Source organism: Rhea pennata, chromosome 1 (assembly GCF_028389875.1).
Source record: "Rhea pennata isolate bPtePen1 chromosome 1, bPtePen1.pri, whole genome shotgun sequence".
Lineage (NCBI taxonomy): Eukaryota > Metazoa > Chordata > Aves > Rheiformes > Rheidae > Rhea > Rhea pennata.
In genome coordinates this window covers 75,797,549-76,074,119 of record NC_084663.1, presented here as the reverse complement: position 1 = coordinate 76,074,119, position 276,571 = coordinate 75,797,549, and the positions used below count along the sequence as shown (strand labels likewise).

Here is a 276,571-nt window from a genome sequence, read left to right as displayed (position 1 = left end):
AGAAACTGAAAACTGGACTTGAGAACTTGTCCTTATAGTTTCTGTTATTGGGAAAACATATATTTATGTTGAAAGTTTGCATTTTGACATGTCAGCATTTTTACAACAATATAAATATGCTTGAAAATGTTTTGATCAGCCTAATGGTTAGGACGTACTAGAAGCTGCAGAGCATATTCACAATCAATTCACTTATTCGGATGCCTGAATACAAGCTTAGAAATGTAATTACAGGCACCCTTTTTTGGAAATCTTGAGGCTGTATACTTTCCCTATGGGAAATCTGAGTAATAAATTCCTACCAAAAAAAAGGGGGGGGGGAAATCAGCTAAGTACCATTCTTATTTATTATTGTCTTCAATATTAAAAATAGATAATGAAACATTCCAGATGTAGTAAGAAAGGTTTCATGTAAATCCTTCATTGTAATTATGATTTAAAAGAACAAGCAGAAATATATTTATCTTACTAATTTATTTATTTTTTTAGGTTTTTTAAATTGTCTTTTCAAAGAGAAACTTTTCATTTTTTGTTTAACATGTAAATCTGAATTTGTGACTGATTAGTATTACTAAATCTGGCTCTTTAGATACACTGTTCCAACAAAGCGATGAGATTATACCTAGACATATTTAATTATTTAGCTTTAAAAGTTTTTATTCAAAATATTAATTTCATACTCGTTATTATATTACAAATTAATGAATACGTCAGATTTTTATTTTTTCACTTATGTTGTGTGTCAAGCTCTATTTGTGTGAAAATTGTCACTCAATTAAAATTTACATAGCATCATTTTAAATTGTTCATTAATTAAGACTTTAGACTACCTTAAATGTCCTTGATGCATTTCAAAAGCATGCTTGCATTTTAAAATGTTTTATGAAATAACTCAAATAATGACCTGTAGAAAGGGAATTAAATTGGCAGCTTTTAGTAACCATGTCCTTCACAATCTTAGATAAAGTACATCTTATCCTCTCAGATTTATTTGTAGACTGAAGGGGGAGAATAGGCAATCTTGTTTTTTCAACTTTTAAGTTGATTTTTCAGCTTTGAGTTAAATAGCATTAACTGAACTACTCAAGTGAATTGAAACAAAGAATATATTCACCCTGTCTGCAGGAGAAGCTGCAGCTTTCAAAAACTGCTTTCCTGCACCAGTTGCATCCTGTTCTGTCTGCTTAGCCAGTGACTTCAGTCAATCCAGTGGCATCACCATCCTAAAAACTTAAGCAGCAAGCATCTATGATCTTAAGTTACTTCAGTTTGCATGACAGCAAAGATAAAACCCAAGTTAGCTGTAATTTCAAATATAGTTTGAATAGATGTAGATAAAATATCAGCAAAAATAGTATTTGATTTTTAGTAATGATTTTTTGAAATATGATGGAATAATACATTTTCCAGTTAATCAGAAGTTGTATTGGGATCTTGATGCAGTTCATGGGATAATGAAGCAAAAAAGCCCTAACTAGTTGTTGCTGGATGGTGGAAGAGCTTTTATGTCCTATTTTTAAATGATCACATTTGACCACAGAAATTGTTGTATGTGAACCTTCACTTACGTAGCAAATGACAAAAATGAATGTCAAGTGATAGGGGAGGAAATGATCCACTTACCTAAAGTGAAAGATAGTTGGGAAAATGACATTCAGGAGATCACTGAGGAAGGCAGAAAGGGAGAGTAGAGAAAGGAGAATCCCATATAACAGCACATCACTTTATTTCTGCTCTTTCTAAATTTCATTTGGCTGGTTCATTGGTGGTTGACAATTATTTATATAAAAATTATTTTAAATCAGTGCTTTAAAACTATGCATTAAGTGAACAGATCTAATCTACTCTAGGATTTTTTATGCATCTCAGGCACTTTGATTTTTACTGATAAGGGTTTATGTAGACTTCTGTCAGCACAGTGTCACTGCAGAAGAGGAACAGTAGACCACCACTGACTGACAGTCTATAGCTCTGAAATCTGCAATCCGTCCTCTCTTATGTTATCCAATTCCCATCCTCTGTGCTTCTTTGACATGTCAGACTTTCTGTGCATTCACTGTAGAGTTAGTCCATTCATACGCACTAAGTCAATACTTCCTAGACTTGTCTGACTTACTGCTCATGCAGAGAATGATACTTCGCTAAAGAGTCAGATTTAATACACATGTGTAAGTAAAGCTGAGCTATACTTTCAGGATGGTCTTAGTCAAGACTCCTGAATATATAGCATGCAAATCAGCCATTGTGTACCTGAGCTAGTGCATTACTGTATGTCCATAAAAACTGGACAAATGCAAAAAAACATGATGTTGTCCCTGGGCATACTTACTACATGGAGAAAAGAACATATACTGGAAGCCTTGTCTACAAAGTAGCTTTACCTTTTCATTGTCCAGCGATGAAGAGACCTATTATTTGGGCAGTGGAACTTTGTTGCTAACACAAAAAATGCATTACCTGAGTTTTACCCTGACTTTTTCATCTTTTCCTCAGAAATTTAAAACTGGATCTGATACAGAAATAAAGTATTTCTTTGTCTTTTTTTTCAGTGGGGGGAGTTTAACATGCATTATATTTTTAATGTAATAAACATATAGCTATTTCTTAGCACTAAATATATCAGTCAAATCATTCTTGTTCATATTTATTTTTCCATTAAATCTCAGTGATCTTCTTTCAACTGTGGTGAGATGTTCCCTCCAACTCATCTTAAAATGTGGAACTGTTGTAGATTGCCTGTGGGAAAAAAGCCTGAAGCCACAGTGATGTGTCTGTTCAACAATGTGAAAGAGAAATCCCCTGTTTATAGTCCTGCACAGTCAACATTACCTACTGATAAGCTTTAAATTGCCTCAGTTGCTTAACATCATGATTAAAAGGCATTTGTTTTTCTCTTGCATTATGCTGTGTTCAACAGAAGAAACAAAAAAATATTTCACATTTGCTCACATACCGAACAAACAATTGTACATTGTCCAATTACAGGCTTTTCTTTTTTTAAAAACTATGGTATAGTAACACTGTAGATACCATAGACACTTTTAACTTGCCCATCACAAGCAAAATGAAAGGTATAAGTCTGAAATACTGAAGAGTAATTATGTGAAGTGTGAAATTCAGTAGGTATATCCAGCAGCTACAGAAAAATGACAGAACAAAACCTCAGAGAAGTCAGTATTGTTTCATACCAGAGATGCCAAAAATGGGTTTGGAATTATATTCAGGTTTTAATTAAGACAAATGAGAAATGTCACAAATCATCAATTGTACAAGTTGTAGAAAAACCAAATAACTACTATAGAATTTGTTCTCATTCTAAATATTGATACAGTTCCTGGTTTTATTTTATTGGAGTTCTTTTTGAAGATTACTACTGTGTTGAAGGCTGGAGTATTACAAATACATCTAAGCCTGAATAGCAGTTCCCTATGTTACTAAAAATAAGATGAAATAACTGTGCATTCTCCTATATTAAAAAGAGAAAATTAAGTAGCGTGAATACAAGGAAGAAAACGAAAGGCATTTATATTTTGAAAGATCAGGAGTGATATATTTGGAATGGCTCTAATGATTAGTTTCTTTTCAATGTTAATAAATTAAAAATGTAACTGAGATGTCATCTATGGTGATGAAAGGTGTTTTTCCTATCAGTGATACATATTCTTCAGCTATGGCGAAAAAGTCCATTTCCAAATCGCTTTTAGCAACAATCAAGTAGACATATTTGTGCTCCTATTTTAGGAACATAGATCCCTTTTATAGACATTAAACACAGTTTACTAGTGGAATTTTTCTTTTATTATTACTGTTTCATGTAGTGTCTTTCATGTAAACATTATAAAAAGGATTTAGTGTTGGATTTAGAAGTTGGGGGCTGGATTTTTTGCCCTTTGTTCTTGTTTTGTATTTTATTTCTTTGGAGAACTCCTTTTTTTTCCCCCCCTTTCAGGAAATTTCACATAATCTTTTCCATTCGTCATCAGCCAGGTTGCTGATTACCAGAGTAACTGCCAAGCTTTCAACTCCTTGTCATCAATGGGCTGTGAATGACAGACAGCATTAATGTTGGCAAGCTCCCACTCTCCTTTTCGCCTTTCCCAAATGTAATTAAACCACACTAATACAGCAAAAGAAAAGCTGCAGCTTTATTTTACTCACCCTAATAACATAACAATTAAATCACAGAAGCACACAATGCAGCCAGATAAACCCATCGTGACAAGGAAATTCAGTGGTACGGGGAAGTATGTATCTATCATTTAGAGAAAAACACATGAGCTAAGATTCTTCCTTTCCTTTCCTAACACGACTACTACAGCTCTGTTTGACCTTCAGTAAGACGATAAGGCCAATATTTGAATAGCTGCCTTGTTGCAGCCTGGTAGAGGGCCTTCAGTGCTTCCTCTTCTGCTACACCTTCAGTTTAAGCACAGAGGAAATAATAAGCTTCTCCTTCAAATGATCTGTTATCTCTCTGGCACAATTTTCTGAGTTTCTAGCAGACTGCAGGCTCTGCGTAACAGCCCAAAGGGATGCCTGCTCCAGGCAGCGTGATGCCATCTCCTCCTCAGCCCCTGTAGCTTGCTCTTTGAGGAGCCTTCCACAACAGCGCAGGAGTCCCTGGCAGCTGGGTCCTCTCTCCAGAGCCCTTCCCACTACTTGCCACCACTCCAGTTAAGTGTTGGCCCCTCATCTCCAGCTTCATATAGCATAAGTGAGGAGGTGGCTGTGTTCTCCTGTAACTCCTTAGTGACACATATACTCTGCAACAACATGAAGCAATTACATCATTTTCCTAACTTTCTTGTTAGCCAAAAAGGCTCCGAAGATTTCTGTAGTGTCCCAGGTCATCAAATGCAAAGATGTTCTTTCTGAAGGGGAAGATTCAGTGGGAATCCTATTCAGCTCACCTCCTCCTCATCACCCAAATGCACAGTTGAAAAAGGAACAGAAGGGATGTGGGACATCACATCCAGTTCCGATGGCATTACACAATTCACCCACCAGAAAGAGATGGAATTATCTTCATCTTCAGGAAGCCTTGGGCCATTAGTTTAAGGACTGTGGGGGCTAGAGGATAAATGAGAGTCAGGAAGTGAGAGAAATGAGACATCTCAGCTAACTTGCAGAGGACTATGGAGGCTTGTAGAATGCACAGATACCAATGAACATTTCTAGAGTAAATAAATTATGAGTAGATCAATTTCTATATGTTTTTCTGGACCAAGGCAAGTGGAAGGAAGCTAGAAGCCCCTAGAAAGGCACTGGCATTTACCCATGGAGTTCCAAGCTCATAAACACATCACTTCTTGCAGCTGTGATCTGGGATGTGAAGCAAGCACATATAAGGAGACTGAGAAATTACTGTCACGAGCTCTGTAAACACAGCTCTGTGGCTAGTATACATACTGGAAAAGGGATTATGGTCTGTTTCATTTTCAAACTATCAGTAAAAATAATACATTTGGTTTATGAGACAAAGTAAATTTATGATAATGCAAAGAAATAGTTCAACTAAATGCAGACAGCAGAAAAAAAATAAAAAATATATAGCTAGCCAGACTACAGCATGAAAATGTCTAGTACAACATGTCTCATTAAAAAAAAAAAAAAAAAAAAAAAAAAAAAAAGAACATCAATAATTATTGGGCAAAGAATGGAAAAACAAGGACTCATCCCAGCATCACTTAAAACTGGGCAGTTCAGCAACAAGAATGGGAGCTTGATTATCAAACAATATGAACATAGCTTCAAACATGACAATTATATCAGCCTGGCTATGCAGACTCAAAGTGAGTCTGTCCGCTTGTGCCTTTTTTGGTGACTAATAGTGACTGTCAGTTGACAGGTGGTACCTTATAAATCCAGTCTGTGGCAAATCCTCTAAAGATCTGTTTGCGTGAAGCAAGTAATTTACCAGTGTGAACAAATTGTCCTGCAAGAATAAATGCAGCTAAACATCCAGTTCAGGAAATTTCTGAACAGCCAATTTTAGTACAAAGTTTACAACAGGATCTTCTGTGTTAGGTTTTTAGTAGATCTGAAGGAGGGGTGAATTCTTGTACATTTGGTAGTATGACTAACACTAAAAAGAAAAAAGCGATACTTCTAAAACTTGAGACACCGGAGTAAAAGAAGAGTATATAGGAAGAATACTAAAAGGATGAAACTGAAGGTGAGATGGAGTTAGGGATTACTGTTAGATTTGTTCTGATATGGTACTACTCCTTTAAACAGGCAGCCTCAGAATGGTCCAAAAGACCTTCTGGTTAAGGGTCAAGGCTTTTTCCCTGATTCAGCAAAGACTGAGGTTGCAGTATTCCCAGCCAGCTCCAGACTGTCAGCAGGAGAACCAGCACATCAAACAGCCACCTCTTCTTTTGCCAGGAAGCAGAGAAAGAAAAGGCCACAAAGGACATGGGAAAAAAACATATCAGAAGAGCATCGCTGAACCATCAACTGTTCCTGTGCTTCAACCGTAATTCTTGTTAGGAAAAAAAAAAAAAAAAGGTCAGAATTGGTTCCTGTGTAGAAACTACCTTGAACCCTTTAAAAGGCTTTCTTTGAATGACCATGAATAGATGATTCCCTAGACCCTGTAACAATTTAATCTGATTTTTCACAGTGAATATTAAGTCAGAATTGTTAATGGAAATTGGCCCTAAGGATGAAAAAAAAGTTTTATTACAGACAAGGTTTGTGTCAATTCAATATGATCTTTGATTTGGTAGCAGGTAGCTATATTTGAAAGACCACCAGAGAAGCCTTTGGTCCAGGAACTCCTCCTGGCCTGTTCACTATAGCTGATAATACCCTGGGCACATGTTAGTATCTTTGAACAACATTAAATAATATTTACAAACAGTCTGGGATCAGCTCAAGACTTGTGGTCTACTGTACCCAAAGAAATATGAATTGTTTTGAAAAGAATGAATTTATCTCTGGCACAGAGAGCAGTGAGGAGGGAAATTCTACTCTTAAGATATTTGAACACCAGCCAGCTCCCCAGAGACTCACAGATGTGTAGTTTTGTGGGACTTCAATCCTACTAGAGGAGGCTTATTTGTGTGTTTCACAATATTACATAACATTTGCATAAAAAGGGTAGGAAAGGAATGTTATTTCAATGGTCAGCGTGTGATTTAGTATTTTCAGAGATAGGAAGGTTCTTCTGTTTTTTTCTGTTTTAACCTACCAGGGCTTCTCTATTAGACACAGATGCTAGTGTTTATGGATTAAGTATTGATACAGGAATATAAATGACTTGAGAGGGTGACAGTTTATTAGAGTCAATAGTTAAGCTCTCCTGAGAGAGCTTACTGCATCTCTGCCAGCGATTAAAACTATAGAATATTTTCACAACTATTCTTACAGAACGAAGCTTGTGATCAGAACAGACCAGGCATCCCAACAGTAGTTCTTCAGATTCAAAACCAGAGGGGCAGCTTATCCACAGATTAGAATAACTGCAGTGCTATGGTTTTGTAATAACTCAAAAGCATGGATTCAGGCATAACACTGGTTGCTATTGATGTTTTGTCCAGATAGTTTTGCTGTTGGATTGATGGCAAATGCCAGTCTGCACAAACAACACAGAAATGAGTGCTCAGGGGAATGAGTATGTTTAGAAAGAGATGATGGTCTCCAGTCTTCCTTCAGCTTGCAAATCCAGTGGAACAGTGGTTATGGGGACTCCAGAGAAACCAAACGATTCCTGCAGAGAGAATCTGATATCAGAATAGTGTGGATTTGGTGACAGCTATCCTGAAATATGATCGCTGCTTAAAATACCCTAATGAGAACTGTGTTCACAGTGGGAAGGTTCAGGGTTTGTGGTAAAATATTGATGGCAAAAAGAAGCAAGTGATAAACTTTATTAGCTAGTTCTAGATCCACTGGAGTCGGGGGAGAGGGGAGGCTGACAGGTAATGTCATAATTTAAAAGCTGCTGGATATTTAACGGGTTGCAAACAGTGGTATGATTTCTGCTGGGTGAAGTACAAAATAGATGTAGAAAAACTGGCCAAGAAAGCCTGAGGGACAGGATCTAGTGTCTACTGCTCTGTGCAGTAGTATTTTAGGACTATACTTCCTGAGCAGATCTTTCTGATAGGTTTGAATAAGGACTGGTAATTGTTATTTGCTGGGTGTCTTTGAACTAGTTCACAGAAGGGCCTAAGTTTTGGCTGGGAAGGCATGAAGTGGAACAGACTGAGCAGAGAGAATTAATTACATTTAGGATTTGGGAGTGAGCCATATATAAGTCAAGGAAGAAATTTTGACTCAAAAGTGTTTATCACAGAATCAGTAAGGTTGGAAGGGACCTCCGGAGATCATCTAGTCCAACCTCCCTGCTCAAGCAGGGTCACCTAGAGCATGTTAGACAGGGTTGCATCCAGGTAGGCCTTGACTATCTCCAGAGAAGGAGACTCCACAACTTCTCTGGGCAACCTGGTCCAGGGCTCCATCACTCTCACAGTGAAGAAATTCCCCCTCACGTTCAGGTGGAACTTCCTGTGGTTCAGTTTCTGCCCATTGCCTCTTGTCCGGTCACATGGGACAACTGAAAAGAGTTTGTCCCCATCCCCTTCACACCCCCCCCCCCTTCAGGTACTTATACACATTGATAAGATCCCCCCTCAGTCTTCTCTTCCACAGGCTGAAGAGGCCCAGCTCTCACAGCTGTTCCTCATAGGGCAGATGCTCCAGCCCTCTGATCATCTTCGTAGCCCTACGCTGGACTCTCTCCAGTAGCTCCATGTCTCTCTTGTACTGAGGAGCCCAGAACTGGACACAGGACTCGAGATGAGGCCTCCCCAGGGCTGAGTAGAGGGGCAGAATCACCTTCCTCAACCTGCTGGCAACTGTCCTCTGAATGCACCCCAGAACACTACTGGCCTTCTTGGCCACAAGGGCACATTGCTGGCTCATGGTCGATTTGTCATCCACCAGCACTCCCAGGTCCTTCTTGGCGGAGCTGCTCTCCAGAAGCACCCCCAGCCTATACTGGTGCATGCAGTTATTCCTCTCTAGGTGCAGGACCCTTGTTGAACCTCATGAGGTTCCTCTCCACCCAGCTCTCCAGCCTGTCCAGGTCTCTCTGAATGGCAGCACAGCCCTCAGGTGTATCAGCCGCTCCTCCCAGTTTGGTATCATCAGCAAACTTGGTAAGGAGGCACTCTGTCCCTTCATCCAGGTCATTGATGAAGAACTTGAACAAGACTGGACAGTCTTGTGTGAGTGGCAAGACCAGGACTGCCAGGTGTGCCACCGTTCTTTTCAGTAAACAGTGCCACTGAAACAAGGATGATTTTTTTTTAGAAGTGTTTCAGGTCCTGTTCACATTCACTGCATCTAAGGCAGTTCCTGAGTTGGCAAAGTTTGGAGACTACAGTGTCTGCTCCACAGAGCAAGTCACAGATGGAACTATCTGGAAGTAGGAATTTGAGAGTCCCTATCACTGCTTTGTGAAATCAGTTCTCATTTTAGCTGTGATAATCACTGAGCAGCTGAATGGTTTGGGGAACTTCCAGTTCATAAAAATTCCTGAAAATATCTCACTTAAATTTGATTTGGACTGGAATGAAATTCTAAAAGCCCCAACAAATTTCCCATGGACCACAAATCCTACTTCTGAGTCAGATCTAGCTGGAAACCTTAAACTGAATGAACCTTGGACAGGTCCCTGCATACAGCTGATGCAAACAAAAGCAGAAATATTAAAGATGCAGTTTGGTTCCAAGACAGAACCCCAATTTATCTGTAATGTCCATCTAAGAGCATTTCCAGTGACAAGTTTTTTCTTTTATCCCCTTTCATCCCAAATTGGAGAGTATTTGTCAACCTTAAAATTGCAAAAGCTGCTTCAGTAACAAGACCCCTCCATTAAAAAACAACATACTGGGTGCCTCAGCCAGTAATTCCCACTCACACAATAGCCATCCTTAAGGAGCCTATTGTCAGCGATCCCTCCAAGTAGCCTGAAAGATATCTAAGTAAGGAATGGAAAATTTGAAAGAGATGTGCAATGAGGTAAAATTGGTTTGGAACAGCAGATGAAAATATTGTCAGACATGATGCAGCTTCTTAAAATTAAAAATTTGTAATTAATCGTCCACGATGACTGTTTTATTTTTATTTCCTTTTGGAGGTAGGTTTAAGGTGTCAACCTTTGAGATTGAATGGCAATGATGGGCAAATTGAATTACTGAGACCTGGCTGTGAACTGGCTTGAATCCAATCATAATTGCTGCCTTTCACTTCTGGAAAGCCATAAGAAGCTGTAAAGCTGCCTCATGGAACTGTGCAGCAGAAGTGATGAAGACTCCAATCCAAAACTTGCCATCCAGAACCAAAGATGCAAGAGCTGTTCAGGAATTCACACTATGTGGCCACAGAGCCTTCAGTGGATATCTTTCTGAAAGGAGGGCAATGTATGAAAGAGAAAGCTAAGTACACAAAATGAACAAGTACTGGGAGCAAGGTCCTAACAAAAAGCCAAGGAAGAGATTTGGGGCTAAGTGCTGTGTCAGAGATGGCTGCAACTGTGAGCAAGGATACAGTCCCCTGTTATTTGAGTCCTCTTCTGTTCAGGGAAAGAGGCTGGCATCAGGGAAATAGCTGACTCTATCACGATCATCTTCTCCTAATCAGAACAATCAGCAAAGCCCAAATTCATGGCTCAATGGGCAAGAGGGGTTAAAACACTTACGTATTACTTGCCAGAATAATTATGATAGCTTAGCAAATAATTTTTCTCCTTTATTCAGCCCAAGGATCTAGTTTGTCTTCTTGTCACTTGCAAATGAACAATAGAAAAAAAAAATATATATATATATACTGGCACAGACAGAAGTGGATACTGCACAATAAGGTCAATGAACTGGGACAAACACAGAAGAAAGTCCAAAGTGGGACTGGTTTTGTTTACATTGCTATGAAAAAGCTTGAAAGATGATACTCTTAAGCTTGGAAAATAGGAATCTCATGCCAGTGATGTTAGAATCTCAAAAATAATGTGTCAAAGATGTTGGAACATTTAGAATGCAGTCTTTTACTGTTTCAGTGTATCAACATGTTGTTCTCACTATTTTCTATGACAAGAGAATTTATTGAATCAATTTGTCTTCAACACATGTTAAATGTACTGTATGTAGGCGGGTAAGCTAACCTTATTTATATAGTATTACAAGGGAGAATGCTAACTGCACATACTTTTGCACTTGTGGTCTTGAAAACTATTTCTTTTAACAGAAAATACCACATATACATTTTTGGGATTACGCTCTTCTCATGCCTGATTTTGTGTTGTTTCTTAAAAGAATGGCTTCAATAGAGAGGAGATGGGGGTAATCTCATCTGGGGCATTGAAGTTAAGCTGAAAAGTGTTGGTTTGGCTTTTGTTACTTTGCTTAAATTGCTCTCAAGCCAGATATTGGTCTCTTCCCTACAAAAATTACCTCTGAGAATCAAGAGACGCCAAGGTATCTTTCCTTAATGACCTCAAAACATCTGTCCCCTTTCCATTTCATGCTTACTTTAATATTCTCACCTCCACTTTTTTATTTCTTTTTCTGTCCCTTTCCTTGATTTATGGGGAGAATCTCTCTTCTTTCTCTGGCCTTTCTATTCACTATTTTTCTTTCCATCCTCCCTGCTCTTCCTCTGCAAGATGTAGATAAATGCTCAACCCTTTGCATTTTCCTTACTCTTAATCCTGGCCATTTAAAATCTGCCCTGTGCTCCCAAGAGTCTTAGGTCTACAGCCTGCTCCTTCTGATCCTGTTGCTTTTTTGTCTCTTTCTAGCATAACCTGTGCAATAGGAGATTGCACCTCTCCAGCACTGCACACAGACCACTCACTATTGGCACTGAAGTCCAAAGGGAAGTTGAGTGTCTTTGTCTTAATTCCGTATCTTGTTGCAATCTTGAAGAGATTCCAGGTCTCCTAGAGTTGTTTCTGACTGAGGTGATCTTCGGAAGCTTTCATACTACTCTTTTCTTGTCCTGCTCAGTGGCTCCTCTCCACCCTTGGTGTTTTCCCTGTCCCCTTTACTTTTCCTGCATGTGTTTCCTGTGCATATATATATGATATAATCAAGCTCATGACTATGTATTCCTGTACCTACCTTCTCTGACCTTCTCTGCAGTCACTTTGAGATCAGACATTGTCTATTTGAAATCTCACCCTGAATATCTGACAATTAAATTTAAATATCTACTCTTTACCATTCTTTTTTAGTTTTACATCTTCATTTTTCCCACACAAAATTCCTTTCTTAAAGCTGATAATTCTTTCATTCTTATCTGTCATTTTCACTCACTCACTGTTTGTATGCTTTTTAAACAGCATTGACTTTCCTGCTCTTGAAATGGTCACACAACTAAAATCTCTTAACAGCCCTTCCCCTCTGGTGAAGGTGGATTTAGTAGTATTTCTGGATGATTAGTGAATCTTTACGGTAAGCAAATTCCTGTGTCAGAGAGGCATGAACTATGTCTGACTTTCTCTCTGCAGCTGCTTTGGCTAATCATATGAAAGATGTTATTACTTGCAGAGATAGGATAACAAAAAAACAGAAGCCAGGCTACTTTGAGGGACTCACAACTTCAGAACCATAGCTGATTCCTCACTCCTAACTTGACTTAGTATTTCTTCAAGAGATGACATTGTTTTTTTCTGTCTTGCCAAAGTAGTGGTCTTTACCATATAATAAGGTGTTGCAGATACTATAATGTATTCTTCTTTGACTTTACAACTTGTACCTCACTTATCCTAACCAGGCCAGAAGACAGCACAATCCTTGCATGCTGGTCTTGTAGTCCAGTGTCTTTTCCTTGCCCCACTGTAAATCACTGCATTGGCTTCTCACCTCATTCCACACCAAACAGGGGCTCCTTACTGCTACCTTTCACTCTGTAGCTCTCTGTCTACTGACATGATTTGTCAGCTTCACCCAAGCAAACATGCTACTTTTACAAACAAGTATGGACCATCTTCTGTCCCTGCTGTCCTTCCCTTAACCAAACCCATGCGCCTAGAAGACTGCACTGGATGTTGTGCCCTGCACAACACTTATCATCAGATCCTTCCTCTCCAGTATCTTCCCTGTTCTTCTGAACTTCACTGTTAACAACGTTAAATATTCAGAAGCAATAATCCATTTCTTAAGTATCAAAACTAAAGTGCTATGGTGCTCTAGGGAGATGTTCAACTCATCTTTGATTGACTTTGGTGTCTAAGGAAGAGTGATCTCTGACTGAAACGTTTTCATGGTTAAGATGCTTCCATGGTCACTCTCCCACATGGATACTCTGCTGTTTGAAAAAATCTTAATCTAAATGACAGTCTTCCTCATCAGAGGTAACTGTAGGGTTTTGGGTCACTTGTATTCATCAGTGTAGGAATTCAGTTATCTTTGGGACTCTTGCTGTTTGACAAATTTTATTAGAAATTGTTAATGACTTGCCAAGGTACTCTGGGAGGGACCCACTTGCATGCCCACACAGAGAATATGATTGCATGAGGAAAAAAAGCTAGAAAGAAAATTCTGATATTTTTATGTACAATATTTAAGCTCTTCTATAGTTGTAGACTTGTTCTTTATCTTTTCTCATCATTTCATCCTGTCATTCCTGGTCATGTTGCCTAACCTCTCCTATTACACCTCTCCTAGGCATAACACATCCTTACATTAGCACTCCCTTGATTAAGTTTTCATGGATATAAGCTTGTATGTGGCATCAGATGTTTGCCTGTATTGCTACTGTTGTTCAGATCATCACCTGCAAAAATAGAAATGCAAAGAAAGCAGTGTATGTATCCTTTAAGTATATAAAACTGTGCATGCAGACTGCTTGCAAGAAGTTCTACTAGTTTACAGATCTGAGGGCTTTGTAGCTTTGCACAAAGCAATGGAAAAAATAGTTCTGTACCAGAGTATATACAGGCAGAAGTTTGATATTCTTTTCTTAGTTTTATTGTTTTTGTTGAAAGAACAAAGGACTCTGGTGGCAGAGGTCACATCTGTGTCTGCATTTTGTACAGTGGCAAGCACTCAACAGAGTCATTGATACACAGACAGGACAATTTGAAAATAGAGGGCATGTCTAAACACAGAATTTGGGCACTCTATTAAGGTTCTCCAGGCCTCACACAATTTGAATCAATTTGGCAATAATGTTGGGCACTTTATAAAAGCAAGACTAAACAAAAAGAGAATAGAAAAAAAGCAAATGAGACTCACTTGAGACATGGAAATTTGGACATTATTCAAACCACAAAGCAAAGAAGGTATTGGGCAGTATAACTGGTAGCTGTTGAAATAGATCTGGAAGTTAAAAAGAATCTCCACTGAGTTTCACTGGTGGAAATCCTTTCAAAGGGAAGAACTCAGGGTCCTGCAACTTTCCAAAATTGTATCAGGTAAAAAGATTTAAGTGATTTCTCTGAAGTGGATGAAATGACAGCCACATAAAAAACATCTTTCCGATATCTAATTGTTTTGGGCTTTAGCTGAAGTGTAACTACATGAGAATGCATGACTAGTAATAGGATACAGTGTAAAATGTAACAGACGTCTGTGCGCATACCGTAACCTTCATGTTGTTTGGATTTTGCTGGGAATGTAATGAATCACAGAACTAGCTCTGTCTAAATATGGAAAACAAAGAAGTGAGTATTTAAACATAGGGTTAAAGAAGAAAATGAGAAGATGCTACAGTGTCCATGTAAGCTCCATAGGGCAGGGTCTGTTTCTTCATCAGTATTTGTACCATGCCCAGATTAGTAGAAAGACCCTGATTATGGATCTGCAGGAACTTAAATCAGAAGAAAAATGAATCTTAAAATGACATAAATAACAGAGCAATAGCATCTGATAGAAAATTTCATTAAACATGCTGCATATATACTATGTTAAGTCTGCTAAAGCGATGCTTAGTCAGAAGATTTTACAAAGTTGGAGGGTTTTGTACACAAAATTCATATTAAACTCTGCATGTATATTAGGCAATATTTTACAGTTTGCTTAATTTGTTTAATTATGTTTTTCCTAATTACTATCCTTAATTTTGTTTCATTACTTCCCACAATGTTAAACCACAGAAAAGAACATCTACAAAGCAAATAGTACTTAGCACTACTCAAATGAAAGTATACAAGAAGCTAAACCTGTGAATTCTGAAACTATGCTGAGGCATCTGTGCTACAGCAAGGTCACAACAGAAGGCCATGAAGACTTCTGGGTTCTAGTCCCAGCTCTATCAGTAAGCAATTCTGCTTTCAGAAGCATCCAGCTTTCATTGAAGGTAATGTTAAAACATGTTTTGAGTTTAGTGACTTGTTTCAAGTCATGTACTCTTTTTATGCCTTGATTTACTTCAGTAAAAAAGTAACTGAATTGAGAATAAAACCGAGTGAATTTTTTTCCAATAAAAACATTTTCAAGGGAGAGGGAAGAAGAAAGGGAATAAACAAAGGGCTGAAACAGACAAAAATGTATCTAAATAGGTGAGAAATTTAGTGAGTAATTTGAGTTGGAACAGAAAGGACTTAGGAATGTTCAGATGTTTCTTAAACTTTCTGTCTAGTAGTTAAGCTAATGGGGCAGACCTGAGTTCACACCTCTGATGCTTGCTTGGCTCTTAGGAAGTCACTGGGCCTGCACTTCACAGGAAGCCCTGATTACTACAAAGAAGAGCATTGTCTGAAACAGAGAGAAAGGGGATTTGAAAGTGGGTCTTATTTTTTATTTTTCTCCATAACTCTCCTAGCCACCGAACTACACAAAGGCATGCAATAACCTCTAGTTTAATTGAACAAGTTTCCTTATGAATCTGGCCATTTCTTTCCTAATTCTCATTTTTTCACAAAAGTTCAGAACTAAAACGTTTCAGCTCAAACATTTCCATTTCATTTGAAAAGTAGTATTTTCCTTTCCCTAAAATCTGAACTGTTAGTGTGGGTCACACCAAAACCAAAAAGTACATTAGATTCAGCTACCAAAATCATTTATTCACACAGCTCCATGGCAGAGTGTTTTTAATGGCAAATTAGCAACTTTAGTATGCTTTGGGACCTTTGGATGAAAGAGACTATAGAACTAGAAGGGATTATTAAGTATATTAAATTTGCCTTTAGTAACATGATGGAGGAAATAATCAGTATATTAAACATACATGAAATATTTTTGGAATGTATAGTCTGTTGGAAAGGAATGAATGGTTTATGTTATTAGCTGGGAAGTGAAGTATATATAATCCACTGTGTGTGGTTGTCATCAAAGCTCTAACAGGAATGCAAAACTAAATATGCTATTTTTACTTTTCATTTTTTTTTCTTTGTTTATAGTTTTGGCAGAACAAAGAGAGACCTGGATAAAATGCAAAAGATTGCTTTGCATTTATCATGACTGTGTTTGAGTCATTGTCTTTAGTGTCCGGGCAGAACAAGCTTATTATTTATTACTTGCATTACCAGGGAGCATAGAAGCCCATGCTGGTACTAAAATTCCACCATCCTTGGCACTGTATATTCCTGGGGAGGATCAGTCTCTGCTCCCAAAGAGTTTACAATAAAATAGTTATGGCAAATGATGAGAGATGAACAGAGTCACAGAAGTGTTTTGCTGTTGATCTAACTTACCTGAAACACAATAAAGCTAGTACTTGGGTTCAGATCTCCTGTCTTCCCTGTTCCTCATTCTCTTGAAACATATTGCCTTCTTCTGGAATTACTGTCCCCAAAACTCATGATCTCAGTGAAAGTATAATCTTTTATGTCCATATATTTCAGCAGAGACAGTAGATGAGTATGATACATGATTCACTAGAAGGTACGCACAAAGACACCTTTGTTATTTTAACTTTGACAGAATTTAAAAAATATACATATTCCTTTTATCTCCCTTATATGACCTGGCAAGAACATTCATTTAAAGAAGCTGGTGATAATGCCAAACAAGAGATTAATCAGTCTTAAATCCATACCATTGTAAAAGAAAATGGGATAGTACAAGCCTAGTCTTACTTCAGTATTTTAACAACAGATGCAATACTGCCTTTGTTATTATCCTTTATTCTTCAGACAGTGTTCCCCCTCCTAATTATTACTTGTCTTTTTTAACAAGATTGAGAAATGGCATTCTTTGAGCTCAGGTAAATATCAGAGCAATCTTACTTGTAATGGCATGGCTGCTTTCAATGGGGAGTGTAGTGAACTAAAAAAGGAATTTAGTATTCTTTCCAAATTAAATAACATGATTTTCTTCTGAACACAGGTCCCTAGCCCTGCTTGAAAACAATGGTGCTTATAAACACCTGCAAAGTTTGAGGACAATTTTGGAAATAGCAGCTGAGAAGCAAAGTCATTAGTGCCATATCCTTCAGGACAGTGCAGAGTGAGTGAGTTTGGTGAGTACCAAAGCTGCCCATGATACCGCCACAAGGGCTTTCTCCAGCTGCCAGCCCAGGGCACCCCCGGTGGGGACTCAGTACACAAGCAGCAGAAACACACACCAGCTCCTGGCAGAGATCACAAGTGACGTGGGAGAACAAAGTCCCGTGGCTGTCTTGTCCACTGCTGTGAGGGATATTAGGGCCGCAGCTTTTGCAGCAGCCCCCCACCATCTGTGCATCCCTTCGCAGGAGCTGCTAGCTCTTGTAATTCATCACGACATGTAGCATTTTTCTTGGAGCCTCAGTTCCTGGAATCATGATTATACCCCTCAGAAACGGCTGTTTTTCAGCTTTTGTGATTGCAGAGAAGAGTTTGAATATGTAAATTCTAAAGGCTCAAAAATCAAAGACCAGTTTTTTAAAAAAGGCTTGTTTCTTCAGTATCTCCTTTTAAGCAGGTTTCATTCTTTTATTTTTAGATATGTATTTATTTAACAGGAATAAGGGAAGGTAAGAATGTCATTCAACTCATTGGTTTAAAGCTCTTGGAGAATTCTTTCAGATTTTGCTGGAAAATGAGTGTTTCGAATGATTTTCCTGCCAACATTTTTCACTTTAAAATACAGTTTTTAAGGAAAGGTTCTGAACAAAAAAATCTAACCAGTTCCATGTAGAATTTAGTAATTATTCTTCACAGAGTGGCTTAAAGTCATAAAAGCAGCAGTGCTTAAAGCAAGTTTGGGTATAGGCACGCTTTGCCTTCCATCAGATGGAAGCACAGGCTTATTCTAACAGAGGGGTGAAGTGGGAGCAGTGACCTTTTTATCCTCCAGTCTAAACTAAACTCAGTGCACTCTGAACTACTCTGAACACATCTATGCATGCAGATGTATACACCTATAGATAGAAACATGTACAATTAAAACAGGCATAGCATGGAAGCCTATATTCCACCACTCTATTCAGAATAACTATCTTCATAATTAATGCCTTATTTAGGTAGAAAAAAACTGACTTTCAAACATGTCAGGAAATACAGGAACACACTGAAACTGAGAATTTTGCAGACTATCACAGATATAGCAGAATTGACAGAGCTGGCCAGGAATTTGCCATTTCAAAAATCTAATTTTATTAAATTCAAATCAATTTTGTTTAAATCAATACTTAACAAGTGAAATTAACTTTCTTGCACTGGGAAAAATTCAAAGATCTGCTCCATGGGTTTATTTTATAAGACTTTCCATTTTTCTATGTATTATTATTCTGGTATTTCAAAGCAAGTCAGGAGTACTCATGGAAATCCTCTTTTCTAGACTGAAGTGTCAAAATGTCAATTTTTTTTTCATTAAAATATAAACAAAAAGCTGTTTCAGTCAGAATTCAGAGAGAGCTGCTCTTAATTATTTTTAAAGTAAAACAGAATTTCATCTCCTGTGCCACGGTGACATCTCAGAAAGTGTTCATATTATATGCTCTTGCTTGTACTAGGGATTAAGGTGAAAATAGGGAAAATGTAAATAAAATGAGTAATGTTCAATTAATGCTCCCCCCACACACACACAACTGGTATTTTTGAATATAGACTTGTCAAGGTATTTAATTGAAGGTTGGAGAACTGAAATGGTATTTCCTGGGAGACCTTGAAAATACGTGTTTTCTGTTCTGATGCATAATAGGAAAAAAATCAATGTAAAAAAATTCTGTAAAAGCGAAGCAAGAACTTGAATCTGCTTCAGTGACTAATGATACTGCCTATAAAAACACAAGAGCGCACGCAGCGTCGTGCCCCTTTCCCTCTCCCCACGGGAATCACGACAAGCCTCAACAGGAAAACCGAAGCCCCATCGCCGCTCTGTCACGCTCTCCGGCTCCGAGACGGCGCGGGCGACCGCCCAACCGCCGCTTCACGCGCCCCAGCACTGCCCAGCGCCAACGGCCACAAGCAGCCAACGGACGAACCTGGCGGTTTATTCCAGCCCCTCACCCCGTCGCCCTCAGCGCCGCGCGCGGCACTCGGCGGCCTCCCCCTCAGCCCCGGCGCCGGCGCAGCCGCGGGCGGCGGCGCCCCCTCGTGGCGCGCCGCGGCAGCCGCCGCGCCCCGGCCGCCCCCTCAGCGTCGCGGCCGGCGCGGGGCGGCTGGGCTCTGCGGGGCGGCCCGCGCGGCCTGCCGCGGGGAGGGCGATTCAGGGAAAAGACGGCTTGTTGCTGCACCTCTGTTGACGGCAAAGGTGGCCAGCGCTTGCTGATGAAAGCCTTCTCGCCGTGTTAGCCGTAGGCGCGGAAAGAGGCTAGGCAGACCTTCAGAGTCTATGATATCAAAACAAATCGGAGGTCTAAACACTGCAGCAACACAGGCCGTGTTGGTTGTCCACACATGTGCAAGCAGTGCGTGGGGGGAGCTGTGCATCAGCTTCCCCCAGTTTGGGTTGTCCTGCCCCGGGGCCCACAGCAGGGACAGGCTCACCTCTTGGGAGCCATGGTGTGGGCAGAAAACATGGTTTTATTTAGGCAGAACTCAGCAGGTTCCACTCATATGTGCAACATTTTCTTTGGTTTCAGGGTACTTTGGTTCTTCACTCCTGCTTTTCCCCTCTCTAAACCGACTGCTAGTCTCAGGTTCACCCGGACCCCGACATCTCAAGGCTAAGTTGGTCAGAACAGCCAAGTTTCACACTGTTGTGCTGTAAAGCCTTAAATCTCCTCCTGGCTTCACCGGAGGGGTGCACAGCCCTTCCAGAGAAACATGTTTCTGAGCCTGGTGCCCCATGAATTTCTCCAGGTGAGGTGTTTTGTTGGATTTTTTTTCTCTGTAGGGCTTAAGTTTTTAATCCTCTCCAGCTCCAAAGTACCTGAATATCTGAGTACTGGTTAGCCAAATATCTGGAGGGGCAGAAGTGTTCCCTTAGATCACACAAAGAGAAGTAGATCATACACGTAGGTGAAGAAAGCAACCAAGCCATTTGCTTGCCTTCTTCCAAAAGAAAGGAGAGGAGGAAACAGGAAAGGAGAGAAACAAGCATTATCATACATAGAAACGGTGCAGTACAAGTACATTGCTTCCTTTTCAGCTGACTGGAATAACTGGCTGTCTCACACAGCTTCTCAACCATCAATATCTATCCAGCCATTTGACTAAACTAAGAGTCCTCTGCTCAGTTTTTGGAACTAAGATCCAGCAGACTATCCTAGCTGGGAATGGGACCTTATGAAAACAGGCCCATAGTTTTAACTCCCTCCTTCCAAAGAGACGGCTTATCTACACAAGAACTTACCTTGAGAGAAGGTCCTCATCAATAACTCTGATGCTTTTCTGGACAGTAAGAGAAGCAGAGAATACTTAAAGAAGCTGTCAGTGTCCCCGTTAGTGCAGCCCACTTTAAAATGTCACTGGGTTGCTAGCTAGACTTGTAGTGAAGCAATTGAATTTAAGAAAGCCCACAGTTCCCACAGTTCACTGTCAGCCCTGTGTCAATAAGTAAACTAACCAAGGCAATTGGCAGCTGCTTGTATCCTGGATCCCTCTCATCTGGATATAATATGGCAATAATACTTGTTCCACTGGTTGACCACAGACAAAAGAAATAGATGTATCTGCAGGATACACAGGAAGAAAAACAACGGGAATATTTGGCCCAATCAAAAATAATCATATTCTTTTATTTGGTGGACAGGCAGAATTCCTGCTATTTAAAGCTTTCATGTTCTTTTTCCTTACACACAGGTGAAAAAGTGCATAGACAAGAAAAATAATCCCAAACCATTTTTCCTCAGACATTATCTTTTTCCTTTGGAAAAGGGATTTACCTTCTTTGTTTTATTTGAAATATGAGAGAAAGGTTATGTTCCAATTCTGACTACTATTTTTTTCATGGGGAAAGAGGGAGAAGGAAGTGAAGGAGAGAGCTTTTTACCCTTTTGCTTTATTTGGTTACTTTTGCCTTTTTCTTCCATGGAAGAACAAGAAGGAAAATGGTGTCAGAATATTTCTTCCCACACTATTTCAGGTTCTATGCCCTTTTCTTTGAGGAGGGGTTTAGAGAGCGTAGAAATGGAATAAATCCCCTCCAAAAATCTACAATATATTTTTTTCAAAGTGTTTCATCCTGTAAGAAAGGCAGATGTAAGATATCAAATAACATTAAAAGTGTTTGCTCTCCTTTCAAAAATAGTACTCAGAATGACAGTAGTGTTTTTCTAAGGTTTTCGGATAACTTTCCCCTCCTCGAAGTGTCTGTTTTTTTATGGAAGTTGTTTCATTTTTTTTTAGTTAAATTCTGCAAACTGAAATTTTCGTTCAAGGTTTCAACAAAAATAGAAAAAAAAATTGAGAAATTTCGCAGAAAAAAAATCATGCCAACCAGCTTCCATAGTTACATGGAGTGAAAGTGGAACCATTCCTGTGGCTTCTGTCTCCTGCTTTACAGACATGTGGTTTGAATGAGTAAATTCCCATAATCTGTGTGTAGAGTGTAAATCAGGTGAGATGCCATATCCTGTTTCTGTAATTAAGAACTAAACAGGACTTTGAAGAAAGTGTTTGGTCACTAGCTAAAGTCTTGGTTATAGGACTGCCCAGGCCAGCCCTGGACATGTGACCTTCTTACACAGAGCTTGTTGCTCCCTATGAGAATGTACCACCTTCATAGGGATAAGAAGAGATCAGGGAACAGAGGAATAAAGCAGGAATTAATGTTCACTCATCAGCATGGTCAGAAATGTGACAAAGAGCCAAGTATAGATTGACTAAGGTAAAATTACTTCTTTGTGCCTCTGCTGCAGAAAGCAATCTTGTATTATTAAGAGCTGATCTTTTTTTTTTTTTTTTTCAGCCTGCTGCAGCACTTAATGCTAATAAAACAGCAAATTGTGAAATAGTTGAAGATGAATCTAGTTCTGCAAGTGGATTGGTCTGGTGCATTCTGCATCTCTACCATGCCACACTCCTTTTCAGCTCAGAGCTGTCTTGGAAATCCTCATTTGCAGAGTTAGAGCTTTATGGTGTTTCTGAGCTCCTTCCCCCAACTCTATCCTTTTCCTTTGCAACAGAGAATTGAAATATCCAGAATTTTCCTTTCCCACTGCAACCCTTTCTTTCCTCTAATTCATGTTAATCATCCAGGATAAAACACTTACTCATCCGTGTACTCAGTCCATGGAAGTACAAACTTTCCTGGGTAATCATTGGAGAAGGGTTAATTTACTTGATTGACTTTTAAGTTGTAAATAACTTTCCCTTTGCTGCTCTTCCTTCTCCACAACAGAGAAGTACTCAACTCTGCACATGTTTATGCTCAGGGTTTCCTCATTCTGGTTCATGATTGCTCCTTTGACAGCAATGTCAAGCTGGGTGATGTCATGGTCTGGACCAGAGAATGCCCTTGTATGTTTAAAGCCATGTGAGGAACACATGGAAAAGATTTCCATTATCACTAGTGGAAATCACAATTCCTATTACTATTGATATTTTATTAACTATTGGCAGAAAAAGCATTAGGGCCTTCTCCAGTTTTGATGGCTTCACAGGAATCTGTTGGAAGACTTTAGTACAAGGTAATGATCTCATAACCTGCACTGCCCTTAGCCTGGGGCTGGACACCAGACAGCATAACTGTCCGTTGGATCAGCACTCATGTGGATTTGCCATATCTACACTTGGTGTTGCTCTAGAAAAATCTAATACCTGTATGCTATCCTGCATGTTTTGTGAGTCAGCAGGCTATGTCCCTGCTACTTGCTTACTCTGCTGCTATTCATCTCGTCTAATTCCAAGCACATAAGCCAAGCAGCCCCCCAAGCTTCCTTTTAAATTAAGAGGAAGATCCCTCCAGACAATTATTCAATTCTAAAGAAAGGGGGAGTGCATTTCCAAGGGATGATTTGGCCCACCTAAGTGTCTCAGGTGAGGTGGAATCTGATCATCGTCTTTACTGTCCTCCCCAACAGAAATGCCAGGGAAGGCTCTGAAGGATCTAGGCAGGGAATGGGGCCACATGGCAGCAAGACTGCTGGTTGCTGAAGAAGTTTAGAGAGCTGGACATACGAGTCATGAATTGACAACAAGCTGATCAGTCCTTCAGTGCTAAAGAAAGGCAGTCAGGAAAATAGGGAGGGCAGTGCTGACACACTGACATGACCTTATTGTGGCAGGAACTGCTTGCTGAGTCAGCAAGGGCTCATATCTCCTCCAGTGCCAACCAAGAAGTGCAGCTGGTGTCTTGTCCTCCTCTTCGCTGGTTGCGTTACACTCGGTCACTCCGGAGCAGCACCATGCTTCACTGTCTACAAAAGACTCTTCAAGAACCCCTCAGCTGGGCTACTGAGAGACTTAAGCCCCCTCGTCTCTGTAAAATGAGTACTGCCTTTCTCTTTCAATGAAAGATTTGAATTATTTGTCTACACAGCTTTTTCTGTGGCAGTGACACAGCAGAGAAACGCACATATTTCTGCCCTGCAGGGATGAGGGAGCCGCAGAGAGTAATTTATGGTTTCCTAAGAGTTTGACCCCCTGTAGGACAGAACTGTCTCCAGCCTACTGCATCCTTTGCATCTGTACCAACCCTCTAGTGAATGAGTACAAGAGAAAACTATACCTTTTTTTTTGCTCTTAATCTTAGTTTAAAGGCAATGGGAATCTGCAGATGAGGGGGAGGGCAGGACACTGCAGCTCTGCCTTTGTCACCCAAACCTCAGTCCCAGTTTCTAGTCCAGCAGCAGATGTAGAGCTCTTGTGTTGTGCAGCCACCTGCATGAGACTAAGCCTTCGTGGCATCTCCTCCTGTGGGCTGGCCAAGGAGTTCTTTGACATCCATGATCATTCATCTGTATTGCTGCAGTGCACTTTTGTATTCATTAACCTATGACCAAGAGGTCATTAGGAATATTCTTTCAAATTGGCTTAAATTGAAAGTGCTCTTGCACTTAATTGTGGCTTCAGGAAAAATTCTAGACGAAGGCATCCCAGTCTCCACAGGGAGGCAGCAGTATACCTGTCAATTTGTTTGCGAACTTAAACTGCTTACAGCTCACCTCCACCCCCCTCCCCGTCCTTTTTTTTTTTTTTTTTTTTTTTTTTTCCCCTTAGCTCTTTTACTTACTATGTATATTGTTTGGATAAGAGGTTTTAAGAATTTTAAGTTCAGACGAAATTTCTTTTTTCTTGCCAAAACAAAGATTGCCAAGGTCAACATTACCCTTATTTCCCTCTGAGCTGCCACCCAAATGATTTACAAGTTATAAAAGAGCCGATTTTGAAAGAAATATGCATTTAATTAGAAACTAAAAATCATGGTGTCTCATTTGAGACAGTATAGTTAAAGTTCTGTCAGTATTTCCATTATTTTCAGGGATTTATCACCTCAGGAGAAGAAAGCATTCTACTCTGCTGAAACTTGGAACTTTAGGCCTCAATACTATAAATATAAAACAGCTATGAAATAATAATACTATAAAGTCCAGCATTTCCAAACCAGGCATTCAATGTCAATATCATGAAGCAGTCCCCCCCGCCTGACAAATTATATGATTGACCTAAAAATCATGAAATTTTAAAAATAATAAACATAAGGTTCTTTTTGTTTGTCTTCTACCTTGTAAGATTTTATGATTCATATTTTCAAAATGTTTCTCCTCGACCACAAGGGCTAAAAACTTACTTCTTTTTTTCTCTTTCTCTTTTTTAATGGAAGCTGAGATTTTCACATCACTAGACCCCAAAAGCTGAGTCTTGGAAAAAAAACACAAATATGTGAAAACCCGTATCTTCACTCAATTTAACTAAATTTAACTTTTATGGACCCCCAGTATTCAAGCAGCTTGCTAGAAGTCAAACTGAGAAATGCCTTAAATAAAGCAGGAGGACAAGCCGGGAGGATTTAAGCTGTGCGCTTACTACAGTCAGAAGCAGCTGAATTGAGATGTATTCTTCAGAGAAATGACAAATTTTTAGTTTCATTGTTTTTCAAAGTGCAAGAAAACTCATCATTTGTAAATACTAGGTTTATCTACAGAACAGGTATCTCACTGCTAGGAGCAGCATGAACTTCTTTCATACTGTTCTGAAATAGGTCTTAGTCTGCCCCTGAAGTTCGTTTCACAGGAGAAGTTCCAGGTTAGCTTTCTTATCTCCTTTGCAGCACCATGTATTTGCAAAAATATTCCTCTCAACTGAGGAATCAATTAATTGATAGTGTGTGGCAAGTCCTACATCCGTGGTAAGACTGGGTGTTTTAGACTATTCTCACATGCTCACCTATTTAACATCTATTCTTCTAGAGACAGGAAGGAAAGAGTTCATTTCTTTCATGGCCTTCCTGCTGAGATTCTCTGCTCTGGTCAGTTCTATCCAACACAATGCTACCTTTGGTCTGTGCAACCCCCCTCTTCTTGGGAAAGATGAAAAGGAATATTTTACATTTTTCTATCTCTCATAAAATTTTACTGAGAGTAAAAGTCTTAAAAATTGTAGTATATTTTTATAACGTGCTGAAATTTTCTTCATATGCTTTTTAGCACCCACAACTCCAAACTGATTTGTGCATAAAGTTTTCAGATTTTGATAAGAACAAATATTTTTGGTAAGCATTCAATCAAAATGCTTCTCAGAGCCACAAGCATGCTAATAGGCCTTAATTGCTCTTTTCAGCCTCACGTGACACCGCTATGCACATTCTCTGCCCATAGGCTCAGGAGCACCATTTAAGCTCAAGCCTGGACATACACTCCCTGCCTAAGTTGGGTTGTAGGTGTGTTTCTTTGTAGTTCTCTTTCTTGGCTGGTCTTTGAATATCCTTGGGCCTGACTTCTTGCTTTCCCTGATGCTCACTGGCCTGTTAATAGGATCTGTTGTCATTACTGCCCTCTTCTGCTTGCATGTGTCTGATGCTGAGGGACTGTGCCCTGTTGATAAGTTTGTTGTCCAGCTTGTATTGTGGCTAGACTTGGTTCCTGGCTTGTCTGCCCCAATGAAGCAGTCCTGTTCTTGCTGCTTTCTGAAAATGCAATCTTGCGATGTTCAAAAAAAAAAAATCTTCAGAACTGTTCTGTGATTGATAGATGTGTGTTGGTGAAAGCACTGAAGGGCAGCTTTCAGTCTTAGGAAAGAAGAAAGAGTTCTAGTAATTTAAGAATGAAAGACCCTGGACCTTACTACTAGAGTCATGAGCCATCTAGTCCTTTTGAAATATCACTGCTGTGGGAAGATGAATGAAAACAATGTCAAAACAGTTGGTACTGTAAGGCTGTGAGTCACTAGCTTTTCTCCAGTGTGAACATGGTGTTCTCAGTGCTTTGGAGGTGATTCATTCCCAATGTGAACAGTTACATGAAGTTGCAGGGAAGGCTTAGATACTCCCAGTGGTGACAGATGTGTCTCATGGGGAAGTGCCAAAGGGAAGTTCCAGCACTTAGTGATAAAGATGGGAGCCCAAGCTTGGGTACAACCTAGCAGCAGTTAGGAGGATGTCCTTGGGCATGTGTCACTCCTGCAGCAGCAGCCAAAAGTGCAACAACCAAGCTGCATCTTACAGTAGCCTGAAAGTGTATTGGAGTGTAACAGCTGGGGCCCCAAGCCTTAGATGGGCCTATCCAGGTTAAGCAGTGTAGACTACTGGGAAAGAGAGGGCCTGTTTCTCAGCCTCTGCCTGGGGGATGTGGCAAAGTGCTATAGCTTAATTTGAAGAATAGCTGCTGAATATAAAGGATGTGAGTCTTCCTGAACCTTGGTCCTTCCTCTCTGTAATGGATTAATCCTTACTTTACAGGGCAATCATGAGGATGAATACATTAAGGACTGTGAAGCACACAGGAACTACAGGGTTTTATATTCTATTAGTGCTGTGGCCAGGTAATTTATTGTCTGTGTTGTTCTGCCAGCTCCTGTGTTTGGAGTTGGTTTCACCAAGCCAAGGCCTCCTTCTGGTATTCACAGTTATGTGATACTATGATTAAAGGGCAAATGCACATCTGAGCTGTTGTGCAGGTCCACTGTCTCAGCAGTAATGAGGAGCAAAGATCCTGATAATGTGGGATTATTGAAGATTTTATGTTATCTTCTGTAAAATAAGTGGGCTTCAAAGGCTCTGATTCTGGCTCAAGAAATGACAGTTCATCTGATCTTAAAATAAGATGATGTATTTTTTTCCATCACTGCTGCAGCATTTCTGTTCTCTGCCCTTCCTTTCACTTTAGATGTAGCTGCAATTCAGTGGCAGATGAAGTGATTTCTATATATAGCCTGTGAAGCACTTAGGGATCCTTTCAGCTAATAAGTCCCAGATATGTGTTGGATACGTACTTTGTGCAGCACCTTATAATAGACATGGTCAAGAGTATGGCTTCAGATTTTTTTTTTTTTTTTTTTTTTTTTTTTTTTTTTTTTTGCTTTAAGCTCAGAACCTACAGGGTATGGCATGACCAGCAGGATGTTTGAATATTAGACCTGCTGAGAAGAAAGAGTTACTTTGTCTGTTTCTTTGTTATGGCAATGAGCTCCTGACTCTGGATTAATTTCAGTTTCCAAGAATGTTTCAAGTTCTTCCCATTTCCATAGGAAAGGAGATACCAAAGACTCTTCCAAGAAGGCTAAAAGGAGATCTTTCCAGGAATTTAGGATTTGTCAAACCTATCAGCTCACTGGTTCACTAGGTCAGATATCCTGTCCCTAGCAGCTGGCAGGACATGATGCTTCAGAGGAAGTTGGGTAAGCTTACCTAGCCAAAGCATGCCTGACTAATGCTGAGAAGAACTGAGGTAAGCATCACTTTTAGGTAGTGCAGATTCAGCTTTATGTCTGGAGCGTGAGATCTGATTACGCCTGGCTTAGTAAGTTAAACTAATGTAGTATAATCAGCAATCACTCAGGCTTTTATGGTCCTGCTACCTTTTTTACTGCCCTTTCAGGTACCTGCTCAGTCTCTGCTATGCTTTTCTGGAGATATAGCAACCAAAATAGGATACAGTTTAATGGGGAGGCACTAAGTAATATTGTGATCAATTGTATGCTATACTGCAGTGTATTCTTATGGTGTGTCCTGGTTTTGAAACAGATGTGAAGTGGGCAGAATGCTAAAAGCCTTAGGACTACTTGGCTTCAGCAGCCTTCATACATGTTAAATGGCAAGATCACACCTTCCTTAGCTCTTCTTTGAAAAAGTGCCATGTGCTAAAGACTAGTGCTTTTGCCATTTAATCAAGTACCTGTTGACTTCAGAGCTCCATGAGGCCAGACATGTTAAAATTTACTGTGTGGCTCTGGGGCTGTATAACAATGTTTTTATTCCATCTGTTCTTTGCATGTGTCTCTCCTTTTGAAAACTTAACATTAACTAAATTTGTTGACCAGAGCAAAGGGGCTTAGGGTTTCTTAAATTTTCTGAAAATCAAGAATTCCTTTCCCTTTCATCTGCCTTTCCCTTCTCTTTGGAAATCAGTAATGATGTGTTGTGTGCTAGTGCTGCTTCTTTGCATCCAGGAATGGACTGACATGAAATTGATAATTATAGATAAGTGTGGTTAAGTTATCCCTACAGGCAAAAGGACTCTTGGAAACATTTAGTAGGCAGGTAAATCAGAGAAACAGTAAAACATTTCATATATTTAAATGTGTATTTTTTTCTGAAGGATTGGACACAGGAAAGATATTTTAAATTTTCTTGGGGGAAAGGTAAAACATTAAAACAGTCTTAATATTCAGAGTCATTTTGTCTTGAAATGCAACCTTCTCTATACCTCTGGAGATATCCTATCTTCTAGCATAGGAAAATCAATGGTCACAAAAGGTTCCAGTTCAGTTTTCCCTTGATGTTATCAAGTATGTTCCAATTTTAGGTGATAAATGAGACAATTTACACATCTGCAGAACTGGCATTAGCCTTTTACTAACTCCCAACAGTGCCATGAGGTTTAATTAATTGTTGTAAAGCACTCCCATTTCTCTGGGTGAAAGGTGTAACTTTTTACATAGAAGATCGTGTAGATCAGCTTCTGCTCTATTTGAAACAGCAATCTAGAAGACAAATAGCATTGAGAATTTAGTGCTGTGTTTAGCTGCTTTCTGTTAGCCTGATTTTTTTTTTTTTTTTTTTGATACCGGTAACTTTCAGGCATTAAAACAATATAAAATTTATATTTGTCTGAAAGGCACCCCTTACCTGCTTAGGACAATCTCCTTGCACTTTAGTACCTGTAACTTAAAGTTTATAAAATAAATTAATACAAAGTGCATAACATCATTCAGAAGACTGGTGAATTTTCAGTTGTTAAAGGGAAAAAACACCATCTCAGTTCCACTTAGTCTCACTGAAACAACACAGGGAAGAAGTGTAATCTCTTCTGGCTGAGCATCACTAGCACTTTCAACCAATTCTAGCTGCAGGACCAAGTTTGCATGCACTGGCAACTCTACAAATAGTCCAAGAGCAAGATGGCTGAAGTGATGAGAAGTAATTGTGCTACTCTTATTTAAAGAATTTTTCTCTGCTTCTAACGAGCTGAATATGTTTTCATATGTTACCCTCCTGGAAAACTTAAGACTGCCCAGAATGTTTCATTGAGATCACCAATCTTAATTAAAGATCATGCTAGAAACATCTTACTGGGGCCCAAAGAATCCTTTTTAGTCCTTACCGTGCGCTGCACTCTACCTGTCTATGTCAATCTCTCCTCTGCTAATTTAGTGTAACAGCATACTTTTTGGGGGCAGGTGAGAGGGGAAGGAATGGAAATGAATGTACAGCCTCACATTCATCAGCAGGAATTTGAAGCCTGATCAAGTATATGTGGAGTTTGGCCAGTACTGCTTGGAATACTCCAGATCATGTACTATAGTTCCCTTGTTCCAAAAACAACATTAAAAGACTCTTTTCTATTGTTGGTCTAAAAATTAGAGACAAATCTAAAAAGCAGGTGTCTTGGTCATCCTGAAAGGGTCAAATCCTCCACTCTGCTGGAGCTATTGTATCCTTCCAAAAACCAGGAAGTCACTACAGCTCTGCAGCTGAGCCCTAAATCATCCATTGCAATGTATTGTGCCATACTCCAAGTGGGCTCTGTAGTCTCCTGAGTCTGACACAGAAAGAACTAGTCAGTGTTGGCAGAATCTGAAAAACCACCAGGTAGACCTTTGAGTCATCTCATTCTGTGATTCTATTGAATTTATCAATATTATGTATAGACCAAGCGAGAGTATCCTGGGTCTGTGCAACTAATGAGAATTGCTTTACTTCCAACAGAACATAAGTCCTGGCAACACTAAGTACAACAGTTAAGCCAAAGTTGCATTATATATTCTTTATCGGTCTATTGATCTCAAATATCTGGGTCTGCCAATTACAGCCATCTCAGCTTTAATCATTTTGTATTTACATTGGCAGGGTAGGATTCAGGAGCATAGGAGCATATCTGTCTAAAAATGTTTGCTTTTTCCTTGCCTTACTTTACAATAGCCGATTTATGTTCAACTCTATTTGTAACCCAGCAATTCTCTGGCAAGTGAAGCAAACCAAAAATAACCCTGACTTGATCCAGATGGTGATGCACAATTTGATGATTCCTTTCGTCATTTTCTGAGACAAGAATGCTTGAGATGTACATTTTTTTAAGCAGCATATCTTGCCTGTATAGCTGGAAATCAGTTCTTGCAAACATTATGACCTCTGTGTCAGTGTTGGAGCAGGGAAGCAATGCTGTGCCAGTGCTTGTGAAGCACAGGAAAGTATAGAATGGTCTATGGAGCTCTAATTATTGAACAATAACTCACCCTACAGCAGGTCAGCAGCAAACTGCAATCACCATCACTCTATTATTTTACTTGTGAATTCTTTTGTTTTCCTTCTAGAATTATGACAAAAAGCTCTACACAAACCTTGTGTGAGCTACATGTGACAGCCAAAATGACAGCCAAAACACAGAAAAATCTCATTTTTTTGGTGTATGTGTGTTTTAACCACTATATCCTGAAAGACAGTGAATGATGCTTCTGTGGGCTGCTTTGGGCTATGAAATAAGATTACAGTAAAAACAGTACCTGGGAGTATGCAAGAAGGAAAAAGACAGTACAAATAAAGTTTCTGCCTTTCTATTAAGGTGAAGATGGCTGAGGGATTAAAATTTCTATAGGGCACATTGTTTAGATCACACTACAACTAGAGAAACTACTAGTTGCTCAGCCCCTCTTGTCACTGGCTCTAAAGTGTGTATGTATGTGGGGTGTTTGCTCCTATTGGATGGTCTTTCACTCAAAAAGTTTCCTCTTAGCCCAGAGCTAATGTCAGAGCTCTATGTCAGCCTCCTATCATTCTGGGCATTGATGGAAACAATGTTGGGGATAGGAACTGTGAGACCTGGGTAAGGCTCTCTGTAAACCATGCAATGGTTTACATTGCAACCCTTGCAAGGTAGCAGTTTGAGGCAGTGAAGGCAGATTCTACCTGTAAGTAGCCTTCATTTGCTGAGGGTGTTTCCCAGGAGCCCTGGAGCTCCTCAGTGTGGAGAGGGCAGAAGTACTGCAGTTATTCGCTGTTCTGCCTCACCTCCACAAGGAAGGACTGGGATCTGGGCTCAGTGCTGCTGTGGTGGCCTGGGTTAGACTTGTTCCACTTGTGCAGCTGAAATGGAGGGAACTGGAAGAGGAGAAAATAACTGTAGATGTTTTAAAGCAAAGAATGAAAGACTGATTTAATAAACAGTTGTACCATAATGTTGTAATATATCCAGAGGGTCTCTATGCCTCCTTTGTGTTGCCACCCACAAAGTATTAGGGACTGCTTTGTCTGTAGCTATGTGGTGCAATCTGTAGACCAAATGAAGGATGTGCCATTTCATTGAAATGTGTCTGTTGTTTCCTGACTTGAAATTACATCTTCTATTTGACATAAGACCACATTTGTAACTTCCTGAAGTTTTTTTCCTCTGTTGGCATTTCAGAAATTGGATGATGTTTCTAAGTAAAAGCAAACACATTCATCCAGACTGCTCTGCCAGGAGTACTCTGCTTTTAAGCAAATAAAATGGTCTGTATCACTCCTTGTCATCCTTGCTCTTCAATCAGTCATTTTTTAATCTTTACTCAGTGTATTAATTTTACCCAAAACACTACATAGGCCTGATGTTATGCTCAGCAGGTTTCCTACTTTCCTCGTATTGATTTGTCTTTCAATTTCACTGGGAAGTATGAGGTCAATTTGCAAACAAATGGCTTGGGAAACTAATGTGAAAGCACTGCACTGGGTGAGAACAGGCAAATGATTCTGTGCAGTCACTGTTTGTAGAATACCAATGAGTCTTATCAGGATAGCAGTTTCTGGACAAGCTGTAGCACACTGACAGCCTGTGTTGGCAAGATATTTGTCTCCATTGCCTGGAACAGGTGAGAGGAGTGTCCCATTTGTCTGTGTGTTTGTGTTAGATGTTAAGCTCTTGGCCTGTATTGGCTGTGGACGGTAACTCCTTTCTTCCTGTCGGACTTGCACAGGCAGTAGCTGTTGAAGACCTGTGGCATTGCCTTTCTATGTCTTGTTGGAGTGGACGTTCCATCGGTAGGAGTCTTGGGATGGTTTATACCTATTCATCTAGGAAGACGAGGTCATAAATACTAGTCTGAGGGTTTAGTATTGTGTTATAGCACAATATAGTGGCTGCAGCCAGCCACTACCTAGTGAGCTGCAATGTGTGTGGTGACATGCACCTATAGGTTATCTGCTTTCCTGGTGATTTGTGATGTAGCTAACAAGCTTCCATTCTGGGCAATGATGTCAAAGGGGGTTGGCAAACAGCCATCTGCAAGAAATACTGGGTGAATTGAAGCTTTACAGTGAGATTTTTTTTGCAGAATAACACAGCAACAAGTCTTCTGGCCCTGCATCTATAAGGGATGGAGAACCCAGCCTGGGATGCTCGTAAGAGGTGGGGGGTCCTGACCAGTTTCTTCATTCACACTTTGCTGCTCAACTCTCCTATTTATATTAAAATTCTTTGTCTGTGACTTTGAAGCAAAAAGTTGTCAGACACTGAATGTCTCATTCAGTACTGTTACTGAGTGCTTTATTAATGCAGAGAGGGTAATTTTATTGTACCAGCCTCAAAACTTTCAGCAAATCTCAAGCAAGCTATAAACTGGGCAATCATATAATTCCAGACTAGAGTTTTATTGAATTAAATGGATTATTTCCTTGGTGCCTTCAAAGTCTTCAGATATGTCTGGAATCTCTTACCACTTTTCTGAATCTACCTAACGGAAATTATTAAAATTGCCCATTTTCCATAATGTCTGTCTAGATTTTTCTCATCAGTTCACTGATTATTATAAATTGCACGGTGTGATATTTCAGAAGACTAATATTCCATGTGCCCTGCATGCTGCCAGGAGATCAAAACTATTGGCTGCTTCAGCTCAGACTTAATCTATATGACAGGCTAACTACTGTAAACACCCTACTTGTTCGTGGTGGGCTTGTCTACATGGGTGGTTTGGGCTGGTGGAAGGCTGACTGCATCAGTATAGAAAGATCAGTGCTATATATCATTCACAAAATTCTCTGGAGCTGTTAATTCTGTTGAGATTAGAAGGACTGTCACAGTGGAGTAAATACTGTTGAATATTGAGTTAAATATAATCTCATCTGTGCCTACCATATTTTGATAGCTGTCCAGCAACCTTTCTGTATTTCTTTGTACCTAGTCCCAGCTGGCTGTCCTCAAGATTACTACTGACTTTTGGCCAGCTGCTGCTGGGTGTTGCAAAATGAGGAAAAAGGATCTATTCCACATTGCAGTGGAACTAGGATTAGTGCAAAGGCATGTGGGACACCTACTCACCAGTCTGAATACATTAAAAAAAAAAAAAATCCTGTTTCCTCCCCAGTGTGAAAATAATAGCTGGTAGTGAACTAGCTGTATAGCTAGAAGTTTGCTTGAATATGACTTCTCCATGTTATCTAATGTTTTATCATTACAGCAAAGAATCTTAGTGACGTGAGTTCACTTGTGTAGTAACATTCACATTTATGTGTTATAAATGAAATGATATTCTCTTTCTAGAGTCTTAGGGGTCTCAACGTGAAAGCCAGTGGAATAGCAATGACAGAAATGAGGCCCACACTTGTAATCCAGAGAAAAGCAAAACTCAGCTTTGTTCTGCAACAGTGCTGGCTAACTTGTGACTGGTAAGCAGTGTGCTTCCATGCCTAGGTTATGCTGTGTGACTAATAGCATGGTTCTGTCTGCAGAGGAGCTGCTGAATAACTGTGGGAGCAAAAGCTGCTGAAGCTAGTGTTTATGGGAGCCTCATGGCTACCCTATGGTGAAAGGCAGGGGGCTCCAGGAAAGCCACTGTTACCTTCTGTATCAGAATTTGCATAAGGGCTTGTTCTTTCTGGCCCTTTTAAGCATGAGATGTATGTCTGGCAGCTGCTAGCCATACAGTCAAGAGCATGGCTCAGGAAAGTTATTCAACCCCTCAGTGTAACTGTTCTCCTATATTTTTTTCATGTCCTATTACAATACTGGAGCCTGTTTCACCTTGTTAACAAACTGTTCAACACCAAAGACTATGGGGAAATGAAGATGGCTCAGTAGTGATCCATCAATGAAAAGCTATTATGTGACAACTTACACTCTTAAGTCATCTATGACAGAGATGTGCCTCATCTCACAGAAAGGTGATTCTGGTCTCCCTTTTTGCACTCTGGTCTGATTTGGATTGTAGATGTTCGCACTGCATCAGGACAAAACCCTCCTTGTTCATTCAGAGGAATAGCTTTTGATTCTTCATCCTCGGTATTTTTATACTTGCAGATTTTTCTGACCAGCTTTGCTACAATATATCCTTAATCACTAATATCCAAAAGAAAAGGAAAATATCCTTAGAGTTTAAATTGTAGGTGCTTTCATGATGCTTACTTGTACTATGTCTATGCATTTCTCAATAAACAGAGCCAGTATGCTAAACTCACCTCTTGGTAAAATTGAAGTACCATAAATCAGGAATGAATTTGGGATATAGTATCTAAGTGGTTGCTAAGATCATGGTATGCAGAGAATTTAATCCTTTATTGACATTGTCCTGAATCTAAACTTTCCCCAGCCCAATAAGTTTTGATTGCTAATAGGCACTCTTTAGAAGCCCTTTCCTCAAATTTCAGTCCCTGCTAATAACAACCATGTTTAAACTCCTAAAAGACACTGAAACTGTGTGAACAAAAATGTATCTGTTATTTTTGTATAGTTGAAGCTAGCAAGGCCAACCAAACCCAGTCATGCTGAGCTTCATACAGAAGTGTGAAATATCATTGTCCCGAAGACTTTGCTGTAAGGCAAGATAAACTTGTCAGAATGCAGAACCATGCCAACTCAGCTTCTAAACCAGAGATACCCATCTCCAGCCAGGTCAGAACCGGGGTAGAGAAGCTTGCATCTGTTTATTCCCACCAGGAGGATATAACTTCAATATGCAAAGCAAGCATTAGAGAGAAGTAAAGATTATGCAGTAGGCAAATGCTGTGACAAAGTACAGGATATTGGGGATTTGGGTGCAAATGCCTACATAGCAGGCCTCTGTTGTTTGAACCCATGCTTTTTGATTATTCAATTTCTGTATTCTTCTAATGACAGATCTCATTTTCCTAATAGGAAGAGAGTGTATTTTTCTCCATATTTTTTCCAAACAAAAGACTTTACAAATGCACTCTTAGCTAGAGCTAAAACTGTGACTCTGCCCTTGACAGCAATAGGACAGAAAGCAAAAGAGATGGAGGGGCAAGGAGTGCATATGTGCTCCCAGCCTGAATTTAGTATCTGATTTTTTTTTCTTCCTTCTATGGTGAGTGTCAGTATCTAGGAAGTGACTGAACAACACTGAAAAAACACTTTTTTAGGTTTTGCCTTAAAGGATTTCAGGTTTGAGGAGGTTTTTTCATTAAAAATGGGAAGTGTTCACAGTAAACAAATTGTTTCCACAAGAATCTTCATTCTGCTGAAAACCAGATCTTCTATTGTATGAAAAAGCTTACATTTTTTTTTTTATTTAGTTCCAGCTGCCCAGAAGTATTCTGTAGTATGTTCCAAGCAGGACCAAGATGCATCAAAAACTATCTCCTTTACAGAGACAGTCTTTGAATATGATCATTTTATATCTACACAGCCAAAGACATACGGCCCTTTAACACTGCTTGTGCTTATTTAACTATCAAAATTGTTACTGATGGCTTTGACCCTGCCCCTTTACCCTCATAGTTGTGTGGAGTAAGGCAGAGCTGCTCTAAGTGTTGAAGCACTAACAAATGCAGTTTAGAAAGCTAACTATTTCTTGCCCTTGCTAAAGAATTTCCAGTTCAAATAAAAATATAAACAGCTTTTCTTTCTCCTTTGTTCTTTGTAGACAAAGGATCAATCTTAGCTGGTGAAGACTGACTTCAGTAGAGCTGTATCAGGCTGTCACTGCTACTGGCTATACTTTCTACCATCTGGTCCACTACTCTGTAGGGTTCATTCAGCCCACCCAGACAGGGCAGAGACTGCTTACTACTCTTAACTTTGGAAGTGCGGGGCACATTCCCAGACTCAGGTTTCAATCTAACACTTCTTTGACCAAAATTCAGAGCCTGAGACCTCCCAAGTCCTCCAGTTGATTACATAAATTTTTCTTGAGCTCTACCAAGGCTTTGAGAACTCCAAACTGGAGCTGAGCTTATTCAACTGGGCTGGAAAAACATGGAGGGAAGGAGCACATGTTCTTAGTGGCAGAGATTTCTGAGGCCCCTGGCTGTAGCTTATCCTGGAAAACAGCTGAAGATCTGCTGTATAGCTCCCCTGATCCAAACTCGCTGCTTCTCAAAGTCTCAGATTTACCATGATTATTGAAGAATTCCTCCCTACATACACACACTTTCTCTCTTGCAAGTCACTGTATGTGCTGATGGCTGAACCCACTGCAGCAGTGATTGCTTTGGTACATGCTCCATCCCTCTGCCTTGTTCTCCAGTAAGACACTCCCTCTGCCCAGGATCATTATGTCCCTGCTGTGGTGTCTTACAGAGAAGACATGCTGGTGAATAGTGATGGGCCAGTTGTGGAGGCATACAGAGCTGATGTCCCCAGAACACAACTTTGTTTTCATTGTGATGATCCTTCAGTCAGCCAACTAATTCTTACTTGGTTGGCAATCCTGAGATTGTCGTGTAGTAAAAAGTAGATGCTCTCTCCTCCCTGTCCCACTTCTCCCTTGGTTTTGGGCACTTTGAATTGGAAAACTACAACAAAATAATCTCAGGGCTGCAGAGGTACCATCTGAGATCAGTGGGATACACTGTGTTCAGGCCATTCTGCATAACTAGCCTGAGGGCCAAGGATAATTTTTTGAAGCAGATGTATTTAGCAGGGTAGATAAAACCAGTTGTTGGAATTTAATTGTAAATATCACTCTGAAAAATGCCCTGGGCATTCCAGCTAACTGATGCTGGATAATTTTTTAAGGCATAATGCTCTTAATTATTCTTCATGCTAATGCTAAGCATTATTATCATGATCTTGAAAGATGAAACTCTACTTTTTGTGTCCAGTTGCAGTAAGAGTCCAGAATGCAAAATGCCCCACTAATTTCAGAAAGGTAGCAGTTGTTCTCCAGAACCAAATTGTCTACCAGGTTTTTTGGACAAACAAGTAAGAGACAGTTTTTGCAGTCCTGAGATAGTCCCACTGAAAGGTGCTTTATCCAACTGAAACCAAGGCAAAATCCGGCCATAATGAAAAACAGTCTTTTTATTAGAGAAAAATATTACAGGCCAAGTGAAAATATTCACACCAAATTTTACACCATTTCTTTCTAAAATATTCAGAACAATGGACCATGAGAATCAGTATTTCATGTAACCAGATTTATTGCATAGTTACTAGCTGTTAACGTGGCACAAATGCAGAGAAAGAACACATTCCGAAAAGTAATCAGTTTTCAAATTTGAATACATGGCAGTAGCTTTCTTTACAGAATGGCATCTTTTATCTGAATAGTTCAAAGCATTCTTCAAATAATTTATTACATCTCACCACCCCCTCTCTGAGGCATTTAAATATTATTTTCCTCATTGTAGAGATGGAAAAATGGAGAAATCAGAAAGTGAAGTGACTTTCCTAAGACCACACAGTGAGTCAGAATGTGAGTGAAGAATAAAAGTATGAAGTGATATCTTCTGCTTTCTTATTCCAACCACTGGATTATGTAGTGTTCTTGTGATGTTCTCTCCAGTGAGATGTGATAGTTTCCTAAAGGTCTGCTATAATTCAACCTGGAAGTTACTGGGTGGAATTCTGTGACCTAGCTATTCAAAAGGTCAGACTGGATGGTCAGAAAGGGCTTGTCTAGTCTTAAAATATAAAAATAATTATCACTCTACAAACTTACTTGCCCTTTCTCTCCTTCCAGCAAAAAACAGCAATTAGTCTTCTTTAAAAGCTAGCAGTGAAACAGCATTCTTCAAATCTAAGGCATAGTATGCCAGAGGTTAGCAAAAATAGCTTCAGAAACCCTGAAAAATTGACAGACTGAATCAATCAAATCCATTTTTAATTTTATTTTGACAAAAATTCACACTGGGGCTGACAGCTCCTTGTAAAAACAACTTTGCTCACTGCAGTTTGAAACACACATGCTATAAAACCTTGAGAACAGGATTTATAATAGAAACCTGGCAGCCTCCTAACTCTACCAGTATTATCACCATGTGTGACAATAATATATTAGGACCATACTTCAGAGCTCCTTCATTAGATTCTGACATGGAGGAGAAAGGAGAGCCTGAAAACTAGCAAGGACATAGAGTGCAGCCTCAGCTGTGCATATTTATCATCTAAATCAAGTGAAGGCTATTTATTGACTTATTGATTCTAATTCAAAATGAGAAGTTAATTAAAAGTTTAGTTCATTACCACACAATTACATGGCCCTCAAGACATTTCCAGGCTAGTAAAGTGCATGCTTAATCATGTGGTATATTGGGAAGGCTGGATCTTCAATTGTTATAAATCAGATGTTAGTAGGGCCATGCTAATTTACACCATCTGGGGACAGAGCCTATTAGTTTTCTATGCAGGAGGCAGTTGTTATTGTTTTAAATAAGGGAACTACAATATAATGTTGCCCTTTGCTGAGCAGTAGCATATGTTAGCTTTCCAGCAGAAGGCAAAGTAGTGATGTGAAATTTAGCTCAATGCCATATATATTCTACATACATATACTAGCCTCAGAACAGAAATGCTCACAGACAGCATAAAGGATGCTCTGCCAAAATGTCAATGGCAAACCCTGGAGAAGCTGTTTTGCCTTGGAAACATGTTCTAATGACTGTCTGCTAAGAGAGATTCTGGCAGAGAGCACTCTCCTGTTAGTTGCCCCAGAGAACTGCACCACATATCTGGCAGGAAGACAGCCTGTGTCTATACAGACATGCTGTGTAGACCTTCATGGTTTTCAAGCTCACTGAATTGCATCTATGCCTTGCAGCTTGTCATGCTTGCTCCTTTCTGTGTGGCTAATGGAATAGTTTGTTTATTTAAATTTGGCTTCTGAGATTGGCATTCTTTGAAGGCAGAAAATTTAGGATTTGTCCTTGCACAAGACTGGAGTCCTGACTGTATTTGCACCCGCATAATGCAATATGCCACAGCTCTAATCTTAAGCATTGACCGAGCATTTACAAAGGGACAGAGCTTACGGTCTCGGAATCAAATTGTGAAAGGCTTTCACATGCAGGCATAAGGCATGTTAAGGCACTTCAGAGCATTTGAGTCAGGTTAAGCTATCCATGTAGACATATCTTGCATGCCTTCAATGACTGAAGTTCATCCACAAAGATAGCGAGTTGGCAAGACCAGAGTGATCTCCTGTGTGATCCTCAGTAAGAGTATTTAAATTTACCTTGCCTAGTATCTTTATTCAGCTAATGCTTCTCATCACTGAACCTCCTAAAAACAATTAGAGGAGCTAATTTATACATATTCTTGTATTTTTGGACTTTTAGCAATGGAGTTTCAGCAGTGGTGTTGGATGGGTTGATGTCAAGGAATACAAATTCTGCTGCACTTCTGATCCCAGGAACTACAAGATTTTTCAGTTTCTTTGGGCTATACTTAGCCAGGTTTCAACACATAATTCAAATGCCAGCAATGAAGCAGGCATAGAAACTTGTTTTAGTCAATTCTGTTAGCTAAGGGGCCTTTATTTACAGTTCAAAGGAAGTGCACCTAACAGGGCACCAAGAAGGAGGATAGCTGTAAGAAAAGCAAAACTGTACTTGTTTGATCTGAAGTGAATAAAGCACTAAAGTGAATGAATACAGAAAGGAGTTGGGCACAGCCAGGCCTCCACTTAAGTGACTTTTACCCAGCAAAAATGAGGCATGTTGTGTGATAAGCACAGTCTTTCACCTTATACAGGTGTTACACATGTTAGTGTGACTGCTGTGGTAGTGGCAACAGAACCAGACATGAGAAACCTTAAGTGACAGGGGTTTTGAAAACTGGTGCGTCTGTAGGCCATGGAGCATTCCTGCAAGGGAATCAATTGGGGGAACAAGCATTTTAATAGCTATATACTTGGTGCACCTGCTACTACTCAATGTTCCACCAAATAGTATTTTCCAGCTATTGATCAAGCACATCTCCAGAGCTGCTGAGGAGCTGTTCTTTCATAATGCCAGATGGCTGATAGCTGCTCTTCACTGTTTTCTTGATCATTTCTGGAACAAGAAGACATAGACTAAGATGGCCTACACTATGCTTGGTTGGAAATTCTCCAGCTGGCAGGAATAAGTCTTTTATCCCTTACAATAAGGTTAATGGATTGTACCTTTTTAGCGAGCTCTGAGCCATCATACTGAATTTTTAGCAATAACTACATTTAACAGCTGAAACATCCTGCTGACTCAGATTTGCTGTTGCACTGTCATTTTTTTCTCTCCCTGCTTGTGCTTCCTTATAGAATCCAGTCTGATAGGTTCAGATCAAGCAGCCCTTTCATGTGTGGCCATATATTGCTGGAGTGGTCAGACATAAATGAGGATAAAAGAGTTTCCCTTGCAACCATACTGTATGCTATAGCTTGTAAACTGTATCATTTTCATTTTGCTTATTTTTTTCTGATGTGTGCCTGCCATTTCTTTTCCATTCAAAACAAAAAAGACATGTTTTTGCCTGGTTCCATTGTTGCAGAACTTTTGGCATCTGAGAGAGAATTTCTCTGACACCTTATGAATCCCACTGAAGGCTAGAACGGAGCAGTGCAGGGCTACCAGAGCTCTTCATAAAGCTGCCATCAGTCGGAATGCTAACAGAGCAAAACAACTAAGCAGTTTATCACTTCTTTTCAGGCTTGCAGAAACTGATCTGAAGGGGAAGAGTTCATGCTAGATAAATTTTACATTGATTTCAGATAGTCTCCTAGTAGTGAGGGTAACTGAATTTTACAACAATAGGCCAAGGGAGCAGCATGATTGACATCACTTAGAGTCTATTAGAGGCAGTTTAGGTATCTTTATGAAAGATATTCTTTCAAACTGGCTTTGGCATGAATGGTCCCTTCTGGCCAAGGAATCCGTCCGGAATGTATCATTCATTCAGCTCTTTCCTTCGTATGTAACACGCAGAGTAAGTCCTCAGCGTGGTCATCATCTGCAAAAAGATAATGGTTGTAATAAAAGTCTGTGCTTCAGGGGTTTAGCTGGGTAACATTTAGGGTCAAGAAAGACTTTTTTTTTTCTCCCATTATACAATTAGCCAAATGTACTCTGGATTAGTGTTAGCTTATTTCCTCTGAAGCACTGGAAATTGGCCATTCCTAGAGACTGACACCTCCCTGGTGAATCCCAGTGTCCTAGGATTGTACTGAGATTCATCTCTTCCATACTCAGAATAAGTATTTTGCTCATATTCTGATAATCAAAGAGGGTGAGAACTGTCCAGAGAGATGGGGACATCAGAGCATCTTCTGCAATGGCATGGTGGATAAATGTCAACCAACAATCCCTACACTAGCTTTGCCTTGATGATAACGCAGCTTTTTCTATTTTCTGATTGTGGCACACAGCAGGCTGGTTTCCCAGTGGCTGAGAGGCTTCAGAAATGTAATGACCCATGATGGAAATCAGAGCAACTCCTTTATTTCCAAACTTTTCAGTTTGGAAACACCACTTCTGGAGTTGTAAGTCCACTTCTGAGCTCATGACATCAGCTGGGGTGACAACACCAAGAAGTTCCAAGTTGGGAGCATCTGGATTATATGATCAATGGTCCCTTTTGGCCTCCAGCTCTGCAGCTGCATTTGTACAGCCTGTTGAGGGGTATCCCCCAAGGTCACCTCCAGGAATTCAGGTGAAAAGGCTGCAGGTGTGCGTGAGCCTGCCAAAGCACGCAGAATTGAGTGGCTCCAACAACTCCCCGTGTTTAAACACAAAGCTGGAAATGCCCAGACAGGCTGTCTCCAAGAGGCTGTGAAGCAGCCTTGTGTCAGAGAAGACACCCCACCATGGCTTAGTTGCCCTTGGGAATTCTTTTTCACAGTGGCTAAAGGCAGACTGTGAAACTGCAAGGGGAGATCAGAGGCAAAAGTAACCTGACAGTCTTGTCCTCTCTTTCAGAACTGATATGCCTTTCAGGCATTTAAGATGTGTATTAATCCGGACCTTCAACACTCTTGTCTCAGGCTAATTCCCATCTTGTGGGAGCTGAAGACAATCTATATCGTGCAGATTCTGAGAAAAATAATCTCTTGGCTGAATATTTCCTATATAAGTATATAGGTCAGTATAGGGAGTAAAAGCAGCAGCTTTCTTTTTTTTTTTTTTTTTTCCTCTGTACTTCAGGCAGTACAATATGGGTTTGAGCCTGCATCTTTCCCAGCTTCCACTGATTTTAATGGAGCAGGAAGAAGGCTAACAGGAGATTTGCCAGGAGGTATTACTGAGAACCAGTGTCTGTGGCAGCTGAGTGCTGCATAAAATGTGCAACTGTTCATATACTGCAGAGCGCTTGGGTTGAGCCAATGCCCTTTTACTACAGTTCTTTGGCAGTAGAACTTCCATTTCTGTGACAAAGTAGTCATAGGGGTTTAATACGAATACATTTTCTAATACAGTGCTTTTGCAGCTCAGGAGTGGCTCTTGATCCTGCAGCTATGAATGTGGCTACTTTCATTATTGTAAGCAATTATTTTGATTGTAGTGGAGATGCTCACAGGAGTGCATCTGATGAATTGGAGCTGCTAATCCTGCTCAGTGCTGAAAGGGTTTTACTTTTAAACATTTTTTACTCAAAGCTGACTTATTGTAGCTGTTCTAGTGCATGGGCTTTTTAAATTATTAGTAGACTTTGGACCATATGTTACTTCTTTTCATTTTATCCCCATGATTTACTAGGAATTTCCATAAAAGTGGATTTTGATGCTATTTTCAGTTGTTGAAAACAAGGCTAGGGGAATACACCTAGTGTAGCTAAACAAGCAACTCATCAGCACAGAACAAGATCTGACTTCTCATCTTTATTTCTAATTGCTACACAATGCTAATAGAAATATGGTATGAACAGGAATAACTTCAGATATAATCAAAAATCTACCTTGTGTAGGGTGGGAAAGCATCCAGTTTCCTAGAACTGAGTACCAAGAAGTGAATGTTTCCTCTAAGGAAGTTCTTTTCAAGCCACTTCCTGAGCACTTTGTTACTTTCTTATGCTATACATTTAGACAGAGTACTGTACCAGTGCTCCTAGCAGTGCTGAATTTGTCATATTAGATGCTTGCAAATTCTTTTTTTTCTGGGAATATCTGTTTTATTTTTGGCATTAATAGTAGAGCTGGCAAGGAAATTTCAAAATTTGAGTAAACAGGTTTTCTGGAAAAACTCTGCCAAATACTGCTTTTTTTCCCTACCCTCCTGTGGAGTGCTAGAAGTCAGTACAACCTTTTCAGTTTTGACTAACAATGTTCATGAATTTTAATTGTACTTAAAATTTGTGTATGTGTTTTTTTCCCAGCTCTTTCTAGCCCTCGCTGGACCTTGATTTTGTGCTTTTTTAATAATCTTTTTCCCTTTCAAGCAAATACATATCCGATTTACTCTTAAACTAGCTTTCTTTATAAAAGTCTGTCATCTCAGTCATTCAGGAGCACAGATTTTTTTCCTCCCTTTTCGGAAGGAGTAGATATTCCTGTTTCATGCCTATTTTATTTAATCCTAGTAATTTGAATAGCCATTGATCCTTGATTCTGCTTTGCCTAGGAAAATAGTATGTCATCAGTGATGTTCCAGTGCATCACACTGGGACAAATGTTTGCTCATCAGCAGCCAACATGCTAGTTTGGGAAGCATAAGCTACCTTTTACAAGTTTTACAAATATTAGTTTAGGATATGTTGTCTGCGAAATAGGAAGAGTTACCATTAAAACAAAATCACAGCTGTTTAGCATTATACCAGCTGTAATTCCTTTTTCTCAAAATCTTTAAGGTAGGGTACAGTCTGGTGCTAAAAGAAAAGAATTTACATTTTCCAAGCATTGCCATTGTTTTCTTTAGTGAACTTTGTTCACTTTGAAAATTCTAATAAGAGTTGCTGCTACCACTTTCTGCAAGGTCTAAACTTGATTGTTTGCCCTGCTATCTGAATAGTGTAGCAATGATCTGTAAACATGGGGGATATTTAGTGTTAATAAAAGGAAAATGTTTAAGCTTTGATCAGGGGAAAAGCAGGAGGGGCTGGTTTTCTTTTTGATTTTTTTCTTCACGATTTAACAGTTTATTAGCACTAGGTTAAACAAGCTAATGGGTTCAAATTATAACAATATAATTGCAGTAGTTTATAGAACCACTATGAAATAAACTCCCCCTCTCCTTTTTAACCTTTCATCTTGGTCTTTTTCTTATCTGTGAGCTACTCCTTTGCCCTTCTCTTCCCCATCGCCTGAAAAATAAGCAGCAATGTATGGCTTACATCATGCCTGTACAAATTTCTACATTTTTTACATCCCCAGAGGAAGGTGGATAAATAAATATACATTTTTCAATAGTTGTAGAGCATTTGTTTAACACTGGCTAACTCCCCAATAAATAGCAGAAGACTATACACACAAATCTAATTTTCTAGCTAACTTAGGTCTCTCTTGGGAACCTTAGTGGCTGCCTGCAAACATTTTCCTTGAATCAGCAGTATCAGCAAAGATTCATTATGTTGCTAAAAATATATAATGTAAAAAAATGAACTTAAAAAATGGAAGAAGACTTGAAAAGTAGAAGGAGATGGAAAAGGGAAGTACTATAAAGAGAAGGGCATCTATAAAGACAGAGAGGTCTAAGCCTTTTACAATAGAGGCAGTCTGAAATAACCATGGTTTCTTCTTTGAATCGTGAGAATAGCTATTTTCTTGTTTAAAAGCTTAAAGAGCTATTAAGTTGGGCAAATCACTGGTAAAACAGCTGGAAATGTAAATAGCAATTTAAACAGTCCATTGCCCCTCAATCCAAATGTGGAATGTGCAGATCTACTTCAAAAAAGTTCCTCTGGTTTTATTATATTGTCAACGGTAAGAGGATTGAGTAGGCACCCTTTCTCAGTGGGCTGAATGGAAATGGTGTGCTTTATTTAGAAAATCCACGATTTTTTCCCCCTTTTTTTTTCCTTTTTCCCCTTTTTCCTTTCTTTGTTTTTTCTCTTGTTTTTCTTTCTTTTTTATTTTTTTCTCTCTTTTTTCTTTTTTTTTTTTCTTTCCGAGTGAGCAGACGGGTCTCTTAATTTTCACACCATTCTCCCTTAGAGACCTCCTTCAATTGCACCATTCTTTCATTATGTGGAACTAATGAAGTGCTCTGCAACCTTTAGGTCTCCAAAGAATCCATTGCTCTAGGAATATAGTCCTTAAATAAAACATGTTTCATTGGCTGACTTCAAAACACTATTCTTATGGGGGGAGGAAAGGGGGATAAATAATTGGCCTGGAATCACTGTGTGAAAAAAAAAAGAGAAATTACATCAGAGAATGCTTTTAAATATAGTTACAGTCAAAGGATACATTTGGCAATGTTGGTTTTGATTCTTATTCCTAATAAGTTGCTAAAATCAGGATATAAATTTTTAAAATACCAAATTACAATTTTTTTTAGTGACTATTGTTTTTTCAGAGCCTGTGTTCTATTGAGTGACTACTGTGTTTTGTGGTGTAAAAATAATGCAATGCCAGATCAATAAGACTAATAATTCAGCAGCTGAGTTTCAAGGCTGGCTGCCTTGGGTATCTTAAGAATAACATCTCACATTTTATACATTGCTTTTGATCTTCAAAGTGCTCTACAAACACTAACTCAGCCGTGTAGCTTGTTTATTCAGCCTGTGAAAGCATGGATCTGTATTATCCATGATGGATCAGGTGCCTTATTCTCCCATGGATATTTGCTTGTATGAATGCAACTTATTTTTGTTTTCCACCATGGGCCTGGTAGAACACAGCTATTCCAAATTTGTCAAAGTCTCTTCTCTTCCTAAGCAATCTCTGCCCTCTGGCATTTTCAATTGATTTGCCTTTCTTCCCTAAAGCTTTTAATTGGTCTGAGCACCATTTTCCTTCCCCCATCCTAAAACCAGCATCCTTACAACCAAAACGTTCTTTCTCACAATAGCTTTGTCTGTAGAATCTCATTTTTTAAATAAAAAGGAGGAGGAGAAGGAAATTAAACTACAGTTAAAAATGAAATTGCTTATATATGTCCAGCTTGTATCTGAACCCAGCAAAGAAATGTAAACATTCATTTTTATTAGTATTCATTTCCTTGAGCATTGCTTATCTTTTGCTTAATTTTATTTGGTGCTTGATCTAATTTGTAGTAGATTGGATTTTCGCTTTGGTAAACTGAAATAACACTATCAGCATGATTATTGTTACAGTACTGGCATGAGAGATTTGCTGGCTTAATTTCAGTTAAAACTAGAACAAACTGTAATGTCTGTCTTTGTCTGTAAAACAATTTATATTTATAGAAACTGTTGTAATCATCTGTTCTGAGTAAAAGGATTTCTTGGAGCATAACTGTTCTACAAAACCCAGGACTTATCCCAAATTTCTTGTCTAAAAATAACATATTTAAGCTTATTTGAACAGATTAGAAAACAAAACAGTGCTTAATGAACAAGAAGCTTTAGGCTTTGGATAGGTTATCCTTTAGGCTAAGGATAAGTTGCTGTCTTTAATTAGCTCCCACTGTGTCTTGGTAGGGGCAGCACCCCCAAATGCTGTGGAGCAGGAGTCAAGAATATGGACTAAGATTTGCCAAGGTCATTAGCAGCAATGGTTGCCTAATTGTGGACCCTCTCAAGTGGCTTGATTTCAAATGTGCATGGAGCTCACAGTCACTGCGTTAAGGCACTCTAAGTTGTATAATGGAGACACCTGAAATTCCTTTGAAAGTCCTGATTCTTGCTCTCTTTCTAGGTTTCCAAACTTCCCATGTGAAGATGAAAAACATCACTATATGTTCCTTTCCTTATCTTTACTTGGGGAGATAAGACTCCCCTCTTTGAGTTATGAGACCTAATTCATGAATATTTATCAAAGTTTTTGTGCAGAAGAAAGTTTTACAATACTGGCCGCATAATGCATCATTTTAAAAATTGCAAATTAGGAGCCTGTTGGAGTTTCTGTAGCTTGGTATAGGAGTCAAATTTTAGTTGTATGCTGCCAGTTCCTTGTGTGCAGTAATGTTTACATAGCTTTAGCACATGGAGGAAGAGATCTTACTGTGCTTTCTTCCCAAAACAGCATATGCAGTCCTGAGCTGTCAAGCCATGAGAGGCAGGCATGGCAGGTGAGCAATGGGAGCATAAGATGATGAAGAAAATGACTGTGGTGGGCATGGGTTGCAATGCCCACAGTTGCTCAATCACTTTTTGTATCCTTCCACTGCAGATATAGTTGTGGGCTCTCCTAGACTTCCGCTGTGTTAAATTTGATCTAGAACATGGAGCATGAGCTTTCCACAGGGCTGACACTTTACTGTCGTGCAGAGTTGTCAATTTAGCCGTTTGGATCTGGCAGTGTTTGCATCCCCTTTGTCCAACCTTGAGGGCATAATTCAAGGCCAAATAAAGCTAATAGAACGGTACAGTATTCCAAGTTGGTGGGTAGAAGCAGAGGTAGAAAGCAGAAAAGAACTGAGATCCTATGTGAACATTTAATCATATGCTGCTGAAGACAAAACATACAGGGAAATCCGTAGAAGTTAGATACCACTGTGTTCCTGTCAGTTCAGTTAACACTTGCATGTAGATTTTAAGGGCAACAGTGAATTATTTCTTGGTATGCAAATAGAGACAAACCTGAGATGCCATGTGTAGAGCAAGTTCAGTGCATCCACAAAGTCTTTTTTGCATTATTCATGGTTTTGATCGTGACTCATGTAAGTCACTGCATACACCTGATGCAGCCTTTTCGGAGTCTAAGGGTTCTTTACGTTCATTTGGGGGACGTATATTGATTCTACTTGCGTGTGATTGTACTATAAGTGGTTGATTAAAACTTGTTTCAAATGATTTTAGATGTGTAATTAAAACATGATCAGTTTAAGTACGATGAGAATTTATCTGGAGGGAGGGGACAGGAACAACTCTCAAGCAGTCAAGGTAGCTTCTGCTTTTTCCATATTTTATCTTAGTGATAGAATGTATTTTATCTTATTTCGTGATCTTTTAAGCATATCTTTGTGAACCAGTTCTGCCAACCTATTCTGTTATGTCAGATACCTTCACTGTAATTTAGCACAAAAATATTATTCCAATCCATTTGTAATGACATAGTAATACTAACTAACAAACTACATTACGAGCCGGTCAACACTCTGGATTTTGTCTAATTTGAAAGGAGAAATACCAAGAATATGAGACCCGATCATGCTGTCATTATTTATAAAGCTATACCAGTCAAGTTGAATATGATACTATGCAGGATTAAAGTGAGTGGAGTTTTACCCTTTCTATATCAAGGCCTTCTGAGGATGCTGCATTTAATTCTATTTGATAATCTCCTCTTTTATTTGTCATTTCACACCACCTGAAACTGCAGCTGCCTGTAAGGAATTGAGTTAGTCTGAGCTTCAGCTATCTCATATGTAGCTTAGTGCAGTAAAGCATTGGCTTCTCCAGAGAGTCCTCAGGGAGAAGAACTCATTTAGCAGAAAATGATAATTGGGTTTTCCAAACAGTTCTGGATTGTCACTGTATTTTTGGATATGGTGGTGTATTTTAAAAGCCTCTGCAAGAATATAACGAAGGAAACTGCTTTTCGGGGTGAAGTAGGCTACTAGACAATCCTAGTTCCTTTAAAGATGATTATTGGGAAAACATGCAATTGTGAGACAAGCGTTCTAGCATACAGAAGCAGCAAGCTTTCAGTAGGAGGGATTTGTGGAGAGGGATGTTTGCTTCCTATGCTGGGGAGTGGTTACTGTTGACTGCGTCGTAACAGTAACAGGGCAAGGGGCTGGGGTCTATATGAGGGTGGGGAGGTCCTCTGCAACTACAGTGCTCCCTGACAGCAATTTGAACTGCACCTGAGGTCAGAATAGGCCTCTGAACATGACCCCAGCACTATAGGAAAAGGTGATGGGAAGGATGAAGATTTCCTAACCTTTTGTTTTGATAAAGTCTTTACAAACTGAGGTTGGAAGAAGCGCAGGTATCAACACTAAGTGGTAGATAGATTTTCTGTTTGTTTTTGCTCTCTTTCAGTGAGGAGGCATTGGTTGACACAATGGAAAAGCCTGAGGCGAAGATTTGGGCTTGGATATTTTCTGCCATACATTCTCTCTTGGAAGTTTGTCTTAAACTAGAATGATCACATTAGTTTTGTTCCATCAGATTCCTCTGGTGTGTTCAGAAGAGCTGTATGAGTGTACTTACAACATGTTGCTTTCCTATTACTGCATACTCCTGGGAGAACTTAATTTTTCATGTGTTGTGCCCTATTAAAACTCTAAGCACAACACTGCATTAAGTATAACTTCTATTTTTCAATTATTTTGGCTATTCTTTCAGACTAAAAAAAGCTCATCTTCCCTAGGTAGTGCTTACAAGAGTGCTGAGCATCATCATTTTAAATGTTTGAATATGCAGAAATATGGGAAACTCAAATATCTTTCCCTAAAAGAAGCTGGCTCATCAGCCCTGGAAGTTAAAACAGTATTCTGCTAGTGAAAGTGGTTTCACTGAACTATTTTAAAAAGCCTATTGCAAGACTAGATCATCTCTTTTTTTCTTCTGTTTTAAAAGACTGAGAAAAATCACCCTTCCTGACTTTAAACAGGTCTCTGTTCAGAAGGACTATTCTGTTTGTTAGGAAGTATTTTACACCTGTTAGCTGTCACAATTCTTAGCTAATCCCAGCATTGCTATAAATAGCAACATTTACTTTCTAAAGAAGTAAGAGCAGAGGACAGGACCTTGCTTGTTCTAAATTTGAAGCTCCCTCTACATTATTTGCTCCATCAACCATAAATCTAGTGATGAGTGCCTGAGTGATGAGCCCTGTTGTGCAACTCAGCTGGTTATGTCCTCATCAGGTTAATACACAGTCCTCATAGTACAAGACTAAAGGCCTAACTTTTCACTGCTCTATACCTGGGACACTCACTTGTCTTTCCAGGTAACAACTGGAGTATTTTATATTCACTGACACAGCTGAAGAGGTCTAGGCTAGAGTCATACCAGGAGAGAGTCAAGTTTCCTAGTCAAAGCTGATCTCAGTTGAGCTGTTAGATGAACAGAGTAACTGAAATAAAATGCACTTAATTACAGCGCAAAGAATTACAATTGTGTATATATTTTATATAGGCACCTACTTTGGAATAAAACTCCATTTGGTTTATTATTATTTTTTTTAGAATAAAAACTATTTTCAGTAGTAGACCAGACTTTATCCAGTGACGAAAGGCTTGATCTAGACAATGTCTTTAGCACAGTTTGTGCAAGTTCATAATTCTTCCTCTAAATCATGTTTATCTGGCAACAGGCTCCTACCCTGTGTGGATCAGGGGCACCAAAGTCTAAACAAGGGGGAAAATACATACCATTCATGCACTAAAATAAGTATATTGGTTTGGGAAAAGTTGTAGGCAATTCTGCACTCATTGAATGACTACACAGTTAGGTAAGGCTCAGGTTGGTGGAGGAGTTGATGCACTGACCTGGTCCCTGGTCCTCCAAAGGTATTTAATGGAAGTTTTTTCTTCCTTCAGTGTATATTGAGCAGGTGTGCTGCTATACAACACAATCTCATGTTCAACTGCAGTAGGCCCTTTTCAAAGTTTGGCAAGTTAGAAGACTTGAAAGTAGCTCTGGTACTATGGGAATACCTGAATAGTACTGAACTTTGAATCAGTATGCAAATCCCACTCTAGGTTTTAGTAGCAGAATGGGTATGGAGGAAAGAAGAAAGGTTGCAGGAGCAGATTGCATTATAGATATTTTTCTTTTCCCATTGGTATGAAGCAGCCTTGAAAATTTAATTGAGGAGTTAGGAAAACTTTGATTAAAGAACTCATGTTGGAATTTTCTTAGAGTTTTTCTGCTGTTCATGTTTTAACAGGAACATTTTGGATTCAGAATAGGTCCGAAAGAACTGAAGAAGGGGCTGACAAGATCCCACCACAACTCAGCAAGGTCTCCTGCCAGTTCCTCTGTAGCTGCTCCGCCAGGCTGCAATTGAAGTCTGGAAATCTTGGCTCTTCTGGGAGTGTTTTTGGGGGGTAGGCAGGACTCTGAATTGGAACAAAATCCAATTTCACAATGTTAAAGTCCTCAGTGAAGTAGAATCAGCTTTTTCTCTGAATTGCTATCATGGTATGCTCTACAGAGAAGAGGAGACTGCCCATGTGGCTTAGAGCCATGTTTCTCCCTACATCTGGTTGTGAGCTAAGCTCAAGGATAAAGAGACTGAGCGTAGAGGCCACGGCCTCTTCCCTTTATCTTGTAATGTATGATTCTGATCCTGCTGACACAGTCTTTGCAGAAGTCTATATGCAGGATTAGTCCTGCTGATTAATATACACATGCTTCAGTGTTCACAAAATCAGGGCCTTGATTAGACCCAGGAAAGCACACAGAAAACTGTCTGCAGATCTTGGATAGCAGTAAGAACAGGAACAACATAAAATATTTCTGTGTTTGAGTGCCCTAACCAGGGCTTTGAAGAGGAAACCAGAGCCAGCTGTAACCATTTCTGAAGAAGTTCACTTTAACCTGATAAATCATAAAATAGCTTGAGGTCTTATGTCTTCTCAAGAGTCCTACCAATCTTTCTGCAGTTTTCTAAAGCAACCCAAAAGCTTTCTCTGCTGTTGAGTGTTGTAATTTTTGTTGCCATCAGGGCAGTTAATGACTATCCAGAATGTAAGCTGAAAGAAGATAATTGTAATTGATATCAGCTTTCTTAAACGTCAATTAAAATTGACAGCAATAGGCCTAAAATACCCTAAGTATGTACTTTTATCTGAGTAGTTTGACCTTTGTAGGCTAGTGCAAACATGGGTGTTTAAGTGGATAGCATGTTAAAACAGCAGTAATACAACATATTTCTATACAATCACAATAATCAGCAACTTACTCGTTTTGAGAATAACTGAGTTGCACATGATAAGAATACAGTGGTAAATCATTTGTACCAGATAAGGAGTCAGAATTTGCACTAGCATGGAATTGCCTTTTTTAGAGCTTCTGTGGAGAAGTCATTGAGTTAAAATCCTGATCCTAGTCTGATCTAAAGTCAGTGGTTGAACAAGAGTAATGGAATTCTGCTCACTTTATAAACTCACCTCACTTTATAACCTTTTTAACCTTTGTAGTTAAGGATAGGATTTGATTCTGTCTTTTTTAGCACCTCCTACTTTTCTCATTAACTCCAGACAAACATGCTGTGGCTCAGCTTCGTTCAGCTGAACTGTCTCAAAAACAAGTATGTTTTTCTTGAATCAAGAGGATGTTCTCACCATCCATTCCCTTTCTGTGTACTGGCACAGCAATTTGGACACTGTTACTGCTTCCTCTTTGTCTGTATTTTTTATTGCCTTGAGGCTTCTCTTCTGGCTCCTGTATGCCTTCACTTTCTAAAACCAAACCATTTCAGGATGCTGTTGCCCCTCTCCTTGCAAACACCATCACCATCTTCAGTGGTATTTTGTCAAAACAGCAAACAAAAAAAAAAGTAAGAAAAGTGTCTTTTTCAAGTGCCAGTTTCATCAAGGTTCTCCTGTTGTCCTCTTCCACCTAATCTGCTGGAACGTCACAGCAGACTGCGTACAATGTTCTTCTGTGCTGTTCTTCTCACAGCTTTTATAGGTGTCTCTTCTTTCTTTTAAGGGAGACTGCTGTGATCAGTCTCCTGCTTAATATAGGTCATGAAGTCCTACTTAGCTGTCTATGCATCCAGTTTTCATTCACCTTTTTGATCTCTAACCTTCATCTTGGCAAAACATGCCTTTCACTAGCCTGGAGTACTAGTAATAGAGGATATACTCTAGTCCTTGTGGTGACAGTGGTATATTATCATCTTTCCATCTTGGTGGTTACAATCTAAGCAAAAAAAATCTCCTTTGCTCTGATAACTCTTTTTTTTTCTCTCTAGTTGCTAAAGTATTTTTATGAATGAAAAAATTGTTCACACAATAATCAGGAGGGAAAGAAGCTTGTTAATTTCTAAATATGCAATGTTCAATAAGGCATGTTGTTATCCATTCTTGTTAAAAGATTTAAATATTTAAGAAAAATGTTCCTGTATGAGGTTTAGTCTTTCTTGGCACCCTGGCAGTGAAGGGGGAGGGCCAGTTAGCTGAAACAGGTGGTGTGTGCTGGAGGAAGTTAATATTGCACTTGAAATAGGGGAATATGTGTCCTCCAGTATGTGTTGATGATATCTGTTCAAGGTTTGGCATGGATTTACATAAATTTTTGGTCTGAATAGCCATATTTCCCAGGGACAAAAATCTGCACAGGGACAAATCATTGAAATATTTCAGATATATGCTTCTATGTAACTTCTGGGAAATTCAGACACTTTTTCCTGGAAAGGAAAAACATGGCATTGTGCATGTGGTGCTATGTGTATTCTCTACCTCTAGTTTCAAAAGTTTGCTCTGAGTCCTATTACATGTAGAAATGGAAAATAGTCCATATCATTATGAAGACTTAGTTTCACATTGTTTGTTTTTTCCTAACAAAAAGTTTGGTGTGTTATTTTTTCTAGAACAGTACCTAAGGAAGTTCAGTTGAGGCCTGGACCCTATTTCACTATAAATACAGTGAAAGACAGAGCCTGCTGCAAAGGGCTTGCCCTGTAAATAGGCAAGATGGACAAGAGGAAAAAAAGAGAAATATAACCACAGAGAGGTAAAGTGATTTGCCCAAGTTCACACAGCTTGTCAGTGACTGTTCCAGTTCCTAGCCCTGCTGTCTAGTTTGTGTTGCCTCTGAGAAAGCATTGAACGTGACACGTGGGTGTACATAAATAGCAAACTGGGAAAACAAGTAATTTTGCAAATGCTGTCCTACCCTCTCTTTTTTTTTTTTTTTTTTTGGGGGGGGGGGGATGGTGAATGTCTGTGGTTCAAGGTGTTTTGGAGGTGAGGCCACCGTTTAACAGCCACACTTCTATTTGTGCCTTTGGCCTTCCCAGTACCACAGAAAGTGTTCATGGAGTTCGTACTCTGTAAAGAGATGGGCCCTAGTAAAACTTCTTCTCTTTTTTGAATGGAATAGTCCTGAAAAGCTTTAAAGAAGTTGGTATGGAAAAACATCAGTATCCTGTGTAATCCATTAATGCACAAACTGTTGCTGCTGACTGCTGAAGGTTGTTTAGTCAGAGCTCATGAGCACTGGTGGAGAGCTTTAAGAAATGGTCCCCAGGCTAAGGGTCTCCTTTTGATACAGGTAGTTCTTGCTGATACAGGTAATATAGAGCAGATCTATGGTCATATGAGACTGGCTCATCTTAGCTTCCTTGGTAGAAGTAGCTACATAGTAATTATTTCTAACATTAAATTTGCCATAGAAGAATCTATACAACCCACAGAGTGATGTTATGTGATTATAAACAAGCACAGAACCATAATTGCAAGTGGAAAGGGTGGCAGTCCACAAGGATCCCCTTTCTAAGATGTGGCCTTTAGCAGGGAACACTGCTAGAAATACCCTCCTGAAAAGGGTTGTGCAATCTCTTTCCTTGAAAATATTCAAAGCCCACTTGGATGCGATCCTGTACAATGTGCTCTAGTTGACCCTGCTTGAGCAGAGCAGTTGTACTAGATGATATACAGAAGTCCCTTCCAACCTCAGTTGTTCTGTGATTCTATAAAATGCTCAGCCTAACACTGTAGATCACAGTCCTTATTTTATGTGGTGAATCCCCATTTAAGATTCAGATCCTCTTCTGATAAACACTGTACCATTGTATTTCCTCCATTGATTTTGATTTAAAAACAAGTTTGCTAGAAGATGGGCACGCAATATAAAGGATCCTTAGTTCTTGATTGCATGCTACTCTCAGAATATACAGGGAATATAGGACTGGTCTGAAATTTGGATCATTGTGGCTCCATTTTCTAAGAGCCGTACAGGCAGTGTTAGTACTGCACAGATTGTAAATGTACAGAATCAGGGAAAAAACTAGTAAGTTGATAAGAGTAACTTAACCTGTGCACTTAACTTACTTTGGATGCATGCAAGTCTTTTTGAGCAAGTCATCACAGCGATTGGATTATTTTGTTGTTTTAGCAAACCTTTATCACCCCGTGACTTCAAAAAAAAAAAAAAGTTGAAGTAGTTCAGGTTTAGATTTATTTCTAATAAAATCTTTCATGGAAAGTCTTTTTTTTCACAATTTATCCCAATTAAGTAGTGTGATTTTGTGAAATGGAAAGATAAGGCCAATGATAAGGTTCTGATTACAGAACATAAAAAAGCAAGGATATTAATAAAGGAGGCTTTGCATTTTAAATAGCTTTTTTTTTTATCTTGGCAAAACTCATACTTACAATGTCTTTGAAAATAAGAGGTCTTTTCAGGAGGCTCAGAATCTGCTCAGAATCTGATGTTAAAGAGTTAAAGCCCATATAATTACTAATAGGATGAATGTAATTCTGTTACAGCATGCTGTAGAGCTCACTAGGTGGAGCTCTAAGGTACCAGGTAATCCCTATGGGGACCTACATGGAAGAAACTCTCTGAGTATCCATGGAAAGACTTGAGCATGGAATTTACAACTGCACCTCGGTGTATTAACACAAAAATAAGAGAGCAGAATTAAAATAATAATACCATTGCCCTAGCCCTACAGGATTAAGGACAGGAATGCCCAAAGCAGAGGTGTAAACATTCAGAAAGCAAACAGCTTTTATGCCATGCACTAATTATTTCACAATTTCAGAATTTTGAGGAGGAGGAAGTGGTACATAATTTGACTAATGAAGAACCCAGGCTGAGCAATGTTTCTTTCATTTCTCTCCAATATCTTACAGCTTTAAGATGCTTAATGCTGCTGCATTCTGGGCAAGTATGTTGTACTGAAACTTGTAAGGAGCTTGGAAAAAAAAAGAGGCATCTAAAGTTATCACAAAAACTTTATTATCCAGATGACAAGTGGTGGTTACAAGCAACAGGGACTTGTTGGGGATGCTTGGGGATGACAAGGAGTTAAAAATAGAGAACCTCAGAGTAGCAAAGCAGTTCAGTAAGGAGGGCTCAGCGAAAGAAACAAAAGTATAAAATGAACAGTGGTGCAGAGTCAGCAAGGGGATGTCTGCAGATCATTGCAGCTCTGAAGAGCATCAGTCTGGAAGATTTCAGATTCACATTGCCCTTTAAGAGGTGAATTTCCTGTGCTGAGGTTTAAAAGGAAGGCTATCTCATTTGCTGCGCTGGTGATCCTGAAGCTTGTGATCCAAACCAGCTATCGGCCCTGTCAGTTAGGGTTTCTCTCAGTATTTGGGGGAAACCTCTCGTCTGTGCTTGGAGCCCCGTGGGGGATATGAGCGCCAGGGCCGGGCCAGGCCCCACGATGCCCGGGGGTCACCTGGGCATGTGGAAAAGCAGTGGCATCTCCCCATGTGGTGAGAGGCTCAAGAGGGCCGGGGGGAGAGGGGGCAAGACAGGCCAGGACGGTAAGGGGAAAGCGCCTGAGCCCTTCTCACTTTCTGTAGCAAAGCCCTAGAAATCCCTTAAAACATTATGGAAAGCTGGTGGCTAGTATTAATGGTAATGACCCGAGGCAAGTGGAAAAGTCAGCACCAGGAGGTAGACGACGCTGAGAGGGAGGCAAAGGGGACGGAAAAAAAAAAAAAAAAAAAAAAAAAAAAAAAGAAAAGAAAGAAAGAAAGAAAGAAAGTTTTCTTTTAGTCTGAGCCCGGGTTGGGGGGGTGGGGGCAATCCCTCTTAGCGGTTGTCAAGGAGATCGGCGGCTGGGTTTGCCGGACTCTGTCTTCAAAGCCCGCGGCACCCCGCGAGGGGCACGGGCAGCGCCCCGCAGGAGCTGGCGGGGGCCCTGGCGCCCGCGGGGTGCGCGTGCCGCGTGGGGGAGGGGTAACGGTCGCCCCGCGCGCCCGGCCCCTGAGGGGCGCAACGCAGCCCGCTCGCGCAGCTTCAGGAAGCAAAGCGCGCGGCTAACGGCCCCAGCGGCTCTTCCCGGGCTTCCTACCTGCCGGGAGAGGCGAGAGGTAGAGAAGGGGGCGTGCGTGTTTGGGGGGGCGAGGGGCGAAGACTTCGCACCGCTAGGCACAGCGCAACCGCCCCGCCGCGCCCCCCCCCTTCCCCTCCCCCGGCGACGGGGGCGCAGGGGCCGGCCGGCGGGGCGAGGGCGGGGGCTGGCTGAGGGGCAGCCGGGGCGGCCCGCCCTGGCCCGGCCCGCCCCGGCGGCCGGCGCCGCCCCCGCCGCGGGAGTCGCGGCGAATCAGCGGGGCGCTGTCAGGGCGTCAGCGCCGGCGGCTCCGCGCGGCCGGCCCCGAGCGCGTCCCTTATCGCAGACGGGCACCCGGGGCCGGGACCGCATCATTATCATGGGCACTGTTTGCTTTTCGCGGCGCTGCTGTTTGCTTTTCGCTCTCGCCTGGGCCGGCAGGTTTGCGGGAGGCAGCGGGGGCGCAGGTAAGAGGGAGCTTCGCCGCGGTTCCGCCCCAGGCTTGGGTTGCGCGGAGTCTCCACGGCACCGTACTTGTCCTCCCGCTTCTGCCTCATTTAAGGTGTTGGGGGGCGGGAGGTGTCACGTCGTGCTGCTAGTGTGGCAGGAGGTGTTGGAAGTTGTGCTTGGGAGGCGTTTTCTCGTATGTTTGACTGCTAGAGCCAGGGAACGTCTGTGGGGAGGGGTACGGGGGATTGGGAAGGAAAAGTTACTTTCCTTAAGTGCTTACGAGATGAATCTGTGTTGGATGCTGGAGACTCCCGGGAAGAAATGCTGGCTGTTACATCTTCTCAGGCTTTCCCTGTCCGCTCGTTAATCCAAAAACCTGATATTTCTTCATAGCCTCGCTTATGTCTGTTTAGTAGCAGTTATGATATTAAGGCTTTGCTCTGATATTAAAAAAAAAAGCACACTTCTACTTAGGAATGTTGTAAGCCAAAAGTAATTTTTTAAAGATATGTGTGCAGTTTCTGAAGTTGTACTAAAAGAAATCCTTTAAGGTGAAGTGGGTGTGTGTGGGGGGGGGGGGAATCCCTTCTTCACAGAGCTTAAATGCAACAAAATGAACAAAGTCGGTGTAAAAGTTCTTAAAGTCCAAGAAATGCAACATGGGATGTGGAGCAGAACGAGGGCTCATATTTGGTTTTGCCCTTTTCATTTGACTCATTGGCATTCACGCCTGACTCCCAGGCATCTTCTGGTTGCTGTGAAATGTCCCCCTTGGCTCAATGCAGTTTGAATTTTTGACGGCGTTATAAAGAGTCCAGCTGTCACTTTTGCTGATCTTGATGGGAGATGGGTGCCGGTTTAATGAGTCAAAAGTATGAACCAAAGCGCTTTAAAAAAATCGTCTTCTTTTCTTTTTGTGCTTGACTGAATCTGTGTCTGATCTGAGCAACACCCTCGGACCCCCTGAGGTTCACGTAAATCACAGCTAGATCTGAACCGTCTTGGCGGCTAAAATAAACGAATGGACAAAAAAGAAGGAGACAGATCACAGCAGCAGTGCGTTTCTCCAGAAGACACAATGCTCAGCGTTTGGGAGGGGAAAACTTTTCCTCTCTTTCTTAAAAAAAAAAAATAATAATACTAACGAGTCCATGCAGTTCTCTTGCTAGGAGACTGAAGGTGCACCCGCGGGGCTGTCTTGGTCTGCACCTCTCAGCAAAGTTGTCTGTTGTGTGTGCCTTCCCACAATATCTGATTATCCTCCTCTCTCTAAATAGCCCCCTCCTGTCCTCGGTGACTTTGAAGGATCCTTGTTTTATCACTGGAGATGGCTGAGTGAGCACTTCTGAAACAATTAGCGTAAGGATCTCAAGCTAACAATAAAACTGTTTTCACTTTACTGCACCTTTTTTGAGGATCTGTTAATCTAATTGGCATGAAACCAACCGCATATGTCTTTCGCTGAATGGCCCCTCCCTCTGCAGCACCCCTCTCTCCGTAATACTTTATAAAAATAAACGTGAAGCTGTGCTCTGTGCAGCTCTGTTAGCTGTTCCCCGGCTGGTAACCCACCTCTCCCGGGCAGAGAGCTCCCCTGCGTACTCCCTCCGCCTGGGAGCCCTAGATGTGCCTGTCGCATGAAGGACGAGGAAAACCATTCAAAGGGTATTAGGAACACGACGACGGCGGCCGATGGCCGCGGCGGCCCGGCCCGGCCCGACGGCCAGTGTCCCCGCGCACCGCCGCGCTCCGGCGGCGGCAGCATCGCCGTTCCCCGCGCCGCGGCCCCGCCGCAGCCGTAGGGAACGACGGCAGATGCGGGAGGGGCGAAGGGAAGGTTAGGCAGGACTTTTAATGTTCCCATGTTAACAGCACACCCCATCCGTGAATAGGTCGGAGCTTTTCTTTCCATGTTCACTCCATTAACATTCCCACGACTACCAAATCTCGACTCGCTCTCATCTTCTCCTCCCTCCCCCATTCTCTTTAAATCCGGGGGAGAAAACGAATGCCCATCACTGAAATGTCTGTAAGGGTTTCCTACACGGAAAACAAGAGCGGTCGGGGCTCCTCCTTTCAGCGTCCGGCACATCAGTAAAGCACCCTGACGAGCAGTGGCCGGGAAGGCTGCTAGGACCTTTTCGTTCTGAATGGGTTTTAGTCTATGTAGATGATGTTATTGCAGGTTGCTTTTCTCCCCACTAACTTATCGAGTTTCATATGGTCTTCTATTTATTTTTTTTGTGCCTCTTAATAAAAAAGGATTAATGCGGTTTTCCTGTTCAAATATTTCTTTTTCTCATTCCCCTGCCAGCCGAGTTTGTTTAAACTAGTGTCTGTCTTTATAAATTAAGAAGATCTCTTTGCTAGAAGCATGCAAATAGGCTTTTATTCTCCTGTTCTGGTTCCTTTAAACACTCTCATGTTTTGACTAACAAATGGGTGTGGGTCTCCAGCGCTAGACCTGTACAGCAGACGCTAATTTCTAGTGTGTACTGATTTTCTAATACAGAAACGTGGGGCTGAGCTCGTCTAGCTTTGTGGAGGGAAAGCAGGATTTATAAATGGTTTAAGGAGAGCATAACGCATTGGTTTGTTCAATTGTTTAACCTTGGATGTCCCCACGTCCAGGATGACACTCAAAAGGTAGACAAGCCAGCAGCTTCTTCAAAGGGAGCTTGAAGCTCAGGTCTCCCTTCTTATCTCTCTCCCCTGGGGTTCATTCTGTGATTCCAGATGTCGACGAGTGCGCAGAAGCTACAGATGACTGTCACATTGATGCAATTTGCCAGAACACACCGAAATCCTACAAATGCATCTGCAAACCGGGTTATAAAGGCGAAGGGAAACAATGTGAAGGTAAGGGCAGCCGGGCTCCTTTCCTATCTCTCCCCCCCCTTCTCTTATTTGTTTGCTCTTTAAAAGCTTTTGTAAATAGCTGAATTCCTGAAACGATTAATGCAGGTTAATTAATTAAGATTAATGCTGCTTAACCTTAAATCTCGGTGTTTATTGGCAAGCATCCCCTGCTGCTTTTGCTAATTGTCCGGCATCACAAACATCGCGTCCTCCAGCTTACTTTTCAATATAAAAAAGGAGGAAGGGGTTGTCCCCAACAAAGCTAGCTGGGTTTAACACCGGCTTCTCCCGGCCGGTGCCGGTGCTCGGAGCGCCGCGAGAAGCACGCGGGACCCGCCCCGCCGGGGGCGGTGCCGCGCCGCGCCGGGGCGACCTGCCGCGCCTCGGGTGGCCTCCCCTGCCTTGCCCTCCTCTGCGCAGCCGGGCGGCGGCCGCCGCGGGGACGCGGCGCTGGGGCGCGGAGTGGAGCGGCAGGCGTCTCCCCACCTCTGCCATAGCCGCGGGGTCGCGCCTGCTCGCGACCCCCTCGGCGCGGCGCCGCGGACTGCCCCACTCGCTCTGCCGGGTGCCTCCCAGGCACAGGGAAACTAGGATCTCCCGGCGGGGTAGTGGATTGCTGCCCTCACCCTCCCGAGCACACACACTCACATAGGGGCCAATTCAGTAGGAATTTTTCCACGTCAACTTGACCGGGACATCAGAGTGCCGTTCCCCTTCACATTAGGCAAGTGCCAAATCACGACGTATTTCTGAGTCTGTGGAACACTTATTGTTAAAGAACAAAGAAACAAACAAACCCACTTTTTCAGTTTGTACTTGCCAGGCTTTTAAAAGCTGGTTTACTTTTGTATGTCTTTAAGTCAATGCATTCAACTGAAAAGGATCTAGCATGTTTTACTGTGCACATTGTACAGTCATATTTAAGGTTTTGTAAAGTATGTCTTGTCTCTTGAACTTCAACAGAGAGGTTATTCTCTAGTGACAAGAACTAATCACAGCAGAATACCTTTAAATAAAGGATGCAAGATTATTGTTTTTTCTACTTGTAGATGCTTAGCAGCTATTTAAATTTTTGTTCCAAGTCTCCTTTTCTACTGCAGACTGCAACTTTTTCAAAATGTATATGGCCAGTCCATTAAAAAGATTAAAGACCTAGAAATGACTTTGCTGAAGTCTACAAAAATTTGAAACCACGTATTATTCTCCATGGACTTCCAAAGTGTTTGTTCAAGTGCCCTCATAAAGCATTTTTGTGGTTGTCGTATTTTTCTGTCTTGGGCTTAAACTGACAGAGATAAAGTCCTACTGTCCATCTCTTGGTACTCCAGTGTCTCGGAACTGCTGTTCATTTGGAAGGCAAATTCTCTTTCTCTCAAACTGACAGGACAATCATTCAGTGTCACTTTCCTCCCCTATTTATCCCTTCCAGGCAAGGAGCTCTGTGCACAGAAAAAATGTACTCAAGGCCACAGCTAAAGAAGTTGCAGCATTCTCAGAATTGGTACTTGTTTCTATAATGGTTTTCCACATCAAAAGTTTTCTTAATCTTTAACTAGTCATATTTTAGATGTTGAGCTCTGTTTAATGGTAGACCTGGCTGATACTCATGCTCATTTGATACATGCATTTCTCTTTGCCTGACTTACCTTGGCTCAGTAAAAAAGAGCGCTCTATGAGTAGCAGAATTCAGATTTCCCTGCAGAATGATGTATGGAATCATGGAATTTCTGTGGCTCATGTTGAACTCCAGTATCTGAAGGTATTTAGCATCTGACAAACTTGATAAGTAAAGTAAGGTACGGCAGACTGCAACATGTTCTGCCTGGGTCTTAAGCTCTTGGTATTAGTCAGGTAAACAAATGTGAGGTGTCTAAACCAGAGATTACTTTACTATACATGAAATATAACATTTCCTATGATGTTATACTGGTAATTTAAAAGATTTTGCATCACTTTATATGCATCTTCAGTTCATGATTAATATCCAATTTTGAGATGAGCAGAAAACTTGAAATACTGTGGATGTTTCTCTTCTGGAGCCTACTTTAGAATACCTACATAATACTTCTTATTTTGGTCCCAAAGTACTTTAAAACTTTGTTATTGAAGTAATGTAACTTCAGTGGCAGGCAAATATCATCGTATCATTTTTATAAGTGAGTAAACTTAAATCTTTAGAGGTGAAGGCAGGGTCGCGCAAGTCAGTGGCAGACCTAAGATCTTCCTCAGGTTTGTTATTTACATAAAGTAGGTTTATTTTGCATCATGAGGCTAAGTATTCAAAACCTATAGAGATGAACAGAATGCAGTATTGATTGATATTTAATATTCTGTCACAAGACAATACCAGTAATCAGCCTTTTAAAAATTATGTTTTAAGATAGAAGTGACATGCTTGTAATAGCAAAAATGAATACACCATACAGTTTTTCCAAGCTGGGTTGTTAAGTGATTGTGGTTCTTCATAACTAAACTTTTAAGTAGCTTTTTCATCACTGAAACTAGCTATGTGTGAGAAAAGATTGTCTTCTGTAAAGATAATGTGCCTCCTTAACTGAATTCTTACTGGCATTTGTAGCAAACTATCTGTTTTGCTTTGTGTCTGAAGAACATTCATTATAGCGTAGCTACTTGTTATAGTGCAAGCTCTTGTATAGAACCAGGTTCAGTAAACAAACAAGGATTACCAGGATTGCAATTTATATGCAGCAGTGAGCTTAAAGAAAATACACTGTGTCATCAGATTTACCATAAACTGGGACTTCACTAAATTTTTTAGAATATACTGAGATATTAAAATTAATTTAGAGAGATTCCACTGCACATGTGAATTTACCTTAAGATCAGTCTTAAATATTGCTTTCATTCACATAAAATGCATTTTTGGGGAAAGGAATGGCGTATGGGAATTAACATAATTTGGGTATTTTTAAGTTTTATAATAGTAACGGAGCAGAGATTATATGAATAGGTCCAGAATGTATGTACTTCATATATGCTTAAGTATTTATTAATACTTTTTAATTCAAAGATAATGAATAGTTTAAAAAGTGGGACATTTGAGGCTCATACATGCCTCTCTTTTCACAAGAAATAGGGAGCCCAGCCACTTGTGCAGGATTTTGTGTAGATGTTGCTATTCTCTGACCCAAAGAGTGGGGAGAAATGCACCAGAAACAGTCCTTTAAGGACATGCAGAGCACTTTTAACAGCAATTACAATGAAATGTCTTTTTTTTTCTTGACAATCTTTTAAATTCCCTTAGCAGGGAATTTGTTCTTGAACTTTCCTTTTCTCCTCAAAATGTCTTTTGGGCTAGGTTTTTCCAGGATTTCTGAGGACTGGGAATGATTTCTCAGTATTGAAATTCTTTTCTTTCTTTTGGTTGCCTGAACCTGCTGACCTATGTCTTTCCATAGAGCTTAGTTGTTTCTCCAGGCAGAAGAGATGTTCATGTGTCCTGGCCATTGCTTGCCCCTGGAGATTTCAGTTTACCTTTTCTTTTCAACAAGATTTTTGCTGTGGCAGAGTAAAGCCATAGGTAGGTTCAGCACTACTAGTACCCAAAGATGGTTTCAAATCTATCTTGGGCTTAACTCATCCTCTTCTGGAAATATAAGATAGCAGTAAACACATATGCTTTATGTTGTGATTTTTGTTTTCCAGTGAACAGAATGATCATAAAATTCCTGATGTATGGCAGGTCACCCCCAGTATTTGTTATGAATGCCATGATGATACTTCCTCATAGCATGCAAAATGGCAATGTCCTTTGACCACAAGTTTTCTAACTAGTGTTTCCATATGATGGAATAGTGTGTCTAGCTCAAGTAATCTTAAAAATAGATTTGCTTCCAATTGTTTTTTTTTTCTCCATATACAACCTCTGACTCTTAACTGATAGTTACTTCAGTTTCCCTGGCCCTGACAGACCTTGTATTACCTAGGTCTTCCATGTTGTGATTTTAGTCAGTATCTCAAACACTGGCCTCCATTCAGCTGCAAGCAAGCTCCTTCTCATTGAGCAGGTTTTGGGGTCTTCTCTTCTTTAACTTTTGGTCTCAGGCTTTCCCGTTAAGTTGAAATAGTCAGCTGGAAAATTATGTCAAAGCAATGGGAAATCCAGCAGGTGCAAAAAGATTCTGACTCCTATTGCCCTCCAGTAGGCCTCCGATGAGAGGGCCTCCTCTGTCCACACTTGTGTTGTTGCAGGATTCCCTGTCGTTGATCAGTTTATGAAAGGGTTTATCTCTTAAACCCAGTTAATCTTTTTGCCCATACTCCTGGGTTAAGGCTATTCCAGACCCTCATGCCAATAATGATTACAAAACTCTGTGTAGTTGCTGATTGATGGTAATCTGTGTCCATTTTATATCCAGTTAGTCTGTCAACTTTATCTTCTATTTTAAACATTTTTTCTCCCAGCCTACTGTTTATTCCCAGTGTGAGTGTGATTTCAGTGAGTTGCTGTAGTTGTTTCTTTTTCTTTTGGATGGCGTCTTATCTGTAGGACCCTCTCTGTACAGTATGTAGAAGACATGATTGGGTGGGTATGATTTTTTTCCTGAAAAAAATGTTCACTGGAACCTAGTACTTCTAGGTTGCAAATCTCTGCTTTGAGATTTTTAGTATTCAGTAAGATTTCCTGTTTGATCTGGTTTTTATATCATTTTCCATAGTATTTGCATAAATGTTTTTCAGTTCCTCTTATAACTGATCTGACAGTTGCTGTCATGCTTCTTAACTCTTTGCACAGAAGAGAAAAGCTATGGATAATAGTTTTAATGGCACAGGCATTCACTCTATATAACCTCTCAGCTATAAATTTGGTTCTCTTGTGAAGCTTGATAATATTGCTGATATATTTCTTGCTGAGGGCAACATTCATATACCATGGTAAAATACCGTGGCAGAGTCTGTCTTGAGAAGATGATTTTCAGGTTTCTGCTCATATTCAAAATTTGTACTAGCAGAGTAGGTGTCTGAAAACACAGACTCTCAGCAGCAGTTCTGCCTGTGAGCTGGGTTAGCCCATGCCATTTTAGTGATGTAACTTTGTTAACAAAGTTAAGTGCATATGTTAATGCACTTATAGTTCCTTTTCTCATGTAAGTAATTATTCCAGGTAAGCAGGCAGATGGTCATGATAATCTTAGTAATGGCAAAGAAGGCTGTTATTCTTGATTCCCCCAATGATAGGGCCTCACTGGATTTAAATATGACATAGTCTTCCCTCAATTACAGATTATTTTCAGATCCAGGTACATTATATTCTTCTGTCAAAGGCACACATCCACCTTGTAACACATGTGGATTGTACCTTCTGAACCCCTGGGTTCACCTAATGATGGCTTGGCTGAAGGAGGCTTCTGGAAGAAGTGTACCGAAGCAATCTAACAAGGCTTCTCCTCATGCAAGCCTGATACACTGCTCCCCACAACCACTGCCATAGTTCCTAACACTTGTTTATGTACAGTGAATGGAAGTACTCAGTACAGTGCTTGGAAACGTATTTGTATTGATATACCTAAATTTTATTATTTCCATTGGTCTTTTATCACATCCAGCTTTGTTTCAGACACAATCTACGGCTGCAGACAAAAAAAAAGTGGCGTGCAATACAGATCGTCTCTAAAATGTTAACTGAAAGCCTTTCCTGAGCTAAAAATTCTAATTTTGTGGAAAGCAAAAATGGTAGTATATTTCTTTCTTTAAAATAATATTTGGGACCTTTGGGAGTATCCCATGCAATTTTGTCTTCATGCTGCAGATGGACTAATGTCCTTAAGCTGAAATTTAAACTACGTGTGGTGTTTGTGATAATACTCTAAAGTTTAAAATGAGTAGCTCATTGAATTTACAATGATTCAGAAATGGCATAGATAAATCACTCATTATAATCTTTGATAACTTTGTGGGTGTGAAGCCAAGTTTCTTCCTGTACTTGTTTGTTAGGTCTGTTTTTAAAGGATTCTAAACAAATCTTAGCAACTGAAAAAAATACATAAATTTTATCATCTCATCACTCTTGTTTGAACAATAGTAATGATTGTTTCTGCAAGGTTAATTTAATATATTTCCTACAATATTAATCATGTTTACGAGATTTAGTTTCATTTGCTTAAGGAGCTGGTCTCACTCATTGGGTTTTAATTTTACTTTAGTCTTTCCAATACCTGCTATGTATTTCTCATGCTCTCCAAAAATGAATCCAAATATTGTCGCAGAGCTGCTCTAAATCAGTCCACCTGGAAGCAGCACAGGACACTTCAGAGTTCTCATTTCCCAGTTCCTTGTTCATTATGTTGCACTTAAGCTGCATCCTCTCTGGAAGGATAAATAAGTACCTGGGCTTTGGGATGTGTCTTAAATGGAATGATGATCCCATTTCTTCTAAGACCCACATGTTGTCCCATCAATCCACTCAGCAAGTCTTTCATGAGGAGACCATCTTTATTAATGAAGTCATGTGAGACTGAATGAACACTACTGGTTGTCCTCTGGTTTCCGAAACTTACGCGTCTTGATGCTTGCGTATCTCAAGTGAGCTCAGGCTTGTGCTGTCTGTCCGTCTGTCCCACTCTGCTGAACAACAGGGATGCCACTGAACAAGGCAGTCTAAGTGACTTCTTCCTGGTTGATGATTCTTCTGATTACAATAGGTGAATTCATTCCTTTGAGGAAGGGTTGTCTTCTGGGATTTTGCAAATATTGACTCATTTTAAGCTGAATGTTATCACTGCATCCATAGCCTTATTGTTCTTGCATGTAAAAATGCAATGTGGGTACTAGGTTTGCTTGGTCAGACCCACTAATAATACCCTGCTACATGCCTGTCAGAGGAATTAAAAAAAAAAAAAAAAAAAAAAAAAAAGCAAAGAAAGGATTTTTTGAACAGCTCTGTTTAATTAAAAGTAAAAAAGATGTATCTACACTCTGTTTACTTACTGTGTTCTCAAAAGCTGCAGGAAGGTAAATCTCTTTTTTCCTTACTATTGTTTCATCCTTTTCTGGTTTTTGTTATTTTCTTCATAACCTTTTTTATGACCTGATCTCAGTTTAGTGCTTGAGGCTTTGACACCTGATTCAATTTCTTTCGAACTTTAGTACATACTGAAGCTGCTGTGCTTTCTAATTTCATAGTTAAAATTCTCCCACTACCTTAACAGATGCCAATTTTCCAGCAGTTATGAAGGCAAACATTAATGTCAGGTTGAACTTAATGTCTCCCTTCCCTAATGGCTGTGTTACCTGGATGAGATCACTTGCTGCAAGAGTTTGTGATGCCTATTTTGTCATGTAGACCTGCAGCAGGCCATGTGAGCGCAGAAGAGGAGACAGTTGGCCTCCCTGCAGTTCTGTGGCGATTTTCATTTCAGAGTCAGATCTTCCTAGCTTTATTCACAGGGGGTACAGCCTTACTCTGAGTGAGCCATTGTGGTGATTTTACTGAAAGCAACTCCAGGATGAAGCACTATATGTTGTCAAAAAGGGAGCAAAAATGTCAATTGACTTATTTGATTGGAACTCAGTAACTATGTTTTCTTCTCTCTGAAAATCCTACTCATTTGGTTAGATAATTTCATGTATCATTTTTGATTTAGGCTGATAAAGGTGTCTCCCAGAATCCCATATTGAGGTCTTCTGTTTCTGTGCCCTTTTTAAATTGTCTTTTACCATTGAAAGCCAGATTCCCAGCTTGCCAGTTTGGTGACTACTTTAGGGACCTACAGTCTGTTAGGGGGTGGAGAGGAAGTAGCAAGCATGAAAATGCTCCTGAGAGTGTTCTGTAGTAAAAAAGAATTTTATTACTGCCTAAGTGAATTAGAAGTTTACAATACCCCCCACACACACCTTTTTCTTTTCCTTGATGCTGCTTCTGTTCCTTGAATGGGGCTTTTGGTTTTGGCCAGGATTCAGGCCTGATATTTTTTTCTTGCAGATTGCTTTATTTTTCTGACTGTGTTCATCAGTTATCCAATAAAACCAGCATATCCTTCAATCATGACAGCAGGACCTGTCTAATAGCTTACAGTGCCATCAGTACTCATGTATCACATACCCCCTTGTTTTCTCCTCTACCTTTTCCTGCCTAGCCTGTCCTGCCTCTCAGAGTTACTTTCGCTCAGTCCATAATTGCTTCAGTGAACAGCTCCCCCGGTGGTCCAGTTTGGAAATCTTCCATTTTTACTTAGAAAAGGAACATTTGCTCCCCACCCCAGAAATGCTTCTTGGAAACAAATATCACTATGTTTTGCATAAACAAATACCATGCCGCTAGAAATATGGCCTCATTCTTCAGCAGCCTTACATGTAATTCTCAATTTGGAAAAAATAAGTTTTTTCCAAGGACACTTCTCTAAATAGTTGATAAGCTCCCCGTCTGCTGGATGGTCTATGGGTACTCTGGGAACTTATAAATATATATAAAATTTCATCAGTCTCAACAGTTGCTGAGCTGCAGAACCCAGGGTGGCCTCCTGTGGTGATGTAAACTTGGTATTTAGAAAGAACTTCTTCTTTCCCCAAAATATACAGAGTAAATTATCTGCCAGAAAAATTGTAATAAAATGAAAGAGCATAAATAAAATGTACTGTTTAATGTGGTAACAGTCTTTCCTTTCTTTTGTCTGTATTCTTTATACATCTGGCACACATTGCCCAATTGATTTCTGTATTTCTCTGTAGTCTTTCCTATTCTCCTGCCTACCAGACAGGAGATGATCATTCTGATGATGTAGTCTCCTTTCCTTACATTCTTCATCTTTATGTTGCCCTCAATACTCTGTTGTTCAGCTGCCTCTTAACCCTGTCACTTCCATGTTGCAAATCTTATTTCTCTTTCTTTTGCCTTCTTTTAGTGTGTCCTTCCTGCCTCTTTTTTATCTTGATCTGTTTACCTTCCTTTGGCATCTGTCTCAGTGGCTTATTTAAGTTACAGCATTTTTATTCTGGGACCCAGTGTCCCATAGCAAGACTTCTCTGGGACTGGAGAACTGGGAGCTGCAAGCTTTGAGGACCCCTTACTGGCCCTCTCCCTTGAGTTCTGTCTTCAAGGCCAAGCACTCCCTGCCAGCACTCAGTTTTCCTGTTTTCCTTTTCCCTCCTTTTCTCTTCTTCTTCTCTGTCTCCCTTTCTAGCTCAGAGTTTGCTTGCCCCTCAGCCTGTTCCAGGCTGTTTCCACCCTCTTTGGACCTATGGCTCATTCCTCAGATGGTTAGCTGGAAAGACATCATTGTGTGGCTGTTTGCTGTCACTTGTCAGGTCTCACCTGATTATGGAGTTGGTCAGTACATGTGTCCATCATATGACCAAAATACACATGTCCTTTGCTATGTGGCTAAACATACACTGATGTATAATGTGGTCAGAGAGCCTTCGGTTGAATGACGGGAGAGGAGGTGGGGAATGTGGCCTTAGGTTGCTTCTGTAATCCTTGCCAAAATAAACTCCACTAATGTGACTTTTGTTTCCTTTGCATTTGAGCCATGAGCCATGTAGCATTCTCTCTGATGCCCTTAGGACATTGCAGAGGTAATGGGTATCATCAAGCAGATGGTGCATACAGCCTCTGTACTGATGGTGCTAGCCCAATCCCATTCTAGACCAGAATAACTGGGAGCTAGAATTAGAGGGGAAGTTTGACCTGGCCTCAGGTAGCTCTGGAATGGAGGACGTACGGCAGGAAGCTGTAGGAAAAATGCATATGCAATCTGGTCAGAAAAACAATAGTACTGTACTTCCACAATGCACTGATTTAGGAAGTTCCTGTTTGCTTGATTATGTTTTTTGGTACAGGGCAACTGATGTGGGGCTGCACTGTGAAGAATATCACCAAAATAATAAAAAGAGAAAGGAAAGCAAAGGATTACAGCATGGCCCCATATGCAGTTGTAAACTGAAGAGGCAATGAACTGTGTAGTATAGAGGCTGAAACAAATATCAGGGAGAAGATTATGGTGGAATAGGGTGAGTAGGTTTCTTAATTTGCCTTAGTTTCTGGAGCCCTTGTATTGTGAAACTGCAGCCTAAGGCTGAAAAAACATCCACCAAGGATGACATTTTGAAAACTTTATCTGTCTAAATTTCAGCATGTACCTGCTGAGCTTGTGAATTTATTTGACTGTGATAGATTATTTTTTGCTTGGTTGAATTTTCAGCCATAGCTGGCCAAGAAATCCACTGAAAGATAGCTTCCCACCTCCTTACAAGAAGTTGCTCAAAAATCTGAGAGCACTGTCTATGCAAGTAAGTGGGGGGCTGATGCTTTTTTAAACATAGTAAAGCTGTGCATTTGCCATCAAATCACCTTAGGAAAAGACCTGTTTTATTGTTGTTTAGTTTAGCCTATGTTTTTGTTTCAAATTTCAGCCTCCTAAAAAGAGCCTTACATTAAAGAAGATGTCTTGCATGAAGCATTCTAGTCCAAGCATAAATATTTGGCAGGGTTATAAGAAACTGAACATACAATTTGACAGGGCACCTTAAAATTGCAAGGCTTTCCTGCACATTTAAGATGCTCTGCAAAAGGAATATATTCATGCTGCGGTTTGAAGAGTTGTTTTATTCAAATGCCTTGATTCACCAAAGCACTTGAGCATGTACTTAATCTTATGTAGATGTTACTTTTCAAAGTAATTTCCACTAACTGCTTTATTAAATTTAAATTATTGGTTTAGTACTACAGTGCCCATTCTCTGGAGAAAAGCTGTAGAAGATAACAGTTTTTCCTTCAGTGACCAAGAAAAGGAAAAAAAAAAAAAAAGAAAGAGTCTGTGTCATTTAATAAGCTGATGTAAGGCCTTCGTCTTGCAGACGTGAACTAGTGTTTAACATGTGAGCAGTCTGTTTGGTGCCATTTGTCCTATAGATAACATATCAAATTCAAGGCTATGCTTTTACAGTTATTGATAATATTTTACAGTACAGACATCACTGACAGAATCAGAAATACTAAGTAGATGAAGTGGACTTCAAGTTGCTTTGGTTTCCATAGTAAATTTATTAAGCAGATGAGCTTTTCTGTCAGAGAATATAAAAGCCAATTTGCATTTACACTCAGCTTGAAACTACTGAGCTCAGTATATAACTGTTCCCAAGACCTAGCCTGCATGAACCACAGTCAGTCCTCATGTTTTACAAGGCATCATGCTCACGGAGCATCAAAATTTTAACTGAAAAAACCCATATGAAAGTGACGTCTAATATTGATTTGGTGTCTGTTATTGTTTTGGGGGCCTGCTGCAGAATTCTTACTGTGCCTTGGAGACAAGGGAATGGAAATCACTGCTGTAGTTGTTATTTGTTGGACATATCATTGCTGGAAATACTGCAGGACGTAACTGTGATGCATTCCAGTTCTCTTTGTTGTCTGAAGGAAACTGTGCTGAAGTGCTTTTGCCCTGATTTCATTATCTGGAAGCTGAGGCTACATTCAAAGCTTTCAAGCAAGTAGGTCACCCCATTACAGTGGAAAAGTACTTAAAGTTAGTGGGTATCTACTTTATTGAATGGGAGTGTGGGTAATGCATATCTATATTTTTGGCAGCAGGTATGTAGGAGGAATTAGATATATGACTTTAATACCTGCCTTCATACCTCTAGAGATAAAGTGTCTTTTACTGAGGTAGAGCTGTGTCTTTATTTTATTTTCACTTTTCTTCTGTTTGTTAAATGTTATTGGAAAAGCATTCCATAAAAACCTTGATTTGCAGAAATGACTATTTCTATCTAGCTACAAAGCACCAAATTCCAACTTTATTCAGAAAATTCCATTTTTCTGATGTATTCCAACCTAACTAAAGGTTGGTATGATCAAAAGATCTCTTTTCACCTCTTTGCCGCCTCTGTTCTTCCACTTTTTTCTTATACCAACCCAACTGCATGGGGTTGTTGTGTCTGCAGCGGTAGAGCTGATCCTTAGTAATGGTCTCAGTGTACTACACACCTGAAAGACAGGCGGTCCATACTGATTGCTTTTGTTTCTGGTTGATTGATAAAGGATTTCCTCAAGGGTTCTCACAGTGGCTTTGTCTATGTGGACCTATTCTGGGCAAAGGCAGTCATGCTCTGCCTGTGTTTCAGAGTGACCCAAAGCCATGTGAGAGCTTCACTAGGGAGGCTTAGCTTGAACTACTTGACTTTTAGAGGGCAGGGCCTGATATCCCAGGCTTTGCTGTGCACAAGTGGAGCCCTGTGGCTTTTGCTTGGCTCGAATTCCTAGCAAAGCGAATTCGCCTCTGTTCGAAGTGGAGTATGGAGAGGTGTGCAGAATGTGAGGAATAATGAGGGAATGAGGGCTGCCAGAATTGCTCTGACTTGTGACTGTTCTGACTTTTAAGAGTGAGCCAGGGAACAAGCCTGAGGCAGGAGTGGACAACCTCATCTTGTTTTCTTGAAGTAAAGACCTGAAGACTAAAATGGTTTGGTTGGGTATTGTCCGTTTCATTAGGTATCGACTATTTCATTATATGAAAATGAAAGTGGCTGATGCCTCCCCTTCCATATGCAAATGATTTTATATCTAGGGAGATTATGGAACTTTTATGTTACAGTTCTTTGAAAAGCTTTAAAAATGGAAACAAGCCCTCAAATTCTTGTTTACAATATGATTAACCACTCTGGTGGATGAGGAAAACAAGTTTTTGTGATATGGATAAAATCCAAAGTGTTGTCACTTATGTTTTATGTTTTTAGTTTTTTCTAACACAACTATGATCTTTATGGAAGGTCACAGATGATTGCTGTAGCTGTTACAAAGTCCCATACTTTGTACAGGAAAACAATATGAATCCTTAGCCTGAGAAAGATTACATGATGTGTTGCCTGAGTTAGCAAGAGTGAACTTGAGGCATGCTGGCCTGAAAGAGATGCCTTTCAGAAAGGACTGGCAGGTTTCTGTTAATGTTGCCATTCAGCAAGGAAAATCCCAATGCATATAACTGTGAAGCCACCTAAATTACTGTGTTTGCACACAGCATATACTGTAGGTCTTGTGTTTAAGGAAAAGGATAGTCTGGTGTTTTGGTCATGCAGTCTGTTTTATAGTCCAGATATGTGTGCTTGCAGGAGTCCTGAAGGCTGCAAATGCATGTGGGAGGTTTGAGGTGTGGGTGTTACGGGAGGGCGCCACTAGGTGATGGGTCCGGTTCAGTCGGAGGGGATGTGTGTGGAGCACATGTCATGTGTGCAGAAATATGGGCCTCAGGCTGACTTAACCGATATTATTTAAACTTGCTAAAAGAAATTGATCTTAAAGATGAGACCAAGCATGAAGAATTTCAGTCTTAGAAGAACTGTTGAAGCTGTGAAAATAGGAGTGGGGTGGAAATACTATAAGAGCTTATTTACATAAGTAAATTAAAATCCTAATGTACCTCTACCTTACCCTATCAGAAGTACATAGGTACAGAGTGCTCAAAATCATTACGTCAAGTACAAACAAAGCCATCCAAAGGGAGAAATATGCTACTAGGAAGTTTAGTACTTTTTTTTTATTATTGAGCTATATAAAATTAAGGGAGAAAAGCCATAATAGAAGCAAGCTTTATACTATATTTGTAGAATTACAGAATTTACGTTTTATATTTAGTCCTGGAAATTATGCATGGTAAGCTGTAACACCTCAAACACAGAACAATATTATGTTCCACTGAAAACATAGTTTACCAATGGATTCTTCTTTAGTAAACTTTATGATCAACAAAGAAGCATAAAACTTAATGGAAGTACATGTCTTCTGGTCTGAATTAGTCACTGACATGTTCTTTTCTATTATATTAGTTGAAGCAGGGGGGAGTTGAAGCTTTAAATGCTTCAACCCATTTAACCTTAATTGCTCAGTTTTAATAGACATTTACTAACTAAAGGAACCAAATTATAGCTTGAATTAGGCTTTACTAATCTTAATTAAAAGCTCTCTTTTATAATCAGAAGCAGCCTACATTTAAAACAGTAAGCCTTTCTTAAATGGTTTATTTTAAAAAGCTGAAGCCCTTTTGATAATAGCTGTTCAGACTGAATATGGGTAACCGTTATTCACTTTATATTGCAGTTAATTAAAAATATCTCCTCCATGTGGTTTTGTTCCTTCTCTTGGCTGTAAAATTGTTTTGTTGGTGGGGAGTGGACTTACTTTTTCTGTGGTAATTTGAAAGTGTGTTGCTGCCCTTTGTTTTGAAAGTTTTCTGGGGTCACAAACCACAAAATTAACATGTGAGTTAATATAAATATTAACTTCCTGCTTTTTTTAATCCTCAAGCGAATGCTTGTCAGTCACTTAAATTAAATAGACTACTAGGAATATAATTGTAACCTCTAATCATACATCCTATTGTTCATCTAGTTTAACATTTAAATTGTGTTCAGACAGTTGATTATGGACTTTACATTGAACTCCTTTTATGAGACCTAATTTCCAGTAAAAGATAAAGTCTGTAAAATTAGAAAGGAGACCGTTGCTCTTTCTATTGAGCATGTAGTATATCAGTACAATTTCTGTTCATTTTAGGATATCTTTGAGAGGTCCAAGAGTGGATTTCATCTGTCCAAATGTAAGTGTCTGTATTATAACTAGGAACCTTTAAGCTATTCATCTCACCTTTCCCATTATAGTTAGCAGAAAGAAATAAAAATTTCCTTGATGCAGTTCGTCTTGTGTTAATGGAGACAAAAATAGGCCAGATAAAAGATAAATCATGTCCTGAAAACGTCAGTCTCTTTTTAACATAGATGTGGACATCTGCAATGTAAGCATGTAAAGTCTTACAACAAATGAGTTGTATCTGGGCCAAAGATTTTGACAGTTGTGAAATTTAAAGTGCATTTATATTAATGGAAAATACTTTGTACTTAAGTTGTGCTTTGATTCTAACCAAGACAGGGGAATTTCAAGTTGCAGCATTGTCATTTGATCATTATTAAATTTATCCTCCTAATCTCAGATTTATTTCTTTTATTCTTAAACCTAAAATAGGCTGTCACCTGTGCAGCACAAGTTTATAGTTTTTTTAAAAAATCTTCATTGTAACAGAGCGTTGAAATTCTTACTGTTTTATTAGAACTCAGCCTTAAGAATTTTCTTGATGCATCCTACTCAAGAAGCACTACTAGGCAATGTGATCGCACCTTAGTTTAAACTTCAATGCTTTTAATTCCAGCAGCTATGAGTTGTCTCGTTGCATAAGCTAAATGCAAATCCACAGCCTTTTACAGTAAACCTGATAGACTCATATATATACTTAAGTAATTTCTAAGAAAAGTCATTTATGCTAGTTATGCAGATGGACAGAACTTCTTGAAAATGAATCTCATTTATTTAGTTAGTAGATCTTTGGAATACTTTTAAATCTTTATTTATAATTTTTCTTTATTGTCCTGTTTGTTTTATGTTTCATGCTGAAGGGGTGCACAAAGATTGTTGAACTGTATCCTTTAGGGGCCGGCAAAATCAGGACTCTTAACAGTGGCTTCAAACGAAGAATTGTGGTCCCTACCCACTTCACGTACGATGTGTATTTATCACTTAATATCATAAGTATGTAAGCTGGCCATGCAGAATTAGACCAAAGGTCTTTCTAGCTTGATGTGCAGTCTCTGGCAGTGGCCCATAATGGATGCTTAGGATAGACCATAAGGAATGAGCCATATAAGAATGATCCAGCTGTTTTCTGATCAGATTTATAGATGTCTTGAGATAGGAGTGTCATCCAAATCAATGTGTTCAATGGCATCTTCAAAACAAAGAGGAAAATGAATACTTTGGCTTCTCACATGTTCTACAAAACTCAGAGCTTACAGATAGGTAATTAGTCATACCCAGCGTAATAATAAAGAATTGTATAGAAACAGGTAACCGTATACATCTGTCAGCCTCATCCCTACTATTGTTTTCCATGTGTATCTTACTCTACACCATGTTGGCCAAAAGCTATAAGATCAGATATTAATTTGGAGTTCATCAACTAACAACTTCAAAATGACTGGCCTTCCCACCTTTTCGGAAAATAAGACTTCTTGAAGGAGAGTCTTAAGTCAGATACAAAAACTAAGCAAGTACTTTGAAAAGCTTGATCTGGATGTTCAATCTAACGTTAGATTGTTAAATTGTCAAGCCAGGAACCATGGATAAAAACTAAAACCACATTTTTTCATTTCAATTGCTTTACTGAGGGCAAAAAAGTCCTGTGTTAATAATGGATGTGTTAGCTGGTCAGGTCTTGGTGCCCCGTTTTCTATGGTCACTCAGAATGTTGCAGTGTGCTCTCTCCTGAATTTTTATTTATGTGACTTAAAAATAGCATCAACATTCACCAAATAGAGCCTTAAAAAATGGATTGTCTAGAAAGATAGGAAGAAGAAACATGGGGAAATCACCAACAACTTTGCAAAATTGACTTTCCTCATCTCTAGTTTTATAGTGGATGTACCTATCCAATTTTAAACAGTAGTGTTTATTGGGTTTTTAATTAAAACTTTAGACAGCAGATTACTATATTTTGCTTATCTGTGCATAACAAAATTCCAAGATTCTGAAACACCATTCTGTGGCAAGTTGAATTTGTCATTTCAGAAAGAAAACGACTTGAGCTTATTTAACTTGCATAATAATAAGAGGTATAGTTTAATAGCATTTTTACCTTCTATAAAGTTCACAGAGTAGAAGGGTGCGAGACAAAAATGATTTTAAGCATGTTTCATTTTGTAAACTTACCTCAGATTTAAACAAAAATTCTTGTGAATCTTTGATCGAATTTCTATTCAGTTTAGTCTTCTCAGATCCCAGTGAAACAAATATATCAAGCCTATAATGAAGACCGTTCTCTTAAATGCATGATCATCTCAAATAATTTTACTTAATTTGTTTCCTGAAGATGCTGAGTACCCACAAACCTGGAAGGGACACATAGGAAAAGTTTTAGGAGACTTTCCTCATAGGAAGTGAGTAAGAAAAATGAATATTTAACCCATTTCTGAAAAGATGAATAATATAGAGATAATGCATCAGTGTCTAGGATGAAGTAATTTTAAAGTAAAATTACTGAAGTAATTTTTAAAAGGCCTTCTATCAGTGAACGGCACCAGAGAAAAGAAAGGGAAAATATGAAATCCCCTAATCTAAGGAATTTGAATAGCAGTCCTTGCAGACTCGTCTTTGCACTTCTTTGCAAACCAACATGTTGGGAGGCCTTCCCGCCGTAAAGAATGCCATTGGGAAACTGTTTGAATTTGTTCAGACACAGGGAGCAAGTCAGAAAATAATATGCAGAGTTACTTTCTTGGGTTTCATAACTATTAGGTCCAGCATTGTTAGGGAACGCAAATACATGAGTTGTCTGTGTACCACATTCAGAAATTGCTATGATGTGACTATAGTAAATGTGGAAATGAAGAGCAGCCCTGGACAGATCAGGTGAGTATCCACAGTGATTCTTCCACAGCAGATTCATAGTGCATGTGCTGCAGAGTTGCTCTGCAGATATTTAGATTAATTGTATGGTGCATGTGTGGGAGTTTTTGCAGGCCTGGGGAAAACTGATGTCCCATATGTGTCCTATGCAAAATGGGGAATTTGACCATGTAATACAGGATGACAGGAAGCTCTGCATTTTACAAGTCCTATGTGATATAAGTTACATTGTATTTCTTGTGCAGTTAACCAGCACTGCAGAACACTTTTCATTTGGGAGTCTGCAGTAATCCAAGGACTACTGCTGAAGCATCTGTGGAAAAGGTAGTTTGAAAAGGTAAGCCTAATGTCAGAAGGCTTAAATTTTCCATACAAGGTTGGCACCTGTGCTGAAAACGTAAAAGTTCCTCAAATCCAAGAAGACTGAAAACCACTGCTATATAAGCCCTCGTCCTGCTTGTGGTCTTAGCTGTCTCCACCTGAAATTGAAGTAGTGTTAAGCTGGTGGGGGCTAATGAAGCATGAGCTATACAATATCAAGAAAATTTCCATTTTACAGTGCATGATCTACCTGGACTCATTCTGAAATGAGCAAGGAGAAGTAGCCACATTTTGTTAAGTTCTCCCACATGAAATCCACAGAAGATAAACTAGTGTTCATCCATGACTGGTAATAAGGGGAATTCATTTCAGAACAAAGGCTTGGGATTATTTCCTTTTGTTAATGGACAGAAATTTAAAAATAAAATGCAAAGGAAGGTTAGCAATATGCAAACCAAAAACATGGGAGACTCCCACAAGGATTGGGAAAAGCTTAGTGAATCACATCTGTATCAATCAGCTAGTTTGACAGTCTTAAAAATCTCTCCCAAGATTTGTAGATGTATTTTTCAATCTGAAGTTCTAGGAATAACCTCCTGCCTTGACTTACTGGACTCCTAATTGTCATGATACATGCACATCATTGTGGCAGTAGGACGCACCAAAATATGCTCCCATTATATTTCTAAGAACTTGCAGGATTAGATGTGGAATCAGACATTTCCCATTATATTAAAAGAGGGAATTGTGGTGGAAATGGCTGTGATTTAGAAGTGGTGGGAAAAATGCTGTCAGATGTCATGTTTCACATTCATTACAGCTTGTGAACAGGAAGTCTCTCTGCTTGAGCTTGTCAGACACGGCAGCTACTAAATAAAGACAGACTCTAAAACTGTTACGTGCTCTGCAGGTATCCATCTTTATTTGAGTATCTCACTTGCAGTTCAAAGAACTTGTAGCCAATCTGTTTAAATATCAATTAGGAAAAATGTCAAACCACAACAAACTAATCAGGGGTTCAAGATGTCTAATGCGAGTTAACAATACTTTTGGTTTTATCTAGAGAAATATATTAACCATGAATGGAGCTCAGATGTTCCCAGATCAGTTCTCATTGTGCTGGCTAGGTTGGCAAATGTCACATAGAGATAATACTTTAATACATAAATAGACATTGTATTCACTCCTCAAAGAAAGAGCTCTGCCTCGTTATTATTGTCCAAAAGGCATTCTAGGCAAAAAGTGCTATATGGACCTGTATGTTATTGCTGTAGGAAGACTTCTCAATTAAGTAGTCAAAACCTCTGCAAGTTCCTAAATGAAGAGTAGTTCCTGTCATTTATTTGATCTCCTCTCCATTCTGCTCCAGGAGTGTTAGATATGCTGCCATAAAAAGAATTTATGTGGCTGTCAGGTTGCACTAAATGAATACAGAATCAACTTTCAGATTTTGTGTTCTTTTTTCTTTATCTTCTCTTTTTTTAAAGTAATTTTTAACCTTCCCCTTCTCCCCCTATACTTCATCGATAACCTTCCACTGGCAGAATACAGGTACACTAAACCACTGATACGTGCCTCAAACTGGAGGCATCCTGAAAGAAAGGTAGATTCTTTAGTCTATTGTCAAACTGGTGGGTATGTCAAGCCTGATGCCTGGTGGTGAAGTTTCAGTGTTAAAATGTCCAGTCATTAAAAGCTTTCTACCAACTCTTTGATCTGGGAGTTTGAGTAAGGAGCGAAATGCAGAGGAAAGAGAAGAGAGACAGGAAACTGAGAGAGGGAAGGTGGATCTGAGAGAAACATAAGGAAAGGAGGCTCCAGGGACCGTATTTATTATCAATAAATTAAAATATGATGGTTATTCACCAAAAATGTAACCGTTCAGCTATTGCAGAGTTTGGATTTTCACAGTCCCCTGCCTTGTTCCATTTAACAGTGTGTGAGCTGGGTCTGCTGGACTCCATTTACAGCACTGAAGGATTGTCCATGTCTAGCTGGTGCATGCTTTGGATGTGACTCTTTAATTTTCCCTTTATATGATAAATGGTGTTTGAAGAACATTAATTAAGACTTGCAAAATAATATGTGCTAAACATAACCACTTTCCCTACAGCTGATAAATTTAAAAGTCTGTGTACTCCACAGCCTTCTTGGAGAAGGGCTTGCATGTCTGGGAGCTTGTTGGCTCTTTTTCCAGAGCAGTTGGTCTATTTCCTTCCCCAGAAGGGAAGGTGACTCTCGTAAAGCCATCCTTATTCTGTGTGACTTTTAGCAACTTGATTCATGCTTGTTATGATCAGTTTAATAGGATAAAAATTCAGACCTGGGACAAAATATAGTCTCAATGCTTTCTCTTAAATTTAGGAGGTGATAATTATGGTTGGAGAAAAGCATATTAAACAAATAGAAAGTTTTTTAAAAAACATCCTATAGCCAGTGATAAATGGATTGATATCTCATCTGCCCCCAAATGCATCCTAAATGTTTTCAGGAAGGATAGTTCTAAATATGACGCTTCTTGCACTTGAAAAATGTATGTATTGTTTAACCAACTGAACATACCCTTCCTTATTTTGGTTTGTATTTAGAGATTTTTTTCCGTCTTTTTGGACAAGTAGTTTAAACAGATACTAAGCATGATGAATATTGTGTTCGACCATCACAGAAGAGGAAGCAAATAAAACTACTACAAAGAACTTGATGTGTTCATATAAAATGGTTTTCAGAAAATCACCCCCAAAATACCACAAATTGCATCCAAGCCATCTCCATTAGGCTGGCATGGCATTTTTGTTTTATTGCTGTTTTAATATTGGAAAATAGGGCTTTGTGACATTTTGAAGACAATTGTAAAATTGAGGTTTTTTCTTCTCTTTGTGGCTACATTAATAGGAAAAACATTGCAGGGACTGTATACTTAGTACTCTTGAGTGATTTACCCCGAAAAAAAATCATACTAAATAAACTATTGTACCTGTGGTACTCTTCCCTTTCTCCACTGAGAAACATCATGCTTCTTTCTCTGGTTTTCCCCTATTCCCATCCTGCTCACCTTTGACCTTGGTTCTCTGAGTAGTCCTAGTGGCTATCAAATTTTACAGTTTTCTTGGGCACAAGCATCTTGAAAACATCATGGCAACTTGTAAGCTATAAAAAGTGTATTGTGTGTTCCTCTTTGATTTGTTAGATTAGACATATCCAAGGTCACAGCATCTAAAGAGTAAACATTTATGAGTCTAAGAATAAAATATCTCAGAAGGAACCAGATGTAATAAATGATAAATTTTAATTGTTTTCTGTTGTAGAAAAAGTACCTTGTGAAGCCTTCCCTGGGGGAAGGGATTTTCAGAAATGGACTTCACTGTGAGATGGGTGAAGATCTATTTTGGAAAAGAAAAAATCTGAATACATCACAGTATCTGCTCACTGGCATATAAAGCAGATGCTCACTAGGGGAAGCAGAATTTCAGCAGATTAGATTGAGTGGAACTGATAACATTTTGCCTCTTGATTCTTCATATATCTGGCTGGGTCAACTCTTGAAATAATTCTGAACATGTGGAAATTTGCTAATGCTAAACTTTTTCATTTTAGTATTCTCACTCCGGTTGAGTGCTTTCCAAAGAGATCTGAAGCTTTTGCAAATATGGCCAGCACTTAACCTAAACAGTCTTTCACCTTTTTTTCTTTCAGCTTTTCTTCTGGCCTTTAGATTTATAGCTGTCTCCCTACTTATAAGAAAGTATACTTGATATGGGGAACACAGATCTATTAAATGGCTTGGGTTATCCAGTGTGTACATAACTGCTGAAAGTATATTAAATGTAAAATGTGCCAAAGAAAAACAATATATATATATAAATATGTCCATCTTGTTTTTTGTTTATTTTAATGGCTTTTACAGCCCCCAAATCCAGTCATTAAAGTTCAGTGTTAATGAGTAAGAGAGTGATCTGACAGGTTTAGCTCAGTTGGTTAGAGCGTGGTGCTGCTAATGCCAAGATTGTGGGTTCAATCCCTGTATGGGCTACGCTGAGGGTTGGACTAGATGATCTCCAGAGGTCCCTTCCACCCTTACCATTCTATGATTCTGTGATCTGATTATGATCCAAGATTTGATCTTGATTCTGTTCTTGCCATTGTTGCACATTACTTCATTTCTGCCTGTTTCCGTAAAAGTAAAGTAAGGGTGTTGATGCTACACTGCTTCTTGTTCTGAATCTGGAAGTGGGAACAAGCAATCTGAGTGCTGATTAAAGCTCTCACATGTCTTTACCGGGTGTCCCAGGAAGCTGGTCTTCTGGGCTCCATGAAGCCTGTGGCAAAACTGTCTCTTGACTTTTGTAGGGTTGGAACATCACCTCAGAGCATTTCATCTTTGGACATTATAACGCTATTTCTTTCCCAAGCATCTGAGAACAAGGTTGCATAAAACTTTATGGTGGGGTATACAGCTCTGTTCATGCTACAGCTCTGTTCTTAATTGTGCAGGATTTGGGACCTAGGACGGGGCTTTTCTTCTTCTGTATTATTTGTGGAAATGAGGATACTTCATTGGTCTAGGGATGAATAGTGACCAAAGCTCAGTTATGAATCAGAGAAAATTCTTGAAGGCCTTTTAAGAGAGCCCATAAAAGTGCAGAGTATTCCCACATGGAAATACGTGTTCCAGCATTTTGCAATGTCCATTGCTGCATACGACTTCTGGATAAACAGGCAACATGCCACAACTGGAAATATGTGGGGTTTTTTCCATCAAGATGACACTTGCAAAGAATTTACTCTGCATTTTTCAAACTATTTTATGGGTCAAACTCCTTTAGGAAATGTCCTGTGTCTGTGTAATATACCTATGTGCTAAATTTTGTTCATGGTTCTCTGATTTAGAAGAAATTGATGTGAGCAGACAGCTTCCTTTGGCTATTTATTTTAAAATGTCCAAGTACATAAATTATTCATTTCAAAGTCAATTGTAATTTGTGCTTACTAAATTAATTCCAGATCCTTTTCTTATGTCAGTAGTCTAGAAATATTTTGAAACAAACACAAATTTTACCTAGTCCTGCCCCTGTTTTGAAGATCTACCATTGTATTGTGCATAATGGGGATCTACAGCCTTGTCAGTGGCCGAGACAGAGGTTGTGCCTATGCACACCTTCCCGTTTTATGTAGAAATCTTTGTAATTTAGCACTAAGAGTTGCATGCAGCCCTGTAGCTTTAATGGCTCAGTTATTCTTCCTCTTATGTGTTAATAGCCGTAAGACTTGTGTGACGATTTAGCTGTGACTGACAATGAAGAAAATCAACTCCATGCAGACATTTCATTTGATTTCAGTAGTTTTGCACAAAATGTTCTGTAGCTGTGCTGACGAATAACTTTTGCTATAAGTGTTCTAATCATTTTTGGACATTCAAGACCTTAATGAATGGCAGCCCGTATAATGAAGAATGGGAGTGGATTTTGCTGGAAGTAGATTCTGTACTTCCCTAGAATAAAGTCTGAGCCTTCTTCCAGCTAAGATTGTTAGTGCTTGAAAAAGATACTTGGCACTCAGTAAATTTCATAGCGCTAGGCTGAAATTGTTTATACGAAATGGGAACTAGCATTTTCCTTGCTTTGTTTTACATTTTTTTGGGGAGGATTTTGCACATTAGTTATTGCATAGTGTTTTGTCTTCTCTGGTGAAATAGGAAGCAGAATTACTGTGATACTGGAAGCAGAAGAGATTAGTTCTTGTTTAATTTTGAACTTTTCTTAGTCAAGCTGTATATGTTCCTTGAATAACTGCTTCTCAGGAGGGTACTGAATCACAGTATCTTTGTGAGATCCCCGAGAGGGCCATCCCTTTCATGCAAAATTCACAGATGAAACATATTTCTGGGCTTGTGCAAGTCTCGACTATATTAATGAAAGAAGAGTCAACCCCAGTCTGTATAAGGAAGATACAGGTCTTAATAGATTATGAAGAAGTAGGTCACTTAAAGAAGAGAGCTTCAAATTTTCTTCCCTTAACTCAAATAGAGTGATTGAAAATTATAGTTTCCTCATGGGAACAGATACTAGGATTTTCTAAAACAACTGTCTATTTTTTTAAAAAAGTTCTTTGATCCTAATATAATGACTTCAATCTCATGCAGGATGAACTCTTCAAGTAACACCACTGCTCGCTGAAGGCTAAAAGAGCAATGCATGGCAGCGCTAGGTTCACTATGGTTGTTGAGAGAGACTTATTTCTAGACTGTAACAAAAAGATTCACCTCTGCTTTCCAGAAGTTATTATAATGTCAATATCTAAGCTTCTTTCACCTTGAGAAGTAGCTGAATCTGTGCACTTACTAGCACACCCAAGGAATCAGCTTCTTTTTCTTCATTTTTTTCTGATATTTTTTCTTTTAAAATTTTGGAAGCAAGAAATGGCTTTTGGAGATTTCTCAAACCAATTCTAGAAGGAGAGATGATCAAAAATAGCTCACCAACAGCTGAGTATGTGCTTGTACACCTCCAGCTCTGGTCTTGGGAATTTTGAAGACAGCAAGCCCAGATAGGTGCTTAGCAGTCTGTATCATTTATTATAAATGGCCTTCTTAATCCTTTTGGTGCATTTAGTTATTTTCCTAGGGCTCCTGTAATTGCTGCCGTTATAATACTACGTGAAATTAGTTCCTCTTAGAGAGGAAATTGCAATACCCTTTTAAGGGAACTTACTCAGGCATTATCTTCATTAGACATCCCTACAGTTGTCTGTCCACAGAGCAGGAATTAGCTGGAGTAAATACTTTGTAAATATTTTCCCAGCATAGAGCTAGAATACAGTAATTCCTGCTAATACAAGGTTGCATGTACTGGATCCAGTGCAGCAATTTATTGGATCAATGGAAACATTTCTTTGTTTCTCTGATTTCATTTCAGTGTTGCAGCAATTTTCTCAGGGTAAATGGCAATATTAAGTGATCAAAATCTAAAAACATTAAAGATAGTTGAAGCTACAAAATTTGTGGAAAATAAATCTGAGTTAGAACTGTTTGGAGCCAAGAGTTTGATTAAGACACAGTTCTATCCATTACAGAAAAAAAATAGTAATAAGATATGACATTACCAAAAGCAAGTAAATATATTTGGCTACTCTGAATTCTGAGTTTTATGACAGATAAAATTAAGGGGAAGCCTACAGGTGTATATTTGAACATGCTCCTTTTGCTTTTATCAATCCATTAAGCCTTCTAAGAAAGCCCTGTCCTACCAGATCGCCTATAATATTATGCCTGTAAATTACACTTACTTGACACTTTCCATGATACATTCTTTAAGCAATGTTCTCAACCAAGTATTTGAGGACAGAAGATGGAGTGGTGTTCTCATGCATTGCGTGCATTTCTCTTGGTGCAACTGGGGTTTGAAACAAGTCCAACCTTTGGACTTTGCACGCTTTGTGCATTTTTCTTCACAAAATGTTTTAAATTCACCAGTTTTCACCTCCTAGTGCTTTACCAGCAGTACTTGAGATAAAAATTTCAGTCTGCCTATTGAGTGAGGTCTCTTGAATAGCAAGGTGTTTTCGGAGGGGGCAGAAACAGCAAAAACCCACAACGTGGCTCTTAAGAGTAGGTAGAATGTTTGGCTCTTCTCCTAGTTTTGTACAGCTCTTAGGCACAAAGGGAAGAAATAATTCTCTAATCTGCTAGCAAAAGTTTTTAAGATAACTTGAACTCCTTGAGAGAAAGAGATGAAAAAAATATATGCCTTTTGTTAATTTTTCTGGTTTATGTTTCTGTTAGATTACCCTTGCTGGAAGTTATCTATGTGCATTACATTAGCATCTAGTGCTTCTAATCTCAGTACAACTTTTCAGAAATAAGAACTGAATAAAGGACAGCCACTCAAAAGACTTTGTGTTTCTTTAATTTGTCCCTTATGAAGGCTCTCCTATCCCTTAATTTAATGAGTAGTCCTACTTGATTCATTTGTTGTCTGAAAAAGAGGAATGAATTGGCCAGCCCTTTGCAGTGTGACATTGAGCAACATCAAAACTGATTAAACTTGCTTCTAATGTGGCTAAAAAAGGCATACCTTTATTTTATGTCTTAAGCCATATTAATACTGACACATTTTAAATAGCTGTTTGTCAAAAGCTAGTCAGGTCAAAATAGTTTAACTAATTTTCTGCTTGATTATTTTAAAGACAACAATTAAAACTACATTTCAATTATAAAAAATATACCAAAATCATTTTTTAAAATTTTTGACAACTTATCATTGCTTACTACGATGATACTATTATTATTCTGTGAAAAGCTGTTCAGTAAACAAGATTGCTGCAGTTCAGTTGTATCTGACCCTGATATATTCATTCAATCAATAGTCAATAGCATGAACCTTCTGTTGGATGAAATAGGTAATATGAGTATACAGAGTGATAAGGAACATGCATATGTTCAAAGATTGGGCTTAGTTGGAAAAGTCCCTGTATACCTTGGATTTTCTTTTTTATAAAATTCTCTTTTTCCTTCTCTTTTGTTTTAGATATTGATGAGTGTGAAAATGATTTCTACAATGGGGGTTGTGTCCATGAGTGCATCAACATTCCAGGCAACTACAGATGTACGTGCTATGATGGGTTCATGTTAGCCCACGATGGCCATAACTGTCTTGGTAAGTAGTGAATGCCAGCAAGAAGGGTTCCTTTCATGGATGTTGTAAGAAAGCCTGATACTTTTGCAGCATTTTGTCGTCTGATATATGTTTTCAGTAAAGACCTGATCCAGACTTCACTGGATAAGTTGAAGTGCGCCCATTAACTTCAGTGTGGTCTGTATCAAACTCTTAAAATTGGTGCTCTTCATCCTAAACATACTCCAATCAGTTTCTTATCTCTAACACAGCTGAAAAAAACCCCACCTCAAAACCCTGTGCTGGATGTTTAGGCTTTTTTATTTTTATTTTTATTTTTTTTAAGAAAAGTAAGTGGTCCCACCCACTTAAATGTGCTTTGGCTGTTTCTTCCAACTTGTGTAATTCCAATCATAACTTTAAATCTCGTCTTCCCTCTTTTTTAACTTCTAGGGTAACACAGTACTAGGATGTTCTGTATGAGCATATATTACTGTATATTATAAGTACAGGTATGATGAAGAAATATTTAGGCAATAGAATATGGCAAGGAAACAGTTATCAGTAATAGCTGTTTATAAAGGAGACAGACACAGTCTACTAACTGTACAAAAACAGTTTCTGAGCAGGATCTTAAATTGCTTCAGCAGTCTGAGGTCACTGGATCTAGGATTCTGATTCCTATCCATTCCTTTGCTTTAAATGGGTTTGGTTTATCCTACAAACTAAAAAAGTGTTTGTTTTGTGTTAAATGTCTTCACACAAATTACTTGGAAATGAGCTTTATGGCCCCTACATCCTGTTTCCCATACCTGCTTATTTGGTAGTCATTTTGGCTAAATTCTAGTACCCTGTATTGTCTGCTTTCCAGTCTGTTTATCCAGGCATATAATACACTTTACAAGGGACTATTTTTCTTCAAATTTCTAATATAAATACAATGACTACTGTTTGATACAATCACAAATTCATTTCAGGGTGATATGTATAAAAGAGTAATGAAAAGGGTATGTCATCTGTGTCATTCGGCACCTTTGCTATGGTAAAAGCTGAGACCCTTTGCAGTGAAAATCAAGAAATCAGGTAGTGAAGCAGAAATAATAATATCCAGTAACATCACTCTACACTCACTGAAGCTATAGAACAACTAGAATTTCTGAATAAGGTTTTGGTTAGCCTTTCAGCAGACGTATTTCCTACTTGGTTCTTTTTCAGACTGAGTATTATTTGTTCAGATGTCTTATACATCCTGGCCATTGACAGGATTTTGACTCAAATTTCCAAATTTCATTTATCATAGAGCAGAGTAAATGGATTTATTTGCCTCAACTTGAGCTGGTCAAAGGACTAACTGTGCAAGAAGCATTTCTTGTACAAAGAGCAGCCAACCATTCATATAAAAAGTTAAGGAAAACTACAGTTACACAAACATTCATAAATATCTCTTAAAAAAGGGGATACAAGCATAATCAAATAGTACAACTATTTGTGATTCAAATAAATGTGCAGGTATATTGTTTCAAATAGCTTGTTATTTTCAACTTCATTTCCAAATGATCCCCTTAATAGTAAAGTGGGTCAGCAAATAGGAATAACAGGAGTGACCCAATAAAGGATCAAAACTTTAGGAAGCCTGCAGATTTTTATTAGACCTCTCCTGCTGTCTGTATTGTTATTCTCTGATCACAGTTTTCCATGCAGGTTGGACATACACAGCCAAATTTCTCATGTTTTTGTTCACTGGTTTCTATTCAATCACTTCGTTTTGGAAAATGAAGGACCTACAATAATATAAATTGTTGTGCTGAACTGATGGTTATGATTCAAAGTCTTGATCCAAGGCTTGCCAAGAGATCTTGCAGATTTGTCAGAGTCAGTGTCTGTCTGTATTAACATTCCACTCTGAGCTGATGTTCTGCATTCCTCCCAGAACATTAGGAACTATGTTCCTTCTACAAGAGGGTCAGTGAACTGAAGATGAGTGGTAATGATAGCAAAGGGCTGCCTTTCTCACAGGATGTAACTTTAGGACACTAAAAGAGATCACTATTGCCTTCCTAATTTTGAGACCATGGACTAGGAAGGATCTGTTCCTCAAATGCAGATGGAATATTTGCAACTGTTTTTTTATATGAGTTTATATGAGCATAGAGGAACTGAAAAGGCACTGAATCAAGGCACATTCCTCTTTCTCCCTTTAAAAAAATTTAGTGAATTTACTGGTGATAAGAGTGCCCGGCTGTAAGGTCTGAAACTAGAATTTTTAATCCCAGCAGTGGCCATGCAAGTCTTGCTATGTCTGGCCATTGTGCATTAACTCAGATTTGATAAGCATACTGAGATTAAAACTGTATACACATTAAGTAAGGTTGTAATGGATACTATGTAAACTTATTTCATTTCCATAGAATTTGTAGATGAGCCTATAAAACCCATAGTAGGTTGATTTTGAAAACCCTGCCTGAACTGCCTTTTCATTCAACACCATGAAAATGCATATGCTTGGATGGAAGTGGATTTGCTAGGTGAGACCCAAGCTCAGATTACATTTTTCCTATGCTCTCCCCCATCCTTTGGCACTGCAGGTATTGCCGTTGGGATCCATTTTGACACTGCATGGGGAGCCAGGCAGCAAGGACTCTTCGGGAGCAATTCAACTGCCTAAGCTTAGGTGTCTCCTGCCAGTTAGGACACTGTAAGGCCTCTGAGATATCTCCATAGAGCTGGCAGATGTGGCGTGATATCTACAGGAGTAGATCTGGATTGACACTCCAGAACTGCAGGCCAGATGGAATAATTTAAGGAATCTGAAATGGCATCAGAGTCTGGTGTTTGGACAGCTGATTCGCTGTCTCAGTGACCTCTGCGGCATTTTATCACATGCATGTCACCAGAAATCTTTATGTCTAGCAATTTGAGATAGAAGGCCTAGGGATGATGACTCCATAATAGTTCTTTATAGTCCTGTAGACCATCTAGGAACCTCTAGAAAACACATTGTAATGGAGAAGACAGCTACATCAGGATTTCTGCATGTCTTGCTTGACAGAAGTCTGTGAAAAATCTTAAGCCATCTCTTCTTATCATGGGTTACATTCCTTTTTAAACCTTCACTGGATGTCTTCCTGGTAACGACAGTGTAGCATGATGATTACAATGTTCTTTTTAAATAACAAACTTTGAGTATTCACAACTGATTAAACCAGATGAGGTTGATGGCTTAAGTGTTTTTTCCTGTGTTCCTGTTTCAACATTTCTCACTTTCTAATCAAGTGAAATTTCCTTATTTATTTATTTGTTGGGAGGAGATGTTTGGTTAAGATTTCATGGCTAAAATTTGTACTGGAAATTGTCCAAAACTGTCCTCAGGGGAACTCAGCTCACTCTCTATTTGACATTTTTATTGAGGAATGTCTCAAATATAACATGAAATGACACCATGGGGAATTTAAGCTATGATGAGATCCTTGTCTTGCTAAAAATAATTTATTTTAGTACTGCAGTTATTTGAAATAGCAGTAGTGCTGTCTTAAAATTACTCTAAATTCTGTTCAGTGGATGCAAGACTAACATTTGGTCTCATGTAATAACTTTTTTTTATCCTTCATTTGAAACCAATCATGAAATATGTTTTCCTCTCTCCTGTATGAAGTACCAGTCTGGGCTTTTTTCAAAGCAGTTAGCTCACTGATCCAGATGGCCTTTCCTGTTTGATCTTTTTTTTTTTTTTTTTCATGAACTTAATGATAAATTGATTTTCTTCTTCATGTCTTTTCATGTTGAGGCATGCTGTCAATTTCCATTCTCTCCTTTAGAAGAGCTCGTGGGATAACTGATCATCCTTCCCATCATTCCTGAACATTTTATCCATCTTGTTCCTAGTAAATCAGAATCTTTCTCAGATATCCAATAAAAGCTGTGGGTCTGTTCTACAGAGTATCCATGGGTAGGACTTAATAACCTTTAAAATTGCTTATTCAACATATATCCCCTGCTGTGATTCAGCATGACACTTAGAGTTGTTAGCAATTTGTATGGCTTTCTTGATGTAAGACTGAGAAGACTGAATTTTCACATATGTCCAAGTGCATTATTGAACTGAGGCCTTTTTGACAGTTGGGTATTCTTGGAGGAATCCCATGGGTTAGGGCCCTAGAAGGAAGGGCAATCCAAGAGAGCTGGTTAATGAATATTAACCATCACTTCCTCCAAGCTCAAAAGCGGTGCATCCCTATGAGTAAGAAGTCCAGCAAAGGGGGCAGGAGACCTGCATGGACAAGTAAGGAGCTCCTGGCAAAACTTCAACTGAAAAAAAAGTACACAGAATGTGGAAGAAGGGAGAGGCCACTTGGGAGGATTCTAGGAATTTTGTCGGAGTACACAGGGATGCGACAAAGAAGGCTAAGCCCTTTGGAATTAAATCTGGCAAGGGATATCAAGGACGACAAGAAGGGCTTCTTCAAATACATCAGTAGCAAAAGGAAAACAGGGGAAAATGTGGGCCCACTGCTGAATGGGGTGGGGACCCTGGTGACATGACATACAGAGAAGGCAAAGTTACTGAATGCCTTCCTTGCTTCAGTCTTCACTGTTAAGGGCAGCCTTCAGGAATCCCAGAGCCTGGAGACAAGGGAGAAAGTCTGGAGAAAGGAAGACTTTCCCTTGGTCGAGCAGGATCTGATTAGAAATCATTTATGCAAACTTGACATCCACAAATCCATGGGACCTGATGGGATGCACCCATGAGTGCTGAGGAAGCTGGGATGTTGCTGCCAGGCCACTCTCCATCATCTTTGAAAGATCATGGAGAACTGGAGAGGTGCCTGAGGCCTGGAAGAAAGCCAATATTACTCCAGTCTTCAAAAAGGGGAAACACTAATAGATTTGTCCTCACCACAGTTCTGTAAGGAAAAGATATAAAATCTTCCTTATTTTTAAGGTGAGGAACCAAAGCAAACAGCTTCAGTGACTTTGTGAGATTCACACACCATGTCTGGATGTCTGCAGCATAGCCTTACACTTCTGAATCCCTGCTTACATACCCACATTTCAAATATTCTTTATCACTTTGATTTCTCTTATTTACAGAAAGATAACAGAATTAGGAAGCTTTGACATAGTATGATATCTCAGGTAATTTTTTTGTATGTTAGACCTTCTGAAAATAACTATAGGAGTTGGTTTTGGTGATGCAATATAGTTTAGGGCTCTTCAACAATTAATCCTGTGTCTGTGATTCAGAAGGGTCCTAGGAAGCAGAGTGAACTCCTGAGTATAAATAAAATCAGGAATGCTATTACTAGTATGCATTATAGATTCTACAGATCTCTCTGCATGAGTTGAGTGTTCAGTGTGGTGAAAAAAATACACAAGTGCAGTGCCAGCTTAAAAATTCATTAACTAAATCCTGGTTATGTCCTGAAACTTGAAGGCGTGCTTTGGGCAAAAGGCTTGATTTTTTTCTAGCCTGAAATGTAGACATTACTTGCTCCAGGGGAGATTGCATTTCCCCTGGCCTGCTCCAGAATCAGTCCCAGGCTGCTAGCCCTGGCAGATGGAGGAGAGCGACAGTCACAGCATATTTGGGAGCCTGCAGCTAAAAGAGAAAATCCTGAGACAAACCAGGAGCAGATAGTTAAGCCTCCAACTAACATCTGCCCATTATAAAATGCGCCTTGAGATTCCAAATTAGTACAGAAATTAGGTTCATGTTTGAAATCAAATTTTCTTTTCTTCTAAGGGTTGAGGTCAAGATCTAAATCCAAACTCCTGTCCTACTGTGTTCTTTTAAGATTCACTGGTTCATTTTGAAAGAGTAGAGGTCTTAACCCTGACACACTAGCTTGATTCCTGACTGGATGGTTGTAATCCGCAATTCCATTAGATTACAAAAAGAACACTATGTATGCATATATATGTATGCATATCACATCACTCAGTTCATCATTTTCCAGTGAATGTTCCACTATTCTATGTTTTTCTTTTTTTTTTTTTTTTTTTTTTTTTTTAAAGAGTAATTAGCAAAATCTTATTACTGCTTCTCCTTTTTTTTCAATATATGTACTTGGAGGGAGGTTATGGGCTAATCTGCATATCAACATGAAGTGGAAGGAGAGTTGCAAATATTTGAGAAATCATTCCTAAAGCTCCCAGATGCACAATGTCAAGATGTGGTACATAACTGATTTAAGATTACAAAATCACTGGTATGATTACAGAGAGCAGTGTCTTCCTTTTCATTTAGCTTTATTTTTCTTCCTCTCTAGACAGCTGTGTGCAATGTGTTGCTTTCTTGAACTCCAAATGAATGCTTCTATTACTGATGTTTATTTTTATGTTTCCCAACAGTTCAAATAGATTTTTTTTAATGTGAATATTTTTAATATAAAACTAAACAGCTTTGGAAAGCTTTCTTTTTTTAAGTTTCATAAAAACAAATATTTTAAAGAGAAGCTGAGGAATGGGCTATTTATTTGGCTGTCTTCCAGTTTCCCTTGCCTTTCTATCCTTATTCCAGGAGATTGTTAGGTGAGCCAACCATTTAGTATTGTCCTCCTCTAACATATCAGCAGTGCCTCTAATGATATTATCCGTCATAAATTCTCTTACAGATTTTCATGGCTGCTAATCTTAAACTCCTTGGCAGACAGAGGAGGGTTGAATATACCCACTACCCTTTTTTCCTAACTCTTCATTTTTATTAAAACACATTTAGAATTATGGTATTTTTTAGAGAAAGCTATTACTCTAAATCTTGAAGCTCTTACTCATTTCCAGTGATTTTGGTGAGAATTTTCCATGAGCAAAAAACTTCAGGACTTTGCAGCTGTTTGACATCTTAGGAGAAGGAGGCCAAACTCCCAAATCAGGGCTCAGTGGCTGGCCAGGGTCAAGGGGAGATGTGTTCCAAATTTGAGGGGCCCAGCAACAGGCTGGGAATGGGGTTCTATCCAATCCTATGTAGTTACAGGTAGGATGAAAAGGGATGAAATGCAAGTTTAACAATAAATGGATTAGATTTGTGTGTTTTGTACATTTGTGTGTTCTATATGCCTGCAAAAGGTGAATGAGCTGGGATTATTTAAGTGTAGTAAGAACCTTAGGATTGGGGGACCCAAGGAGATGGGTCCCACTGAACTTCCCGTACACAGTTATGCATTAACAAAAATACACACTGCAAACTGCACAACTAACTGAATTTTAGTGACAAATATATTCTTTCATGGTGAAAAACTTAAACATGTTTCAAGTTCTTTGTTTTTTGAACCCAGTCCTAAATGACAAAGAAAGTTGCTTTCTGATACGTTTCTTCAGGGAACTATCTTTTATTGATTTACTGTTTCAGATAGTTTATTAGTCTTGCTTGATCTGTACATCAGATGAATGATAATAGCAGTGATTTATCAGCCATTTAAAGTATCTAGTATTTGTTGTATAGAGACATGCATTGGATTTTATATTTGTATTTACTATTCTTGCAATGCTTTCCACTAACTGATAGCTGAGTGCTGAGCAAATATTAATAGGTAGGATGTGGAATAAATGTTATATAGGCATTTCTGTGTTAGATATTTACATATATCTTCTGTACATTCATATTCTTCTTCTGTACATACATGCTTATTGCATGGTTGCATACATATTGTGAGTGTCTTGATGCTACAAGTGGTAGTAGACAGTCCTATTAATCAGTTAAATCTCCCTTCTGAGACGAGATTATAATTATAACATTAGTTTTGATGATGTTTCCCTTCTAGCATTCGGTTTAGTTTTATGGTGTCTGGTAACTGGAAATTTCCAGGCTTTAAGCCATAGCAGTCCCCTCACTTGCTGGCACGTTCCATTGTGGATGATTAAGGATCATTATCAGCATGTCTGCATACAAAGTTGAAAAGTGTTGAACTACCAAGATGTCAAGGCCTATATTTCTAGGAGTGTTTCATAATTTGAGGTCTTCTTAATCTCTGGATGTCCTAGGGTGTCATTCAGCTAACAGAGTGTAAGTATCTGCATCTAAGCCATCTGCCTGTACTCCCCCTGAAGACATTATGGAGAAATAGTATTTTGGGGGTGTGACTGCTCTCATCCTAAAGTATATGTCTACTGTAGCTCAGATTAACGAGTCCCTGATTTTTCACAGATGCAGACTTATGTTAATCAGCACCTTTGAAAATTGTGTTGTTGCTTTAGAAAGTTTGGAGTTCAAAATTGAAGATTAAACTTGAAATGCATCCAATTTCACTCTGAAAATCCAATAGGGAATAAGGAGTTCTCATGGTGATTGATGGAAAGAGTTCCAATATTCAACCTTCTCTGAAACTAGGATCCAAACACACTGCATTTATAAAATCCTCCTTTTGTTTTTTCGGTATCTAAAAGTTTGTCCCTTCAGAAGTGCTGTAATGTTTGGTCACTTGACATTAATCTTTTGTGTTCAAATGAGATATAACTTTCTTTACATATTAATTTGCCATATGTTTATTTTTTTAAAGCCAGTGTGCTCTGAGAAGTACCAAAGCAAGAGAGAGTATAAATCAGCTTAGTTCCAAGGCTTTTTGTTAGGTATGGGGAAATAATCAAAAGTGTGGAATAAATCTTGGTCGCTGTCAGCTGTGAAGTTAGATTCTCAGACTGTCATAATAAATTAAGAAACCAGGAGCTAAATGACAGGAGCATCAATCTCAGTCTCTTGTTTCTGAAGTCTTCCTGTTGTTCGATTTTTTTCTTTTTTTTTTTTTTAAAAAGAAACTTCAGAGGAAGGAGGTAATCAATCACACTAAGGGCTTCTCTACATGCAAAATAAAGGAAAGTAAAGAAAAATCAGCTTAGAGTGTGAAGTTAATATGTGCAAGTTAAACCACATTAAAGCCTATATGGATGCTCTGATTTGGGCTAACATGGCTCTAAATGGCTGTGGCTCAGTTTATCAAAGTTACAATTTTGTTCTGCATTATGCATCCTTACTGCTTTAGCTTGTTTATGTTAGTTTCCCATCATTAGTTAATTCATCTGCTTTTGTTATTCATCTCAACTGATGTGGCCAGTATTGATATCTACCTTAATAGAAATGCTATAAAATACATTAAAGTTAATCAGAACTTTGGGAACCACATTGTGTTCAACTCTTACTTAATGCAGTATGAAGCATGCATGCACCTGAAAGGAAGAATTTCAGCTTATTTTATATGTGTTGGCTAGTCAGATCTGTGAGACATGTGAGCCTCGCCTCACAGAAAGGTGTTTCTGTCAGTCCTAGAAATTGTGTAGATCCAATTAAGAGGCTGAATTTGTATGAATTAGAAGATACCAGACAAAAGTGGAGACCTTTGGTATGTGATTTTAAATACAGTCACTGTCATTATATTGTACTTAGGATGCAATCAGGTCTTGGCAGTGCTTTAATAATTGGATATCACTCATTTTTATAGCCAGAAATTTCGTTAGGTGCATATTTGTAACTCTTATTAAGAAGTACGCTTGCAATATTTAAGTAAAATAACCTTGTTGATTGATCCTTTCATTAGACTTCCTGGTAACAGTATGATTTGTGTAGTTGAGAAATAGCCATCAAAAAGAATAGCTGCTATATAACTGCAGTGCAAAGATAGCCTAATTGCCTACTGTATTAGAAAATGAAGCAGTATGGGTTAGCACTACAAGAAAGGTTGGTCGTGAATTTGTTGTCTACTTGTAGAAAAGTAATAGATAAGAAGTTTGTCTATTTGTTAAGTAGATTCCAGAATCTCGGTATTCTGTAGTATCCTGCTTTTGCTGTCTAATGCTTTCTATGGATTTGTGTATCTTGACATTATCCTGTTTACTTCAGTGTACAATGTGCAAACTTAAAAGTTTGCATCAAACTGCAAGACCAGGATCCAGGATTGTTTTTACTTTTTCCAATAGCTTCTGCTGACTTTAGTCTAGATCCGTTTCAAGTATCTGAAATTATTCCCTGTGTACACATTTCTTACTCGTATTGTATCAGATGACAATATGTAGTTTTGCATGAAAAATGAGCAGGAAGAAACAGAAAGTTGATGGTAGAATCTTTTAATAAAGCTTTGCAAAGACTGTCGTTAACATCTATATAATAATAACACATAATAAAAATTTAATTAAAAAGTCACTGGACATTCTGTGCAAGAAAGGTTATTTAGAGAATTTGGAAGATTTAAGAGTAAAGCAGAATTGATTAAGGGACTGTATGGGATATGGAAGAAAATGTCTGAAAACAATTAAAATATACTTCATTAAATAAGCAAAACTGGAGTGAACATATGATACTTTATCACAGAATAGGAATAGAAGTGAGAAACAAGGCAAAGTTGTTCCACTGCATCTTAACAAAAGAAAATATTAACTGAAGAGAAAGTTCCAACAGCAGTGATATTAGGCTGTAGAACAATCCCTTCAGCAGCATGGTTATATCTAACTTAAAGCATAATTAAAGTAGAATTGAAGAGTTTAAAAGAATGGAAAGATGTATTTACTCAGTTTATTTGGGTGGCAGTGTTACAGGCACATCAGCAAGAGCTCAGCATCCAGAGTTCTAGGAGACTCTAGCTTGGCATACTCTAGGTCATATGTTAGTGAGCAGGCTTTCATGTCTTTTTTTCCTCTCATGAGAAGAGCTGTGCAGAGAGGATAAGATTTCTGTTCTGCAACACTTAGAAATTTGGCTTTATTCTGAAAACTCTGGAAAGTTTAGGATTGTGTAGGTCTCCATAAAAAATAATCTAGATTTTTTTTTATTATAGGATAGACTCTACAGTTTTTTCAGGGTGATCTTTTTCTTGTACTAGCTATAGTATCAGACAACATACTAAAAGAAGAAGAGGCATAGCTGTTTTTTAAATTTTTCTAGATGAAATAAGCTTGAATGGGATTTTTTCTAGAAGACTGTTTCCACTCTGAAGCTTCTGTAGTGTACTTTTAAGTATACAGGCAAACCTGAAAGTAAAGTAATTAATTTTAGTGTATCTGAGCCAGCAAAAAATGCTGAAAGTGACTCTTTGTAGGTATTCCTAATGTAGTTGTATAATTAACATGAGTTGGAATGACATCAGTACAGGCTGAAAAGTTTTCCATTACTGTTTACTAATATTCTTTTTACTCTAAAATACCGGAGTCATATTTTTCAGATACATATTAGCACATCAAAAGTAGCAATGTTTCAGTTTTACCTTCTGAAAAATAGTTATTGTAATTCATTATGATGAATATATGCATTGGTATATTTAGACTTAACTGGGGAGCTTGACTGATTTTCTTTGGACTAGTTGAGCAGCTTCATTTATTCAATTCTTTCAGTTTATTTTGAAGATATAACTAAGCAACTACTTCTGAAACTAGTCAAAGAAACAATAAAAAGTGTTGATATGACAGCAAAGAATGGATTTTGTATCTCACTATAGAGTTATAGTAGCAGACATGAAGCTGCATTTACAGGACAGGCAACCAGCCTTTTGCCATGCTACTTGCAAATCATCTAAGGCTTCATTGTATAAGTTGCCCTGGTCTCAAATCCTCAAAACTTTTAAGCACCCACTAGATATGAGAAACAATATCAACCCCCTATACAACTGCAGCATTTTCTTTAATGGGCCTGAGATTTTCCATATGCCACTGAGTGTTACTCCAGTGCTTACAAAAACATCTGAAATTCTCTGTATGAACATGTCAGAGAAGTTTAAGACACTTGATTTTGCTCACTTTAACAATAGCTGGAAGAACTTCTTTTGACTATAACTCAGCATCTTCCAGGCTCCAAAGGGACCATAGGCCAAGCCTATTCATGACTGCACACTGAAAGAATGTGGAAAGTCATTCTTGTGCTGCAAAATGATCTGACCACTCTGGATGTGGACTGAGTTTTGCTTTAAGTGTTTACATTTGAAATCACAAAGAAGGAACTCTGGGAGAAATAGGGGAGTCCATAGAACTTGAAATTAAAAAGGCTCTAACAAATAGCCACTTTGTAAATTCAAACGGGCTACATACCTGAATGGGATATCCAGAAGTAAAGCTGCAGAATTTGTCAGTGGATGGTCAGTCTTTTTGCCTTAACATTTTAACAGTTTTCTCTGTGACTTAAGCTCCTGTACAACCAATACCAGATATCCTACAGTAAAAGGTAAGACAGCTTCTAGTGGAATAAATTACCCTTAGACAGTTTCTGCCTAACTTCTGTTAATTAATGGTTAGCTTGTGCATGAATCACAAAGTTTTCTTTCTTTTGTATGGGATGTAACAAAACGTTTTACTTAACCATGTGACTATATGCTTCATTTTCATATGTTGGACACTGATAACCCTAGGCCATAAGCCTGAAGTACTTTGATTAAAAGAAAAAAAATTTTTTCATGTCAAGTGATATACTTTATTAGCCCCTCAGCAAAATGTTCTTCATTTTTGTGAGAAGATAATCAACACCAAAATAAGCAATTTTGAGTTAATCAGAACTAGATTTTTGTAATCTTCTCAGAGTCTATAAGCAGATAAAAAAGGAATCAGGTATAAGCAGTAGTAAGCCTGGAAGAAGAATATAGACTACTGCTTCATATGAGCCTGCAGAAGTTAATGTTGCTTCAGAGGAAAGTACAGAGGCAAGGCCACTGTAAGGAGATATATGACAATAGATTAGGTAATTACTCAAGTTGTCCTCAGTTTTTCCTTGAATTGGTTAGGACTGTTGCTTTTTTGCATCTGTAATTAACTTCTTTGTTTCTAGGTTACAGAGGGTTGTTAATCCAGCACTGCAAATCTGAGTGTCTTGAGTACACCCCGAAATCAGTGAGAATTGCAAGTTCACTACTAATGGGGCTGTGGCTGTCCAAGCCTTGCAGTAAGAGCCTCCAGGGTGGAGACTGTTGGTATTCCCTAGACAGTGGCACTGCAGGTGGAAAGATGCAGGATCAAATTCATGCAAAGTTGTCTTAAAGCCCAGTGTCAAAAGCATGGGTAACTTATTTAAGAATAACTGATTGGGAACTTCGTTGTGTTTAGGCCATGTTGTCAGGAGGCTACCATCTGTACGTGTCTATCTAAAACCAGACATGACTACCAAACGAGAAGATAGAAGCTACAAGTAAGATGTCATATTAAGGAGTTTGGGTGTTTATTTTGAAAATGCTAAAAGCTGTGAAAAGGACTTTGGTGTCTTAAAAGGACAAATAGTGGTTCCCCGTTGTTTGAGAAAGGAATAAGCAAGTGACGTCAAGAGACTTGAACTCTGTGCAACTTTGATGAGGTGTCCCTAGGGCTGTTTACTTCTGCTCAGCAAATGGACAGGCATCACGCAGAGCAGCGTTGAGCTCTTGCATTAAATCAAACGAATATTTTCTCTACTATAGACAGCAAAGAAATATGTTTACTCAGGGATGCAAATAGAAGAGCATGGATTTTTATCATCTTATTTTTTATGAGCAAATTTAAGAGCAAAATACCACAATATAATAGCCCAAATATTATCCTAGCAAGCTGAGAGTATTGCAGAAAAAATGAATCATTATTTCTACCTTAGATACAGGCTTGGCTGTATTCACGGTTACTGAAAGTAATGGTTTCAATGGATTGAGTGGATTATTAGCAAAACTGTGGGGACACTATGAAAAATTTCCTTGGAATTATTGCTTATAAGAAGCACCTGTTACAGCCACATTTACACTGTATTTATGTAGTGTGAAATTTAATTAATCCCTTTGTGTGGCACAAATTAGCTACATAAAAGCATCCATTTTCAAGTTGCACATCTAGAACAGTGCAGGCAAACAAGAAGCCTGCTCAGTGGCTATTGAGATGATAGATGACTGTAGTCCAGTAAGAGATGGGAGTCTATGAGACACATCATGGGCATTTTGTTAGTTATTGTACCCCTCATACATAAAAACCAGAATGGTTCTAAATAACTGTTACATTTTGCAGAATCCATTGATCATTTTAGAATGATTTTAGTATTCATCATCAAGGGTGTCCCAGTAATCAATGCTTCATGTTTCTCTTTTCCATAAAATGTGCTGCTTTTTTCAGGAAAAGGCAGTATTTCACACTTTCTGTTTTTAAATGTCTGCTCTAGTGAACACTGTTGTAGGACCTATTTCTTTGCAGATGGATCTTTTCACAGTGAGAACTCTCTTTTCTGCCACTGTGGTAGTGAAGTACTGAATTCAAGTGCTTGTTTTTCTTTTTCCTTTGCTTCCTCATATTTTTTCAGTTTCTTTCTTAAAAAAGAGGACCAAAAATCAGGATTCTAGCCTATGGGAAAATAGTAGAAAGCTTAGGCCCTACTTTTAAATTCTACATGAGGTCTGCTCTCAGATCTCCTAGAGATATGAATGCTATGTATGTATATAGTGGTATCTCTTTATTCTAACATTTCCCCTTTGTGTATGCATATAAAGTCTGTCTAAGAAAATGGTTTAGCAGTTATTGCAATTAGCAATTATTCCATTTTTTGTGGCTCTGTCAACTAGTGTGGTGTGTCCTCCTCCCTACCTTGACAACATGTCACTACGTATATAACCATTTCAACAGGAATGCCTGCCTGTACCGTCTAATCTGATACCGCAGGCTTCACTCCTACATGCTAGAATTACTCTCTGGGCTTCCACAGCTATCTTAAAATCCTATCTTCCAAGATATGCACTCCAATGCAGCACCATGGTACTTGTAAGGAATGGAATAAGGAAGTGGGAAGAATATTTGCCAAATATTGCTGTCATTAGGCTAATTTCTAGAAGTGGGTGTTTCTTTGGTCTAAAAGTGATATACTTTTTGGTTTAGCCATGATACAGTCTCTCAAATTATCTCTATAATGTATTATGTAATTGTCTCCTTTGTGTACTGCTGTATTTGCTAACTCAGAATAGATGAGGTAGACAGTAGAAGGCTGAGGGGGATCTTTTCTCTTACAAATACGATAGATCCTCTGTGGTGCTTTGTTGCTTAAATTTGAGGAAAGTCTGGAGTATTGCTACCAGCAATCCATCTCTCTACCATAGTGTTCTGCACCAGTAAAATAGGCAGTTGAGCTTCCAAAAAGTTTCAAAGAATGGCTTACAGTAAAACTTTGAGGATCAGCTCCTTGAATCATGAATCTAAGACCTATTTTCAGAAGTCAGTAAGAAACCCTACTGTTAGAGTAAGTGAATAGGGCTCTGGCTCCCAAATGCTTTGGTGATTCTGAAAATGAGACTCAGATTTCTGAGGGGTTTGAGTGCTTATGAAAATGTTGGCACAAAAGAAAAATGTCAGAAGGAAGGAAGGGAAAAACATGGGAGGAAGTAGGCAGTGGACATAATATTCTTGACATTGACTCTAAGTAATCTGTTTCCACTTTGGTCCCTTCCTGCTTGTGGTTTTTGTTTCAGGTACCCTTAAAAGACCTCATTAGTGGCCTTCTCCCTAGATGGTATCTGAACAGGACAGTCTGTCAGAATTACTTCTTTAGGCAAAATGCTGAAGGAAGCTCCAAACTAGATCAGGGTGAAATACCAGTGGAACTAGTTTGAAAAGTTCATTGGATAAATTAAATGAGAATCCAGAGGCATTTCTTTATTTAATAAATTAAACATTCATCTTTATCAGCTGTAATGTTTCCTACCCTTTGATACTGTTCCACATTACCGCTTTCTAGAATATCTCATTTTACCAAGATACAGAGCACAAGTTTGTTTATGCAGAAGTGGTGGGTCCAGTAAGTGAGAGGTCTAATGCAAATTCTGGTATGCATTAATTTGCGTAGTGTTTCTGATGCACAGGTATATAACTACATATTTACATATGTATGTATACATATACATGTATCTGTTATCTCTTCCTCTCTTTTGAAAGTTTTCTTCCTTCCTAGCCTTTCCCTGATCTTCCTCTTCCCCTATTCTTTTTGGTCCTCAATGATGACTGGCCAATAAAAAAGCTCAGGCTCTAGTCTCCTTGGGAACAGAAGTGTGCCACTCTGGCTTTAAACTCTGTCTAAACAATTATAGCTGTTGCAGTGACTGTTGCTTTAACTATTTATTTGTGATGGTAGGGAGTAGCTGAGGGCTATGCTGAGTTATTTCTGTACACTTCCATCAAGGATTGCTTTTAGTAGAGACAATCACAAAACAATTTTTTGTGTAAGTGTTGAAGAGAATGGTTTAAGGACATATTCTTGCCTTTTCATAGTTTTTCTTCACATTTGAGGATGAGGGTTGGAGCAGCTGTTTCAGACGACCATAACCTTTTCCCATCTTTCTGTGAGTGGATTATGTAGGTTTGTGGAAACCTTGCTCAGGCTCCTTTCTTGGTATCATCAGTACAATTTTAAGGCTCACCTATTCCATAAGCAGTGGATAAAGAACTCTAAGAATCAGTACACTGTCAAGTGGAGAGGCCAACCTGGGTGACACAACTTCAGACAGACAAGGAGGCTAGGAAGTGGAATTGAGATTTCATATAATTTTAAAGGAAGTTAGGGAGCATCATCCACTGCCTTGGGGCTGCAGTCCCCAGGAGACAATCCTGGTCTGGCCTAAGATGACCAGTGGTACATGATTTTGTGCAAAAGATTGCCAAAGAAAATGTGTCTGCTCTAAAAAAAGAAGAAAAGAAAATGTTTATTAAAAGTAACAAAGCGAGTTTTGTATTCATGCTTAATACCTTTAAAAATCATTAAAATGGATTTAGTTGGGGTTTAGGGCAGATATTCAAAAGAGGTTTTATATTATCAGAAGTGACTATTTTTCTGTATCTAGAGTTAGGCCCTGGGGTAGTTCTCCAGCAGGTGTAAACTGTCATAGAGTGCTGAAAATTAAAGCTATTGAGGATCCACTCTTGCTTTCTTAAAACAGTCAAGGGCCCAGTTTGACATGCAGAGCCTCCAAAACTGGAGCCAGAAGAGCTTTATAGAAAAACTGGCTACTTATTTTTGTTGTTTATGTGAGAGTTAATCTCTAGTAAATGTGGTCCAAAATGCAATCACATATGCTGCATTACCGGTGTTTACATGTTCAGCTGGGTAACTTGAGCTACATTGAACTAGAACTGCACAAACAATGAAAGAAAGAAAAAAAAACCTTTGGCAGCTAGTTCGTTTGTGAACTCTGAAGAAATTCAGATAGCTGAAGCAATTATTCTGCCAGATCTATCAAAGCTTGTGTTCACTGAGGTTCAGTGGAGTTCTCTAACTCCAGAAGACTTTTTTACCTCATTCTCTAAAATAGATTAATAATAGGCTGACCATAAGGTGATTTTATTGGACAAAAATAGCATGAAAATAATTTAATAAATATTTTCCAGGCAGTCATGACCAATAGATTGTTTGGTATGGTGGATAATAAGTAATGTTGCCCTTGAAGACTGCAGTAATGCAGTGTGCTTCAAAAAGCCTGATCCTCATGTAGGATTGAGACCTAAGAAGAGAAAGTGCTAATCCTACATCACCAGGCCAGGATTTCTTGGAAGGCATGTGTATGATGGAGATGGAGATGTCCTAGATCCCAGCTACTCCTTTTCTTCATAAATACGTATTAAAATCTTTTCAAGCCAAATATTTGAAAACATTTGGAAGCAACTCCTCATAGAAAACCTTCTCTAAGAGTTTGAATGGTAATAACTTTTATTCTAGCGTATGGATTTCGGGGTTGGTGGTAAATTTGAGCTATCTCATTATGGAAGTGGTAAATCACCAACATTTATTATCAAGAGCAGAAAAAATGTTTATAAATCATTGCATTTGTTTCAGATTATTCATCAGAGCTGGAAGGCAATTGTTCAAGTTGATTTGTGAAACTATAAACAGAATGCTTGGAAGGCTACATACTTTTTATCAAAATTTTGGGTTTTGTACATGTATCAACTGAGACTTTTTTCCTTCAGTAAATGTTCCACTTATCTTCCAGAGAGAAGAATCTAGATCCCAGTGTGTTGTTTTGAAGGAACAAGCTTGAGTTGGTACTAATGTTCCCAGGGCAGCAAGGCCTGATAACTTGCAGTTGAAGGCTCTCACAAAGTTGTCCTATTGATCTTTCCTTCCTACACTGCAGTAGGCAAAGAAAGTCTGCACTTTTCTTATGTCCTCAAAACTACTCTGGTGGGGTTATGGAAAAGATTCAGATCCAGAAAAGAATAAGAATGGTATTGATACAGAGAATATGGTGCAATAGTGCTTAAAGATATCCTGGGGAATAAAAAAAAAATAAAAGAAAAAAAAGAAAAAAAGAGGAAAGGACTGTCTATGCACTTTTATTGTAGTTCCAGATAGGAGGAGGCTGTCTGGTTTCTCTGGGCACCACTGTAATTACCCTAGAGCTCTTTTTTTTCTGTGCAAGAAGAGCTATGATTTCTGTCATCTACACTGAAACACAAGCAGCACACCAGCACAGATGCTGATAACAAGCTTGGCTGAGCAAGCTGCCTGAACCAGCTTGCTTTCTTGCATTAGTTACCAGCTGAATTTCTTCAGCCTTTCAGAGCTCCTGTACTGCCCTGGAAGAGTCTAGGCCCAAGAAGCTTGATTTTGCCTTAATGTATTATGGCAAGTCTTGGAGGAATTAATTCTACAGGAGCTGTGCCAGCCCTTCTCATGAGGTTTTGAATGTTGCAGGTCATTTGGCTCTGTTGTGCTCCCTACCCTCTTGCCCCTGTAAAAAAAATTAAAGCAAAACACACACTAACTTGTTTGCTGACATGTTGGCACATAACTACAAAATAGCTGACTGGTTGCAGAGTCTCCATAAAGGAGCGAAATATGGATTTCTCAGGTGGCAAGTTGCTCTCTTATCCAAAGAGGAAACAGAGTATGGGTATAACTTTTATGAGCAAAACAGAGAGCTGCAAGGTTGAATGTGGGTCAGATATATTTTAGTGGCAGTGCTCTCACAGTACTGAAACATGTGTCTCTTTTAAACATCACAGCATAAAATTTTTAATGCCAAAGAGAGGTGAAGGGGGGTGGGCAGGGACCCTCAAAACAGCCAGTAGCTAATGCTGCCTTTGTGGTTTTATATATTTGCCTATTAAAATGACAATACAGACATGGAACATTTAGATTTAAGAAGCCTTCCTTTCATTAAACAACATTAAACAAACTGACAAAGTAGGGGGTTATGACTCCAGTAATTGAAACATGCTGTTCTGTGCAAGACCAGAACTCTATAAAGACTCTTTTCACCCAGTAATGCCCTTTGTGTTTGCCTGCTACCCCTGCTAGAAATTACTGTAGGCTGAAGTATGTCTTTCCAAGTAGAGTGGGAATGACAGAGCGCAACACCACTCTTGGCAGATGGGGTCATAGCCCTTTTAGGACGTTAACATTCGTTGTGCATTGGAAATCAATTTGCAGCTCAGAGTGCATGGAAACTTAACTGCACTCCCCTCTTCACAGGTCTTTTAATGTTAACTTTAAACGCAGGATGCAGGAAAAAGAATTAGATGGATTAATTTGGATTAACTCTGATGGGGTCTGGGTAGTTCTCATTAGTTTAATATTTACAGTGTGCCTTTTAGTGGATTCCCTGCTCTGTTAGATATATATTTTGAGTCTGTATATTACTTTGAACTTCCTTTTTCTTCTCTCGTAGATGTTGATGAGTGTCAGGATAACAATGGAGGATGCCAGCAGATTTGTGTAAACACAATGGGCAGCTATGAATGTCAGTGCAAAGAGGGCTTTTTCCTGAGTGATAACCAGCATACCTGCATTCATCGCTCTATTGGTAAGTTTTCAGTGTGTGATGTGTGCTTTTGAGAATAACTGTATTAGAAACACAGAAACTGTTCTTAGTTTTTCTTTTATCCCTCAGAGCTCTGAAAATCATTGTATTTGTTGGTTAGTACTGGTTGATTACTCCACAAGGCAAACTTGTAGCACAAGAATAAATAAGACAAAGCTGTTAATATGACATAGGAATATACAGAGTTCAAACAGCAGCCTATTGGGACAGGCAGAGAAGAGACTTTCAAATGGCAACTTTGTGCTTCTGACTTTTCTAAACACTAAAACATCTCTTGTCTATTTTTGCTTATTTGTCTGTTTATTGCTTAAATGGTCTCTTGTCTTCCACCTTTGAGAGCATGATATCAAAGCTTAAATCAAAATGAGCAGCTTTCTTCTGGAAGTTTTACAGATTATCTTCTTTTGCCATATAACTCATTGCTTCATTACAGATTAACAATAGCTGATATTATACTGACATGTCTTTTTCCTTTGGTTCACCTGTCTAGGGTGAATTAGAAAACTGTCTTTCTGTTGCCTATGCACTAGCAGTGGAAATAAGGACTGTCTGCAGAACTGTGATCCTAGTCTGCTGCTGATTTTAAGTGGAATAAGCTGCTCTCCTTTTTTCTATACATGTCAGGCATGGAAGACAAGTTTGAGTGGAAAGCGGGAAAAGAAAACAGCATAGCTATAAATCTTGGCAATTAAGGGGGCTCTTTATGTGTTCATTCAGACTTCTAGTGGCCCTGGCAACAATAATAATATAGGCTAGCAAACTCATTTACCAATAGGTAACAGAAAATGGCAAAGTAGCAAGATGAGTCTGATGATCAACAATATAAGCATGCTGTAAATTTCCACAAGCCATGCAGTAGTTCTGAATTATGAGTCACTAAAATTAACCAGAAAATCCTACCTGAACATAGAGCATGAATTTAGTCACTCTGTTGACAGGAAAACAAAACAGGCTGAGCTTCTCAGAAATGTAAATGTATTTCTGGCATCATGTGCCTGTTTACACAGAATTTTAAAGACAGTTAGTAAATTTTCATTTTTAGAAATGTGAAACTATGGAGTATATTCACAGTTCCACTTTTTAAAATGATTGTTAAGTTTTAAGAAACTGAGGCTTTTTGGTTTTGACAAGGACATGCAATTAAGCTCCATCAACCAGTGTATTTTAAAGGTTGTTCTCTAATAGGTTTTTAGTCATTCTTTTCAACATAAATTGTTCAAATTTCTGTCCAGCATAATGTAACCCTGACACAAAGATATCCAACAGAGCAAAGAATAGTAGCTGGAGGCTTAATGAAAACCACTTGCAGAGCACAGCGATACAATCATTATTCCAATTTGCACATTATAAAAATTCCCAGCTGTAATACAAGAGAATTTAGTTATCCAAGATGGAAACTAATGAAATAAATGAAAAATGAGACTCTAAAGGCAAAAGGTTTTGTAAAGAAAAGATTTATTGATGGAGATGGTGAGTTTTTATGGCAAAGAGGATTCCTACTTTGCAGGAAGGACTGGAGGGATGAATTTGAAGGTTGCCTGCTGCATGCACATAATAAAAACGCATGGTATGCATATATTTGCGTTAATTTGTTTATAAAGAAAATGAAAAATAAGACACAGTCATTTAATTAAGGTATCATCAAATTATTTAAGATCTGAAAAAAAAAATGCAAATAGCCTGGAGGCAGTTACAAAAGTATATTATGAACAAATGCTTTGCAACTTTTCAAAAATAAAGTGCCAGTTTACAATATGAGTAACCATTACACTGTCATGTCATGATCCTACACTTAAATGCATTGGGTGGGTATGCGGGAAGAAGAAAATGAGACCAATGATGCATTTTAGTTGTCAAAGGTAATTGAACTGCAAATAATAAACATGCATGCTGAAAGAGTAAGTGTCTTTTTAAATATCCCTATTTACTCACTTTGATGTGTCTCACTTTTGAGTGCCTCTGCAGAAACTACTGGAGTGCAAAAGTACAGAAATGCTTTCATCAAAGTAGTTAGCCAGAATTATGCCTAGTGCTAGATTGTGTCTATACCTCTGTTGGTAAACAAGGGTGAAGTAGGCAAAGGCATAACATACATCTAGCATTGCAATCCCAACACAGAGGCTCTGATCTGACAATGCGCTTTAGCAAGCTTGTTGACTTTAAGCATAACAAAATCCATTAATTGCAGTGGGATTACATTTTTATCTCTGAAAAATGCATATGCAGTCACATGATCTGCATGTTCCTGACATCATCAAAAGTCTCTTCAAGGACTCAGCTAGTCTGAAATAGTCTACCACAAGGTTCTTCATGCAGTTCCCTACCACCTTTTCTTTCTTGTTTTTAAATGCAAAGTCCTTAGGTTGCATTTGGTGGAATGAATCCAGAGTAGAAGAACTGGTAGCAAAGCCTTGGCAATGCCCCATCTGCAGGCCCAGCATGTCTACCTTCACCCTCAGTGAGGCTGGTGCTGCTCATATGCTTTGAGCTCATCAGCACATTCAAGCGATATGCTAGTTTCAGGTCTGAAAAATGGCGTAAGATACTTGTGGGGGGGGCAGGGATGTAAGCAGAGGCAGGAGTATGTCTCTTTTTGCTAACTAACCAGCCAAGGGAAATGTATTTCCTGACAGGAGGCATCCTTAAGATTGTTGGCTGCTGTGTGCACTTCTCCAGCTACCAGAGATGCACTGTGTCAGTCTCAGTGCTTCAGGAATGGAGTGTATCATCACACTGCTACCCCAAAGCTGTGGTTAAAAGCCACCCTGGAGTTCAAGGCAGGGGCTTTTAACATTGTCATGTTTGCTTGCCATCTAGAAGCGTACTCATTATTTCCTGCAGGCAAAAAGGATTAATGATCTATAGAGAAGGAGGAATTTTATATCGATGGGAGCCCAGGCTGACGTTAGTCAGTGCAAACCTTAGCTTCCCAACATTTGCTTTCTTTTATTTTCTTCATTATTGGCCAGCTGATTTCATATAAATTTGAGTATCTTTTGGGAAGAGGCTATGCCCAGTACAACTTACCTCATTTATTTTTGCCTATACTGGTTTGCTTACAATAATGGCAGCAACAACAGAGAGAGAGAAAGGGAGGGAAGATGATGGTAAAAGATATGGAAAATCTGGTAATTGTTTATCTCTATTACATCTTAATTGCAATAGTAGGTGTAAGCACTGTGAATTATACTGGAGACACATTTGTATTTCCTCCTGACTTAAAAAGAATTAAAAAGCTGTTACTAGAACACCTCCAGCTCCAGAGGGAGCATGTGCTTAATAAATGTGGAAATTAGTATCATACACTACAGCTATGACTGAGTCAGGTGAGTGGGTTACAGCGTGTCTTCCTTCAATTTGATAATAAGTGAAAAGCCCAATTCAGCAAAGCCTTTGAGACGTCCTTAATGTCCCAGTGATATCAAAGTTGGTTAAAAATCTGATCTGGGCCTAAAAGCATCAAGATAGACAGAGTTTAGCTATATGCCTGTAACTCTGCTCAAGTTCAAAACGATATGGAGCTCTAACTTCATTTTAAGGGTACAGGATGCGTCATTGTGTTACATCAAAGTTACTGTGTTCAGGAGCCTTGGCTACAAACTGCCTCTCCAACCAAAATCCCCACCTTAAGCAGTAGAGAAGGCTACTACTGGCCTACACCCAGAAAGCAAGTGTCCTGCTTGCACAAGGCACTAGGCAAAAAGGAGGTCTGCTTATAAGCCTGATACTTTAGGATTTCTGTAGCTAGGAAGACATCTGTCATTTTAAATCTCAACCCTTGAATGTCTCCCTAAACTTAGCTATACTAATGATTTTAGATCTGATAATAATTCAGTAACAATATTTTGTTTATACTACTAGCGTCAAGTAAATGAAAAAGGACGGTGCAATTAGGAGTGGTAATTTTAAGTAGAGACGAGAAGAGGTGGAGAAATACTGGGCTATAGAAGTCTGGAAATTATAATGGTCTGGTCAAACAGCGGAAAAGCTTTTTACATGGTTGTCACCATCATTTTCAGGCCTCTTAAAAAGCCATTTCACAAGGAATTGCTTTTTCACTTCCGCTTATATCATTAGATTTATGCTCTTTGCAGAGTTGTGGGTTCCTATGCACAAAATCGAATTACCACAATTTATCAAATTACCATGCTATGACTGAGCTTCAAAAATTGCTTGTCTCTTTCTACACTGGAAGTGCAACAGTTTAGTCCTTGAGGAAAGAGATGTTAAGTCAAATTGTCTTGCATTTGCCATGGGCTAAATGTGTTTATGAAAAGAGTTACTATGCTTCTGTTGATACATAATAACCTGTTAAACTTGATTATATGCTTAAAGCCTTGTTAATTGTGCAGTAGTAGCACTGGAGTCCTCTAGTGAGCTGACATCAAACTACTGAGTTTCTTCTTGCTCTGAGGACTATAAAACTGCCTTTGTTCAGTTTTTTACTTTCCTACATTCCATGATTTATTATTATTTTTCACCTATTTTTGTAATCCGATGGGATTTTATAATGGCAGAATAATGCTAGGGCTCCTAGGAAGGAAAAATGATCCCCAGTCAGGGTAGGAGAGGTCTGCAGATTGGGACTGTGAACTTTGTTCCCATCTCTAGTGCTGATGCCTTGTGTGACTCTCTAGGCAAGAAGGTTATTGCGACTCAGTGTTTTCTGCAAAGCATTTTAAAGGACAGAGGTGCTTATTCTGCAGAAGCACAATAGTGTGTTTATATTTAAAATAATGTGGAAGGACGACTTTGAATAATTAAATGTTGCCAGCATGGTTTTAAACTTTACAAAGTACAGGGTTTCTTGTCTCAACTCTGAAAGCTCTTTCACAATGATGTAACCAGTTAAATTACTCCATTGCTTGAATATACTTTGCATAGTTATCCTGAGTACAGGCATCCCATTTACTGGAATAGGATTGCCTTATTTGTCTTTTTAAATTGGAATCATAATATGATTGTAAAGCAGAGAAATATTTATAAAGTAAATTTTAAGGAAATAATAAATATGCTTTCAGGTAGCATGAATTTTGTCTGGCCAAACATAGTGTGATCTTGGAAGCATTTCCCTAAAACTGTACACAGTATGACCAAAATATAGTAGAAGTTCATTTGTTTATGCACTACCATGGTACATTTGAAAAAATAGTTCATTTGATTACCTTTCATAGAATATAAGATACAGAAAGTATTCAGGAAAAAGATTTAATAAAGCCTTTTAAATCTCAGTGTGCCCTGTTAGAAGTGTTTGTAACCTTTTTAAAAGTGTGTATAATCTACAAAAATTGCTGTGCTTTGGTTTCAGGGATTCTTATTTATTCCAGCTTTCCTGGTGAAGGGCACCTCACATTTGCTTTCTCTGTACAATGTCCTCTGCAATAGAAGGATTTTGTGACAACAGGCAACAGCACCTGATATAAATAAAACATAACCTTTGTTAGGCCTGATCTCCCAGCTGCCAGGTATCAATGATTTATGATTAAGACTAGTAGAGTCAGTAAAGTTACACTGGTGTAAAATTAATGCAAGTGAAATCTGGCTTAAGTTCATCTGTGAGGGGAAGCAGCAATTGTATATTATCATAAAAACAGTATAAGGTGAAAGTTTAGGACAGATGTAAGAGTAAGTGTAGTATCCAAATGAAATCACAAAAGCAGTTTTTTCAGTAAGACATCAAAATTGTCAATAGTTCTCAGTCATTATGTATAGCATTTTGCTTTCAAGGTGTTCAATAAATATCAGCTTAAATGATGATTGCTTAGGATAGCATAGAATTGGAGGCAATGGCATGCCAGTTTCGGCTTATAAAATTGTTAAATGTATCTGAAACCTGAGGTTGCAATCTTCCTCTTATAGGTAAGAAAACAGAGGCCCATACTTCATAGTACTGTCTAAAGCCTTTGTGACTGTGTCTGAACTGCAGGATAGATTCACCCCATAGACCACATGAAGTCCTGTTCCTCAGTCCAGATGGAAACCAGAATGTGAGGAAATGGCATAGAATATGGAATCAAAACAGAGCTGTGGTATATTCTGAAGCTGCAGAGTTAAACTTAGCCAGGTAGGAATGGTTGCAGGACCCTGCTGGAGTTCCTAGGCACCATTTCAGAGCCTTTTCATCTTTATACTCAGGAAAATGTGAAGCTCCATATAGTCCACCTTAGTTTTACAACTCACTTGCTTTCTGAAAGACAAAATATTGCTCTTTAAAATGTTCTGGGGCTTTGTTTAAGGTTTGATTCAGAAACAAAACCAAATTTTGTTGAGTAATCAGTACTCTCCCCTGCTTTACTTCAGCTGAGATTGAATGCAGTAGCAAACTGATGGGTTAGCCTAATGCAGTGGTGGTGAGTTCATTGCAACTCAAAATAGAAATCCAGTAACATTTAGGAAAAATAGCAGATTTCCAGATTTTGCCAAAAGCTATAATTGAATTCTAAGAATGTTATGCAGAATTTGTCCTATAGGACAAATAGGTCCAATATTCAATATCTTGACCAATATATGGACCAATATATAGTCCAATATTCAAGGATACATAATCAGAATAGATAAAAAAGAGGAAGGGTCAAAGAAACATAACAATAAATAAAAATTTAAACTATAGATCTAGATGTACTAGAAAACATCAGCTAGTGAGTAATTAAGAAGTCACGTGTGTAACTTGCATATAGAGCTTGAATGGTTGTTAAAGCAGATTCAAACTTAAGCAAGACTGACTAAATAATGAAGTAGGACATACACATGTTTTCTTGTTGAGCCAGAACCTGAAATAGTATAATGGTGTGGTAGTTGTCTCTGTGTGGCTCCATTACTACAGTCACTTGGAAGGGATGAAATTAAAGGGGAAAAAGAAGTGTAAAATAATGGTGCTGCAGATACCAAGAAGTGAGTCTTGGAAAGAGGAGCTGTTTGAAATTCCCTGCAGCAGTGTTACAGGCAGCCAGCCTACTAGGGGAGCAGAGTTTGTAAGTCAGATCAAAAATCTCTCCACACCTGTGTGACAGAAAGTGCAGTGAACAATCTGTAGCACAGCTCTTGACTGACTAGCAGTGCTGACAAGATGGGCAAGCTATACGCACGAATGGGAAAACACACTGGAAAGCAGTACGTTCAAAAAAAATTAGAGAAAATATGCAAACGGGCCTTTCACACTCAATCATTCAATAGCACTGGAAGTGAACCAATATTCTGCTCATACTGTCTGCTCTGGATATAGCAGGATTATACTAAATAAAAGAACTGACATGTTTTTTAAAGGCCTCTAGCATCCAGTTGACTGAAACATCAGGTGAGAAAGAGCTGGGAAGAATATTAAGCCAGAGTGTTCTAGAAAAACCTTGCGTTCACACATGCACCCAACAAATGGAGTCTGTTTTAAGTATATCATATACCGTATGTGTCATTCTGTATGTCTCTAATGCCATCAATGATATAATGATGAATTCAGGGCCAACTCTGAATTCTGTGTGAAAGATACTTGGTGTCTTTCATACCTGCTGCATTCACTATGGGCCTCTCAATGTATGTCTCTCTCTGTTTTCCACTGTGTAGAGAAATCAGCCACAGACCATATTATTGATACTGCTATCCTTTTCTGCTATTCATGACAAATTTCAGAGATGTGATCCAGCAGGGAGCTCTTTAGAGGCTGATGCCACAATGTATTTTTGGCTGTAAACCAGTAGGAATTGAAGATATAAATGCTAAATGCCTGTTCATATATGCTTTACCATCTTGTGTATAGCATGCATACTGAGCATTTAATGAATGCCATTAATTATTACATTCCATGTAATTATTTTGGAGGTTGCTTTGGGCCATCATCATACAAGCTAGGAGTTAATGGAAATAAGAAGGAAGATGTTTGTATTTAATAACAATGTAACTTTCCAAGCCTAATAACTTGCATGTTCTGCTGAGCTTTACATCTGAAGAGTATCTGGGTAGGAAAATTGTTGTTGTTATGACTGTTCCTGATGGTATTTTGGGTTTTTGTACTTGAGTACCAGTCGAGAATGAGCTAGATCCTTCTAGGACTTGTACAAACTTGGAAAAATTACAGTGTGAGTAGACAAGGCAAACACAGGGCAGGGAACAACACAAAACACATAGTCACAGCGAATGCTTTCATGGCAGAAACATTGTGGTAGTGCCATGCTGTATTTTTAAGAGGAGGCATAAAGGAAGAAAGCAGGGAGGTAGGAGTATATCAGCTAAAAGGAAAGTAACGGAAAAAGGGGAGCAGCCAGATGGATGGGAATGAAGTGAAGGGGAGGAGAACAGACTGAAGAAAAGAAGAAGGGTGTGGAACAGTCAGCACTAGGTAAAATCTATATCTCTGCTTTGTCTCATTAATGTCCTGGCTCAGTAATGCCATTTCTTTTTAGTTTTCCCTCTCTCTTTCCAGTTTTCTTTTCACTTAGCTAATTCCTTTCCTACCTAAACTACAGTGTAATCAAACCACCTGAACCACATCCATGTCCCTTGAAAACTGATGTTATTCTCAGTGGAGTAGGTCATGTGCTGAGATTGCAAAGCTAATCTGCTAATCATGCGCAAGTGATCAGGATGATATCCTTGTGAGAGTTCAACTCTTGTGCTTCTCCTGAGAGTCAAGAAATGCAGAAGCACAGAGGTTAAGTATAATGGAGAGAGGAGCATCATGTGATGTTAGAGTTCTGGCCAAAGTCAAAGTTAATTATTCTCTGAACTATGTTCCCATTGAAAAAAACTCTGAACCTGTGCAATGAATCTTTTTGTCTGATTTTTCTGCATAACACATAGTATGACTGAGCCCTTTCAAAAGGCTTTGCCTGACTTACCAATACCAAGAAGTAGAAAATACATTTCTTTTATCATCCCAACATAAAGCACTCACCTTAGAGTAAGAGCAACAGCACTTTTGCCTCTCTTGAGTATGGAGTGCCTCCTTTAAAAGGTCTCTGTGTTTATAGCTGATTAAATCATAGCACGTGTAATGTAACCCAATATTATCCAGTACAAAGTGCTGTGAACACTATGTTATGTTGGTGATTTACCAGAGTTGGCAGGTTTTCTCCCTACAGGTAACATGGGCTGGGGATAATGTAATAGCTGTTATCTTCAATCCATATCAAACTGCAAAGTCGTAGACAAGCCAAGACTAAGAGCCTCCATACTCAAACACTAATTTTTGTCAGAAATTCACATGATGAGTGTTGGCATTTCAGTATTTGGTGTAAGGAGAGTTGGTTATTTAAACTGACATTTGTTTGGAATTTTAGAAAGATCAAGTGTGGGAATTAGCAATGTGAACAGTTCTTATGACCTGCATTTCTCATTAAGGAAGATGTATTCTCTGTCTGTTTTGAAAATGAACTGCTAGTAATTTGCTCCTCTAATTGCTAATTAATCAAAGGTTGTTGAAGGAGTCTATGAAAACGGTCTCAGCGTCCTAAACTCCCTCTAAAATAGGGGCTGTTATGCCATGTGCTGTAAGTTATGAATATGAAAGTTAAATAATTTGCCTAAGGTTACGCAGAATTCTGTAGAAATCTTAAGAATTAGAGACTTCCAGAAAAGTTGTGAAGGAACCATTTGACAGAGTGTGTCATTTAATTGATATTATGTTGATTTCACCAAATTTGTTTTGTAAAACTGAGTATCTGGTTTTTTGTATGCTCCTACTATGCAGATATCCTAAGCACAATTCTTTTGGTCTGTTTTTTAGTTCTCTTCTTTCATCCCTGGTACACTTTACACTCAATGATTGATGATGAAGTGCATGTACAAATTTAAGAGCAAAGTGTGGCACATGCACCTGGGTGGATAACAGTGTCTTTTGCAAGTCCTCTCACTCCTTTCCTCCCCATATGTAGTTCACCTGCTTGTTTTCTGTTGACTCAATCCTGTAAATTGAACAATTTGTGATGGTGTTGAGCAATTTCACTTTGTACTGAAATTCAAGGTGTCTGACGGCTCTCCATACTGTGCTCTCATACTGGGCAGGCAGCCAAATTTATCTTGGGAATGTGTAGGCTCTGGAAAGTGAGGTGTAATACAACTGCCTGGATAGGTTAGCCAAATGTTGTCAAAATTATTTTTGCAAAAAATGTGGTTTTCCACTAAACCAAATTTTGTTCTCTGAAATAGCTATTTTTCCTGTAATAACAACAACAACAGTAAATATTTGTTAGCATTATTATTCATGGAAACAAACATCAAAATTCTGAAGCACTGAGACTTGGAGTTGCTGCCCTCGGCACTGCAGTAGTTGTGGTTATACAGCCTTGTCTGCCTCCATAGGCCAGGCAGCTGGATTTCATCCGTTGTAATGCACTGCAACATGCATGTCCATGAAACACCCTAATCAAGAGGGAGGACTGGACACACAATGTGAGAAACAAAACAAGCACGAAGCCTGATCTGTTGAGTGGAGGAGCATATTCCCAGCAGCATTTCTGAATCACCTGTTTCTTTTCTCAGCTGAAATGTTTCCGAGTTGGGGGAGCTTTCCTGGAAAAGGTCAAAGAAAAACAAAAAACCTCCTGTGAGTTCTGTCAAGGGGCAGCATTCAAGCTGTTCTTGAGGTGACCCTGGCTCACCCTGACCACTGTATGTTTCCCCACATGGTCTTCTGCAGTACGAGTTTGTGCTCCTTGCCTCCCCAGACAAAATGCTTTCAGAACTCCCTCTAAACTTCCTAGGAAGAGCCATACATTGGCCTAACAGCATGCCTAATGGGCATTTAACTACTCTGCTCTAATTGAGGTCAGAAAAATATATCATTAAAAAAAATCCTGCAATTGCTTGTTTTAAACCACTATTTGGTGAGCAATACTTTCCTGGCTTTATCTACGTCTGTGTCTTGAATCCTGAATAGTATGTTTACCTGAACATTTATTTTGAAAAGGCTTTGTATGGAGATCTCAGCATGACTTTTTGACATGTGGCTAAGTTACTATTTGTCTTCAATTGGCATTAGTTGAAAATACCTCGTGCTGTGGAATCTTCTAAGAATTCACAGAAGGAGATAGTAAGCTGTCATTCTTGAGCTTGCTCTCTGAGAAGCTGACTACTTATCTGCTTAATGAACTCTAAATTAATCCAGAGGATTAACTGTCAGGAACTGACTGAAATGCTCCATGCAATCCCACAGTGGAGTAAAAATGCAACAAAAACAGTAAAATCAAAGAACACCGGTAGTAAGTCTCAGAAGTTAAATCACTTCAAAATAGAGCCTTGGTGGGAGCAAGAAAGTCCCTTTGTATTTTTCATGTTGTTCTCATGAGTTTCAAGTAAGAGGGGCATAAGGTGACTAAAGAAACTTTCCTGTTGTCCAGACTGTGGGTATGATTTTTAACCCAGCTCTGAGGCTTTCTGGCCCTAGCTGACTGTTGATAGCTAATATCAGGAGGTGAATTTGATCAAGTGTTCAAATCCAGAAGGTAAAAATATCTTCAAGTACTGAAGGGTTATTTGTGTGTCACTTGGTTAAATATTTCCATGAGGTTGTTTTGTTTTTTTAAATTTCCTGTAAAAACACCTGTAAAGACCTAATTTTACTTTCATGTTTATTATGGCTCACTTTGTGGGGATACTTCTGGGCTGAGCTATAGCAGTTGTGCTATGTCAAAAGCAATGTTGTTGTGAGAACTGCGGCTGTGTTGAATGACATCCCTTTTTTTCCTGTTCCATATTTATTCTCCCCTCAGACTTCCACAGTCTTTTACAAGGCAGAAACAAAGTTTCCCTCACTCTACAATAAGACCTTATATCAGAGAAAACATATTTTTCCCCTTACCTTGATCAGTTGCAACTATTACTCACAGAAAGATCCATGTGCAGTGTCTAGCTGATGCTTTCCTTGAAAGTAAAAGTCGAATAGAGCTGCTTATTCTCTTTTTCCATGTTCATCCTTGCACAGCAATACCGACTGCACTCTATTTATTGTCACAAAGTCTTGTTGACCTCTTGCAAAGGGCTCATAGCTTCCAAAGGATTTTCTTCACCTTTGTTTTCTAAGAGAGAGATCATTAAAGTAAGGCATTGCTATGAACCAGTTATGCTGCTAGCAGATGTCATGCTTATTTCCATGTGCAGCTCTGCCAATGTATCTTCATCTTCTTTCATCCTATCCTTTCACCTCTTTGTTCCTTCTAGAGAGCAGCATGCCAGTTGTTAAGTATATAAATGGAAACTAGGATGAAATAATATAGCTTTGTTAGACCATGAAATCTGTAAAGGCTAAAGACTGCTCTGGTCAGAGCTGTAGTGTTCTCTCTGAAGTGAAGATGAGATAAAAGTCCAATCAAACTGATGGAGAAGTCCACAAACTCTCTGCCATTTCAGTGGGATATGACCTGGTGTCAGGAGCCTGTGAATGTCTGCTAACAAGAGATCCAATCAGAAGGTGGTGCAAATTGTGATTATTTTTTTGTGTTGCAGTATTGTACAGGTAAAGAAAGTTGTGAATAACTGTACCACCACTGTAAACTTTTCACTTTCTATGCAAGACCTTCGCAAATCATTCCACTAATCCTCAGGACAAAAGTGTCTTTAGGAGCTACACAGAACTTTGAGAAAGAGGATTGAAAGTGCCAGAAGGAAACCAGTGTGTGATAAGTAGATTAAAGGCAGTTCGGTAGTTAAGAATATGAGTGTAGGGCAATTACTAATCCCAAACACTATTAATGATAGTGATTGTAGTAAGAATTAGATATGCACTGCAACAGAGCAATAAACAGGTGCTGAGATAGTCGTTTTGGTACAGAAGAGAGCCTGCTGGTGAGCCTGCTGGTTTTAAGGTGAAGGAACTATTCTGCAATGACAAGTAAGCCTCAATGCATTGAAAAAGAACAAAGATATGAGAGTGATATGTATGCACACAGGATGTTTCTTACCTTGAGTGTGACAGCAAAGCATATAGATTTGTGAGAGAAGCAGATTCTTCCGTTCTCACACCACTATTGCCCTGTAAAGTCTCATTCATTTCTGAAGTACAGCTTGTAGGGTAGGGTTCCATTCATTGTGTTGGTGATAGCATTTGGTCTTAAATGACTAGTAAAATAGGTTTACTATTTCAGGTGCCTCCACATGAAATCTGATGGCTGAGTATCCCAGAAAAAATTAACCTTCTGTAGCAGGAATGAAATGAAATTTGCTGGCTTGTGGAAAATGCATTTACCTGCATGCCCTCTGTGTGTGTTTGGTGCTGGTTGTAGCATGTGGAGGAAGAAGCAAGATTATTTTGGTGAAAGTAAATACCAGTAGTAGTAAAAGGAGAAATTATAAGTATTCTCTAGAGTATTCCTCTGAATAATTTGCTTGCTCAGATAATAAAAAAGATCTGGATGTCTGAGGTCACCAGAAAATGTTTTTTTTTTTTTTTTTTGAATGCCTTAATGGTGGCGCCGTCTGAGCAAAACTTGATAGCAGGTAACTTTTATCAAATGACAATATATTCATCATCTGCATTTTACACCCATCTTTTTCCAGCACCTCTCACTTCTCCCCTGACCCAGACCTTGTAATGTGGCCTTCCAGACTGTAAATCACTCATCTCTCTCCCTTATGCCCCCGCCAAATGTTATCATCACACTGGCTTGAACCCTGACATTTGATTTGTGTAAGCTAGGATTCCTTCATGTCTCAGGCTAACATTTTATTCAGCTTTGTTCTCTGAGGAAAACTCAGGGAAAACAGAGCTACATATTCCATCTTCACAGAGCGGCAACCTATCTTCCCATAAAAGCGACAATAGTGAAAAGTTCTGAAGTTTTTTGCAAATAAATGGCTACATATTGTAGATATGTTGCATTCCTACAATGCTTAGAAAGCAATATGTAATACCACTAATGCACATGTATTTAAACTTTCTATATACAAATACACATGCATTTTGTAAATACATTTTCCTAAGCTGTCCTTGAATGTGGCTCCTGTGACCCCAGTCCTTGCCTGGTATACCCAAGGGAGGCAGCAGTGGTTTTGTTCTCTGGGTTTTGTAGGTTTCTTTGAAAGCAGGGGAGAGGCTTGTGCCTACACTGCATTTTACTTAATGTATGGTCAGGCTTTCAGGCCTTTGTCGATGGGACTATTCATGTGCTTAAGTGTTTTGCTGGATTGGAGCCACAGAGCAGTTAATGAATTAGCGCGCATACCAGCATATAGCATTCTATTTCTTCTTTCCAGACAGTTTGTATTTCCAGTATTTGTATAGAATATTGAATGATCAGCAACCTGTTTTCCTTATATACAAAATTATGAGGAAAAATGTCTTTTCAATAGTTAGTATTTCTGCAACACTCCCTTGAAAAACCTTTCTGATAAATTTTCCTCTTTCTTCCCCGTGCAGCCCCCACTCCCTGAAACACAAGTGTATCTGGTAGCCATTGCTGCCATACTTTCTTCCCTGCTGTGAAAGTGGCAATGCATGAATGTATTATTTTCCTTGTGGTGTGCCCCAGATGGTGTTAGAAACAGAATTTAGTTACCAAAAAACTAGAGCCATAACGACAACAGATATTCAGTGCAGGCTAACAGGGGCTTCTCTGAAAGTCTGCATCTAAATCTCTGCTTCCAGCCTGTAACATAGGAAAGTAGATATGCATCTCTTTCTTTGGCAAATTTCCCCTCTGGACAAAATGTTGTTAGTAGAGTTTAGGTTGGGAAAAAACTATATTTGTGCATGACGTATTATTTTGGTCTTCTATATTGATACTTCTCCTTTAGAAGTAAATTGACCAGGAGACCTGAGTACTTCCCCTATTCCATTAGTATTAACTGGCATGGCATGTGCTGTCAGTCTCCCCTGTGTCTGTGCAGTGGCTACGTCTGGTCTTGGTTTGTATTTTTAATTTTGATTAATATTTGGTATTTAAATTTGGTGGCTTTCTCAAACCAGGTCATGGCCCAGTAGAGAAGGTAGCACCTTGCAGAAGGCAGTGCTGCTGAGTGCATTGTCTTCCATGTTGACATTATTGCATGGCCTGAGAGGCTTTTTCGCTTCCTGTGATATGATGCTGTCTTGACCCATCCTTAGTTGCATTATCTTGGAATTTCTATGTGGGCTAGTAGAGCAAAAGTAATTTTAAGTCAGTGGTACCTATTGTTTTCTTTTGGTGTTGCTTCTGAGGTAGTTATCTATTTTTTAGTGCGGCACCTTTCATCCTGAAGAATCTCAGGATACTTTACAGACGTGATTTTAGGAAATGCCAAGTAACCTCCTCTTGCACTGACTTCAACTGGACTTGCAGCTGCTCAGCAGCTGCTTGGGTAAGACTATATATTCTTCTGTCCTATTGGTTTGCAATGATCCAATTCAAAACTCCTAAATGTTTTCCATGGAAGTACAGGTTTTATATAGAAAATTTAAATTTTCTATTACTAGGCTTGCTTTTCTTATGTTTTGAGGGCACTTTGGGAATAGTCAACGGATTTCAGAACTAGAGACCCTGTCCAGTGTAACCTATATGTGGGAGTCATCTTCTCCACTGAAATAAAGTGATTTCTTAAGAGTAAATGCAGTATCTGCTTAATTGTATATAACCCCACCATACTCAGTTGTAGATGGGAAAAAAATCAAAATCCTGTAGAAATTGCAAATAACTTGAAATGCAGAAGGGTAATTACTCCTGTTGAGTGTTCTGGTCAGGAGGCATGAATGTTTTTATCTGCTTTGGCATCCCACATCAAAGGTGGCATTTATTGTCTCTAAAATTGCCCTAGCCTGGGCAAATGGCTCAGTGTGATTTAAGGTCCAGGTATTATTTTAGGTTCTTTCCTGGGCATTGAAGCCTGGGCTTCAAAATACTGCCCTACATCCACCCAGAAATCTCTCGCCTGAGTTTGGTGATGTGTTTTCCTGTGCTAGCTGGCCCATTTGAGAATGGGTACCTGACCATATAATATTTTGTTCCTTTCCTCAAAGAACTAGAACTAAGTAGAAGTATCAGTGTCACTATTTGTTAATTTTCAAGGTTTTAAATCTCTTACTTTGTTCTGTACTAAAATCAAGTCATAAGAATTTTCTTAACAGTGGAATTTCAAAAGGAGTGCTTTTGTACGGCATTTGTCCATCTGAGGTCATATGGTAGTTGGTAAGGTTTAGGCACTGGCAGGTGTAAGACTTTTGCTCTGCCTGACCCAGGGGATTTTTTCATACCAGACTATTTTGCATTCTACAGAACAGAGAAGCAAAGTAGGAATTTCCCTTTGCCAGGCCAACAACTTCTCTGAGAAGGTCCCATGTCAATAGATTGGATGCAGGAGTAAACTGAAGGATAGTGATCATCAGAAAACCCTTCAAGAGTCTTAAAAGTGAAAAGTAAAAAAATTGATTATAGGAGAGAACATGTAGTCAGGAAAATCTGGAGAGGAAAATGCAGTGTAGTTAAGTTTCAAAAAATAAAATAGTGCTAAGTCATGAAAACATTACATTATTAGGCTACAGGCAAAAGTCATGAAGCTTGAATTGCCTGCCATATCTTTCTCTAGTTGCAAGTACTTAAAGGCAAAAACTGTATGGGTTGTGTGTACAGCATGCCCTATGTATTACTGCAAGCAAGCTGTAATGCTTGCATTAGTGATGAACACTAGACTCAAATGAGCAAAAGTAGAAGCTAGAGATTGTTTTCCCTTCACCATCTCTCTGAAGAGCAACTGGAACTCAGCAAATTGGAGGCGATAGAGACAGGTGGAGGCAAAGGCCTTAAGTTTTATGTTATATAGAGTTGACATGATTACAAGCAACCAGGGACAAAGAGTGAACAGCAAATGAACTCATTCCTTGTCCAGGCTCCACCATAGAGAGAAATAAGAAAAGAGGGTTTGTGGAAAAGGCAAAGTTGCAAGTGACAGCTATTCTGTAGGTAAGGAGAGGAAAACTAGAGTAGTTACTTGGAAGAGATGTTATGACTGAAGACGGCCAGGTTGGCAATGCCGCAGTGGTCTGCATAACTGTTGGCAAACATTATGTTATGGGAGTTAACAAGAAAGCTAGCACAGAAAGGGAGGACTGGGAGCTCCTTTCTTCCTGACCCTGAAGGTATATCTGGAGGTATAAGTTAATAGATAAGGTTCAGAGAATGAAAGAAGAAAACAGGCTGAGAGAGGATAAAGGGGATAAAGTGCTGCTTAAATTGGAGGAATTCCAGGTCTTTGCTTGCAAGTCTCCCTTGTCCTATATAAAGGAGGCTAGTAGTCACCTCTATGAATTAGCATACCCTTCTTCCCAGACCTGAGGACTCTGAACAGGAACTCCACTGATTTGGGAAAGTGAAAAGACAGGTTCTGGGCAGAGCATGTCACACTTAGTTGGATAGCAGAACCTCCATTGTGCTGGAGGATACTTTAAAGAGAGCCCCAAGAATACAAGCAGGTTTTGTATTACCGAGGACCCACAAGATGCATCAGATTACAGTGGTGAGCACTCTTCATTTCACTGGGATATAGTGAGAGTTACTTACACCCTGGAAAATTAGGAGAAATCTCATGAGATAGATACTTTCTGCTCCTGTTATCTCCTAAGATTCTACATAGTAATACAACCTGACTTTCATTAGTGAGGTGGGAAGGGGACCAGTAGTTCAAAATTATTCTTCTAAATTGCTGTAAACAGCCTTAGTAAAAAGTAGATAGTGGTATGTATTCTGTACAGTGTACATATACTGTGCTGTGGATTTAGTTATCTACCTAAAAGAGAGGTGTGCAAAAGAAACATACCTGAGCAAGTAAAATATATCTGTACTTACATACAATCAGTATATTGTTACCTGCTGGTACCAAAAAGCATATATCCCTTCATACTGCAACTTCATTCCAAGAATCCTAGTCCTCTGCAGATACATTAATTATGTAAAGAACAACTGCTAGTGTTTTGAGATAGAGAGGAGTTATTCTCTGTCGTGCTATAGGTACAGTAAAATATTTATACAGAGCCACAGAGTCTGTAATTTCCTGAGCTAATTCTCACTCACCATGTTAGCAATGGGCCTCAGTTGACAGTGATATTACAACCAACATAGATCTCAAGCCAATATACCCTTTTGTTTGGGGTCTCTGGTTACAGATAGATGGATTCATTCAGAGGGGCTGTGAAGAAAAAGGGCTTATTTCTGTTTTCAGCCTCTATGGAAAGCATAAAATCATGCTGCCTTCAACTGTTCTTACTAGGTGAATGCAGTGGCTGTGTATAGCACCCTCCTGTGGTGTCTTCTGGCTTTTACTGCCAGCTTCATTTTCTTGCTGTCTCCTTATCAAAATCAGTGTGTTGATACTGACTCATGAAATGTAGCCAAGATTGAGGGCAGAAAGACGTATAGTAAATAGCAATTCATGTGATATGGAATACTGTATTGTGGACAGTAGTCCTCATCAGATGTTGAAAAATATTATGTTGCTTCAGTCTTTTGATTTCTGAATGTATTTAGTGTGAGGTAAAGCATGGTTTTGAAAGGAGAAATATTGTAAAAAGGCAAATGTAGTGTGAATAAGTACCCTTTGTCACACCTCTCACAACCTCTTGCTCCATTTCTGACTCTACATTTAAGAAAAAAATAGTCAGTCATGCTGAAATTTGTTTAAAGACAGCATATGGGAACATTCATCTGAATGAATGACCTCTTTCTACAGTTACTTCAAGAGCTGAACCTTTATTTCCAGGATCTAGATCAAGCAGCATTAGTCTGTTGTAATGCAGTTTCATTCCATATATGTTCCCATATGCCTTAGTATATAAACACTGCGGTATTAATCTGCATTATCAATAACAGTTGTGTCACATACTGCTTGTGTTTATGCACATTTACGAGATACAGGATCTCGTAAATCATTTCTTATTCATCCACTCACCTCCAGGAATGGTGCGTCTCTGCTATAGACCAACTTTATTAAACCTTTCTGAAAAACTTAGTTGTTAGCTGGTGTCTTTATAGTAGACATTTTTAAATTCCTTTGAAGGTGATGAGAAACAGAGTAGAAATCATTTAAGATAAGAGACAAAAATTTGATGTCATCTTGGTGGAAAGCCAATGTAGAAAATGGAGAAAAGATCTAATGTGATCTTGCATCAGCTTGCAATGTCTTAGTGAAAGAGGATAAAATTGTGAACTGCTGTAGCAGAATTATTGGCCAATATTCTCATTAGCCAGAGGATATAGAAGATGCTAATTGTGAATTCTGCTGTGTTAGAGTCTACTTGGCAGGAAATGCAAGGGTATTCTTCAACTGGGGATAGAACTGACCAAATCACATTCAACCAAAAGAGACCACAGTGTGTCTGCAGCCTAGTCAAAATATTGTCCCATGTCCAGCTGCATCGTTTGCTAATGTTCAGCTTCAGACAGACTTTCATCCAAGAACTGATCTCTGCCAGCTGCTCTTGGTGTGGTGGTCAAGTGTAGTGGAAGCAGCAAACCAGTGAGACCATGAGTTGCATATATTGCATGTTCTTGTGTTTGTATAGTTTGATTAGTTCAGTTGGCAGCTACATGTGGGGAGGAGAAAAAAGGAGACTGATAAAGAGCTGATCTGTTTTGCAACTTCACAAGTTTAGTGTGAAGTCTACGGTAAAACTAATTTCTTGTCACTACTCAAAGGATAAGACACTCTGTGAAGGATTCAAAGTGTTATACTGCATTAGCCATGCTTCTCACTGCCAGGTAAGACAATATTGTCAAGTATAGCATCCTAGAGGAAAAGAATCAATCAGTGTCTGTTCTCTGTCTGTGGACATCCATCCTCTTTCCAGTCTGTGCAACAGGACCCGTAAGTGTTTTTATGTATGTGTCCTGGGTGAAATCCAGATTGTTCTAGGCCTAGAATAGCTGGCTTCTTTGAAAAGAATTTGTAGATGGCCTTTGACAGATTTCTCTGTGAATTTACATAGAATGGGACTTGATATCAGATGATTATTGATTCAAACTTGAATACTCATAGTAGGTCCTCTAGCAGTGCTCTGGCTACTGCATGTCTGGAGGAGAAGGGAAGGATCACATGTGTGTGTGCAGTGGTGGTCAAGGTAGTACTGGTCCTTAGTGATGGTATAAGGAAGGGCATGACTGAGATTCAGAGACCCTGGTATCCGTACTCAAAAATCAGACCTTTTAAGTTTTTGCTCTTTCTTCATCTTGAAAATGTCCGATGAAGAACAGCATGGTGATGCTTTTTGATTGACAGCTGAAATGCAACAGTGATAAAACAGACTTTCCATTATAAGGGACTACTCATCAAGTATTCTAAAATAAGGGGTTAATTTTCAGATTATGCTTTATAACTCTGTGTTGAAGCCTTTGGTTCCTTCAGGTACCAAATGACTTTTTATTGTATGAATGAAGGTCTGCTGTCTTCGTAACAAAAACAGATATTATTTGTTATGAGAATTTTAATAAACTGTGGTTTGAAAAATAGCCATACCAAAACCAGGTTGAACTGATATGTCTCAGACTCGTGTTATCTGTTAAAGAATGTTGCTCCTTTTGTATGATATTAAATTGTTGTTACAGGTCACTGTAGAAACAAGAATAGATAGGTGAGTGATAGGAGGAAGGCTGACAGAAAAGCACTAATTAAATATTTTACAAAGCTCTCATTGAAATTCATAGCTTGGTACCTTTGGGGAGTTGAAAGTAGGGGAAATGGAAAGATTTCAATTAAAAAGATATTTGTATTGTTCTTTGTGAAGCCAATCATTCCCTTTTTAATATAGAGTGAAGTATGTAAGAGTCTGTCCAATGTTCTTTATAAACATCAAATGTAATGCCTGAAACAATGGATGTTTTAATAGATCTCAGAGCAAGGTATTTCAAAATAAATAAAATAAAAATCCCATAGATCTTTAAAAGTCTATGAATTTTATTCAAATCAAAGCTCTGGCATTTTTTTTCTTAGCACAAATACAATCTTAACTAATTTTTACATTAATTGACTGATTGGAAATTTTGAAAAGAAAAATATATTAAAAAAAGAAAGAAATACAATTGCATAATAAATAATTTAATTAGCTGTTTTAGTTATGGTTGTAGTTGCCATTCACATTTTTTTGAAGTACACAGTGATCCTTATTTTTGTCTGACAAAGCTTTTAGTTGTTTTTTTTTAATTCAAGTGACTTCTGTAGCATGACATTTCACTGAGTTGATGTGTGAGCAACATCAGTCAACAAATAACATGAATACACTGATTTAAGTTTAGAAAGAACTATTGGGATCATCAACTGAAGTCAATTGTAGGGAAGTTTGCAAGAAATACCTAGTTCAAACAGCTTCAGAGAATATCTATACCAGATGCAACCAAATACCATCAGCTTCAAATTACTTCCCAGAAAAAAAAAAAAAAAGAAAAAAAAGAAAAAAAAAAGAAAAAAGAAAGAAACTTAAAACTTGTAGTGGAAAACTAAAAGCTAAAACTGTAATTTACCACAATAATAAAAAGAAAAATCCAGGCCATTGCCAGTACTTCAAATTATGAGGAATTTGTTAAATGAAACTCCCAAATATTATTAGTGTTCTGTACCCTAATTATAAAAGACAGCAGATTGAAAATGATCCTTGTCAATCTGACCAAGGATAAGAATTTCTCTTGTCCCTCAGTCTGGTGGTCAAAATATGAGGAGGATATCCCGATAAATAAACCTTTGCAGGTGCTTTGCATAGCTATTGTAACAACAACAAAACCTACCCAGAATAAGCAGTATTCCTTGCCTTCCTCCTAACTCACTACCCCGTCTCACTCCTACAAGTCTGAACAAAATTAAGAGTTTTATAATATGCCTTGGAGGTCCCTAGATCAAGCTAGTTCAGAAGATGGGATTCAAAGTGAAGTGCCTCAGCTGAATGGAGTTAAGGAAGTTTTATGGAGAGGTGCAGTCATTTGGATCTCATTAGATCTAACAGCACTTGAACCTACATCTTTTGAAGCCGGGAGTTTTTGGCCATGTGAGGCTATAGAGCACTTGGTGACAAATGGAATTTCTTGGCAGGAGCACAAAATAGCAGCACATTAGATCAGTGTCCTTTCAAGGTTCACAGACATTAGAGTGTGTTTCTCTGCAGCATGGTGATGTACAGGAAAGGACATCTGAATGTCAGGTGACAAAACCATGGAAGAAAGTATGAGTTGTACTTATGGAGAAAAGGTTACCATCTCCTGGTCAGCAGTCAGAGGAGAAACCCATTCATGTCTTTATCTGGTAGCTAGCACTAACAACTTATCTAACAATAGCTGCAGACCTAATTAGATAGTTCCCAAGGGAGGATGTCAAGGGGACGAGGACAAACTCTTTTCAGTTGTCCCATGTGACAGGACAAGAGGCAATGGAAAAGAATTGAATGACAAGAAGTTTCGCCTGAACGTTAGGGGGAATTTCTTCATTGTGAGAGTGACAGAGCCCTGGCACAGGTTGCCCAGAGAGGTTGTGGAGTCTCCTTCTCTGGAGATATTCAAAGCCTGCCTGGATGCGATCCTGTGCAATGTGCTCTATGTGACCCTGCTTGAGCAGGGCGGTTGGACTAGACAAACTCCAGAGGTCCCTTCCAACTTCAACCATTCTGTGATTCTGTGATTGTGGAAGGGTGTGAATATGGGTCTGGAGAAAAGGTAAGTCACTCCAGTAGGAAAACAGGTTCCACTGTTTGGATTAAAAACAAAAACAAAAAAAAAAAAAAAACAAACAAAAAAAACCCAAAATGAATAGGAACTTCCAGTGGTTCAGTTTGTGCCCATTGCCTTTTGTCCTGTCGCATGGCACCACTGAAAAGAGTCCAGCCGCATCCCCTTGACACCCCCCCCCCCTTAAGGTATTTACAGACATTGATAAGGTCCCCTCTCAGTCTTCTCTTCTCCAGGCTAACCAGACCCAGCTCTCGCAGGCTTTCCTCACAGGGGAGATGCACCAGCCCTCTGATCATCTTTGTAGCCCTACACTGGATTCTCTTCAGTAGCTCCATGTCTCTCTTGTACTGAGGAGCCCAGAACTGAACGCAGTACTCGAGATGAGGCCTCCCCAGGGCTGAGTAGAGGGGCAGGATCACCTCCCTCCACCTGCTGGCAACACTTTTCCTAATGCACCCCACGATACCATTGGCCTTCCTGGCCACAAGGGCACATTGCTGGCTCATGGCCCACTTGTTGTCCACCAGTGCTCCCAGGTCCTTCTCTGCAGAGCTGCTCTCCAGAAGGTCAGCCCCCAGCCTCTACTGGTGCATGGGATTATTCCGCCCTAGGTCCAGGACCCTGCACTTGCCCTTGTTGAACCTCCTGAGGTTCCTCTCCGCCCAGCTCTCCAGCCTGTCCAGGTCTCTCTGAATGGCAGCACAGCCCTCTGGTGTTATCAGCCACTCCTCCCAGCTTGGTATCATCAGCAAACTTGCTGAGGAGGCACTCTGTCCCCTCATCCAGGTCGTTGATGAAGAAGTTGAACAGGATGGGACCCAGTACTGAGCCCTGGGGGAAACCGCTAGTTGCATGCCTCCAGTTAGACTCCATGCCACTGATGACAGCCCTCTGAGCTCTGCCTTTCAGCCAGTTCTCAGTCCACCTCACTATCCACTCTAGCCTGTACTTCCTGAGCTTGCCTATGAGAGTGTTATGGGAGGCAGTGTCAAAAGCCTTGCTAAAGTCAAGGTACACAACGTCCACTGGTCTCCCCTCATCTAGGCAGCCAGTCATGCCATCATAGAAGGCTGTCACATTGGTTAAGCATCATTTCCTCTTGGTGAATCCATGCTGACTACTCTTGATCACCTTTTCCTGCACATGCTTGGAGGTGACATCCAGAAGGAGCTGTTCCATCACCTTTCCAGGGATGGAGGTGAGGCTGACTGGCCTATAGTTGCCTGGGTCCTCCTTCTTGCCCTTTTTGAAGACCGGAGTGACTTTGTTCTAGTCCTCAGGCACCTCTCTAGTTTTCCAGGACCTTTCAAAGATGATGGAGAGTGGCCTGGCAACAACATCTACCAGCTCCCTCAGTACCCATGGGTGCATCCCATCCAGGCCCATGGATTTGTGGATGTTTAGCCTGCCCAGAAGGTCTCTAATCCTATCCTCCTCAACCAAAGGAAAGTCTTCCCTTCTGCAGACTTTCTCCTTTACGTCCAGGCTACGGGATTCCTGAGGGCTGCCCTTAGCAGTGAAGACTGAAGCCAAGAAGGCATTCAGTAATTCTGCCTTCTCTGTAGCCTTTGTCACCAGGGCCCCTGCCCCATTCAGTAGTGGGCCCGCATTTTCCCCTGTCTTCCTTTTGCTACGGATGTATTTGAAGAAGCCCTTCTTGTTGTCCTTAACATCCCTTGCCAGACTTAATTCCAGATGGGCCTTAGCCTTCCTGCATACTCTGACGGTGTTCCTATATTCCTCCCAAGTGGCCTCTCCCTTCTTTCACGTTCTGTGTATTTCTTTCTTCTGTTTGTGTTTTGCCAGGAGCTCCTTGCTCATCCATGCAGGTCTCCTGCCCCCTTTGCTGGCCTTCATACTCATAGGGATGTGGTGCTTTTGAGCTTGGAGGAAGTGATGCTTGAATGCCAGCCAGCACTCTTGGACCCCCCTTACTTTTAGGGCCCAAACCCCTGCGGTTCCTCTAAGTAGGTCTCTGAAGAGGCCAAAGTTTGCTCTCCTGGAGTCAAGGGTGGTGATCCTACTTACTGTCTTGCTTCCTTCTTGCAGGATCCTGAACTCCACTATCTCATGATCACTGCAGCCAAGGCTGCCTCCAGCCTTCACATCTCCAACCAGTCCTTCTTTGTTTGCTAGTATAAGGTCCAGCAGGACACCCTTCCTCACAGGCTTCTCCACCACCTGTGTCGAAAAGTTATCATCAGTGCTCTGCAGGAACCTCCTGGACTGTTTGTGCCTTGCTGTGTAGTCCCTCCAGCAGATGTCAGGGTGGTTGAAGTCTCCCGTGAGAACCAGGGCCTGTGATTGTGAGGCTACTTCCAGCTGTCCATAGAAGGCCTCATGGACTTCCTCTTCTGGTCAGGTGGCCTATAGTAGACACCCACAACAGTGTCAGCCATGCTAGCCTGCCCTTTAATCCTTACCCATAAGTTCTCTACTTGCTCTTTATCCGCCCCTCAGCAGAGCCTGGTACACTCCAGTTGCTCTCTCACATAAAGAGCAACTCCACCACCTCTCCTTTCTGGCCTGTCTTTCCTAGAAAGCACGTAGCCGTCCGTGACAGCATTCCAGTCATGCGAGCTATCCCACCATGTCTCTGTAACTGCAATAAGATCATGGCCCTGCGACCGCACACAGATCTCTTTCTGTTTATTCCCCACGCTGCGTGCATCGGTGTACAGGCATTTCATAGAGGTAATCGTGCATGGATGTTTCCTAGCAGGGGTGTAAGAGGATCCTCCATAGTCACGTCCCATACGCACTTCCCTGGCTGCATGCACCCACTGGAGGCCTCCTGACTTGAGGTGTGTTTTCTTGACTACCCTGTCTCTATAACTCTCCCCTTTCCCATCTTTCCTAGTTTAAAGCCCTGTTTACCAGGCTGACCAACCTGTTGGCAAAGACACGCATGTCCCGCCTAGTGAGGTGGATCCCATCTCTCCCCATCAGTTGTCCATCTTCAAACAGGGTCCCATGGTCATAGAAACCAAACCCCTGTTGCCAATATCAGCTGCACAGCCAATAGTTAACTTGGAAAATCTATCTATTCCTCCACCTATCCCTCCCCCTCTCTGGCAGGATTGAGGAGGAGATCACCTGGGCTCCCAGGCCCTTGACCATGATCCCCAGAGATCTGAAATCCTATCTGATGGTTTCCAATTTGCCCTTGGTATCATTAGAGCCTGCATGGAAAAGCAGCAGAGAGTAATAGTCCAATATGTGGACAAGCCTTGGCAGTCTTTCCATGGCAATAATCCCCTTCCATCTCCTTTAGGACCCCCATCCCCATGACCTTCCCTTGACCCCTAATCTCTTGCAAAGCAAGAAGTGGCGTATGCTGAGACTGATCCTCAGCTGTGCTTCTGCCAGTAAGTCTTATTAATACATAGGTGCTGACTGACAAGGTAGCACGCCAAATAAAGTAGGTAGGCCTTGTGCTAGCAATGCAGCCTTTTCCATAGTGGCAATACCAATCTGGCTCTGTTCTCTCTATTTAGCTGCCAATTTTCACAATGCTTGTTGGAATGTAGAGGTATCTTTGATACCTCTACTCTCTCACTAAACGAGCTGGGATTGCCCAGTGGGTTCAGAAGTTACAGAGTCGGAGGATGGATAGATGGACAGACAGCACAATTGTATAAGCATCATTTCCTTATAGACATCAAGAGTAACAAATATTTATTCATTAAAAAAACAAAGAGTAACAATAATAACAAATAATAATAAGTAAGAATATATATCCGTTACTTTATTTTGATAGCTGTAGCTGCATTTTATTCTAAAGTAACGGCTGCTTGCAAAGTTCAGGTCCAGGTCTGGACTTCTGGTCTAAAACTGCTGATTCTTCAGTTCTGAGATCTTTGTAATTTTCTTTTTCAAAAGTTCTATACATAACTTTAATAAAAATATACACTCTCTTAAAATTGATTTTAGTTGCTTGCTTACAAGCTTAATAATCCCAGCTGCTCTGCACACATTTGAACATAGTGAGTCTCCATGTGGTAAAGCCTGTGTGTTTTACACTTTGGAAGAACACATAACTATCACTTAGGTGATGAATATTTCAGCAGAGGAGCTGGCAATGAACACGGTGATGCTATTTTCTTTTTATACCACTAAGATTCTTAAAAGAGTTACTTTACTGTGGTGATCGCAATGCAAGTGGTGAAAACCTCCAATGTGATGCATTTGTGTTGTGCATAGTAGTGTGGCCAAAATCATATACTTACGCATTACTGGAGTCCTGTGGAAAATCAGTATTAATTTGTGTTATAGTAGCTTTTAGATCAGGGTCCATTGTGTTAATTGCTGCATGTTCTATATATAGAGAGAGACTGAGAGACTGAGACTGTCCCTTACCATTCAGGTAGACAAAAGATGTGTAGCCCTGTTTTACAGACATGGAAGTGAGGCATTCAGGCTGCCTAGGGAAAAACCAGCACCTCCTGATTTCTAGCACACAGCATTAACTACTAGAGTTAGGCAAGAATTCACAAACATGATGCTGATTAATTAAAAAATCGTATTTAGATATTCAGAATGATGCACAAATTCACAAAGCAATGAGAAAACATGTATGGTCAAAGAAAAAATAACATTTTGAAACAAAATTCATACACATTTCATTTAGAGCTTAGGGAGAAAAAGAGTTGCAGATTTTTTTTTAAAAAAAAAAGATTGTCTTAAAATGAAACTATTGATGTTTCATTTTGCCAAGAAAATGGGAAATAAGTCTGATGAACTGAAATAAAACAAATTGGAACAGTCTTAGACTTGATGCACAAAGCTATCTCTAACCAAGAAGTGATTTAGGGCACCTGCATTTAGGAGCTGAGGCTCTCTTGAGGGACCAGTAGCATCTCCAAAGGACCACTAAGAACACTGAAGTGCCTAAAGTTACCAATGTGAATACATCCTTTTGCCTTTGAATTTGATATGGATTCAGTCCTGCAATGTAATTTCTAGAGCTATGAAGATAAGCTGATTTCTATTTGAGAAAGAAACCAGTTATATTCCAGTTTACGTGCACTAAGGCAGCACAGAGCATGATTTATTCCACCAGTATTACGGATGTAAGTAAAAAGCACAGATGTGTAAAATTCTACAGCATATATGTAACAGTGGCAATCAAAACCACACTATATTACTTTTAAAGGGATTTTTCCTTTTAAATTCTGAAACAGCTCTGTTGCTCTTCAAGCTTTATTTTATATGGTAACATGTTTAAAGGTATTAAAACCCTACAACTTAGAAAGCACTCCTTAAAAAAATACTTGCCAGTATTTTCCAATATAGGTACCTAAACTTGTATTCAGTTCTGTGTATCTAGTCCAGTCTTAAAGACCTAAAAAAGTGGTCTTGTTTTCATAACCAGATGTTGTTGGAAAGAAATAAAGGGCAGTCAGATATGCAAACAGGTAAATTGGTGCTTTGCTGCCAGATTATTTCTGTGAATTAGCAGAAGAAAGGCTACAAAGCAGACTGCTTAAGAAATGCTACATCTGTCTTACGAGTACATTTCTTCATTATCCAGGAAAGGAATAATCTGTTAATAATGGCGAAAAAAGTCAGACTATGTAGGCCATAGGGAACCTACTAGAGATACTCTTATTAGATGGTAAGAACAGCGGTACTGGTTCAGAATAAGGGTCCATCTTGCCCAGTATCCTATCTCCAGTAATGGCCGTAAGTATCTAGGGAAGAGAAAATGCAGGGCAGGCACATGGGATACTTCCTGGCCCTTGACTGTTTCTAGGTCAGTTATCCTGAGCCCAGTGGGTTTGTCCACTTTGTGATCACTTGCAGATCTCCCGTATGCTTACTTTTCTGGTCTGTCCTTGGATCCAGATAAGCAATTTGTTTCCTCTGGCATGGAGCCCCATGGGCTTAGTGCCTCTTGGCTGAAGAGCTGCTGCTTCCTTTTTGTCTCATCCTGTTTTCTGTTCCCTTTGTTAAGTGGCCTCTCATTCCCATGTTGTGAGAGACAGTGAACCACTGGATCGTATGTGCTCTTGCCCATTTTTGCATGATATTGTAGATCGGTACAGTACCCCCTCACTCAAATGTTACTGCATACATTTTGCCAGCAAACCCAGTCTGACCTAAACTGATCATTGTGGTTAACAAGTTGCTTGTTAATTCTCAACCTGCAAACAGCACAAGGTGAAACAGAGCTGGTTATTTTACTATGATGTACCTCCATGTGCCACCATGTCCAATGAGGTATTTACTGCTTGTCAGAATGCAGTAAAGCTGTGCTGCTAGTTGCATGTTATGATTTTGGAGTAGAGGGTCCGTGAAGGTAAGGGATAGTGAGGCCCGTTGTGCACTTTTTTGGCAGGGTTTTTGTTTCAGTAGTTAAATTTATTTTTCTCATGATACCTATTTTTTCAAGTCCCTGCTGGAAGGCTGGAAGGGATGAAATCTATAGTTTCAACTTTCCAGCATCTACAAGTCAGTTCAACCTTTTTAAAATGAACGAAAGTGGATGCCTCTTTCTAATTTTGATTCCACTTTTGTTAGGGGTGAATCCTAAAAACCTAGATTCATGTTGATGTCTATCAGATGGCCATGAGAAATAGTAGGAGTTTACATGCTTGAAGATTACATGGTATTCTGTGTTTGAAAAAGCAATAACAGAAATATAGAAAATATGAAGCACTAGAGATGAACAGTTAAAAAACATGCTTGTTTTAGCAAAAATATCAAATACATCTCCAATATTGAGCACGGCTGAAAAAAAAAATCTGTCTGTATTTCCCTCTCTTCAAATAGACTAAATGACATGCTAAAAGTTCTGTTTCTTCTGGATAGCTTATTATTAAGAGGGATTATTTTTATGGTACTTACTTCATAGTAATACAGAAAGGTCACTTTTTCCCCCCTTCTTTTCTTAAAAGATATAGTGATCATTTCTGCCTAGTTACAACTAACCAAGTAGGTATCTGTATTGGTTCTTTCTACTGTCTTTCTTGCTGGTAATTCTTCCCTGAAGCTTCTTCGTGCTATACTGCCTAATAGATCCATGTCTGATATTATGGTCTTTCTTTCTCCACCAGTACACCATTTGCTGTAATGCTGCACTGTAAAGGTCTGTTGGTTTCACAGGACATTAAGTGGATTCAGGTGTGGGTGAGGCAGGAGGAAACAATTAGACTAAGTATAAAAGCTCCAGTCTTTTACTGATAGGAGGTGGAAAATACAGGTAGTAGAACTTGTTAACTGTGTCAGGAAGCTTGAATCACAGGGAAAAAGAATGCAAAGATATAATTAAAAATACCACTTTTGGGTGCTGTTTACCCATTTGTTTGAGTTATAGATTTAAATTACAATTATTCTTTTATTAATAGTCTTTGGTTTAGGTCCAATCTTGCAAACTCTTAGATGCATGCTTTTCCCCAAGGATAGTTCTCTTGAAACCAAATCAAATGATTCTTTGGGTGAAGTTAGCACAGTCATCTTTATGAAATAAAAGCATAGGAAAATGGGTACATTTATGTTCTGCCTTTAATAGTATCTTGTGTTCTAGATAATATTAAAGGCCTCTGTAGTGTACCTGATCAGATATGAAAGAAGATTCTATAGAAGTGATCAGAAAAAAAAAAAAAAAAAAAAAAAAAAAGGAAAGAAAATGTGTGCTTCACTCTTTTTCCCTTCCTTTCCCTTCCCTTCTCTCATCTGAACTGTAGATTTCTGAATTTTAAAAAACAGTGATAGGATTAATCCACCACTACTGATAACAGTGGAACTTTATGTTGAATTCAGAAGGATTAAAACCATAATATCTTAGGTTTTTGTTTAGTTTCCAGGGAATTTTTTCCATTTGTGCCATTGCACTGGGGGCTTTTTTACCTTGCTTGCTATACAAACTGTGTGCCATATGACTTTGGCGTAGGTTGGTTATGAAGAGTATATATCTATAAGGAAAAGGGACTTTATCACAGATTGTGTAGAAAAAACATAGATATTTTTGCAAATAATCCCTTTCTCTACTGCTGTCTAACTCCTCCATATTCCAATCATATCGTGATTGTGTGTCATTAATGCCAGTGGTAAAAATAACTTTTAACTAGAGGAGGAACTAATCTCATTATATAGAGCTATGCTCTGGGATGAGGTTTTGGATTAGCAGGTGTTGCTAAAGCAGGAGATGTGCATAGTGCAAGTAACTTCCAGTGGAAAATTTCTCTTTCCATACACACCTAGGGAAAAATAGATTACAGGCTGTTTTGGAGACTGGTGCAAATACTGTTTGTCTAATGAAGGTCTTTGACACAATCTCTGACTGAACAGAGCTTTGTACAACTTCAACAAAAGTGAGATATGGTTTCAGATTGGAGCGATCTGAATTTCTGCTTTTCTCAAGTGACAGGTGTGGCTTTATCTCTGGTTGACTAAACTCTGGCATTTTAAAGGGGGTCAATTTTCACAAGGAAGGGCTTAGTTTCTGAAGATCACACTCCTTCAGCAGAAGCTGAAAGTAGGCTTGAAATACTGACACATCCATTTCTGAAAATTAGCCTAAACAAAAAGAAGCTGATAAGTCACTTTCTCAGCCAATGAAAATATTTCTACTTACTATTAATGGATGCTGGGTTGGACCTAACATTTCCATAACAAGCAAATTCATTTCCACAACAAGCAAATTCTGACATAAGAAGAAGGCGCTTCGTTTTCTGGAAGGAAGAGGGAATATTTGTGTTTAAAAGAAAAGTCCAAATGTATGTATGAATGAATGAATGTATGAAGGTCCAGACCATTTTCTAATGCTGTTTGACCTTTCCTCTTTATTTTTGTTATGCAGTTTTCAAGGCCATTGGGTGTGACTCAGACTGCTTGAAAACTCTTTCCCTTCCATTGCAGCCACCTTCCAATTACAAAAATAGACCAAAGTGGATAACAGCTCTGGCCTTTTGCTCCCAGCTCTATTTCTACTACAGTGTGTTGTTTTAATCGAATGACTTAGGTGGTCTCAGTTCAGATCCCAGTTGACTGTAGACCGTATTATAAAACCACTGTGTACGGATTCAGTGGAATTGGCAGTCTTTGCTTGAAAGAAATCCAGGACCAAACAAGCATAAAGGATGAATTAGTTCTTGCTTCTAGAGAGGGTCTCTTTAGGTCAGGGTTGAAAGCATTGGCAGGCCAATGTAGAGAAGCTTCCACTCCAGCTGCCTGCATTGAAATTAGACTGTGGATAAATAGAGGACTACAGTCTTCAGGACTGCCAACTTCTTAACCTTCATTAACACAAACATTTGCTTAAAATTTTATGAATGTTGTATTTTCAATGTCTACTGTTGTATTTCACTCCTAGAACAATATTCTTTATGACAAAATCCAGAGAGTTGTCTTTTTTCTTAGTGGATGTACAGCAGTATGAGTAAGGTGCATGAGGTTCTACAACTTCCAGAGATAAGTTTCTATAAATTTCTCAGAGCGTTTCCTCTTGTCTGTAGGTGTTCGATTATAGGGTAAGGAGGTAGCATGAATTTTTCCTTTATAAAATAAGCAGGAGGCCCACAGGGACTCATAACTTGACTTCAAAAACCTGCTGTCTTAAGCCACTCCTTATGGCAAGCTAGGAATCCCTCGAGAGCTGGGTTAGTCTGTGGTCTTGGCAGGGTTTTCTACTGGCCCGCCAGGTCTGGTGCAAGCACAGGTAGTCATAGGCATCAATAACTCTGATTTTAATGAAAAAGATTTATGTGATCATAAAGAAAAGTTTCCCAGTGAGCCTGTTCTGTACATGGCTAAATATCTAGCCACATATGCAGAGAGAAATAGTGTCTTTTTTTTCCCATTCTTCCAGCACATAAACAATAGAGATGATTTTCAATAAATCTCTTTCTGTAGGGTTTGTTCTCTTGCCAAAAGTTACTCAACAGATGCCCATAGACTTCAACTTAGTATTTGCAACAGATTAGAATAAAATATTGGAGAACTAGTATGCCACAAATAGATAATACAAGGATGTGCATGAGAAAGAATCCCTCACCCCCAGGAGTTACTCTTCATATTTTCTAGTCATAAATCCAGTGCAGCACCAGGAGTAAGGAGCTGTGGATATCATACAGGATGATCAGCTGCAAATATCTTTTCTTTTCACACCTGGGGATCTCATCTAACCCTGGCTTTCATCACCCTATAAGTAGAACTTCACTGTAAACAAGGGGCACTTGAACTGTCTCCTAAAGACAGGTACTTTGGCAGATTTCCAGGCTGCAGCTTGAAGAAACAGGAGCTGACTGGAATCAGATGTTGAAACTCTCTCTATCCTGTTCTTAACCAAAATATAGGAAGGATTTAAAATAGAATCAGCAGTGAAAACTTTGTTATATTGAAATCTCAAAGAATTTTGACATTGTCTTAAAGTTCACCCAAACTATGGAGGACTCTGCAGTATGTTGCAAATGCCTTGTTAGAATAGCAATGCAAGCAGCTGGGATAGTCTAAGGGCATAAGAAAGGCAAGGACTATCAGAAGAGATAGTATCTTTTTTCAGACTTGAATACACTTGAAAAAGCTGGCAGAGTTTGAGCACATAAACTCTTCGGGTCTGGAACAGAAACAAGAATCTGCAAAGGTAAATACGACCTGAGAACAATTGCTCCATGTATGACTGGATGCCCTGAGGGAAACATTGGCTCTAGCAGGGAGAGGAAGGGTGCTAAGGTGGTTATCTCCAATGGAAGAAGACAGAGAGAAAATGGTAATTGTCCTTCAGATGGTATTTTCTCAGTGTCTTCTCCATGTAGATATCTTGGCTTGGTATATTTTGTTAATTAGATATTTTCTTAAAAACATATCGTTAATGTGGCAAATCTACAACTGACAAATGTCATCAGCATGAACTCAGCAGTAATTGTGTAACAAGTGCAATGAGCCAGCAATGTGCCCTTGTGGCCAGGAAGGCCAATGGTCTCTTGGGGTGCATTAGGAAGTGTGTTGCCAGCAGGTGGAGGGAGGTGATCCTGCCCCTCTACTCAGCCCTGGGGAGGCCTCATCTCGAGTACTGCGTCCAGTTCTGGGCTCCTCAGTACAAGAGAGACATGGAGCTACTGGAGAGAATCCAGTGTAGGGCTACAAAGATGATCAGAGGGCTGGTGCATCTCCCCTGTGAGGAAAGCCTGCGAGAGCTGGGTCTGGTTAGCCTGGAGAAGAGAAGACTGAGAGGGGACCTTATCAATGTCTGTAAATACCTTAAGGGGGGGGGGGGTGTCAAGGGGATGCGGCTGGACTCTTTTCAGTGGTGCCATGCGACAGGACAAAAGGCAATGGGCACAAACTGAACCACAGGAAGTTCCACCTGAATATAAGGAAGAACTTCTTTCCTGTGAGAGTGACAGAGCCTTGGACCAGGTTGCCCAGAGAGGTTGTGGAGTCTCCTCTGGAGATATTCAAAGCCGCCTGGATGCGATCCTGTGCAATGTGCTCTATGTGACCCTGCTTGAGCAGGGGGGTTGGACTAGACGAACTCCAGAGGTCCCTTCCAACTTCAACCATTCTGTGATTCTGTGAAGTGGATGACAATTTCATCTTGCATATACTTAAGAGTTCATTTTCAGATGTTTAAAAAAGTTATTTCACCAAGCACAACATACTTCTTAATTTCTATGTTGAAAAATAGGTACCATTTACAAAGCAATATGCAGCAATACAAGAGCTGATCTAAATTTGAAGTTAGCCCTGCTTTGAGCAGGAGGTTAGACCTGTTGATCTTCAGAGGTGTCATCCAACCTAAAATACTTAATGATTTTCTGACAGAAAGACTTTTTCTAGTTCATAGTCTGAAGATCTACTGATAAGCATGTAGATAGGGAGATGTACAAAGTGGTTGGGCTAGAAGAGTGTTCTCTGGATCTATATCACCACTGCAACCATAGAAGTACTTGAAAATCAATTTATATAACCAAATCATAATGTAATAGGTTTCTCTGTCCATGTCTCTTTGAAGAAGCACAGCATTGAGCAGAAAGGAAGAGAAAAGATGGCAAAACTTTTAAAATTTGTTTGGAATTTTGTATAACTCCTTCTAAAATTGCCCTTCAGTGAATATGGACAAAAACAGGCTCTGGATGCATGAAATTGTTCCCTAGCTACCTTTAAACTCAAATCTCTTGTTTAGGAATTAGGGTAAATTTGTTTACAAACACTGGGGAGACACCACATGCAATGATCTGTTCTTAGTTCAGGGGGCACTATAAGGAGTAGATGTTAGATTTCTGAGTAAGCACTCCCTTTTTGCTCTGCATTCCCAGACTAGAACACTATATAAAACCTTCTACTCTTCCCTTTCCAGAATTTTGCTTTATTAACAGAAAAAAATCTAAAATGGCATACATATCCATTTTGAAACTCTTTAAATTTGGCTTTTCTTTTTGAAGTCTGCATAGCCTATACTTAGATACTGCATCCCAGAGAGGCATTCCTACCTCCCTCCCTTAAAGCCTTAGTTGAAAGACTGGAATGTTTCCAGCAATGTCACACTGTAACAAGTGCTTATTAGGAGGAAGAGGAAAATTCACTGTACATCTTACATAAAAATACATAGAAATATATGGATATATTCAGTCTATAGTACAGCTTTATATACAGTGTTTATTCATTTAATCAATATTGCCTTAAAATGTTCATTTCAGGTCAGTCTTCACAATTCTTTTTTAAAGGTCTACTCTCAAATGAGATGTTATTTATCTGAATATCTGTTTCAGTAAGACATGCACATGTGAATAAAACAGAGGACAAATATAATCTATTAATTTTCACAGAATCACAGAATTATTGGGTTTGGAAGAGGTCCCTAGAGATCATCTTTTCTGACCCTCCTGCTCAAGCAGGGTTGGCTTTAGCAGGTTGCCCAGGACTATATCCAGGCAGGTTTTGAAGATCTCCAAGGATGGAGATTTCACAGCCTCCCTGGGTAACTTATTCCAGTGCTTGATCAGTGTCACAGTAAAAATGTAGTTTCTTACATTTAAGTGGAATTTCCTGTATTTCAATTTATACCCATTGCCTCTTGTCCTTTCATTGGGTACCAGTGAGCAGAGTCTGGCTCTGCCTTCTTTACTGCACCCTATCAGGTGTTTATACACATTGATAAGATTCCCCTGAGCCTGCTCTTCTCCAGGCTGAACAGTCCAAGCTCTCTTAGACTCTCTTCATGTGACAGATGCTCTAGTTCTTTAATTGTTTTCATGGTCTTTTGCTGGAGTTGCTCTGGTGTGTCCATAGTGAACACTGTATGCATAAACAAAGAATAAGCAGCTTTCAAATTTACACAGATTTTTACTTTAAAATAAAATCTCCAAGGATCACTGCTATGTCCTGAAAATAAACTCATGTGGGCTCAGACAGGTGAGCAGTTGGAAGGGCTTGTCTTAGACCCACAGGAATTTTACCTAATAAGAGGCAGAAGAAACTATTTAGACTTTCAAATCTAGACCTGCTTACAAAATTATAACGTTTTGTGTTTACTATTTTGTGAACAGCCATGTAATGTTCCAGTATTTCAAGTTAAAATTGCAAACCAGGAGTGTTTCCCTGGCCTCTCTCTCTACATATACATATGTATGTTTTTGGGTTTTTGGGTTTTTTTTGCTAAAAGCACACAGATAATTTTGGTTTTTGTTTCAGGTATACAGATTTTTTAAAAGGTTAAAGGAAAAACGTGTTATTTTTAGAGCCAACTATGCTATTATTTTTGAAAAAAGTTTACACTAATGTTTTTGATCATCTTTGCTAAATCTTTGTCTGGGATTCTTTCACTGGTTTTAGATGATATGTACTGAAAGGAAGTAGATCTCCACTGGAGTCAATGGCCCAGCTCTAATACAGACAACTAGTAGTTACTAGTGTAAGTATTTTTTCAGACTTCAAGAGTAGCACAAAGAGCAGGCACAGTTTCTCTAGCAGTTACAGTTCAGTGCCTTGGTTCATAAAGAGGGAGCTATTTCATTAAGCCAAATTTTTCTGCCCCCCCTTGTACACACTAAGTTAAAAGTAATACCGTCATTATTTGTATTACCATGATGACTAGCAGCGACAAGTCAGTTCCTGCATCTGTGCTGCTAGGCCCATGCATTCAGGCAGTGAGCAAGCTCAGACCTGAAGCAAAGATCTTTCTGCCTAAATATGCAAGAGAGACTGAAGAGGAAAACAGAGTCATGGGAGTTCAGGTGAATTTCCTTCATGCATTTCAAGGCTTAGGCTTCCTGAATTGTACTTCTACTCTCAATCCAGTAGAGCAGCCTTTGAAGGCATAGCTTTATCTGAATACTTCTTCATCTGCAGGCCATTTGTTGGTACCAGTTCATAATCTTTTATATTCAAAATAGATTTCTGATTGGATACATAGATCATGTAGAAGTAACCTTTCCATGAGAGGGTGAATGTATCTCAGAAGATTGGCACAGAAGTGTGAATACCTACTCCCATGCACTCAAAATACTTCTTTTCATAAATAATGTGTAACTCCTGCCTAAAAATGCTGTTTCAGCAAATATTTTTGTCAGCAAATTGTCAGTGCAAAATTCACTGAAAGCATGCATAAAGTGGGAATGCAGTATTTGTGGGCATTTATTTTAAAATTCAGACACCAGTTGGGCTTAAAACGAAAGTATCTACTTCATTCTAACCTAATCACAGAATTTTATAGCTCAAACCCAACGTCTGTGTTGACCATATTGATAATGATTCATGGTAGGTATAGCACCATGTAGCAGTAGCGTCTAGTCATGAAAAATACCATCAGAACACATGCCTATTTCATCTTCTAAACCACAGAACAGACTACATGGTAAATTTTCTTGGATCCAAGTGAGAGTAATTATCAAGTAAAATGGAAGGACATGTAATTACTATGAAGCTATATTTCTTGGTACTTGCTTAGACTGACTTGATGGAAACACCAGACATAACCATGGCATAAACAGTCACCAATAATACTGGTACCAGGAAAGGCTACCACCATCAGAAAATGATAGGGTGGAAATACATTAAAGCTTGGAAAGGGGACACATTGATAAATTCTCTAGATGTAGTCGTTGCACTTCCTGAGTGAAGTAGATTTGACAGACCTTCCACTATATTGTGTAATGTATAGATCTAGGAGCTAAGTCCTTGCTAAAACAGCTTTTAGTTTTGCAGTTTCAGTAAATTAAACTTTGAAATTTTTCATTTTCATCAGAAGTAATTGTGACATCTTTGTTCCCTTCACTGCATTTTAGACCTTCTCAAAACCAACAAATGTCTTCAGGTTTACACTTTGTGTGGGATAATAATGTCCTAGATTAACTGAAGCTGAACACAGTAATCTAGATGCTGGATAGTAATTTCTTTTTGACTGTTTTCCTCTGATTCAATTAAGTTATTTTAATTTTGATTGTTATGTTGCCTGAGCCACATATATGCACGCAGACACCATGCACTCTTCTACTAGTTTCTCTATGACTAGTAAATGGTTGTTCAGTAATATCATGTCACACTTTGTTCATAATTTCCAAGACTTTTTTGCTATTCACAGTATCAGAAGAGCTGATCAAGTCATGTACATTTTTTGCCCCAGACCATGTGGATCTAACTAGGAGACTGAGTGCATTTCTTCTAACTCATGAGAGCCTTCTAGTGCTATGAAAATAGCACTTTTTATTATTAAAATTATTATATTATTAATAGCTTCTTTTATTTTGTCCAAAATGGTCATACTGATTCCTATTTTGTCTCTCATCTGTCCGTGGAGTAGAACTGGAGAGGTCAGGATCACTATGATGCTGAAGGAATTTTTGTGGGTGAGACTTAAAACTGAGATGATGACTGGCTGTATTCTAGCACAGCGAATGCATTTAACCATCTTTCCAGAAAAATTCATTTGACATTATGTTGGAGAAGTTGTAGTTCACCAACAAAATCTTAAAGGAGGAAGGGGAAAATGGATAGTCACATTGTCTTCTTCTTACATTTAATGTTGCATGTCCAAGAGAATTTATCTCTCTCCTTAGCTATACAGGGACAACACAGAGAATAGATAGCTTAGGCAGAAACTTTTTGAGATAGACTATAAAAATGCAGACTTCCCACAATCATGTCCCTTAGTTTCTTCAGAGTTACTGTCATAATCTAAACAGTCTCAAATATGCATTTATTATGTGTTCATGTAAGGTGCAATTGGCATAGAGATTTCTGGGAAGCAGTATTTTGCTATGAGAAGCAGCATTTAATATTACTAGCTTAACTGGCCTTACTATGAGAATAATGTAATTTGATTTTCTTCAAGCTTCTTTACTATCTTTGAAAACTTAAGAAGGCAATGAGAACAGGCGTAATTATCAAGAAGCGATATGAATAATGCTAGAAAACTCTGGATAAATTAGGTACATTTCCTATTTTGACTTTTCTCTTTCTCTCTGACACTGTTCCTGTAACACTGATTCATCATGTTACTGTGTGGCATAGGAATGCACATTAGTTTATCCTTACCCCTAGAAAATGAAGTTTAGCCCTTGAGATATGTGGTACTTTCCAAGAGGCCTTTGACCTTGTCTGAGAGAGTAAGAAATTATTTATCATCTGCTTCATTTTTAAACTCCAAATAGTTGTTACAGGACAGAAAAAGTTGCCAATATTAAAGTAAATAAAATACTTTCCATTGATAACAGATCTGACCACAACTTATTTCTCTTAAAAGGTACCTCTGCAGGGGACATCATTAAAAAATCAGCTTTCACAATTTGTATGGAATCAACCATGTGAGTTTATCACAATCTCTGTCACATAATTTTCAGTGACAATAATGCTGGCAAATTGTACGATATGTCAATAAGTTAATCCAGTCTATCATTTAAGTGGAAGCAAGTGCTCTTTTTACAGAACAAACAGTCACAGTGATCATTTTTGCAAGTAGACAGTATGTTTAGTTCTTAGAAAAAGGCCATGTAATCTTCTGTCCATACAGGCAGTTTCACTTGGAAGTCCTTTCATACACTTCCTTCAGTGTAGCTTCCTTCAGTGTAGCTTCCTTCAGATACCAATGGCCACAAAAGTGTTTTCCAAACAGTTTCCTTTTTGTTCTGACCTTAATGGCTTAGGCCTTTAGTAGAACTGAGTCAATGAGAGTTCTTTTCCTTCTAAGTGGAGACTCCTTCCTAGATACTCCTTTAATAGGGAAATAGTGTTGTCCTGTGCTTGCTAAAAGGATTGCTGATGATTATTGTTTTGTACTATATCTTTTGAATCTGAAAGCTCTTGCAACATCAGAAATTCCATGTAAAGAGTGATGACTCTTCTTAACTATCAATCTTAAGTTACTTGATGTTTCATTAAAAAGCCTTATTTTGTAGTATTGTAACTATAAATGTCATCTTAACAAAACACATTAGTGCAAAGCCCCTTACAACTTATTTATAAAAAGCTGAGGTTTTACCTATCATTAGTCTGATTCCTTATTATTTGTTAAGCCATTGACATTATAAAACTTGCATGTAAGAGAGAAGACCCAGAAGACAAGAGTCAAGGTCAAAAGTAACATAGCAACGCACTTACAGCTTATGAAATCTGGCAATTAGCATCCTGAGGGAAAAAAAAGTCCAGGGGCTGCCAACAGGCTTTCACAATAATATACTGAACGAAGATCTCTGTCCTTTTGCTCAAGCTCTGAAGCTGAAGATGGAAAATCGGTGGCATCAGTGTGGAGCAGCAATGTTATAAATAATGCAAAATGGCTTGCTAGTGCTGTGAGGCTCACTGTAGCCTATGGTAATAAAAATCCTAGTTATCAAATGTACCAGACTTAAAAATTGTGTCTCAGTTGTGAAGGTGGGGTCATAAAAGTGGCTTCACGGAAGAATTGCAAGCATCAAGAAAGTAGAAGGGCTTCCTGCAGTGTCTCTGAGTGACTTAAGGGGTGCTGTCCTGGTTTTGCTTTCTGGCACTCAATACTTGGCCTGTCTTCTTCATTTCTTTTGGCAGAACAAGTGATGGTAGTGCTTCCAATCCAGTAAACGCATTTCCTAAAGTAAGCATTGTGTTCTCTTCTTTGGCTGGCCAAGTGAGGTAGCTGGAGTTTGTTGTAAGTATTTTGGGGTTAATTCAGATTATGGTACCCTGTAATTTTTAAGGATGTGGATTAACATCAAATTGGATTTTTAAATTTGAAGTCAGGTCTAAGTGCATGCTGTTTGTCTCCCGTATTGTTTCAGTGAGTCTAGAAAAAAACCACATCAGTGACACTTAAAAACAACATACAAGAGCCATTAAATGGCATAAAACCAACACCCCATGGCAACTTTCCAGATCCACAAACTATTCCAAATTATGGTAATAACCCAGCTAATTAAAAGGGTATTTTTGATAAAACAAGAAATATATTGTTTAATGCACAAAGAACTTAATTTCATAATGACCCAAGAATGCTAAGCTCATCCAGCATAGCACCTAGAGGCTGAAACTCCCGCTTGTGTCACAGATTAAGAGTTTGTCCAGTGCTTTACTTCTGAACATATAAAGTTTCTACTGTTATGCTTTGCTGAATATTGATAAAGACAGTCCTTATGCCAGTGGCAGTGAGGAATGCTCATAATGTTTCCTTGGTCTGATGTCACCTCACAAGCAGCCTGTGTATACAGAGTTGTGGTGGGAAAGATTATAGTAGATGAAATCAAGCCATCCCTCAAAATTCTTTTAAAGAAGCTGAAAAATATATGTGTTCTCAAATCAAGATCTTCAATAGCATGCCATCAATCATAAAATCATGTCACTGAGGAACATGGAATAAGAGACCCACTCCTTTTTCAGATGAGTCTGAGATAAGTTTTTCAGAAAGGGCTGCTTCTGTTGATTCCCTCTGCCTGCCATCTTTTCCATTCATTTCTCCTTTATTCCCCATTTTTTCGTGTGTTTGTAACTTTATGGCTCACCTAACTCTTTGTCCTTTTTTTCCTAGGATTCAATAGCTTTCGCTTAATTCTTCTTCCCTTATCCAAATTTTGATGTGCTAGGTGACTACAGGAATTTAACTTACCTGTCTGTTCAGCACTCCACTTTCTCTGTTCCATATCCACACTAGTTGACTTCCAGGACTTCATCAAATACAGCTTTCCTTCCCTTTTTTCAGTCTCAGACCTGAGACTGAGACCAGAGACTTTCTCCCTGATCACTCTTCTGCTGTTTCCCCAGCATTATCACTCATATCTTCTACAGGCCTCTGTCCAAATCCTCCGACTCAGTGTCAGTTACTGACCAGTCCTTCATTCCTGTCTATGCTCCCTCATCTCCTTCTCTTGCCTCTTCCCCAGGACCCATCTCTCATTTGCTTTCACCATCTGAACAATACCTGCTCACTCAAAGCTTTAATTTTTCTCTGAGCCAAGGATTTTGCAAGTTCCTTAGCAAAGATACGTCACAAAAAGTCTACTCAGTTACCTAAATGGTGACAAGACTGGAGCTGTAAGACATGTTTGCTAGTTTTTGCTCTGCAGGTTTTGGCTAGAAATATACCACTGAAGCTTTTCAATGATGTCTTTGAGAACATTTTCAAAAATGTTTTGTGACTTACGTGTAGGGGAAACACACTCATTCAAGTGAAAATGGTGGTGATGTAGAGGAGGTTCATCATCTCAGAGGCCATGAAAACAATCGAATTTGTAATTATCAGGCAAAACTCTAACAAGCTTGCTAAAGATGTAAAGTAGTTTGCCTTTTAGTGATATTTGCCTTTTGGCACAATGGAAGTTTTAGTTTTAGGGGACATTTCTGGGTTCATCTTCAGGTTTCCATTTTACTAGCATCTCTAAAATGGAAAGATCATTTTCCTTTGTGAAGCACCATTAGTGGTTAGAATATGTTAGTATAAGGGAGTTTAAATTTTGGCATCATCCCTTTTGCTTTTTCATAGCCATATGGTACAAATTTACATGTTCAAATAGAGGAACTTCCATCTGAGGACTCAAGGAAAGGAAAAGAGAATAATTTGACTGCTATCTGATTATTTTAAGGAATTTTTTTTAATTACTTATGAAAGAGAATAACATAAGCAGTGATGTCATTCTAGTCACAGAGTCCAAACGAGTTAAGGAACTGTATCTTAAGAAACCATAGGTATGTTTTTAATACTTACTGCAAAAATTAGGTATATAAACTTCCAATGGCCTTTATACTATCTCTGAGGATTTAAAGAGACTCTTTCACCAATTCATCAGAAGCATTGGTTTGTCTTGTCAACAACCACGGAGAATGTTGATCTGAGGGACTGGTAAACTGGGAACTGCAGTTCAGCTTTCTGCCTCTTGAGTCCAGCTAGGAAATTACAAAAGTAGATGTTTTCTTTCCAAGTCTCATGCAAACCAGAAGGGAAGGGAATCATAACGTTTCCTTCCAACAATTTGTCTTTTATTCATAGGATTTCAGTGATAAAGGGTAATGTTTGGATACTAAGAAAAAGATTTCACTAATTTTTGTTTTCTGGTGAAATGGGTGAACAGCCCCTCAGGTAAGCTGAATTAGCCCTTTATCTGTCCAATTAAAGCCTTTCAATAGAGCTTTCTAAACAATTCTTAAATCTAGACAGGGGACAGAAGCTTTTTTTTTTTTCCAGAAACAGAATCCAGTCAATGTTAACTTTAAATGCCGAATTGAATAGCGTGAGTACTTTGAAACATTGCAGAGGCGCTAAAATGGAAAGGAAAAAAAAAAAAAAGGATTCCCTCCATATGTTGTTCTTCTGTAGCAGCTCACTATTTCTGTAGGATTTCCACCGCAACAAAGGGAGAACTCAAGCAACTGTGCAAAATGAGCAAGCATTACTTCTCAGTTTAGAGATGGAGAGACAGAAACAGTGAGAAATCAAAGGACAGTGCAAGACAATAATGCATTCAAACGTCTTGATAGCTCTTTCTCCTAACTAGCTCAGACTTTCCCTAGTAAATGCAAACATACAGCTAAGTTGGTATCTCTTACTCGTAGACCATTCTCACTCAACTGAAGAGTTTGGAAATGTATCTTCTTAATAAATTCATTTTACTGCTTTAAACCTAGTAGATGTTCTGTGCTATGCATCTTTATTGTCATTACTCCTAGCAATCCTTTGGTTTAGTCTTGCAAGGCATCTGGATGTCTGAGCTTACCAACTGCTATTCTAGATCTCATATACTCCATCTCCCTTCAAAAACTGTTGCTCCTTTCTTCCTTTCTTCTCTCATTTTTCTCTTTCTTACATTCCTTCTACTACCTAGAGACAAGGAGAAGGAAGCAGTAGATTTTCCCATTTCCATCCTGAGCCTCTGATCCTAGCATAGCTACATAGGAGAAGGCCTAGGAGATACCAGCAAGCCATTCCATGACATATTGACCTTCATTTTGTATAGAGAGCACCAAGCAGCACATTCAGAGCTCCCCATGTTGTACATCGCCTATCAGAGTCAGGACAAAAATGTAATGTTTCCGAAGGGGTTCTTAATTATGTGTTACATGACACTCAGAAGTCCTTGCAGTCAAATCTTGCTGTGATAAAGGGGCCATTATTTATGCATTGACCTTATGTAGTAAGTGTATCTACTGTATTGCTTTAGCCTTTGAGGCTTAGATTGAACAGAGTTTTACAACTGTTTGGTAACATATCTCCTGTTGAAATCCCTCTTTTGCCCACTGGTACAAAATGACAGTAGGTTCCTGATATCATACTACTTAAAGAGCCAGACTTTCCCACCACAGACAACTTCAACCTGCTGGTTTGAAATTTATGTTGATTCTCTCACTAAATATGGTTGCTTTTGATATGAGTGTTTCACTGTATGAATATGCAGGGTTCTTTAAATTTAATTGCAGCAGATGTTTCTTTAGGTTTTCTCTCTCCCATTGGCGCTCTGAATTTTTCTTGTTTTCTCTTGGAAAGGTACATGAAAGGGAAATCCTTGTATAGTCAAATGTTTGTTTTACCATCTAAAGCTCGCAGAGAGTCCTTAGCCGGGGCTGATTTCTTATTGAAGAGCTGTAATTATTCATGGAGAGGGGGAAAAAAAAAAGCCTTTGTCACTAATAGGCTTCTTGGTGCTTCTTGTAACAGTCCTATTATTCCTTTCTACATAATTTTCTATTGATGAGGTGAAAAAAAGGCTTCCTCTGCTGTTGAGAGAGAAAAGGTAATTGTTCTTTTTTCACATTTACCAATGCTTGTTGCCTTCCATATGTGTTTAAAGGACAAGGATGCAGAAAATGATGTTATTGATGGCATCGCCATGGCAACAGTTCTTTGCAATAACACATTCTGGCATTGTTACTCTGGACACACAAAAAAGGGGGACTTTCTTTTAAGCACAAACAGATTGTGCCCCTTTTAAATGCACCCATGAACTTTGCTTTTCTGAAGATTTACAGACTGATTTGGGGCAGAAAGGATTCTGACATCATTTACCTCTCTGTGTACATCACATTATGGTGTTAAAAAAAAAACACTTTGAAAAAGCCAATGGTTTAAATGGTTTAAAGAGACACAGTATGGGAAGGTACATAAACATTTCTTTGATCAAAAAGACAAAAACAACTTGTAAGAATTTTGAAAATTTATGAGCTCTACCACCAGAACCACTAAATAATCAATCAAAAGATGAAGGAAAATAGAGAAGGGCCAAATATTTTGAGAATAGTTATTTAGTTATGACAATACTCTAGATAACTTGGCTTTTACCCCAGCCTCTAGTTCCCCATTGACAAGGCAGTTTGCAAACATATATCTTTGTCTTTCATATTTAATAATCCAATTGTCCTTAGGTATAAGCTGTCTTACAAGTATAAAATTTTAGCAATAGCATTTTCTAAGACAGAGTGTCATTTTGTTCTTAAGATCTTAATTCAACTGCCTGCTATGAGCTGGGTTACTTTATTTCTCTGACACTCATCAGCGATATATACATGCCTGTATTTATAAAAGAAGTAGGCAATATGTTGAAACTGGGAAAAAGTTTGAAATGCATTATGCTCTCTGGGGTGCTGGGCACCCAGGTACACACCTTCCAGCTTGACTTCCTCAAGAGATGAACTATTTCCTGCACACCAGTGGTGCATGGAAATATGCTGTACAGGCCTCAAGTTTTGGGCACAAAAGTTTTGCACCCAAGAACTTGTGTTGTGTGTACTACTTAGATGCACCAGGAAAAAAATGTTAAAACTGTTAAAAAATTTTGGGTCCAATTTAGATCTAAAATATAGATGACTTTTTCTGCTGAAAGTCACCACACTGGTGGAAGTCATGCGAGACCAACTAAATCTACTGGATTTTTGTGCAGTCAAAATATTGATAGAAATGTGAAATTCTGGAGACTATAGCACAGCTGCACATGGATGTAGCTCCACATTGCTTTCTAGAACTGAACTGACCTGAAAAAACTGAACTGGAGGTCATAAACTGCATTGCTGTATCCCCTGTCTTTGAGTAAGATGACTGCCTTTGATCTAGTTGACTTCTTCTGCATAGCATAAATTGGGCAAGTCTATGAATTCCTTGGCCTCATGACCAGGATTTTATTTTGTAAGAAAAAAATCAGTAACAGCTATAAATTTTGGTCATGTTTAGGCTTTTGAAAGTGACGGGCTTGATACAAGATATTCCTTTAATCTGCTCTCCATATTTACTTGAAGAGTTGTGGACAATTTTTGCCTCTAGCACAACATATATATGGAATTTTATATATATATATATTATATATTTAGACATACATATATGTAGAATATGTTATATAATTATATGTGTAATTTTATACACTATATATATTCTCTATCATTTTGTTAATTAGTCCTACAGTATGTCTTCTGTTTATTTTAAAAAATAGAAAAAAATCTATTGCATATGGTTTTCAAGCAATCAACACGAAGTACTTAGAATTGTCTTTTAGTGTTGTGTTTATTGTCTTACTAAAATAGCAGAACTATTATCAGATTTCTGTGGAATGATTTCACGGTGTTGTCTGATTTGGGATGTATTATGCTTTGGAAAGGTGGTGTTGTATAAGTCAAGGCCACAGGAAACAGTTACTTCCCAAAAACAGAGCTGAGAATTGTGAGTATATTCCCAATGCAGAATTAGTGTTGCTGAGATCATTCATCCATTTGGGATTTTACAGTAAACCTTCATGTCCATCCAGGACTGTTCATCATTGATTGTTTTCCTAGGGATAAAGTGTATTAGTTAAAGCTTAATAGGAACCCAAAAGAAGAATCTGTTTCATTCTGCTGCTTTGCAAGGATTATTTACTCTACAGCTTTCTTAAATAACAGAGTCTGAAAATAAACCTGCTAAATATCTGGTCTTGATTCCAAATGGGGTTAATCAAGCACATATTCATTTTGTATCTTATTGCTTGATCTTGCAAGAAGTTATGAAATTTTCCTGGAAAGAGTTGGGATGCTAAGGATGCAAAGACAAGTCTTGTTGAAATAGTTACTGTTACACTATATATTTGACTATATGTTACATGTTTTAAAAAGTATCCTAGAAATACTTATTTTTGGAGTATTTTGTTAGAATTAGTTCCAGCATCTTTCTTTCTGGAAAGCAAGGCTGTCTAATGTAAGCTGTGCAAATTTCAGAACAAGGAAAAAATTGTAAGATTTTAGGTGTCTTTTCTTAATCCTATCTCTTCTTTTTCAGTTACACAAATGATACTGTAGTGATTTAAACTTTGATTATACTTGGTTGAAAACCTTCTTATGAAACGTTAATGAAAGATGTATTTGCAATTAAATGATTTATTTACACTTATAGAAAGTGTCAACTCTCGTAGATTATTTAAAGTCTTTTTATTGGAAGACCAAAAACTTTGCTGGTGTAGGCACATCTTCTTGAGAAATTTCACTTAGTAGAGGGTGGAGATGTTCTGTTTAAATACTGAGTTTTCCTGTAAACGAGGAGGGAAAAAATACTTCCTTGCCATTTTCTAGTCTAAATCTGTGCAGTCTTCCCATGTTATAAGTAAACACTAAGAGCCTTTTAGAAAAGAGTGAGACAGGTTTTTATATCTCCAGTATAATATGAGGCCCGAAAGGCTATCATTTTCAAAAATAACCACTGAGTTATTTTTGAGACAACTTTGGCCTTTTTTATAGTTACCAAACTTCTACCTGACCAAAAATACATGTTCATGCCTTGAAGATACTGCTATTTGGTAGCTGTATTGTAGGCACCATGTCTCTGGGGCTCAGGATATCAGAGTACTCAAGGTTTACTACTTACCACCAAGGCACCAAGAAATATGTCAGAGTTGGAGAAGGTTCAAGAGGAAAAAGAGGACAGCTCTGGTTTGGTCTTGTCAGACCTCTTGGGTCTCCTCCATCCAGTCTGCTAACAGGCTTTGTGTGACAGTGACTCCCCAGGAACCAGCCTATTCTTTTTCTTCACTTTACTGTTAAAGGGACTGCCTTTTAAACACTTAATCAAGATTAAAGGCAGATTATACTAGTGTTCATTGTGCTTTATTTTCCTTTCTTTTCTTCTCCTTATCTTTATTTTCCCCACTTTGTGTGAAATTAATGTTGCCTGCAGGTGGAAGGTGCCAAGTTGATTCTCTTAGAGACTGGCAGGCTTGATTTTGCCAGAGCAGCAGCAATACAAGTTGCATGAACTATCTTCTGAAATTTACTTTGGGATAAACTAAGCACATCTGTGTGTGAGAAGGTAACTATACTCAGTGGGCACCAGCCTTTATTAGTAGTTCTATGATATGGTAACCAAACCAAGGTTACCAGCTTCTTTCATATGATCCACCTAAAAGCTATCACATAATGGCAATAGTCAGTTGCAACCAACCTACGCTGGAATTCAGCCAGTAATTCTTCTTTTCTGGTAATGGTCCTACAGGAATTGCTAGGCGTTTTCTGGAAAACTATGCATCTATTTCCTTTTCTTACCTGCATGTTTCTTCTGCTAACTTAAACTTGGTCTGTTAACTCCTATAGCTCACTTTATCTTCCTGTCCTCTTCTTGGAAGCTATAGTACTTTTGCAGAATCACAGATCTTTGCCTTTACAGCTGACAAAATTAAGTTGTATTTCTGACACATGCCTATTTTTAAATCTTGAGAGAAAACCCCTATTCAAGGATGGATGACAAATGCATTTTTTCTTCCTGCCACTCAGAGCAGGAGCATCTTGTCAGAGATGAGATTGCAAGCATGCCTGCTGAAGATGTTGTCCCTAAGTATGTTCTATATCCAACTGAAAACACATGTCATTGCTAAACAAACTTGAACTTGTTTATTTTGTAATATACCAGCAGCTGTTTTCCTGTATGATGTCCAGAATTTATCCAGCCAGCCTCCTTAATAGCATAGAATTCTGTTTCCTTGAATCAGTTGGCTTCCTTTGTTTGTTTTGTTTTCTTTTAGACCTCTGTAGGGGTTGGTTAGTTATTGTCACCAAACCAACTATATTTTTCTAAAGCTTTAGACAGAACCATGCAACACTATGCATATTTCAACAATGATAAGAAAGCCCTGTGTTCATTCAGTTGACAAGATGAAAAACATTAGGCCATGAAATAGATTACTGTTTCTGGCATACCTGATGTGAGGTTTCTAATGTAGCTTAATTAATCTGTTCCTATAGGGATGTTTTGTTCTCATGGCATTGGGGCTGGCTGAGCAAGGGTAGATGACGGCATCAGTTAGTTTCATCCTCTTTTATTTATTTATTTTTTTTACCAAAGAGAGCAAATCTTGATGTGTGTGTGTGGTGGGGGTATCCTCTTATAAAGGCATATACTAGTTTAAGATGAGAGCATCCTACTCCCTCCCTGGGGGAACCGAAATCACCAGATGCTTACTTCGCCTCCCAGAATCAGGCCTTAACTAAGTGAGAGAGAAATGTCCTGAAACTGTGCAGCACAAAGGTGAAGGTCAGATCCAGGCCCTTAGAAAACAATCCTTTGGCTTCAATGGAGCCAAGATCTGACCATAGGTATTTGTTGACTGTAGTTGGTTTGGTTAGCCACATTTTGATTTTCATCGCTGTGTGGAATACATAAGATGTTTGAGTTAAAAAGCCAAAGCAGGGATACTCATATGTGTAGATGGAGACCTGTTTTCCACAAGCAGGCAGAAAAGTTAATAGTATGCGTATTTTGAATAGTCAACCATCTAACTGAGCTTATATGACCATAGTTTACATGCATAGTGTAAAATTTGGCTTGAAACAGCCGTCTTGCACTTTCACTAGCATCATGATCCTGTCTCAAGCAGGAACTTACGGTGTTTATTTGGTCCCCATTCTTAAGAGAGTAAAAAGAAAAATTCTGGGGGTTGAGTTATCCCTATGAATCTTCTATATTGCTTAGCCATTGACCAGTGAATTTTATTGTAGGGCTGTAGTTTCTCACATTCATTTTTAAAAAGAAAACAAAGATATCCTACTATGTTCATATTTTAGTGAGCGAGTGTAAAATGAGGAAGTTTGTTTCCTCTTGTATTCTTTCCTCTCTCTGCTGCTGAAGGTATGTTCCTTCTTTTCTGGCACCAGTCATTGAGAGAATGACCAGAAGTAACCATCAGCTGACCTAAGCAGATTGTATTTTTCATTATATCTCTTTTTTATTATATACTTTCTATAATTACAATATACTTTATTTTGATATTATATTTCATATATAGATTATATTATAGTATATGTGATCTATATACAGTGTATAATAGTAGTATATAATTATAGTCTGATCTTGCATAAGTATTGAGAAAGATCTGATGCCTATCATAGAATGCTAGGTCAGATGACTTGTTTTTAAACTGACACTTATTTAATACTTGATCTAACAGAGCAGAGTCTAAAGGATGTAAGTATGGTTTTCCCTCACGATACAGTCCAACTCTACCAATCCTTAAATTAGCAGGACTCTAACCTATACTTGAAAGTCCTGAATATCACTGACAACAGTTTTACAGCATCTCATGGATCCCCTACCCAAGCAGAAGTAATTATCCCTTGTAATAAAGATTGATGTGTAAAGTGTGTAAAACAGTTAATAAATTAAGTATTGTAGCTTATCTTAATCCAACAAAACAATGATTTGCATATAACTTCCATTTAACGTCTTTTATCTTGTTCTAACAATTTTTGATCACGAAGTCAAGTCCACAACTTTTTTAATGATCCTTTTTTTAAGATTCAATTTTTATTGCATGTGAATGCAACTGTAAGAAAAGGTTTTACTGTCTACCTGTTGCTAAAATTAACAGTGTGTATAGATAGATTAAGTTGTAGAACTCTTTTAGTTCTTTTACCATATTCAACCACATATACTCTGACAATACTCTAAAAGTTATTATTGTATTACATTTTTGGCACAATTTAATGTTGCTATTTGCAGGTTGTATTTTGAATCAGCACCTTTATCTGAAAGTCATAAAAAATAGCAAGAAAATAAATATGGAGTAAATGAAATTATGAGAACACAGAGGATAAGATAAACATATATTGAATTGCAGAGTGAAATAATTGTTAGAAGTCTTAATTAAGATGAGAACAGGCAGTGTTAATGAAAAATAAAGTCTGGTCAGTACGTTAGATGCCATAGTCAGCCTGATTTAAGCACTGCCAGAGCCACTGAGCTGAAAACATTTTTAGAGCATAATACAATGGAAAGGTCGTTGTATCAGACTACTAAGATATTTGTGATAACCAGATGGCAGACTGGATTAGTGCGGTAGACTCAGATCAAAATCTCTCCTAGGCCAGGAACAAGAATGAATGCTTGTCTGTAGGTCATAAAACAATGTTTGTCACTTTCTCATATACAATCTTTTGTAACTGAAAGTCAGAAAAAATCCATGAATGCCAGAGGAGGGGGTTTCTCAAGTTGCTAAGAGGTGTTTTAATTTAATTACATTAGTGTTTTTCCATTCATGGACAACATTTCTGTTCCTGTTTTTACTATATTTTTCATTGGATTCTGTCTTACTCTCTTTTTTGTAAGGTGAATTTGCTGAGAATATGTATTTCTGTGTTTGAAAAGTTCTTATTTCACTGTCTGCCAGCACTGCCAGAGAGCAAATGCACCTGGTTTTTGTGCTAGGATCTAAGGACTACCTTAAATAGTGGTAGTTCATCAAACAAAAGATGCAGACTGGACCATTCTGTTTTCATCACTAATTTCGAAATTGCTTTGCAATCTTTTTAAAAGCCATAAAGTGCCCTTGTATAGTGACACTGTGTTTTGAATTCGCCTTTTGTAAGAAAGAAACGTAAGAAAATTGCCAGTAGGAGATTTTACCTTCTGGAAATGCATGGTAGTGCACTTCGTACGTCTTCCTTTTCTAGGGATAATTAAAAAAGTTTCTAGACAGCGCATGGGGATGTTTAAAAAGATAGATTAAAAAAAGTATATATGCAAATTAGCTATTGCTTTAATTAACAGTTAACATGAAAAACCTAGAACCTTTCAGTGGTTGGACATTTTAGCATTAGGATAGTAACATAAGGATTTTTTGGTATACAGACTTCTCTTTTATCAACATCTAGTCTTTGTGAACTATGGTCTTTCACTTGACCTGTGATCACCTACATTCAGGAAGCTGGTACACACAGACTTCTGCAAAAATCAACAAAAGCAGCCAGGAGCAGTTGTTTCTGATCAAAATTAGAGTGGTGCATCTGCACAGACTACACAGAGAGGCAGAAGACACTAAGCTGCATAGTACAAGATACAGCTCTGCAAATATATTCTGGCTAAGGCCAGGCTGGAGATTGATCATCTGGTATCTTGCCCAGGCTATGCAACAGACTGGAGTGAAACTGCTGTGGGCATAATTTTGTGGTGTTTTGGCAAAGGCCCAGAATAATTGCATAGGTATTTCCCCTAGCTTCTGTGGTTCCGCACTGCATTGGTCTGGTCTAGGAAGGAGCAATGCCTGGGCACAGAGCACTACTGTCAGAGTTGGGGCCCCTCTGCTGGGCTGGAGCATGTGGTGATTACGAGAAAAACCTCAGACTCGTTTAACGGAGCAACAAGCTCCCACCCAGTTTTTCTACGATCATACTTTGTACCTAAATGACTAGTTTCCCACCTGTCCCTTCAGATCAAGCTGTATGGCCTTCAGTGTGCCGCTTGCCTGCAGAGAGAGCATAGCCTTTTTGGTGGTGCCCCAGTTCAGTGTGCTCCTGTCATCCCAGGGAGGAGCTGTTTGGCTCCATCTGCATGACAGCGGGTCTGGAATTGGGTCGCCCTTCAGCCCAAGTGCCCAGTGAGGCTGAACATCAAGGCTGTCTGAGATGCTTGAGAGGCATCCTACTTTAACATCTGGGGAATTTTTTCCATGCCTTTATTTACACTCTGGACTCCTAATATAAAGAGAGTGTGCACATCAGGTAACTGCTAAACATGAACTAAAATAAGGCAAAATATTGTTTCTCAGGAGGTGATAGTGAAGGGAGATGATAACTCAGACATTTTACTAGTATTATAGCACAGTGGAGAGCAGTCTGCAGACCAGTTAGTTGACTACCAGCAGTGCGCTCTGTCCAGTTCCAGTATAGGCAAGTGTGTGTGAGGTGTTTGTGTGTGTTCAGCTCGTGCTTCTTCTACAGTTTAGGCCACACTTTGCAAAGAGAATACATAACAACAAAGTAACTTTAGGATCATTTTCTCTCCCATTTACATGCATTTGTGTAGCAATTATTCTAGTATTAGGAAAGCATTTAGTCTGTTTTTGTATTTTTTAATATGATATGATATGTATGCTGTATTATAAAAGGTTCAGTACTATCTGAACAGTCAGCTCTGAAAAAAATAGTAAATATTATGTATCAACAATGATTTATAAATCACTTGTGTTTGTAGATTGCTGCAGAAGACATCTGGCTAAATATTTCATTTGCTGAAAAAAGAAAATCTGGAATGATTAAAACTATTTGCAAATTAATCTAAATTTGGTTTAGATGACATTTTTTAAGATGGCCAAAATACTTCTTTGTTGCCCTTTTTATTTAAATCATTCTTTCAGGTTTAAATAAAATTTTGTTTAGAATTTTTTTGTAATTTAATTCTCAAGGATTTTGAAATATATTAAAATATGAATGAAAAGTTTCATTATGTATGAGTTCCTAGTTTTGTCTGAAAAATAATGGTGTTTCATTTTGGCAGAAAAACTGAAAATTTCTAAAATAGTGTTTCTCAGATTTAGGAGATTTTTATGATGTTCTTCTCCAGCTGAGCACTGAACTGAAATATTTTTTCTACAGCTTGAATTACCTAGTTAACACAATAACTGAAATAATTAATGCAAGAACAGAAATATTCTGGTCTTATGCACAAATATTAGACTCTTTTATATTTTATTTTGGTTTCAAACTGTAGTAATTCTGACCTTTGATTTCTGTATGTATGTTTAGTAGTGTACAATTTCTCTCTTCCCTAGTGATTTTAGCAAAGGCAGATATTCAGTATCTGTAAGTAAACACTGAAAATCACTTGCTTCATTACACTTCTGGGCCATTGAATATCTTCTTTCATCTATCTAATTCCTCTCTTCTCATTGCCTCAGCAGTGTGACTCAATCAGGCACGTTTTATCTTTCCCAGATCCTTCGCTGAACATAGCGTAGTGTGCAGGAATGCAGTTTGTCAGACACATTGTGTCTGATATTCTTTGTTGGTAGAAGTGCAGAGAAAGAGATTATAAAATGCCTCAAAACCTTCAATAAGGCCGTTCCCAGGTTTCTAGTATCTGTTCATCCAAACAAAACATTCATACCTCACTTTTATGTATAAGACAGTATAGTATAGTTTGTATTGTGTCTTCCATTAGCGTGTTTTTCAGGCTCCAGTTTACAGATAGCAGATTATGTTATGCTTTGGCAAGTTTTTAGGCTCCTTGAGGTTGAAAAGGTTGTGGATTTAGAAGAGAGAAACACATCGGTTCTCTATAATGTGGTTTTCATAGGCAGCGAGACATAAGACTGATTTTTTTTCTAGATGAGATCAACAGTAATCCCCTGTCTGACCGCTGATGTGTGATTTTCATTGCTCTACTAATATAAACCTTTCTGAGGTAAAGCCAAGCAGTGCAAATAACTTCTGAAGCCGTTAGCTTCTGTCAAGCTAAGGGAATCTGACTGACTTTCTATGACATTTACTCCTCAGATTTTTGTCCACAAAATTTCTCAGTAGCTGCCTTACATGCTAATCCTTTTATTTGTGTTTGATTAAAAACTGTTCTGTGCACTGAGAAAGAAACTTTTGCCCAAATTCATCAGAAAACTTCGACACTTGACGTACTGGCCCAGCCTAAGCACAAAGGCAGTGTGTACAGATGCTGGAGATGGCAGACAAGTTCATGTAACTTCTGCAGGAAGAGGAAGGGTAGTCATTATTTTTGCCTTTGAAATTGAAAACAGACATGAGAAACCATTTATTTCTGATACGTCATCACTGTAGATTTAAACTGAACATTTTACACTGGAGTTGCTTTGAGAAATTAGCCTAGAATAGGTAGGAGTAGCCTTGTTACAAAGTGACAAATGAGCTGCTGAGTTCACATTAATGCTTCCTTCACTAGTTTTTTAGGAAAGACATGCCATTTTCATGGTAGTAAGCTGAGTTATGCTATGAATTCTCTGTCAGTGTACTCTGGGAGAATTTGGCTCTCCTTTCCAGGTCAGATACCGAAAGGGAAGTCTGGGAAGGCTTTGTAATGCAAATTTAGCTAGCCTTCGTTCACACTAGGAATGTTAGATGTTGACCCATAAGGACTGAGTTCAAGATTTCTGTGAATATGTGGGATTTGAATTAACGTGGTAATGAAAGCCTCTAAGAGCATCAAGCGCATTCAAAATCTAAATTACTTACATGGTTTAGAAACCTAAAATTGGCCCTGCAATGATGAAAAGAAAGCTGATTGACATTGCTTCTCAGTATAAACATTAACCCGAATCTATCCGTGCACTTTTATTGAACAGCTGGTATGTTTTGTTTAATATACTCAAAGAGAAAAGTAATAATAGGTTTGTTGGAGACTCACTGCACTTACTGTGGATAAACAGATAATTGAGATGTGTAACAAACAGCAAAGAAACAGCTCCAAGCACAAATGCTCAGATATGATACTTTGTAGATGCATCATCTGAAAAATGTATTTAGTGTGTTAGAGAATATCCAACACATTAAGAGACAAATAAAAATGCACCAGAGAGTAAAAACCGCTAAGTTAATTTGGGGAAAAAATAACTATGAGCTCAATTACTTAATTCTGATTATCATCTGTGGTACAGAAAACTTCCTGGAGTATCCTTTGAATCTACTATATTTTCACGGAAAATTAGAATAGGGGTACGGAATAAGGAAACCCAAATTCCTGAGTTTTAGCATTCAGCGAAGATGCCCTGTATTCCATTGTAGTCCTCACTGTATTTGCCCCAAAGAAAGTATATACTGCCAGTTTTCAGTATGCTGTGGAATTTCTCAGCTTTATCTTTTTGCAGTGAGTCTTTTTATAAAGATTTAAACAAATGCAGATATACCTCTATGTGTTTTCCATTATCTCTGCAGTTGCTAACTACTTTTGTTTGAATTTGGAAAATGGATGCTGTTATTTTTTGAGTTTGGAAAGTATAAATGCAGGTAATTGTTGGGGTGCCTGTGTTCTTTTATGAGATAACAGTGCACCTAGATATGAGACTGTAATTTCTTGCAGGATGAGGGAGCTGACATTCTGATGTTTTTAAAACCATGTAGGTCCGTTGCCTGTTCATGCAATATCACTAAAGACTTTAAATGTTGTAGTCACAAAATGTACTTTATTATAATGTTTATAACATTAAGTGTGAAAAGGAGCTGTAATTCATCCCAGTGGTTTGTTGATTGTTCTTTTTTATGCTAGTTTTCTGATTGTATGCTTATTTCAGTAGCAGTCTTTTGCCGTGTGGGTCACTGTCCAAATGCATGATAAAAATTGCAGTGACACTGGAGGACTGGATGTGTATAACTGAGAATTATTATTTTGCAATTTTATATCAGTACTAATATTTTCCAATTTTCTTTTTCTCTTTTGCAGAGGGTATGAACTGTATGAACAAAGATCATGGGTGTGCACATATCTGCCGGGAGACACCCAAAGGTGGGGTTGCCTGTGAATGTAGGCCTGGCTTTGAACTTGCCAAAAACCAGAAGGACTGCAAATGTAGGTAGATGAAGATTAAATTTCAAATGGCTCCAAATGTCTTATTTTCTTCATTATTGTTATTTTTCAGAATTCAAGAACTCAACTTGGTTTTGGCCAAAGGTGATTCATAGCTTTAGTAATCTGTGTTCTTTCTGTGAAGGATTTACTTGGGGATGGATAAGAGGGATTGAATCATGGAACTTATTAAACTACTAAGATGTTATCAGCCTTTCTATGAATGCAGAAAGTGAGAGATCAGTTTAATCTAGATTTTTGCTGTAAAGCAGAAAAAAAGCATAGAGGATTCCAGCTTGCAGTATTTTGAAGGTCCATAATAATGAATATGTTGATAAATCTGCTAATGACTCTAATGATAAATCCATTAGCATCATCAAATTAACAGTGCTGATTCCTCTTTTATAAGAGAGAAATGTTTGCTATAGTCCTGTATCATATAAACTGTTCCTAAAAAACAAACAAACAAACAAACAAAGTCCTGTATTCTAGAAGTGGGGATGTGCAGAAATGAAGGTGTGCATTACCCAACAAAATTGGAAGCTGCAATTTTTCTGTTCAGGTTAAAATAATTGACCTGCAAAGTTTCATCTGAAAACTTCTGAAGTACATGGGAGTCTTTTTGTTGGCTTCAGTGAATGTTGTATCTGACCTGTCAGAGTAGCTTGCCTTCCTACCTGTTAGATTTGAGAAAGACAAAAAAGAGAGAATGCAATAACTGCAATAAAATGCCATAAAGCATGCTTCATACTTTGTGTAGGGACAGTATGTTTTGTCATAACCTTTCTTCAACACCAACTTTTTTCTTCCTGAGATCTCCACTGTTTAAAAATGCTAAGCTTATGTTTTCCTCAGAATGAAGTCAAAAGGATCACCTTTGAATGTCATCAAAAAATGCCACAAGATACTGTACAGCCCAATTGCTTCTCAGTATTTAGGAGGCTATATAGGGGGAAAGTCAAAAGTACAGAGAAAATTGCTTTTATGGTCATTTTCATTCTCAGTGTTTATTGGAAGTGAACATTGCGTGCTCTTAACTACAGTACAACATCAGTAAAGTGGGAAAGGATGTTTACTTATGTTTATTATTTGTTTGCACAAATTTGTACATTCCTTAGGAATTGCATTATCCTTTTTCACAGGGAGATGGTGACAGGAGAAATAAGGCCTCTTCTAGAATGATATTTCTAAATGTGTCAGAGTTTAATGGAGTAAAATACTTGGATTTATTCAATGCCCCGCAGAGTTCATATTGTAGTTTAAATTATAATGAACTTTTGTTAACAGCCTTCTAAGTAGGGATGCTGAGTTTTTCAAGGCCATGGAGCTTGCTGCAGAATACACCAACCCCTAAACCCATAGCACATTCTGCAAATACGTTCTAGAGTCTTCTTTTAAAATATATATACTTCTACGCCTTCCAAATGCAAAGAAGTAGAAAGCTGTAGCCATTTAGCCTGGAACAGTAATTCTGAGAATGCAGCAGGCTCATTCCTCTTTATGAAGGTCTAGTTCTGAAGCTGAGTGCTGGCTTTTTAAAAACTTTTTCACAATTGACAATTTTAGTGGAGTTGGTTTAAATCTTTAGCTGCAGGTTTGCAAGTACTGAGTACAGCTATACTGAGGAGCTAGAGAGGAGACATTTGCACCCTGTCAAGCTGGACTGGGTTTGTATCCTTGGTATTACCAGAGATTAAAACAGCTTTGAAGTTTCTCTCAAGCATTTTGGTTTACCAAGTTCGTTCCAGGAGACTGGGCCTTTCAGGGTTTATCAGAGATTGCTTCCTTGTTTCTATATGTGAATAGCTGACAGAGAACCAGTATCTCACTAGGTGAATTTTTATCAGCTGTTTTGCAACTGAATCAGAATCCTGGGAGAGATTTTCAGAAGCTCTCAAGGTTGGCCCAAGTCCACTACTAAAGAAACATATGTGTTTCTCAGAAGAAAGAAGATGTTAAAAGAACTCTGAAGTTTGAAAGCATAAAAAATTAGAAGGAGGCTCCCTGCATATGTCATTACATCCTAGTGACATGATCACATATCACCTAATTGCATGCAAATAAGGCAGTCACTGTCAGTGTCTTGCTTCATTCAGTGGCAGGATGGTCAGTGCTCATTAAATAAGCTTTTGTTCAATAGTTTCTTCTCCTTCATAATTCAGTGTCATCCTTTGCCAACTGCACTGTAGTTAAACTCTGCTCTGAACATAAAATGTTCAACTTCCTCATGGATTTTCTCGTGGTACTCGTTACTGTAATATCTGAGTGCTTCCCAGGCATTGTTAATGTATCTTCAGAATATTCTTGTCAGGTTCAAAAGTAATGTTTTGCCTACCTTACAAATGGATAACGTATATGATGATGTTAATGTCAAAGCCATTTAGTAGTGACAGATGATTAACGAGACACCCAGAACCCGACTTAGTAGTTACACACATAGTATGATCAAAGTGGCTCCAGCTATACTTGCAAATGCCAGGGAGAAAGGAATATTTTATTATTAACCTCTAACAGATATGATTTAAGTGACCTGCACAGCCCCAAGTAGGAATTCAATGGCAGAGGCAGAAGTAGAATTGAATTTTCTAGGGCTCTGTTCACTCTCTGAATAAAGACTATCCTTTCTTGCTGATGTCTTGCCTTCTGATTTACTCAAGCTGCAGCAAATGATACAGGGATTCTCCAGTGAGATTCTTCAGACCTGATTTTCCCCAGCTCCACCTTTACACTGCCTAAGACAGGAATGCTTATCATCTGTCATTGAGGATGGTTATCGTGATATGAAAAGCCTGTGGACTATATAAAAGTTTGATATTTTGTAGCTTTGGAGTACTTAATATTGCAGTCTCTGTTTTTCTTAATATATTTTTAATCAAGCAACCTATCAGTTACAAAAAGAAAATCTTGGCCACCACCCTAGGAAACCACAGAAACATTCAGGTTGGAAGGGACCTCAGGTCATGGAGAAATACGTCAAGCAGAATCATACAGATCCCTATATATAGTTCAGCAGCAAAGCAATATCCCCTAGCAGCAGTAAATTACCATCTTCTGTGTACATAGGCCATGAGAAGAGAATATGCTTTGTGAGTGATTTTCACAGATATTTGCTGGCAGCAGAAGGGTGAGACTTAGGAATTCTGAATTTGGTTCTAGATCACAGAGGAAATGTGTGGGCAATGACCCCCTATTTCTGCTATCCCTGTTAGATCTCAAATTCCTGTTCCTGAGCCTGATAGCATTTGATAAAGTGCTCGTAAGATTTTTTTCTCCAAAGCATGGACAAAACAAGGTATTTTTTGTTAATTTAATTATTAGCTGAATCAGTTTAGCTGGAACTTGAGAAAGGAAGAAGAAACCCAGAGCAAACCCACAAGCGTTTAAGTTGCAAACTGAATGCATTAATTCTGGCAGAATCTTAAGCGAATAAAAGTTGAGTCTTTCAATGAAAAATACTGGATCATCTTAACTACAACTATTTCTACCTGCCTTCTCTTATAATAGTGATTTAAGTGAGCAGGATGGCTAGTGCTAAGTAATTCCAAAAATCCTGTCCACTATGTTTAGTTTACAAAATAAAATGCCCTCCTACCTATGCCAAGTGCTACCTCTTCAGCTGCTGCCGACAGTGTTCTCATGCAGCTATTTGCGTCAGTACAAAAGATATGTCTGTAATTTTATATGAATTACATGTTTAATGATGAATTTAGTTATATAACATAGCAATTCTTAATTTATCTGGAATTATAATGGGCTGTTTCAGGCTGTTACACAAAGTCATACTAAAAAATAATTTTGCTTGCTGCAAATTCTGTGGTGTCTGAGCAATGCTACACATCTCATCCACATGAGAGCAAGAGAAGGACAGCATTATCTTAGGGGAGAATTAGGTTGCTGGGTACTAAATACTACTTTCAGTATTTGGCCATATTTTAAATACAGCTGTAAACAATAAGCTGCTTCATGATACTAATACAGTGTAAAATTTAAGCTGACCTAACTCCTTACCTGGGCTTTCTTCCTAAAGGCACTTCTGTGCATCCACTCCTTTAAACTATCTATACAGCCTCTATCTTTGGATCACTGTGGATTTGATTCCAAATAATAATTGATTCTTGGAAAATCCTAGGTCTATAGACAAATCATGTCTTACCTGGAGACACATTGTACACATGTATTTAAACAGTAAGATAATATTTATTAATGCTACTCTATCAAGCACTTGAAAGTTAAAATAAATGACATGTCTGCATAGTGCAGGTATGTTGTGCATGGACCTTATATAATTTGTACCCAGTAGATACAGGAATCAGATGCCTTTTTGACTCTAGGAATAGTCTGCCTTGTTTCATTTTTTTTCTTTTTCTTTTGCCGCTCCTAATCACAGGCAAGTCACAAGGAAGAGACTAGAAAAAGGCTAAAATGAAAATTCAGAGAAGCACTGCAGGCAGGAGCTAGGCTGTAAAGTCAAGCTGAGTTCTAGTATTTTCTACCTTCTGAGTGGCCAAATCTGAAACATCAATGACATTATTTATTGGAATATATATGTTAAAAACGCAGTATTCTTTAAATGTGTCATTCTTCTAAACAATTGTTCGGTGTCTTTCATCATCAAAATGTCATAGTTTTCTATGGATGTAAACACTTTAAACCACGTGCTAAGCTGTGTCTCAGAGATACTTAACATGGCCCAAGCAGGACGTCCTCCTAGCTAAACCATATAAATGCTGCTGCTACTGCAGTGCAGGCAGGGGAACAAATAGGAGGATTATGCCACACTGCCTGCTTGGAGACCCTGAAAGGCAGCTGGCCAGGTCAGGAGCCTAGGCCTGATAGTCAATGGAGAGAACTAATTTTGTCTGAAGGTGATTTGAAGTGCAGGTGTCTGGGCTTTGGCTCAGGGTGCCCCGTAGCTCTTCATCCACAGTAAACAGAGTCTTGGGAGAACAGACTGGTAACTTGGCCACTGCCATTAGTTACCTCATACAGATGATTTGCATCATTGTAGGGCTTGTGCATTGTTTTTACTCATGTTTCTAGCAAAGAACTTTCCCTAGCCTTCTCTGTAAGTGCTGCTTTTGGCCGGTTGTACTGAATGTTTCTCCCATAGCTGCAAAAACTAGGTCAAAATTTGGCCAATAAGGTATTCTGATATCTCTCCCTATCTGTATCATCTATCTTAATTATAAAGCCATAAATACTAAGGAAAAGAACCAAGCATCTTGATTGCACTTCAGACATATGTGAATACTGAATCATTGTTGAACGCAATGGTGTTATTCTGGTGTTAAATCTGCTGTGTGGGTATAAATATGTCTGCATTCTAACAGATATGTGTATAGTCTCCTTTGGTAAGAAACATTACTTCCTCTTTTGCATCCTTTTTACTGTAATAACATGATTTATAGTATTTGAAGATGATTTGTGTCTGTCAGAAATACACCATCAGGGTTAGTAGGTCAAACTATTTTCCTTCTTTTTATTTTCTTTTCTAGTATCACAGACTGAACAGGCACACACTTAGTCTTTTGCATAGCAGTAGCGTGCAAATTTACATGAAATAATTCTTAAAAGAAAACTTCAGGATTTTTCAGGCATTTTGCTTTAACACTCTCTGATAAGAATGGAGTAGTTTTGGATTTTCCCTTGCCTTTAAAGAATTTAGGTTTTTTTCCTCTAACCAAGAGAAACTTTTCATTATGTCACTGTCACAAACTTAAAGCTAGAGGAGAATTGAAGTGATGTGTTTTACAACTGGGCTTTGTAACTGCAGAGCTGTCAGGCTCCAGGGTTTTGGCTCGAGCCACTTAAAATGAAAAAGGAAAAAAAAAAAAAAAAAAAAAAAAGAAGAAGAAGAAGAAGAAGAAAGCTGATCTAGACAGAAGTTCAACTTCTTCAGAAACATGGTTTAATAATGCAAGGGAAAGTCCCCTGTGTTACACTGGTCAGAAAAACCATGTAAAGATCCTTTCAGCTCTGCTGGGGGAGGCTTTTAGCAAAGAATGCCAAAAATAACTGTTGCATTTGAGTTGTTTAAAATACACACTTTGTTGCTGATTGTACTTTAAAGTACTTAATAGAAATGCTGTTGGCTAGAAACATATTAAACATCTGGCATAAACAGCACCTTCATGTTAATTTGTGATGACACTGCAGCCCAGCGGGAAGAGAGTATCGAGTGAGCCTGCAAGTAGTCCACCAGGCATGTCGGGTTGAGAAGGAGGGGAGGAGAATGGATGCAAACTGCTTTGTCCTAGATTAGCTCTGCCGGTGTGTGCCCATGACTCTGGATAAAAGTGAGCAGCCGCCTTCCATGCCACTCACTGCCCCAGCTCTGTCACTTCCCTAACACGGCTGGCCGGAAGGGCAGTTCATGTTTGCAATCGGGCTGCAGCCAGCTGATCCAAACATCCTCCATCTGTTCCTCTAGCTCTCATCTGGGCTGCAAAACAGTGCATGATCTACCCCCAGACTACTGTTGCATGTTGCAACAGGGCATAGAGAGGGAGGGGCACAAAGAAAGCAAAAAACAACCAGACACAACTACAAACAATGAATGGGCAAAAAGAAGAGAAGTGAGGAAGAACTGGCATAGCATTGAGCAAGGAACTGATTTTTCAGCCGTACTACATTGAAAAAGTTGAGATTTTCAGAAAGGAGAATTGACCTAAATTTTAATTTTTGGTTTGCATCAAAATTTAAAAACAAAGTATTATTGTGTATTGAAAGAAATGAAATGCCACTCCTATTTGATGCAAAACAGAATGATTTGTTCAGTGTATTTTTCAGAAAAAAAAATAATGAGTAAGTTCATAAAACTGGAGGGAAAAAAAGAATGCCTGGGAGTGGCTGTTGTTTCAGGGGGCTTCTTTAATGTAACTTCTTAAAAGTTTGGGGTTCTCATGGTTTGGGAAGCATGAGTTCAATTCCTTTCTCTCTCTCTGGTGGGCCTGAACTCATAATTCCCATTTCTCAGCATAGAGCAGCAGCAAGCTGTCAAGCTGCAGTAAGGAAATCTTGGTTAGGCTGCTCTCCATCATTCTCATGATGGACACTCTTCTCATGGCTCTGAAGAGAGATCGGAAGAGAGGTGGGAATCTATGTAGGCCATCTTCCCTGTGACTGTTTTTACCATTAGGCCACGAGACTATTCCCTTGCTATCTCTGAATAGAACAGGAGTTTTATTCAAATTGTACAATGCAAAGGTGTGAAGGATGAAGGATGCTTAGCACATGGTTGCCTTTAGCCTGCACTCACTTGGGAGATGGGCAGTCTCAGCTGTGATCTTTACCAGGCTTTATCGTCTGTGGATCCCTGAACTTGAGATTCCTACCCAGGCGAGTGATTTTAATGGGAATTATGTTGGATATACTAATGTGGATCTCCCTCAATTTCTTTTGGTAGAACTGGGCCATTTCAGACAAAATACTTAAATAATTACTGAGAGTGGTGCGACTCTCCAACGCTGGCACATTCACCCAAGATGTAGAATATTTCCATTTCACTTACTGTTACGGAAAATTCCTGTCTACTCCATTTTAATAAGCTGGTGTTAAAGCAAAGTTATTTAGGTCAGGGGAAATGGTATTTCTCTACTGGAAAGTAGATTTAAGTTTAGGTTTAGATGCCTGATTTTAAAATCCTGTTACTAGTTATCTTGACTTTACTGTATATTGGAATTTACCATTCTGGATCCTTTATAAACTCTCTTATCTAGAGAAGAGTTCCGATAAAGACCAATGTGAAGAAATTTCTTCTGATAAACAGGAGTCAGTATTTAAATTACTAGAACATTTCAAAACACTCAAATCCTCTGAAATGATGAGTATAGTGTAACTGAATAATGGGACATTGGATTTCCCCTCTACTTGTCAATGTGTGTATACCTGTAAAGAATCTGATTCTTCTGCACAGAAATTACCTGTATGAAAAGACAGTAAAAGAATTCAGAATTGTTTTATTTACACATTTAGTTACACACTATGCAACTGCAAAGGACTAAATAGAATAGGGGGAAATTAGAGCCATTGTGTACCAGCTTATTATTTAAAAAATGGTTTGCCTTAAGAGTCAGAGATTAAATCCATCCTACAATGGAGTGGATTGAATGTGCTCTATTAATTCATGGAAACGGCAAAATTCTACCTGTCTGAAAAGTGTGGGCTTTAATGTATGTTTAATATTTTTTCCACCAGAAGATCTTTTTAATAGTTACAAGTAATTTTACATTGTACGCATGCAAGCCAAAATGACCTCTCCAGGTGTTCCTTCCTAGCTGAGGCCAATACACTGTGTGGCCATAACAAGAGTGCATTTTTTGTTTCAGCAAAGAAAGGGGAAGAGAAGGAAAATAATGTTTTTCTTGGTTTATTTTTAAACATTCTTCTAGTCAAGGAGAACTAGTATTTGAAATAATAGATTTCAAGACATACATGTTTCTGGCTCTTTCTGTCTGGGTCTCTGCTTACTCCAGTTAGGACATGAAGGAGAGGGAGAAGAAAAATGCTATCTATAGACTTGAAAATATGTGTCTGTATTAATAGGCTGCTTATATGTTTATGCAATATATGTCACAGATATGAAGCATATAGCTTTTAGGAACAGGTGAAATTGGCTGAAAGTTCATGCTAAAGCTACTAATCCAAACAGACTGGAGAAAAAGTACTATACTCTTCTTTCTTTCCTTCTTTCCTTCCCTCTTCCTTCTTTCTTTCCTTTCTCTCTCTGTCTCTCTCACCTCTTCTCTCCTCTCTCCTCTCCTCTCCTCTCCTCTCCTCTCCTCTCCTCTCCTCTCCTCTCCTCTCCTCTCCTCTCCCCTCCCCTCCCCTCCCCTCCTCTTCTCCTTTCTCCTTTCTCCCCTCTCCTTCTCCTTCTTTCGTCTCTTTCTTATTTATTCATTTTTTTTCTTCCTTCCCTCCCTCCCTCCTTCCTTCCTTGCTTGCTTGCTTCCTTCCTTCCCTCCTTCCCTCCTTCCTTTTTTTCACTGGGTGCTTTGAAAGCAGGGCATGAGACAGGAGTGTGGCTAAGGTAATGACACTCAGAAAGAATAAAGGAATGTAAATGTCTTCAAATACAAATGTGATGTTGCCTTGTTTCTTGGTTTGTTACTGATCTTCTGCATTCTAAAAGGCCCTCAAAACTAATTGGTTTCATTGTCATTTTATTTATGTATACATTTATATACATTCATTTGGGGCATAACTAGTAACCTGTAACTATGGGAATGGAGGCTGCCAGCACACCTGTGATGACACAGATACTGGTCCTGTGTGTGGTTGTCATCAGAAGTATGCCCTACATTCGGATGGCCGAACCTGCATTGGTAAGTACTTCTCAACAGCACATTTTATTCTGTGTTCCTCATAGAATATGTACATGCACGTATGTGTGTGTGTATGTGTGTGCGTGTGTGCATGCATGTGCGTGTGTTTATGCACCATAAACTCTGGTATCTCACCAGAGTTTAACAGCATCGCTGAGAAGAGTGTGTAATAGCAGTTCCTGGCCATGGCAGCTAAGGTCTCTGTATGTATTGAAAGAAGCATTTGTGTGTGTTTTGTTGAAATGTTTTTTAATGAAGTATCCCTTTGTTACTCCTTAGTAATTTTTATTCCTCTTTTTATAACTAATAATTTTTAAAGTAAAAAAATGTAGAACATTCATAATTGTGACTGAAAGTTCAGCTCTTCCTTTCATTTTTGTGAGTCAGACTTCCTTGGGTAAGTATGATGAGGAAATGATCCTCATTTTCTAAACTGTGATTGGGGAAAATTAATCATCATGGTGCACTTTCTTCCTTGGGATATTTTTTATGATCCTAAAAAGTACAGCTCTTATAGTGAATATACTTTCACTGAGATTGTCAGTGGGAAAAGTGAAACAAGAGATGAAGCATCTTGGGAGATGCTATGCAAATATTTATGATTATAAAATTTATTATTTGCTTAACACTGTTTCTTTCCAGTCTTCACATTTTTTAAAATAAAAAGAGATATTTTTACATATTGTAAGTTAACATTTGAAAATTCTTACTCTCAGATCAGAACATAAACCCATAATGTTTTTCATTAGCATTGTCACCATGTTGACTTTTATTATTTGTTTAAGTTCTTAAGAATTTATATGAATTTTCTGAAATTAAACAAAATGGATGCATATTTATTATCTTTTCTCTCCCTTATCAATACGGCAAGACACAAAGCACCTGATCTAAAACCCATGGAAATCTGTCAGTTGTGTTTAGCAATCTGTTGGTCACAACCATGGATCTTGATCCCACAGTGAGATCTAAGAATTAAATTCAGTGGCTGCACAAAGCTTCACTCACTTCTGATAGGTTTGATTGTACATGTGGTATGGTAGGACCAGCATTATATTGGTAGAGATAGAGCTGAACAAGGTTCAATACTGGATTCTACCTTGCTGTATATACAAGCTATATGTCAGTTTACAGGATCTCTCAGCTAGTACTTTTTGATTAACACAGTGGGCTAAATCTTGCAATCCCCCTGTTTAAATAATCTTTCCTGAAATCTGTGACACTTCTGGCTGTGGAAAACCTGCTATGGAGTGAGAGCCTTGAGAGCAGATTTTATTGAATGGATAATTGATCTCCTATTTCTCAGAGTTCACTAATATCCTCAGATTGATGTTTTATATTGTTCAGTATGTAAAAATGATTTTAAAAGATGTATACACTGCACTTTTTTTATTATTTTTTTCCCATTTTTGTGATGTAATACATACAACTCCATGTTACATTCCTTGGTCTTGTGATATAAGTCACATATTGCTGCCTGTGCTGATTTTCTTCCCTCTAAGTAGTTCTTTCTCTTAGAATATATATATATATATATATTTTTTTTTTACATTTTTATTCCTGCTTTCTGGTGATGGTTCCTGATTGCCTGTCTTGTCTGATAACTGACGTTCATTAATTATTTACATAGCAAAATAAAAAAAAATCTCAAACAAAAGCCTCTATTGCAGCCTGATCCCATCTAGAACTTGTTAAAAACAAAACAAAACTTCTTGTTACCACTCAACTATGTAGTTTTGCCACAAATAAAACCTGCCAGCCTCCTCCTCCTCACTTCAGTGATTCCAATGTTTGCTGTCTTCAGTGGTGTATATATTCTGGGCATCACTGCAAGAATGCAAACTTCTGCAATGACACATAAATACCTTTTGACCCTTTGTCTAACACATTTTGTCTTTGTTTGCTTGACTTATCCTTTTATTTAATTTTTTATGTTTGCTGCATGTGAAAGTCCCCACTTGCATTTTGTTTTTCTAATAAGGCAATTCACTCTCTGTATAAATCATTTTATTTACCCAATTGCTGCTTCTCCATCACTCTCTCTGTATGAGAAATCTTTATTTTTACTTCACTTACTGATCATCTCTTCCCACCCTTGTGACTCTTTCTGTGTATTTCTAATGAACCACAACCAAACTAAAATCCTCATTATGCTGTATGATCTTACATATAGGATATCAGAAACTGCCTTGTAAAATGACCTTTGCTGACATCATCTTGCTTACTGCATGCTTATAAAATTACTAAACCTTGTTCTTGCAACATCTTTTCTAGCATTGAATGTTTAGTTAGTAGTGTTTCATAGACAAGCAGGCAACCAGCACTGCCCAAATTGATCTTTTTTTGTGTTTGTTTGGTTTGTTGTTTGTTTATTTTTTGTTGTTTTGTTTAATTTGCATGCTGTTGTTTGGTTCCGTTTCATGCCATGTCAATGTGTGTGAGACTATGGTGCATCCATGCCCATCCATCACCGGACTCTTCTAGCTCTATGTCTGTCTGTCTTGGTCTTCTGCCTGCCAACTTCAGATCCTGATGCCACCATTAGCCTGAGTCACTTTACTGTTTGTCTTTAATAGTTTGTATAACTAGCATCCTTGGATTTTAATTTCCACCATTAACACCTCTCTGGGGCACTCATGTTAGCTGTCTTGTTCTCTAATAGGAGTCCAGCTTCGTGTACGTGGTTAATTACTTGGTAGTTGACCATTCTTCCTCCTCCAGCTCTTTCTTCCTCCCTCCCCCAAAACGCCCTGTAATTTTTTCCTGGGTCTCAAAGGGAATTAACTCTCTAACGGGGATTTAGTGCTTTCATGCCTTGCTTCTTGGCTTCGGCTGTGCCATGCCAAGAAACTGTCTTAGGCAGCGGAAAATTGGGCTTGTGATTAACCAACTGCTCCATGTTTGTCCCTTACTTGTGTTTTAGAGAAGGATGAGGCTGCAATTGAGAGTTCTGAGTACAATGCCACGTCAGTAGCTGATGTGGACAAGCGGGTGAAACGGCGGCTACTTATGGGTAACACTTTTCTTCCACTTCCTTTGTTGTGCTCTCACTTTTGTCTGTATGTGTGTGGGGGGGGAGGTTCTCTTTTGGTCTCGTTTGGTTCTCTGGTTTTGGTTTTGTTTTGTTTTGTTTTGTTTTTTTCAGTTGATTTTGTCTATGTGGAAAGGTCACCAATTTTGTTAAGTTCTCATCTGTTGTACAACTTCATTTCCTGGTTTTAAACTTTTTTTTCCTAATGCTGCGGCTTTAATGTTCAATTTCTTCTGCGTAGAAAGAAGCTTTTGCCATTAACCTTACTTACCCTATGCCAGCTACTGCTTATATGTGATTTGTGTGTGTTTGTGTGTATGTGTTGCTCTAGGGTTCCTAAAAAATCATGTTCCAGACCTGCCTTTTGACTCAAAAGTGGATGATGGTGAAATAAAACCATATTCTATTACACGTGTGGTGTTAAGTGAATAATTGTATTTGTGTATTTACATATTTGCAGTACTTTTGACTGAAATGTAAATGTTATGACTGGAAAGTCATTTATTTCCTTTGTGTTGCTATGTTAGTAACCACTGAAAGATCTTTCCCTAGTGACTGGCGAGTTTCTGTGTGTTCTTCTTTCAAGACTAAAGCATGGCTTGTTTCTCTTAGTGGTTGGAGCCTAGTAGAAGGGATGAAGTGATGCACTGAACAATGAAGATGCTTCTTTAGCTTCTCCTCTCAGTTAACTCATTGCTCACCTCTGTAATGCTCTCGTTCACATTACATTTATGGCCATTAATGAGAATGACCTATTGAAAATAAAAACGATGGAGTAGCTGCATCTCTGCCAGATTTATTTGCATATGACAAAGGGCACACAGTAACACAGCTGGCTGAATGATGCCAACATTTTGGTGACTTCCAGGTGGCTTGTTACTCTGTATTTTCCGTTCTCATGCCTTACACACCACATACAGTATTTCTACTAGTTTCTAAGCACAGTGAGCACTATTGAGACATACCATCCATGCAAGAGATTCTTGCAGGATGAAGTTCTGCTCCATTCCCTTACGGTTGCTATTTCCTTTCTTAAAAGCACCAAGTCCCTTACAGACTCTCCATTACTAGTCTCTGGCAGGCTCAGCACCTATCTGAAAGGACTGCTTTTAGAAGAGCAGAAATATATCTGTGAAAATATGATTCAATTAATTGCTCGGTTAATTGTTGCAGTAGGTGATGACTGTTGTATGGTTTTCAAGTCATTTGTATCTTGTCGCTTGTGATAAACCACAAGCTTAATCATAGGCCAGCAAACAGTCACCATGTGGCAAATGGCATGGTGTCATGACTCTGAAATGGTATTAGATAATAACGTTAAGGTAAAATATTTTCCCTCCGATGAGCACCTGGACATGTGTTGCCATATTTCTTTTAGAATATCTGTGGTTGTTAATTTGAAACGAGTTTGCAGACCTAGCAAGTGACCCATATTGATTTGTTGTTTAATGACGCATTGCTTAAATTGATTTAAGTTGACAAAAGCTGTGAGGCCACTCATCTTGCTTTCTAAAGTGCTATTAACACTTTCAGCTGGAATTTCAGTAAGGCCTATGTTCTCACTGAAAGTCAGGAAAAAATGTATGCGAAGGACCTCCCTTCGAAAAGCCGGTGCGCAAGGTCTAAATGGTGAGTTTGCCCAGCCACTAACAGTATGTAGGGCACAGTTGAGAGGGACTGGGCAACACAGTACACTGCTTTGCTGCTTCACCCTCTGATGAAAGTAATTCTCCAAACTGAAAAAAAGCTCACACTGCCTATCAAAGTCAAGGCAAATAGAATTTAAAAGTTACAATTAGCAGCAAACTTCTTAGGTACACCAGGTCTGCAAGTCCGAAGCCAAACATAGACTCTAGAAACATTTAAGTTTAGGGAAATAGTTAAAAATCCAGTTTGCAAAATACATTCTCACACTTTCTTACCTCCTGTATTAGCACTTGTCAGCCAAGAGCTGAGTTTCTGGAGATGCTGTGTTTGAACAACTGATACCTTAGAAAAACATTAACTAGAGCTGAGAAGAAATGTAATTAGCAAGCGAGATCTGAGTGGGTGGCTCTGTTTATCTCTGCTCTGATTTTTGGTGTACAGAAAATCCAAGTTTGATTTTTTTGGTACAGTCTTAGTACATTTCCAAAGTGTAATGGCATTTTCTTGTACAGCCATTTTTCTTCAGATGCTCTCTAGACAGCTGTTTTAGAAAGTATTGGATGGCCCCTCAGGAAACCTTGTTACCAGCTCTTGCAAACCGACTGATTTTTTGACCCTGCTGCAGGCATTGGATGGGTAGGAAAAGTAGCAGACTTCATGTGATTTTAGTAGTCTAATGGAAGATGCTTCTGATTGCAAGCCCAGAGACAACTTTTTCTAGCCCCACATCATCTACTGCCTGCTATTAAAATTGCTATGATCTTTGTAACTCATAGTACAAGCCAAAGCTATCTTTTTTGTCTCAATCCTTAATCCATTTCACAGAAGACAGAAGCTGGCATGAGATTACTTCTGAACATGACTGCTATCTGACATGACTGTGTATGCCATTCACTTTGCTACAGTAAGACTGGCCATTTCTATAGCTCAAACTGACTCTTAGAGATGTCTGGATCCTAGTCATGATGTGGTCCTGTGACATGTGGCTAAATCTGAACTATAGAAAAGTATAAATTCACTCCCTTCTTTCCTGTTAGATATTTTTTATTTAGATCTTGTGAGGTAGACAAGGACCAGGTCTTCTCAGATGATCTGCAATAAACTTTATTTCAGAGACATTCAAATAATTCCTAGGAATTTTCTTTCTTTCTTTCTTTCTTTCTTTTAGTAAGGTTCAGGAAACCCTGAAGCCTTACAGCTGTTCTTTATCTCCCCTGTCCAGAGAGAGACACTTGGGCCCAGAGTAGAAACTTCTTTCATTTACAAGATGTCACTGAACATTTCTCTGATCTGTGAATGTAGTGGCATATTGCTACTCACACTGTTCGTTTATAGTTCCTTCCCTTCTTCCTGGGCCATTGCTCTGTCAGAGGAGAAAGGGATGCACCTTATTGTACTCCAGATGGACATTAGGCAAAGTTCAGCCATCTGCAAGACTTCTGAGGTGAGATATAAAATGGACATTGATCCATGGGAGTTCTGTAAATTAGGAAGAGTTGTTCATTTGCACATCCATCCTGAAGAACTACACATATCCAAGTGCTCAAGAATAAAGCCTTTTTGTCCTTACTGTTATCTGTAAGGTACGTTTACACTTACCTTGGCACAGGACAGCTTGCACTTGTTATAAATCAGTAGGACAAAACCAGTGTCCTCAGTTCTTCTATAATGTCTGGCATAACTGGAACATTTATGTTGCAGTTGGTTGAGCACAGGCTTTAGCTCTGAAAATTATGTTCAAATCCTTATTTGAAGGTATGGTAAAATACAATTTTTTTTTCCTAAAAATATTTTCAGTATATTTCCCTCAAGCAGTCAAAGAGACCTCCCCACTTTTCCTTGATCTTCTTTTCCTTGAGGACTTACTGGTCCAAGACTTTTTTTTCCTGTCTTGGCATGAGACTGCCCTGGCTGATTAGATAAGTGTGCTAATTCATTTCAAATCTTTTTCTGTCCAGCTCCAGAATTAGTTTGAAACACAGTACATCATGTCCTGCCTACCTGAATGACAGCTCTTCTATTCTATGCACACAACTTCAGAAGAGGCTAGTTTCTGCTGTGCTTCGTTAAGCTCAAGATAGGCTCAATGCTCTGTTCCTCTTTGACGTAAGAAAAAGAATTTTGTAAAACTCTGTTCTTGAAACAACGAGGAACCTACCTTCTATCTCCTAGGGCCAGAGGAAGAGCATTTTCTTGTCAAAGTGGGTTCTTATAACAGTGATCACTGGAAAGAATGGAAAAGGAAGACAGAAGATGAGGCAGGAAAATGTAGTCTTTGCAGTGGTTCTGAAATTATCTGTATCCAAGCCCAAAGGAACCTGCTAGAAGGCACAGGGCGGAAAATGAAACCTGGTGAAAAATGGATCAGGACCGCATTTTCAAAAGTGTTGATTAGAAAATAAGATCAGAGAAACACGCTAGTGGATATAAGCTGGGTCGCATCATTAGACTGTTCATACATGTTTAGGGTCAGGATAGTGGAGAAAATGGGAGTAATACTATCACTACAAGTGTCTTCAGAACATCCAAAATCTACACGGAAATTTAGTCCTTCACAAAATGTGCTCAGCTCATCCTAAGTGAAGACAGCTCAAGGTCTTGCCATTGAACACTGATTCCTCAGGTCTTCAGTAAAGCTATGGCTATATTTGCAGCCCATCTTAGATTCAGGAATGTAGACCTCTATTCTTACTTTGGAGGTGGCTACCAAGATCCTTTCAAACACTTTTACTGTCAATTGATGTGGTTGTGTAAACTGTAGGACTGTTAAAATGCATTGAAGTGTCCTGGACTTCATTACTTAGATTGCTTCTGTAGCCTATGGGGTCTTTTAAGGCATTTGGAAATCCACACCAACAGGGACCAGCTTTGCCATACTGAGATTTCTTATTATATGTACCTATTTTACACTGCATTTCTGACTTCCTGACAATGGCTTATAGGCAGGGCTTTGATTAGTCTATATTCAGGGCACATTTCCAGCAATTAAAGTAGTATTTCACTAGCTTGTATTTTCCCTCACAGTGGCAGGAATCTTTTGACCTCTGCAGATGGCTGTTCTTCCATTTTCAGTAGCCTTCCAGACCTTTTATAATGAATACCCTGTTACATTTCTGGAAAGCAGGGCATGTTTTCCACTAAAACCGCTTTCAGTCCTGTACTTAGCAGAGACATGAGCAGCGCAAAATGTAGTTTGAGAATTCCTCACACAGATGAGGTGTAGCTTGTGACAAAGAATAGCATTGCATGTTCCACAGGACCAAATCATCTCCTTTTTGCCTGAAGGTGGGCATGCATTGGAAAGCATGCGTCCACTATCAGTTCAACTCGCAAGGATCTCAAATAGTGCAGCAGATAGCAGAGGCAGTTCAAATTGGAAGATCGCAAGTGAGTATACTGGAATGGCATCTTCAGAACAATTTGTTAAGAGTTCATTTATTTTTTTTGCTTCGACCACCTTCATGACATGCCAGTACTCTTCTCTGTGTACCTCATGATGGTGCTCAGAAATGTCAACCAAGGTAACTATGTTTATCCTGTTCTGGCTGATCCTGGTGGTTTTGTTTTCAGGAAATATTTTGTTTTAGCCTCAGGCATAGTCTCATGGGCCTTGACCAACTTTTCAGTAGAACTGCAAATTCCTCTATGTCCCAGCTAGTTCATTCTCTGGGTTAAAGTGACTGTTTTCTCTCTGGTAAGAAAGATCCACAGAAATAGTTGCTGCCTGCATGTGAATAGCTGAATGGCTAGAGTCTGTGCAGTGTTCAGCTAGGTCTTTTGCCCTTAGAGATGACTCCCAGCAGGGATTTCCTGCATCCAAAGAGTGCGAGTGTTCTTCATTAGACTCATGAAAGTATACTTGACATCTATTTCAGCCCCATACCAACTAGTAGAAGCATACAAGGGGTGCAGTTCATCTCACCTCATTTTGGAGGTCTAAGATACATACCATTTTCTAAAAGTGAGTGCAAAGTGAGTCTAGATGAAATGGCTGTAGTTGTTTATATTGCAGTATAGTATGCAGTTAGATGAGATGAATCTCCCTTCATTATTTTCTCACCAGTTACCACAGCATTTTTAGCTCAGTACCTGCAGTAGGATTTTAATGGCATGATCACATTGTTTACAAAGGAACAATTTTAGCTCATGTCATGGCTTCCTGCATTTTTCGGTGATGGCAAACTTTTTAGCATCTATTCCATCAACTACATTGGTCAGAGAGATTCAGAGCTTTGTCACTGATCTGTCTTATCTTAGGTTTACCTATTTGCATCTGCAGTTGGTATTCAACTTTGTACCTTATGAGTCACCTGATGAGATAATCAGGCCTATAGTATTTTTTTCTTAAACCACCTACATCTAAGGATTAGACAACTCTATTCACCGTGGACATCAAACTCACTTAGATTTTCATTTGGTTGGGAGCAAATCCTTTAGGAGCACCCCTCACCTAATTACTCCATGACAGAAAGGTACCTAGCAATTTCCACCCAAGATTATCAATGTAGGTGGCAGATTGTGTCTTGTTAATGAGCAGAAGTGGAACCACCAAGTGTGACCTGAACATACTCCTCAAGAATTTAAACTACTTCAGTGTTTCTGTGGCTGAGATATGCAGAAGGGCTGTCTGGACTGCCATGCCCACTTCTTCAGTTTGTCCTCACAGAGGACACAGCTTCCAGGCAGTATGCAGCTTTTACCAGAAGGGTTCTCTACTCTCCTTTTTTCTGGAGAATCAAGATCCTTCTCCAGTAGCTAGCATAAGTTGGAGACAACAGCAGGTAGTCCCCTTCAATGTGAACTTCATACAGACAATTATGGAAGGAGAAAGAAAGGTCACTTACTAGGATCTAGAATTTCTTTGAGATGTGTTGTCCACATGTGCACTCCAGCCACCTTTCTCCCTTCTTCCTCCAACTCCACTTGGAAATTCTTGGAATTTCAGAGCTGAGGACTTGTGGTATGGGACACACTGTGCCCCTTTTCATAGTGTTTGAGAGCACTCTGCTATGTGCTCTTAAGGCTGAAACATATGTGGCCTTAAATTGCATGAGAATAGATCCTGTAAGAATATGCATGTGAGTAACAAGTAAAAACTTTCTGATTTTTCTAGTAGGCTATCTTCTTTTTATTTCTGCCTCTCTCAATGACATCTTGTAATTTTGAGGGTTGTGGTCTTTTCTACTGAAGACCATAAGTTTGGCAGAGCAATAAGGAGGCTTTCTGGCTAATGTTTTGTAGGAGTCATAGAGTAAGTGTTCCTGTGGGCTATGGCTGTCTGACCCAGGCTATTGCCTCCAGTCTGATGTTCTGTTTGGCAGGAATTTCAGAACTTAATCTCTTAGAGTCATTATTTTCTTTTCAGCAGAGACATATGCTTCTTTCTTGTTTACAGGGAAGTAGAATTTACAAAATTAACTAGGATTACTAGAGTCTGATAGTTAACATGATTTTCTTCTGCCAGATGTCAAATGGTTGTAGTAGTGGAGAAATACAGGTGACATCATATCATAGTGGAAACCTCCACTGATCATTATTTCAGGCCTCCAAAGATCTCTCTTCTAATGAGTCACTGTGAATAACTTCTCCAAAGTCAAACCTCTGTCTTGAATTACTGTATTCGATATAAGGCACACAATGACTGTATAGTTCATATGAGAATCCACCATTTTCTGGATTGCAGAAGGAGCCAAATGTAGTTCCTTTGCACTTCAGGAAGCAACATTGCTGAGCTGCAAATCTTACTTCAGCACTACATTCTTTACCTTTTCTCTCTCTTTCTTTTCTTTTTTTTTTTTTTTAATCTAACAAGAGTGTTCTGGCAAAAGCCTTTTTTCTTCTTGAAACTAAGGTTTGTAGGAAGACTCTGTTTTTTCTTACTGCTTTTGCCTGGAATGATCTTCAGAAATAGGAAGACAAAGTGTACACAGTAGTCTGACGAGAATATTCATTTCAAAGGGGAGAAAATGGTACTAAAGACCCTTTCTGGTGAGTTACTGCCCAGGTGTCAGGTGAATGTTGGACTGTAAAGTTAGTATTACTCACTATAGCTTCATGAAGTTAATCTTTAAAAAAGAGTTAATAAGTTTTGGGCCAGTTTTGAAAACTGATAGTCTGGTTAGGTTTGGGATTCTTCAGGTTCAATAAACATAAAAGAACAGAGACTGGAACCTGAGTTTCCAGCATACCCTGTAATGCCTGAACTAGCAAGCTATTGCAATAAAGAGTGTTATAATCTCTAGTTTTCCATTAGAAAATTTCCAAAAGTCTTAGACTGTTTTTTTTCCAATGTAAAATAAAAATAGATTCTGCAGTCTTGATTTTTGGTTCTCTTTCAAAATGAAATAGTTTCCAGGTGATCCTAATCTCAGTTTTCCCATCTCTAACACCATGGAGATGGACAAGTAGTATTTAAGTTTTCAAGTGTGCTTCCAAAGCAGTTAACTTTTATCATAGTTGCAATCTACCAAGGGTTACTTTAAACGAAGAGAATTTTTTCAATATATACTGCAGTTCCTGGCTTTGTTGTACTGCATCCTAGGACTCTTTCAAATGACTTAAAATATATCTTATTTCTATAAATGGCATTTATCTGACTTAGAAATGCTCAGTGTCAGAAAGCCAAATGTGCCACTCTATATACATCACAACCTTTTTTTTATTTTACTGAATAAAGCATTTAAAATGTGCTATTTAACAGGCATACTGCCAGGAGGATCTATAACTCAGTTACTAATTGTGAAATCAAGATCCCACTTTAATTCTTTCTGTCAGTTTTACTTTGCTATATGAAATTATAGAAAATAGGCGGAAGGAATTCCTGAGGTCATTCATCCATTCTCTCTCTCCCAAGGGCATATCCTTTCATCTTGAGTTATCATCACTTCTATCCATTGAGCTAGTGAATAGTGTGCTATTTCCTGTAAAAATCCCTTTTCTTCATTTCTTTGCAAGTGATAAAGACTCTGACCTTATCCAGAATTCCTACCACTACCTTCCATTGTTTTGCTTTTCAATTTTAGATCAAAGGATTTGTCCCAATTCAGGAGATAATGCTCCTTAGCAGTATTCAGAGTATTTCAGTTTTTTAAAATTTGGCTTCTCTGTTTAGAGAGAGCAACACAATCACAACTAACAGTGCAATTTTAAAGGGATAAGACTTGATTCATCAGTGTTTATAAAATGCCTGATCCAATCTATCGATTGTAATTCCCTAAATATGCAGTGTTCCCTTATAAGGAATAGAATGTTTCTAAAACAAAAACTGCAGGACTCATGATTCACTGCAGGATTCACCTAGTCATTTCTTCACACATTCACTACATGGCAGTGCAGTGTTCTCATCCTATTTTCATGCAAATAATATTCTACCAATCATGAAATTGCAGGGAAACGGGGGAGACAAGCATAACAGAGTGAATGTTCATTCTGTCTCACCTTTTTCATTCCCTGAGCAGGCAGATCATTCAGTTTCTCCTTCCTTCTGTTCACAGCTATTTGTTTCTTTCATTATACTCTTCTGAATGTTCTTTCAGCATCACAGAGCATAATTTACATGAGAATGATATAGTTGTGTCTTAACTGAAAATTCAAACATTGTAATTGTGTGTTTAAGTTTCTCCTTCTGTTTGTTGCCTTTTGGGCTCTTCTCTGTACCTTGATCTCATACCATATATTCCATGCGCTGCCACTTGCAAGTTCTTTTATGGATGGCAGCAGCAGTTTTATCGCATGTCATTGCCTTGTTACTTACTCTGCATACTTCCTCTTATTTAAAAGCAAGCTCAACTGAGTAATCAACAGAATTTTTTCCAAACAAATTTGCCTTTCCTGAGTTCTATTCTAATCTCTTCCACATTTCATACTTTTGTATTTAATGCCAGTGCATTTCTGGTTAGAATTTGAGACTGGCCTTTTGGACAGTTAGGCAGTCTGCTTTTAGGCATGGTCACACAAGTGAACGACATGTAACTAGTGATGCCATGATTATAAAACCATTTCCATAAGATTCCCCTACGTAACATACATATTAAGAGCAAGAGTTTACCTGCGCAAGGACCCAGCATCCATTGCAATAACTAAAGAGCTGTATTTGGTGGAGGTTGTGCTGCAATATCAACCTGAAGTGAACAGATGAGATGTCAATACAGGCTACCTCTGAGCCAAACTGAGCAAAGAGCTTTCTGTGTGCAATAAGGGGGTGGATTACAAGTTATGGGCTAACTTGATTTCAAGTACCTTTTACTATTAAAATCTATGAATGAATTTAGTGTTCTTGAAAGTGAAGGAGCAAATGATACTCAGCTGAGCAGGACTAACTGCTGACAGTTCTGTGCCTGACCCTCTCAGAGAACTGCTCTAACATACTGTGGCCCTGGCTAGCAGTGTAGTGGCTATTCTTCCTGGGAGAAAGAGACTCTCTATGATGCTGAAGTAAGTAAAAATATCTGAGCATATATATGTCAAATATAAGTATATGAGTGGTAGGACTAAAAGTAACACAGCAAGTTCATTCTCACTTACAATCTGATGAGCTGACTTTGGGAATTTCATCTCTGCACAACTGGTTTCCATGTTTTTACTGTAATCTTGTGTTTCTATACAGAAGTTATTTTAGCATCATACCATTTCATTTAATATCTGCTTCTTAACTGTGACTAAATAGTACATGGCACAGTGATTTCCAGGTGTTGGGCTATATGAGGTCTTCAAAATGCTACAGTGATATGATCAACCAACTCCTGGCAGTTTTCTCTGAAATATTACTCCAAAAAAAAAAAATCAGTTTGAATTGCAGATAGTACTCACTGGCATCCTATGCTCTGTACAGGGCTGGTTCTGCAATTGACTTCTGGTGAGACATATTGTAAAATTTTGGGGGAATCAGTTCAGGACATAAAGAAAATGAGAAGAGAGTAGCAACTCTATGATAGCTAGCGAGAATCACTGATGAATATTAACATGACATTTCTCTGCTTTCCTATACTCTTACTTTAAATTTACTAGGCATTTGGCTTTCTTTCAAAGATATCTTTAATCTTTCTTCACTTGGGAAAGTGAAGTGAAGTGAAGTAAAATGAAGTGAAGTGAAGTTTTCACAAGGAAATCTGTAAATTTCGTTGTTTTATATACATAGGTTGGAGAGTCAATTTGTGTTTTACTGTGTTAAATACAGACAATTCAACTCATTTTTATGTGTTTAGAATAGACAAGCAGGTTATCTCTTGGTTCAGACACATCAGTAGTTTACAGCAACTTTAGTTGTGGCGCATCTGTTGAGGAACAAAGATTGCCAGTCGTTTAACCATTGTCACCACTCCAGCTGCTAAGTGATATTACTTCACAGAAACCTCATTCAGAAAAAAAGTTTTAAGATAGTCCATATATGTCATACTGGGCTGGTTAACGAAGGTGAGTGCTGTAAATCTGCCATTCAGCTTACAGACTTTAGCTGTCAATCTCACCAGCACTGATTTGTTCATTTGTCTGAGCCCTGAATTTAAGATTATCATTTTGAGCATAAGATACTGCATTCAGACAGGGCTGCTGTACACATCTCATATAAAATTCAGACCATGTATAGAAACAGATATGATTAGACTGAATATTATTACCTACAACTTTTCCTGGTAGCTATGATCTACCTAATAGGACCTGATAGCTACTCTAAATTCACAGCTCCAGAGTTCACCACAAATTGCTTCCTACTGGCATAAAAGTTAGCTCAAAATAAGCTCTTCCAGTGTAGTACAGGTGTTGGGAGCAAAGCCTGAGCACATCGTGTTTTGCTGACACAGTGAGCTTTAGGATGCTTCAAGTGAAGGGCTATCGAACTGCTAGCCTGCTCTAACTTGCACTAGTGTCAGTGTTGATATTGGCCAGTCATAGCAACATAGCAAGGTATGAGAAACAAGCGTTTTTCTCCCTTCACCTTTCAGATATACTTATCTCTTACCATGTCAAGCTGAAGAGTTTACAGAAGCTTGAAAAACTTAGGAAAAAAACCTCTGTTTAGAGGGATTCCTATCTCTTCTACTCCCTTTTGTCTTAAAGTCAGACATTACCCAGATTTGTGTCTTTAGACAGCATTAAACCGATCAATAGCCTTTTAAATCTGAGAATCAGTTAAAAAAAAAAAAAAAAAAAAAAAAAAAAAAGTTTTTCCAACAGCAATTACCTTCAAAACCTGTTACTAATTACTAGCTGAAACGAGAGAACAGGGCATGTACTGTACCTTTTGCAGTGTATGCATCTCACTTTCTTTGGAGTTTGATGTTATAAATGTACAGATAGGGCCAATCCTAATCTTTTATTACCTATACATTGCTGCAAAAATTCTTCTTTTCCCCTGCACAATGCCTTGAGACAGGAGTTCAGTGTAACCTTCCTCTCTCATTCAGAGGAGAGGGAAATAATTAGCTGTACACATTTTTTTTTCATTTTCCTCTTCCAAGAACAACTCCTGTGGAAGGAGCTGCCATTAAACTGTGCTCTCTCTCATGCTCTTTCCTTGAGAAAGATAATTAAGACAGCAGCAGTTGTTGCAAACTTACTTGAACATAGGTGGTGACTTTAGTGGCTTCCTTCTCTCTTTTCGTTTGAGACTGTGTATGATTTCTTCTGTTTTCACTTCAGCTGGCCACTTTTGGTCTTCCATTAAAGTTTCTTTGCATTTTTATACATACACATTAATAAAAAAAACAGCTCCTTCATTCAGAGTTGTTCTCCAGTCTTTCTAGTCATACATTCATGATCAACAGATGGAAAATAAATAAGGCCTCTGCATTGTGATGACCAGAGACTGCCGTACTGGTTAACAGCATTTTTGGAAAAGATCAGAGAACCACCTATTTTATTTTAGGTGTCTTGAGAAACATGACTGATCCCTTTGTTACGTCTCCACTTTGTTCCCTATACTCACATACAACATCCTTAGTTTTTAAAATCTTATATTTTAAGAGTATAATTTGAAAATTTGGTATCATCTTAAGGAAAATTTTGTCACACTGAACAGCATGCCAAGTGCTTTAACAGGTTGACTGAGTCTAGGAAAGCAGAGTTTTACATATAGGTACATGTACACCTTCCAGAGTTTATAGGATTTTTTTTTTTAAGTAGAACATAATTAAAGTGAACCCAAAATGACTGACTTTGATTAAGAAAAAAAGGAAACACAAACCTGTCTGTTAGATAAAGACTTCTCTTACGAATCTTGTTGCATTATTATATTAATCTGTAGGAGATCTAGACTGGATGGAGAAGATGAAATTGTCTTATCCCTGTAAATATTTACATTTAAAGAGAAAATAAATATTATCAGGGCAAAAAATACATTAAGAGGAAGGAGGTATCAAAACTCACCTTTAATAATTTTTGTATTATTGGGAGCCATAAAAATGGTATTTTACATTTCTGGAGCATGTATTCTAATGAATTTCAAAAGATCTCATAAGAAATAATGCCTCTATTTTACATGAGGAAACCAAAATAGCACAACATTTCTCTAGAACTCCAATGCAAGTGATTTGCTAAGGGTGACAGCACAGCTCTTGGAGAATTAGAGAAGAAATCTAGGTCTCCATTTTCATGCTCGAGCTTTTGGAACAGGAGCATTTCCTATTGGAAATATGAATGTATCAGACTTCAAAGAGATGCTTAAATAGTATGCTGAGTTTATTCTTGAAATTGATATGCTGCTTGATGTCCCTGTGAGACTTCCTTTCACCCTCTTTCCACTATTCTTTATGAGAAATAAACGAGGTAAAGCGTAACTCAGATCCTTAGTCTGAGGGTATGTGAATCAGTTTCCACTGAGTCATACAGTCATATAGTTTGGAAGGGACCGCTGGAGGTCATCTGGTCCAGCCTCTTGCTCAAAGAAAGGCTAGCTGCATCAAGTTGCTCAGGGCTGTGCCTAGTTGAGTTCTGAATATTTCCAAGCTTGGAGATTTCACAGTCACTCTGGGCATCTGCTTCAGTGTTTGAATGCCCTCATGGTGAACATTTTCTTCCTTATATCAAGTCAGAATTTCTCATTTTGCATCTTCTGTCCATTGCTTCTCATCCTTCTACTGTGCACCTCTGAATAGCAGACCTGCCCTTTAGTGTGTTGACTGCTCCTCTAATTTCATATCATACATCAGCTTTCTGAAAGTACACTTCATCCCATCATCCAGGTCATTAATAAAGACATTTAGTGATGTTGGCCCTGGATCATTAGCTGACAGATGCACTATCTTGTCAGTCACTAATCTATTCCATCTCTCAGTAGTGTGGCCATAAGAGTACTCTGGAAGACTGCGTCAAAAGCCTTGCTAAATTCAAGACAAACAATGTTCATGTCCTCCCTTTATCCGCAGAGCAATTCATGTCACTGTAGAAGGCAGTCATGTTAATCAGGTGTGATTTGGCCTTGCAAGGTTGATGCTGGCTGTTCCAAATTATCTTGTATTTCAAGTGTTTGGAAATAGATTCCAGGATGATTTGATGCATAAACTTCCTGGGTTTGATAGGGGGCTGGCTGGCCTGAATTCTCCAAACGTCCCCTCTTGCCTGTCTTGAGGATGGGTATGATGTTTGCCTCTTTCCAGTCATCAAGAACCTTCCTCTGTGTTCATGACGTATCAAAGATTACAGAGCATGACTTCACCAAGACATAAATTACTTAAAAACCTTCAGATCTTGTCCCATCTTGTCCCATCTAGTTGTGTGGGTCTGTTTGGCTTTACACTGTAAGTAAGTTCCTAGACATTGTTTTGGATTTTAGTTCAAATTGACCTAGGTTGTCAGAGTGAACAACAAAGATTCCAAGATTTCCCTCATTTTCAATAAAACCTGTAAAACCATACCCTGTTTTTTTGATCATAGAGATGACAGAGCTGTTTTTGAGGCAGATTTTAAATGGCCTTATGAAATACTAGGCCACTTTAAAAAAAACAGATTTGAATAGAGGCTTACATTTTCAGTATTTGGATTTTATCTTTTTCATTAAAACAGCAGAAATATAGGTTTTGGAAAAAATTCATGATGAAACATGATGAAAAATGTGTTCAGAATTTCAGACATTTATTAGTATTCAAAACCAAATAAGCCCTGTCTGGTGACAGTTTTATTTTTAAGAAATTGACCAAGCTGTATTGCCACCCAGTAGAGATTCTAGTTTAGTTCAAAAACTGCAGGTCTAGGACCTGAAGGACTTACCTGTCACTGCTAAACCCTTGCAGACATTGAAATGGCATATTAAATGAATACTCATGTATATTCTCTGATAACTTATTGAGTATTCCTGATACAGTGCTGAAGGACTGACTCCTCAAGCTTATGCTTTCTAATAGGATATTTTAATATGCAGAAACAAGCATATCTCATAGTACCAATGGAATTAAAGCTGTTAAAAAAGATAAATATAATAATCTAATAAAATTCAGGCATATCATTTTGGTAATGATTTTGGTTACCTCTTGTCTATAGAATCATGGAGCCAATATCTTAGAGATTGTTCCAGAATAAGGATCTTACTGTGGAAACACAATAAAACTATAAAAGTTGTCCATTTTGCCGTGTGTGTGTATATATATACATACACACACACATGTCCTTTTCTTCAGTAAGGAATTCAACAAGGATGTAAGCAGGCTGCAAGTCTCACTTTAAATTCACAGTAAAGTCTAACAGTTTCAAATGATGAGCTTTATCTTAATTTAGAATGAATTAAAATGTCAAGTTTCCCAACACTACTTTGTGTCTTCCAGTCTTTTTTCTGTTCCATAGTCAGAGTAAGAAACATCAGAAACATATGTCAAAAAGGCCTGAAACAAACAAACAAAAAAGACTAATAGATACGCTGAGGTGACCTTTCACAAAGGCAAAACCAGAGGAAAATCTAGTCCATAGGATCAACATTACCCATAAAGATGTGATTCAAATTTTGAATGTTCATTTTGTCCCTTCCATGTAAGTATAACATCTCCAGAATAATGGCTTGCAAATAAATGATTTACTTCTGCTCTTTATTTGAGATGTAAAACTTAAATTGGGATTTCAAATATATACTAAAGTGTGATAGTGGTGAGACAAAGAATGGGTTGAAGTCATTTCTAGCAGAAACAGAAGTGGAGGTGTACTTCAGGTTATGTTGCATTCGGGTCTCAGCAGTTCTATTTGATGTAGCTTGTGATACTTCTTTCCCACATTCTACTATTTACATTTGCTTTCTTTTACCATTTTTTTTTCTCACGACCTTGAGTTTAAGGAATTTCATCAATACATCTCTGTGATTATTGAAAATGTTAGAGGTAGTCTCAGATGTCCCCTCGCTCACTTGAATCTTCATTCTGTTAGAGCTGGTCATCTATTTAGTCAGAGTCACCAGGAAAGTTGAAGGGTATTTATTGTTTTCGGTTTGTTTTACTAAATCTCTGTGAAAATAAGGAAAGCTGGCTTGATTCCCTCTATTTATACATAGAAATAACTCTTGTTCACTGAATGACCCTTACCCTATAGATCCAGTCATCCATACCATGGGAAAAAAAAATTGTTGTGTCTATTCATTTTCATTGGATATCATCCAGAAAGCAGAAGTACTACTGCTTAAGTAATGTTCATCTCGTGGTGGTGAATGCAATAAAGAATTCTTCATATGTCATAGTCAATCTGCTGAAACTTTTTCCCTTCTCTGAAACATAAAATCATTCAATATTTTGGCCCATGAGGGCGCACACACACATTCAGATGCAAATGGAAGTGCCAGCCTTGTAATTTATAGAAGAATTCTTCAAACAGTAGTTTCAACAGTTAAACCTACAAAAAAAAAAGCTCTTCCCAGGGGAATTAAAGAAAATCAGAGCTGTATTGCTTAAACAGTTCGGTTCAGATCCTGCAAGTTTTACTCACCTAAATGGTCTGTACTCATGCAAAATGGCCCTTTAATTTTGTTGATTACACAGGTGAGCAAGAACTTCATCTGAAGATAAGGAGTTGCAGAATCAGCTACATTTTTAGAAAGCTGTCTCCTAAGAACATACCTATTTGTTAGCTGTGCTTGCTAGCAATTATATACAATTACATTTGAATATTAATTACATTTTTATACAATGTTAGTGTTTAGCACATATATGCACACAGTATAAAACAATTTAAGATATATCTAATAAAGCAAAATATATCTAATAAAATATATCTAATAAAGCATGTGTAAAGCATGGATGGGAATGTTCCGTTCCATGCTACTAATGTGTACTTCCGTGTCCCACAGCCCCTTGCTTTCAGTTCGTTTTTAAGTGCCAGCAGCGTATTCCCAAACTGATATAGATGTTTGTACCAGTACAAACAAACAAACAAAAGAATTAAACTATATTTGCTACTTTTTAAGCAGTGATGTCCATGATGTGCTCCCAAAGGCCAGCATAAGTTCACCTTGAGCACATTAGCAGAGGCTACATTAAAATAAAAATTCTTAAGTACTAGCCATTTTAAAGATAAAACCTTTCCTATTCTGTGTAAATTAATTTTGATCAATATACTATTCCAAAGCATTTCCTCATTAGCATATCCTATAGTTTATTGTCAGACCCTGTCCACTGAGAACAATTGTGACACAGACTGTGAATATTCAGCACTAGAAGTCTGTAAATCTGAGTAAGTAATGACAGAGCCTCTTTAGAGAGAGTCAAAAGGAGGTGAGCTGAGCAGAATAATGGCAGTCCAGGGGAGGGGCATATTTTGATTTAATCAGAGCTATAGCAACTAGAAAAGATATTTTTAAGAGGACTCACTCTCTGAAATAAATGCTTTTTCAGATAAATGCACAGTTTAAACTGGCTTGCTAAATTGACATCCTTATATCCACTCTCTTCTCTGGATCTAAGGAAAATTGATCATTTCACTTGCCTTTCATCTGTATTACAGATTTGTGTGCGTGTGTATGCGTGTGTATGTACATGTAAGGTGTGCCTGTGTGCACACACAAGTAACAGAATGTAATGGCAATGAGGGAGGGGTTTTTGATTTTTTTAACAAAGTTGAAGGGTTTTTTTTTTTAATGGAGTGGTACCTAGTAGTCATTGCCCACTATTGTAAAAGCTAAGAAGTATTGCAGCTTTCTCTTGCCTGTGTTTGCCCAGCCACCATTCTACATACTACAAGCACTGGGAAATTTCAATGACACAGCTTGGAATGGGTTCAGTGACCTCAATTATGCCCTCCCACCCACTCCAAACTCCTTTCAATTTGCAAAAAGCTTTAAGTGGACAAAACCCAGATGCCTTTTGCTTGTAGTTCAGTAAGAACAGATTGGGCATGTAGATTCTTGTCAAAGTGATGTATGTAGTTCATTTTCCATTAACTCTTTCTTAACTAAGGATTTTAAATTCTTAGTTCCAAGTCTAGCACTCTGCTCTGCTTTCTACTGTTTTTAAAGTTCATTATGTCTACAGCATCATTTTAAAAAATGAACCTTAAAAAGCTTTGGCTAGACATTGACAGATACAAAACAGACTGTATGTTTGATTCTGCTTTTAAAGGCAATCACTTTTTTTTCTTTTTAAACATGTTTCATATATAATAACGCATCCTATTGTCTAAGACAGTTCAAAAGCACTGACCAAAGATAATACAAACACAAGTTTGAGGGAAGAAAGAAATCATGGCTTGTGGAAATGATTTACTAGTCCAAACAAGTACATGGGCCCTGATGACCTTGAGAGCTTGCTTGAGTTGGCTTGCTTAAACCTAGATTGCTTTTGTAATGTTGTAATATTGCCCCAGCGAGTTGATCTCCCCCACCCCCGGACATTTCATTACACTCCCTTTCTCCCCCTCTCTCTCTCTGTCTTTCTCTTTCTGCAGAAACATGTGCTGTCAATAATGGAGGCTGTGATCGGACTTGCAAGGATACGGCGACAGGGGTACGGTGCAGTTGCCCAGTTGGATTTACTCTGCAGCCTGATGGGAAAACGTGCAAAGGTCAGCTTCTGTTTGCTTTGCAATGCATCATTTGCCTTCAGCAATTCCAGTACAAGATGTAACTATTCAGATATTTAATCAATACTTTGAGTTAAGGCCATACTAGCATAGTGATTGCAATTGAGTTCATTAGCTTTCTCCTTCCCTAGTTTTTCTGTATTTGCTTATTTTAATCATTTTACTCTGCATTCATTGGAGGGTTTTATTACTGCAGAGAAATTAGATACAGAGGTCAAACTGTTTCAGACTGACCAGAGCTTGGAAAAAAAAAAAAAAAAAAAAAAAAAGTTCAGGGCTGCAAAAACCTTCAGATTTCAATGTGAGACCTTTGTAAAACTTGAGACATCTCATGGTGTCTGAAGTTGTACTTTCAAAAATCAACTTAAAAATCTAAACCAGAACATTTTTACCTACAGACAATCAAGTTATCATTAAGTGAGACTGAGCAAAAGCAGGAGAGGTATTACTCAAAAGAAATTCACACACAAAAAAATTGTCTATATCCACCTATTTAAAACATCAAAAGTAGCCAGTTATAAAAGAAACTCAAAACCTAGACCATTTTTCCGTTTTCATATTGTTTTCTTCTCGGTTCCTTGAAAGAGATTTGTAGATAGACATCCAAGAGAACATGGCCTGTATTTTGTTGTCACAGAGAACACTCTTTTGTCACTCAGTGATTTAGCATAAGTTGACCTAACTTGCTAAGAAACTACTGGCACTATTTTCTTCAAAGTGACCAAAACCATCAGAATATCTCCAACCCAGGACTTGATGTTACCTAAAATAGTAAAACCCACAAAAATAAACAGAAAATCTGTGGTTTCCCCTTGCTCCAGGCTGAAAACTCCCAGTGCTTCAGCATGATCGTGTTAATATTTATAGAAATAACAGTCCATTTGCCTGTTTATTTGAAAATAAAACTTTTAAACTGCCATTGCACACAATGTTAATAGTTAAGAGTGAGCACACATCAAAAATCAGTCATTTTAGTTCAAGCCACATAAAAATAAATCTTCATTTTTACTGTCAGACTAGCTATGCCATAGCAGAGGAGTAACACTGATTCTACCAAGTGTTTAAAAAGGAGGCATTTTAATACTGTAATGTACACCTAGACTTGATCATGTTTATTATCAAAAATGCATCACGAAAATAAGATTAATTCCAAATTTATGTTACTTCCATTCAGAGGCTGGGCCATAGAGCTAACATGAATCAATACTTATATAATAATTTAAGCCTATAATTAGCACTGCAGACAAAATGAAATATCCAACTCATCTTCAAACAAATGCCCTAATTCTAAGCTATCTTGCATTTTATTTTTTTCTCTTTTTTACAAGAATAAAGTATAAGAAACAGAATCCATGTTATTTATGATGTTGCAGATTCTTTTTTTGCATTCTTAAAATAAATGGCAACTGGAAATTCACTTACTTTGTTGAACAGACCAACCAGCTCATTTCTTTATAACCTTTATTGACATTTTAGAAAACACTCTTCAACACAGAACAGCAAAATATGTATTTTACATTTAATTTAACTGAATGTAATAATTATCTATTGTATTGCACTGTGAGATTTCTGGGCTGGTTTCTGCTTCCCTGAAGGTAGATTATAAAGTCAATCCTAAGTCAAAATTGTCTTCTGAGATTTACATCTTCTGCATGTCAAAAGGAGCATTTCCATGGAGTAACACTGATGTCTTCTCTGCTCCTCTTCCTTATATGTAGATCTGGCAAAAGACTGAGGTGAGGGAGTTCAATGTTCACATATTCCTTCCCTTGTTTTCTATAGAACTAAAAGAAAAGAGCAGACTTCTCAAGTTTTCTCCTTTAATTTTTTTCCTTTACTCTCCTTGAGTTGACTGGCCAGGGATTTCTTATACATGCAGTTCCTTGTTCCATGTATGTGTAATAATTACGTCTGCATTATAATAGAAATGGATAATCCATTGAGTGCCTTCTAAAGCATCTTCAGGGACCATGTAGCTATCACATGCTGTCTTTTGTGGACAGAATTTCCAATCTATCAAACATCACGATGTCTCCAAGTGAGGTTTTTCACAGAAGCATCACTTTGAGAGCAGCTATATTTCTAAATATGGGAGAAAGATATATCCCTATATGAAAGTAAAATACAGAGACAGGGCATGCAAGAAAAGTTGTGAGAAACTGGAGGGATAATTAATGTATTAACTGAAAAATGCAATTTTGGGTTGAGTGAAATGATTAATATGTTTAGCTTAAAGTTAGCAAGTAATGTTGACCCAAAAGAATGTTTTGATTGGAAAGTCTATGATTTTTAGTCCATTTTGGCATCTCCCTCCCTATGGCTTTCTATATAGTACAGCTACTATTTGAAAATATGCAGTTGCTGAGATTCAAGGGTTTTAAATAAAACTCGGAGAAGCATCTGAACTGCTGAATACTCCAAGGAGGATGTTGTGCAGTTTATTCATCTGTAGTTTTAGAAATAGACAGTTTCAGCTCATTTGTAGGTGATTTCCTCAATAGTGCACTTTTACCATACTAGTATTTTATGGAAACATATTGCCACTTCACTATGTTTTATTAGTGAATCAGTTAATTTAAAGAACATATTTATTTTTAAATTAATGAAACAAAAATATGATTTTTTAATGTAACAAATGTTCCTAGATGGCTCTGGTCAAAAATCAAGACTGGTCTGTTAGGCATCATCTATGCATATAAAAGGTAAAAGAGTTTATTATCCAAAATGTTCACAGATTTTTTTTTTTTAGCAGTTTGGAAGTTCATTAACTGTTTAATATTGAAGAAAATAAATATGCCTATAAAAGAAAAGGTGTTTTTTTCAAAGAAAGAGTGTATGCAAACATGATTTATTTGCCAAAAGATGGTAAATAAATCCCTGTAAATGTCAGTAGTTGTTCCACACTTTGTTTGCAATAGCATAATTCATATTCTATAACTCTATTGTAAAAGCTGGGAGACATTCAAATCACAGAGTATAAAACTGAGTCAGGACTGAAATTCCAATGTTTCTACTGGCCTTTTCCCAATATATCAGAAAGTGGAAGGTGCAGGGAAGCATGTTACAATGTAAGAGACTAATCTTCAGCAGTTTTGCACATCGACCTTTTTCACAAGCTCCATGGGAAGTGGGAGTTCATTGTACTGAATCATGCTGCTTTTGTTAATGCAGAGTGGAGACAGGTTTTTAGTGAATTTCAATAAAATAGAAGATCTTGTGGCAAAAATCTTAGTGTGTGGAATATGCACAAGTAAGCTGGTAGCCAATAGGAAGATTACTGTGGAGGAAGATAGTTTGATTTCTTTGGCCTAACCAGGACAACTTGAAAAATCTTTTTGTCTCTGATTCTTTCTCCCTTGTGTGATCTTGCACTGAAATAAGAAGAAAGCGTTGCCTGGGGGGTAGTTAGAGGAACCTTCAGTTGAGTTAATGGTGACTGAGATCAGATTTACTAAGTTTTTTCTCTTCCTCTTTGAAAGTTAGTCTCCAAACCAAATCTTCTCTCAGCTAGGTTGGTGCCCAGTGGAAAAATGCTTCTTATATCCCTTCACCTTTCTTATCAGCTGTAGACCATATCTCTTAAGAAGCCAAACCTTGGAGGTCTTGATCAGCTAATAGAAGAGGAAACACATCCCAGATCGAAATACTTCTATACTCCTCCCTCTTATTAATGATATTTAATTCTGCTACCATTGTGATTGGGTGGTCCCAGCTTGATGCTGAGTTCATTTGATCCTGTTGATTATTGTATTATGCATGACAAAACAGGACAAAACAGGATAGTTCATTTCCTGAAATACCTACCAAGTCATCCCACATAAATCAGCTAACACAGACGGAAAGGGAGGGAGAGGATTAAATAACTTAGTGGCTCAGGGTGTTTATTGCCTCTTGCCCACTTTTCAGTATCTCTGATATTGTGGATATCAGGAGTTCACTGGTCCCTAGTTCCCTGTTAGTTGGTTTCTGTGCATCTTCCCTGCTAAGTACCCATTTCATGCAGTCAGCCATAAGCTGCTCTCAATGGAAAAGTTTGTTTAGCATTTTAATTATATCAAGTACAACTTATGTAACTGATAAAGCAGGAGACTCATTTGAGAAAAGCTTATGAGGATCAAAAGGAGTGAAGTCAGATTAATTTAATTTTTGAAGACTGTTTAAATCCTAAAACAATTTAGGACTTGATTGTATCAGGGCAGCTACGTAAGGGTGGGGAAAAAGCTGGGCAAGAGGGAGTTCTTTCTAGGATTTACAGGGAAGAAGGGGAACGACTCTAAAAAACATCTGAAAGAAAAAAGGGGGCTTTCTTTGTTGATGCCCCAAGAAGTGAATTAGGGCAGAGGCCACAGGCTTCTGGCAAGGTTTAAAATGTAGGACAGTGTGGCTGATGTGCTCCACCTTTGCCTCAAGGATTAACAAATGGTGCCCACAAGGCACTTTTGTGCTCCAGACTAATGCAACTTCCCACCGCTGTTCACAAAGCCGTAGCACAAGGTGCAGCCCCTCTGAACTACTGACTCAGATGGCAAACAGGATGTAGTTTTTAAGCAATAAAAACCGAGCGTAAATGGATCTGAAGGATTTATGGAGCAAAACCTACATCTCAAATGTGTTCTGTAAAGTGCCACCTAACTTTGCCATGTCCCGTAGATATTTTGTAATAATAAGATATGTATTACTTTGTTGAACTAACTTGTTGTTTTTGCATCATTTTCATTGGTAAGCTTGACGGTGGCATTTTGGGGAGGTAGATTCTCAGCTGGGCTAAAATATCTTTTTTTTTTTTTTGGTAGTATGATATTTCATTGATAATCTGCTCCCATCTGTGGCTGAATACAGCAGTATTATTTCCCATGTGCAAATACATTTTTGCCCTATCCAGGTGATCTCGTGGACATGTGTTTAGGAGATAGAAAGGTCCCCTGCACATCTACATCTAAAGAGGGGGCATTTTATTTTCTGTGCTACACTAAGAGCTCTCCTTAGTCTTCTGGCATACTGTTTAACTAGAGCGGTGTTATGCTGGGGTTATGTGACTGGATGCTGTTTAGGCAAACATTTCTTCTTCCTGCTGTCTCATTGTCATGGTTACCCAGCAATGTGGTGTGCTCTCCACTTCCTCAAAGCAGGCCCCCATCCTTTTGCATTCAGATGCAGCAGAGAAATGTGGCACTTACGTGCTTAAATACTTGCCTGTGCTGCAGTGGGAGCATCAGAAATGCCTTGTCTTTGAATGGCTTGTCCACTAACTCTGTTTTGTAACCTTCCCTCTCATTAAAAAACCTGGAAATGAGAAGCAGAAGCATACAGACAAAAGAACTATTTCAAAGACCTAAATCAAAGTTTATTGAAATAAAGGAAATTTTTGCATTGGCTTTATTAGATTGACATAGTAATTGCCCCTTTTGATCATTCTTTCATTGCAGGCTATTATGTCAGGAGAATGCATTCTAAATTATTTTTGGATATAAAAAAGTGAAACTTTGATAGTGAATTAAATTTTTTGAATTGAATTGTTTCCCTGAGGAAACTATTTTGTTACAGAATTAGTTTCATTTAAGCAAAATATGCCATGTTTTGTTAAATGTGAACTGAAAGGTTTCATTAAATTAAATGTGTAACATTAATGCTTGACATCAGTGTGGTATAAGAATATGACTCAGATGTTGAAGGCTTTCCTCTCTTTTCATTCAGAACTAACACTAAGAGAAAAGCTCACGATGAACAGTGTAGCTGGCCAATTTGGCTTCATTTCCTGGCTACAGAGTATCTGTGAACAGTTATGATTTCCTCCATCATTTCATTACTTAAAATTACTTAAAATTACTTAAAATTTGTTTTAGGTTTTTCTCTAAATTGGATTAAATTGATTAAAGCTTTTAGAATGGCATCTTGTCAATTCTGATCAATTCATACAAAATTGAAAATGTTTCCTCTTTGTTGGCAGGGAACACTGGAAAGAGTGTAGGTGATATTTGTTGTTTGACTTTAGTAAGGTGAAGTTGTTAATTCAGTACATCAAACAGCAACTTGCTTGAGTTATGATACTGGCTTTGTTTGATTGATTGGATAAGTTTCATGGCAGTATATTTTTTCACTGATTGGCTGAATGTACAAGTTTTTACCGGAGGAATAATTACCCATGCTGAACTAAGGTTTTGCTTTGTTACATCCCCGACTCAGTGTTGACATTTTTTATACACCTCAGCAAGATAACCTCTGTGAAATATATGCATCAGCCAAGTTTACACCAAGGCAGGTGGAACTTAAGTGACCACACTTTTCACACTTAATGCCTTTAGAATCAAGTCTGTAGGTTTGGAGCAGGCCTTCAGAACTAAGATGGGTTCACCTAAGAGGTAAATGCAAGACAGGCACAAACCCTGTTAGACAGAATTCATGTGAACGAACTTTTTTTAAATCTTCTTGGTTTGGGCAATGTTGATCCATTTTTCTCTCTTAGCTATGTAGACACCTGCTTGAAAGTAGTCACCTAAATACTAAAAGCTTTCCTCAGGTTGATTTCTCACAGAAAGTTCTTAGATTTTTGTTTAAGCAAGACATCATTTGACCAAAGGTATACATGACTTAAAAACCACAAGGGTTTAATGAATGCCTAAATTACATTAGAGAAGAGATCAGTAAAATAGCATGCTGCAAAGCTAGACCGAAGTTCCCTGCTGAATTGTGTAACTTCCACTTGAAGGTGTACCATTACAGAATGTATATACTTAGCTTCTGCATAACTTTGAGGAACCTAAATTCCCAAAGGACCTAAGCTGCAAAGCTTGAATCAAGAAGCTGAAATCTGAATTGCGGTGGAACTGGCCATCTAGGCGTTCTCTGCTTGGTTTATATAATCGGGCAGGTATTCTGCTGCCTGCTGGGTCAGAGAGTTTGTGGAAAGGGAAGAAGTGGTTGTTTGCTCATCCCCCTTAGCTGGAATAGTTACCTTGAGGGGGGAGGATGTGGAAACCTTCCTTGTCCTGAGGAAAAGGTAGGGTTTGAAACCCAGCCTCTTCCATCTGGGTGAGTATGCTAGCTGCAGGTCTTTCACTTCCTTGTTCCAGGGCAAAGGGGAAGAAAAAAAGACTGATAATAGTAAGAAAAACAGAGGGCTCATATCCATCACTGAGGATTAGAAGGAAACACTGTCTCTTCAACACAGCACAGGTGGGTGGGGATCTATGCCTGACCTTTCTCTATCCTTTCTTGGCACTATTTCCTAACTGATTTGGCTCTGTTGCCTTTGGTAATCATGTTGTGGGCAACTCATGTGCTGAGCAAAGAGCCTGAGCACCTAATCCAGGCCTAAGAATTGCATCAAAAAACAGATCACTAAACAGTGTGCTGTAAAGCTGAACCTAAGTTCCCTGTTGAATTTATTCACATGCATCAGCATTTTAAATTATAAGGAATTTAAATTATCTCCTCCTTAGGAACGCAAACCTCTAGAATTTCCTTACAGAGGCAGTTCTACTCATAGCTGCTGGGACTGCTCCTGCCTGAAATTCACCATGCAATTTCTGTGCATCTCCCATTAGCACTGTCACTTAGTGATACCTATAATACTCCACAAAGAGAAAAGGAATTGCTACCTTTTCTACGTTACATGGTGTTAGTGTGAATGGATATGGCCTTGGCATTGAGAGAAGCTGGGAGGTACAAAAAAGAGATTTTTTCAGCTAACTTTTCTCTAGCAGATGAGATTTTTTCATATACATAAAGATGCCAGTTTAGCTTCCTCCGCACTGGACACGTACTGTTTTTGGGGAACATAAAAATTTTCAGCTATTACTATTTTCCACTGCTGTCTTCGATGGGAAATAACATACATGCAAAAGGCTTGAAAGAGTGAACTCAGAGGAAATAGGCAGCTGGCAGTCATAGCCTCCACTGCGGTCAGAGTGCTATAGCACCAGCAAGTGTCCACATAAATGTCAGTCACAAGATTACAAGCAGCAGTGGGTCTTTCTTAAAAGATACCTCTGGCAAAGCCAGAAATGGCAGAGAATTACTTGTCCTATTCCCTTTTCTTCTGATCACAATTCCCTTAGTAACTGCAGCACCTAAAATGGTCATTTACTTCTGTGGCACATCTTTAAGATAATTTATGTAGTTAATAAATTGTCTTATTGCTTTCAATAGTGGTTCATACATTGCTGCTTGATGTCAGAGTAATCTGATGTACAACAGATCAAATATTGCTAATGTTTTGCTGATATGTTGCCTTGTATTCATAGTCTATCTTGAAAAGTATCATATGGAAAATAGCTCCTTTGCCTTACTCTCAATCAAAGATACAGGGATGACTAGTGAGAGCAGCTTTTCATTTAAGCTATTAAGTAGCTTCATTTTGCTTGCTGCGCATAAATAAAGCTATCTGGTTGGATTGCTCTGGGATATCCCAGCGCAATAGTATGCATGTTCCTCAGAGCCTGTGAAAAGTAACTAAAGGAAAGATAGGATTACTCTCAGTAGGCTTAAATTTACTATTTTGGTATCTCCAACAAATACAAATCTTTGCAAACAGAAGCAGATTGAGATACACAGAGTACTTAGACCCTCTGTGAAGAAGTTGACCTGAACAGATGGAGCATTTTAACCAAGATTTCCATGAGTGGCAAGCAATGTGAGCTTTTAAGGTGCTTGGCCAGATACCCTTCAGGCTTTTTAGGGGAAATTTTCTTAGTGAAATCTCACTTATGAACTTCTGAAATGAAGGCAGTGAAAATTACTGTTTCCTTTTAAAAATACAGGTTGTCATCTTCAGGCCTTGGTTTGCAACTCTTTATCTTCCTTTGACCCCAAGGCCCATATTGCCCCTGCCTTGGATACTAACCTAGAAGCTCTGCCCCATCTTCTGTGCATCAGTTCTTATTGTGTTTCAACTTTGAATTGTGCCTTTTACTCCTTTGAGGAATCATATGGCATCACATTTTTTAGAATATAGTCAGAAGAATAGGTTACCTCAAGGTAAAATAGGCACATCAGCATTGGTCACTGCTGATGGGGTCTTAATATCACATGGCTAAGCTGCCCCTTATTTGCACAGGCTTAAAGGCATACGCATTGGGAAATAACATGGAACAGCTGGCACCCTCTGAACTCATATCCTATTGAAATAATTTGCTCATAAGCACATGCCAATAGACTAATCCCAGCCTACAGGATAGCCATGTTATTTACCACCTGAACTGGATTACCCATTGTACTTCAGAGTCTGATCAGTGAGGAAGAAAGTGACTCTTAATCTCAACAATAGGAGCATTAAAAAAAATGGATTTTTATACAGTGGCCAAGACAGATGTGTATTCTCCATTCATGTGATATAGTCAATGCAGGACAAAATTCAAATTTCTCTCTGGTTTCTTTTTACCATCTGTAACACTTACTCAGAAGACTTTCTGGCTCCAGGGGTTTCATACTTCCTTGATTTTTGGCAATACCAAATCATAGCCTGTTTTCTTCAAGCCAGTGTCCACAAGCTGTCTGGAGTCAGGAAACAGAATTTTAGAAGTTATTAGAGTATATGTACTCTCTTAATAACCCTTAAATGTTTACTGAGTAAGATTATTTTGAGCTATTCTTTATCCCTGATGGCTTTCTCATCAACTTAAACCAACAGTAATCTTCCCAACAGTCAAATCAAGATGCATTTTTCATATTTTTTTCCACAGCAGCTTTACTTCCATCTGACTCTTACATGACTTTACTTTCAAGATGTAACAGCTTACCTTCCCAGTATTCATAACTAAAAGTAAGCACATGTTCAAATATAAACAGCATTTGAATTTGCATCTTTGTATATGTAAGCAAAAAGCTATCAGAAAACAAGAGATCAGCTATGATCATAGACCACTATAGCCAAAAATCAAAACAAAAAATACCCTTGCTCTGTCCATGCTGAACACAGAGCAATAAGAAAGAGCCAAAACTGAATTTACAGCAGAATTTCATGGTTGATGCAAAAATGTAGGTCTGACTGACTGTCTAGTTTGCAGGAGCCAAGAAGGATTGAAGTCTGATACAAACATTTTTTATTCTAAAAACAAGAAAAAACTTAAATGCAAAAACTTCTTATATCTTTGCATGCATAAACGGCATGACACAGAACGGAGAATGGACAGAGGAACATGTTTGCCCTGCATATAGAAATCAGCACCTAAATAAATTTATGAACAAGAGATTGATATGAAGAAGAATGGTAAGAAAAATGCAGGTCCTACAGCAACTAGAACAAAAGTAGAAAAAAATAGAATACATTTCCTATATATCTGGTGCTGTGCACCATCAGGAAGAAAAGACAAGTCAATTACAAATGACTGAATTTCCTTAAAACAGCCTTCTGACAAACAGGCCCTGACCATTTTCCAGTGCGTCTGCACAATTAAAGATCCTAGAGATCACATGCCATTTTCAGGAAGCAAGCAGATAGGTTCTTGGTAAAAGGCAGCACAGAGATTGTGACTTTCAAATTGCTTAACCTAACCTATAGAAACCAGCAGATTTGCTTGGTAGATCTCGCAGCAGCAGCTAAGGATCTCTCTGCCTTCCCCTTTCTAATCCTCTCCTGAGAAAAATCCGTATGACTGAGAAAATGGAGGCCTATGTGCCAAAGAAGCAAAGCAAAAGCAGCCAGGGGGTGATTTAGGGCTATAAAACAATGGACGTAGCTGCCTAACCAATAAATAAATAAACAAACAAACAAATGAATAAATAAATTCTAACTCTAAACTAAAGGAAAAGGAAGACTTTTGTGATGAAAACTGTGGTCCTGTTGAATGCTTGAGTACTTGGCAAGAGCTTCTGAGAACACACACTTTGTGACTTCTTTGGAAAAGCACAAAGAAGAGGACTGTGTTAAAGTGCAGCCCAGGAAATGCTTCTACAAGGAATTCCTTGACATATGAGACTTGAGCTACTCGACAGAGATAACAGGTAGACTAGCACTTGGTAAGAGTGGAAAATGCAAGAGAAATTTTCTATGTATACCACATGCGAGTGACAAAAAGAAGACTAAAGCCAAAAGAGAATATTAAAAAACAGAGTTACTTCTGAAGTCATTTTTGTTGCTTTGGTAGGACTTGACCAAGGCACGAAATCAAAGGTGTAAAAAACATAAACAACGGGATTCAGAGAAGGAAAATTGAGTGACTGTGATAGAAGAGCAATGGTCAAGTTCAGATTGTCAAAAGACCTGCTTATTTTAGAAGAGAGAGAGAAGACTAGGAAATCAGATCAGCGTATTAGCTCCCACGTAACTACAAAAACTTTTTTTCAAAATAGCTATCTGAATGTGGACTGAGGAAGCAAATGTGAAAGCCTATCTGCGATAGCCTTATTGCTGGGGCCACAGTCACTTCATGTGCTTATACCATATGTCATCCAATCTCAAGCTAAAGAACAAATAAGGTCAACTCAATGTGAGGAAAGTGGTTATTGCATCTGACAGACAGCTGCTGAGTGCAGAGCTCTGTGTCATGCCCGGTGAGAGGGTCACAGTCATCTGGACCAGCACTGCTGCTCTGGAAACAGCAGTTTCAAGGCTTTGATGAGACTGGAAGGTGGCAGAGAATTAATATAGGAATCTGTGCTTTTCTTCACTTCTTAAAAGATTTGACAGTAGTCAGTGCAGAGAGGAATCTGAGGTGGATTTTGTGGTAAGGTGATACAGCATCTGACTAAAGGGCAGAGAGAGGCTGACAGAGGTTGTGGTTTGGTTTTCTTTACAGACAAGGTAATATCAGTAAAATCACGTGCTAGAGGAGAAGGAGATAATGGGGAGAGAGAAGGACACTGGTCACCAACAGGAAATGTGTGGAAATCTGGAGTGGGAGAGCACAGCAAACTCTCCATGGTAGGTGGCTGAAAGTGGCCAAATAAGAGGAAATTGAAATTTTAGATGCAAAGACAGGTGAAGTGTGTCAAAAGGAAGAAAACAGAATGGAATATAAAGAAAAGAAGAGAAGGAGAAGCTGAGAAATAGAGCTAATGACAACATCTGCATTTTAACTGTTGCTGCAAATTCATCTAATTCAGAATGCATGTGAAGCTTTCGCTGGCCCTTTCCTTTGTTTGAGGGATTTTCTGTTTGTAGTAACTAACGTACAATTCATTTGTCCATTTTAAACTTGTTCCTGACAGACAAATATAATATAACAGATTGTCTTCCATTAAAAAACTGCAGACTTGGGTCAGCTGCTATCTAACTCATTCAGTTTTGTTCCCTCCCAAGGGTTCCATCTATCTCAAGAAAATAAATTCATGTGTACAACGTTAGAGTTGTTCTAATGACGAGGCAATATCCCTGTTCCCTGGAAACTTGCAGTTGTTATTTGTCTTTGTGAACCTCCCCTTTGAAAATGCCAAATCCTTTAAATTAATGCTTGGGAGGGTCATATTTTGCATTTTAGTTTTTGAAAAGACCTTGCATTTGTTCAACAATATAGAGGCCCCTGAGGATCCACAGCCACAGTTTATTATGTAAAAGTGTGCTGTGCTTTCTGTAATTTGGGAGATGACTGCTCACATTATCATAGCTACTAGCATTCAAGACTTACAGTATTTTTTTCTTCTTCTATTATTACTTTTTCATCATAAAATACAGCTGTTTCTTTGTATGGCTAGATCCTGCTCTCAGAGAAGTATTTGTCTTCCCTTATACAGAACTGATCTCTTGTTGGTTAAAGTCATGCCTTCAAAAGTTTTGGAGAGTTAATTTTTGTTCACCAGCCAGTTTCCTCTGATCCGTTACCAGCTTTGAGGGATTTGAATTAGCAGGAGTTAATTGTATTCAGCTGTCCTTTTCAGCAGGAATAGCTTTATCACTGTAAAGCCAGCATAGTTGCAGTAGGATTTCAAAGAGCACAGATCACTAAACATCAATGTCTTTGACTGTACTTATTCAAAATCAATTTTATTTTAAATTTTTATTTAATTAAACAAAACACAAGTACAGTAATTTTTAGATGCAAACTGAAATTCTTGGAAATAAGCATACAGCTTTCCTCAGCAGCTGGCAGTTCCAAGGAGAAAAAATGAAAATAACTCACATTAAAGGTAGGTTGAGTTAATATTCTAAATCCAGAGGTTCTTTTATCTTGGTCTAATGCTGCACAGCTTGCTCACTTGCCCCTATCTCTGGGCAATGCTCTTCATTGAGATTATATGGAAAGATTGAATACTGTAAGAGAAGGACACTGGTTTTTATTGAGACCTAGTACAGATGTGGTGCCAGTGACTTCAGCTCAGCCAATTTTATCTGACTAGTAACTTAAGAGACACTGAATCCCCTCCTTTCCTGTAGCCATAGTATGTAGCTTTCAGCTACACAAGTAATTCTTCTCCATCTCAGCTCCTCCTAAATAGGATACATATACATTAAACATAGATTTATTATGGTGGTAATGAATAATTCAGAAAGATAAGTAGTCAGCCCAGCATATTTGCATAGTTCTGTGCTCACGTTTTAACCACATGCTGCCAGTCAGTTTGTACTCAAACTGTTCCTGTTAGCGTTGGAGTTTTACGTTGTCCATTGAACTTGCCTTTCCTGCTGCCCTGTAGAACAGGGAGATGTCTTTCGTTGCCCTCATGTACAGATAGAAGTCAACACTCTAACTCCACAGTTTTTTCTCCCTCTCCAGCATTTTATAAAGGGCACTTTCATTAATGAAATCTTACAGTGACAGAAAATTGCCAAATTACCTTTATTTTCTAGGATTCCTACTGCTTTTTTTTCATTTAGATCAGTCTAGACAGTAGAAACTATCAGTATGTCTCTGTCTCCAGTCCACTTCATGTTCTGATGTCAAAGTCTAAGACAGCTTGTACTGTTTGGGTTCATAGCATTGTGCTAACATGTTTTTAAGTTTAAAAAAGAATTCTGTGTTTAGCAAAAGTTTTAGATGAAAATCCTCTCTTTTCATACTAGATTTAGTAAATCCCTTCCCTTTTACAAATGAGAAATCAGAGCCTAAACTTTTCTGACAGCATTTCTAAGTTATTCACTTCCAAAGCTTTTTGTGTTTTATAGATCTAATTAACTGTAATAAGAAAATAATAGGACATAATGTTTGTTTTACAAGGTGATTGATCTCTTGGCAGGCTGGTAGACTCCTTTTTATTGATTGGTTGGTGGATAATGTCAGAGTGGATATGTCCTGGAGGAGAATAGCTGACACCTAAATCCATATGTTACAGATTACCATCTGTGTTGGAAGACAGGTTTCTTCAGGAAATTGCAAAGATAACAGGTGAAAATGGAGAAAGTGACATGAGGGAAATGTGTTGAAACCTGCCTCAACCTTTCCATGCTCTAAGAGCATTTACACAAAGCTCTCTATGTTATGGGCAGCATGTTTTCAGGATGAGGGAGATTAAATTTTAATTACAGTCACTCCTATCTGCCCAGTCTAGTTTGAATTCTGTTAATTAGGGCAATGCTTTGGCCCTCCACCTAGCCATGAAGCTAATTAAACAGAGAACCTTCAATTGCTACTTAGTGGAAGTTCAGTTCAACAATGATTATCATACATTACACTTAATTAGTGCTGTGGGTGGGAAAAATGAGGATGGCACTGAAGTGCAAAACTCAAATAAGAGGTGTTGCAGTAGGCACCTTATTTCACTTTGTAGCTATCTATCTGATGCAGGGAAGTCACACGCTTCCATTCGTGCCTCAGTTTCACATTTGTTAAATAAGAATTAATTCAACTTATGTCTCCTGCAGAAGTGTTATGTAGGTTTAATGTAATGAAGTTGATGAGTATTATGTAGGTTTAATGTAATGAAGTTGATGAGATGCTGGCCTTTGAAATCCTCAACATTGCATAAATAGAATTATTCCTCCCTAAGACATGCAAAGCATGTTAAGGGCAATGAACTACATCACGAGAGCACCATCACAGGTACAATGGTGGAACAGCATAGGCACTTTCTAAAGTAAAATACCTCTGTACAGTTCTGCATTTATTCACAAAATCCTGCAGGGCAAAGCATTCCCAGCATGGAGCAGTAACATACTGCAGTATCAAGCCATTCAAGAGCCTAGGCGACACAGGAAAAACAACTTTAATTGGACTAAAGTTTTGGACTATAAATGACTTTTAATTAAAAACACCTTATTTAGTTAGTATAATCCATTTTAAAAGATTGGTACTGAAAATATTGAGTGATAATTACTGATACTCTATTATACAGAAAGAGCAGAGATGTTACAACTCACCAGACTGCTAGATAAATCCATTGCAAAACTGGAACTAGGACTTCTAATCTCTCTAATCTCACAGGCAACAGTTGGCTTGATGCTTTAAGAGATGTGGGGGAACAGTAAAACCTGAATTCTACTTTGATTTAGATTTGCTCCCAGTGACACTGAATCCAGTGAGTCTAAGGATATGAAATTATACTTTAATAAACTATCCCTGGTATGCCTTTACAATAATTGGAAAATATTATTTAAAACATTACAGTGTTGCCTGATATGTTATGTTTATGTTAATCCAGAATTACTTAATATATTTCAAGTTTTATTCTGCAGTGACGTGCAAATAGTAAAACAGTAGCAATGTGGGCATCAGTGGCTTTGGTAGTATTTGTAATGCAAAGCAGCACGTAGTTATGTGTTTTGTGAAAACCTGTATCATTTGGCACATTGCCTACACAAGGTAGCCTGATGGATTGTGCAGCAGGCTGGAATTAAGGGGTGGATGAGTTAATTTGTTCTTCTGTGCCTCTGTTTCCCCGCCTGAAACATGAGGTTAAAATGTTTTGTGGCCTGCTTTGTAAAGTACTTTGTGGTCTGCATGCATCAGGGAACCTGTCAACCTGTGTTGACAAAGCAACACTATTCACCAGGTTTGGGGATCAGTGGTGGTTTTTAAAAATGAGAGGAAAGAGAGAGAAAGGGAAGGAAAGAAAAATGACATGAGCAGGAAATAAGAAACTAAGAATTAGACTAGCCTTCTTGACAGAAAGTATGTCTGTTGATGTCAACTGTATGCTGATTAGCATACAGTGCTGTATGCGTTAGTAATCCTAATAGGCTGTCTTTAATAAAAACAAGAATCATAGAATCAGTAGGGTTGGAAGGGACCTCTGGAGATCATCTAGTCCAGCCGCCCTGCTCAGCAGGGTCGCCTAGAGCATGTTAGACAGGGCTGCATCCAGGCGGCCTTGAAGATCTCCAGAGAAGGAGACTCCACAACTTCTCTGGGCAACCTGGTCCAGTGCTCTGTCACTCTCACAGGAAAAATTCCCCCTCACATTCAGGCGGAACTTCCTGTGCTTCAATTTCTGCCCATTGCCTCTTGTCCTGTCACATGGGACAACTGAAAAGAGTTTGTCCCCGTCCCCTTGACACCCTCCCTTCAGGTACTTATACACGTTGATAAGATCCCCCCTCAGTCTTCTCTGCCCCAGGCTGAAGAGGCCCAGCTCTCACAGCCATTCCTCATAGGGCAGATGCTCCAGCCCTCTGATCATCTTTGTAGCCTTACGCTGGACTCTCTCCAGTAGCTCCATGTTTCTCTTGTACTAGGCAGCCCAGAACTGGACCCAGTACTTGAGATGAGGCTTTCCCAGGGCTGAGTAGAGGGGCAGGATCACCTCCCTTGACCTGCTGGCAACACTCTTCCTAATGCACCCCAGGATACCGTTGGCCTTCTTGGCCACAAAGGCACATTGCTGGCTCATGGTCAATCTGTCATCCACCAGCACTCCCAGGTCCTTCTCTGCAGAGCTGCTCTCCAGCAGGTCAGCCCGCAGCTTGTACTGGTGCCTACTAGGTTATTTTTCCCTAGGTGCAGGACTCTGCACTTGCCCTTGAGGAACCTCCTGAGGTTCAACTCTGCCCAGCTCTCCAGCCTGTCCAGGTCTCTCTGAATGGCAGCACAGCCCTCTGGTGTTATCAGCCACTCCTCCCAGCTTGGTATCATCAGCAAACTTGCTGAGGAGGCACTCTGTCCCCTCATCCAGGTCGTTGATGAAGAAGTTGAACAGGATGGGACCCAGTACTGAGCCCCAGGGGATGCCACTAGCCACAGCCCTCCAACTGGACTCCACGCCACTGATGACAGCCCTCTGAGATCTGCCTTTCAGCCAGTTCTCAGTCCACCTCACTGTCCACTCGTCTAACCCACACTTCCTGAGCTTCTCTAGGAGGATGTTATGGGAGACAGTGTCAAAAGCCTTCCTGAAGTCAAGGTAGACAACGTCCACTGGTCTCCCCTCATCTACCCAGCCAGGCATTCCATCATAGAAGGTGATCAGGTTGGTTAAGCAGGATTTCCCCTTGGTGAATCCATGCTGGCTACTCCTGATCACCTACTTTTCCTCCATATGTCTGGAGATGACATCCAGGATGAGCTGTTCCATCACCTTTCTGGGGATGGAGGTGAGGCTGACTGGCCTGGAGTTGCCTGGGTCCTCCTCCTTGCCCTTTTTGAAGACTGGAGTGACACTGGCTTTCTTCCAGTCCTCAGGCATCTCTCCAGTTCTCCAGGACCTTTCAAAGATGATGGAGAGTGGCCTGGCAACAACATCGGCCAGCTCCCTCAGTACCTGTGGGTGCATCCAATCAGGGCCCATGGATTTGTGGATGTCTAGCCTGCCCAGAAGGTCTCTAATCCTTTCCTCCTCAACCAAAGGAAGGTCTTCCCTTCTCCAGACTTTCTCCTTCACGTCCAAGTTCCGGGATTCATGAGGGCTGCCCTTAGCAGTGAAGACTGAAGCAAAGAAGGCATTCAGTAACTCTGCCTTCTCTATATCCCTTGTCACCAGGGCCCCGAGTATGAAGCTTTAATAATTATTTTAGGTTGATCTTGGAGTACATTGTTTTCTTGGAGCTAGGTACCATTTTAAAAGTGCAAAGGATTAGACAGACACAGTCAATTCAAATATTTGTCCAATATTTGAAAGGAGAAGCCTCACTTCCGGCTGTGATGAGGCTTTGGAAATCTCCATATCCATCATTGTTCAAGAGCTAAGTGACGATTGTATGTTGATTACCCTTTTAGCTGCCTTTAAGCAGCTCGTGTGAAATGTTAAATTCTAAGATGCCTGAAATCCCTGTTTTTTAATTTGTTCACACACACACACACACACACACACACACACACACACACACACTGCTCAGTGCTAGATCCTTCCAAACATGAATTGCACTGAACAAAGTTTAAAAAGGTATGAGTGGAACAGCCCTAATCATCCCCATTTATCTTCACAAGGACATGAAAAGGAAAATAACAGACTGTCAGTTCCCTCTAGTCAAAATGTAGCTAGGTAACTTACCACAAAGCACTTGTGTTTTCTGCTCCTGTATTCACAGTTGTAAAGCTTTATTTAAAGCTGATTCCGTTGCCCTCCAGTAGTATGAGATGCTCAGAAAACATAGAATAATCACACATATAATACAACCCTTTATTTCAGAAATATTTTTTTTACCAAAATTGTGAGTCTCTCCTGATACCAGACCTTTGTTTATGAGATTCACTGCAAGATTGGACTTACTTTTAAAAACACACATAGAGATGACAGTGAGCCACCAAAGCAGGAGTGGAACATCGCTACTATTTGGGAACAGTGAGAAGACCCACAATTTGATTGTGGGTCCAGACCTGCCCACAGCCTTTGTAGGGACATTGCCAAGTTGCATCTCCAGACCTAATATTTCTGACTGCTTTTTTTTCGCAAACACCATGACTTTTAGGAAGACTTCAGCTACCTTTGTGGAAATCTCATGTTTGGTTTTGTTTATTGTTTTTAATTGCATTAAGACAAAAAGAAAAACTGAACCATTTTCAGGGCTAATGGGTCTTGATTTAGAAGCTTGGGTGCACAGTTATCTGTTATGCCATACCTTCACCTGGCATTTTTGAATAGTGAATTCTAAAGCTTCTGTATTTTTTTAATTGGGCTGTGTTTTCCTTTTCTACATGTCCCATTGTGTTGCTCACATCATCTGGCATTTGTAGCAGATCAGTCACTTCTATGAGCAAAATATTGTTTAACAACATTGACTTTAATTAAGTCAATATAAAAAAGACCCTTTGGGATTTCATTACTAAGGCATCGTAAACCTATCAGACCCACTACTCTGCATAGTTGGAATAACCAGAAGGTTGTCTGAACACTCTGGTTATCAGTGCATTTTACATGCATACCCCTGTGGAGGAGTGCAGCCATTTATTTATAATCTTGCATTCCTGGGGATAGGAGGGATAGGAGGGAGCAGACCACCATTGAAAGTTTTGCCAATTTTATGCAATGTGTATTGTTGGTTGAAAAGGATCCATTTCAGGACTATGAAGTATTCAGTATGAAGATCCCAGCTTTAGGATTCTTCAACAGACAGTCCCACTAATAGTATAGGGAGATTTTACTGAGCAATTTCCAAGCAAATAGAGGTTTAGTGATTGGTTTCCACTGTATTTTCTTTCCTTACATGGCAGACAGACATGTCATGGAAGCATAGTCTATGCAGTTCACAACAGACACTTAACAAAATTGGGTACCAGTCAGTTTAAAGATAAATGAGACCTCACCTTCTCACACAGTGGAATCATTTATTTTCACATAGCTCGTAACAAGAATTATTTATAGCTATGGAAAGAAAAATAGTGGGGATATAGACTTGGTGCAATTTCTGTGAACCAGTTAGACATGATATGGTTGGATACTGTTCTCTTTGAAGTGAAATGCAGCAATGCTCTGCTCTCCATGGAGTGAAATAATTTTTACACGCCTTGTCAGGCTTGCTAGGGCCATGGAAAGAAATACAGTGGAAGCAGAGACATTGGCGCTATTTGTGTTATTTAGAATGTTTTTGCAGCTAACAGTTTTGACCTCCATTCTGTTTTGACATTCCTGGTTTCAAAAGGCCATGCCATGTATTCCAGCTAGAAGAAATGAAATACCTTCTTTTTCTATGGGCTCTCACATGTTTCACACAAATCCTGGTTCAGAATTAGTCCAAAGAATTGCTGGTGTAAATCTGATATGCTGCATTGTCAGGAGAGGTACAATGATTAACAGCTTCAAGTCTATCCTCGGAGACCATCAAGGTTTCATTTTTGTCCCTTATGGTCTCCAGAGACCCTGAAAAGAAAGTTAATGAGACTGGAATTTGGAATTTAACATGTGAAATTCAGGGGTCATCATTTATAACATCAATCCTTAACTTCAGAATGGTGTTTGACGGGCTGCAAGTAATTTCTGCTTCAAGCAGTCTCAGTCGGGCAGCAGAGTAGCCCTGAGGTTATGTTATTCTTATCATAGGTAAGAGACTTTTGTGATGGATGACTACCGTGTGTGTTTATGATGCATAACATATTAGTAAATTTAATTTCGCAATTCCATTCGTCCCAAAGTTTTGTCAGGACAAGCTTGATCTAGACTATAATTAGGTACACCTGAGCAGTGAAAATGGATGGAACAGTTGGGGTTATCCATCATAGGACCTCTAATGCAATCCTAGCTATACATGCTGGAGTTGGGGCAAATCTTGTTAAGAACGGAAATGCCAGCATGGGGAAAGTGGGCCAATAAGGCCAATAAGCCTTGTGCTTTCCCTGCTGAGCTGGACGAGTGCTAGTGATCACAGCTGAAACCAAATGGGTTTCTGCCTCTAGTCTTATGATATCCTATAGGGCTGCCCAGAGTATGCTCTTCACCAAGTTTATCAGGTTTGGGAGCGTGAGGTTATTCAGTCTTGGTTCCTCAGCTTCAGTTTCCAAAACTGGAAGACCATAGACAAGCAAGACTCCTACCATCAGTTTGAGAACTCCATTACCTAAGATGTAAATATTTCACCTAGCTTTATGCAAAGTACATTGGGCCCAATTCTACCACTACATCTGTTACCTGTCATTGTACCCACAATCTTCTAACAAGACTGAATGCAAAAGCCAGTCCTTTGCAGAACGAGGTACAAAAGTAATAAGCAATTAGTTCAGAGGGCCTCAGAACAGCTTTCTTTTCTGCTTCCCACAAGTGCACCTTATGAGCAAACCTTTCTAATGATGTATGCTGTTCTTGCTCGCTTGAATAGTATATCCTCCTGAGCATATTTCTATCAGTGCCAGTGCAGCAAAGTACTGTCCAGAAAGGAGGGCAGAATTTGCCTCTCAGCTATTAGAATTTCTAGATTTACCTCCTAACTCACCCTCTTGCTGCCACATATTGCTGCTATTTATATTTCATGTGCAGAGATGGTAAGAGCCATACTATTCTCTCCTGTTGGTAATTATGTTCACAAAAATTAATGATGTCCCCTTAAAGTCATCTTAAATTCAGATTGCTTTTTTAAAAAAACCTCCTTCATTCACTGGTACCATGCTGTCTTTGACAAATTGCCTTCTCCAGATATTAGCACTTTTAGAACCTCGATTTGCGTTTTGCGAGATTTGCTTTTTAATTGGCTATTTGTTACCTCAAAGTTTCAAAGCTCTTTTATTGAGAGGCTTTTTAACAGAGAAGAACACTCTGCTCGTTTTTCTGAAAGGTATTGTTTTCACCCTCAGAAATGTGCAGCAATATCTCTATGATATATTATTCCTTCACTGTTTATATCCCTAAAAAAAAGCTACATTTTTGGCACTGGTCTTCCCTGAAAAAATAGTGTTCTCCACTCCCATTCAGATAAACAGCAGGTCCATAGTATTTTTTAACTGGGGGAGGATGGAAAGGTGCCCTGTGTTTCAAATGAGGTTCTGTAATCTGTTATATACTTATTGCACAAGTTCTTATGGGATGGAAAAGGACTAGTCATTCCAGTTCTTCAAAAGCATTCAGAGAAGTTATAAGGTGGAAGAAGCAGAATCACCAGCTTGAAGTTCAGAAGAACAGAGATCTTATCAAGTTCTTCACTGCATTTCATATTCATTATTTAAAGTAAGAGACGTTGATCCTTTCCTTCACACATATATGTGGCTTTCAAATAAAGGCAATAGGTGCTCTGCCTGCTGAATAACAGAAGGAACATCTCAAATGCACTCACGGTTGCCCTGCATTAACAGTGAATCAGAAAAGTTAGACACACAAAAATGGGTGTTCAGTGGCACTTTCACTAGCATATAATACTAAGTACAATAGTCTTTATTTCAATTTTTATGTGTTTTCAGCTTTTTATAGCACCTGTAAGGTGAGGGATTCATGTAACACAGGCTAAAGTCTTTTGTTAGGCAAACCACTAAATCAAGAAAGAAACTTCCCTGCATTTTTTTTAACATCAAAGTGCCTCAACTTGGGTCACCTGGTGGTTGCACTGCTGAGAGCAATACTTCTATCTCCAGAACTATGCAGCCCACAACTTTTTTGTAAACCTTACCAGAAAAGGTTGGGAAATGGTACATCTGACGAGCCTGACTTCTAACAGAGGCAGCAGCCTCTTTGGGGAGTTGAGTAAACTTTATTCCTGTCCTGCAGTAATCTAAGTGCTGTCATGAACTAAATCTTTGCCCATTCATTTCTTGCAGACATTGATGAGTGCTTGGTAAACAATGGTGGCTGTGACCATTTCTGCCGAAACACAGTTGGCAGCTTTGAATGCAGCTGCCAGAAAGGCTATAAGCTGCTTACAGATGAACGGACCTGCCAAGGTAAGACATCATTTATTTTACTCTTTCTACAATGAGAATTTTAATTTCACTGGATTATTTTAAATTAAGTCATTTATACTATAGATTTTAATCATACCATCATAGAAAGTACTAGAAAAGGCCTACTCAATTTCCATTATCTGGTGTTGGCTTAGAAAGTTTTTGAAAGTGTCTCATGTCAATGTTTTTAGGAATGTCAGTGTCCTGCTGAAGCAGAAAAATCCATGTTGTATGGTGCAATAAGCACAGCCAAAGAGCATTACACTCAAATCCCCTACCTGTTATAATCTTTTGGGGGCAGAGGCTTATCTCATTTATGCTGAAGTCATTTGGTGTAACCTATTAGAACCAAGGGTTTGCAACAGTGAAACTGCAAGAAGTCTGATTTATGAGCTCACCTTTGTCTGATAAGATCTGTTTATGTAGGGATAATAGAAGTATTTTGTGAGAATTTGCATGAAACATATTTTATGTCATCTGTTTGTGTGTGTCATGACTGGTTCCCTGAGTCATACGATGTACATTCCATGACTTGATAAGTGCATAAACATTTCCAGTATTAGTACCAGAAATGTGCTTTTGGGAAAATGACGTTTTAAACATTTGAACTCTGTAATTCTGCTCTATAAAAGTCTTCCAGAAAAGGCTATAAGCTTGAGCATGCATGATTAGAGAAGTGGAAGGAGAACTGCCTTTTTAATATGTAATTATTTGCATGGGTTTTGAACATGTCAGAAATTTATGAAGTAGAGAACAGCATTATTATTTTGGAGCTTCTTTATTTATCAACAAAAAGAACCAAGGTCTAAAGATACATAAGCCATTCAAAAGATTTTCCATTGCATCTCATCAGTTACTTCCGTCAGGTGAGATGCCTACTACACCCTAACTGTGTGGTTAGACATAGACAAGTCAATTCAAGGCTGATTTTGTGCTGACACAGGATGGGAAAAGCTCAGACTGGCACAGTTAGTGCCACATGTCTAGGGAGATACAACATAGTAGGATCATGTCAGACAAGGATAAGTTGGCAGGTGTTGATATAACCACCAAAAATATAGACAAAATGTTAAAAAGAAACATTCCTTTCATGGTGCATTTAGAGATAGTTAGGAACCCTTTCTAATTGTTGGATTTCATGTGCCTTGACATACTCTTACCCTAGTATCATTCAGAGGTTTCACCACTAAAGTCATCGTAATTACACTAGTGAAAAACTCAAGAGGAAAGTCAAGCCCTATGTTCTTGTTATGCAAGATCTGATTCAAAGGGCTGGTATTTATTTGTTCATGATGTAGAGATTTAGTAATAAGCTTTGAGAAGTACCTATAAATAATCAGCTATCTATCGTGATAATGGGACACTAGAGGCAGCTCTGTTAGTGTTGTTCAGCTGAGTTTGGTTTGTTCATGTGCCTGGGCTGTCAGCTGAGCGCGTCGCTGGTGACTGTACATATCATGCAGCGAATGAAGCAGTAGCAGATCATCTTTCCCTCATGTGAACAGAAAAGAACTGTTGGCTTGGAAATTTATAGATGATCTGATCATCCTACTACTTCTGTTCTCAGTGAGCAAGGGCAGGCCTTCTGGCTGCCTCTGAAGGGTACTTTTGACTGTTAAGTCAAGTTTAGCTTATCTGTTGCTCTAAACGATAGATTAGTGCAAGCCCAGGGGATGCCTGAGTTGATGAAATTACTCTAGTCCTAGAAATGCGTGTTCTTCATAGTTTGAACTGTGGAGGACCAAGTTATTTCCTGTCTGAAGCTTGAGGTATTTGTGCCCTAGAGACAGATTATGGCAAATATGGTATGACGCCTGCTTTGTGAAGGGAGCTCTGTGACAATTTCATGCCTGTTTGGTGCTCACAGTGATAACTGGTGACTTATGTAGTCATTACGCCTGCTGGTGAAAAATGAAGGAAAGGGAATAGAGATCAAGAAACCACTGAAGTATGAATCACCTGTACTTTACTTCTTCCTCTGCAAAGAGAATATAGTCAGTGGAAGTGGTTACAGTTATTAATGTCAGGTCTGAGAGAAAAATGTGGTTTGGGATTAGTGACTGTTCTGGAATATAAATCATTCACAGGTTTTTCTGGTAAAAAGCAGGCAGCACTGACCATAGAACGTTACTGAGAAATTCATGGAAATTTATTTTGGACATATTATTTCCCAGTGGGTGAATTAGAAAAGTTTATTTAATATTTATAAAAGATAATGTTGTTCCTGTTACATCTGCTGTTTTGATTCATAATAGAATTTCTGTGACTTATCATTTTGCTGTCAATGTTGCCTTTCTGCTTTAGTTTCCACTTTAAAAATAAAGATTTCTTTCAGGTATGTATTAATGCATTTACGAAGTACTTATTTAGGACCTTGGAGGTGTATCTTTTGGGGGGCTGAGTCTTATCCAGTTCAGGTGGTCTCTGTAGTGTGTAGGGAGCTTGTCTCCAAATGAGTTCATCTATCAAGTCAAGGAACAGATTCTGCTAACCTTAGGCAAAAAGCCCATTGAGACAGATGATAAGCTTGCCCTTTAAGATCTACAGAATCCTCGGACATGTCTGAGTGTTTGTGTTTGATCAACAGTGGAGAATGAGGGAAGAACAAAACCATAGAGCTGCAGTTTATGTTAGTAACATTTGTCAAATAGGCAAAAAATATAAATAAGCTGTTGCTACCTAACCTTCTTCATATGATCATTAGCTTCAGCACAAGGTAATTTTACATGTTTCAATAAAAAGATTCCTTCATATTCCTGAGAAACTCTCTGACGTTGTCCCACCTCATCTCATTTCCTTGCTGTTCTTTCATTGTAGGTGTCAGAGTCAGCTTTAAGAGAAATTTTAGTGAAGCCTCAGACTTTGTTCTGGTTGTTTGTATAGCTCCCAGTGCATCATACCAAGTGCCTTACACGTATTCATTCTCTGTGAAGAGGAAAGTTTTACTCTCTGTTTCACGAGACGGAAGTGTGAAGCCTTTTATCAGTGGCTTGCATAAGATCACATGTGAAATATGGACTGGGCAATCTGGAGAATAAACTGCCAGATCTTGTGAATCTGCCCTCTTCCTTCATCACAAGATGGCTTCTTTTCCTATATACGTGTTTATTCTTTGAAACAAAAATTCAGCAGTTTTCAGAAACTCTGAAGCTTGCTGATCACTTGGTCCCACTAGCTTACCACCCTGCAGGTAGAGTGCTTGTGTAAGCAGCCCTTGCATTTGTAAAGGCCATTAAAATGTTCTGCATTTGTCTGTTTTTAGCTCTGGTTGCAAAGAAAACCATTGTCAGTCACAGATTATTTCTGCGAAGGAGTAGTTCCTCACACTGGGGTTCCTGGTGAAACAAGGAGAATGCAGGGGTTTCCCTTCCTTTCCTCTCCCCTGCATGCTAGCCCCTTAAAGGAAACTTATTTGCAAGTCAGAAGGTGAAAAATCCACATCCCTGGGCGCATGATATTGTGGAGACTAATGCTGCTTTTCCAGAGACCCTCTTTTCATGCAAACTTAAAAACAGATTTTTTTCACCCTTGATGGTGAAGTCACTGTATGACAATACCAAACCCATATATTGTGTATTATTTTAAGAGATCCTTAAGTGTACAGAATTGTAAATTCATTGGTACAGAAAGAAATTTTTGGATCTTTTTGCATAAAACCTAGCGAAAGAGACTTGAATCTTCTTCAAGCATATAGTACAAATAACAGCTATATTTATAGCAATGAGAGCTTATGTCTGTAACCTTTATGGTAATTAACAGTAGGACAACAACCCAGATTAGTTTTAGAATGACATCAGCAACAAAACAGCAAGAAAGACTGTTTAAAGCTACAATGAATCTGTGTAAGTGCAGGCATAATTAGCTTAATCCTCAGCCAATATGAGTTTTAAAGCTAGTTAGCTTAATTGCTTATTCAGTTTCTGTTTGTTGTGCAGTGATCTTGAAAAAAAATTCAACAGTAAGCACTCTCTCTGCTCCACTCAAGTTCAAGCTTCATTAAGCACCCAGAAAAATGTGTGAAATGCTATCATAAATAATTTTCTCTCACTGCTGTAGAAGTTGCCTTTTGCAAGGCAGGACAAGGAAAGACAGCACACACATTTGTCTTAACTCTCTCCAGGGAGTGGTGGGGTTGAAAAAATAAGTTATATTCAGGGAAAAAAAAAAAAAAAAAAAAAAAGTAGTTTTGGTGGGAACATCCAGTGATCAACATGTAATACCTTGGATTACCACCTCTATAGTCTCCCTTTCCTACTCTTCTCCACCTCTGCCCAAAATAGAGCCAAATCCTCATATGTTATGGGATTTTTGCGTTCTGCAAGAGGCAATTTAAGGCTTCCTGCATCATTCCAGGCCCACTTACATCCTTAAAAGCAGACTTAAGAGGGGTGTGAGGATTCCTAGATCTCACAGAGATCTATTTAGCTAAAATTAGTTCTGTCTTAATTGCCTTTTCACCAGCCATTTGAATTGCTACTGTCCCTATAAAAAGGGGGCGATCATCCAACCGGCAAAAATACCTCTCTGCCATGTGGAGAATCTGCACAGGCCACCTAGGCCCTGTGTATTTTCAGGGCTTCTATAAGACCATGCGTTCATGCCCAGTAGGTGATGGCATTTTTTGTTTAGTCTGATGTATTTCTTGTGTGACTGTTGATTAGTCTTTTTTACTTTCTTATCAGATTTTAAGTGAATATGATGACTCACAATTCCTTTTGTAAATAGGCACTGGAGTACAGTGCTTCATAATGTGCTGTGGCTAGTATTTGTGTCTGCCAAAGGAAATTCAGTGATGCAAGTTTACACAAAAGGAAATCCAAAACATAATTTGGCCCATTAGCTTCATGATACAGTATTTAGCTAGAAGTTTGGAGGGGGTTTATCACTTCAAAGCTGCCAATAAAAGTCCAAATGTGTGTGTGTGTTTTTTTTTTTTTTCTCTCCTCCTCATTGCAAGAGAAAGCCACTAGCCCATCCACAACCATGTTTATGTATTTGGGGTTAGCTTTATCTCTTTTAAAACAAATTTGTCTATTACATCCTCTCCTTTTCTCTCCTCAGCTTCACTTCCAGACAAGCTCTCCTCAAAAAATTGACACTTGTGGAAGGGAGCAACTGCGGGTTGCCAGGTATTCTGTGAGCAGATACTGAGGCAGTTTCCTTTCATAGCTCTGGCAGCACACTGCAATGCTGAGCTGCAAAATAACTCAAACCTGGCCCAACTTTGTTTTTTTCTGTCTGAGGTTGTCTCTGAGCAGACTTGGTAAGTGTGCCAAGCCTAGCTTTCTGATGTGGTTTAGGATACCTCCCACTTCTTGCCATTCACAACTGGATTTTACTTTTGATCTCAAATAAGATTTGAACACAATCTTCAGACCTTCTGTGTTAACCCACTGCACTACAGTCCACACGGTCCTAAAATAAGACTGCTAAATGAGATGCTGACCTTTACTTATTGCCAAAGAGGTCTTCACTCCAGTGAATATGATGTGATTAGAATTAGGTGATGGAGAGAGACCAATGCTTCATTATTAATAGGCATTTTCTTTCATTTTAGAATGAGAGGGGAAAAAATAGTACCAGGAACAATTCAATAACTGCCTGTGATCCAAGAATGATACAGGCCTGATCTTAACAAATTTTGCCATATTAATTGGATATTTACTCCCCGCCAGTAACGTCCATCTTTCCATTCATTTGTATAAAATATGTACTATTAGCCCTCCAAGGACAATATTTGAATCTCCCTGCATGGTATCTCCATTTTGAAAATGGGTATGAAACACGGGATTAATCCGAACAGGAAGAGCAGATAGAAGGTGTTTGTGGGAATTATTTTTGGCCTAGAAGCCCACAAAGATTAACTACAAAGACCTCTCTATACCTTTGTGTATGGAAACACTGATGGTAAATATGGCTGTACTGAATGAGCTTAATCCCAAATAAGTCAATGCGTCCAATGTGTACCAGCAACACTGAATCACCAGAGTGACCAGATTAAAAAATAAAATTAAAAAAAAAATAAAAAACAGACAAAAAGGGTTGTTCCATGCCTTGAGTTACATGACAATGACCTGCCATCTATCCAGTAAACCAGAAAAGCAACTGACTGTGTTCCCTCACATAATCTGCTGGAGGTCTCAGGGTAAGGATACACTCCTTGCATTGATTTATAGAGGACACAGCCACCCATCTCAGGTTACTTGAGTGCATGGGTAGAGGTCAGGGCTGGAGCATCTGGTTCTCTCTCACTGCATAAAAATGGAGGAGAGGGAGAGTCCCATGACCTCTGTCCTGATTTTAAAATCCCAAGAAAACTCCTCCAAGAAACCAGGAGCGGCTTTGTCATGATGTCTCAGCCAAACCAAGGTACCTTTTTACTTTACTGCTACTTCCACAACTCCACTTGCTGTGGGTAATTGCTCTGTGTACCCCAGTGCAGCCACAGAGGCTGTGAGCTGTGGGAAATGAAAATGGGTACAGCTGCACCATATAGCAGTAAAGGGACTGATTAAACCTTTCAGCTCTTCTGCATCAGTACTAGCAGTAATGTTTCATGCAAGTTAGTTTAAAGGACCATAGGTGAAACTCAGACCCATCAGATTCAAAGGATCCACATTACAATTTGGCTAACTTTCCAGTGAAAAACCATTGAAAAGTTTTGTTGTTGTTCCATTTTCTCTTTCCTTTTCTCACCCATTCAATAAATAAAAGGAGAAAACATACATAAAAATAACATTATTTAGCCTTCTATTTCTTTCTGGACTGGAAGCAATGGAAGAAATAATTCTGACAGCTTTACAGCCAGGCAAGAGGGCATAAAGAGGACACTAGCACTGCTCTTTTTTTTTTTTTTTTTTTTTTTTCCTTTATATTTAAAATAGATTTTTATCTAAGCCCACACAAATCTTTCATTTAGCTGTTACCCTGCTGGTCAGGATTGACTTTTAGGCCTTCAGCAGTCAGAGAAAATATTCAAGGCTTTGTTATGCTCTCATTTATATCAGGAAGGAGGCTACTGAACTCAGCAGTTACACTGCTATCCCATCAGGGGAATCTGCTGGTCCTTATCAGGTTACAACGCTTGAACAAGGTGAGACAGTGCTGATGTGGGGGTTGATTAATGGGGGAGAGGCGATGAAGGGATTCTAGCCTTTCCCCCATCAGCACTCATTTTATAACACACATGAAGGACAGTGGCTCTGATGCACAGTTCTACTCTCATCCACATCAGATGCCCATGCTGCATGATATAAAGTACATTCACTTGGTTTAGGCTGGTTTTTCAAGCAGTCCAACTGAGCCAGGCCCTCTATGTTTGCTTCTGCACACACTTTGTATAGAAACAACCATGCTTGTTTTCAGCTGCCAGCATAGCTAGAGAACCAGGCAGAGTCAGTGATGCACTGGAGGAGATATTGGGGGCTGCTTGGGAAAATCATGCTGTCTCACAGCAAGAAAATGCTAGATGATTTTCCTGTCACTGATGTTCATTCCCTATGTAGATTTTCTCTGGGGCATTGAGTGTCACTGAATCTTATAAAAATATCTTGCTTATGACAGGCACTATATTGCTCCTAGCATCAGATTAAAAAAAAAAAAATGCTGGGAAGCAATGTGTTACACTGTCAATAAAAGGGATATTTCTCAAACCTTTTCTGTTATACATGGTGCTTACTCTTAGTGAGACTGTGAATAGTGGTGCAGTCTGCCTCTGTGAGAAAAAAAGGGTTGCAAGAGCATACCCAGAAACAACAAATGCCCCAGGCATAAAGTATAAACAGTGCTAGCCGGTGCAAGTTTGTTTGCCAAGTGATGGTATCTGCCATGTTAGTTGTAGCAATTATGTCTGCTGAAGCATGAAAACAAACACACACATTCCCCTCACCTCTGGTTCTCTTCTCTGCAATGCCTACAGAGTTATGGTAAATTAAAAGTGAATTTTCTCTGGTTGCCGCTGCTTAGAAGAAATGTTAAGCCTCACAGTCTAGGCTTTAAATCAATTTCTAATGAGATGAGACCCACTGTGGGGAGGGCAGGTGGGGCAGATTATTCCACCTCTATTTTCCCATGAAGCTTCTGACATTGGCTACTGCTGGAAGTAAGATACTAGATTAGTTTGACCTCAGGTCTCGTTCAGTATGGGAGCTTTTATATTCCTATGTTAAACTCTATAAAGTAGATCACTCTCAAATTGCTTTTTACAGCTCCGTCTGGTCCTTTCCCCTTGATAATGTGTGTGGGAAGCCAAGCAAAATGTTCCATTAGTGTTTAGAAGGAGAATTTGAGATATATTTTTCATTTGATGCTCTAGGATTTATTATGTATATAGTGCAGAAATGATTTTACTGGACTAAAATCACATTATGTATTAATGAATTACCAGGATATGAGTCAGCCTTGGAATAGTTTGAGCAGGAAGGTAGCATTCTTCCACAAACAATAATCCGTTGATAAATAGTGCTGAAAGCTGTAATTCAATAGGAATTGTTCTTAAAGAGACCCAGAGAGGGCCTATGTGTATACATATTCTCCACTGTTGCAGTAGTGCACCTTGAGATAATGCCATGTTACAGCTCTTTCTTACTCATTTAATCACCTTGATTAATGTCAGGGATCCTTTACACTAAGTGCTATACAGGATTGCAGTGAAATGACAGCCCTATCCCAAATGATCAGAAAAGTTTCATTTTCTTGTGCTTTCACCTACCCTTCTGACCCTTTTAAAAGTGTTGTTTTGTTTATTTTATTCCAAATGAGGACCTGAAGCAACTGAAGCAAAAGAGGCTTGCTTTTCTTCCCGTAGCCATGTTATGAACTGTTCGCACTTGTGCAGGTAACTTGGTGATAAGCCAGGTAAGATGAAAACAAAAGTCTAGGCTTAGACACTGAGAGGCCGTCAAATGGAGGATTATTTTCTGGGGTTTTGCTGAGTGGTATATTTTTTGAAGCATGTTTGCAAGGAGTTTCCATTAGTGTTTTCTAAGGGACACCTGCCCTTCCCAGACTCCAGGGTTTTCTGGGCAGAGGCAGTGGCATGAGACAGAGCAGGTACCAAGAGCCTGTTGGAGAGAACCCCGTTCCCTTGCACCACAGAGTAGGGCCTTGGGAGGCTGTGGCATGCTGCGAGTTGTAGGCAGGCAACCAGCCTGGCAAGTGGTGGGCAACAGACTTTGTTTTCACAGACCCTCCAGCCTTTCTCATTGCCTGCAGGGGAAGCATTATTTTGCTTCTCCATCCCCATTCTCCCTCCTCATCTAGGTATGATCCTCAGACTGAGTTCTTGCAAGGAAGCAGGTGACTTTTGTTAGTTCTGGATCTCAAGACAAGGTTTCTAAATACTTTTTAAACAAGCCTTTGAATCAGAGCTGGAGAACAGCAGTTTGTGTATATGTTCAAAGGCCACTGACTTGTGCAGGAGCTCAAGGTAAGCTGAGGAGGTAGGATCAGGTCCGCAGGAGGACCTGCATTTTACTGAATTCTGAATTTTAGTTTTCAGTTGAAAACTGAAATGCATTATAGTACTTGCTCTTTCAGCACTGTCAGATAACACTAGGCCAGATTTTCACCCAAGTACACCAGCTTCTTATTCCTTCAAGAAGTCTCTCTAGCAGCTACTCAAGGGTGATGGAGACAGCTTGGCAAAGAGAATGGTTTTCTCTGCTTAGAAATATGTCTAAAAAGCAAGCATGTTTCAGGACAGAGGAAATATTCTTTGCTTGGTATACAGAGAGTAAAGCCTTTTTTTTACATTTGTCTCATCAGGCTGTTAAGCTGCTCTCACGGAGTTGCTGTGTAAATAGTGGCTTAAGCAGAGTGGAGACTACTATACCATGCTCATGTTTGTAGGGAAACAAATAAACCTGCCTGAATTTTCTTTTAATGCACTTCTGCTCTTGATATATGGCTTCTCCTACCCCAAGCACTTGAATTAGTAGCACAGTTTATTGCTGTAATAGCGGTAGATAAGTCAACTTGCCTTTGCCTTGGAAAATGATTGATTTTGGAAAAGGATACACATTTGCTCATAAAATCTTGGCAATGTTGTGATTAAAGTACTTTGTTTTCTTAAAAAACGTTGGGAAAGTATTGACTTTAATTGCATTTTAGATTGTCCTGGCAAAACAATGGTAAGAGGATAAACATAATAGGAGCCAAAGCCAATTGCCTCCTACTGGGTTCCTCAGATTAATAAATAGAGGGGCCTGAGCACAACAAAGGCCTCGCATAATGGAAGGGGCTGGGAAGGGTGGGAAAGAGCCAGGGCAGGTATGCACAGACCCAAGAGCAAGGGTAATGTCTGGGAAGTCTGTAATCAGTCAAGCATTGCCAAAATTCCAGCCTCCAATTTTAAGGCCTCCATCACCCAGAAACTGTGTCCTTTTCCTTCCTTGTCTCTATTTCTCTTTCTCGTTCTCTCTTTTACCTCGTGTCTGTGCAGATCCAGCCCTCCAAGCAGCCCTCAATGCTTAGAGGCCTCTGGGCGGCCTTTAAGTGATGGTGCCCAACTATTACTTGTAGAAATACCCATATGAGCCAGCTGGCTCAAGAGGATCTTTATTTTGGTGCCATAAACAATGCTGTGTTTCAAAGCTTGCACCAAAGACAATCTGTACGTAATGTGTGGAGGCCATGACTCAAATAAAAGGGAATGTCAGAGACGTGCAGGGGCTGGTGGGCACAAGTATCTGCCAAGCAGAGCAATGCATTTGCTAGCGCACGCATGACACTCATGTCACAGCAGAGATGTAGTTACACAGACAAGTCACTGAAGCGCACATGCAGGGCTCCAAGAAGAGCTGTCATCCAAGCGCACCACATGCCAATGCCCACAGTGCTTCAACTTTGTTGATATTGCTAGTGCTTCTAACAGATTAGGCCATCACACATACCACTGAGTCATTGTGCTTTCATTTTCCAAGCTAAGCATTCAGAGATACAATTTTATGTCAGACTCATTTATCACAGCTATGTTGGCTTTTCTCTGATTTGCCATAGCGGAAAGGTTGCAAATATATTTATGTTTTCTTTGCTGTGGCACATGGCCTTTCATCAAGCAAGTCTCGTGCTCACTGATCCAATAGTGGGTAGATTTTATAACTCTTTGGGAAAAAAAAATGTGATCCAGCAAAGTGCTTAGCTCATTTTCTATTTATTTTTAAATTAATAGGTTCTAAAAATGAACAGTACTGTTAAAAATACTTATGTGTTGTTGATACTATTAGGTAGATTATATTTAGAAGACAGTTGTGCTTTACTCAGGTTCAGATCTCTATACTGCATTTTTAAATCCTCTAATCCCTTTAAAAGCAGTTGCAGCAGATTATTCACAAGGATAACAGCAGTGGGAAAAGGTAGGATGAGAGCAATTGCCATGAGCTCATAGTAAGCTAAGTGTGAAGAGCTGGACAGTAAAAAACTGTAATGATTTGAAATTCTCCTTTCCTAATGCTTTTTCAGAACATCTCCCTTAACTCCCTTCAGGTCTGTGATCTTCACTGATTTCTTTTTTTTTTTTTTTTTTTTTTTTTTTTTTTTTTTTTGCCATTGTGTCTAGTTATTTTTTCTAGTTTTTGTTTTCTGTTCCATAGAAGACCCAACAAACTTTCTCATCTGAAAAAATGACTCCTTTTTAAAATTTTTATTTTAAAGTATCTCCAGAGCTGTCTCAGATGACTGGTGCATCTCTCTACAAGCCCTCCTTGGAGATTGCCCTTGAGGAAAGCTAATCTGCCTTCCTTCCCCTGTCTGAGAGTAGTTTTGAGTTTTTTCTCTTGGAGCGCCTGAGGGACTGTGTATCTGAGGCTAAAGAGTGTGTCTGCATACAGAGCCTATAGAGAGGGAGTCGCATAGCCAGCCATATGGACTCCTTGGAGGGCAGGCTGTCAGGAGGTGACCCCTCCTCGGCCTCTGCACAAAGCGGTGGCCTGTCTCCAGCTCCACAAGCTCATGCATCCAGTGCAGCTGGTCAGCAAATTGCACACCAGGTTGAGTAAGTTCATCTGTCAGGTGATTTCACACACTGGGGGAGAAGCCATGACAGTGTTGGCTCACGGCTGGTCAGAGACAGTCGGGAGCATGGGGCTAAGAAGAGTGCAGTGTTTCTTGAGGTGAGGAAAAGGGGGAGGTTTCTGCATGCAGGGAGCAAATGTTTCTCCTCAGAGGTGAAATGCACTGCTTCCTTCCACTTGGATGGTTTCACGGCTCAGTATTGGTTTCCTCATCCTCAATCTGTTAGGAGAGCTGATCGGATTCAGTACCGCTGACCAGTTCAGCTCAAATGAGGAGGTGGAGGAAGATGAAAGTTTGTGTTGGCCCTTCAGACGCTCCTTTTCCTTCTCAACAGTTGCATGGGCAAAAGCTGCTACTGCTGTTCTTCTGCTCACCTTGCATGGAAGGGATTTAGTATGTAGCTTTCACTACAGAGTTTAAATTATTAGAAGAAATTATTGTCCACCAGAAAGTGAATTTATCGGGTAATTTTCTACCATTTTACCTTCTTTAATTTGCTTCTGCTTACCCAAAATAAATAAATAAATAAATAAAAGGTCTTCATAATACTGCATGGAGAAAATGCTGAAAACCTTTTTCTTTGCCAAACATCAGAGAAGTAATAATGCAATAATAATAATAATTATGATGATGATGATATATTTCGTTTATAGAAATTTTAAAAAACATGGACCAAATCCCACAACGACATTGAAGGATATCCCAAAAGACCCCAAAGTTAGCTGCCAATTCTTACCTGGCTGAAACTGCCCAATTCTGCAATTTCCATCCAAAACTATAAATCTTTCCAGCCCCTAAGGCAAAGCTTTTGGTGACTGAAAAGCAAGCAAATAGTTCTGCGGCTGTTGCATGAGTCAGAACAAAACCCTACTCATTGACTGGGAGCAGAATTGGCTCAGCAGTGCTGACAGGAAGAGGAATGTGTGATGGTCAGTTCACTTGGCACATGCCTTCAGGGAAACACATAGGGAATAGATATTTACTGCATTAAGATGTCATTTTACAGCCCTGAGACTCTGAGAATGCCTTGAGGAAAGCTTACGGAAGAGAGTTAGCTTGTGGACTCTGTGTGGAAGAAAATTAAATAGGAAATTTTTGAAAGAAATTAAAAAAAGAAGGCAAAGTTAATTTGTTAATATGTGAGATCACATAAACTCCCTTGAAGAGTTCCTAAAGAAAGGGTTGTATTTACTCTGCAGAGGGAGCAAACAATTTAGGCCTACAACTTTATTGCCAAGTTTCAATTTTAACCTGCTACACCTCTGCTTTCAAACCCCAGGGATAAGCACAGCAGTTCCCAGAAAGCTGACTGGTATCTTCTGATAAGGACTGATAGTAGAGAGAAAACAAATGAGCTGCCATTTGCCTTCAAAGACTCTCCCAATTGTACTGCCTTGTTCTTCCCAGCTGCAATTCCCTTTGCTGCTACTTCTAGGTAAACAGTGGGAAACCGATTGCTCTGATGTTAATGATGGTGATGAGTTTGCTGGGTTAAGAGTTGTCCCTTCAGTGTCTAGCATCAAAGAGGGATCTGACTACTGCAGTTCTTGTAACTACTGAAGGGAGCAGTGAATGATTAGTCTTCTGAACTTAACCGCTCTGGTGATATGAATTAATGGGGCAGCTAGCCAGCCCAAAGGAGCTACTTAGTTGGAATTCTGCTTTCCTGAGTGTAACCTCAGATGCAAAAAATATATATATGTGTGTGAAAAATTTATGAGGAGGTACCTGCTGATTCCAGGAAGGATCAGGTATGCATTACACTCTTTTAAGTGAAGTTATTCAGCCTTTACCAAATTTAGCAACTGAAAAGGATCAGCAAACTGAACTCTAGAAATTAAACAAAGACTAAGAGTTCAGTCCAGGAAAACTCCTAAACTGTCCTTTCTGGAACAGAGATGCTTTCAAGGTTACCAAGCAAGATACTAGAGGCTGTGTAAGGCAGGAGTTCAGGCTAAAGGAGCAGTCATCTTACTGGCATTAAATATATTCATTCCATGAAAAACTGTCCACACTTCTAGTAGTTACAAGATATCTCTCAGGCATGGATGCACAAGAGAATTGAGAGAACATACACAGAAAGGAGAAATTGCTGAGGTCCAGATATTCCTTAGAGCAGAAAATGAGTATTTAAAATAGTCAGATCAGAATGATAAACAATAGAGACAACTGTGGCTCACTAAACTGCCCTCACTCTTGCACCAGAGCTGTTAACTGCCTACAGTGCATTTACTACTGTACAAAGACAGGAGAAGACATAGCCCCTATTAAGAGTGATGATCAGCAGTTTGACAGCCTCAGGAGAAGACGTTATTAAGGGACAAATAACCTGGAAAGAAGACAAGCTATTCTTCAGGATCTCAATATAGTGATTAAATATATATTGAATATAAAAGGATATTGAAGCAATGAGGCAAAACTGGGTAGATTATAACACTAGTGGTCGTTAGGGCAAGTGTGGGTGGAAGAGATGTGATTCCTACTCCAGGCATTGTATACTATGCTGGATGAAATGAATGGAAACTATGGTGTAGTCACATCTTCCTGGCATTTGGCTCTTATGCAGAGCACTATCTTCTTGATCAGCCCAGGAGAGCTGGCTGGCTAAAAGTCCATGGAGACCTTGCCACGGTGGCAGAAGCTGGGGCTGCTGCATTAGGCTTGCAAGAGAGCAGCCACCTCTGTTTGGTCAACCCAGAGGAAATGGCTCCAGTTACTGATGTCCATGCAGCCACATTAGAAAGTACTGCCCTCTGGCAGCAACTCTCTGCTGGCAGATGCAATGTAGAAGGTAACTTGAGCCCTAATTCCCTCAGTAGGAATGGCAATGCAGCTATGTCTTCAAGACCCTGATGCTGCTGCAAGTCCTTACTGATTTCTGTGGTTTGTGTGTGAACTAAGGTATTGATCTGCTTATAGCATTGCTGCCTAAACCTGTTGCTAGAGCTCAGAGGCATGTACTATTTGTTACAAGTGGAATCAAGAATAGAATTAAGGGGGCTGGGGAAACTAGATTAGCTCTAATTTGCTATGAAGAAGGTTTGCTATGATGAAGCTATGGGCTTCTATAAATATATCAACAACAAAAGGAAGACTAGGGAAAATGTGGACCTGCTGCTGAATGGGGCGGGAGCTCTGGCGACAAAAGATACAGAAAAGACAGAGATACTGAATGCTTTCTTTATCTCAGTTTTTTACTGCTAAAACCATCCCTCAGGAATCTCAGACCCTGGAGACCAAGGATAGAGTCTGGAGAAAGGAAGACTTTCCCTTGGTGGAGGAGGATCAGCTTAGAGAGCATTTAAGCAAACTTGACATCCCCAAGTCCTTGGGCCCTGATGGGATGCACCCACAAGTGCTGAGGGAGCTGGCGGATGCTATTACTAGGCCACTCTCCATCATCTTTGAAAGGTCATGGAGAACTGGAGAGGTGCCTGAGGACTGGAAGAAAGCCAATGCCACTCCAGTCTTCAAAAGGGGCAAGAAAGAGGACCCAGAAAACTATAGGCCTGTCAGCTTCATCTCCATCCCTGGAAAGATGATGGAGCAGCTCATCCTGGATGCCATCTCCAAGCATGTGGAGGAAAAGAAGGTGATTAGAAGTAGCCAGCATGGATTCACCAAGGGGAAATCCTGCTTAACCAACCTGACAGCCTTCTTTGATGGAATGACTGGTTGGGTAGATGAGAGGAGAGCACTGGATGTTGTGTACCTTGACTTCAGCAAGACTTTTGACACTATCTCACAAGTTGACCATAAGTCAGCAATCACCTCAACCATTCTGTATTGCTGTGATGAGCAAATTTTTATTCCTGAACTGAGCCACAGCAGCAGGTTTGAATAGTGCATGACACAGTGGTCTAAACTGTGTTAGAGTGGATAGAAAACAAAAAAGTCTTCAGAATTTGGCAGTGACTGCTACTGTGTGCCTATTTCTGAACCTGAGTAATAGTAATTCGATTCTGTACTGCTAAATCCTTGAAATACCTCCTTTCTGGGATGCTTACATAATCAGTCACAGGTTTCTGATTATTTGCTGCATCTCTCTACAGCAGCGTCTGCAGGTTTCTTCTACAGTTTATATGCATTTATTTGTTTTACTACCACTTTGCATTCTTAGAACAAGTTGTCTATAATAAAAAGCACATTTCCTTGCAAGCAGAATCAATTTCCTTCAGAAGTCCTTCATTCCCTGATTAGTGTGTTACATTTGGTCTTCACTAATCACATAGTAAACTGTGAGCAATAAAATTCTTAAATAAATAAACGCTCTGGTCCAAGTCAAAGTTAGCCATAATGGACAGAGTTTCCCACTTAAGCTTTTGAAACACAAGATGCGACTGTGCTACCTACACATTTACATTCATTTTAAAAGTATAGTAATTAATGCCAGAACTGTTTCTCCTGCAGATCATTAGTATGTTATTAACAATTAAGTCTCAGCAACAAGTTAACTTGATTGCAAGTCAGTCAAGCAGTGGGAAGCCCGAGTGGGTGTGGTTTTTTTAAGAGTTTGGGGTTATGGTGTTTGTGCTCTTTTTTTTTCCCCTCCTTTTTTTTTTTTTTTTTTTTTTTTTTTTTTTTTTCTTTTTTTTGGGGGGGTGTCCAGAAGCACTCAGTGGGAAAGCAATGAAATGGAAGGTTTGTATATTACTACACCTTTCCATGCTTCCTCTTAACTGGTTTTATTATTGTAGACTCTGAAATGTAAGAAGTTAGGCATAAGCCATTCCTTCTGGTAGATGCTGGATGTGTAGAGTTACATCCTCAGATAGAAGATGTATTTTTACTAACTGTGAACAGGCGAAGTCACTTTGGATAAGAAAACTTAAAATATGACGGAAACTCTGTCATATAGCTGCTGTAGCAAAATAGTTTTCCCAACACTGAATTTAAACCAGCATTTTTTTGGAGAATCTAGCTCGAATCATGATTCCCTCTGGTCCAGTAACTGCTCAGATTAAGATATGTGGTTTCCCTAATGTCTGTCAAATATTATTGAAAACCGCTCTGGGTAGGCTGTAAGGTGAACAGCATTACATGGGTGGTATCAGTTCCCTGCAGAAATTGGAGGATGGAGTGAGGGGAACCCAGAAAATAAATTTCAGCCACAATATATGTAAAAAAGCATTAGTGTTTATTTTAAAAACACCATACAACAGTTCTTCAGAGTTTGTATGTGTGTATGTTTAACAAATGGGAAAAGGGAAAGGTTGTGTTTCTCAGAGGAGCCAGTGACTTGGAGGCTGAGAAATATGAACACAACACATTCTGACTGGCTTCGGGTTTGGTTGCTCGTACATACGTATGAGCAGTTGAGCGGGGTGCTCTGCGCTGTGTGTGGCTCACTCGCTAGGAATAAACCAAGGGTACGTGAGAAGACCAAAGTAAAACCACATTACTGTGGACATGTGCACTGGGAGGGCATGTCCTGCTGTGGCACAGTATTAGGAGATAAGTCCACCACAGCAAGTGGCACTTTGTGGTGTGTGATGTGGTGGCAGCTGCACTGGGACACCCGAGCTGTTGCTTCCTGCGTGGAGGTCGAATGCTGCTAACATGTGGATCTGAAAGCCACAGGTTCCTTGCTGTGCGCATTCTTCGCAGCATCCTGGGAAGCCGTTATAAAATCTGCCCAAACCTTTGCTGCCGTTACAAAGGTGTATTTAAGCTAACTGGGACAAGGATTGGGAGTGTGCGGAGCTGTGATTATGGCCTCTCAAAATATTACTGCAATACAGCGGCCGTTTTTGGCCATAGTGATCTACCAGCTTTGAAGGTCTTGTGAGTCACTTCCAATGAGAAAGGAATTGATAGTGGAGATGGATATTTCCTTTTCTATTTATTTCATTTTCTATTTCTAAAGGGGAAAAGGTTATTTTCTAGTTTATTTCTACTTGAATTACTGTATTTTAATGCATAGATTTTTCTATATATGCTCCTTATCTAGGGTACACTTCGTGCCTGGCCTCACTGAACACAGACCAACCAAATATGGGATGGTTTCTTTGCTCACAGTACCCAGAACTGTTCTAGTCTGTTTAGAAGTCTCCATTCCACATCCTCATCTTAACTTTTATTGGTCTCTGAGACCCTCCTGTCTTATTCTCTTGAAACACAAACACTATTATCAAATAATAATGATTTCTCCTTGCCATGTTTATTTTCAGACTGACTTTTCAGACTTTCACCTGTGGCCTATGTTTTGGAAAGAGACCCCCACGTTTCATAAATTAACCTTATTGTTTTATGTATGTCTTGGACAAAAGCTGTTGTTAGGACCACTAGCCTCCCCTAGCCAATTTCATCATTTAATATTAACAAATAAAATAATAGTAAGAAAGAAGAAGAAAGAGAAGAATCCATCTTTCTGCAGTAAATTTTTAATGTTTGATTGGGCCAGCTGAGCATTAAATTGTTCAATTCTATAACCAGTCCCCTAGCTGGACTCGGGCCAAAATCACATGTGTACCTGTGTGCAAGTAAAATCTGGCAACATGTACTTGTGCAAGAAGTTGTACCAGTTTCTACATCAGCCTGTGGTCCTCATGCCATCTCAAAAAAAGTGTTATATATCAGCCTCATCTTTAAACTTTTGGCATTGAGCTGCTTGCTTGCAAGGCTAATGCTTTTGGAAATGTCGTGCATTGCATTTGAATTTTCTGTTTACTGGTTGCTTTAAATTACTCTGAAAATTATTGTAGAGAGAAAAACAATAACAATGCAGAATACAGCAGACTGCATTTGAGGACTGGAAGCCAGGTACAGAAAAGAGCCTTTCACTTCAGACTCGCTGGTATGAATCTGGTTCAGTTTCAGCCTTACCAAAAAGTCTTAATGTCTGAGGGCTTCTTGATGCCCAGCACTCTTCGTCCACAAATGAGCAAGTGCCCGCATTACACAGACCCACCAGAACAGCTAATGCTGCTATAATTGGGAGCCTACTGGCAGCAGTGGTAAAAAGAGCTGGGACTGAAAGAACATGGCAAAGGGACCACTTTCTCTTTGCGCCCTCAGCTCGGCATTGAGACACATCTGTGTGAGGAAACTCAGGAGAAATTGTATCTGTGGAAACTCCCTGTTCTAGAGAAAGGTGGAAGGATTTACTTTCCAGTACTGACAATTTGACATCTACTTACAAACGTTATATTCAAGGAAAATTTAGGTCGTTAAGGCGTCATTTAATATGTGAAAGAATAAAACAGAAAAAACACATAAGAGTAATTGAAAAACCAACAATAAAATCCCCAAACGCTGACTTGAAATAAGAGGAACAGAGCCAAGCAAATATTCTAAAGCATGACCGCCACTGGCAACAACTGCATTCCTCAAACACAGGAAAATCCTGCTCTTATATTAAACAATCTCTTGGAATCAAATGCTTCTAGGCAAAACTAAAGGAATGCTTCCGCCATCTGAATATTGTCTTTGGGGATGTGGACTGGTAGACACGATGCTGGATTTTATTCAGCATGAGATGGTTGCATTAGGTCTTGAAACCGTGACTGGAAGGAGAGCCGTCAGCACCATGGGACACCATGGACAAAGTGCCTTTAGAGAGGGCTGGGATGGCCAGGGTGGAATTAGCCCTTCTGGCAAGTCATCTGCTGTGAAGTAGGGAATTCCTCACCTTGTAATTTATATGCTACCCATTGGGAATCCTGGAAAAATTATCTCTGGCAGGGAACTTGTCCTGCACTATCAGAGGGGAAATAAGCCCCATAGTTCCTAAAAGCTTCAAGCAGTTAAGCTCTGAAGATGTCTCTTAATAAGCTGAAATGACACAATTGCATATGCTGATCATACCGGTGTATGCGATATTAAATTTTCAACTAAGTGAAAGTAAAGAGAATGTGTTGGATGTCAAGTCAGTGTATTAGCAAATCTGAAATGTTCCGAGATGGCTAGGGACTATTTGTGAATTCATGCCAGATTCAACTAAAAATAGAATAAAAACTTTTTGACGTTTAAGTGTTCCACTACAGCTCCTTCAAAACAAATCATTTTGACTTCTTGTGTTGAAACAGCTTAACAGCTTAACTTAAATAATTCTAAATCACTTGAAAAGCACCTTAAATGCAAAAGTTTGCTTTTCAGCATGTCCTTGAGTGGGAGGGAAAAATATTCAGGGTGACCCATAGAATGAAAGCTGTGTGTTTGAGCATGTGCATGTGTTTGTAGGGGGGATTTACCACAAAATGAAAAGAAAAACCATTTATTCCCAAAGCTCTTGCTGTAACCTGCCACATCTCTGCTTTTGGAGTTTTGAGCTTCTGTTCAGTACCTGATGTTAACAAATTATGTAGCATTGTTCATACAAAAGAGACAAAGATTAGAGATGTACATTCATTCCCACTTGTGTGGTAAGAGGGATTTGAAAGCCAGATGTGTGAAGGTGAAAACCAGGCGTAGTTCACTGCTGTTCAGCCTCTGCTGAGAAATACCTTTTCCAAAAGGGTGGTAGGAAATAAGCACATCCATGTAGGGTGGATATGGTGAGGAGCTGTGGGGCACTGCAAAGGTGTGAGCTCATTTCGAAGGTTCTGGGAGCCGCGGGGTGCCAGCACCCAGCACACCGATTTTGGAGTCTAAAGAAAGAAGTTGCAGGAGAATTTCGGCATCCTGTATCATGCTGCCAGGCTCTTTGAGTGAAGGATACGTGGTGCATATTTCCCCCTTTTCTATGAGCAGTGCTGAATTCCTCAGGGGCCTGGTGATTCTGCAGATAGGGCGCTGCGGAAAGCCCAGTCCCCGGGGCAGTGCCTGGCCCTGCCCAGGCACCGAGGGGACGGCTCCAAAGGCGTTATTGTTAAGCAAGGAAAAAGCGGCGCGGAGGCTTTCCACCAGCCAAAGCAAGACGCTGAATTCAGCAGGGGTTGAATTTATGAGAACAGCGGCAGGAGGCAGGAGGAAGGGTTTAAACGGCTGAAAAGCTTTTCGTAGCGGTCTTTGTATTATAGTAAAAGTGTTTGTTTCAGCATCTCCGCTAGCCAGTCTAAACAATGTAAGTTTACGAGCAGCTGATATTTCATATAATTGAAATGCATTTGTCCATCTTGAGTGCCTATTACTTGGCAAGCAGAAGACTGGTCACGTTATTCGACAGACTGTTGTTTCCACAGGCAAGGAGGGGTACACATCCTTGTTAGTGTGAAGAGAAAACTGTAAAGGCCTAAGCCGCAATGTACAACACCACAGAGCGGTACGTGTGAAAGCAATGCATAAACCCCACTGGCTAAAATGGTACGGGATAAGAACGTTACTGAGAAATATAAAATTAGTTGTGAAAAGGGGACTTCCAAGGTAAGTCGGAGGCCAGAAAATGAACTGCTTTGGTGAATTTCTCGCAATACCATACAGTGAACAAGGTTACACTTGAATGAAACCATGATGTATGGTTTGGCTTCTTATGCATTAAAAATCCTTTAAAACTATAACTGCAGTGTGCATTCCCAAATGATTTTACATTATGTATTTATTTAGAGAAAACCGAAACAGTTTGCCATTTATGCGTGTTCGAAAGCTACATATTTCCGAGACTATAAAGGAAACTCTAAAAAGAAACTACTTTCACGACTCAAATAATGATATTTTAAAATACATAGGAGAATACATTAAAAATGAAGTAAGTGTACAGGAAAGAAAAGAAAATCTTGGTTGTCCTTTTCTTGTTGCTCAGTCGTAACAAGTGACTGATGCACATGCAAAACCAGAGAGGATAATTTTTCTGTTCATCACGTGTATTTCATTTTGTGTTATGCTTTTGCCTGTATGATTTCTTTCCACTTTGTGAATTTTCTTCCTGTATATATTTTGAGACACTTAAAATTGGAGATCATATAACATATAGCTGTTTACAACACTGTCAATTTATGCATAAACTGTCACAAAGACTGTGGGTTTTGTGTACACATACTACAAGCTTAATTTCATAGTTCTTGAGGTTAAATATTTGCATTTATATTAGCAGGATGAGACCTAGAAGGTTTCATTAAACATCAAAGCTATTTAACTAATGCTTGGATGTAGGAATTGGGTAGTATACCCTCATGGATTTGTGAGTTTCCAAACTTTTTCAAGCGCCCGCTGCTTGCTTCACATGTACGACTTGAAAGTCCAAGTTATATATAGTAACGGTGCTGCTCGGGTTCTGTTCTTAATGAGCAACTTTAGAAAGTGTGCAGGCTATTAAAGGAAAGCTATTCCATTCCTTTATACCTCAGTAATACTGGAGGAATGTGATATTTTGTTGAAACTACAACTCTTAACTAACACCCTTGTATTAATTTCTCTGACCTTTTAACATAAAAATGAATCACTGATTAACAAACAATAAAAAAAAGAACCAATTCTCTGGGGATAAAAATAACTCAAAACTACTGTTATTTTGCACACCTTGCTATGTAAAACACCTTTAATGCAACGACGTTCAGCAAGTCCGTTCTGTGATGACTGCAGTCAAAGTAACCTCCGTGCTGCCGCAGGGTCCCCGCCGCAGCAGGCTGTTATTTGCTTTCTGCACCAGCTGCGGCATGGAAGAGGCCGTGTCAACACACAGCTCCCACTAGTGAGCAGGGATCGTTAGAGGGGCCCGACTTCTTTAAGGGAGAGGATTCCAGTTTTCTTGCCTGGGACAGAACATGGACTTTGAGCCAAGATTTCCTGTGTTGTAGGTGCAGCCCTTCCTCTCCTAATACTGCCTTATTCCCAGGCAGAGCTTCGCTTCTGCCTCTCGTAGCTGGACGAGGGTCTGTAAGGTCTTGCCTAGGCAGAGCCAAAGTGTGGGAGCGACTCCCTGTCCCGGCGGATAAGATATCAGAGGAATGGTTAGCTGTTTCGCTAAGGGAATAGTGTCCACCCGAAGGGTCTGGTAGGTGCTTCCCTTCGACCATACAGCCTGCGAGCAATAATACACGCCTGCAAGGTGATAGCCAGGCGCCTGCTTTGCCCCAGGGAGAGAAGGGAGCTGAGCACTCGTGTTTGGGTGAGTGCACTCACTGCAGGGCCGCGGTCATAAATACACACCGCGGCCCCGCTCTGTGGTCAGCCATTCTGCTCAATTACTTTTTCACACGTGTTTGACGCATAATGGTTCATGTTGAATGAAAACTAATTATTTCAGGTTTTGGTAATGCAGGAAGAGAGAAGACAGAGAGGGATTTGATTCCGCGTACCCCCCCCCCCCCCCCCCGCAATTCTTTCCCGTTGTGCCACTAACCCCCCCCCCAAAACCTACTGTTCCCACAGCGCGGCTGGGAAAATACGATCAGAAGTTAAAGGTTGCCACCTAACGGTGAACACATATAACACGGTCTTCATGTTTTGCTCCTAAATGTTTCATTCCTATATCAAACAAGTCCTTTCTTTATTGGGCACTGGAGGAGTGAAACTAATGTTTCATTCAGATCTTACCTGGGGTGATATCTGCTAGATTATCAGTAATGAGATGTTGCAATGGACTGTGAAATCCCAGCCATCCCGTTTAACTGAGTTCTAATTTCTTAATGCTTTTTCTTTGAATTCAGATATTGATGAGTGCTCCTTTGAAAGGACCTGTGATCACACCTGCATCAACTACCCTGGAAGCTTTGAATGCCTCTGCCATAAAGGCTACACCTTGTACGGGCTGACGCACTGTGGAGGTTTGGAAACTGAGTTTTGCTTATCTGCTTGCTTGTTCGCTTTGTACTGTTTACTGAGCCACACATTTTTTTAGTTGATTTTAGAACAGGAGATGCTAAAATACCGTAGTGAAGCTAAAATAGCATGAGCTGGATGCATCTATAATTTCAGAGTCTCAAACCTGCTGAAGTATTCCTAGGAGAAGAGCATAAAGGCAAAACAACTGCCTGGCATTTTTGTCATGGCCGTACACAGCAGCCTCGGAGCAGACCAGCAGCCCGCAGCTGTGGCACTTGCATTCCTGCCTGCGTGGATGCAGTGCATCTCTCACAAGGAACACAAAATACCACCAGACTGGGGTTTGTTGTACCACACATCATGCACATGCACAGCGAGCTTTCTTAGAGTGATTTCAAGCATGGAGCACCCATGGGTACTTCCACAAGAATGAAATTATTCACAGGAGGAGGGCAAAAAAGAGGATAGAAGAAGGATGATGATTTTACAAAGCATTTATACATTGTGGCTCTATTGATACTTTCTAAATTTAAAAAAGGAATGTGTATTAGTATTCTTTTACTATATTCTTGCTGACTAATTTCCTTTGATATCACTGAAGTGGGAAAACCTGGCCCTACTGTCCTGGACCATTAGCATATAGCACTCATTTAGCAAACTCCGCCTTCAAAACTTTTTACGTTCACTAATTCCTCTTTAAAGAAGAAAAACTCCAGAGTATTTGCCCCCACTTTACAAATGGGAAAAGGAGAGCACAGAGGTTAGAGACCAACACCAGAGGGAGGGCTGGAGAGAAGCTCCACACCAGGTCACTTGTATTCCCATGCCCAGGGGTACGTTTACTTGTTAGCTATGCCCAGGTACACCGAGCCCCCGGTGTGTGAGCCGCTGTGAATCACCCACACCAGAGGCAATTTCTGAGTGCTTATAGTAGCTAGGCAAAGTTGTCCTTAAAAGACTGAGAGACCTAAACTGCCTATGAAACTCATCAGGGAAGGCTTGTTCCCATCTTCAGGGGAGTTACTTCAGCTCCTCAACCTTTTCAGCATAACAGGAAATAATTGGTGCTATAATGTTCAATTATCCAGGATGGAGGATTTTTTTTTTTTAAGTGCACCATAGGGCAGTACTCCCACATGACAAAATTAGAGGTTCAACTTCTACTTGATCAAGACAGGAGAGTGTTAGAATGCTCAAATTTAAGTCCACTGTTTGCCAGGGTATCATAGCATGGGACTGCCTGCCACCAGCCCAGCTGGCATTTCTGCAGTCTCTTGTCTGCACATTTAATAAGCAGGCTAGATTTTGATTGTGTCCAGAGCACTGGTCAGAGGAGAGCAAAGGCCTGTTTTGTGGGATTTGTGTAGTCTCTTAAGTCTGAATTATGCTTTTAACCAATCAGATCAGCATTACACAATTAAAGTAAAAAGGGTAAATTGTAATGAAAGCCCTGAATCTAAATTATTGTTAGAAAATGCTGAGGAACACAGGACATGATCCATCTCTCACTTTTTAAAAAAAAATAAAATTAAAATACTTTTCTGGTAAGACCTGGATTGGGGGATATAATGCTATAAAATTATCCAAGATAAAATCTAAGTAAAACTTATATTAAACTATAAACAAAGTGCTAATTCTAAGCCCTCATAGGCTGTGTATTCAGACTGGATTCTGATCTGAGTCAGACTTAGCCCAGGGTAAGCATAGTTAGAGGAACTGCTGAGAACAGCATTTGACCCTCATGGCTCATAATTTGTGGAGCAGTTGTAGTGTTATGAACTGAACCAAAGAGGTCACCTTAAAGGCTCATGTTGTTTCTGTTCCTGCATCACTTGTTTTAGGCCATAGGAGAAAGATGCAGGAGGTGAGTGCTAGTATCTCTTGCATAAAGCAAGATAGGTAGCAGTAGCAAATTAATTAACCATGCAGGAGAGCGGCCAGGAATAGAAATTAGTGTCTACCTTAGACAGGAATTTGGGAAGACTCCATTTGAGAGCAAAATCAGTGTCTGAAGTTTTTGGGGACCTTTGGTATGTGGGGCAAGGAGAGACTGATCTTTGATTTCACTGTTAATTCCTTAATTAACTTACATATGTATTTTGGGGGGAAAGCCTCAGATTTGGGGATTCAGCTTCAGTCTTTAACCAAGAATAAGGCAGGACCAAAGTTTCAACAGAAAATACTCAGTGCCATTTTGGGGCAAAAACAGAACAAGATCCAAACCTCATGCTTTTTTTCTGTAATGGACAGATCCAAAGTCCTAGAGCTGAATCCAGACATGTTCAGGCCCTGAGTTTTGCAGCTCAGGCCAATCGTTAGTTTTAGTCTGCCCTCAGAGAGGGTTGCTTACAGTGAAACAAATAATTCACTTTGGCCATCATCCATGTGGCACTGAGCAGACATCAACACTAGGGAGAAATAATGCATCCAAGAGCCCTCAGAAAGGTTTGGGTCATGTTTGCTTCTTATTAAGCTTTCTCTCCATCTTTCCCCTCTACTATTGCTATTAAATAAACCCCACGGCAATGGCCCTATTCTGGGTCTTCCGCGAGGAGGTGCAGCCCATGCTGCTCTTGCTGACATTCAGCTCACAGCCTTTCTTGCAATAAAATTTGTGTGGCATAAGGGAGTCTTTTAGAAGGATGGTGCTAATGCTCATACCTCTCATCTATGGAAAGCCCTACTTACAGTATGTATTGGTTCGTTAAGTGACCTTAAGAAAGTTGGTAGACTCTAAAGGTTTATTGGCACCTTTGGGAATTTGGCTTCTTCTGTAGAGGCTTGATTCTGGACTGAGGCACTTAACTGCAAGAGTCTGTGATTGAACTGTTTGGCCAGAACTCAACGACAGGAGCCATGTGAGCTAAATGTGTGTTTCCAAGGAGAGGCTGTCAAGTACGTTCTACCGTCAAACTCAGCAGAAGCCTACTTCTCTGACCACCATACATCAAATTTAACAAAAAAAGCTTGCTCTGGAACTATCTGCCCAGCCAGCTTTTGCTACTGCTGACCCAGGACTTTAAGGAATCCTGACTCTGGCCCCAGAATCACAAGACTGTCTAGAAAAATAGATGCCTGTTAATCTGTTTCTTTTAGGCGTATTCTCTGCTTTCTAGGTTTTTGCTTAACCATACAGGCTAAAATTTTACATTAAAAATAAAACTATCTCTGGATTCTAGCAACTGCGTCCTTAAGTGCTCCCATGCTCCCACCAAATGTCCCAGGAAGCAAGAGGAAGACTTGGCTAATATGAACATGCCTGTATTTGTTAATTAGCACAAGGTCTGAACATGGGCTTGACCCTCATGCTGTCATCAGCACCACTTGCTACCTGTAACCTCACAGTCTGGCTTCAGATTGGGAAGACTGGCTGTATAGAGTTAAATATAAAAGATATAATTGGAGCAGATATCCTTATGCATGGAGCATTATAATACACAGTAAACATGCATTCATGCAGTTAATAGTCTGTTAAATTCTAATTATATTTTCAGATATTGATGAATGCAGCATCAGCAATGGTAGCTGTGACTATGGGTGTCTTAACACAATGGGGAGTTACGAGTGTGTCTGTCCATCTGGAAAGAAACTTCACTGGAATAAAAAGGACTGTGTTGGTAAGTGTGGGACTCTGACTCAGAGGAGACTGTGTTGATGCTCATGTTCTCCAGGAGTATGGAAAAGGCTGTGGTTTTGCCTGAGAGATGCTGTATTTTAGCAAAACAGATCCCCAAATTTATTTTATAAACTGGGGTAATACCTGACCCTGTAGGAGTCCATGGATTTAGGGATTAAGCACAGGTGGATTGCAGAACAAGAAATAACTGGGTATTATTTAACAGTGCTGATTTTTTTTTTTTTTTTTTTTTTTTTTTTGATTTTGTAGATCTGTTCATCTAAATCTAAGTCTTCTCACATTATTATTTTGTGTATTTCATTTTCTGGATTAGAATCCTCTTCCATATTGAAAAAACTGTTACAAAATGAAATTACCCTTTTGGCTTCTTACTGAGATCCATCTACAGTGACCTCAGATATATCTCTATTTCCCTCCAAGAATCATTTAGTATATTCAAACTCAATTTAACGGTATATAGGTAAGAGAGATGGTATTAAAGTTAATGACTACATTCACAGCAGTACAGCCTAATTTTTTTGAGGCATCACCAAAAGTATCGTGCTGAATATAATGTACTGATGCTAGCTGTGTCAGAAGTATTAATTGCAATAGGCACAAATCCTGAGACCACTACAATGATGGCACTTACTGCTAGTGCCACTGTATTCTGTGGGAAATCTGAGTATCTGTTCCAGTTATGGCTCTTGTGTATCCTTTAAGCAGATGGTTTTTTTACCTGGACCAGTCCTGGCCATGCTACAGCCATTCAAAGTATTTTCTATGGGATATTTTAATTCAGTTTTCATAATTTTTAAATGGGAATGGCACACCTTAAATCTTTCATAACCAAATTTATTTTTTTTTAATCATTGACACTACTGACACATTTGGAGCTGATGCCTAATACTTAATTGGGAGCAAGACAGAACAGTAAAGTGGGAACCATGTTAAGAGAATCTCCTGACTTACTGAGGGCAAGCACTGGAGTCTGGAGTAGAGAGCACTGGCTTTTTGCATGATCAGATGGTTGTGGCATTCCACTTACTTGGATACAGCATTATGGAAAACACTTTATAACTGAGGGAGAACTAGAGCTAGATTTCAGACTTTGCCACTGTCTTTCTTCCTGACCATAACTAATACTTCGTTTCCCCCACTTATTTTTGTATATACTGCCTTCGCTGCTATATAGAGAACAAGTAAGTACTATAGGAGCAAGAATTATCAACTATATCTCCCTTCCAATGTACCAGATAGACCTCTGCAAAAGGGTTTGTAAACTAACAGCAAGGACCATAATCATCTGAAGTCTGGTACATACTTAGACCACAGGAGTACTGTGCTATACGCCCTCTCAATCCAGTAAAAATGCTGTTCCCATGATAAGAGACTCTATTAAAATATTTTCCTACTCATAAATTTCCCTTCATTATTTGTAATACCCAGCTGGAAGATGAAGAACCAAACACCTTTCTCTATTGATATACAGTTTTATTTGATGAATTTAATGAGGCTTAAAATGAGTGTGATCTCCCTGCTGATCACCTGCCTTTATTATCAACATTGTTCAGAGGAAACTGCATTCTACACTGTTACAGAAGCACAATAAAAAGAAGAAGAATGATACCTAATGATTCTGAATGCCATGTGATTTGCAGACATTTAAAGTAACAAAATCCTCTTTTGCTCAGCAATGCCACTGTGCACTTCTGTTGCCTCCTCAGTGCAAAGAATATTATTTCTTTATAAACATCATCCAAGTAGTACAAAAGGTCTTGGGAGGGAGGTAAATGAAATATGATTATTCCCATATTTCAGATATGAGCATCAGGAATGTTTAAGGGACTTACATATATTTGTAAGTAACTGTAAGTGTTGGGGAATGCAGCCTGGAGGGCAGCTGATGGACCCTTCCTCTATCCTCAGGCCAAGCTGGGCAAGGCTCGTTCCAGCTACCACATTCAAAGTGGCCTGTTTCATCCCAGCTTTACTAGACTCTTCCCAATCTACTGGTGAATGCAAGTTGGCCTGGCTACTTGCTCCTGCACAGTGATGCTGTAGCTCTGAACTCCCCTCTACCTTGGTGTGGTTCAGCACCAGGCTGAGGGGTAGGAAAAACAGCACTTGCAGTAGCAAGGCCAGTCAGGAGTAAAACCAGTCAGCCAATCCATCTCATCAGAGAGAGAGATAATCCATCTCATGAGCACACTTGAAAGAAGTAGCAAGGGCAAGTAGGAAGGAGGACATATGTACCTGCACAGGCATTTTTACAGGGCTGAAGCAAGAACTGGTGTGCAAACTTCATGCTGAGGTTTAGCCAGCTGATGTAACATGAAATACCTGCTTGAAGAGGTGCCCAGCCTGCAGTCAGCTGGCAGTCAGTGCAGAGGTTAAAGGAAGAGCTAAGTGCAGATAGTGATGGCACCTACCACCTGCAGCCAAGAATGCACCTGGTTAGTCGTTTGTATAGCAAAAGATGTATTTAAATACCATCTGAGTCCCCAAAGTTTTCAAAATAAAATAAATGCAAGGTTAGAATTATTAGCAGCATACTGTCATCTCACGGTGAAGCACAGGGACTGGTCCAGCAACTCATAACAACTTTAGGTAAGTTCAGATAAAACATAAGCAGTCCCTTACCCAAATATAAAAAGCAGTTTGCAAGACCTGCAGGTGACTCTAACTTCCTCCTGCCATGAAGCCATGAGGAGAAGCTGGGTGTTTCCACCATACTGGCTATAATGTGCCTGGTGTAGTGGGTCTTGATGAGGTGGGGGGCTGGAGTGCGTCCGTGTGCCACAGTTTCCCTTCCTGGCATTGCCTGGGGCACGTCAGTAGTGGCAGAAAGGACAAATGGGACCAGCCCCCCCACCACCACCACCACGAGCAGCATGTCCTACCTACCTCTGTGTGCCTGGGTGGTTTCCTATTCAAAGATTGGGGGCTTGGGCATGGAGCTGAGATTAAAAAGCTGGTGAGAGTTGAAATGAGAAGATGAAAATACTGTTTTAACAGCTATTTAAATTAAGGGATCTTTGTTAGGGCGACTCCCGTGCATGTTGCTGAAGGCTCGTCGCTAGTCGTAGCTGTTGCTTCTGCGATCAGGTTGTGCATGCTGAATTGTGCTCGTGCTTAAAGACACACCTGCGTTTCAAAATGCAGATCAGCCCTTGAGTAGTCCCAAGGGGAAGGGTGGGAGGAAAGGACTCTGATCCAGGCTTTGGGCCTAGAAAATATGAAGGAGTTTAAATTCCAAGTTCAAGCTCAAGATCCAGATATTCTCTCCCTATTACATACTTATTTCAGAAATTCCTGGGGCTGTTATTTTGCTTCATTGTCCCTTCTACCTTTTTTCACCACTGTAAGCAAGTGGGTGCTCAGGGTTCTGCATCAACGGTGTTTGATTTTTCTTTCTTTTTTTCCTCTCTCTCTCTTTTTTTTTTTTTTTTTTTTTTCCTCCTCAGAGATGGTGAAATGTCTCCCGAACGCCAAACCAGCTGCAAAGGCTCAGCTAGTGTGTAGTAAGACAGGAGGCATAGAAAGCTGCTTCCTATCATGCCCATCCAATACTCTTTTTGTTCCAGGTGGGTACAGAATAAATATGTGTCCTCCTAAGTCTAGATACAGAATGTGACTTGTTGATTTTTCTCAGCTAACGTATTGATGATTCTTACATTCAGTTTTTGTTATCAACAATTATAAATGGGCAAAAAGTCATTTCAAATTAGTGTCTGGGCCAAACGTGTGTCAATAAACAGAAGAGCCAAGTGTCAGTGAGAGGTTTGGCCCTTAGTCATTTAATTTGAGGTGACACTTGAAAAAGTAGTCAAGAAATTCTAATAAAAATCTGAGGCAGAACTATCTTAACCAGAATGGTATGAAAGAAAAAAATTAACATCACATTTTTATCCTAAAAACGTGGAAAACTGAACAGCTGATTTTGGTGAATTCCTACTAACTTGAGTCTCTCTACTTTTCACGTTAGTCCTGGCATTATATGCTGTAGAGCTGTTCACAGTTTATTTTCAGGTTAGCAGAGATTCCTGGACCCATGCATTTATCTAATTTTTAATGCAGCAATACACAGTTTTATCTGTGCAGTATGTAAGCCCTGTTATGACTGTAAGTATGTTATTTTTGTTTCTGCCAACAAATTTGATCAGCGTCTGAAACTAAAATTATTACTGAAGTACATAGCCTATTTTTTTAAAATTACAGAGATTACCCAAGCCCAAGGACTCTGTCCTGGACAAACGCAGTAAAATATTTTCTACCTGCCACCATGGAATTATTTTATTTACAGCTAGCCTCAAACCCAGTTGTTTATAAATTGCAAAATTTCAGTGCTGGAAGAAAAATAAAATTTGTAGCCAACACTGTGGAGCAGCAGCCTTTAGCGAGCTACTTCAGCCACTTAAAGTGCAGGCTGAGCGCTCGAGCTGCGTGTTTCGGGGTGCAAATAAGCGCTGGCGCTGGGGGGAGGCGAGGGGTCGCGCGCGGCCGCGGCCGCCCGCGCTCACCCTGCCTCCTGCCTCGCTCAGATTCGGAGAACAGCTACACGCTGAGCTGCGGCGTCCCCGGCCCCCAGGGCAAAGCTCCGCCGCCGAAGCGCAACGCCACGCTGCCCAGCTGCGCAGGTAGGTGCCCTCCCGCGCGCCGCGGCCGCCGGTCCGTCGCGAGACGGAGCGCTCAAAAGCGGCGTCGGGCCGGGTTGAAAGTCGCCTGCGCTTCCCCAGTGTCCTTCCCGCAGCGTCTCCGGCCGGGCTGGGGCGCGCGTGGTTGCCCCGCAGCGCGGCGCCCGGCTTGGCAGGCCGCGCGCAGGAGCGGGGGCGCGCCGCGCTGGGGGCACGAAGGACAGACGTCTGGAGGAATTCACTTCCCCTAGTCCAGCGAGGCAGCAGGGAGCATATCAAAAGGGCCATTTTTCACAGGCTTGGGAGGGAGCCAGACAGGCCCCTCGGCAACCCAGTGGCAAAGGCGGCGGTGGGGCCCAGCCCTCGCCTGGCAAGTCCCTGCTTAGCAGCGTGGGGGGCTCGGGGGACTCGTGGCCAAAGGCCTACGAGACAAAGGCCTACGAGACTTTTATGAGCCCGTATCGTGTTTCATTCATCTCTGCTGTCAGAAACAACTGGATTATTTTTGCAGAAGCACTTCAACATTTTTCCTAAAGCCGATACCCAGCATAAAAAAGTTCAGCTCAAACGGTCAAAGCCTGGCGAAATGAGAGGCAGCTGAAACTGCATCGAGCAGCGCGAAGCAGCAGGCGACTTTAAGCGCTTGCAGTCCTTCTCTCCCCAGAATGGCTCTTGCGCCTGAATTTGCCAGTTCTCTAACCACGTATTCCTTACATGTTTGGAAAGGATTAGGAGGTACGATGCTGTGAAGTCCGCTACGCGGCCCCAGAGCTGGCTGCCCATGGTGCAGGGCTGGTTACCGCCAGAGACTCGGCTCGGCTCGGCCCTTGCTGGCCGATGGACCTGCGGCGCGGGGCTCCTGCGAGCGCCCGCCGCCCGCTGCGGCTCTGCGTGCAGCCTGCCGTGTCCCCAGGGAGACAAGGCTGGGCCCAGCCTTTTCCACCGCCGTCTTTGTGAGAAAGGAGTCAGCCAGCGGCTACATTTCCTAAGCGGTGCATAGCTGTATAATAGCCTTTAAAGTTGTAAGACATAACTGGGTTGGATTTAAAGATGAAGAATAAAGCTTGCAAGCCATAGACTATTAGCTAGCACAGATTACATAGCCATAAAGACAGTTCTCTTGGATAGTTTTCAATTGCCAGCAGCGCAGTTCCTCTAAATTAATCTTATTCCTGGTTTGCATTAGTAAGAGCAGAACCATGGCCAAGCATGGGAAGTCACAGCTGGCAAGACAACAAAATTTGATAAGAGTTAACTTTGTTCATAATAAGTCAATTTTGACCAAATTCCACAAAGATGTGCAGGGTATGCTGGAGGAGAAGAGTATGTGCAGTGTGTTAGCAAATTCATTGATCTTTATGGGTTCAAGTGCAAGTGGTTTTGAGGAAAATGGATTTACGCAAATGGATCCTTGTGTACAAGATGTACACCTCTTGGACCGTCTCTTTTGCACGTTGCAAGAAGACTTCTGAGTCTGTTTTTAAAAATAAATGTCAGACTTCATTTGATCTGTAATACATGTGATAACTTTTTACCTGACATCCACAGATTCATTAGCCCCTCCAGTCAAGCAGAAAGCTCGTTTTAAAATTAAAGATGCAAAATGCCATTTGCGGCCTCGCAGCAAAGAAAAAGCGAAAGATTCTGGGAAGCAAGCTGTATCAGGTATGTGGTTTCTTCCAACACATAAACAGCATTTTGATGGGTTTTTTTTTTTTTTTGTTTGCTTGTGTTCATAATTTGTTTTCATACTGCAGACACAAAAGAAATTAGAAATGGTTTTCAGATTTGGATCTGAACTTGAGCTCAGGCCAAGTTTCACACTGAAGCGAAACAGTGGCTTGGGTTTGGATCTGTCAGCGCTGAAAATGTCACAAGTTGCCATGCAAAATCTTTGTCGAAAATACATAAATTCAAAATTAAACTGATCCTTTTTCTGGCATTGGTAATAGTAACAATATCTTGGGGGGGGGGTGCTACTGACCAAGGGAAAGCTAGATGAAATAAAGTCAGTTTGGTTTGGTTTAGATATTCCAAATTAGGTTTATAAAAGAAAACATACACTAGCAAGAGCTATTATTATTTCTGTTATTTGCTTTATGCTGGATTAGTATCCCATTGCAGCAGCAAAGAGAGGCCCTATACAGGAAAGTTATAATCAAAATCTGATGTTACATGGCCTTAGATCTTTCATAATGTTGGAATGAATAGCTGCAATGTTAGAAAAAAAAGGTTTAGACATAATTAGCAAAATCTGAGATTAAAAAAGTCTTTGTCAGGCTGGATCAAAGGGATCAAATGTTATTCAAACTTGGTATGAATAGATATGGTATTTTATTATTAATATTTTTGAACATCATTTTTAAAGTTAAAAAAGAGAGACTATAAAAATGATATATAGTTAACAAATATTCATGACGCTTATTTCTTGTCCTCCCTTGATATCATAACAGGTACAACTGAAGCCTGTTTGTGTGTTGTTATGTATTTCCACATCTTAAAATATTTGGGATTGATTTAAATTTAATCTTAATCTTAAAATAATTTAATTTTAAGATTAAATTTAATCTTAACTCTGAATATTCTAGATTTTAATACATGGTACTGGCTTAATTGCAATAGTCCATAATGTTGCTTATAGCAACTTAGCAGGTTAGAGCAAACCTATACTGATATATTCTTTATTGTGAATCTGTCTTATCACAGCTTTTGTTACTGAGTGGGGAGAGCCATATATGAGCTGTGAACAGAAAAGAGTAAACAAGCATATTGAAATGCTGAAAGTTTGAAGATTTTATATTTAAATTTAGATTTAAAGTTTATTTTTACCCTGCAGTCTAAACACTTATCTTTCTAGTTTTCCAAATACTGGCTTAAAACAAAGAGAGCGTCTGTTACCTTCTCCTTATGTATTGCCTTCTTTTAATTATCAGGCTCATTTTGAAAGTCATAGAAGTTCTTTTTTGGTACATAAGATCACCAGGGGAATGTATTTCTTGATTGCATTTCCTTTGTCTGTTGCTAGCTTTGCTTTCTCTCTGTTACCTCTTCTGAAATTCTGAGTTTAACAAAAAGATTATATCATACAGCCACAAGCTCGGAATGAAATCCTTTTGGTGGCTTTGGTGTTATAGATTTCCCCCCCAGTCTGGAAGGTCCATCAAGTATTATAAATGGGATGATTTTCATCTAGATGTCTCTATATAGGGAGACGATGCTTAAGTGATTGTGTCCTAACAGTTTTTATCCTTTCTCCTCATATTTAGAGACTGTATTCACTTCCCCTGGCATGTATTTCCCCTTAAAGCCTCACTTCCCCGGCATGTGTTTTCCCTTAAAGCCTTCTAATATATTTTCATAAACTCCCACTAAAGGGCTTTTAATCTTTTTTTAAACTTTGATATCTGGTGATTGCCACTGATGAAGGAGAAGAAACCCCAACTGATAGTTTCAGTTCATCTGGGAGCCAGAACTGCTATGCTTTTGTCCCAGGCTTGTCACTCATCAAGTTATGAAAATTGACTCTCTTGCTTGATTTAACCATCAAATGACTGTATCACTGATCTTAACTAATCTCTGTAAAGAGTTTCCCAATCTTTATGCAGAAAAGAGACAGGAAATTATAAACATTAGAAGTACGACTATGCAGCTAAGCATCACCACACTTGTATTTATGCCTCTTGCTTTCACTTGCAAAATGAGCAAACGCAAAATTGCACTGAGCAGGAGGTGTCTAACACTGCATGCGAAATGTTATGAAACCCGTCACTGCATTCAGGATAACTCAGCTATCACTCATTAGCCTGCCACTTGCTACTTTGCTACTTGATTTCTTTTCTGTGTTGCTTCTCTTATGCAAAGGAGGTCCATTCCCTTGTACAGACAACTGCCAGGTGACCTTTGTGAATCTCAAGTGTGATTCCTCCAAGAAAAAACGCCGGGGCCGCAAGTCACCATCAAAAGAAGTGTCCCATATCACTGCAGAGTTTGAAGTGGAGATGAAGGCAGAAGAAGTCTCAGGTTGGTGAAAGATCTCCCATGGTCTGTGGAGAGAAATTGTAATTCAGGTCCTCAATGTGTTAGATTCTCTCTGGTGCTGTTTCATCAAGCTGCTGTGCAAACCTTTTAGCACAATCGTTACTCAACAGCCTTTCCACATTCAAAATTAATTGAAAGGAGTCAAGTGTGAAATTAAGCCAAAAGAACAAAGATTAGACCTGCAGCAAAATTTCCTCAAAGTCTGGAGTTAAATCTAGTAGCTTAATTTAGTCTGATTTCTTCAAACAACAGAAGCATTAATTGATACACAGAGATTGTAAGAATTAGGTAGAGGTTTTGTAGCACCAGCCGTGAAAATATCCTTCAAAATTTAAGTTTCTGCAACTTCAATCTGAAAATAAAACATTTTTATTACACATTTGGTATACTCATATTTTGGTAACAAACTTCAGAAAGAAATAGATTTGCTTCAAGTTATTCATGAGATAGAATATTATGCTATAAAATCCAGCCAAAAAAAATGTGGGCTCAATACATCCCAGTCCTCAACAGCAGTTTTCTTAGCCCATGAGACATAGCTCACCAGCCAAGTGGTTCAAACAGCAATCATGCCAGAAAGCAGCTTTCTTTGCATCACTTAAATATTTTGCACCAGGAACTGAGTGAGAATTCCTAATCAACTGAGTAAACCATGGGCTGAGAAAATTCAGAAACATTAGTCAAGTCAGCTTGAATACATATCTGGAATTAGAGTATAGTGGGCAATTCCCCACACCTCTGGCAGTGCACACAGCAGCAGTCAGTGCAACGCTGTAAAGCTGTGATGGCAACCTTGCCCAGTATCAGCCCGATTTTGCTGCCTAGATTGATGTGTGCTGCAGCCCTCTCTGTGCAGTCAGTAGAACTAGTCTTTTTAATGCAGAGAAGTGCATGGGGAGTGCAATTACCTTACAGCCTGAGAAGTTTAGTTTGGCGAACCTCAGTGTACTGGCTTGTCCCCTATAGAGGCCCAATGTTGAGTATAGTGTGCTGCTTCTAGAATTTATATGAAGAAGAAAGTGAAGCAAACAGTGGAGTGATAATGCGGTCTGAGAAACAGCGCAATATAGGCTAGGGGTTTTATGTTAAGCACCTTTGCTTAAATATGAATCTCAATTGCTTCTAGTTTTTTTATCATTTCCCATTTAGACACCTGTAACATTGACTGTGTTCGGAAAAGGATGGAGCAGAAGCTGCAAACTGCAATCAAAACATTGAGGAAATCTATTAATAAACAGCAATTTTACATTCAGTTTTCTGGGACAGAATATGAAGTGGCTCAGAAGCCAGCTAAAGCTACTGAAGGACATGAAGCTTGCAGTGCAGGGCAAGTGCTGCAGGAAGGAAAATGCGGTAAGTCCCCACAGCTCCCTTCAGACCAGGCAAAGCCCCCAAAACAAGCACCCCTCCTGACTTAACCAGCCCCTAATGAGTTGGCAGGAAATCTATTAGGTGACAAACAATTTAGATCCATGTTACTCAGCCTGTGTCTATTGATGGTTCATAAGACAGCACAAGAAACTTCATTAAATGACTGCAGGACAAAAAAAGAAACATAAATATGTACACATTCTCATGCTGCCAGCAGATGCGTATCAGGGCGTGCCATGATAGTAGCTGGTAGCTAGTTTCTCATTGCCCCAAGCATCCGATGAAAATGTAATTACCATTCTGTAAAACAGTAAAATCCTGTTTGCTTAGATTCTATATATTTAGTTTTATTATAGCCCCTCTTTAATTCTCCTCACCACCAAATAATCTATGATCAATAATATCTATATAACACTCAAGAGGTCCAATTTAAAAAAGGCTAAAAAGCCGTGATCTAGAGATACCTATTTTAACTTTATGTAAAGTATCGATTTCTTTTGAGCTGTTTCCCAGGTTATCAGGCTCTAGTGTCTTCCTGAGGATAAGCTGCTAATGCAAACCCATTAATGGCAGTTCTCAGCACAACATTGCTAATTGCTAGAAGTCACATTTTGAAAATCAGCCCATCTGTGTTCTCAGCTTCTTTTAGACACCAAGTCATTTGCAAGCAAAAAGAAATAGTTTCTTGATGCAGATCTGGTAGGTGCCTCTAAAGAATTGGTTCAGATGTTGTTTTCAGCATATAGGAACAGTGATTTAGAAGCTGTATTGAAACACTGTTGCTATTAGTGTCTAGAAACCTATGTACTTTAACTACCTGTATTCTGCAGAGAAAAATATTTAATACAATCATGTTCCCTGTTGTAGCAAGAATAGCATGTGGATTCATATCTCTATTTAAAATGCCTTTCAGTTAAGGTATGCAAGTTTCAAGAAGTATTGCATGGGATACATTGCCCTCAGAGAAATTTCTAAAACTGTTCTCAGGAGAGAGACTTACTATCTTCTTCCATAAAGCCAACATGTAACTGCATCTACTGTAAACTAAAAATTCACATCACTTCCTATACATTATGCACCGCTGTCTTAATTAAACGACGATATTCCATTTTAAGACTGCATCAGCAACATATATCTGATAAATGCTTAAGTGCAGTTAAATGCCATCTAATGGTTCAAACAATAGAAGAAGGATCTTGCATTGATGTAAATTGACCTAGACCACAGTGGAGATGGACCTAGTTACATCAGGTGGGGATCCTAGCCAGTGTATGCCGAGTGCCACTATCATACTGGGGCCAAAGAGATCTCACTTCTCAGATGTTTGATATAAAGGCAAATGATGTGACCAAAATGAAAGTCCTTATGGAGATTCCCCTTTTCTTTTCTCAGTTACCTGCAGCACCGGCACCTTTTATAGTGGAGAACATAATCAGTGCATTCCTTGCTCGCCAGGAACATACCAAGACACAGAAGGTCAACTTACCTGTGAGCCTTGCCCAAGTAATGATGGACAGGGAGTAGCAGGCGCCCGGAACGTGTCAGAGTGTGGAGGCAAGTGAATTTGATTATCAAAGGAGTAGGTATTGTCATATGGCATGTGAGGCACGGAGGCTAAAAGAGGAGAGTGCCTTCCACATTTCTGTTTTGTAAAGCTGACAGAAGAAAACTCTGTGCCCTTACAAGCAATACACATGTTTTGGATTGTTCCATCCACTGACATGCTGGCATTGCTACCAAACAGATGTGACCAGCTGCAGCAGTGTGAGCTATGGCATGGAACCAAGCAAGCCAAGCAAAACACTTTGCTTCAAGTCAGGTGTGGAGTCTGGACATACCTTGACTTGTAAGGGCTCATCATGTGTATTGCGAGCCAAAGGGATAGATTAATTTGGCCTGGTATTGGTCTAATGAGCTTGCCGATTAAACATTTTGCATGGGCTGCAGTTTACCTGGTGTAATCTGTAGCGATCGTGATTTTGAGAATGTTGTACTGCAGGGATCTGTACCTGCATTTAAAGCTAAGGACTGTGAGTTTTAATGCTACTCAAGTTCCCTGTAGCTTTTGGCAAGTGACTTAATATCTCTGACTCAGCTTCACTATATATAAAGTAAATAATGGTGATGATAATCCCTAGTTTCAGAAGAGAGAGATTAAGTTCAGTTTGTTATGCTTCTACTGTAACTTAATCAAGACAAGGTTTCAAGATACAACCGTTAATTATTTTCTGTACCTTATTTCATTACACATGAGCAAAATCTACTTTATAGTCAGATACATTCTTTGACGTTGAAACAAATCTGTCCTATCTGCTATGCTGGATTTTGAAGTTCTATCTTTAAAACTCATTCATTAATTGCATTAATGTTTGCTTCAAGGATATCTAGAACGAATGCACAATAACATTGGAGATGCTGCCATTTTTTTCCCCATCCACCAAATGAAAAATAATTTTAGTGTCTCCAGTTTAAACATATGGTAGATTTGGTTGATTTATTGGATGAAGGAATTGTGTCACTGGAAACTTGTGGAATGCCTGTGCATCTTCAGTTATAGCGGCTCTTATTTAGCCAAAATAGAACAAGACTAGATTATTAGCAACATAAAGTCTTAATGTACAAGGACCTGCTGTAGTACACTGACCAAAACGGTACAACAGCAAGATGAAAGACAATTTTTTTTTCACAGCTGGCAAAGCTTCCACTTGAATTTTTGTTCTCCACGTGAATAATAACTCTTTTTGCAGAGTGGATTTGTCTCAAGATAGACTGTTGTGATCTGACAACAGACATTTTTTCTGATGAGCTCTCCCCTTTTCTCTCTCTGAAAGTGGCAAGAGAGAATATGCTGTAGTCTTCATATTCTTCACTGTCGAAGATTTTGTCAAGATCAGTATGTCTCCATAAAATGTTTCAGCATATATGATGAAACAGCATATTTTGATTAAAAACAGATTTTGTTAGAAATGTACTCACCACCCGAAATCAATAGTATTTTTGTATCATAGCTTCTGGAACAGTAATGCTAGTGTAGTAACAAATATGCTATGCTTGAGATTCTCTGCCCTGTAGGTGAGGCACATAAAAATATGTAAGAAATTTTAACTGACTGTTGCATAGAACTCCCTCTATATTGTAGTTGCAAGTAAGTAAGATGCTATGGTACTTGTTACATGCAGTTCATGTAGACACAAGCACAAAGCACAGCTAGGAAAACTGTTCAGCCGAGGCATTTCTCCGGGAAATCCACCTCAATCCTATTTTTTGGCAATTTCAGTAGAAAAGGCAAGAATGAAATAAACAGCTCATTTCCTTCTACGTCTCCAGGCGAGGACTGGGACACTGTAGTGCTGAAAGTGGCAGGTATTTAGCACTATTAAAACTCAACTGTACTACTTCTTTAAAAAAATGTCTGTAAGAGTTTCACAAATGCTAAATTGTGACAGTAAAAATCCAGATCCCAATTCAATTTTCATTAACTGTTTTTACATTAACGTCCAGTGCCCCATTGGACCAGACTAGTTGTGCTACAGAACAGACTTCAAATGAGCAGTGTCGTACCATTTCTCAAAGGTCTGTAACGACTTCAGCTTGTATAGTCATATTGCAGCCTGCTGGAATGGGAACAGAACGGAGTCCCGGAGACACCGGTCCCACAGGTGTCCATAGAGGTTTCACTTTTGACTTTTGTGAGGACAGTATCTGAATTTTGCCTTTGCTTGGAAGTTCTTGTTCCTCCTGACAGCAAAGTATTGAAGATGCTAGAAGCCCTCCACATTTCCAGGCACGTTCTTAACTAGCCCCAACTAGAGTTCTCAGAGCTTTCAGGTTTTTGAGCCAGTTGTTTACGCCTACTGTTTTCCTCTTTTGGGAGCTAAATTATAAAGTATTGGGATTAGGCAACCTCAGGGAACAGTTAAAACACATCTCAAAGCACTAGTCTCCTATGTTGGGGTGGTGTGAAGACATGCACTAATGTCATAGATCCTGAAAAACTTGACATCCTGATTCCCAGATAGGCTGTCAAGGAGTGAAATCATCAAACTAGCAAGAAACAAGCCAATTAAATTGCCTGTCAGAAATTGCCTGGAGAGCAAATTTTGAAACAGCATTGTATCTGTTAGCAGACTTACCCACAAAGTGCTTTGCTTTTCACAAATCACCGTTTTCTGGCAAAAGAGCTTCTGACAAGCACTAATTCTCATAGCCTCCTGGAAAACTGACGGTGTCAACTGCTTTCACAAACAGGGTGTTTGACTGGTCCAATCCAGTCTGGTAAATCCCATTATCTACTGTTTCCATAGGTATAAAATGGAGATTAAAAAAAAAAAAAAAAAAAAAAACTTGCTTCATGGATATGGTCTGAAGATTCATTATTTCTTACAAAGTGCTTTGAGATTTTCAGATGAAAGACTTAGCAAAAGTACTAAGTATTACAACAATGGAGTCCTTACTGGAAAAAAAAACCATATATAGTAAAGAACTTATTAAGAAGCTAGTTCTATTTCCTGGCATCATTTTTAGGAAGCAGTTGCAGGAATAAAATTGGCAGGTAAGATTAGAACTTCATTAGCAGCTGTCCTGATACTATTTTTTAAATTATAGGAAGCATTACTAATTACTAGTGGCTTTTATACTTTGTCCAGAAAAGTAGGCTCACTAATACAGATGATCATTTTCAATTTCTAGGGCAGTGTTCTCCTGGACACTATTCTTCAGACGGTTTTAAACCTTGTAGAGTCTGTCCTCTTGGTACGTATCAGCCTGAACCAGGAAGGACCCTCTGCTTTCCATGTGGTGGTGGGCTTGTGACCAAGTACGAAGGTGCTGTTTCATTTCAAGACTGTGAAACCAAAGGTGAATTTCAAATCTTTCCGTGATTCGTAGGCTATATTGCTCCTTCATTTTCCTACTGCTTGCCCTTTTGTTTGTAAACTTCAGTAACAGGGGACTTTGAAATTCTCCAACACAAACATAGCCACTGCATGTAGAAACACTGTGTGGTTAAACTAAATGATCAGGAAATCTGTAAACTAGGAATGATTGCCTGAGACTGCAGAGACTGAACAGTCTTTATGGTATGTTTTGGAATTTACCACAGGCACGTATAGTGGTAGCGCTGCAACTAGTAAGTAAATCAGCCTCAGTGCATGGCAAGAAATAAGACCAACTTGCGTAAAAGAATGCTTTAGCCTTTGCATGCAATATGGTTTTATTTAACAAATTAGAAGAACTAAACACGACAGAAATTTTATGAAATTAAAGATTGATTATGGGTAGACTGGGCACAAGTGGTAAGTGTGCAATATGTTGTGTGCCCCACAATGTCAAACACCAATGCAAATGCTGAGGGTAGCTTGAATTACATGCTGGCTCTGTTCAAACAGATGCTAATGAAAACTTCTCTCTTGCTACTGTAAAAAGCATTACTGTTGTTGAGGAAGATAGGTATCAGCTTCCATTTGTTCAAAACTCACAGGAAAGCACTGTATGTAAAAGAGACATGTGGTATGTGTTACTAGGTCGTAAGGTTTTAGCTTTAGTCTTTGCAACATGATTCCAGTTAGAAGGGTCTTTGTAATTGGAAATACAGTGAGCTGATGTCTTTTTCCCTTGCAATGGTGTGGTAAGTATACTGCAGTATGGAGCTCAGGGGACATGCCCAGGGTAGAGGAAGTTGCCCCTGCACTAAAAATTGCTACTTTCTGAAAATAATGTACCTCACACCTTACAGTTCACTGTTCTCCTGGACACTATTACAACTCCACAACACACAGATGTATCCGGTGCCCTGTGGGAACTTACCAGCCTGAGTTTGGCCAGAACTACTGCATCACCTGCCCTGGGAACACAAGTACAGATTTTGATGGCTCCACTAATGTTACGCACTGCAAAAGTAAGTTGTATTTATATTAGTTGTGAGATGAAGCATATCTCTGGGTGTGGATTGCAGCCTGGATGTTCCATCGGTCAGGCTGGACTTCAGTTTTTCATTTCATAGTTAGCTTATGCTTCTGCCATACAGAACAGGAAGAATTGACTGTGAAGACAGTGCAAACAAAACCTGGAAAAGTACGACTCGCTGCATATAATTGTTTTAGTATTAATGTAATCTGGCACAGTGCCTGCTACAATTTAAAACTACAGAGCTTTCAAGATCCTGTAAGTTTTGCAGTGTTTCATCCTTCTCTGTGTCTCTGTAGAGCTCAGTATCTTTCAGCAGAGTTACTGCCACTAATCATTAGGAAACACTATAAGATATGGTCATGCATACTGCAGTTGTCAGGTGATCACTCATAACAATGAAATCTTCTCATAAGCTCTTTTGCAGTGCTCAGTCTTCTATCTTAAATCACCATTTAAATATCCTCAAGGACTCCAGTGCAATTTTATTTCATCTCCTGTGAAAAACTGATTCTTCTGGGCAGGCAATTTTTGTTCCTCTCTCATATGCTAATTTAAGAGAATTTCTCTATAAAATTAGGTAATGTCATCTAAACTAAATATTCCTGTATAAGTCTATCTCTTTTTTTATTCTGATTGTATGCTATGTATTTTTGAAGTCTTTCATTATTTCTTATGTAATTTGAGTAAATTAGTTATTTGCAAGGAATTTGAAGGAGTTTATCCTATAAAGTTAAACCATCCTTGTCATTTTGCTATCTCTGATGTTCTCTCTTTTCAAACAGATTTCTGACCTTACATAATCTTTGAGCCTTTAATTAAGCAAAATATTTAAAAGTGGGTGAGAAGGACTGGAGAGATCAAACTTAAGTAGCTTTCTGAATCAGACTTCTGCAGCAAATTCAGCTGGAATTGTGAAAGCTTGGAAAATAAAACTGACTGTCAGCAAAGATTCTTTATTAACTGTCTTAATCTAAAATAAAGCAAGAGGGTCTATAATCAAAATGGGGTTACCTGTTAGGTTCATTACACTCCTTCATCTAAATCAAGTTAAAAAACAAGTGATGTTCAACACACAAACCTTCCATGTGTCAGCATGGTCTTAGTGGTAACCACTGTGTGCATACTTCCACAGTGGGATCATGCTTACTTACCTGCATTGGTATCTCAATCAAATGTTAAATCAGTCTGAATGGAGAGTTAAATCACGTTATACACTGGAGAGGATGCTTTTGCAAATTAGTGGGAGCAGCCTTGCCGACTGAGTATACCTTTAAAGGCTTTCTATCTTAAACAAAGAGACAGCTGGAGAAAGTATGCTTATCTGCAGCCTTGAGGAGTTTAGACTTGCTCTTGACAGATGTAGAAAAACATCTCAAATTAGCTAATAGGCTAACACAAATACTAATTTATATTTCTCCATAGACCAGCACTGTGGAGGAGAACTTGGGGATTATACTGGCTACATTGAATCGCCCAACTATCCTGGAGATTACCCAGCTAATGTTGAATGCATTTGGAATATAAACCCTCCCCCAAAGAGGAGAATACTCATTGTAGTACCTGAGATATTCCTCCCAATTGAAGACGAATGTGGTGATGTTTTAGTCATGAGGAAAAGTGGTAAGTTACCAGCCATGAATTATAAATATTTATAGCAAATAGATTGCGGGAAAGTTCGTATGGACAAGACAAAATGAGATCTTCATCCATTCAATGTTTGTAAAAGGATTGCTAAATAAACTAACACAGCAGGTTAAAGCAGAGCACTAATGAGTGGTGTCTTGGCTGAATCACAAGCAGTTAATGGACTTTTGTCTGGCCCAATTATCAGGTGAGATGAATCACTGTTGCTCTGTGGAAGTCCATAAAGCTATGCAAAGTCATACTAGAAGATGCTCTTCTCCTTTGCAGATATATCTGTGCTGCAATTATTATTAAATCTATTCACCAACACAGGTTGGTGCATCAACCTGATACTCTCAAGAATTCCAGTTTTCCCAACTTTATGTTGAGTGCAGCTTATGTTGTAGCTGCGATTACAAAGTTAATTCATCTACTTCTGAAGTTAGGGCAGCAGTGATGCAGCCCTCCTTCAGACCTATGCAGGCAGCTAGCTTCTGGCGATCTGTTGTTAAAGCTTCAAGAAACATGGCACCTGAAAGACAACTGTTTATGTGAAGTTTTGTTTAAAATAGTATATTTTACTTGCTAAAATAGTTTTCACAACTTTTTATCCGCTAGGGCTTGTGTTGGCAGCTCTACATGTCAGATTAGTACAAAAAGAAACCTGATCATTACAGATGGAAGAACATTATATCTGGCTAGTTTTATGAAAGCAGCCCAGTTGCTGTAGCAGAATAACTCAATAGTCCTTCCAGTCCTAAATCTGGTTCCAACAGTGACTAAAGCCAAGTATAGCAGGGAAAAGTTTGGCTTCCACCTCAGGACTAATAACAGCAACACTGGAAAATGCGGGGAGTTTTTCAGAGCTATGATTTGTGATCACTGTATGTTTGGCATCATAAGAATAGCTCTTACAAATATTTATCATAGTTCATATAACATCAGCTGCCAATCTTCTGGAGGAAAAAAATGATTGCAGTTCCAGAGCTACAGTTCAGTCCACTTTTTTGAACTTCAGGAATGGACTGGACCACAGTATTAGGCGTGAGTAATATAGAATATTCTCCTCAGTGTGGTTACATGAAGCTAGGCCCTTTTCTAGTTCCCACTCACCAACCAGTCGTAGCCTTACGCGTACGCACGCAGCTGTGGACCGAGGCAAGTTCCAGAGCCCTTGGGAACAGGGCAGTATGACCGTGCTCGCTGCCTTAGCAGATCCCGTGTGCTGTTTGAGCCGAGCAGGTAAAGGCTGTGACCACAGTTATCTGAAGTAACCTCTGCCTGTGCACAGTGTGGATGTGTTCAGCCCAAGCTACCCTGGGAACATGAATGGAAAGTGAGCAGGATCATGAAGTTTACTCAGCCATCTCTGGGGTACTCTTAGCTTTGCTCTGTCACCTTTACTCTGCCCTTTTGTATACATTAAGAAATAATGACCTTAACTCTTTTAAAAATCAAATATTCTAGTCTGGAACTCATTAAAAACCCTCACTATAATGATATGTTGCAGGGCAATGCCACAGATAGATGTAGCATTGATGGAATAAGTTGGTTGGATATATGCATTTTCTGAACCTACTGTGATGTTTGGGTTTATGTTTAAGCTTTGCTGTGAATGTCTGGGATTGATAATTAAGTTGGCTCCAAAAATTTATATAAAATTATGTTCCTCTGGAATTGAAATATTTCATAAAATCACGCGGATTTTACTAATAGTTTTTTTCCAGAGGAAAATCAAAATAAAAAGTCTCAGTGCTGAAGATACTACCTTTTGGAACAAAACATTCTGATATTTAAGTTTTTGTGATATTAAAATATCCACAAATTTAAAAGACTAAAAAGGAAGTAAGAAACCTTTTTCTGTAATATTCTTTCACAAAAATTTCAGATGCTATTTTTACTTGTCTGAGAGGTTATTAAACTTAACTAGCATTTCAAGATAGCTAAATTGTTAAGGAAAATGGAATTTCCGTCTTCTATCTGACACTAATGTACACTACTTGTTTTTGGTGTAACTACATCATCATTATAACAGTTTCATCCTTAAGACGTCCTGATAAATATTAATTCCAGTTTAACATAATCTTTATTTTGAAATTCATCTAAGGCCTTGTCCAAATCCCATTCCATTCAAAAAGACTCTTTTTGTTAATGTTGATGAAAGTTGTGTCAGCCCTTGCAAGTTCAGATTTTTGAAGGTTATGCTTGTTAAGGATCTTCCTCTAATTATCCTGTGGCTTTGAAGTCCACAGGTCTTTTCTGAACTAAGGAAGAACCTTTTTTTTTTTTTGTTTTGTTTTGTTTTTTTTTTTTTTTTTTTTTTTTTTTTTTTTTTTGTAATTTATTTCAACTTAGAAGAGCCACCTGACATATTCTTAATGATTTGAGGATATCCTGCAGTCTGTGTTACTTATCATAAGTTCAGATAGGGGTCTGTCTGGATCCCAGACCAGTAATAGATAAATAACATTTTCTTTTCAAACGTACAGCAAGGTTATTACATTCTGATAATCAGCTTATTGCTATCAAGTAAACAGCCAGATTTGGAAGTGTTAGGAGCTGGTCACCAAAGCTGCCTGGGGTACGACTGACTTGTTCTTGCCTGTCTGGGACTGGCATATTGGAGCGCTGGAATTCAGTGCTGCAGTAATACACAGAATAAGTAACATAACTAACTTTGTAAATGCTAGTAATGATTTGTGGCATCTTGCTGTCTACCTAAGCATCTTGTCCCAGGACAGAGGGATGGAGGGGAAGGGTTCCCATTACCTTTGTGGAAAAACTTGCTTCTCCTTATAGGCCAATAAAGAGTACCTGCCTCCTATCATAAAAATCTTTCACTCTCAGGAGTGGGTGAACTAACAAGTGTCTTATTAGTCTGACAGTTCTGACCAGGAAGAATGCAAAAAAGTTATTTTTATAAAGATCATTTATTTATTTAATCTTCTAGCTTCTCCTACTTCAATTACTACATATGAAACATGTCAGACTTACGAGAGACCTATTGCGTTTACCTCAAGATCACGGAAGCTATGGATTCAGTTCAAGTCAAATGAAGGAAACAGTGGGAAAGGATTTCAAGTCCCGTATGTGACTTACGATGGTGAGAATGTGATTATTTTCCATCTTTAAGTTATACCTGGATTTCAGAAAATTGTTACTTAGAATCTCTTTTACACTGACAGCAGGGAGAGAAGAATGAGAAAAATTTGTTGTAACTGATTTTTAGGATTTCCAGTGAATTATGTTAAAATCAGTTGTAATGGATTTGGAGTAATACTTCATTTTGTATGAATTACTTTTCCTAATCCGTTAAAGACAGCAAGGTGCACTGAACTCTTTAAATTTAATCCTTCTCCCACTGAATTCAAGGAGACCCTTTTGGCTTGTTACTTATCACATGCATAGTGAGCATACCTTTAATTGCTCTACATTTTAGGAAGCTCTTTCATCCAGCCTTACTGGTAACTAGCAAAACCATGAAAAGCAAAAATTGAAAGAATAACACATCCAACAGGAAAAAAAAATGCAAAAGAAAATCCTTCAAAGGTTATTTGCAAAATAAACGTTGCAAAATGTTCTAAGACAGTCTGGATTGTCATACAAAAATAAGCACTAAACTGTGTATTTTGGACTTCAGACTGTTTTAAAGAAAGTAAGACTTTTCTGTGCTACCTTTGGCAGCTGTTCTCTGTTAGCCCATCTCCGTGCCAAACACCGGTGGAATTTAGTGAATGATTAGAAAACCTGATATTAAGCTGGTGACTAGTATTGATTCAAGAATCAATTGAGAGATGGTGTAAGGGCAGAAAAAGGTCTGTTCCTGACTGTGCCTCTGACTTTGTGTATAACCTTAGACAATTATTTCATATTTCAGTCCCTGTGTCTTCATTTTTAAAATACAGATGATAATGCCAGGGAAGAGTTTTCTGAGACTAATTTAGTATTTGTGTAGATAACTCAACATTGCTGTTCTAAAGAGGTACAGAATTTAAATTTTTAATGTGATTAGATTAAACAGCATGAGAGATATAGATAATGAACTGGTTGCTGAATTTCCCTGAATTATCTTGAGGAGGAGGTCTAGCTAATTAGTGCTTGTCTAGCTATAATCCTCCCAAAGGATGTCACAAACAGTCACTTGCGAATCTTCATTTTTCAGAGGATTATCAACAGCTAATAGAGGACATTGTTCGAGATGGACGATTATATGCTTCAGAAAATCATCAAGAAATTCTAAAAGTAAGAAAATTCTACTCTATCTGAGGCTGGCCAAGAATTTCTTTTGCTATGTATTTTCCCAAGATAGTTCTCATTACCCTGATGGGCTCATAGCAATTAAGCCTCAGCTGTGATGCCCAAATTAAATTCTCTCTCCTCTGAGATTTGTGCTGGTATTTGAGGTAGTACAAAATCAACTGGTCTATAAGCATGGACACAACCAGAAGAAAAAGAAGTTAATGTAGGAACTTCCAGTCTACTTAGCACCACTGAGCTGTTTAGCAGTCAGTATCAGCAGCTTAGCAAAGTATGGGGGTTTAGCTTTAAAGGACTAGCTGTGCTTTTAATGCTGAGCACATGTATGTCTTTTGCTGAATCAGGACCTAAATGAAACACATGCTAATATAATTGCGTGTTAGAAAATAAGTTAACTAAGAATGAAGAAACGATTGTTTGAAGAGCCTTCTTCAGCCTCCATCTGGCACATGTTTAAATGAGTCATTAAATTAGAATTTCTTGAGCAGTAAAAACATATCTACCTAAGCCACTGTCCTGCCTCAACAAGACGTAAACATAACATAGCATTGTAGCCTGCTGGTGAAATAATTTTTAAAAGACACAAGCAAGAAATTGGGGGGAAATGGAGAGAAAGGCTGCTGGGCTGTCACCTATTAACAAAAAAAAAGGGGGGAGAAAAAAAAGCTTGTTCAGAAGACAACATTCAACCTTGAAAAGTACGGTTTGGAAAGAGGGGAACTGATCAGCACACAGCTGCCAGTGGGCACCCAGTCCTAACCTGGTGAGTATTTGGTCACTAGAGTTTTGGGGTCACTCAGGTCTCGACTCCTGCATGCAAAGGGGTTCAGTGAGCCTCCAACTCAAGGTTCACAAGAGGGCAGGATAAGGTCCTCACAAAGCTCAGCATTGCTGAAAGCAGCTTTCTCCTTCATGGAGGCAGGGCAAAAGCTTCAAATGAGCTGGGAGGGCAGGAGGAGGCAGCTGGCAATTCTAATGCCTACCTTATGTAGCTGGTTTGCAGTTGACCTGGCCTCTACCCACTCAGTTTAGTACCTTCCAGGAACACTAATTGCAGAAAAACAGACAGCACAGTAAAACATTGCAGCAGCAAAAAACTCTACAGGCAACACGGGGTACAGCTCCCTTACACTGCTTTACCTAGGATGGCATTTTGAAAAAAGAAATCTATATGATTGTTGTTCATTAATTTTGAAAGCTGTGCAGAAACTAAGTCAACATACTGCTTGTGTCTAACATCTATGTTGTCTCCCCTAGGACAAGAAACTCATCAAAGCTCTCTTTGATGTCCTGGCACACCCACAAAACTATTTCAAGTACACAGCACAAGAGTCAAAAGAGATGTTTCCGAGATCATTTATAAAGCTACTGCGCTCAAAAGTTTCCAGATTTCTACGACCATACAAATAGTCTAGTGGTATTCAGTTTGGGGTTACTTTGCATTCTTGTCAAATATTGTATTTCCTCCATAGTAGAAACATTTGTTAATCTGAAGGCTCTTTTTTGCAGTCTTTATTTTCAATTGTATATTGAAGAATACTTATAATGTTTTATAATTGTTAAAAGCCAATGTTCTGAATGGAATTTTTACCACAAAGAAAAATAATTGTGGATCATTGAGTGCATCTAGTTAAAGATCCAAAGTTGTGTCTGCACTAGTGTGTCTTCACCTTCCATTTGAAATTACATTTCATAGAAAATATTCTTTCTAGCTGTTTATTTTCCATGAAAAACAAATCTTCAAAGCGTAGAAGGAAACTATTCAAATCCAAGTAAACTACCTGCAGATAAGTCCTGTTGTAGAAAGAAGTATGTAGCATAAATAATATTTGGATTTTGAATTGCACTTGAACTTTATATTTGAATCTTTAGAAGAAAACAAAACAATCTAAATTTTGTTATTTCTCCTTTGTGGTTTAGTGGAACCGTTGCCCAAGTAGAAATCAAAAGAGAAGAAAAGGGAGAAAAAAAGAAACAGATGTATAATTTTGTTTTATGAATTACATAACAGTCCCATGCCCGTTTTATCTGTCCTCTTCTAAACTTCTTCAGAGGTTTACCACTATCTACTCTTTCCTTGAAACTGATGTAGCTATGAATTTTATACACCAGTTGGTTCCTTTGAAGGCATTTACAATAGGATAGATGAGAAATGAACAGCAACAGCGAAAGTAGTAGTCTGTTTTTCTTTGCGTTAATAGAGCATCTAATTAAGTACAATATATAAATATATAAATATATACTTCTATTTGTGGGTACATTAGTAATGTTATCTTTAGTTACTGTAAATATTATTCATGCTTAAATCTTTACTCCCACACACACTATTTACTCATATCTATTTGTAAGTTCGTTTAGATGATTAAATGACTTCTCCAAGTGCTCATCACTTCTGTTAACACCAAACTGAAGCCTTTTGGAGTTTTATAATACTGGATAATGTTTTTTTTCTTGGACAATCTCTTTCAGCATACATTATTCCAGGAAGAATAACATCAGTTAAGATGCAACTGCTCTCCGGTATCTTGGTCAGTAAAGAAAGGGTCAGTTACTGACGCTTCTTTGGGCATCCCTCACACCCTGGCCAGGAGGCACCCTGAGGACAGCACACTTGAGAGGGGCTCAGTCATTATGTGAGATCTGCCCTACATAAAACGCTGTGAACGTGCCTCCATCAGGTGCCCAAGCTCTAAGCGGGGAGGGTGGGGGGAATGGGACATAGTTTTGCAGCCCACTTTGAAGAGGTAGGTGGAGGGCAGGTCCTGCGGCCTTTGGAGACCCAGCGCTCCCTTTCACCTCCCCTTTGCAGCCACGGCACCCGCTGGCCTTGGGCAGTTCTCTGGCCGCCCAGACCCCCCACCAGAGAGCACAGCCTTGTAGTCTCGCTTCCTCTCTGAGCGACAGGTAGCTGGTGGGTGATGATAAATCCCGTGTTCCCTCCTGTTCCTTGGCACAGGAGCAAATTTCACTGAGAGTGGACTATTTTTATTACCATTCCAGTCTCTTTATTCTTAAGTCCCTTCCTCTTATATACCACTTCCCTACAGTTTTATTACGTGTGGAAATTAACCATCAGGCCAACAACCTTTCAGGAAAAGGCTAACATAAAAAGACAGCTTTGCTTCACTGCATTTTTTTTTCTTTTTTTCTTTTTTTCTTTTTTTTTGGATGCTCTCAAAAACTTACATTTAAGTAATAGCTACCTTTTTATGCCTCTTTATGTCTCCATTTTAAATACTGCTTAAATTATATTTACGTTGTTTTCTGTTGGCTACCAGTGGTTGAACTTTCCATTTCTAAGTGACTCCCTTAGCATTTTGTTGAGTTTTTCCACTTAGCCATCTGGTATTTTTACTTGCCTTCTTTCCTTTTCTAGTTAAGAGCATAAATCTTTCCTTTCTGTGCCTAAACAGTTTCAGCTCTGTCTAGCAATTCTTTTCTTTCATTGATGGATCTTAGTCCTTTGAAGAGCTTTTGTTTTAAAAAATGTATTTATATATTTTAACTCATGTTTCAAAATATAACATCTCCATGAGAGTCTTCTTTGAAAGGCTGTTAAGCCTATTTTTTGTGAAAATATTGAAACTACTTTCCTTAAATATTCACTATGGGTTAGTTAAGGTGGACATTCAAAGGAGAACATGTCATCACTCCTAGACTCAGTGTAGTCATGGAATGAAAAAGTATAGCTACATGTGTTTGTTTTTGGTGGGTTTTTTTGGTAACAGAAAGAATTTATTTGTGCAAAAAGAAATCAATCTTTAAAAAGCGGTAATCTTTTTAGATACTCAGTCAAGTATAAGTCTATAGCTAAAAACCACTTCATCCAAACTTTCAAAGTCTAATAGGTTATCCGGAATGATTTGGTCAGGATTACAGTCCTCCTACTGACAGATACTGGAAAATTGTTTAGAATTCTCAACAGAAGTCGTAAAATTTAACAAAAGAAAAACCACTTCATTTCCTGAAAGATGAACAATGATCTTTAAAATGGCAAATTTCAATAAGAGAAGTTTGGAGCCTGATGCTGAGCAGTGGCTTTAGGAAAATCTCTGCTAAAAATTCTGTTCAGCCACCTGCAAGCTTGGTCATAACGTCATTGTAAGATAGTGGTGACATGTAGGACAAACTTTCTTTTTGAGACAGAGCAGCGAGTCACTGCCGTACATGTCCAGAACCACTGGCAGCGCTGTAACTTGCTTCAGGTTCTCAGCCAAGAAGGGAGATCCCAAGGCCAGACAGTGCTTGCAGGAGAGACCTGTCCTGGCTGCGGCCACAGTTAGGGGAACACGGGCACAGCCACACACCGCAACTACGGGACTAGCCGCACTTAGCGCTGGGACAGCTCGCCCCAGCTTACAACCAAGCTAGCAAAACTGGTGCTTTGCCTAGTTCATCCTGACAGGCAAGGTGGGAGGTGTGGGTCAGCCCATATTCCCCAGAGCCGCATCAGGACCAGGACTCTGCAGGCAGGACTGGGCACTCAGTGACTTCTCCTGCAGCAAAAGCAGAATTTGTGCTGTTATGCTTTTTCTCTGAGAGCAAAGAAGGAAAGAGATTCATTTGGCCTTCATAAGTATGTAGTGAAATGCTTCTGAATACGTAGGGGCTTCTTATGTGAGATATTTAGAAAGCAGTCAGGTTTTGAATGTTGGCAGCTCTGCATAGAAATGCCACTGGATGTGAAAAATTCTAATAAAATAAGTAACGACAAGGGGTATGGAAGACTAAGCAAATTTCTGTTGAAATGTGCTGATTTTTACAACCACATAATTTTTACATCAGCACTAGAAATAAAGAAATGCTTTCAAGAATCCCATCCAAAAGTATCTTAACAATTTCAGAAGGGCATAAGGATTTTTCACACTGTATTTATAGTTACAGAAATTGGTGTTCACCAAATAATAGAATAGAGCTGAGCTCCTCATTTGCTAATACAGGTTGTCTGATGCTTTCACTGTCAGGAGTCCTTGAAAATATGGTTGTTATTACAATAACAGTACAACAACAAGATACGTCTTCTTTGTGGAGAAAACTTAAGCCAATTTGGGAATCAAAACCCGTGCAAGGAGAATAGGGTCTTCTCTAAGAAAATCAGCTTCATGAAATCAATCAATATATTGCAGAATAGATAATTTTGTCCTTTAAATACGAAATGCTGCATTTGACCTTAATCAATAAATACAGCCCTCTCTTTGGTCTTACAGCACTACGTGTTGTATGCCGGATAGGTGCAACATGTTCACTTGCTACTACAGAAGGCTGAAGAAGCCTAATTTGTGATTGCCTAATTGCACATCACAAACTGAACTTTTCATTTTCAATTTGCAAATGCCTGTACACTTAAAAGCTGCACCTGTAGCACTTACCATTTTAAGCCTCTCCTCCCGCACTTATTTTTAGTGAGATGGTGGTGACTCATCTGAACGTTCCCATGTGCCACCAAATAGCAGCCTGCATACCTGCTGCGATCCACCAGCAATAATCAGAAGTTGCTAAATAATAAAGCCCTAAGTCATCCCGTGACAGCGCTTGTTACTGATTGCTGTGGGCAAAGCGCATGTGTGTGTGTTTGTATTTATTTGTGTCATGTGAGTACAGGAAGCATCACGATTCTATGTTCAATGGGCCAAATTGCTACGTGCATCTTGCCTGCAATAGCAAGATTTATACTGCATGAAGACTTAGTACGCTAAAACTAGATATAAAAGCTTCTCAAGTCTTCTCTCAGCCCATTTTTTTCTTCTGCCTTCATCCATCATGTGTTAGCTTTTTACCTAAAGACCAACTTCTGAAAAATTTATTTCCTCACTATGTCTCCTCCAAACAATAATGTTAAATCACACTGTGCTAAGGTTACTGCAGATTGAGTCTAGTCCCGTGTTTACTCTTCAAACCTTGCTCTGCAATTTTGTGATAACTGGTACAGTTCTTTTTAGCTGAGCACAGCAAAAGCCCTGTGCCTGAACTTCCCGGACTTTAGTGAGCCAAAATAGGCATCTGGATTTCCCATCAGATGGATGTCTCCAATAATTATATTTCTGTAGGAACTGCTACCCTACAAAAAAAAAAATCTGTTTTGTCATGGTTTATTGACATTCTGTGTAACCACGTCTCTGAATATGGAAAATCACAGCATCAAAGCCCTACGAGCAGTTCTTGATGGGCAGCCAGCGTGTCTGTACAGTGTACATTCAAAAGGCTTTAAGTTTCCTTTGGTGAGCCTTTAGTTATTGAAGTAGGGCAGCAGGAAGAATTGCTGAACTTTTATGAAAACCACCCTGTTCCTATGCTGAATCTTTGAAAAAGGGAGAGCCTTGTACTTCATCTGTGAAATTCTTCACTCAATGTATTTTCCTTAACTTTTACCGTAAGTGATGTCTCTTCTCATTGGTGAGACAAACATACTGGAAAAGGGTTCATCTTTTCCAGAGGATTTTCAGACCTAAAATTTTAAACACAGTACAAAGACAAACATGTTCTATATATCTTTGTTGTAACATGTAAAACAACACAGTACCAAAGAAAGAAGGGGAGAAGTCGTTTAGACTGATCTTCCCATACATCAGCTTTATATTATGGTAGGCTTCTAATAAGTAGGTTTACTAAGTTGTAGACTGCCTTAAATAAGCACAGGCTTGGTCACAGAGTTTTCAGGGAGTCTGTGCTTTGATTTGTCAAGTGGCTTCTAAACAGCCCAGCTAATCTGTCGTTTTCTGTCCTGTAAGTAGAATGAATGATGCCATATAAACAAGACACATACTTACAGGCATTGAGCTTTCAAAAATGGAAGTTGAACCCAACTCTGCTGCCCTTTGTAAGCCTGCCCAGCATACTTGAACGTGTCAGATTGGTCTTGTCTATAAAGAACACTGTTTTAACCTTGCAGATAACAATTTTTAATATAATTTTCAGGAGCAAAAGTAGTGGTATGATTCTTACACAGGTACTGCAGTCCGGTCTTTGACAGTGCAGATGTCTGGAGTCTAAATAACTTTGAATGCTATTGAAAAAAGAAGCTGGAGCAGAATCTTCAACCAGCTGAAATTAGTGGCAAATTTCTCAACCACCTCAGGGGTCTGGATTTTCTCTTTTTCACATTATGGGAATGAGCAACAGATAAAGTTACTTGTACCCATGTCATGATTTCACAGTTGTATTTTTTTTTCATAGCTTAAAGCCACTGTTTGACAGGAATGGTAGTAACTGGAGAAGTTCTATAGACTCTCAGTACTTTTGAGACTTTAATGAAATAGTTTTCTAGGATGAGAGAATGTTGTAAGCACTTGGGGGGAAAAAAAGACTTTTGTCTCCCTTAAGAATTTATGGAGGAAGAGAAAATAACGTAATATAAACTTATTCCTCAATATCAGACTTGGATTTAGAAGAAGTCTCATGATTTATCATCACATTTTCCATCTGAATACAAACATACTGGGAAATAAACTCTTAATCGCAAAAACCTGTTATCTAAGTATCTGAATATATACAATTCCAGTTTGTTATTTCATTTATTTATTCTGTTTCATCACTAAGTTTTTAATCTATAAAATTAATATGTAATATACAAGAGTAAAATGTACAGAAGTACCGTTAAATGTAGTAATTTAAACCATCTGTATTCAGAAAGCAGAGATAACAAGTTTAAACCTATACAAACAATTGCAATTCAGTTTTAACTGAATTTCTCAATATCTAAGAAAAGTGGCTTTGTTTAATTAAACTTTATTTTAATGATTGTGAAAATGTCTTTTTAGAGTGTTTGTTACTTTTTTAATTAAAATTATTTTGTAAATATTGTTTTCTATGTTTTATACCTTGGAAAGGCCGCTAATTTGCATTGACAGCAGCAGATATGCAACATGATCATTAAAAATCTACTTTAGGACACTGGTGTGCATGTGGTCAGTAGTGAGATTCATCCTTCTAGATTCCTGTTATTTCTGCAGTCTCACAGGGATCATAGAAAAGGACTGCTGGGGCAATTTAACCTGCTAATTTTCATAGAACCAACTAGGAAGTGTCATTCTGAAGTGCTTACCATTTTCATAACATATGAGGAGTATGTATTTTAAAGGTAGTGCTAGGTCTTACTACGTTATTAGGATAAGGAATAACATAAAATTCAGAAATAAAAGGGAAGTCAAAATATGCCCAAACATAGCATAAAGACAAGGAAAAGTATGGTATATTTGTGCTCCCAGGTGGAAGTAGGAGTGATAAAACCACATATGGGATCTGATCATAGAGTCCTTTTCAGGCAAAACTGTCGCTGAGGTCAGTGAGAGTTTCAGCTATGTAAAGTTCCTTATGATCCTGTCTTATCATTTGTTAAACAAGAATTTCTGGTAAACTAGATTTAGGGAAAAAAAATACCTGGATGTGTAATACTGGTTTCCGTACTGATTTGCTATGTGTAGATCACTGGGCATGAGTGACATTTTGAACTAAACCCTTGTAGATGCTGCTGGGACTTCTAAGCTTTATTACCTGTGTAAATTATGTACAAACAGCTATTTCCATATGAAATGTATCATGATAGTTTAGAGCAAAGATAGTGAATCACTGTAAAAAATTTGATACTTAGAAAATAAAATGCAGTGGTCTACGCTTTACCAATATTTTAACAATACTGTCAGATTTGTAGTAGAAAATGTTGTTGTAAATGTATCTTATAAGAAAATACATTTCCTTTTGCCTCTGTATATTAATACCTTTGTTTTCTATGTCAAAGCTCAAAACAAAGCATGTAATAAAACTTTTGTTAAAATCACTTTCCTAATAAACATAAAATGGAATGGAATGGAAAGCCTCGCCTGCCATTTATTACTGCACATGGACAAGGGTCTATGCACCAGTCTAATGTAGAAAGGATTCAGGAGATAACCATCTTTTTGATTACTTTTATATATTTTGGTCCAGTTTGCATCTTTAGACAATGGGGAGCTTTTTCTTTTTCACGGAACAAGTGGAGTTGTGACACCGAGCTTGATACTTCCAAATAGATTTCAAGGACTGTTTTGTAGAGCAAGAAGTCATGGCTAGAGCAAAGCAGCACATCACCCACCCTTCCAAGACTGTTAAAATTTTTTTTAAATAACTCTGATATTGCTATGTTTATCTCATGCAGTGCACTTTTTCAGACCTCTCTATGGAGGAGCTGCATCAAACAAGGATAGAAAGTGGGAAAAAAGCGGCCTTGCAGTCCCCCTGAAGACTGGATGAAGAGGAAACCCATGCTTGCACCCAAAAGGATGATTGACAGAGAGGTCAGAGGCATTCCTTCCTCCTTGAGCTCTGCTGTGGAAAAAGTGCATTTGCCCAAGACCTCCTTGCCACTGAATGTTAGATATGATAGTTGTTAATCGTTATACAATCCAGGATTAGAAAGCAAGTACAGTTTGTCCATCAGTGGCCTAAGTGACCCTCCTGATGTAATGACAGAATTGGATGATGAGAGATTGCAGTGACAGCAACAGCTCAGCTAAATATGATTTAAATCATCTTTTAAGTGTAAGAAATCCAAATTGTCATTAGGAGTGTAGTGAGACGACCTGTGGAAGATCTGGAGAGGAGTCAGTGACGGGTAGAGTACATGGTAGCAGCTGCAGGGTGTGAAGCTACACACTGACCAAATTCCCATCAGGGCCAGGCATGCGTACTGTTTTGCCAACATCCAGCTGCTTCCCAGGCAGAAGCTGCTCAAGGTTAGCACAGCTGAGATA

At 39.1% G+C, this 276,571-nt stretch overlaps 1 protein-coding gene across 1 annotated transcript; it reads left to right on the top strand.

Annotated features, from left to right (window-relative positions):
- Nucleotides 1-58,451: 58,451 nt before the first annotated feature.
- Nucleotides 58,452-268,257, top strand: SCUBE1 (signal peptide, CUB domain and EGF like domain containing 1). The gene is made up of 23 exons (XM_062570700.1): nucleotides 58,452-58,539; nucleotides 61,259-61,381; nucleotides 87,632-87,760; nucleotides 107,278-107,412; nucleotides 164,044-164,169; nucleotides 173,373-173,489; nucleotides 176,410-176,499; nucleotides 195,010-195,126; nucleotides 217,623-217,745; nucleotides 241,283-241,399; nucleotides 244,892-245,014; nucleotides 248,481-248,600; nucleotides 249,558-249,653; nucleotides 251,199-251,315; nucleotides 253,512-253,670; nucleotides 254,838-255,041; nucleotides 256,452-256,613; nucleotides 259,749-259,916; nucleotides 260,794-260,955; nucleotides 262,389-262,586; nucleotides 265,540-265,692; nucleotides 266,752-266,831; nucleotides 268,104-268,257. The coding sequence occupies exons 1-23, from the start codon at nucleotides 58,452-58,454 to the stop codon at nucleotides 268,254-268,256; spliced, it is 3,060 nt and encodes a 1,019-aa protein (XP_062426684.1). The 3' UTR covers nucleotide 268,257.
- Nucleotides 268,258-276,571: the final 8,314 nt, after the last annotated feature.

Excerpts from the sequence above, each read along its gene's own strand:
- SCUBE1 (XM_062570700.1), top strand. The coding sequence starts at position 58,452 with ATGGGCACTGTTTGCTTTTCGCGGCGCTGCTGTTTGCTTTTCGCTCTC. Across the intron at positions 176,500-195,009 it reads GAAACGGCGGCTACTTATGG|AAACATGTGCTGTCAATAAT; the intron begins GTAACACTTTTC and ends CTCTTTCTGCAG. Across the intron at positions 256,614-259,748 it reads GAACGTGTCAGAGTGTGGAG|GGCAGTGTTCTCCTGGACAC; the intron begins GCAAGTGAATTT and ends TTCAATTTCTAG.